This window comes from Muntiacus reevesi, chromosome 2 (assembly GCF_963930625.1).
Source record: "Muntiacus reevesi chromosome 2, mMunRee1.1, whole genome shotgun sequence".
Lineage (NCBI taxonomy): Eukaryota > Metazoa > Chordata > Mammalia > Artiodactyla > Cervidae > Muntiacus > Muntiacus reevesi.
Window position 1 is genome coordinate 144699099 of NC_089250.1, and position 232363 is coordinate 144931461.

Below are 232363 nucleotides of genomic sequence, written 5' to 3' on the forward strand. Positions count from 1 at the left end.
TTTATAGAATCTGCCTGGTGCTGCCGTCTTGAGTCTGTGACCACTTGAAAGGAAGGAGATACGCTACTATTGGTCCATGAATTGTCTCCTGAATAATTAGTCTCCTTCAGAGACAAAGGCTGGAGTCCAACCACCACCAGATTTCCTGGAAATGAGGGTTACTGGGAACCACTCCCCCCCCCCGCCCCCTGCCCCTGCCAGAGACAGGAACACCTTTATGGAGAGAAGGAAACAAGTCTCATCTTTCTACGAGAGAGAGGTTCAAGATTATACAGGTGGGAATGGAACCCAAGCTGCATCAATGGGACTCTTTGCACACTGCCTCTTCCCTTTACCAAGTCAGTTCTGAGCTGAGGTAGAGAGCTGAGATATGAGAGAGGTCGAGGGAGAAAAAACACAGAGACCCCGAGGGACTCATTTTAAGCTGGTGTGTCCTGGACATGGGCCTCTGCCAGGGGATGGAGGGGGTTTGGGATGACACCCTGATGGGATGTTTGTTGGGCAGACTGATTGCTCAAACAGCCCATTCTGTGGCCTCACAAGAAGGCAGGGCCCCCTTCCTGTCCAGTATCATATCACCACCCTGCTCCATCCTCCATCTTTCTGGGAGAAAGGAAAACTTGGGGGCCCAAAGAAGGGTAGACTCTTTTTTGTTCTCGAAGCTTAGAAGAGGTAGCTGGGAATGTGTGAGGTTTGATTTGGGTCTGGGGTTAGGACTTGCTCTTTGCTCCTGCTCCATCTTGGTAACCAGCCATCCAGAACTCTCAGTGGATCCTGTAGGGTAAGGCCCCTAGGGGGACCAAAGTAGGATCAGATCTACCCCTGGGATCCCCCATTCAGCCAGCAGCTTCCAGAGTAGGAATCCTGATACAAGCCTTTCATTTGACTTCCAAGAAGCTAGGATAGAAATGGGGAGGGACTAAAGGGTGCCTTAGAGGTTATATAAGGGGGTAAGTACTTTGTAGTTATTTATTGAGCATTTATTTTGTGCCAGATATTGGATTGAGTATTTTACATGCTATATCTCAATCATCCTCTGAGGAACGTATTACTTACTTTCTCTCAGTACTCAGATAAAAGAAACTGAAGGTCTGGAAGTTAAAAGTCACATAGTTATTATGTGGTGAATCTGATTAAATTTGAATTTCAAATAAACAATAGTTTGGTGTTTTGTGTTTTTTTTTAAAGCATAAATACCCAAGAAAGCATGGGTACACTTTTGCTAAATTTGTAGTGTGTTTGAATTCAAATTTAACGGAGCACCCAGCATTTTCTCTGGGTGCTCTAGGGTGGGGCCCGGCCCAGCAACAATCCCCCAAGAAGCCCTGGGGGATACAGGCCTGAAGTAAAAGGAAATGCCATGGACAAAGGAGCCTGGAGGCTCTAGTACAAGGGGTCGCAAAGGATTCAGACTCGACTTAGCAGCTAAACAGCAGCAGCAAATGGTGGCCTAAGCTTAATAGACAGCTTAGGCTGCAAAGACAGCCCTTTTCTCTCTTGCTGATTGTCGCTGATGCCTCACAGAGCAGGGCAGGGCTTGGAATCTGGGCTCACCTTCTGCTCCGCCCCCGTCCCAGCCCGCTCTGCCCTAGGGGTGTCAGAGGTCACACCCCTTCATCAATCAGGAGAGATGGGCTGCTCAGTAGGAAGCGGCAGACCATAGGTCTGCACAGCCGGGAACCATGAAAGAAATTTTAAATTAAATTAAAATTTTCAAGAAATGTGAGCTGGCAAAAAGGCGCTTAAGCAGTCATCACGGGAAAAATTAAAACTGTGACATTTATTGTCCGGTTTCGCACTGAATTATACAAGGGGAGGGGAGAGCCGGTTCAAGGTTTCCAGCCTCTGAAGGTCTAGCCCAGCCCTCCCTCCAGGGCGGGCCTCGCTCTGGGCTGGCCTGGCGAATGCAGGATGTGGGAGCGACTCCTGGCCCGCATCCCAGGCTCTCGCTCCCCGCTCTCCTCCCGCCTTCCATCAGACCCCGTTCTGGGACCACACGCTGGTCCTGCCTGGGCTCCCACTCCGGTTGGCGTCCTCCCTCCTCCGCAGACTGAGCTTCGCGCGGCTCCACCCCGGGCTCCACCGCCTGCTCCAGCGCTCGCTCAGGCGTCAGCTCCGGTTCAGGCTCCGGCTCCCACTCCCGGCACGGCTGGCTCTGCTAGCTCGGGGCGTCTCCCTACTGAAGAATTATGTTGCATAAAGCAGCCGCCACCATCTTGAACTGGCAGTGAACTTTGCTTTCTACATATAAATACAGATAGCAATCACACCCCAATCAGCGCTGAGGCTTCAGGGCATCATCTCAGCAACTCTAACTTTCCCATTACGATAATGTGATTTTCACTCAGTCTATAATATCACCAGCCATGAATAAAGCAACTGGCTCTTTCTGTCTCTCTCCTCCCTCCCCCCTTTCTCTGCCTCTCTCCCACCCTCCTCAGTCTCCTTCTTTCCCTGGTGCTCTCCTCTCCTGTCTCTCTCTCAAACCCCTCCTGGTGTCACTCTCCATCTGTATCTCTGCATCTCTGAGCATCTCAGCCTTCCTCTCCCAGTCTCTCCTTCCTCCTCCTCTGGGACTCACCTTCCCTAGATACTAAAGACAGGACTAAAGGCAGTCCTCCGGGGTCTCAGTAAAGTTCTGTTCCCCACCTCTGTCATCATCTGCCTTTTCCTGAAGGTGAGAAACTCTGTGGGATTGGAGGTGGTGGGGGTGGCCTGCAAGGCTTTGGGAAGGTGATGAGATGGGGAGGGGAGGCTAGGACTTGGCTGTCTCCCTTCTCTCTCTTTCTCCTTCCTTAGGTAACAGGAAGGCTCTCTGTGAGGATTCCCATCAGGAACTGAAGTATCCAGCAAGGAGAGCTGAAAACTGCCTTCTTAGGAGAGAGTCCTGGCGGTCTTCTGGATACTGGGGGCCCCAAACCCAATCAGGTTCCAAGTGCCAGACTATTGTGAGTACATACAACTGGTGAGAGGATGCTCTAGAGAAGCCTGGGGAAAAGGAGAACCTGCCCAACCTTCTAGGGCTACTTCTGAGTACCCTGTGCCGTGCACTTGGCTATTCAGGCTGGTGCTGCCTTTGCCAGGACATGTGTTAAAAGTCCACAGACAGGGAACTTCCCCAGTGGTCCAGTGGTTAAGAGTCTTCTGCCTTCTAATGCAGGGGATGCAGGTTCAATCCTTGATCGGGGGAACTAAGATCCCACTTGCCGCAGGGTGTGGCCAAAAAGTAAAAAATAATAAAAGTCCACAGACAGTCTTTATCAAGGTGTCAGCCACCTTGTCAGAGCTCCTGGAAAGGCCTTCTCTTGCCTTCTTGGACATTCTCTAGGATGGTGGTAGTGCTAGTTAGGGGGTTGTCTGTGCTGGTGGTTCCTTTATCCATCCCCCTGGGTTTGTATTCCAGTTCTTTCACCTACTAGCTTTGAGGCTGTGAACAATGCTTAACTTCTCTAAGCTTCAGTATCCTCATCCATAAAATGAGACTAATTACAGTATCTATCTAGTGAACAAAATAATGTGTATAAAGTGCTTAACACAGTATTTGGCACATTGCTTGATAAATGTTAGCTATTATTATTACTATTACCAAATATTGGATAATGCCATATATATAAAGCAGTACATCATAGAAATTATGAGCCTGGGTGTTTAGAGTCAGACTGAATTTGGGTTCTAGCTTAGGTACTTACCAGCTTTGTGACCTTAGAAAAGTCACTTAGCCTCTCTGAGACTCAGTTTCCTCATCTGTAACAGCAGTAATAATAGTCCCTTCTTCATAGTGTTGTAAGGTTTACTCAGGCTAATCTAGTGTTTGGCACAGTGCTGACGTATGCCACAGGCTCTAGAAGTATTAGTGATTAAGGATCAGACATGGCACATCCAGCCATGAATGAGGCAAACACTGGGGTTGTTCTGTGGGTTATTTTCTGGGCCCTGACCTTTTCTATTGCTCTAGACCACTGATGGTCTTGATCTTTCACTTCTGTGGAGGTTGAGGGTTTGCTTTAATTTCCATGGCTGTTAAATTTTGCACCTTTTCAGCTACCCACCTAGCAGAGGAGTGGAACTAGAATTCCTGCTTAGCCCCTTTGCTAGGTAAGAGTGGTGAGAGAAGGGGCTTTTGAATGCCCTGTCTTAGGAAAGGGTAACAGTGTCCAGAAGGCAACTCTGGGATGTGCTCCCTAAGGAAGGGGTGACAAATTAGAATCAGACATCTGCATTCTGTCCATTTCTGTGTTTCTAAGTGTTTATGGATTCATCTCTTTGCTTTTATTTATTTATTTATTTTTGGTTTCTCCCTGAAGATTTCTTTGGAGGCATTCCCAGCCTGATCTCAGATGGAAGAAGGGAATGCAGACTCTGCTCACCTCAGTTGGGCCCTGAAGATGAGACAATCAGAACTCCCAGCTCTGGGGCCTGGAGAGGCAGAGCCAGAGGAGGAACCTAGGACCACAGTGTCTGGCCAAGTGGGTTATTTGGATCTCTTTGCTAGCCTCTTTGCTTGACTCCCGGAGGAAGGAAGCTACCCTTCAATATCCAGAGCCATAAGCCATAGCAGACTTAAAGAAATATTTCAGCCAAGGGAACTTGAACTTAGAGTCTTAGGGTCTTAGGGTCTCCTTAGGGTCTCCTCCCTCCTCACCCCACTTCTCAAAGACAAATAAGACATAGTCCATCCCATCCATACAGTCAAAAACCAATGGGGGAGCAGACATGAAAGTAAGGAAGTAAAACAGAGAGACAACAGAGACAACTACAGGCTGCAGTGAGGACAAAAAACAAAACAGTGGTCAGTTCAACCTAACCTGTGTTACCTGGGACAGGTAACACTTCCTAGAGGAACTGGTGCTTCAGCTAATTTGCAAATGTGGGCAGAATGGAAGGGGGAAGGGATGGAAGGGCCCATAAGGCAAGAGGAATGGCATATACAAAAGCCTTGAGGCATCGAACAGCATGGCACATTTGGAGACCTGCTGTACAGAGGGTGGGGTGGAGAGGTCACTCTGGGGGAAGCTGGGGGCAGAGGACAGATAGTAAAGGGCCGTGGGGAGTTGTGCTTTTATAGGGGAGGGCATTAGCAGTGGAATGATGTGCATTTCAGAAAACTAGCTCTGAAGAAGATGAAGAGAACGGAGGGAGGGATGTAGCCAGAAACACTGGAGGCTGGGAGGTCAGTAAGGAGGCTCCTACAACTGTGCAGGCGAGAGACAAAGAGGACCTGAGCTATGGCAGTGGGGTTGGAGGTCCTGAGACTGGGGAGAGCCTTACAAGGGCGTGGACAGGATTTTGTCCACTGGTTGGAGGTGGGATGTGACGGGGGAGAGGATTCTTGGATGACATCCTTGGGTGAATGATTGGGAGTGAGGAAGTGGGGAACAGAAGGAGTGGAAGGGGTTTAGGGTGAAGGCAAAATACTGAGTTCTGATTGGGACATGTACCCACTTGGGGGATCCAGAGTACATCTCAGCAAAGATACCCTGGAAGTTACAAGGCTACTAAGAACAACTTTATCTCCATACATTTGGAAATAAAGATGTCTGATAGGGAGTTGGAAATGGGTGTGTGGAATTCAAGAGAGAAGCCTTGTCAGGGTATATGGATTTGAGAGTCACCAGTATATGGATGTGTATTAGGGCCATGGGAAGGAGGTCTGCTACTTAGGAAAGACATGAGAAGAGACGAGGGCCAAGAATAGTCTTAGGGAATATCAACACTTAGAGGAGTGTGTGGTTTTCAACCTTGACAGCACATTTTGATGAGTCAAATGTGACAGCACATTTTGATGAAAAGCACCAGTGTCTGGGCCCCACCCTAGAACAACTAGATCTGAAACTCTGGGAATGAGCTGTAAAAGTTCCTTGTGCATGCGGGCTAAGTTGCTTCAGTCCTATCGGACTCTTTGTGACCCTATGGACTGTAGCCCACCAAGCTCCTCTGTCTATGAGATTCTCCAGGCAAGGATACTGGAGTGGGTGGCCATGCCTTCCTCCAGGGGATCTTCCCAATCCAGGGATCGAACCTGGGTCTCTTGGTCTCATGCATTGGTAGGCAGGTTCTTTACCACCAGCGCCACCTGGGAAGCCCAAAAGTCCCTCAGGTTGTTCTAAAATGGAGTTGCGGCTGAGAACCAGTGACTCAGAGGGAGGGTAGAGGAACACGGCTAGTAAAGACTGAGAAGGAATATTCAGGAAGGTAGGAAGTAGTTCAAGGAGGGAGAGTTCCAAAGCATCAGATGATGCAGAATAACAGTGGTTGAACCCTACCCAGCACTCATGCTCTGTCAGGGACTTGCCATGATCTCACTGAATCCTCCCAGAGGCTTGATGAGGCAGGTGCCAGTATTATCATCGCCATTTTAGAGATAAGGAAACCAAGGCACAGGGATGTTAAGTACTTGCCCAGAGTCACACTACCAGTAACCAGAAACCAGGATTCAAGCCCAGGAAGGTGACTACTGAGTCTGTGCTCCTAACTGCTAGCCCACCTTTCCCGCCAAGGGTGGAGAGAGGTGAGCACTGCCCATGGTTCTAGCCCTTAGTTGGTCCATACAGCCTTCCAAGGGGCCCGCTGTTCTCTTCTCTCTTCCCTTCCTTCTGTCTTTCTTTCTTTCCTTTTTTCATCCCTCCCTACATCACTAAGGCAGCTGCCCTTCATCTCTCTGGCCTTCCCCTGGCTGACGGGCCAGGTAGAGTTGGTTCTCCTCTCTGTTGGTGAGACCACACTGTCTGCCCCTAACCGGGTGGCCACAACCATGAGCACATGGCCGGTAGCCTCTTCATTCATCATGCTGAGCTGAGCATCCTTTTTAGGTCTTCACAGTCTAGAAGGGGGTGGGGAGTTGGCGTGATACAGAAGAAATAAAGGCTCTGACAGTCCTGGGAAGTAAGTCTTTCCAGGGAGTTGATACTGTGATAGATACTAAGGAGGAAAGAGACTGGAATTCACGTTCATATGGAGGGAATATCAGCCTAGTCAGACACCTGGGACACCCCTCTGCACAGCTCCTGCCTGATTCCCCCAGGCCTGGAGGCAGTGGTTCTCAATCAGCCTGCATGTTAAAATGTAAAAACATACTACAAGGACCACCTTCTGAACAACTGGAATCTCCAGGGGTAGGGCCCAGGCACTGATGGATTTTAAAAGGTCCCCAGGGGATTTTAAGGTAGCCAGAGTTGAGAACCACAACCTCAAGAAAAGTGCTCTGGTAAGTATAACAAGACAGTGCTTCTAACTCTCACTTTATCATTTCATAGCTGGTGGTCTTGGATAGCCCATCAGACCTCTTTGAGCCTTAATTTTCTTGTATCTGTAAAATGGGAGTAGTAACTCGACCCTGCCTGCATTATACAAATTGTTATGTTGCTCAGGTAGACTGTTGAATGTAGTATATTTTGTTAATTGTATAGGGCATTATATAAAAGTGAGGTGGAATTAACCTATACAGACACAAATAGATGCAGGTGTTCACTTAGCACCCTAGGGGCACTTGAGTGAGAACACAGACACACACACAAACACACACACACACACACAACAGACAGCAGTTGGTTGGACTCTGAAAGCAAAATTGTGGTTCTCTAGACTTGGCCTTTTATGTTTTTAGCCTTCAGAATATGCCATTAAAATATGGAGCATTGATCTGGGGGTGTGTGTGTGCGTGCGCACACACGCACAAATGTATGTGTTTAAATGATTGCTAAAGTGTGGCATCATTTGAGTCTGCCTGTCAGCCTATCAGAAACGTCATCTATAACCTTCACTGTTTGCAGTTTAATCTCCCCTGCCTCCCCGAGGGCCCTGTTCTGACATTTTAAACCCCATAAATGACAGTAGTGCTCTAAGCCATTTTGAAAAAAGCCAAGCATTTGGAAAAAACACATAGAGACATACCCCTAAATTCCCCTTCCCCTGAACACATGCTCACTCACGCTCATAAGTGGAATCACACACATGCTCACACCCTGCACTGGCCAATTTAGGAGAAGTCACAGATATGGGCCATCATAAGCACACGTGCGTGATGGCAGGACACAGATGCGTGAAAGCCCAGTCATGTATCTGGAGCCTTTCTATGTGCTCCAGTGGGCACACCGCAAACACAGCTTTCTGCTCCTATCTCAAGTCCTATTCATTCAAAGTTCCATGGCTTTGAAATAGAATCGAAGAATCCAGGCTCCTTGGAAGGCTGGTACTGGGAACAGTGGGATAACATGGAGACTAAGGGGCCCCAAATCTTGGGTTTAGTGTTAGGCAAGGATGTATCGATACATTAATAGGTTTAAGGTCTCCACTCTTGGAAAGTCTGTGGGTACAAAGGAATAACAAGCAAATTGTACTCCACCCTACCAACCACCAGCTAGCACACCACATTTGGGGAACTGGAATGAAAAAAGAAAACCCAGAGGTGCTTATTAAAGGGATAAGTGTGTGAATGTAGAAGGAGATGATGTGGTATAAGATGTTGACAGGAAGCCCCATAAGACAGGGCCCTGTCAGCTCCTGGCTGTATCCCTAGGGCCTGGCACTGGGTTTACCACACAGCAGAGGCTCATCAGTACTTGATGAATGAATGACTGAAAGAAGGTGTAAGCACTAGAGTGAGTAAGTAGTAAGGAGAGTGTGTGTGTGTGTGTGTGTGTGTGTGTGTGTGTGTGTGTGTGTGTGTGTGTGTGTGTGTGTGTGTGTGTGATGGAATTGGGAATGGGGCTGGGAGATTGAATAGTTAAAGACAGTTTCTTAAAATAGGTAACTTCTGCTGTAGGACTGAAGGAGAGAGGCCCACATCACATCTAATATCCATTTGTTCCAGGGTAACTGGCTGGCTTTTCTTGGTCTAAACTATCTCTGATTTTGCAGCAAGATCTCCCTACTCAAAGGCAAGACAGACTTTTCTCCTATATGTGAGGAGTACGTACCAGCAGAGGATATGGACTCTGAGCAGCTTGATTCTGAGGGGCTCTGTGGATTCCTCATGGTACAACTGGCTCCTATGGCCCTCCCTCCCCACTCAAGTCATCGTGCACTTTAAGGAACTTGTTTCCATGGCAACCAGTTAGTGTCAGAAAATGAGGGCTGTGACGTCAGAATGGGGGATGGGGTGAGAAACCTCCATCCCCATGTCCCTGGCTCCCTGCTCAGTGTCTGCAGCCTTGCAGGGAAAGCTCCAGAAGAGACGAAGTACACTGCACTCCTGAGGAGCACAGGTTCTGGGTCAGGCAGGGCCCAGAAACAGGGACTGATTTGGAGATCTGACTCACCTGGCAGTGTCCCTACCTGCCATTTCACTCCAAAATGCTGGCAAGGCTGAGGGCCCAGTAGTGAGACAGTGTGGGCATACTCGGAAGGGTAACAATGATCTGGGACCATTGCCTGTCCCCTGGGAGAGAGGGATCCAGGCTCTCTTTATAAGGGGGGGTGTAAACAAGTAAACATGACATAGAGGGAAGGAAGTCTTGGTTGTAGGAGACCTGTCATCATACCCTAGGGATGGATGCTTTGGTCTACATGAGGAAAGTACATACTTTAAATAAAAGAGTAGAGACTTCCCTGGTGGTCCCATGGTTAAGACTCCAAGCTTCCACTGCAGAGGCACTGGTTCATTCCCTGGTAGGGGAACTAAGATCCCACAAACCACACAATGCAGCCAAAAAAAATTTTTTTAATAAAAGATGAAGAAGTCCAGCTATGAAGGCACCTAGAGAGTGTCAGAGAAAGAATTCAGTAGGCACTTAGCTCTCTGAGTCTTGGTGCAGAGAATGAAATGTAACAGAACTACAGCAATTTAAGCCCCTTAGATCCTTAGGACCATGGCTAGTTTTCTGAGGGAGTCTGGTCTGTTTGGGAAGGTCATTCAAATCAGAAGATGAAAGAAAGAATGCAAAGGACCTTGTCCTTAGGAGAAAAAAGAAGGCTGAGTGTTCATTTACTGGACTTCCTGGCTGAAGTAAGTGAACCTCATCACACCAGCTGGGCAGGCCCTGCTGTGGAGATGATGAAGAGGACAATGATGATGATGGCAAACAGCAGCAGCTGTGTTTCTCAGGGCATTTGACATTTTCCTCCTTGTGGTAGGCCAGTTGGCAGGTAGGCAGGAGTTGAATTGTCTGTAGGTTGGGTCTGAAAGTGAACTCTAGGGTGGAGATGACTGTGCAGGAGCTTCACTGGGGAGTTCTTAGGATTATCACCAGTGCAGGGAAGGAACTGGAAAGAAGCAGGACTGAACTGGAGGAGAAGTTGGGTTGCGCTACTCAAAAAAGGCCTTAGTCAACCACACGGAGGGCTCTGAGGCTGCAAGGCCCTTCAGAACTGTCTGGAGTAGAGAGAGGGGGCTGGGCCCTCATATGGCTGGGGTGACCAGGCACTGGATGCAGGCTGCCCAGGGGAAGGGCATGACCTTAAGCGCGACAGCTCTCTTTGGCAGAGACAACTCCAAGGAAAGCTGACAGGCCAGGGAGGCACCTGGAGACAGTCCTTGAGGACTGAGGGAAGCGTGGCATTGCAACATGGCCTCCACCACAGCAATGACCACTTTTCCTTTTGAAAATGAGGAAAGGGAAGTTCAGAGAGATGTCATGAACTGCCTACTCATACTGCTGTCATACAGGTAGGGTTGGAGTTTAGTTTCAACCTCGTAGACTTAGTCTTGGCTTCATGGAGAAGAAATTTCAGTGTAAAACTCCTCTGTGTGACTGCAAGAGCAGATCATTAAGGGAACCTCTCACTGAGCTCCGTGGAGGACAGGCCACTGGAGCTAAGGGTTCCCGAAGTGGGAGGCTAAATGGAAAGCTGTCCATACTGTCCTTAGGCAGACAGAGTCAAAATGCAGACAGATCCTGAGCCAAGTCTCAGCTCTGCTGGGGTCTGGGGAGCTTCCTCCCCCTCTGGAAAGGGCAGCTCTCGCTTGAGTGTGCTCAGTCACGTCCAACTCTTTGCAACCCAATGGACTGGTAGCCTACTAGGCTCCTCTGTCCATGGAATTTTCCAGGCAAGAATACTGGAGTGGGTTGTCATTTCCTTCTCCAGGGGATCTTCCTGACCCAGGAATTGAACCCATGTCTCTTGCATCTCCTGCATTGGCAGATGAATTCTTTACCACTCTGCCACATGGGAAGCCCCTGGGAAGGGGAGGCTGTGATTCTTAGCACAGAAGTCACAGACCTGGCTGATCTGGGCTGTGAGAGAAACTTCCTGACAGTTGCGTTGAGCTGATAGAAAGAAATGGGGCTTTGAGAATATTATTCTGTCTGCTTGATACCTGGTCCCTGGGTCCTCAAGGAGTGGAGTCTCTGTGGGTCTCCCTGGGAGCTTCTAGAATGGGACAGAGCAGTCAGTATGGGTCGAGTCATGGTCAGCCTCGGCCCCAGGACCAACCAGCTGCATCAGGAAAGCCTGGCAGAAGACATTTGTTTGCTAAGGGATTGACAGTGGTGAGGAAAGGAGTGGGCAAGATGACAGAAGGTGAGAGATACCAAGGCAGAGAGAACAGAGAGGGGACTGAGTCTCTGTCAGAACCAGCCATCCTGACAGAAACAAGGTGAAGGAATGCAGTCCCTGGGCTGGGCCATCTAGATCCCACTGAGGATTCTGGAAGTCTCTGAAGAGTGTTATGAATATGTATGGTTGGGGTGGGGCCGTGACAGGATCAGGTGAGTGTAGGAAGTAGAGTGAAGGAGTCCACACCGCTCCCTCACCTGCCCACTTGAACTGAGGGGCCTCCGGGCTGTGAGTGACAATGGTTTCTCACAAGTGTCCCTGGCTAGGAGGTGGGAAAGAGCCCTGAGCCATCACTGGAAAGACCCAGAGATGCAAGAGGCAAAGGGACGGGAAGCTGATGGCAGCTTGGGAGTTTCTGTCAGGGACGCTCACGAGGATCTGCCAGCCTCTCCCCAGTTGCTCTTTGCCCTGAGGGCCATGGGCATGTGCCCCCAGGACCTGGTCCTTCTTGTGCTTCTGGGAGGCAAGAGTGAGTGGCCACAGTTCTGTCCAGGAGACTCTGTTCAGAAAGGGACTGTTGATTTTTTTCTTAAAAAACTCTGTCACCTCGCCCTTCCCCCACACATTTCCCTTCATGACCTTGTGACTCCTCCATTAGGTCTCCTTTCTTCTTGCTTCAAGAAAAAGTCAGGCGGGGAGGGCTGGGGACCAGGGAGGGAGGTGAGCCAGCAGAGAGGCTGAGCCAATCGCGGGTCTGCAAGGTGCAAAGCAATCAGCAGAGCCGCTGGTGAGCGGGTCACTCAGTAGTGTGCACATCAGGGTGAAATCCTTTCAGCTCTTCGCCAAACCCCTAGTGAAAGACAATCAGGCTCGCTGTCACCGAGCTAATTCTGTCTATATAAAAGCAGTAATGAAATTCACGGCAGGATTACCCTCTCCATCCAATGGGCCAGCGTCGTGGTGACATATCTCTCTTATTGCCCGAATGTAACACACCATCTAATTTACGTCGTGTAGCGAGCAGGAATGAAATGTTCATAAAGAATTGCTGCATCTCGTCACCTTAACTGCGGCCCGGGGCTCTGAGGCATCTGTCAGGGAGAGGAGCAGGAGGAGGGAGGGCGGGCGGGGCTCAGGGAGCAGCAGCCAGGGGCAGGGGTTCTAGGGGTGGTTGTTTCTTAACAGGGTGAAGTGAAGGCAGAGGGAGGTGGGGCAGGGGTAGGGTAGGAAGAAGAGTGGGAAAGGGGGCCAATGGAGGGCTTTGGGGGAGACAGGGATAAATAAGGGTAGGATGGAGTGGTCTGTAGGGAGTGTTTGGAAGTCTGTGAGTCTGGGGAGCCAGAGAATCTGATAGAGTATGTGTGTGTTTGGGTTTCGGTGACTTTGGGAGGAGACATGAGTGCCTGGTTTGTTGGGAAAATGACCCTCCGGGTGCCTCCCAGATCCTGCAGGGCCCCTAGTAGTCTCTCGCATTCTCTGGAGGTGGAAATCCATCCGCTTCCGAAGGCTGTCAGAACCAGACTCTTGGTTTTGTGAGAAAGGAGACTTTTAATAGAGGTAAGCAAGGAGCAGGCAGACACCAGAGGCAAGTTTACAAACCTAGGAGTCATCGATGGCCCCTTGGGCTCCTGTGTGCACTGCAGGACAAGACCAGCTGCCAGCTCTCTCACCTCCACTCTAAAGCGTTTCACCCATCCATCCTTTTCTCTCTGTCTCCACTGCCCCAGTCCAAAGCCACTGCCATCTGTTGCCTACTTAACTCCGCACCCCACTGACTGGTCTCCCCCTGTGGCCTCTTGCCCCCTCAACTCAGCCAGATAGTGGTCATCTCACTACTATCGACCCTCAACTTGAAACCTCACTATGCTGTCCCCTTGCTCTTAGGACAAAGACTAGAACTCACATCTCTGACTTTGCCCCACTCTCAGTTTCACGCTGTGCTCCAGCCACGTTTGTCTTTTCCTGTTGTCTGAATATGCCGCGTTCTAACCAGCCACTGGGGTTATGCACAGGCTTCCTTTCCTTGGAAGATGCCTATCAGTGCAGCATCACCCCTGCATGACTTTAACTCCCACTCTCACTTCAGATGTCAGTCGAAATGTTGGGGCCTGGAGAAAGCCTCCTGTGACTACCCACACTTGGTCAGCTTGGCTTTTCTAGCGTCATTTCCTTCCTGTACAACACAGACCACGTACTGTATGGAGAAATTTCCTTTTGGGACCATCTGATTACAGCCTGGACTCTGAGCTGCATGAGGGCAGAGACCCTTATGCTTCTATCACCTGGTACAGCATCCAGGGACACTGTAGCCGCTCGATAAGTATTTGTGGAATGAAGGCATGTGGGGCCTGCACAACCATTACAGGCTAGAAACACTGTACTTCCTTCTTCCATTCATTCAGCAAACATCTACTGAATGTCCCCTGAGTGCCGGGCACTGTCAGAAGCTCTGTGGTCACTAGGCTAAACAAGTGAAGACACAGTCTCTGCCTCTGAGGAGCTCACAGTCCAGGGAGGGGGACAGGCAAGCACAGAAAGCAACCAGGGTGCTAAACATGTTCTTTGCTGCTTTACTCCAGAGACAAGCCATGTCCTGGGCCCATATCAGAGCCCCCATGAGGAGGGGTTGATCTTCCTGGGCTATACAAAATTCTCCCAGACTTCCCCTAGACACAGCTCAGACATCTATGGGAAAAAAACCTCAAAAGAAAACAAATTTATTAAAGAGGCATAACTGGATTTCTCTTACCAGTGCTAATAGCAACAAGAAGCATTTATTAGAATCAATTACATGCCAAGCACTTCATCTCATGTAATCCTCACAATGACTGTGACTCCTACGGATTATTATCCCTGATTCACAGATGAGGAAACCGAAGCTAATTAATATAAGTAACTTGCCCTAGAAGGTTACACACCTGGCACACAGTTAATGCTTAACAAATATTTATTGAGTGAACGAGTGAATGAGAAGTTAATAGGTAGAAGGGACAGGTGTTAAACCTAGGCTTTCTTGCTCCAAAACCCGTGGGCTTTTTATTATTTATTTCAGGCAACAAAATTTTGGGGCTCTCAGGCTCTGGTCAGTGTTACAGAAGTAATCTGAGGTTGGACTCTGAATCTATGCTTCCTTCTGACCCAGACCCTAGTCTGAACATCCATAGCCTTCCTACAGATACACATGACACTTCAGATACCAGGCTTGGCCATGGCAGGAAGATTAGGTTTATAGAGAAGACCAGATCTTACTGTCTCTAGGGAAATGCCCCCAAGGTGAACCCTTCCCAATCCTGCCCTGTCTTCCTCCAACACCCCAGGCTTAGGTTAGCTTATCAAGAAGTCTAGGAAGAGGGAGTTCCCTTGTGACCTCCTGGTTAGGATTCCAGGCACCCCAGGTTCAAGCTCTGGTTGGGGAACTGAGATCCTGCAAGCTACCTGGTGGGACCAAAAAAAAAAAAGAAGTCTTGAAACAGTATGATCAAAACAAACAACGTCTAGGAAGGTATCTTTGTGGAAGCCAAAATGTCAGTCTTGTGTGTACATATCAAACACATCTTATGTATCTCTCTTGTGCCTAAACTGTGTTGTCTTTTCCATTGATTCAGAGATATTTACTCACTGGGATGATATATATCTATGTGGGATGTTGAGTGTGGACCTGTGTTCATGTATGTATACATATGTATCAGTAAACTCATTCTTTCATTAGGTCTCTCATATCCCAGTGATATCTGTTCTCTGGAGACACCTGAGTCTGTAACCTAAAGTTCCCTCCCTGAAAGACATCTGGGAATATGGGTCCCTGAAGCTGTCTTTCCCTCTTGCTTCTAGCCGCCACTCCTGAAAACTGTACGTGACCTTCCAGCTACTGCTGGCAGGCCACAGAGTGGGATTGTGTGCCATATGTTTCCTCTTATTTTGAGGAAAGTTCTGCTCCCTGGCAGTGGGTAAATGTCTCTTTATCAAAGAGCTAATGCATGGATGTATCATCAAAGAGATAATATATGCCTGACACACAGTAATCTCTCAATTCATGTTAGCTATTAACATTATTATAGCTCATTTGTCCTCCCTGACCAGAGGGTGTCCCTCCTTCTCCCCACAGCCCTCCTAGGGCTGGAAGTACAAGTAACCATATCCACTCCTTCCAGAGAGCTGTGTGAGACTTGGTGCACTTACAAAGACCTCCTGGGGTGAGAGGGCTCCAGGCCATTTTCATCTATATCTCTCAGTAGGACAAAAATCTCACACACCCCTGGCAGGCAGGACTCAATCATATTTTTAAGTTTCTATAAAATAAGTCTCAAGAATATCTTTAGACATCACATCCAAAACCTTAAACTTCTTTTTTTTTTTTAAAGTCTTTTGCTGTACTACTTGGTATGTGGGATCTTCATTCTCCCACCAGGGATGGAACCTGTACCTCCTGCAATGGCAACACGGAGTCTTAACCAATAGACCAACAGGAAAACTCAAAACCCTAAATTTCTAAGACTCAAATTGTTTCCTACACCCATCTTCCTGCAGTTGACATCTTTCCTCCTAAACTGGACCTGAAACCAGACCCACTGGACAGTGTCCACCAGGGAGGAGCAGTTGCAATCATAACACCTGATAACCTGAACTCCTTTCCTTTGGCCCAAGTGGCCTATCCTTCCAGCTAGTGATCTGTTTTGTGGCTCTTCCAGGGGTTGACATTCTAAACCAGACCCACTTCTTCAGGTGAAGCAAGATATCATTCAAGTTGGATGGATACAGAGGATTCAGTAGCAGAGGCTGGGAAGGGTGGGGATGAAAGAGAGAGAACTCAACTATCCTAAAGAATCAGGATTTGCCGGACAGTATCTGCCCTTAAATTGGCACCAGTTATTCTTTTCAGGGTCTGTGGAAACCCAGGGGTCTGTACCAGAAGTGAATTAAGGCTTGTTGATTGTTTTTGTACAAGCAAGAGGGGAAAGGAAGATTCTATGGAACACATAAACAAGAGGAGGTTGGTGATGGATTAAAAATTGGAATCCAACCCTGTCAATGTGTTTATTTGATTTTCACATTTTCCTCCCCCCTTTTATTCCCACTCTTCTTCCCCTTCCCCCAGACTGACATAAATGAAACCCTGATGGCTATTTCAACTGCAACCTTATATATCCAGGGAAGCCTGAGCGTCCCAGCTGCTGGCCGGCTCTGATCCTCTAAACCCAGAGAGGCCAGCTGGTCAGAGTTCTCAGGGATGGCAGACCCCAAGTGCAAATTTGGCTTCTGCTACCAACAGACTCTGATCATGACAGATCACTTAACTTCTCTGGGTACTAGCCTTAGCCTCCTCCTGCCCTCTCCAACACCCCACCTCAGGTGATAGCAAGAAGCATCCTGAATTTCTTGAAAAACGATTCTAGAAATTCACCTTTCTGTTTCCCCTTATAATTACCAGATCAGAATGTAGTGCCCATGAGGATTAGCAGGATCTTGGGTGGGCCAGTCCTCTTCCCTGTTGGCCCGGACAGCTGTTTAGTCACCAGCCAGCAGGAGAGAGTGCAAGTGGGTGGAGGCAGCTCAGCCCTACTGCTGCATGCAAGACCCATTGTGATAACAGCAAAGATAATTGTCCAGCTTCCTGGCTTGTCTGAGGGCTTTGTGTGTTCCTCCAGATACCATATGGTTCAAAACTGTCAGCCTAGGGAATTCCTTAGCAGTCCAGTGATGAGGAGTCTGAGCATTCACCCATGAGATCCCAGATTCAATTCCTGATCAGAGACTTAAGACCCCACAAGCCACGCGGCATGGCCAAAAAACCAAAAAGCTATGTCAGCCCAAAGTAACCACCAGCATCCAGCCTGCTTGGAGTTCAGTATGACAGCAAGGGGATGTCTAATATGTAGATAAAACTCAAAGGCCCTCAAAAAGGAGAATAATTGATTATTTAAAGAAATATACATAAATTCTATTAAGTATGGCTCAACTCTTTGGCTCTCCAGGCCCTCCCAATACCAGAAACACTATTTGGTGGTCATTCCCTGCTCAGCATCGTTAAATTCTCTGGTAATCTGCGGGGATGTGTAATTATGCTGTAGTTAGTGATTGTTCACTAAGTAAACCCTTGGTGTAGTTACCATGTAAGTCAACGGTATTTACAGGGTATTTTTTCTGCCTGTAACTCAAAGCCTTACCGAAACAAATTGGAATTGCCTTCTGGAGGCCATTGTTATAAATTACAGACCCAACATCTGTCCACATCTGCAATGTCTAGACAGCCTGTCTCAGCTACGAGAGAGGGGAGAGACGGGAAGAGACGAACGAGGGAAAGTGAGGGAGACATGAGGAGTGGCAGAGGGAAATCTCAGAATCACATAATTTTTCTCTGCAGAGGTTTGCCCAAATGACTCCCGTGCTGGCTTCTGAAATGGATCTGACTCTTCAGAAGCTAACACCAAGCTCTGGAGGGTTCAGGAATTGACCATCATCCCTGAGTGGGTTGGCAATGCAACCACTTCCTTTGGACCACCTTTCTGTCCCAGACGGGCTTTCTGGTCACAGTGAAGCCTTAAAGTTACAAACACAGGAACTGATGATGGCCCGAGTCAGGAGAGCTGCCGTTTCTCCAAATTCCCTCCAAACCCTCACCCGGCTGCTCCCTGACTCTCACCCCCATCTGGCTCAGCTTTTGGGGGCAAGGCATTCACATGCCTGTCTTTCCTGTGGTCCCTCTCCTGCACCCGCGATAAGGAGCCTGCCCGTCAGCTGAGTGATTGTATTTTTTTACAGTTCCTAGCACAAACCTTCTCATTTATATGTAAAGCAGCCATTAGTCATAGCTCCGTTCCCACACACTGCCTGATGTACAATCACATTTTGCAGCGGATGAATCTTTCCACACAGCTGCTCTGCTATGAATAATCCGTCTCCAGGCCCATAAATCAGAAAAAAATCATGCACCTCGTTCGCCTGATCCTTACACAAAGTCATATATTTTACATGAGGACGAGCTAAATATTCATGAGTCTTAAAGGCTTTCTTCATAGGCACTTGTTGGGGTTGTTTTCTACTACTGGGGGGATACCAAGGTTGTATTTAGGTGAACCAGGGATTTTAAAGAGGATAGAAGAGGGAAAGGAGAGGGAATCTGTGTGTGTGTGTGTGTGTATGTGTGTGTGTGTGTGTGTGTGTGAGAGAGAGAGAGAGAACGCGCAAGATTGATAGAGTCTAAGCTTATCTCTTAGTCTAGAGTCATGTGGGACAAAGGGTGCTCATGTGAAGTCTTAAAAACATGATAAATACTTGTTCACCTGAGCTTCTATCCTGCTCAGAGCCATGAATATTGCCTCGCATACTTTCAAGGTCATTTCATAACCTTTGCCCTCTGACCTATGCAGCAATGACTCTGGCCCTTCTCTGTATAGGGAGGTGCCTGGGATCCCCACCCTGATTTGATCAAAGCAGAATGGGGGTGAGAGAGCAGAGACATGGGGAATGAGCAGATAAAAAAGGAACCATTTTGATGCTAACAAAGCCTGTGACCCACACACAGCTTCAGACCTCCAACAATTTCCCAGGGTTTTTGTTCAACCCATTCTGGTGCCAGAGAGCATTAAGGTGGCTTTCCTGTCCCTGCCTGCTTTATTTCCATCCCCTGGTCTACCTCCCTCCACTCACCTTCTTAGCCCCCCAGGCCCCGATTGCTGCCGTCAGCTCAGAGGGCCCACGCGCTCTGCCGGGAATACTCTCCCAGCACAGTTCCTCAAACTGCCCCTATTTCCTGAAATGCAAATTTTGACCCCTTCAAGAAGCCTCCTTCCACTCTTTAGAGGAGAGGGAGTGTTACTTGCCTGGCCGTGCAACCTCCTCCTGCCGCCTTCCCTAGCTAAACCACTCATCACACCAACTCGTCTGCTGGCAGGTACTTTTTCATTTTATTCTGGCATTCGCTCAGCATTTGTCTGTGTGTTCAGTGGCACTGTCTGTCTGACTCATTATACTGTGGTCCGCAGTGGTGGTGATGATGTGTCCTCACTTCTCTGGGAAGGTTGAAAATTCTTCATCCTGGATTTCACTGGCTAGATGAAGGACATATTTCTAGGCAGGTTTCTTGGATTTAGATTTGGAAACAAACAAGCTCTCAGACCCTTTCAGCCTTCGGTGGATGATGATGCCTTGTGTTCCATTAGCTGTCCTCTGATAAAGAACTGTCCCCAAACTATAGTGGCACCTCTGTGGGGAAAATCACCTTTCTGTTTAACAGATGGGCAAACTGAGGCCTAACCTTGGTGAATTACTTTCTCAGGTCAAATCAAGAGGAGATGAGAGGACATTACAATTGCATCCAAATTAACTTTTATGACTTTGACTCAGGTCATCAAGTTTTTTCCACCCACCCCCATGGTAAATGATCAGACATCAAAGCCTTTTCTATTTCTCCACGTTCCATGGGCTTATGCACTCTGCTCCTCTTTGCTCCTCCAGCTCTCAACCCACTGTTAGTAATGTTCAGAAAGAATAAAGTAAGAAACCTGCCAGAGAGGAGGAAAAAGTCCAAACAATCACAGATGGCCGGCTCGCAAATTTAATTTAAAATCATTCTTTATTATCCAAAATATTAAAATTAAAGCTATAATGCCCAAAGGAAAACACAGATTAAAACCCCCTATGTTTCACAGCCTTTTCCTCAGGGGGTCCCCGAAACACTGAGTAAGAATGCTTTGAGAAGAAAGCAGGCGTGCAGGAGCAAAGAGCCAGCTGTAGATCACTGAGCCAAACTCTCGGTGACTGACCCAATCAGCTTCCCTTAAAGCCAAACACCAACTGTTTCATATGCAATTAATGATTGCCCTGGCAAATGAAAGTGCATCAAGTCATCACAGGCATCGTTGAATGAGAAGACACACAGCAGTCACAGGTAGCTCATCCCTGGCATCTACATAATGATATTACCAGGCTCATCTAGGCTCAGGATTTAATTCTGCAAAACACCATGCACTAAATATTTATATTCATAAAAGGGCTATGGGGGAAAAAAGCCCACATGCTGCCTCTAGGCTCCCTATTTGTCTAGAATAAGCTGCTGGCTCATTTGCTGGGGTGTATGGTTGGGGGTCAAGGGCATCCATCAAGTGTCAGTAGAATTCTAGTGTTTCTGGCCCCAACTTCACCCTTTGAAAAGGCTCATTGCTGGGTTGGGTATTCAGAGATACCCAAGAGAAAGCAAAGTCCCTTCCTTCCCTGGATATGTCAAAGCGGACACGGAGGCCCCCTCATGTATCAGTGAGAAAGTAGAGCAGATGAGAATGTGTTCCCCTGTCTCTGGTGCAGAAAAATGAAAGTCTAGAGAAGGAACAGAGACAGTTTAGAATTATACCTCACAAATTTTAAATTGCAGATATAATGCCAATTCTTGGCACCGCCATATCTGAACTGTAAAACTGAAGAAGAGAGCTTCTCCAAATAATCACAAATAAACCAATGCTGATGGAAAGAACAGGTGTTCTCTTTGGCTTCTTGGATTTGTCTCTATTTTCTCTATTGGATCCTAATTCTGAACCACAGTCCTTATTCAAATGTTCTTTGCAATGCACTCTTGGGCCTGACACCTCCAGCATACAAGGCACAGGACTAACGCAGCTTGGCCTCAGGGGTTGCCAGGATCATTTCCACATCCATCCTGAAGGCTGCTCTCCTCTCCCCACTTGCATCTCAAACCCAATTCTTTTTTTTAATTGAAGTACAGTTGATTTATAATGTTATGTTGATTGCTGCTGTATAGCAAAGTAACTCAGTTATATATATGTATATATATACACATTCTTTTTCATATTCTTTTCATTATGACTTATCATGGGTTATTGAGTATAGTTCCCTGTGCTATACAGTAGGACCTTGTTGTTTAACCTTTCTATATATGCTGTTCTTCAGTCACTAAGTCGTGTCCGGCTCCTTTGCGACCCTATGGACTGAAGCCTGCTAGGTTTCACTGTCCATGGGATTTCCCAGGCAAGAATACTGAAGTGGGTTGCCCTTTCCTTCTCCAGGGGATCTTCCTGACCCAGGGACTGAACTCGTGTCTTCTGCATTGGCAGGTGAATTCTTTACCTCTGAGCCACAAGGGAAGCCCATTCTACTTAAACCAGCTTGCATCTGCTAACCCAAACTCCTAATTCATTCCTCTCTGCTCCCCTTCCCCCACCACCCTAGCAACCACCAGTCTCTTCTCTATGTCCGTATTTCAGCTTCTGTTTTATAGATAGGTTCATTTGTGTCATGTTTTAGATTCCACATATAAGTGATATCATATGGTATTTGTCTTTCTCTTTCTGACTTCATATAATATGATAATCTCTAGTTACATCCATGTTGCTGTAAATGGCATTGTTTTCTTTTTTATGGCTGAATAGTATTCTATTGTATATATCTTCTTTATCCATTCATGTATTGATGGAAATTTAGGTTGCTTCCATGTCTTGGCTATTGTGAACAGTGCTGCTGTGAACATGGGGGTGCATGTATCTTTTTGAATTATAGTTTTGTCTGTGTATATACCCAGGAGTGGGATTGTTGGATCATATGGTAATTCTATTTTTAGTTTTCTGAGGAGCCTCCATACTGTTTTCCACAGTGGCTGTACCAACTTACATTCCCACCAACAGTGTAGGAGGGTTCCCTTTTCTCCACACCCTCTCCAGCATTTATTTGTAGACTTTTTAATGATGGCCATTCTGACTGGTATGAGGTGATACCTCATTGTAGTTTTGATTTGCATTTCTCTAATTATTAGCAATGTTGAGCATCTTTTCATGTGCCTCTTGGTCATCTGTACTTCTTCTCTGGTCTCTTTAGGTCTTCTGCCCACTTTTTGACTGTATTGTTTGCTTTTTCTGTTGTTGAGTTCAAACCCAACTCTTTTCATCCAGCCCCCTCCGCCCTTTTTTCTCCTTGGCAGAAAATGCAGATGATGGAGACTGTTGGTTCCCTGTGCACACCATGACTTGGAGCCTTCAGCAGCTTTTCCAGGGCTCTGCATATTATAATCAAGATGAGATCAGCTAATAAAAATTACTTTGGTTACAATCCAAAAAGATTAACCAGCCTTAAGGGTTTCATGGCTATGCATTACACTTTTCAATTTTCCAACAATTAAGCTAACGACAAATAATATTGACAAATAAACTGCCAGATCTGCTAGCTGAAGCCCTGCCATGGCAAGCAAGAGTTGTTCTGCTGCTAAGTGATCTTCTAGCTGTTGCCTGCTTGTCAGGTCCAGCCTGTGAGTTCCAACATGCTGGGGCACTGGCACTCTAGCTGTACGGGTAAAGGGCAATGAGTGAAGCTTGTTGGTTTTGTTTTTTAAAAAGATGATAATCCTGACTCTTGCCCTCCTGACACTTTAGAAGAATTTTCCTTGTTTCCACTGATTTATCAACATCCTGCTAGAGAAAATCCAAGGTAAGGAGACCCAAATTCTTGTGAGGCACAACTACATTAACTCATTAACTAAGTCAGAGTCATAAATTCAGGGCCTAATATAAACTAGACCCAGCATTAATAAAATCTGGGGATAGGCCCAAGTCTCAATGAAAACCCTCTCCCACACAGATGCTGCTTGAGGTCTATGGAGGCTAGATTTCAGCCCGCCAGATTTCCTGGGCATTGGAAACAATAGCAGGCTGCAAGGTGTTTTGGCTCCTGTCTACAAAGCTAAGGCCCAATTACTTCTCTGGATATTTCTATTACTCAGGTTTGGAGAAGAAGATAGCAGGAGGAAGGGCTAGGAGAGGAGGACTACAAAGGGAATAAAGGTCATTGTTACCATTTAATGAGAGCTTACCATGAGCCAATCACTGTGGTCAGTGCTTTCACTCAATAATTTATATAATCTTCATAATAATCCTATGAAGTAGACCCCCATTTACAGCTGAAGAAATCGAGGCCTGGAGAAGTTAAATAGCAGTTCCAGGAATTGAACTCAGGTTTTGGTTCCAGAGCTTGTCTATGCTATTTGCCACAAAACCAGTGAAAACTGCTGAACAATTATAAATACAGAAAATGTATTTCTGTAGCAGAATCTAAATTATTATTATTATTATTATTTTGGCCAGGTCTCAAAGCTTGTGGGATATTCGTTTCGTAACCAGGGGTCAAACCTGGGCAAGCTCAGAGTCCTAACCCCTGGACCACGGAGGAAGTCCCAGCAGAATCTAAATTCTGATCTAAGTTAGAAACAGGACATCTAGCCTCAAAGTCATACTCCCTTTGATACAATGTTTGATCTTCATCAAAATCAACAAGTATATGGGACCTCTGGTGGTCCACTGGCTAAGGCGCCAGGTTCCCAATGCAGGGAGCTTGGGTTTGCTCCCTGGTCAGGGAACTAGATCCTGCATGCTACAACTAAGACCAGGAACAACTAAATAAATAGATAATAAAAAACAAAAAAACAAATATCTAACAAGAACCCAGTCTCCTGGGCCAAATGGGACAGTGAGAGAATGTTCTATTTCTTCAATTATGAGAAACAGAGGATAATCTTAAACTAAATAATCTGAGAAACTTGTTAAAAATGCAGATTCATGGGCCCCACCCAATCTTCTTGATCTCTTGATCAGAATCTCTGAATAGGGGACTTGTGAGGCTGCTATTTAACAAGGTCTCCAGATGATTATTATGCATCCTAGAAAGGAAAACCATTGACATGAACTATGAACACTGCCCTCAAATACATGCCAAGCCCTGTGCCCTGGCATCTAGGCCACTAATCTGACCATAGTCAGCCCTCAGCTCCTTCACTCTCCCTCTACCTTCAGTCTTTAATACCTGCTGACTGCATTTCTTCCTCCTGTCTTTATTCTAATTCACCCTGGTCCCTGACCTCATCTGTGCTCTCCCCTCCTCTCCTCACCTGTGTTTGGGTTTTACACCTGCCCCTGGCCTGCTTTGGCCTCTTTCTTTCCTCTCTTTTAAATGTAATTTTTATTTAAGTGTATTATACATACAGAAAAGTGCACAGGATAATAAGGTTACAGCTCAATGAATTTTTCCAAAGTGTATATACCCGTGTAGCCAGCATGAAGTCTCTCTCTCTCTCTCTCTTTTTAAACACAAATTTGACTCTAAATAGCACTGAAGGGTAATTTAAGTCTGTAGTCTCTTAAAGGGACAGTAGGAAAGAGAAATTCCACCATATATCATTCCTTAAAACCTTCTTGTAGAAGTTTCTCACCACAAAAATCTCTCTGCCTTCTTCCCTTCCTTTCACAAGTATTTATTCGGCACCTACCATATTATGTGCTGGGTTCATAATGATGAACAAGATATCCCTGGGTCCTGCTTTCATGGCACTTAAAGTCTCACAAGGGAGACAAATGAGACACAGAAAGGAAACAATAAATTGTGGACTTCCCTGGCGGTCCAGTGGTTAAGAATCTGCCTGCCAATGCAGAGGACACGGGTTTCATCCCTGGTCTGGGAAGATCCCACATACCGTGGGACAACTAAACCCGTGGGCTGCAACTACTGAGCATGCATACCACAACTACTGAAGCCCGCTCGCCCTGGAGCCTGAACTCTGCAACAAGAGAAGCCACTGCAATGAGAAACCCATGCACCACAACTAGGGAGTAGTCCCTCCTCACTCAACTAGAGAAAGCCTGTGCACAGCAGCAAAGACCCAGCGCAGCCGAAAATAATAAACAAAATGTACATTAATTTAAAAAATTATAAATTGTGACAATTGCTCTGAAGAGATTAACTGGGTGCTTTGGTGCCTGGAGGGTGAGGAGGTGAGGCAGGGGAGGAGGAAAGAGTAGTATATGAACAAACTATGAATGAAAAGGGCAGAATGTGAAGGCAAGGGCAAAGGCCGTGAGGTGGGACACACCTTGGATCAAGGCAAGAATTCTTTCCTTTCCTTTCTCTTGGTGACCTCTCCAACTCTCTCCTCCCATCTTTACAAATCTCTTCTTTTCCACCAGAAGCTTTCTACCTTGTCTGCCTCTTTTTATAGGAATAACTTACCATTTTCTCTCTTACAGCATAATAAGTGTTCATCAACCCAAACCCTGACTGTTTAGTGAGGTAGAGAAGGGGGGAAGAATGTGAACTTGAACTTTAATTTTTTTTTTTCCTGGCTCCAGAAATGTTTGAACAGGATTTATCCACCTACTCTTTGGAATTAACCCTCAGTCATCCTGTTGTCCCTGAACTAAGTCTACAGGAAGCCTCTGAGTTGCCTCCTTTCTCTGGTTTCTCACAGTTATCACTGGGAGACTCAGAGAGGAGCTCTGTTCAGGAACTCAGATGTTTAGAATCAAGAAGTCTCATCAGTGGTTTTGGCAGCTACGCTGTTTTGTTTCTGAGCTAACGCTGCCATCAACTATAGCCCTGGCATTAAAGGCAGGGGGCAGTACAGTCTGTGCCCCAAAGGGTTTGGTTGCGAGCCGTTCTAACAACGATGACTTGAATAAGAGTGTTACAAGCACAAAGAAACCTGAGGATTCAAGAGCAGCCCTCTGGTTCTGTCATCTGGCTTTCTTCCTGCCCATGTCAGTGTGAGGCCTTTGTACCCTCTGACCCTAGAGGGAGGCAGAGCAAGTCCTTCTATTAGTCTCTTCTCTCCTTTTCCACCTCCATCCCCCAGCCTATCCTCAGATCCTTTTACAGTCCTGCCTGCCATGATCTCTCAGTTATCATTGGGAGACTCATCTTTGAAGGACTCCCTCAGTCAGACTCCCTGACAGGTGACTGAAGTGGGGAGAATGTTGGGAAGTGAGCCCTCATAACAAAGTAATTATATCTTTCAAAAGCCCAGCTTTACAGCCCTTTTCGCTTCTCCAGTATTGGGTGATAGAGCACCTCATTCTGTCAACTTCAACATCCTGGAGAAGGTGAGTTAAATTAAAAACAAACAAAAAACTATTCTTCCATACTGAGATTCAAGTTAAGGCCTCAAAGTCAAATCTTGGTATACAAAATTTTTTATGTCCTCTGTGTTCCAGTCCTTGACAAAATTCTGTCCAGTCTTTATCATCATTATCACCACCATCTAACACTGACCGAGTCCCTATCATAAGCTAGGGCCTGGGCAAACTGCTTTATGTGCATCTTTTCCTCCTGGTCCTGCTAAACCTGGACTGCTAAGCCTGACCCATAACAGTGATTCTGAGGGTCAACCTCCAGTACTACGAATGAGGCAGCCCCTCAGACAAGCACTGGCACCAGCAGGGAGAACCAGGGAACTGGGGGACAAAGTTTAGATGCCTTGCCCTCTGACACTTGGGACATGATTGGGACAGTTTTCTGACAGACACTGGAGAGTAGTAGCATTTGGTCATGTGTCCACTTAATAACTATGAGGAAGATATTAGCTTGGGATAGTGGAATTCCCACCTCTGGGAACTGACAGCAGCCAGATAAAGACATCATCAGCTTGAAGGAATGGTAGTGATGGGATCTGGACAAAGGCCAGTTGAAGAGAAAACAATCCATACAAACTTCAAAATCTATAAAACGAGGGAGGGTCAAATAGTGTCTAACAAATTTAAGCAAAGAAATAAAGGAATTACAGCATGAAAATCTGATTAATATCTGAAGCTGGGAAAAATATTCAACAAACACATAAGCTATCTTTTTATAACCAAATGAATACTCTTTTTGTCTGTTCTGGACAAAGGTTTCTGATTTGGATACTATTGTTAATAAATACCAGACCACCTGACCTGCCTCTTGAGAAATCTGTATGCAGATCAGGAAGCAACAGTTAGAACTGGACATGGAACAATGGACTGGTTCCAAATCGGGAAAGGAGTACGTCGAGGCTGTATATTGTCACTCTGCTTATTTAACTTATATGCAGAGTACATCTTGAGAAACGCTGGGCTGGATGAAGCACAAGCTGGAATCAAGATTGCCAGGAGAAATATCAATAACATCAGATATGCAGATGACACCACCCTTATGGCAGAAAGTGAAGAAGAACTAAAGAGGCTCTTGATGAAAGTGAAAAAGGAGAGTGAAAACATTGGCTTAAAACTCAACATTCAGAAAACTAAGATCGTGGCATCCGGTCCCATCACTTCATGGCAAATAGATGGGGAAACAGTGGAAACAGTGGCAGATTTTATTTTGGGGGGCTCCAAAATCACTGCAGATGGTGACTGCAGCCATGAAATTAAAAGACACTTACTCCTTGGAAGGAAAGTTATGACCAACCTAGACAGCATATTAAAAAGCAGAGACATTACTTTGCCAACAAAGGTCCCTCTTGTCAAAGCTCTGGTTTTTCCAGTAGTCATGTGTGGATGTGAGAGTTGGACTATAAAGAAAGCTGAGTGCCGAAGAATTGATGCTTCTGAACTGTGGTGTTGGAGAAGACTCTTGAGAGTCCCTTGGACAGCAAGGAGATCAACCAGTCCATCCTAAAAGAGATCAGTCCTGAGTGTTCATTGAAGGACTGATGTTGAAGCTGAAACTCCAATACTTTGGCCACCTGATTCGAAGAACTGACTCATTGGAAAAGACCCTGATGCTGGGAAAGATTGAAGGCGGGAGGAGAAGGGGAAGACAGAGAATGAGATGGTTGGGTGGCATCACCGACTCAATGGACATGAGTTTGGGTAAACTCCAGGAGTTGGTGATGGACAGGGAAACCTGGCATGCTGCAGTCCATGGGGTCACAAAAAGTTGGACATGACTGAGCGACTGAACTGAACTGTTAATAAATGCATTTAGACTGTGGGCTAGACTACCTGCAGGAGAATCTGTATTAGTTATCTATTGCCACATAACAAATAACCCTCTAATTTAACAGCTTAAAATAACAGTAAATATTTATTATCTCATAGGGGTCAGGAATTTGAACAGTTTAGCTGAGTGCTCTACCCAGCATCTCATGAGGTTGTGTTCAAGATGTGGGCTGGGTTTGCAATAACTTGAAAGCTTAACTGTGACTGTTGGATCTGCTCCAAGACAGTTTGCAAATGTTATTGACTATTTGGTGCTGACTGTTGGCAGAAGGCTTCAGTTTCTTGCTCTATGGAACTCTCCATAGGGCTGCTTGGGGTTCCTCATAACTAAATTCCTTATATCTCCCAGAGCAAGTACTCCAAGTGAGTAAGGCAGACCCACAGTATTTTGTATACCCTTGGCTTGGGAGTCACCCTCCATCATTTCTGCAGTATCTCACTGGTTACACAAATCAGTCCTATTCATTATAGGAGGGATGTGAATAACAGGAGGCAAGAATTATTGGGGGTCATCTTGGAGGTAGTCACCACCATACCTTTGTTCTTACAGCATTCTATTTAAACCATTCACCTCAGACTGGGACTTGAACCCATGGATGCTGGGACTCAAACCCAGCCAAAACCTTACTGGAGACTCTAGCCCACAATGTTTTATTTAGAATCACTTACCTGATGTCTGGACTTACTGAGGCTCAGATTCTATGTGTCTCAGCACAGAAGGAATTCAGTGAGAGGCAAAGTGAGAAGCAAGAAATAAATTTATTAATATAGCACTCTTACAAGAAATGCAAGCAGGCAGGTGAGGAAGCTCTGCCTTGAGGATTAAGTGGGCTGCAGTTTAATAGTCAAAGGAAAGGGAGAGGGGAAAAGACTGCCTTCTTCGAGTAGATATCAGGCTTACATCCCTAGCTCCTCCTCTGTATCAGGCAGGAGAATGTCTGACTCTATGAGGTCAAACGAGGACTGTCATATTACTGTTGTTGTTTAGTTGCTAAGTCATGTCTGACTCTTTTGTGACACCATGGACTGTAGCCTGCTAGGCTCCTCTGTCCATGGGATTTCCAAGGCAAGACTACTGGAGTGGGTTGCCATTTCTTCTCCAGAGGACCTTCCTGACCCAGGGATTGCATCCAGGTCTCCCGCATTGCAGGCAGATTCTTTACCATCTAAGCCACCAGGGAAGTCCCTCTATAGTTAGACAAGCTTGCTTCATTCCACAAGGTTCCGATAACTTTCTTGAGTGATTAATTTACAGTGGTCTCCCAAAGTTTCCCAGGTTTCCCTCTCTATTTATAGACTCCTACTGAGACTTCTACAGCTATCTGTATATCTATCCTATTTTATCCCTATCACTATCAGGGGCACACAATTACAATTTGCCCCATTCCTGATGATGCTCACTGGTTTTTTTCTTGGGGGGGGGGGAGGATACTACATCTTGTACAGGATCTTAGTTTGCCAATCAGGGGTCAAACCTGTGCCCCCTGCAGTGGAAGTATGGAGTCCGAATCACTGGACGGCCAGAGAATTCTTGATGTTCACCTTGATCTCTTGCTTAAAGTTATGTCTGCCAGTCTTCCCCACTGTGAAGTTACTTTTTTTTTTTTCAAATCATTAAGCATATTGGGAGTTATAGCTCCATTATTCTTTGAGTACTTCTTTGTGTTCTGGCACAAAATTTTCTAGGTTCATCTGTGTTTTCCTTGTCCTAGCCCTGGAATCAGCTATTTTCCCAAGAAACACTAATTCCTTTTAGTGGAGAATAGTATTTAGAAGCTAAGATCTGGATGCTAAGTCTAGTTACTATTATTGGGTATTGCTGCTCCAGGGCTTCCCTGGTAGCTGAGATGGTAAAGAATCTGCCTGCACTGCAGGAGACCCTGGTTCAATTCCTGGATCGGGAAGATCCCCTGGAGGAGGGCATGGCAACACACTCCAGTATTCTTGGGCTTCCCTGCTGGCTCAGTTGGTAAAGAATCCGCCTCCAATGCAGGAGATCCTGGTTTGATTCCTGAGTTGGGAAGATCTCCTGGAGGAGGGCATGGCAACCCTCTCCAGCTTCTTGCCTGTAGAATCCCCATGACCAGAGCAGCCTGCTGGGCTACCATCCATGGGGTCACAAAGAGTAGGACATGACTGAGTAACTAAGTACAACACAGCAACATTGTTGCTCCAATGCCCTCACAGCGGGCAGAGCTAGGGAATGTATGTTTACAATGTCTCCCTTCACTGCTGCTAGCTTCTTCCTCCACATGGAAGCCCTTACCATATCAGTTGGGCTCCAACACCCCATGCCAGATCATCTCTCAGCATAGACACCAACTTTGTTCTGTCCTGCGTGATAGTTTTAAGACTAAATTATTCAGGAAGAAGGTCCAAACTGAGCCCATCTTGATTGTATATGCAAATTATATGAAATTTAGAGCTATTAATTGTTAACATTTATTGAGTACTTACTACATGCCAGGTGATGTTCTAAGGATTTTCCATGAATCCTCAGGCCAGCCCAATGAGATAGGAACTATTAGGGTCCCCATTTTGCTGATAAGGCATAAAGAGTTTAAGTAATTGCCCAAGGTCACACGGTTACTGGACTTTTAGAACATATCCTTAAAAAGGAAGAGGTATCCTGTGTCCTCCACAGCATTTCCCTGATGTAGGCCTGGAACACAGATAATGTACTGCTAGATATCCTCTGGGGACAAATTGCCCCCAGCTGAGAACCACTGGTCTAGAACAACAGTAATCGAATCTAAGTAAAGCTGCTTCTTGATTGATTGTGCTAATGAATGAAAGAAAGGGGAAAAGCATAATCCAGAAGGGCAGAAAATGCAAAAAAAAAAAAAGTCTCTTTTCTCTGTGTGGCAGAGATTGCTGGTTGCCTATTCCAACATCCATTATAAAGGCATTTCTTCAACCTTTCTCCTCCAGCTCTATACCCCACCTGCCTTTGTACCCATATTCTCTCCCTCAATTTCTGTCACTGAAGGCTAATCCTTGCATCTGGATTTCACTATATCTTCTTAGACCCCCCTATTTCTACCTCTAACCACAGTGCTATCTCTTCTCTTCTTCCCTCTATAGCCATGTATCTTGTAAGAGACCCAGCAGTCTCCATTTCCTCACCTTTCCTCTTCAACTCACTGCAGTATTGCGTCTGCCTCCCCCCATGAGTCACACTTACCAGGTTTTCCTCCTGTCTCTCTGGTCACTTCTTGGACTCCTGTTGCTGGCTCTTCTTCTGTTCATTCTGTAAATCTTAACGTTCTTCAGAATTTCATCCTAGACCTGCTGTTCTTCACACTGCTTGCAGTTTTCCTGCATGACTTCATCCTTTCCTTCAATTGCCACCTATATGTTGAAGATCCCTATCTACAGTCCAGGACTTTCTCTTCAGCTTCAATTCTGAATATCCAACTGCCTCTTTGATGTCTGAATCCATGTAGAAGTCTCACAGGTATCTTGAAGCAATCTCTCCAGAAAAAAAAAAACAACCCATAAAAACTGATTATCTTCCCACTACCTGTTCCTTCTTTTATGTTCCCTGACTCAAAAATAGCACTCCTCATTCATCCTGTTTCCTGAACCAGATACCTAGAAGTCATCTTTGACACATCCTTTTAACATCATCCATGACATATCTAATTAATCACCATGTCCTACAGATTCTATCTCTTCAACATCCCTGCAATCTATCTGCTTTCTTTTTTCATCACTTCCCTCATCAGACCTCTATCATTCCTCCCAGGAAGATTTCAGCAACCTCATAATCCTTTTCCCAGTCTCCAGCTATAAGAGATTTTCTAAAATTACAAATCGGACCATGCTGCAGCCCTGCTTAAAAAAATGTTCAGTAGTTTCTTGCACCCCTCACAATAAAGTCCAAATTCCTTAATTTGGCATATAACCTGGAGTGAAAGTCAAGATATTTTATAGTTGGTAAGGCACAGGCACTGACCCCAGTTAGAAAGGATGTCAGCTGGTTCACCTGACAGTGTATGTTGGCTGAATAATGGCTTTGCCTATAGAGCCCCTGCTATTGTCTTCTGCACCCTCATCTAGTGCCACTCTTCTTCTAAAGCCACCCTAATCTTGTTTTGGTTCTCAGACTGCACCATCAAATGCAACGTGAGACTTCCCTGGTGGTCCAGTGGTTAAAAATCCACCTGCCAGGGCTTCCCTGATGGCTCAATGATAAAGAATTCACCTGCCAGTGCAGAAGACATGGGTTTGATCTCTGGTCTGGGAAGATCCCATATGATTTGGAGCAACTAAGCCCATGTATCACAACTATTGAGCCTGTGTTCTAGATGGGGAGCCAAAACTATGGAGCTCATGTGCCACATCTACTGAAGCTAGAGCCCCTGCTCCACAACAAGAAAAGTCACTGCAATCAGAAGCCGGAGCATCACAACAAAGAGTAGCCCCCACTTGCCACAACTAGAGAAAGCCTGTGTGCAGCAAGGAAGACCCAGCATGGCCAAAAATAAATAATAAAATTTTATAAAATGCAACTTTGCCTGAAATGCTCTTTTCAGCAGGTTTACCATCACTCCACCCCATCCCCAATCCACAGAGCTGCCCTGAAAGAGATTGACTGCTCTATCCAGAAAAGAATGGCTTTGGCCTGTGACAGTGGGCGTGTCTGTTGAAGGAACCCACACTGTTAATTATTCCTTCTACTAAGGCACAAAAGCATATAGCCTCAGTGGGGTTAGCAAACTTCCCTAAATAGAGAACTGACTGTTGATCTTTTATGAGGACAAGGAAGTAAGATGATGGTGGAGACAGGAAGGGGACATTCTTTAGCTCCCAGCTAAAATAGTATCTTTCCTGCTAACTGAAATACAAATAACCTTCCCACCTCCACAGTACCTCCTGACCTAGGATTAAGCCTATCAGATATTTGAATAGTTGATGGATATTTAATCAGTTGATCACTTTGCTTCCATTCAGCTTTCAGCTTTGATTGGCTGTTCTTAGGGATTCCCTTGTAGCTCAGTTGGTAAAGAATCTGCCTGCAATGCAGGAGACCTGGATTTGATTCCTGGTTGGGAAAGAAACCCCTGGAGAAGGAAATGGCAACCCACTCTAGTATTCTTGCCTGGAGAATCCCATGGACAGAGGAACCTTGGAAAACAGAGGATTGTGGTGGTGATGGGGATGGAGATTGTTGAGTAGTTCTAGATTTTGGAAGGCAAGGTAGGCTTAGAGGGGAATCTGGATAGCAGAGATCAGCAAGAAGGTGCTGAGCATCCAGACTCCAAGGCAGCAGACTTAAATCTGGCTGCAGATTAGAACCACCTGGGGACCTTCTAAAATTACCATTTCCAAGGGCTTCAGTTCATTTCAGTTCAGTCGCTCAGTCGTGTCTAGCTCTTTGCGACCCCATGAACCACAGCATGCCAGGCCTCCCTGTCCATCACCAACTCCCGTAGTCCACCCAAACCCATGTCCATTGTGTCGGTGATGCCATCCAATCATCACATCCTCTGTCATCCCCTTCTCCTCCTGCCCTCAATCTTTCCCTGCATCAGGGTCTTTTCAAATGAGTCAGCTCTCCGCATCCACAGACTTATTAAATTAAGGGCAAAGCTTGGGCACCATAATTTTTTTTATAAATTTCCTCAAATGACTCTTGTTTGCAATTAGGGTTGAGAGAACAATGGGAATGGGATGAACAGAAAGCACAGACATGTGTAGAATATTTCTAGCTCTGTCCTGCTATGTGTTATAAGTACAGACTGCAGAGGGTAAGAGGGACAGAGTAGTTTAACGAAGGGCAGGGTCCTTGTGGGTTGGAGTTGCAGTTGCACAAAGTAAAATATACAGACTGGCAAAATAAAAGGGGGCTGGTAGTTTGGTAACCCTGAGTGTGGTAGAGTAGTGTGATGAGGTGTACACTGTCCTGGTGTTTCTGTACTGCAATTTGGCTCTATATAGCCCAATTAATGGAGAAGGCAATGGCAACCCACTCCAGTACTCTTGCCTGGGAAATCCCATGGACAGAGGAGCCTGGTAGGCTATATTCCATGGAGTCGTGAAGAGTTGGACACGACTGAGCGACTTCACTTTCACTTTTCACTTTCATGCACTGGAGAAGGAAATGGCAACCCACTCTAGTATTCTTGCTTGGAGAATCCCAGGGGCAGTAGCCTGATGGGCTGCTGTCTATGGGGTTGCACAGAGTCGGACACGACTGATGTGACCTAGCAGCAGTAGCAGCAGTCCAGTTAAGTGTCCCTAATAGCCTATGAACCAGCAAATACGGTCTTAGGTGTGTATTCCCAAATATATTCTCATTCACGGAAGAATGTAAGAAGTTGATCACTGCAGTGTTATTGGGAACTGGAGTCTTTTTATTTATTTAGCTGCACTGGGTCTTAGTTGAAGCATGTAAATTCTTTAGTTGTGGCATGTGGGATCCAGTTCCTTGACCAGGGATCAAACCCAGACCTGCTGCATTGGGAACATGGAGCTTTAGCCACTGGACCACCAGGGAAGTCCTGGAAACTGGAGTCTTCACTGGGAGAGTGAATGGGTAGACTGTGGGGAATACACACCATTAGACCATTCAGTTAGAAGTATCATGTTTGATGTACATAGCAATGTAAATGGATCATAAAACCACAGGTACTAGGTGAAGAAAGTATGAAACACAATGAGATACATAACAATATTACATTTGTGAATTAAAATTTTTTTTCCATTTATTTTTATTAGTTGGAGGCTAATTACTTTACAATATTGTAGTGGTTTTTGCCATACATTGACATGAAACAGCCATGGATTTACATGTATTCCCTGTCCCGATCCCCCCTCCCACCTCCCTGTCCACCCGATCCCGCTGGGTCTTCCCAGTGCACCAGCCCCAAGCACTTGTCTCATGCATCCAACCTGGGCTGGTGATCTGTTTCACCCTTGATAGTATACATGTTTCTATGCTGCTCTCTCTAAACATCCCACCCTCGCCTTCTCCCACAGAGTCCAAAAGTCTGTTCTGTACATCTGTGTCTCTTTTTCTGTTTTGCATATAGGGTTATCATTACCATCTTTCTAAATTCCATATATATGCGTTCATTTGTGAATTTAAAATTTAACACGCAAAATAATATCTATTTTGCAAAAACCATACAAAGCAAAAGAATACCAATCTCATTGGGCAATATTTTCATTCTTCTCTACGGATAACAAGGGCTTCCCTGGTGGCTCAGATGGTAAAGAATCTGCCTGCAATGCAGGAGACCTGGGGTTCAATCCCTGGCTTGGAAAGATCACCTGAAGAAGGGAATGGCTGCCCACTCCATTATTCTTGCTGGAGAATTCCATGGACAGAGGAGCCTGGCAGGCTACAGTCCATAGGGTCATAAAAGAGTCAGACACGACTGAGTAACTAACACCTAAAGTAAAATGAAACAAATGACTTCTCAACAGAATTTTACAGTTTAAAGGATGTTAACCTCCCACCCAAACTGAACTCTCCTAGACAATCTTGCCTCTGTATTTTCAGGCAACATGGTCATCCTGCCTCTATGTTTCCTTTGTCAAGACAGCTCTGATTACTAGGAAGCATGAATCTGAGTCCTGTGTCATTACAGTGTAGTTCAGTGAAAACAGCACAGGCCTTGCAGTCAAGCAGATGGGGTTAGAATCCTGATGATGTAATTTGCTGGGTGACTTGATCAAGTTACTTATCTCTTCTTAGTCTCACTTACTTCATCTGTAAATTAGGGATAATAATACCTGCTTTACAAAGTTACTCTGTATTAGAAATTATGAATATAAGATGCCTAGTCACAAAGAGCTAATAAAGTGACAGCTGTTATCATCATCACCACCATCACTATTATTATCCCATCCAGGGGTCCTACTTTACCCTATAGAGCTATATACATATGCCTTTCAATACTTTAAAATACTTGAATTTATTTGCCATGTTATTCCTAAGTACTCTTTTTTCATAGTCGTCATTTATCAATATTTTCTCTTTTAGTTATCTTGTCCTTGGCTGTGCTCCGGCATAAGATGTTTACAGAACATGGTGCCCATAACTGAACAAAGTGCTCCAGGTGTGGTCTTAATGCTTCAAAACAGAGTAAAACCATAAACCTGTATTCCCCAGACACTACTCTCTTTAAGCTGCCTAACTTTCCAACTTTAGCTTTTTTGGCAACCATATCACATACTGCCTATGAAAAGTTGCAGGTAGTTTTCACACGAATGAATTTTGAGTCTTCATTTTGCAATAGTAGTAGTAGTAGAACTTAAATTTTTTTTTTTTTTTTTTTTTTTTCATTTATTTGGCTGCACTGGGTCTTAGTTGTGGCACCTGGATCTTCGTTACAGCATGTGAACTCCTAGTTGGGGCATTTAGGATCTAGTTCCCTGACCAGGGATGGAAACTGGGCTCAGTGCATTGAGAGTAAGTAGTCTTAGCCACTGGACCAACCAGGGAAGTCCCTTTAAAAAAATATTCAAGAGTATAACTTTTTTTTCTTAAAGAGTATAACTTTTAATTAACTTTATTATATATTAGGTAATGTGCTGAGTTCTGAGGACATAGGGATGAGTAGGACAAAGTATCAACATACTAGAAACATAAGACCAATTGTGTTGACCTTATGGCCAACATAAGGTCAATTGTGTTCACTACTGAATCCCCATCTCTCGGGCATAATTATCTGCACACGGTTATATGTGCTGTTTGTTGAATGAACAAATGAATAAAATATACAGTGGAAGATTTCCCTATAAATGAAAAGCTATTTCCCTATTTATTTTATAAACTCTGATATTTTGTACAAGTCTGTCACTTTTAGCACAACCCTAGTGTTTTCGCATTTTACAGTAAGTTGATTTCCAAAATAAATTCGTACAGTCCCCTTTAAGGCCAAACTAAATATTACATGCTTTATTTGCTGGATGGCCATTATATCTCACCATTAAAGACCTTTTGGAAGTACCCATTTAACCCTGAAAGCAGGGTTTACATCTCAGGGTTAGCAGTAGCCGGCTATGGTTTCTGAGTGCTAAACACCCGAGAATTTCCTGAGTCGAGTTCTATTAGACTCTGACTTATAGTGGGTTAGAATAAGGTGGAAGTATGGCGCGATGACTTAGGACCTTGAAACTCTGCATTTCAGCATGAAGCTACTGCTAGGTGACCATAGGCCCAGCGTCTCAGTCGAAATCCGTCCCTCAGACGCCAGACATAGGAATTTGGGGGGGGGGGGGGTCCAGTTCTCTGTAACAAGTTAGGGAGGCCCTAGCGTCTCTGTCCTCTCACAGCTTTTTTTCCAGTATTTGGGCTACAGGTGAGGTACTGGTCGCCATGTTGATACCAATTGCCAGGCAAATCGCCACTGGCGTCGCTCGGTAACCACGGAGACACCGATGCCCCTCCCGTTTCTCAGCTCTAGAGGCTGCAAACTACGATTCCCATACGCTGATCCTCTCTACTTGACGGTCAGTTGTCTGTATTTGGCTTGGGAGCCACCGCGACCCTACCGCAGTGAACCGCGGGAGTTGCAGTTCGCGGTGTAGCGTCACTTTTTGCTTCAGGAAGCTCCAGAACCACAAATCCCGTGAGCCAGCGGGCAATACGCACGCGCAAAGGACAACATGTCCTCCCTGGCCCCCCTGCCAGTGCCTGAGGGGTAAAGAGGGCGGAGGAAAGGAAGAGGAGGCGGGATTCGGGCGCTGCGTTGGCTGCGGCCTGGCACCAAGGGGGCGGCCCCGGCGGAGTGCAGACCCAGTGGCCCCTGGCGATTATGGACCCGGCCGAGGCGGTGCTGCAGGAAAAAGCGCTCAAGTTTATGGTGAGGAGAAGGTGCAGGCCGGGGAACTGTGGAGGCGGTGCGTTGGCGGCGTCGCTGAGGCTCGGGCCTGGGCCGCCTGCCCGCTGGAGGAGGGCGCAGCGAGACCCTGGGCCGAGGCCGGCGGCGGGGGCGGCTGGAGGGACGGGACGGGAGCTCCTGGGAGGTAGGAGGGGTTGCGGAGGGGACCCGGGGGTGGGGGCAGCAGCTCCGCCATCTTGTGGATGAGAGGCCAAGTGACAGCGGGAGCTTAATCGGGGAGGGGTCTCTGGGGCGCGCGGGGCCCTGGAGAGTAAGGGGCGTAGGGACAGTTACTGAAGAGCTGAGGAGGCCAGGAGGAGACGCCGTGAGGCCGCTGGCAGGGCCTTGCCGCTGTGAGGGTTACGGGTGAGGCCCTGGAGAAGAGGTGCATTCAGTAGTGGGGAAGGGGAACGCTGGACAGTGGGAGGAAAGATACTGGGAGTGGGAGGTGGGTGGGGAAAACGGGCAAGGCTGGATGCGGATGGATCTAAAGTAGAGCAGAGAGTGGACTGGTGGGAGACTTATAGTCTTGTAGAGTGAGGTGGAAGAGAGCCTTTGACTTCAAGGTACAATCCCAGCTTGGCCAAACTAATGTTGACAAACTCTGGAAAGAACTAGGCCTTACTTAGGAAGGAAAGGACGGGGGACCGGGATCTAGTACTGTGATGACAGGCTTTGGGAAAGAGAAGAGGTTGACTAGAATTACAAGTATCAGGAAAGGGTATATACATCCTCTAGTTTGAAAGAAGACAGAAGAGGTTCACAGGTTAGGGAAACCTAGGTACAGGAGATTGGGGCAAAATTAATATCTAATGGGTAAAACAAAACTTAATGCAATATTGTAGAGAGAGTAAAATGTGGAGACCAGGTGCAGTATCACTTTTTGGGAATGGAAAGGCTATGCAGATTAACATCCAAAGACTCGTAAGAAGAAATAAAATCACTGGAGAAATTCAGGAGATAAAAGGGGGAATGCAGATAGTGGAGAATAATAGGAAATGTCAGGGTTAGTAGTTACTTAGGAGTTTTAGGTTGAAGCACAGCATAAACTTGGATTTTGTGGGTGTGTTTTAATCCCTTGGAGTCTAGTTCTTTAACTTTGTATCATGTTTTTCTTTTTTTGATATGTGTATGTTTAGCAAATTTGTATAGCTATTTGATGCATTTAATCTGATGCTTCATTTGTATATCCCAGATGTAAAACCAGACTGTGGTTACAGCACCCAATGATGGGATGCATAGACTTCTTTCTGTCTTAACTGGTGTCCATAGGGACCATTGATATTATTTGAAGTCTATATGCTTTTTCAGAAGTAATTGTAACCTGTCACTCCAAATCTTTATTTCTTTTGTTAGATAGTTGTTATTTTGTATCCTTGCCTTAGATACCAAAACAAATCTAAACAAACCATGGACGCTAACCTAATTGAATTTAGGCTTTAAACTGCTGCGTTTACAAGAATATCGTTTCAGAGTTTGGTCAAATTTACTGTAACTTTATTTATTTTGTATTAGTGCTTTCTAAAATGCCTAAAGTTCAAGTGTATCTTTAATAAAATTCTATTAGACCTGAAGAAAGTTCTTAGTTTCTGCCCAATGTTGAAATTCTAAAATATTAAGAGGCTTCGGAATTGTTTTGGACTTCAGAAGTGAGATGAAGTTGCTTTGTATGTACAGCTAGCTTCTAAATTTAAGTGAGAAAAGTGACAGCTGCTGATTTTTGTTTTTCTGCTTAGAGGTTGACTCAATCCTAATTTTGACACGTGTCAGATTTATGGAATAATGTGGTTTTAACAGATCATAAAGGGACCTTATGAGATCATCTTCTTTACTCCCCTATAGACCTCAACCTAGGAACATTTTCAACCAATTAATCTCTGCTTTGTACCAGTGAGTTGTTTTGATAATGGTCTCCTGATTGAGTTAAAGTTGGAACTAGAGATGGCCATGAGTAGTTTGAAGCTTTTGGGACACCACACATTATTAAATGTTGAGTCAGTTTCCATAAGGAGAAACCAGTTTTTCTTCAATTTTAGTTACTTTCATTTTTGACCTTGCCTGCTGTTATGGCTGCTGTTTAAGAGAAGGCCAACTGGAAAAGGGTCACCAAGAATGACACCTTAATAACTGAAACAGAATGGAGAATTAAAGATTTGGTATTCTTTTTCAGCTCAGTGCTGTGCTTCGGTGCTCAGTTGTATCCAATTCTTTGAGACCTCTTGGATTATAGCCTGCCAGGCTCCTCTGTCCATGGGGATTCTCCAGGCAAGAATTCTGAAGTGGGTTGCCATTTCCTTCTCCAGGGGATCTTCCCAACCCAGGGATTGAACCCAGGTCTCCTGCATTGCAGGTGGATCCTTTACCGTCTGAACCACCAGGAAAGCCCTTTCCAGCTCAGTAACAGTCTTATTATAAATCTAAGTCACAACCTGCCTTTGGTCCCATTTACCCTGTTATAACATGTTTCTTTACTTAGTCATTTGAGATAGGAAGATACTTTATTTGTGCTTGCACCTGGTAATTAATGCACAGTATACATGGAAAAGACTATCCTTTTAATCAGATTGAAATTTTGTATAGTATTTGGCTTTATTTTGTCCTTATCCTTTCCCTCAATTGTGAGGTGTGAATGACAATTTTTGTACAGGATGCCCTGATTTCTACAGTTTAAGAAAATATAAAATTTTGTTTAAAATAGCAGCATGAAATAGATATTCTCTTTTATGAATTTTGCTCACTACTGTATTGATGTAGTAATTTGATTAATTTTTACAATAAAACCTCATCAGTGAGACCGATTCAGATTTGACCATAAGTCACACATGGTCTAGACTTAAAGTTTATCTTTGAATATCTGTACTATATCTATATCTGTCTATCCTTCTGTATTTTATCTATTTAAATGACAAGTTGAGGGATGAATTTGAAATTTATTTTTAAATGGACAGGATAAACTGGTCCCAGGATCTTAGAACTAGGAAAATTTGACACATGGATGAATTAATTTCAGGAGGTATAAAATACGTTTTTTTTGATAGGTAAGTGAAACACTGTAAAGGGTAACTTGCTGTGTCACAAACATAAATCTTTCATTGACTGGTGCATTTTCTGTTTTGCCTGGTGTTGGCTGGAATGTTCAAAATTGCCACAATTTGGCTGGCCTAAAATGGCCACAGTCTCTCACGGTTGGCGACTGTCTGCGAGTTCAACTGGCAATAAGGCCTTCTTGTCCTCCTTTCTCCACATGGCCTTCTTTTGGATTTCCTTAAAGCATGGTGTCTGGGTTCTAAGAAGGGGAGCATTCCAGGAGATAAGAAATAGAAGCCAGCCAATTCTCTTAAGTCCTAGGTTTGGAAGTTGAGCTGTTGGTTAAAGACAGTAAAGGCCGACCCAGAGTCAGAGGGAGGGAAAATAATCTCTCCCTGTAGACAAAAAGAGTAGCATACATGAACAGAGAGAAGGAAATTGCTGGGGGCCAGGACCTTTTGAGACTGGCTACATAGATGCTGTTCTAGTTGGATGCTCAGGCTAAAAATACAGATGGGATTAGCCATGTTTGTGGCTATTAATACTTGGAATGCTTTGGAGACATCTTATTTTTGAGATTAACTTCTAAAAAAACTATCGTGATCTCCTCCATGACTTAATAATGTTACTGTAGAGATAATACTGGGTTAATTGATATGATTCAGGAAATTTTATTTACTTGAGAACCATATATATCTAAAAACAAGAAATTGCATTTTAAAATAAGTATTCAGATTTTTCACTGTGATGAACTTTTCTTTAAATCAGTGAGATTGATTACCAGCTGGTTGGATAACATTTGAAGCTAGTTCTTAGTTTGTCAGAGTTTCTGTATATTAATATCTCTTGCATGCATTCTCAGCAACTCTTTGCGACCCCATGGACTTCAGTCCACCAGTTTTTTCTGTCCCATGAAATTTTCCAGGAAAGAAGACTGGCATGGGTTGCCATTTCCTACTCCAGGGGGTCTTCTTGGCCTAGGGATCAACCTCGCATCTCCTGTGTCACTTGCATTGGCAAGTGGATTCTTACCTGTTCTCAATTTAAATTATCCTTCAGTTTCTTTTCTGAATACTCTTATATAGGCATTGGAGTATGAAATTACAAATTAATGATAATTCTTTGTGTTCATTTTCTTGATTCATGTTTGTGATAGATGTACATAGTAAGTTACTGAAAGTGAATTACTATGTGGAGTAAAAATTCTACTTTGAATGATTGCCAGAAATTTTTTATTGCTAAATTAGAAACTGAACTTTCAAAGGAGACTACTTATTATTCATATTATTTATGTATTTAAATCCTTAAGGAAGCAATTAAGAATTTTTTTCCCTTTCTAAAGGGAAATGAGACATGATGTAAGATCTTGATCATGTATAGATAAAATTATTTGAGGTAAATAGCATTATAATTTATAAAAAGCATGAATAAAGAAAAAATAATCTTTGTGGTATTAAAGTATTTTAAGATACCATGTGCTTTCTAGCAATATTTTAATACAGCATGAAAGTGCTTTCTAAATGTGTATAATAAGAATTCATTGTGGATGAAGTAGAAAATATTTACCAGTGTTTAACAGTCTTGGTCACTATAAAGAAAACTGCCTTCTCAATAAATCAAATCCATCATCTTAACATCAGCAGTGGAGGAGGGAGACAATCTCTATGGGAAAGGTCCACCTGATCTTACCACTTCAACTAGTATTCTACTAGATTCACCTTGTGCTGAAGGAATCGCTGGATAATTTCCTTTAGTTTTCCGTCTGATTGAAACTAAACTAGAACATTTTACAGAAGACTCAGAGATAGCAATAGTGGAATAGACACTGAGAGTACTGTTGAACTAAGACTATGATTTGTTTCCTGGGGCACTACCACCATAGTTCCTGGATTGCCTTTGTGCTGGCCAGGGTGGGGATGAGGAGCAGAGGAGCAAAAAGTCACAGAACTGGGAGAGAATTCCTGTCTGCTTAAGGTAAACCTTTTGAGTTGGAATTTCTTCTTGATTTCTTGCTCCTTTCTGAGATTTGGCTCTCTTTTCAGGTACACTTGTCTTCCTGTTCCCAGGCTTGTGACCTGATTCTGTCTGTATCAATTATAGGATAAGCACAGCAGAAATGGGAGGGTTTTATTTATTTATTTTTCTTTGTTTTAAAAAAATATGATCAGCCATAAATAGCTAATATGTATTTATTTGGTGTTTACTAGTTGCTATTCTAAATTCTTTATATATACTATTGTTTAATTTAATCTTCCCAATAGTTCTGTAAGATAGATTCGGTACTATTGTTGCTCCCATGTTTGGATGAGGAAACTGATTCCAGAGAGGTTAAGTAACTTGAGCAAAGTCACTCTGCTTAGCAAGAAGCCTGAGATCAAATCCTGGCAGTCTGACTTGAGACCTACACTGTATTTCGTCCTTGAGGCTCAGAGAAACAGTGGAATATGACAGCATATTTCTTTGCTGGCCAAATGGACCAGAGTGGAGAATTACTGTCCAGGTTTATATACAGATTTTCTGATGATTTGAATTATTAGGAAATGAAGTTGCCACAGTATCGTTGTATCGATTGGCTATTGCTGAGTGATAAACTCCACAATATGTCACAGCAGTATAATGATAGATACTTATTCTCAAGAACATCTGGGTTTGCTGAACATTGGATGAGAGGCTGAATTTTGTTGAGTTTCTCTGGATTTGGCTGCTCACTCAGGACTGTTTCACATATTTTTCTGAGACTGAGACTGAAGAGACAGTGACTTCCCAGGCTGAGCTGTCCTTATAGCTATAGTAGAGACGCAAGAGAGCAAGACCACTGGTTCAAATGCCTTTCAGTCATTGGTTGTATGGTACCTGCTGATATTCCATTAACCAAAGTAAGTCACAGGGTCAAGTGAGGAGGTGGGAAAGTATACGCTGCCCACAGAAGGAGTGGAAGAGAGAGCAACTTGCACAATAATCTACTGTAGTAATAATAATCTATAATAATCTAATATACTCGATTTGTAGAAGAATGGTAAAATGCCTACTCTTAGAACTATTGTGTTGGTGCTATTCTGACGAGCACTTTCTCGTTTTGGTTGCCGAATGACACCTAATGCAGCATGTCTCTCTGTATTATGTTGTGTAGGAAAAAAAGTGTTAAAGAAATAATCAGAATCTTGACTTTAATCCACAGTGATAACTGGAGAAGTTCACCAGTATCACAATACTGTTTTTCCGTACTTGGGAAAGGTAAGGTCGATGTGGCTCCAGCAGCGTTTGTAACAGAATGTGAACCAGGGTCACGCATAGTGCCCTAGCAGCGCCCTTGCTGTTAGGGTTAGAGCTCTTAATAACCCCTTCACTGCACCTAAACTGAGGGCTGCAAGGATGCTTTCTGATGTCTGGGAGACTTTTCAGGCTTTCTCCAAAAAACTGTGGAAACAGAATTGTAGTGTGTGGATAATGTTTTTGCAGCATGGATGCATAAATCCTTGTACCTCTCAGGAAGTATGACACTAAACTGTTAATGTGGTTACTTGTGAAATGGTGGATTATGGGTAATGTTTCAAAAATTTCATGGCATCTGAAGATCTGTTAGGAAACACACAGCACAAAAAACATTACTTAGGTTGTTTTTCTTTTTCCTATGTTCCTTAATGTTTTCTACATTTTTGACAGTGAATATGTATTGTTTTTAATCAGATAAATTAAAATTTAATATATTTAATGTTTATGTTTAAACTTTTAAAAATGTATATATTTATAAAACAAGTACTCCAATGAAGACCTGTACTTGGTCATGGAGTGCAGTGTAGCAGGTGTACTGGCCAGTGGATTGGCAGTGATGGCTTGAATAGACATCTCACTCACCTCATTTTGTTAACTGAAAAGTCTTAACCGTTAGACTTGCCTACATAAGAAGGATCTTTCTCTCTCCCATTCCATCCCCCCAAGTTCATTTTAAATTGTAAACTGCTATGTATAATGTTAACACAATCGATAAATTATATTACTTAAACTGCTGTATGTATCTAAACTTCACTGGAAGTTTAGAACTCTGTGGTTCTCAATTGTGTTGGAGCACTTCATTTTCCTGTTCAGAAGTACTTGGCAAAATTAGTGAGTTGACAACTGGAAATGAGGCCATGGCAGTTGGCCTGCACCATGATTTGATAAAAATATAAACATAATCTGAGTGCAAAACATGTTATGTATGGAGGGAGGTGGTTATGGGGGCAGGAGGAGATGAAGACACAAAGTTAAGTAAAACTTCTGTCTTCTCTAGAACTCCACAGTTGGTTGAGAAGACAGGCATTTATAAGTATCTCTTAAGGCACACTTTGGTAAGTGCCAAAGTAGAGGTGCAAAGTGCTATAGAATTTAAGGGAGGGGAAATTAGCCTTAACTGGGAAGAGCTTTGGAAAGTTTGAAGAAGAAAGCTTCATATTGGGTCTTGTGGAATATATAGATTTTGCAGACTTGTTTCTGAGGTGGCTGTTCCAGGAAGAGGGAGTAGTTTGGGTAAAGGCCAGAAGATCAGGGGATGGTCAGCACAGTAGTAGATACACATAATTTGAACATAAGGTGGCATAGCAGACAAGAAGGAAAAGAGACTGGGAGGCTAGGGAGTTTAGATTGAATCCAGTTTGTATTCAAGAATAATATTCTAGTGTACTTGGTATATGTCTGTATAAGGTTTTTTTTTTTCCATTTATTTTTATTAGTTGGAGGATCTATATAAGGTTTTACTGAAGTAATATAAATATACTTTTTTTTTTTAATAAATATACTTTTTAAAGGAATCAGAAGAATACAGTCCATTGAATTTTTACACAGTGGTCACTTCTGCATAACAATTATCTAATACCTATAGATTAGTTTTTGCCTTTACTGATATTTAACTTCATATAAGTAGAATCTTTCCAGTGTATATACTAGTCTGGCATCTTTTGTCCCTCATAAGGAGATTCATTCAGGTTACTGTAAGTGTAGTATGTTCATTCTTGTTGCTGTGTAGTATTCTGCGTTAATTCAGTTCAGTTATTTAGCCATTCTCTTGTTGATGGATGTTTGGGTTATTTCCAGTTTTTGGCTACTGTGAGTAATCTTGTACATGTCTTTTCTTGAAAATATGTACATATTTCTGTTGGGTATATACCTAGAAGTGGAATTGCTGGGTCTTAGGGTATTTTTATCTTTAGTAGATTCTGTGAATTTTTTCCATTTGATACTTTCTGCAGCACCATATGACAGTTCCAGTTGCTGTACATTCTTGTAACATTCATTTGCTATTGTCCGTCCTTACTTCAGCCGTACTAGTGGGTGAATGATATTGTCAGACTTTTAATTTGCATTTCCTTAATAGCTGCTGTAATCAAGTACCTAAAAAATTATTTAAGAAGGTTCTTAACTTTTTTAAGTTTACTGGCTGTTTAGATATCCTCTTTTGGGTCTATTCAGAGCTTGGTCTTTTTTTTTTTTTCTTTTTTAATTGTCTGCCTTTTTCTTATTGATCTATTCCCTATATTCTGGAAAATACAGTACAGATCTTTCATCAAATATATGGTTCTTTTGTGGGAAAACAGTGTGTGTTGTTTTCAAATTTTTTCATTTAAGGAGTCAGTAAAAAAAGTCACACGATTTTGTGACTACTGAATAGCTACACAGGATTTACAGAGTTACCAATTTTTTTTGCTATACTACCAGTGCTTGAAAAAATAGTACCACTGTCAGCACCATCATTTTATAAATGAAAAAAAAGAGCTTTTTAATGCCATAGAAATAGAAAACACATAATCTCAGAGTAAAGGAAACTCTTTGAGGTAGGGAGAATAATGCCCCATCCCCTGAGCCCCCATTCAGGACAGTCGAATCCCAAGAACCTGTGAATATGTTAAATTACAGGGCAAAGGGGATTTAACAGATGAAATTTGGTTGCTAATCATCTGACTTTATTTTTTTGCAATACCACGTGGCATATGGAATCTTAATTCAGTTCCTTGACCAGGGATCCAACCTGTGCCCCCACCTGCAGTGGAAGTAGGAGTCTTAACCACTGGACTGCCAGGGAAGTCCCTCAGCTGACTTGAAAACAGGGAGATTGTACTGGATAATCCAGATTGGGCCCAGTGTAATCACAAGGGACCCTAAATATGTAAGAGGGAGGCTGAAGAAGAGGTCAGAGTGATATGTGAGAACTCAATCCATTGTTGCTGATTTTAAAAAGGGGGGAAGAGAACCATGAGCCAAGGAATGTGAGCAGCCCCTTGAAGCAAGAAAGGATAAACTAAACCTCCAGACAAGAACATAGGCCTGCTGAGACCTTGATTTTTGGCTCAGAGACCCATTTCAGACTTCAAAATTATAGCACTGTCAAATAAAAAATTACTGTTGCTTTAAGCCACTCAGTGTGTGGTAATTTTTTACTGCAGCCATGGAGAACTAATGGGGCTTCCCTGATGGCGCAGAGGTTAAAGAATCTGCCTGCAGTTCAGGAGACACTGGTTCAATCCCGGGTCAGAAAGATCCCCAGGAGGAGGAAATGGCAACACACTCAGTATTCTTGCTCAGAAAGTCCCATGGACAGAGCTGTGAACTACAATCCATGGGTTCACAAAGAGTCAGACACAACTGAGCGACTAAGTGTGCGCATGTGCAAACACACACACAAACACACACACGGCAAACTAATACATCTTTGATAGTTACCCTAATTGGAGTGTGTGTATACACACTCCATATATGTATACATACATATAATATCACTATCTTTATTTTTAGTGTTTGCTAACTACCAGTGAAGTTCATTCTCTTTCTCCTAATGTTTTATTTTGAATCAACTCAGAATTACAGAAAAGTTTAAAGTACAACGCAAATGACATTTTTTCCTGAACCATTTGAGAGTAAGTTGTTGCATCATCACCAAATGCTTAATGTATATTTTCTGCAAACAAGGACATTTTTTATAACACAACCATCAAAATTCAGAAATTAATGTATTTCTGAATTAATTGCAGATCTAACCCCTTTAGACCCCATTCAGACTTTGCCAGTTGTTTTAATAATGTTCTTTTTAACAAAGGGATCTAATCCAGAATCACATATTGAAATTAGTTGTCATGTCTTCTTAGTCTCCTTCAGTCTTGGAACAGTTCCTGTCTTCTTTACCTTCCATGACTATGGCACTTTTGAAGATTATAGACTATTTTGTAGAATGACCCCTCAATTTGGGTTTATCTGATGCTGTTTCCTTATGATTAAATTTGTGTCCTGTATTTCTGTCAGAAATACCACAGAAGGGTTGCTTTGTTTTACTGATTGCCTCCTTTCAGGTGACATGTAACTTTCGTCTTGTGACTTTTTTTACTTGATTAAAGTGGCTTCTGCCAGTTTCTTCTTTAAAGCTAATGTTTTTCTCTTTGTAGTAAGTGTGTTATGGAAAAGTGCTTTGAAACCATGTAACTATCTTATTCTTTATCAGATTTTCAACCTATTTATTTCTAGCAGAATGGGTTTATGAATTCTTGTTTTATTTGATGGGTTATAATACTATCATTATTTCTTTTGACAAATTGTTCCCTGTTTGGCCAGTGAGAGTGCTTTCAAACTATTTTCTTTGTCTTTTTGATGTATTTCTATCATTCTTTGAGCATTTCATTGTTTTCTGATATAAGATATTTTAGGTTTACCTTGTACTTTTTTTGCCCCAGCCCTGAAATCAGTGTTTTCTCTCTCTCTCTCTCTCTTTTTTCCCCTGGTTTCTTTTAGTAGACAATAATACACAGAAGTCAGTATCTGAGTGTTAGTTACACACATTGCTGTGGGAATGTCACTGCTTCCAAGGTAGGGAATATATGTATGTGTAAACATGCATACACACACATGTGCACACATACTTATATTGCTTTTTAAATTTTATCTCTATATTTATTTAAAACCACGAGTTCACATGGATATCTCCAATTTTAGTCTAACACAACAGGATTCATTCAATAATTTCCTTTCTATAATTGTAACTCCCTTTTCTGTTAGTAAGTTGGCTCTCATTATCCTCAGCATATTTTCTTAATCTTCCCTTTATGTGACCAATCTCTTCTGTTGCTGCTATTACTGACACCCATCATGTGAATGCCATCCTTACCTCATCAGGCTCCAAAATCCCCTATCAGGCTTCTGTCTCTAGCTACCTGTTTGAACACCTTTCTCATTTCAGGCTCTGATACTGTGCACTGAGTTGCTCTCCTCACTCCGTTTGGACTCTAGCACCCTGTGCAGGGCTACCAAGGCTGCCATATTCCTGTGTAGACATTTTCTTTATCTTTGCTGAGGTTCTGACATCCTTCTGTAGGTCACTGCAGATTCCACCTCCCATCTCATGAACCTAACTAAACTAAATACAGATTTTTCATTTTGCAAAACCGATACTCTGTACCCATTAAACAACTCTCCATTTTCCTTTCCTCCAGTTTGTGGCAATCACCATTCTACTTTGTTTCTGTGAATTTCACTATTCTAGATACCTCATTTATGTGGAACCATACAGTATTTGCCTTTTTGTGACTGGTTTATTTTTCTTAGCATAATATCCCAACGTTCATACATGTTAAGGCATGTGTCAGAATTTCCTTCCTTTTTAAGTCTGAATAATATTCCATTGTATGTATATGTCACATTTTGTTTGTCCGTTTATCTTTTGTCAAATACTTGGGATACTTTCACCCTTTGGCTATCTGTGAATAATACTGCCCTGAACATGGGTCTGCAAATACCTTTTCAAGACCCTGAAATGCTTTATTTTACCTTTTACATTTAGATCTACAGTCTGTCTGGAATTTTTGTGTTTGGTATGAGGTATAAGACAGAGTTCTGTTTTGTTTTGTTTTTCCTCTGTTGCATTGCAGCATTACTTTTGTCATATATCACCTGTCTGTATATGTGTGTGGGCTGTTTCCAGGACTTTTCTGCTCCAATGGTTTATTTATCCTTGTGCCAGTATCACATTTCCTTAATTACTCTGTTTTTATACAAGTTCTTGATATTGGATACTGAATGTCCCTCAGCTTTTGCATGTTCAAGTATATTGGAATCAACATAATATCCAAAACATCCTCCTGTGACTTTCATTGGAATTTCACTGAATCTGTTTATAAGTTTGGGGAGAACTGAGATCTTAACATTATTGATTTTTATAATCCATGAAAATGGTATATCTTTCTATTTTAGGGATCTGTAATTTCTCTGTGGGAGTCTTTATACATGCATCTTTTGTTAGACATATTCCAAGGTATTTGATGTTTTTAGATGCCATTTTTTTAATTTAATTTCTGTTTTTGCTGAGTGTAAAATTTTTTTAAATCTGAAGTCCATGGCCTCCATTTAGTATAAACACATGGGAGTACTTTTTTCTGAAAGGTCTATATTTTACATTTGAATCTGATTCCTACCGGGGGCAATACAGCAAAGAAAATTAGAAGACCACTTTAGTTATTTGACTTAGAGTGGATTAGACTAGGAACACAGAGCAAACAGGCAAGGAGGCTACTTTAAGGCTATTAATAGTTTAGGTAAGAAGCTGTGTGGGCTTAAGCCGGGGCAGTCAATATGGAAAGAAGGAAAGATATTCAAGAAATATTCTGGAGATAGAATGAATAAGGTTGCCTGGAGTAGGATAGGAGAAAAGAAAGAAAAGAGAAGAGTAAAATAAGCCTTGTTTCAGGCAGTGTTGGTTGCTCAGTCGTGTGCTACTCTTCGTGAACCTGTGGACTGTAGCCCGCTGGGCTCCTCTGTCCATGGAATTCTCCAGGCAAGAATACCGGAGTGGGCAGCCATTCCTTTCTGCGGGAGTTCTTCCCGATCCAGGGATTGAACCTGGGTCTCCTGCACTGCAGGCGGATTCTTTACCGTCTGAGCCACCAGGGAAGCCCTCGTTTCAGGTATATTTAGGGCAGTTAGTTAAAGGGAAGGTGGGCTTCCCTGGTAGCTCAGACAGTAAGCAGTCTGCCTGCAATGCAGGAAACCTGGGTTCGATCCCTGGGTGGAGAAGATCCCCTGGAGAAGGAAATAGCAACCCACTCCAATATTCTTTGCCTGGAGAATCCCATGGACAGAGGAGCCTGGCAGACACAACTGAGAGACTAACACTTTCACTTGCCATAGCAGTAGGTATGGCAAAACAGGTATTTGGTGGATAAAAATACTGGAGTAGCCCTTCACTTTTTAATAATGAGACTAAATTTAAGATATTCACATAGGCAAATGTGCAAAAATGGGCATAATAATACAATTTCTGGGATTTAGAAGGTGGAAAGTTGAATGATGGGGTTTACTAGATGCTGTTCTTTACTTTTGTGAAATTTTGAAATTTTCTCTAAGAAGTTAGAAAAGAAAGATATATCTTAATAGAACTGAAGCTCCCTGGACCACCTCTACTCAAATTCCTTTATGATAGAAAGATCAGGATTCATCTAAATGTCATGTAAGTTCATAATCATTGTCTGTTGTACTGAGAATAACGTTTTAAATCAAAGTCAGCCAGATAAGGAGGCACAGAGCTACAGAAGCTTTACTTGTTGAGGTGGGCCAAGTGCTTGGATATAGCTAGGAGCTAAGGAAAGGAAATTTAGCCAGGCACATGGAACATGGTATCTGTGGGCAATTGAAGCAGATCTGAGGATCCAGGCAAGTTTATAAAGGCAGGATATAATTTCAGAGGGTGAGAATAGTGACAAGGAATCTGGGTCCAGATAGTCTGGAGAGATCCAGATAGGCAGACAGCATCAGTGAGTACTGAAAAGAGGCAGCAAGGCCCCCATTTCAAGCTTGGGCTTAAAAATAGAACTGGAATACCCAGCAAGGAACTGAAGAAGTTGGCCTACTCATCAGCACTCATTAGCCCACTGCAGTAGCACTATACTTTATTAAGCATAAGAATTATTTGGAGAGCATGTTAATATGTAGTACAGATTCTCAGCTCCTCTTCCGTCCACTTTTGTAGGCCTCAGGAATCTTCATGTTTAACTGGCATCTCAGTGTTTCTGATAGAGACATTTCTCTGATCACATTTTGACAAAACGTCTAGACGACTGTGTCCTGTCCAGTGTATCAACACAGAAGCAGTAGGGGAAATATTGTGACTACAACCAGTGTAAAAGGTGAAGCCTTGTACATGGGGAACGTATCAGGAAGGCTGAGCTATCTGGATTCATGTGTGGAGGCAGGTCGTAATTATTCTATAGTTTAATTCAGTTCAGTCGCTCAGTGGTGTCTGACTCTTTGTGACCCCATGGGACTGCAGCATGCCAGGCCTCCCTGTCCATCAACCAGCTCCCGAAGCTTGCTCAAACTCGTGTCCATCGAGTCGGTGATGCCATCCAACCATCTCATCCTCTGTCGTTCCCTTCTCCTCCTGCCTTCAGTCTTTCCCAGCATCAGGGTCTTTTACAATGAGTCAGTTCTTTGCATCAGGTGGCCAAAGTATTGGAGTTTCAGCTTCAGCATCTGTCCTTCCAGTGAATATTCAGGACTGATTTCCTTTCGGATTGAGTGGTTGGAACTCCTTGCTGTCCAAGGGACTCTCAAGAGTCATCTCCAACACCATGGTTCAAAAGTATTAATTCTTCTGTGCTCAGCTTTCTTTATAGTCCAACTCTCACATCCGTACATGACTACTGGAAAAACCACAGCTTTGACTAGAGGGACCTTTGTTGGCAAAGTAATGTCTCTGCTTTTTAATATGCTGTCTAGGTTGGTCATAGCTTTTCTTCTAAGGAGCAAGCGTCTTTTAACTTCATGGTTGCAGTCACCATCTGCAGTGATTTTGGACGCCCCCCAAAATAAAGTCTGTCACTGTTTGCATCTTTTCCCTATCTATTTGCCATGAAGTGATGGGACCAGATGCCATGACCTTAGTTTTCTGAATGTTGAGTTTTAAGCCAACTTTTTCACTCTCCTCTTTCACTTTCATCAAGAGCCTCTTTAGTTCTTCTTTGCTTTCTGCCATAAGTGTAGTGTCATCTGCCTATCTGAGGTTATTGATATTCCTCCCAGCAATCTTGATTCCAGCTTGTGCTTTATACAGTCCAGCATTTCTCATGATGTACTCTGCATATAGGTTAAATAAGCAGGGTGACAATATATAGCCTTGACGTACTCCTTTTCCTATTTGGAACCAATCTGTTGTTCCATGTCCAGTTCTAACTGTTGTTTCCTGACCTGCATACAGATATCTCAAGAGGCAGGTCGGGTCATCTGGTATTCCCATCTCTTTAAGAATTTTCCACAGTTTGTGGTGATCCACACAGTCAAAGGCTTTGGCATAGTCAATAAAGCAAAAGTCGATGTTTTTCTGGAACTCTCTTGCTTTTTTGATAATCTAGCGGATGTTGTCAACTTGATCTCTGGTTCCTTTGCCTTTTCTAAATCCAGCTTGAACATCTGGAAGTTTATGGTTCATGAAGCCTGGCTTGGAGAATTTTGAGCATTCCTTCACTAGCGTGTGAGATGAGTGCAATTGTGTGGTAGTTTGAGCATTCTTTGGCATTGCTTTTCTTTGGGATTGGAACGAAAACTGACCTTTTCCAATTATGTCAGTTAAATCTCAATAAAGCTGGAAAAAAAGAGTAAAGGCAGAATGAGACAAACTTCATGGTGGAGGATTGAAATCTTTTTGAATTCTAATTGATTAGTAATAAGTTGGCTTCTAAAAAGAATTTACTTTTGGGTACTGTTTGGAGCTGGAGTAGTTGGTGAACCATAAGGGAAGAAAAATCAGCAAGATAATACTGTTTATAAGAGTTATATCTAGTAGAAGAACAATAGCAACATCCTCAAACATGGCTATTCTAGGTATGTTAAAATCACATCACAATAAACTGGTTGTAGATTGTTCTAACATTACTTTTATTGTTAATATTCTATGACCCTATCATATGTGAAGATAAATGACAACAGACTACTTCAACAACTGTTCTATACAGTTCTTAAGGTAGCATCTTGAGGTAATGTCAAGGAATGAAGGAAGAAATTTGAGGAATCACTGAAGTGTTCCTTAAAGCAATAGACATAACTGAATGGTAGGGAAATTTATGATGAAAGATTAGTCTCTTGTATAGTTACATAGATCGGAGTTATTCTTTTGAGCAGGGTCCTCAGGCTGAGGACAGAGCCACAGGCTTGCTGGGTAGTGAGAAATTGTGTCTGAAAATGCCCTTTTATCTTCATCCCTTGGATTATAAGCACCATCAGCCATCTTTAAAATAGAGGAAGATGTATAATTGGATACAAGTAAAGGAGGTAAATGTGAAGGGACTTTCTAGGCCTTAAGGATATGGTGATACTTTTACCACAAAACTCTAACACATAATAATTCACACAAACTCCCAAGGTTTGTTGACTATACATTCTACCCCATTTATTTTACTGTTTAAACATGTATATATTCATGTCTGCTGTGTATGACCAAAGAACATTTTTGGTTTTAGTTCTTTCTTTAAAAAAATTATCACTTAGTAAAATTGACTTTTTTTTTTAGTGTACAGGTCTCAGAATTTGAACACGTATAGATTCATACATATTCATATAACCAGTACTGTCAGGATACACAACAGTTCCATCATTTCCCCCAAAACTCCCTTGTACTATCTCCCCATCTCCCTAATTCCTGGGAACTGTAATCTGTTCTACCTCATTTTAGTTTCATTTTTTTGAGAATGCCATTTAATTGGAATCATACAATATATAATCTTCTGGTACTGACTTCTTTTACTCAGCATAATACCTTTTTGATGATTCATCTAGGCTGTTGTATGTGTCAGTAGTTCACTTCTTTTTATTGCTTAGTAGTAGTTCATTGAATGGATTGTATCACATTTTGTTTATCCATCTGTTGAAGGACATTTGGGTTGTTTCCAGGTTTTGGTTATTATAAGTAGAGCTGCTGTTAATTTTTTGAACATGAATTTTAAATTGTCTGGGGTAAATTTGGAGGGGAATTGCTGGGTCATATGGTTAGTGTTTAACTTTGTAAGAAACTGCCAAGCTGTTTTCCAGAGTGTGGCTGTACCATTTCGCAATACCACAAGCAGTATATGAGAGTTCTAGCTCTGCATCCTTGCCAGCATTTGGGATTGTTGATATTTTTTGTTTTAACCATTCTAACAGGTATATAGTAGTATCTTACTGTGGTTTTAATTTACATTTCCTTAGTACATGCCTCAGTTCTTTTTTTTTTTTTTTTAATATTTATTTATTTGGCTGTGGCAGGTCTTAGTTATGGCATTCAGGATCTTAGTTCCCAACCAGGAACCAACTTGTGCCCCTTGCAGTGGAAGTGCGGAGTCTAGCTACTTGAACACCAGATATGTCTCTACCCTATACTTTTAAAAACTAAAGCAAAGTAAGTGATAAACAGTCAGGATGATCATGATCATTATCAGTCATTATCAGTAAAGAGATTTACTGATCTCTTGTTCTTGGTATAATTTTGAAAAACTTGCTTATTCAGGGAAATAATTTAGATAGTGGAAAGGAGGTCATTTCCTTAGTAATATATTTGTTTGGCCCCCTTCTACTTTTTCTCCTTTCTTCATAAATCATCCCAAGCAGAACTTTGTATTATAAGAAGCAAACCAGATGATTGCTAGATAAATGTTTAGTGTGTTTTTTTTTTTTTTTTTTTTTTTTATGTTTAGTGTTTTAATAATTTTATTTATGTATTATTTTTGGTTACACTGGGTCTTCGTTGCTGCACCTGGGCTTTTCTCTAGTTGGAGCTAATCTTCATTGCGCTGCTCAGGCTTCTTATTGTGGTGGCCTGTCTTGTTGTGGAGCACAGGTTCTAAGTACCCGGGCTTCAGTAATTGCAACATGTGGGCTTAGTAGTTGCAACTTGTAAGCTATAGAGCCCATGCTGAGTTGCTGCATGGCATGTAGAATCTTCCCGGACCAGGGCTTGAATCCATGTCCCCTGCATTGGCAGGCAGATTCTTATCCACAGTACCACCAGGGAAGTCCCTAAATGTTTAGTGTTTTAGTTAGTTATTAGCTTAAGGTCAAATTTGTTTAATGAGTAAATGTGGAAGAGTTACTTTCTTTACACTTTGAACACATACTTACTGATCATTGGCATGCCACTCCCATTTTATGAAGCTGGAATGTAATTTCTTTATTTTTTAATGACCATATATGTTTATAATTATTGAATCTTTGTTTTGATATTAGGTGAGTCAGTACTTTACTTTGATACCAAGTCCTCAGTTAGGAAATAGCCTCTTGATTTTTTTTTTTTTTTTTTTTTTTTTTTAATATTATTTTATTAGTTGGAGGCCAATCACTTTACAACATTTCAGTGGGTTTTGTCATACATTGACATGAATCAGCCATATAGTTACATGTATTCCCCATCCCGATTAGCCTCTTGATTAGAACTTGTTTTCCTAGGAAAATGTAGTCCACTTGCAAGCAGTTTCCAGTAATATATGCTGCAAAAATAGTCAAGTAGTGACTCAGGTTTAGTATTGATCGTAACTGAGAAAAGATGACTTAAGTAGAGGGACATTGATACATCTGTTTTTGAGATTGCAGTTAATTATAGTGACAGCTTAGAAGATCTACTTCATTGTCTCCTGGAATCTTGCTCAACTTTACAAATTTTACATGATCTAGGTTAGAAACAGACAGTATAAAAGTTAGTCAAATGAATTAATTGAAAAGAATCTTGCCTTATCAAATCATGCTTCTAAAGGTTTTTCATACCCTCCAGTCATGTTCAGGTGTGACACTTTGAAAACAAGAATGATTGTTTCATTTTTTATCAGAATATGAGAATAGAAACTCCTTTTATGCAGGTATGTATCATCTTTGATTATACGATAGTCTTCTGGATATCTCCCTCTACTTGACTCATACCAGCTGCATCAATAAATTGTGTGACATTTGATGTGTTTGTATGTGGTCATGTTAAGAATTTTTTCTTAAGTATTCTTAAATGTGTTTTACCAATATTTTATGGAAAAATACTCAATCTTTTGAAAGCGTTCATGCTAAAAAGAATTAGAAATTGATACTTATCTCATTTGGAACTCATTCTCTTTCAATGTATCTTTAAAGTGTAGGTATGAATAAGAATTCATACAATAGGATCAGCTGAGACTTTGATTTAAGTATATTACAAATTGTATATGGAAGCCTGCATAAGATACTACATATTGTTTTTTTTCCAAAGAAGCTTCTTTAAATGGTTCTGTTAAGTGTAGGAATGTTCTGATGATTATCTTTTTAATTAAAATGAGAAATCTTTGTTTAAAGTGGCATTCTTTTTTTACGGCCTGTTACAGTCTCTGTAACAATCATTTCTTAAGTCTGAACGTTTTATTTCCAGGAATCCATTTATATAAAACTATGTTTAGACTTAATTAAGGAACGATTCTTACAAAGCTTGTAAATAGCCAGGAAAAAAGGGACCGAAGATAAAACTGACATTCACATTTAACAAAATGATTGTTACAAGGTATGTAATAAGCTATAAAAATACAATAAATCTCTTTTTATAAGAGTTCATATTTTTTGATCCTTGTTTTCAAGGGTATTTAAGGAAAGCTCTGCAAAGTGACATCTGTTTTGCTGAATGGACTAGTGAGAACTTCTTTTGTTTCTAACTGATAATACAGGAGTTCTACCTGTCTTCTTTGTGTGCTTTCTTTGAAATACATTCTAATCAGTTAAGATAGGGATGTAAATTTTATATTGTGCAATAGTGAAAACAAGACCTAGTTCTCATCTCACTTGTACTACTTTCTAGAAGTCAGAAAAAATTTGGGCAAGTTACTTAACCTCTCTGAGTCTCATTTTCCTCATCTGGAAATCAGTGATAATAATTGTCTTCCTACTTCAAAAAGCTGTAGTGAGGACTAGGTAAAATTACACACGGTGAAAATATTTTGGAAGTTATATATAAGACTGAACATTCAAGCTACCTTTCTTAATCTCTCTTAATTAACCTTGAGTTCTGGTAGTAGTATTAATAGTAATAGTAAAATAACAATAGCAGAAAACACTTAGAGCTCAGTATGTACAATGTAGAGTTCTAGGCACTGAACATTAACATACATTAACTCATTTGATCCTCTCACCTGATTAAGTATGTATTGTTATTATTCCTGGTTTGATGTTAAATTACTTCTTTGAAAGCATATAAACAAAACCTTGTGTGTACCAGGACCCAGGAAAAGGAGCAATGACACCACAAGAGACTGACCCAGACTTGTCCATGAGTGTCCAGAAGTCTCTGGTGGAAGCATGGGTTGGTGGTGGCCTGCTGCAGGTTGGGGGCACTGAGTGTAGCAGTGCATGCATGGGACCTTTTTTTTTTCTGCATGGGACCTTTTGAAGGAGGTCACCATTATATTCATTACCTCCACCATAGTTTGGCCTCAGGTCAAATAACAGGGAGGGAACACAGCCCCACCCATCAACAGAAAATTGGATTAAAGATTTACTGAGCATGGCCCTGCCCATCAGAACAAGACCCAATTTCCTCCTCAGTCAGTCTTGCCAGTCAGGAAGCTTCCATAAGCCTCTTATGCTTCTCCATCAGAGGGCAGTCAGAATGAAAACCACAATCACAGAAAACTAATCAAACTGATCACATGGACTACAGCCTTGTCTAACTCAATGAAACTATGAGCCATGCTGTGTAGGGCCACCCAAGATGGACGGGTCATGGTGGAGAGTTCTGACAAAATGTGGTCTACTGGAGAAGGGAATGGCAAACCACTTAAGTATTGTCAACTACAAAAAAAATGCTGGGCTGGAAGAAGCACAAGCTGGAATTAAGATTGCCAGGAGAAATATCAATAACCTCAGATATGCAGATGACACCACCCTTATGGCAGAAAGTGAAGAGGAACTAAAAAGCCTCTTGATAAAAGTGGAAGAGGAGAGTGAAAAAGTTGGTTTAAAGCTCAACATTCAGAAAACTAAGATCATGGCATCTGGTCCCATCACTTAAATGGGAAATAGATGGGGAAACAGTGGAAACAGTGTCAGACTTTATTTTTTGGGGCTCCAAAATCACTGCAGATGGTGACTGCAGCCATGAAATTAAAAGACGCTTACTCCTTGGAAGGAAAGTTATGACCAACCTAGATAGCATATTAAAAAGCAGAGACATTACTTTGCCAACAAAGGTCCATCTAGGCAAGGCTATGATTTTTCCAGTAGTCATGTATGGATGTGAGAGTTGGACTGTGAAGAAAGCTGAGCACTGAAAAATTGATGCTTTTGAACTGTGGTGTTGGAGAAGACTCTTGAGAGTCCCTTGGACTGCAGGGAGATCCAACCAGTCCATCCTGAAGGAGATAAGTCCTGAGTGTTCATTGGAAGGACTGATGCTGAAGCTGAAACTCCAGTATCATGACCACCTCATGCGAAGAGTTGACTCATTGGAAAAGACCCTGATGCTTGGAGGGATTGGGGGCAGGAGAAGAAGGGGATGACAGAGGATGAGATGGCTGGATGGCATCACCGACTCAATGGGCATGAGTTTGAGTAAACTCTGAGAGTTGGTAATGGACAGGGAGGCCTGGCGTGCTGCAATTTATGGGGTCGCAAAGAGTCGGACACGACTGAGCGACTGAACTGAACTGAACTGAAGAGCATTGCCAATGACTGAACAACAAAGGCGTTTGCCATCTGCCTCTATGGAGATCCACCCGTCCCTTATAGCTCAGTTGTTAAAAGAATTCACCTGCAATACAGGAGACCTGGGTTCAATCCCTGGGTTGGGAAGATCCCCTGGAGAAGGAAATGGCAACCCACTCCAGTATTCTGGCCTGGAGAATTCCATGAACTGTGTAGTCCATGGGGTCGCAGAGTCAGACACGACTGAGTGACTTTCACTTTCTATGACATTGAACCCCATGCTGCTCTAACTGTTGACCTTCAACAATCCCTGAGGGAGTTCAGGGTGGAGTGAGGCACTCTGCTGCAGGGAATCTGGTGGGACAGGTCTTTAGATAGTTGGATGTTTTTAGAAACAGATTTTATGATCTCAGTCCTTGCATCTCCTCATATCTAGAGAAGCACTAAATCCCTTCATGGTGACATCAGATCCAAGGCAAACCATTCAATACCTCAGTAATCCAAGTCTGTGTCCCGACCAGTAATGCTGAAGAAGCTGAAGTTGAATGGTTCTATGAAGACCTACAAGGGCTTCTAGAACTAACACCCAAAAAAGATGTCCTTTTCCTGAAAGTAGGAAGTCAAGAAATACCTGGAGTAACAGGCAAATTTGGCCTTAGAGTACAGAATGAAGCAGGGCAAAGGCTAATAGAGTTTTGTCAAGAGAATGCACTGATTATAGCAAACACCCTCTTCCAACAACACAAGAGAAGACTACACATGGACATCACCAGATGGTTAATACCAAAATCAGATTGATTATATTCTTTGCAGCCGAAGATGGAGAAGCTCTGTACAGTTAGCAAAAATAAGAACAGGAGCTGACAGTGGCTCAGATCCTGAACTCCTTATTACCAAATTCAGACTTAAATTGAAGAAAGTAGGGGAGACCAGTAGACCTTTCAGGTATGACGTAAATCAGATCTCTTACGATTATACAGAAATAGATTCAAGGGAATAGATCTGATAGAGTGCCTGAAGAACTATGGACAGAGGTTTGTGAAATTGTACAGGAGACAGGAATCAAGACCATCCCCAAGAAAAAGAAGTGCAAAAAGACAAAATAGCTGTCTGAGGAAACCTTACAAATAGCTATGAAAAGAAGAAAAGCAAAAAGCAAAGGAGAAAAGGAAAGATAAACCTATTTGAATGCAGAGTTCCAAGGAATAGCATGGAGAGATAAGAAAGCCTTCCTCAGTGATCAATGCAAAGAAATAGAAGAAAACAATAGCATGGCAAAGACTAGAGATCTCTTCAAGAATATTAGTGATACCAAGGAAACATTTCATGCAACAATGGGCTCAATAAAGGACAGAAATGGTATGGACCTAACAGAAGCAAATGATATTAAGAAGAAGTGGCAAGAATACACAGAAGAACTATACAAAAAAGATCTTCATGAAACCCAGATAATCAGGATGGTGGTCACTCACCTAGAGCCAGACATCCCAGTGCCAAGTCAGGTGGGCCTAAGAAACATCACTACGAACAAAGCTGGTGGAGGTGATGGAATTCCAGTTGAGCTATTTCAGATCCTCAAAGATGAAGCTGTGAAAGTACTGCACTCAATATGCCAGCAAATTTGGAAAACTTAGCAGTGGCCACAGGACTGGAAAAGGTTAGTTTTCATTCCAATCCCAAAGAAAAGCAATGCCAAAGAATGCTCAAACTACTACACAATTTCACTCATCTCACACACTAGCATAGTAATGCTCAAAATTCTCTAAGCCAGGCTTCAACAGTATGTGAACTGTAAACTTCCAGATGTTCAAGCTGGTTTTGGAAAAGACAGAAGAACCAGAGATCAAGTTGCCAATATCCACTGGATCATTGAAAAAGCAAGAGAGTTCCAGAAAAACATCGACTTCTGCTTTATTGACTATGCCAAAGCCTTTGACTGTGTGGATCACCACAAACTGTGGAAAATTCTTAAGAGATGGGAATACCAGACAACTCGACCTGCCTCCTGAGAAATCTGTATGCAGGTTAGGAAGCAGCAGTTAAAACTGGACATGGAACAACAGACTGGTTCTAAATTGGGAAAGGAGTACATCAAGGCTGTATATTATCACCTTGCTTATTTAACCTATATGCAGAGTACATCATGAGAAATGCTGGACTGAATGAAGCACAAGCTGGAATCAAGATTGCTGGGAGGAATATCAATAACCTCAGATAGGCAGATGACACCACCATTATGGCAGAAAGCAAAGAAGAACTAAAGAGGCTCTTGATGAAAGTGAAAGAGGAGAGTGAAAAAGTTGGCTTAAAACTCAACGTTCAGAAAACTAAGATTGTGGCATCTGGTCGCATCACTTCATGGCAAATAGATAGGGAAAAGACGCAAAGAGTGACAGTCTTTATTTCCTGGGGCTCCAAAATCACTGCAGATGGTGACTGCAACCATGAAGTTAAAAGACACTTGCTCCTTGGAAGAGAAGCTATGATCAACCTAGATAGCATATTAAAAAGCAGAGACATTACTTTGCCAACAAAGGTCCCTCTAGTCAAAACTATGGTTTTTCCAGTAGTCATCTATGGAGGTGAGAGTTGGACTTTCTTTAGAAAGCTGAGCACTGAAGAATTGATGCTTTTGAACTGTGGTGTTTGACAAGACTCTTGAGAGTCCCTTGGACAGCATGGAGATCCAACCAGTCAATCCTAAAGCAAATCAGTCCTGAGTGTTCATTGGAAGGACTGATGCTGAAGCTGAAACTCCAACTTTGACCACCTGATGTGAAGAACTGACTCATTGGAAAAGACCCTGATGCTTGGAAAGATTGAAGGCAGGAGGAGAAGGGGAGGACAGAGGATGAGATTGTTGTGTGGCATCACCGACTCAGTAGATGTGAGTTTTAGTCAGTTCCGGGAGTTGGTGATGGACAGGGAAGCCTGGCGTGCTACATTCCAAGGGGTCGCAGACTCAGACACGACTGAGCAACTGAACTGAACTAAGAGCATACAGTTTGAGAAATATGGCTTTGAAGAGTAGAATGAGTGGTATCAATCCTTTTTCAAATCCATAGAAAAATTGAGAAAAGCGTAATGATCCTCCATATACCCCTCACCTTGATTGACCAAGTGTTAACGTTTGCCAAATTTTTTGCTTCTCTGTATAGCTATACTTGTCTATATATAGACATCATCATGATATTTCATCTCTACTATGCTTGTATTTCTTGAGAACACAGTATTTGTCTTTCATAACCACAGTGCAAGACCCTACTGAGGTGATTTAACAGTTTAACGTTTTGTTATTCAAGTTATTTTTTGTTGTTCCTTCACTAAGTGGTGTCTGACCGTTTGTAACCCCATGAACTCCAGCACGCCAGACTTCCCTGTCCTTCACTATCTCCTGCAGCTTACTCAAACTCATGTCCATTGAGTCAGTGATGCCATCCAACCATCTCATCCTCTGTCACCCCCTTCTGCTTTTACCGTCAGTATATAGTTTATGTTCAGATTTCCCCAGCTGTCTCAATAGTATTCTCTTTTCTAGCCTCCTTTTTTAAAATCCATGATCCAGTCACATGTTACATATAGTTATATCACTTAAGTTTGTTAATTTACATTAGTTTCCTAGTCTCTTTATTCTTTTTCAAAAATTTTAACTTTTTTTTTAATTGGAGGATAGTTGTCTTTTTATTCTTGAAATTGACATTTTGGGAGAGTCCAGACTATTTTTACAGAATGTTCTCATTTGGATTTGTCTGATTGTTATCCATGATTAGATTCAGGTTAAAAAATTTGGCGGGAAATACATGTTGTGGTTTCTTTCTCATTGCATTACATCGGAAAGTACATGATGTTATTTTGTTCCTTTATTGGTGTTGTTGTTTGATCATTTTATTATGAAATCACCAGATTTCTCCATTGTAATGGTGTATTTGAAATGAATAAATGCCCAGTGGAGCAAAACTTGGAAATTGTGTAAATAACTTGCTTTTCCAACATTGTTCCCCCCAGTAGTTATGGCATCTACTGATGATGATTGTTCTGTAGAAGTTTTAAAATCTGCCCATTTATTTTTAGGCAGTTCTAAGTGGTTTTTTTTTCTTCTTGAGTTTGAAATGGTGACTGTTTCCTATTTTGAGAAGATGTTGGGTAAACTTTGTCATTTTATTTTTGCTTTTGAACCTAGACTAATTAGAACATACTTTTAAGATTCTAATTTATAGGTTATATACTTTGTAATTTTTATCTTTAGTGGAAAACATTGCCAAAGCTGCTTAAATAATTGGGTTTAGTTTTGTTTGTTTTTTTTCATTTATTTTTATTAGTTGGAGGCTAATTACTTTACAATATTGTAGTGGGTTTTGTCATACATTGACATGAATCAGCCATGAATTTACATGTATTCCCCATCCCGATCCCCCCTCCCACCTCCCTCTCTACCCAATCCGTCTGAGTCTTCCCAGTTTAGTTTTTAAAGGCTTGTGGTAAAAAAGTAAAAATAAAAATAAAGGCTTGTGGTATGAAAGCTGTATCAGAAGTTCCTGGAGGGCTTGTATTTTCCATTCCGTAGGTCTGGTGTGGAGCCTGAAAATCTGCATTTCTCACTAGTTTCAGAGGATGCCTCTGGTTCTGGAATCACACGTTGAGACTCCCTGTGGCTTCTTTAGGCCTTTCTCGGCAATTTGCTTGTAATTATTTGGGCTTCCCCCCCACTTGTTTGCTCTCTCTGGTAGACATGAGAGTAGTGTGGATATAGAGGATATAGAATAGTGGAATTATTTGAGGTTTATATTAGTTGATTTTGGTTAATGTTGGAAAAATTGTGGGAATTGGCTAACTTACTGCATAGGATCTCATTAATCTGACTTATCCAAAATTGTGTTGTAATGAAAATGGCTTTAGGCTGTTTTAAGACTTACTGTGGCATTTATGTTTGTAGGAATTTTCTTCACTTCACTTAATGGAACACTGATTCCTTAGTTCTGACTGAATGAGATGTCCATAGTGGTCATTTTTTTGCTTTCAGGACTCAAGTGATCCCTCCATACATTTCATCAATGTGGTCCTGTTAAGTCTGTGCAATTAGTAAAGCAAGTGGCACATTCGTTATGTCATCGAGATAATGTTGCTTCTACAGAATTTCGCCAGATGGTCCTCCTCCCTTTTTTCCCCTATTAGAAATACTATAAACGTCAGCTTAATAAAAGGATGACCTTAATATTTGCTTCCCAGACTAAATCACAGCCTTGAAGCAGTTATTTCCTTCCAAATAAAAAGTTTAATTTCACGCCCTGATTAGTGCCAGTACGTGCAGGTAGATACTCATTTTGTGCAGCTAAACTGATCTGCTTTTGCAAATTACTTGCCAGTCAGCAGAGCTATAATTTCTTATGAGTAGTTGGTAGTAAATTATAGTTCTTATTAGTATGTTTTATATGTGTGTGTATGTGTTTTCAGTATGCGCTTATGAAGTAGGAATAGGAATCAGTCACCAAACTTTGGCCAGATTAGGATTTGACTAGTAGCTTTTTTTTAAAACTGAAGGATTGATGAATTTGGACTAACAATTCTAATTAATTATGTAAACCAGTTAGAAAGAATGAGATATTATTTTCAGTTGATGTGAAAATGTGCCCAGAATCTAGAAAGAGTGATTCCTGGTGTAAAAGAGTAAACAAGAAAAATTCTCTTTCGTATTGAGAAATAGAACATATTGTAGTTAACATTTGAGTTTTGAAATTGAAAGGCACTATTGAACTGAATTTTTAACTGCTTAATTGAGGCCATTAAGTTAAAATATTTTTTATTTTAAAGTGAGACTGACTTTTATTAAACTCGGATTAAGAAAAAATGCCGTCAGTCAGAAGGAGGCAAAGTTCTACTTTTTAATAAGTGGCTCAGTTATTTGCTTTAGCTGAGATATCACTAAATTTGTATGGGCTTTGAGTGTGGAGGGGTCATATGACTGAAAGCTTCATAACCTTTTTTGTTCATGGATCTCACTGAAAATATTTTGTATGTCATGAGATAGTGCCCCTGGACATGTACACATATATACCTTTTCTACATGATTTCAAGAGGTTCAGACATCCTTGAATCCTATCCATGGGTCCTGATCTAGATTTATTTTAATTTTTATATAATGTATTTTAATTTAAACTTTGTTGTTGATTATCATTTAAACATAACTAGTTGTGACTTTTAATAAGGATGTGACTGTCAGGTCTGAGCTTCATCATAAAATGTCATTTTGAGAAGCTAATGAAATATCGAGTGTAGTGTTTTGGTAGTGTCAGGAAAAATGGTACAGAAATGACTTGACTGGTGGTTATCAAAAATCCTACTGGAATTTCCTGTTCTTAATTTTCTTATTCCCCCAGCCACCCAGACAAGCAGCGACAATTTATCCCTGTCTATGATGATGGAGTTTTACTTGTCAGGGATATATGGATAGATATACTTAAATCCTTAAAGTATTGCTATCCTACTGATGTTCCCAGACTCTTTCTACTTTTATCAGTTTTCTTAAAGAAATATTATGACCAAGCAAATTCCCAGCAAGGTCAGTGTGCCCTAGAAAGTGCACATTTAGTTACATTTAGGAGATTTGGAATACACTTTTTTCCTATCAAGGTGGACCTTAAACACTGTCAGCATGTTTAGTTATTTATACTCTGCAGTTCTCAGAGGGCTAGGAAATATCATTTTCCCTTTTTCTTCATCCTTTTAAGTATCAACACTAGAAATCTGTCCACCTACTTAGCTCATTCGAGAAACAGTGGTTTACAGTCACTTTAGATCAGTAGTAGTACACTTCGGGCAAAAGACCTTGTTTGGATCGTGGTCTGACTTGGGCTTTTATAAATGAGCAAACTGAGACCAAAAGAAGCCATGTAACTTGTTCAACGTTACAGGTGACTAGAGCCCACATTTCCCTATTCAAACCCCAGTTGGTACTCTTTTGACTCTTTGTTTTGTTTGTGGTTGAGCTTATGTTTCTTCCATTTGATCTGATTGATAGATAAATTGAAGTGTGTTTGTGTGTTTAATCTTTGACTTTGTAGTTACTCAGTTGTGTCCAACTCTCTTCAACCCCATGAACACCAGGGGGTCCTTTACTATCTTCCAGAGTTTGCTCAGACTCATGTCCATTTAGTTGATGATGCCATCCAACTATCTCATCTTCTATTGCTCCCTTCTCTTCCTGCCCTCAATCTTTTCCAGCATCAGGGTCTTTTCCAGTGAGTTGGCTCTTCATATCAGGTGGCTAAAGTATTGGAGCTTCAGCTGCAGTATCATCAGTCCTTCCAATGAATATTCAATATTCCGATGACTTTTTTTAAGAAAGCCTTTTCTATCCTAAGTTTATTAAAATAGTCTCATGTTTTCCACTAGAAGCTTGATTGTCTTGCCTTTCACGTTTTAGAATGTTAGTCCCCCTCACTCTAGAATTGATTTTTGTGTTTGTGAGGATGGAATTTCATTTTTTTCCATATGAACTTCCAGTGTCCCCCAGCATCATCTACTGAAAGATTATGTATTCTTCTCTGATCTGCAGAGCTACCTCCATCATAAATCATGTCCTTCCATGCATTGGTCTGATTTTGGATACATTATTCTGTATATTGTTCTGTTTATCCCTGTATCAGTACCATGCAGCCTTAGTCACATAGCTCTATAATAAGCCTTGATATATAGTATTTAACTCTTGATAGAAATCAAAACATGGAGTTATTTTTTAAATATTTGTTTTTGAATATGTAAAACATGCAGCACAGTACAAAGTTTAAAAAAACACAAAAGGGTATATATTAAAAAATCTCTTTTACCTATCTTTTTAGCATTTATTTTCCCTCCCCAGAGGCCACCACTTTTTATTTCTTGGAGATTAGTTTAAATTAGATTCTATACGAATTTTTTTAGGACCCACCAAGAAGACACCTACCATGGATTAAATACTAAAATTTGAAAACCTTTGGCTATGGGAAATGACTTTGGTTTCTGTTTTATTTATTTATTTTTTAATGTTAAGAGGCAATGGTGTATAATGAAAGAACACTCTCTTGAGCCAGATAATTTAATAAGCATTTGACTCTTAGACAAATGCTGGAATTTTTTAGCCCTTAGTTCTGTTTCTTGTCTGCACTTTCTTCCTATTTCTCACCTTGTAAAATGAGGGTAATGATAAATCACACATCCTACTTCATGAAGTCAGTTTGAGGTCTTTAGTGTCTCCATACAAATTTTAAGATTTTTTTGATCTAGTTCTATGAACAGTGCCATTGGTAATTTGATAGGGACAGTGCATTGAATTTATAGATTGCCTTGGGTAGTATAGTCATTTTAACCATATAGATTTTTTTAATCCAAGAATGTGGTATATCTTCCCCATCTGTTTATGTCATCTTCGATTTCTTTCATTAGCATCTTACAGTTTTCGGAATACAAATCTATTGTCTCCTTGTTGTTGTTGTTGTTATTGAGTCACTATGTGGTGTCCAACTCTTGATACCCCATGGACTGTAGTCCACCAGGCTCCTCTGTCCATGGGATTTCCCAGGCAAGAATACTAGAGTGGGTTGCCATTTCCTTTTCTAGGGGATTTTCTCCAGGGATCGAACCTCAGTCTTTTGCGTTCATAGGCAGATTCTTTACCACTGAGTCACCAGGGAATTTCTTTGTCTCATTTGATAGGTTTATTCCTTGATATTTTATTCTTTTTGATGCAGTGGTAAATGGGATTGCTTCTTTAATTTCTGTTTCTGTTGTTAGTATATAGGAATGCAACAGACTCCTGTGTATTAATTTTGTATCCTACAACTTGACCAGATTCATTGAGCTCTAGTAGTTTTCTGGTACCATCTTTTAGGATTTTCTGTGTATAGTATCATGTCATCAGTTTTACTTCTTTTAAAATTTGGATTCCTTTTTCTTTGTTTTCCTTCTCTGATTGTTGTGGCTATAACTTCCAAAACTATGTTGAATAAAAGTGGCCAGAGTGGGTATCCTTGTCTTTTTCCTGAATTAGAGAAAGAAAATGCTTTCAGTTTTTCACCATTGAGTTTGATGTTAGCTATATGTTTGTCTTATGTGGCTTTTATTATGTTGAGCTATGTTCCCTCTATGCCCACTTGCTGGAGAGTTTGTATCATAAATGGGTGTTGAATTTTGATAAAAATTTTTCTGCATCTATTGAAATGATCATATGGTTTTTATTCTTCAGTTCGTTGATGTGGTGTATCACACTGATTGATTTGTGAATACTGAAAAGTTCTTGCATTCCTGGGATAAATACCATCTGTATGATCCTTTTAATGTATTGTTGAATTTGGATTGCTAGTAATTTGTTGAGGATTTTTGCATGTTCATCAGTGATATTGGCCTATAGTTTTCTTTTTTGTGTGGTATCTTTGTCTGACTTCTGTATCATAGTGATGGTGTCCTCATAGAATGAGTTTAGGACTGTTCCTTCCTCTGTACTTTTTTGGAATAGTTTCAGAAGGATAGGTGTTGACTCTTCTCTAAATGTTTGACAGAATTCGCCTGTGAAGCCATCTGGTCCTGGACTTTTGTTTGTTGGGGTTTTTTAAATCACGGTTTCAATTTCAGTACTTGTGATTGGTCTGTTCATATTTTCTATTTTGGCCTGGTTCAGTCTTGGGAGTTATTCTTTAACACCATACACAAAAATTAACTCAAAATGGATTACAGACCTACATGTGACTGGATACTATAAAACTCTTAGGGGAAAACATAAACAGAACACTCTTTGACATAAATCACAGCAATATCTTTTTTGATCCATCTCCCAGAGTAGTTTAAATAAAAATAAAAATTAACAAATGAGTAGTTAAACTTAGAAGCTTTTACACAGCAAAGGAAACTAAAAACAAAATGAAAAGACAGCCCACAGAATGGGAGAAGATATTCTCAAATGATGCAATTGATAGGAGATTAGTCTCTAGAATTTACAGGCAGCTCATGCAGCTCAATATCTAGAAAACAAACAACCCAATCAAGAAATGAGCCAAAGACCTAAATAGACATTTCTCCAAAGAAGACATACAGATGGCCAAGAGGCACATGAAAAGATGCTCAACATCACTAATTATTAGAGAAGTGCAAGTCACAACTACATTGAGATATCACCTCACAAAAGTCACAATGGTTGTCATCAAAAAACTTACAAACAAGGAACTTCCCTGGTGGTCCAATGGCTAAGACTCAGCACTTCCAATTCAGGGGTCCCAGGTTCAACCTCTGGTTAGGGAACTAGATCCTGCATGCCACAGCTAAAAGATCCTGCATGCCGCAACTGAAAGATCCCTCATGTTGCAGCTAGAGATTAAAGATCCCCATGCCACACCTGAGACCTGGCACAGCCAAATAAATACATATTTTAAAAATCTACCAAAGTAAATGCTGTAGAGGGTGTGGAGAAAAAGGAACCCTCCTACATTGTTGGTGGGAATGTAAATTGGTACAGCCACTATGGAGAATAATATGGAGTTCCTTAAAACACTAAGAATGGAGCTACTGCATGATCCAGCAATCCCACTCCTGGGCATTTATCCAGAGAAAAACATGGTCCAAAAGGATACAAGCAATATATCATTGCAGCACTGTTTACAATAGCCAAGACATGGAAGCAACCTAAATGTCCATCAACAGATGCATGGATAAAGATGTGGTACACATTTACAATGGAATATGAGTCATTAAAAGAAGGAAATAATGCCATTTGCAGCAAGGATAGACCTGGAAAGTACCATACTAAGTAAGTCAGAGAAAGATATATATCACATCACTTATATGTGGAATCTAAAAAAAGATAGAAGTGAACTTTTTTTTTAAAATGAGGAAACCAGTGTCAATCTATATTAAAAAAATCAGAAAACATTAATTGCTTTTTGAAATTAATTTTAATAAAAGTTTAATTTTTTCCCTGGCATCCCAAAGGATCATCTTGCCTACCTCCTGGCATAATACCTACATCTGACTTTGGAAACCAACTGGTCTAACATAGGAGTGAGATACCTTATGATAGAATTGAGTTCTTTGCCTTTTTTTCACATTCTCTTCAAATTTCATACATCATTGAAAGGCATCTACATAAGAGAACTAATCTTTAAAACAAGCATAGCCAGTGTAGTGTAGACTTCTTATACTATATATCATACTCTTCTAAAACTAAATGTATGCCCTGGAATCCATACCTGGGTCTTCCTTTATCCCAAGGTTTTAGGAGCTAAATTAAAGGCTTTATAAAGTGTGGATCGTTTAGCTGGCAAATAGTTCCATGTGAATTCTCTGTGGAAAGTTAATATTCTTGTCGGGCCAGATGTTGAGATTGATGACTAAAGATACATTATAATTTCTTACTAAAGAAAGTGATTCTTTGATAACTTTTTTTTTTTGATAATGTTTTCTTTCAACTTGGAATGGTTCAAATAGCAATAAAATTATTTTAAAGTTTTGGTAATTGGATCTTTCATATCTAATTGCCAATGACTGATATAATCAATCTTTAAAAATCAGTACATTATACCTTGGAGTGTACAAGTACATTTAATTCTCTTGTGTATATATAGAACTCTTACCCCTAAAAATCAGTCATTTTGGACAGGATGTAACATACTCTTGAGAAGAGATGGTAGGGGCTTGTTCTAGTAGCCTGCAAGTCCCTAATGGAGTGTGTGGCTAAACATGTCAGATTGGGGCAGGAATAGTAGTTCCACCAGTGAGTTCCAGCAGATATGACATCAGTAGCATAGATCTGAGTGCATGTCGGCTCACAACAGACTGTCCTGATGATGAGGCCAGAGGCTCTCTTTTGAAGGATACTCTGGATGAGTCATAGCTGTTACCAAGAATGCTAGGCCATACATGCACAGGTAATTCACCAGTCCTGTCAAAGTGCATCACAAAAATTCAGTCTCAAGATTCTATGATTCCAACAGCATTAGCTCCTAAATTCACACTTTTGCTCTATAATAAAACTATGTCATCTTGCTTACAGCCTAGGATCTCTAGTGGCTTCAGGTAATTGAGGAGTCATAGCAAGGTAGCAGTTACTTGGGAGTTTAAGCCTTAGAAAATCTTCCCTGGTGGCTCAGATGGTAAAGTGTCTGTCTACAGAGCAGGAGACCCAGGTTCAATCCCTGGGTCGGGAAGATATCCTGGAGAAGGAAATGGCAACCCACTCCAGTATTCTTGCCTGGAAAGGAGCCTGGTAGGCTATAGTCCATGGGGTGGCAAAGAGTCGGACATGACTGAGTGACTTCATTTTCACCTTTTCAAGCCTTAGAAAGGAGGATTTTCTTGAGGTTCCCTAATGGTAATGCTGGGCTGAATGAATCACAAACTGGAATCAAGATTGCTGGGAGAAATATCAACAACCTCAGATATGCAGATTTGATACCACTCTAATAGCATAAAGTGAAGAGGAAAAAAGAGCCTTTTGATGAGGGTGAAAGAGGGGAGTGGAAAAAAGTTGGCCTAAAACTCAACATTAAAAAAATTAAGATCATGGCATCCAGTCCCATCATTTCATGGCAAATAGAAGGGGGAAAAGTGGAAGCAATGACAGATTTTATTTTCTTGGGCTCTAAAATCACTGTGGACGGTGACTTCAGCCATGAAATTAAAAGATGCTTGCTCCTTGGAAGGAAGGCTATGACAAACCTCGACGACATTTTAAAAAGCAAAGACATCACTTTGCCAACAAAAGTTCATATTGTCAAAACTATGGTTTTTCCAGTAGTCATGAAACAGATGTGAGAGTTGGACCATAAAGAAGACTGAGCGCAGAAGAATTGATGCTTTTTAACTGTGGTGCTGGAGAAGGCTCTTGAGATTCCTTTGGACAGGGGAGATCAAACCAGTCAGTCCAGAGGAAATCAACCCTGAGTATTCATCAGAAAGACTGATGCTGAAGCTCCAATACTTTAACCACGTAATGCAAACAGACGCCTCCTTGGAAAAGACCCTGATGCTAGGAAAGGTTTAAGGCAGAAGAAGAGGTGGGAGGCAGAGGCTGAGATGGTTAGATAGCATCACTGACTCAGTGGGTATGAACTTGAGCAAACTCCTCAGGAGATAGTGAAGGACAGGGGAACCTGGCGTGCTGCAGTCCTTGGGATCACAAAGAGTTAGACACGACTTAGTGACTGAATAACAGCAACCAGTAGTATGGAAAGAAGAGAGCAGAGTTAGAGATGGGCTTTTGTGTATGATTTTAGTCCAGTTGTTGGTTTCATTTTCACTTGAGTGTCTATCCAGGTTGCCCAGGATTGGAATCCATTTGGTCCTAGATTCTCTCCTTTTCTGTCCATACCCTTTGTGCTGCCATTCCCCCTCTCTCATCCCTCCTCTAAAAATAGTGTAACCACCATTTTGCTCTAGCTGCTTTAAAAAAAAATTATCATTGTTTTGAGTTTCTCATTTTCCTGTGTGGAAAAGATTCTAAAGAAAAGATCTTGATTCCGTCATTATTTTAGCTCTTTATATTTGCCAACCCTCTCCTCTTTAGTCTTAAAAAAAAAAACAAAAAAACCTGACTTTAAATTGTTAAGCTGTTATTTCAGAATTTGGAAGAGTGGATTTTTTTTCCTTTTTTTTGATTTTTTTCTTTAAAAAATGAACTTAAAGTGATCATGCTATGATCTTCAGGTTTGGTTAAATAAGTCATCTTTTTCAGTTCACAGCAAACTACAAAATTTATTGAATTATCTCAGCTGTGATTAAAATTAAAGTGTGTCTCCTTACACTAATATGTGAAAATTAGTTCAATCCTATAAAAATACTACCATATTATAAATAATCTTTTATATGCCTGTAGGGAACTAAGGGGGAACTTAGTAATATTTGCATATTTTCTCCTCAAATAGTAATATTTCCATATTTTGTTTGTAAGCAATAAATATGTATATATATTCATGGATATTTGTATTATGGGAGATTTTTTTTTTTTTTTTTTTTGGTTGCACTGCCGTACAGCTTGCGGGATCTTAGTTTCCTAACCAAGGATCAAACGTGTGCCCCTGCAGTAGAAGTGCCGAGTGTGAACCACCGAACCACCAGGGAATCTCCACTATGTGAAAAATTTTAATGTAGCTTTGTCAACTGATCAAAGGACTTAAAAGATCTGAATTTAGTGATTTAATCTATTAAATTAAGATAACCTTTTGCATATACAGAGTCCTGTTATCACAAATGCTGGTACAACGAAGGGTAGTAACAGTTGATAGTTTTTTTTCTTTAAACACACTTATGTCCTGGCATGATGTTCCTAGTAATGGATATGGTGATCCACTAGCCAAAATACTTTAAAAAAATTTTATGTTGCTCTTTAGAACAATAAATGCTTTTCTTTGATCTTTTCTATGGATATCAGTTTTTATAATACACAGTTTATACTATAAGAGAATTTGAACTGTATGAACTTCTTCAGGACTCTATTAGCATAGAAAGCATTGAATTGAAGGTAAAGATTTTAAAATGGCATTTGCCTAATATAAAGCTCATCACTCCCAGTTCTGGTATTCCTAACAAATGATGTTGGATTACCATGGCAAGGTATTCAGTATAGAACTGTATTCATTCTTGATTGTTCTACTTGGGACAGGTATTAATGGACACTTTACTGTAGCTCATAATCATGATGATATTGCTATCTTTTGCTTCGGTAAGTTTGTGTAAAAGTAAGTCACTACTAATGGTAGATAGTTTTTGGATTTTAGGTTTCAGATATTGGGTTTTTTTTTTTTTGAGGGGGGGTTAATTTTATTTTTTGTATGATGAAAGTTCCTATCAAAAATAACTGTTCCCTCAAAAGGTTTTAAAATTGGATTTTTATTGTTCAAATAACATTTTAATGTAAATTCTGTTGCTTAGTTTCTTCATGGGGAAATCCAGTGTCTTTAAGAATACAATCCTAAGAGAAAGTTGTTGCATACTGGAGAAAGGCAGAATGATTGTGTTGTTATGGCAACTCAAATGGAGAAAATGAAAACAGCGCAGATAAGCTGCATCCTGTTGTCATAGCAGCCATAGTTGTGAAAATGATTAAAGCTGGTCTAGAAAGGATGTATTGCAGCCTCAATCCGTTGGAAGTAAGTAGTGTGAGAAAGGACAGGGAGAACTGATTTTAGACAAAAGTTAAATCCCTCTGGTGCCACAAGTTGCTAGTACCACTCACTGCATGTAGACAGATCTCTGTCCTTTCTAATTATATTTCAGCTCAATTTTATTGCCTCAGATCATAACAATAGTATGAAGGAGAGAGAAATGAAATAACCGTATGAAAAGCTTGTGAATAAAGATTTTTTGTGTGTGTGTGTGAATAAAGATTTTTTTGGGTGTACATTTAAGGAGAAATTGAAGTAACAAAATTTTGTTAACTGAAAGTAGCTTTAAAGGAACAGTAGAATGTCTCATTTTTCTCCTCTTTCCCTTCTCTTTTCCCTCATTTTTCACCCAATTCTTTATTTTGTTTCTGTATTGTTTTCGTCTTAAGTGTCGAAGTGCAACATAAATACCTAGTGTTATGGCAGTTTGTAAAGCATCAAATGCAGCATTGTGACTGCAGGTGAACAGATGGGTTTGATGATGAATGATAAGCATCTTGTAGGTGAAGTTTGTTTTAGCTGTATCCTTCAAACTTTCTCTCTAATCAAAGCTTCTTAATTATTTTAAATGCCATTATTTCTTTCTCAACTTCTACTTGCCCACCATAGCAAAATATTTCCTCCCAGTGGAGTGGAGACCTGTTAGGAATGAAAGCTGTGCTCTTTGTTCAGTATCTGGCCAGTTGCACAGGTTTTTGTGGCAATGGAATTGGCCTCTCTGTGTGAAGAGTATTGATCTACTGCTTGGTAGGTACTGTGTAAAAGAAGTATCTCAGTAACAATGTGTTAAAGTGGTTTAAGAGCAGTTTATATTACAAATGAGGTAGAGGAAGATGGAGTTCTGCAAGGTTGGACACGTGCTATAAATATCTATAAAACTGAGAGGTTGATCTAAAAACTGTGGTGTTGAAATTCCCGTATTTCTTCCACATTTAATTGCAAATAGCTGAACACTATCTGAGCATGAGTACACAAATGCCATTGCCCTTTTGCCCTTTACTAGAGGTTTTTATATTTAACATTCTTGTGTTGTAGTTGAAAACTATGGTGTGAATGTCAGTCAGTTATGAGACATAATGTTGACCGACCATAAAAGCAGTGTTTTGAAATGATCCATTGAATATTTTCAGTCAAAATTCAAATATTAATGTTGACTTGCTTAAATATAAGTTGATTTTCATAAATAGGCTCTTTAAACAATGCTTGATTTTGCCTGACTAAGCGGAATCTGTCTTTTTGTATGGGCACAGGAAAGAAACTTCTTTTTAAAAAAAATAGGAAAAGATGGGGAAAGAGAAGAGAGAACTGGAGTTTTTGTTATGAAAGATCTGTAAAGTATCCTTTCCTTTTATGCTGTTATTTAATAGTAGTAGGTTGCAGCACTGACTCTCTGGTTGTGGTGCATGAGCTCCAGAGTACACAGACTCTCTAGTTGCAGCCAATGGGATTAGTTGCTCTGAGGCAGGTGGGATCTTAGTTCCCTGACCAGGGATCAAACCTGCATCCCCTGCATTGCAAGGCAGACTCTTAACCACTGGACTACCAGGGAAGTCCCTTGAAGTGCTGATTTTAAGATTGGTGTCTGAAAGTGGACAGTGTCATCAAGTTGTGCGTTTGAGGCTTACTAGTTTGCATCTTGGCTTGTGCTAAATTAGATTGTGAGATCAGGTAGTTAATTTTCTTGGAAGAAAAAAATATTAGCCATACTCATCACTCCCCAGTTCATAATTTCTTGTCATATTTCACTTGCTTCAGAAATACTCATTTTGGGACCTTCTTGTGAATGATAACTCTTAATGCTGATATCCTGAGAGAAGCATGGAGAATTTCTTATCTAACCTAAATAATAATCATGCCATCACAGAAAATAACCTCATAAACATCAAGCAATCAGATAGCCAGTTTATCTGTTCTTCTGCTAAATTCCATAAACTGAATGGAGAGGGTAAATAATGTTCATTTTTGTTTCTTACTATGGAACATGACATTTGATTTTTGAAATGGTTATTTCTTATATTGTAGCTGCCAATCAGCCAGCCATTTGCAAATAGTGAAATAAACACACTGCCGCACACAAGTTTCTTCTTTGTGGACCTGTGGTGCCCAGGAAGTCAGATGCAATATGGTTCCATTTATTCTCTTTCTAGTGAGCAAGTAATTTTCCTTTCTCTACTCCTACACAAAAGTTAAATAAAGGAGTACCCAAGAAGGGCTGTGATACTTGGTTTGTAGTAGTTGAAATACCATTTGATATCAGGGAATCTTTTCATGAAGAGTTTCCCTCTCATTTAAGAAGAAAGCTCCAGATAGCACTCCCTCTTGATCTCATTGTTACAGCAGACACATCTGTAGAGAAGGGGATGTTCCAGAAGTCCAGTGTGAAGATTTGTCTCCTCTCCCCCCACTTCTCATTCAAACAATTTTACTTTGTGGCTGCTTTTGCTCTTTTTGCCTGTGAAGGGAGGGATAAGACCTGATTGGTCGAATGGCAGCCAGTCTGCCCTAATATGTGGATTATTGACATGATATTGGCCTCTGTTGGGTCATAGCAACTGCTATGAATAAATGTGTAAATTCCTATTGAAAAAAAGTATTGCAAATGCCTTTCCTCAAAATGGAAGACTGCTTCAACTTCTCTTTACTCCTCTAGTTGCAACCAAGCTTTTTTTTCTCTTTTTTTCTTTTTCCTCTCTTTTCGCTTTCTCCCTCCCTCCCTTTTCCAGAAATACATAAAATCTAATACTCCCAATGAGGACTCTGCTCATTTGAAGTCTTTGTATAGGCCAACCCCATATCATCAAAAATTGTGTGTGATTCCCAGGCCTTAGCTGGTGGCCTAGTTATTTCAAATAATATTTAACGCAATAAATTCTAGTGCAATAAAGGAATTTGGACAGTCCCTTTGAGCTTATTGCAATGGGATTTGACTTGATTTTAATAAAATAAAATTCCAGTATAGCCAAATAATTTCTTTGTGGCATGATTTAAGAGGTCTTTAAGTACAGGTATAGGAGATTGAGTTTGTAAAACCTGATCTGAGATAATTGCAGTTTTATTCTTACTGAATAAATGAGCACTTCAAAAATGTAGGCATTCTCCTTACTTAGCATAAGGTGATTTTTAATAATGTAGCAAAGAAAATGTAGGCAAACAACCTTACTTTTTGTACTGTTATGGGGAGAATAAAGATACCACCTGGCTGTATGCATAAATTTGTTTACTAAGTTGGTTGATTTCCTGTAATGGGTATTAAAAATGACTTCTGGTGCAGAAAACATGTGGCATGAGGCTATGCTGCCTGCTAATGTTGAATATTTTATATGATTTTTTTAAAAAGAAAATTTCCTTATTCAAATTCAATAATCTTATGGTAAAGTGAGCCATAGACCAAATATTTAGGACTTATGTTGATACAAATGAAAGAAAAACACAAGTATTTGGTAATTAAGAAAACCAGAATGTCAGTGTTAGAAATTTGATCATAATGTTGGACTCTGGAGATCTTATCTCAAATCAGTGGCTTTTAAGATCTTTTGTTTTCTGTAGTGAAGCAGAATAGTGAAAATGTTTTTATAGAAAGTTATGGGAAAAAAAGTATGTATTAATTTGCTTTGGGTCATTCTAATCTCTCTGGTAAATTCATAATTAGGAAGGCCCTTTAAAGACTGTGTTCTAGTCTCACAGGTACGCAGCTACTCCATATCTGGTGAATCTAAATTCATATGTGAGGAGGTTATGTTTTTTTAAAGCATATTATTTACACAATTCACTGGAATGGCTCCTTTGGAAGTTGGGTGGCTCTCTTATGTAATTACGTACTTACTAACCCTGCGCTACACAGCAGTAGAAATTCAAGTAAGAATAATTTACTGCTTATGCATAGTTATTAGAATTTTAAAGCATTTGTTTGTTCAAAATTCTAGTTTATCAGAGTGTTATATTTGAGTAATTGCATACTTAATAAATAATAATGAATAAAATTTATTTTAGAAAGCAGCCAGATTTGAATCCTAATAGTTTTAAATAAGCATCAAGAGCTGCTTTCTTCTCTCCCCCTTCACCATATTGTTTAAAGGAATTTCCATCCCTTTAGACCAGATTTTGTGGTGAAACTAATAATTTCTTTTTTAAAAAATCAATATTTAGATGTGTTGCAGATGGACTTAAATAATAGAAGTTTTTAGAATTTTGTTGCTGCAAGTTATCGGTAGAAATATTTTAATCTACTCCATTTTACCAGTGGAGAAGCTGAGGCACATGGAAATAAAGTGAATTGCTCAAGATCTTACAATTGGTTTGATGATGAGTCTGCACCTTTTTTGGATTAGTGTCTTAACTCCTCAGTTAGTGTCACACCTGTTCTCAGTTGGTACGATAATTCAACAGTTCACTTCACCAGGGATTTCTTGAACACTTCTGTTGGACTCGGCAGTGGACTTTGTATCCAGAGATTATAAGAATAGTGAGAGTTTATATGGGCTAGCAATAATGTATCAAACTAGTAATACTTTACATTTAAATTCTGATTTATATAGTGTTTTTCAATGTTTATAAATGTTTAAAAGTGGCTAGCACTTAAATCTAAATTTTATACTAGATTATAATCTCCTTTAAGGCAGGGATTCACTTTTCATAACGTTAATCCAGTTTCATTTTAGAAGGCTTAAATAAAAAAAAAAAACACATTATTTTTTGAGCACTGATGGCGTTGTTGGAGTAAGTGTAGCTTCCCATGGAGTTTACTCTGGGGTTTATACTCATTTTAGAATTAGATATTTGTCTTCATTGAATACTTTTGGTTTCCAGTAACAAATTGTCTCATTTCATCCTTAAGCAAGAAGGAGGACCTATTTTAAGGGTACAGAGATAGCTCATGGAAATAAAGGGGAAAATGTGAGGCACAACAAGGACATGGAGCCAGTATTGAAACACCTTTAGGGCTCAAGGCAGCCACCTTGTATTCCTGGGATAACTTTCACTTGGTCATGATGTATAATCCTTTTTATATGTTGCTGGATTTCATTTGCTAGTATTTTGTTTAGGACTTTGGCCTATATATTCATGAGAAATTTGTTGTTTCATCACTAAGTCGTGTCTAGCTCTTTGCGACCCATGGACTGTAGCCCGTCAGACTCCTCTGTCCATGGGATTTCCCAGGCAAGAACACTGGAGTGGGTTGCCATTTCCTTCTCCAGGGAATCTCCCTGACCCAGGGATGGAACTCCAGTCTTGTGCGTTGGCAGGCAGATTCTTTGATGCTAAGCACCAGGAAAACCCTTCCTAGAAAATACTGGTCTGTTAATAGCCATTCTTTTACTGAGTCTGTACAATGAGTTAAAAATTTTTATTATCTTCAGTTCTTATATTTCCATTTGGTTCTTCTTTATATATATTTATATATATATTTTTTTGCTGATACTTTCTGCCTTTTCATTTCTTTCTAATGTTTGCAGTGAGTTGAAACATTTTTATACTATTTAAAGTCTTTGTCTTTAAAGGTAATTCAACAACTGTGTCATTTAGTATTGGCATCTGTTGATGTGCATTGAGATCCTCCACACTCTTCTTTGTATGCCTAGTAATTTTGGGCTTGTATCTTGGACATTTTTAATAAGACTCTGAGTTTATTTAAATGCTAACATTGATATTTTTGTTTTATCAGAGTCTCAACCCTGTTGAGTTCAGCCTACTAGTTCAGATAGCCATATGAAGGGCTGTGAGTTCAATATCTCTTCCATTTTTAAAGCTTTTACACTGTTCTTGAAATCTGTTCCATGTGTGTGCCACTCAGTGGCCAGTCTGGGATATAGATGGTAGTCTGTCTTGCAGTTCATTTCTTAGCGTCTGTGGCTTGCTGTTTTAGTCTCATGTCCATGTATGTAAAGCTTGCAGGTGAGCACAGGAGTTCATAAAGCACTTCATGGGCTTGTTTTTCTGAGCTGCCCCCTCTCCATTATCTCCCTGGTACTATCTAGTTCTCTGGGATTTCCTTTTTCGGTCTTCCTGCCAGAAAGCTGGAGCTTTATTTAAGCTTCCCTACCTGAATATGTTACTGCATCTGTACCTAAATGATGAGGATGGAGGTGGTGGTGGTGGGGAGCAGTGAGGTTTCTTCTCAGTCTTTTAGGATCAAAACTCCTCTGATCAAAAAGAGTTTCCTTAACTCAGAACTTCAGGCTACTATGGGGCCCTGCTTCTCCTGTGGTTTTCATCATGGTATTGCTTGGAGAGAACAGAGAGAACTTTAAACAAAGAAGAATGGAAGATTTCCACTATTCTCCCTGAGTATTAGGATAACCCTTCTACTTAGTGGACCAGACCTAGAGTGCTTCTCCTGGGTCTTTCTTTGTCTACACTAATAATAACCTACTTTTGGTTTTCAGAATGCAATCTAGTCTCATGGATACTGGAGAAATAAAAATTTTTTAAAGGAAAATTCATTGTTGAGATCAGTGCTTGATGAAGTCATCGTCCCCAGTCTGCCTACTGCTGTTCACTTTTCAAGGAGTCCTCAAATAGCTGCACTATCCATTCTGTCCATTTTTAGTAGTTAAATTCAGGGGTGGAGATAAGAGGAAAGAGTGTGCTTATTCCATCTTCCTGGAACCTGGACATTAGTTGAAATTTGAGTTGAAGGTAAATGGAGTCATAGAAGAAATAGCTGACCATAGAAATGTTGATATTGACACCATTTGATAAACTCTAGATATGCAGCCAGAGGAACATAGTGAAAGTGGACTTATCAACATAAATGAGGAAAGTAGTTGTGCCAAAAAAGATGAAGATGTCCTAGGAGAAAAACTTCACATGAACGGCAAAGAAGTTTACATTAAAGGAACTTTTAGACATATTTCACAACATTGAAAGGGCAAAGGATAAAACTGATCCAAACTTAAGAGTGACAGGCATAGAAAAGATGCTTGCTTTTATGTTTGTAGAGATTCTTGAATTCTGTGGCTTGATGATTTTCGTCAGTTTTTGAAAAAAATTTGATATTTCTTTAAGGTTGCTTTTGCCTCATTTTTTCTTTTTCCTTCTAGGAGTCCAAACACACGTATGTTTACTCTATCATTTATATCTCTGACCTTATTTTTGCTATTTTTCTGTCCTTTATCTCTGCTTTAGTCAACTGTGATTTTCTGCTGACCTATCTTCCTGTTCACTAATTTTCACTTACTTTGTTTCTAATCTGCTCTAAACCAATGTAAATAATCCTTTTATAAAAAAATATTTACTTGACTGCGCTGGGTTCTTAGCTGTGGCATGTGGGGTATTTAGCTGTGGCATGGAAGATCTACTTCCCCGACCAGAGATCAAACCTGGGCCCCCTGCACTGGGAGCACAGAGGTCTTAGCTACTGGACCACCAGAGATGTCCCCAGAACTTTTTCATCTTACAAAATTGAAACTCTATGCTCATTAAATAACATCACCCTCCCACTTCCACCCCCCACTGGCAACCACCATTCTTTTTGAATTTGATTACTACACTTGAGTTATTTCTGGTTTTTTGACTATTTGGGTCTTTCCCCCAACCCTTCCGTTTTGGGGACATTTGACCTTTTTTACTAGAATTCTTAATTATTTTTATTGAATGCTAGACATTTTAAAAAATGAGAATCATACAGAATTTAAATGATATCTTCCTTCAGAGAGAATTTAATATTCTTATCATGGGCATATCCCTTTGATTCAACTGAAGTAGGTCTGTTTCTGCTGCCCTTCCTTGGTATTGACTGAAAACCTAATTTTTGTTGTTGTTGTTTAACCAGGGCACCTTGTCCTTGATGGGGTTTGTATTCCAATTTTTGGCTCCTTAGCACCATGAGATTGCCAAAATGTGCTTTCAGCTTGATTTTTCAGTATCTGGCTCTTTGCATTGCAAACCCTAGGAGTCAGCAAATGCCTCAAGGGGAATTGCGTGTCAGGTTAACCACATTTTTCTTCTGCTCAAAATTTGGGCCCTTAAAGTCTTGGCTGCATTTGCTATTTCCTGATGCTGTCAAATAATTTTCTCTATTGTATTCAGGTTTTTTTAATTTTATTTATTTATTAATGTATTTATGTAACTTACGGTTGTCTTTTTCTGCATGGAATTTAGTCTGGCGATTACCACACCATTGTCAAAGGCAAAATCCCAATATATATTTTCATTAATTAATTTTTCATATTACTTTAAGCATTCTCAAAGCTTAAGGAAAAGTTGCAAGTAAAATGCAAATATCATTTTTTCCATAGGTCGTTTGAGAGTGAGATACTGTCATGATCTAATCACTCCTAAATTCTTTGATTTGTTTCCTATAAACAAGAACATCTTCCTGTCAGTTCAGTTCAGTTCAGTTGCTCAGCGTGTCCAACTCTTTGCAACCCGTTGGACTGCAGCATGCCAGGCTTCCCTGTCCATCAGTAACTCCCGGAGCTTACTCAAGCTCATGTCCACTGAGTCAGTGATGCCATCCAATCATTTCATCCTCTGTTGTCCCCTTCTCCTCCTGCCCCCATTCCCTCCCAGCATCAGGGTCTTTTCCAATAAGTCAGTTCTTCGCATCAGGTGGCCAAAGTATTGGAGTTTCAACTTCCAACATCAGTCCTTCCAATGAATATTCAGGACTGATATCCTTTAGGATGGACTGGTTGTATCTCCTTGCAGTCCAAGGGACTCTCAAGAGTCTTCTCAAACACCACAGTTCAGAAGCATCAATTCTTCGGCTCTCTACTTTTTTTATAGTCCAACTCTCACATCCATACATGACTGCTGGAAAAACCATAGCTTTGACTAGGCGAACCTTTGTTGGCAAAGTAATGTCTCTGCTTTTTAATATGCTATCTAGGTTGGTCATAGCTTTTCTTCCAAGGAGCAAGCATCTTTTAATTTCATGACTGCAGTCACCATCTGCAGTGATTTTGGAGCCCAATAGAATAAAGTCTCTCGCTTTTTCCATTGTTTCCCCATCTAATTGCCTGAAGTGATGGGACCGGATGCCATGATCTTAGTTTTCTGAATGTCGAGTTTTTTTTTTTTTGTTTTGTTTTTGCTGTTTCTGTTTAATTGCAGTGCTGTGGAGAAGTTGTTCACAATATAAACAGGTAACCAGCAATGAGGACCTGGTAAGATTTTTTTTTTCTTCCTTTTAATAAGGCATTTGCAACTAAGACCAGATTATGTCTTAGCTTTTAGAGTTCAGCTGAAGGACAGAGACAATTAAGATGATAATCATTAATCTGAGTTTGAAAATTGTAATCTATTGATGAAAGTGAAGTCGCTCAGTTCTGACTCTTTGAGATACCCCATGGACACCAGGCTCCTCCGTCCATGGATTTTCTAGGCAAGGGTACTGGAGTGGGTTGCCGTTTTCTTCTCCATGAATGTGGAGTTTTAAGCCAACTTTTTCACTTTCCTCTTTCATTTTCATCAAGAGACTCTTTAGTTCTTCGCTTTCTGCCATAAGGGTGGTGTTATCTGCATATCTGAGGTTATTGATAAGCAGTCTTGATTCCAACTTGTGCTTCATCCAGCCCAGCATTTCGCATGACGTACTCTGCATATAGGTTAAATCAGCAGGGTGACAATATGCAACCTTGATGTACTCCTTTCCTGATTTGGAACCAGTCTGTTGTTCCATGTCCAGTTCTAACTGTTGCTTCTTGACCTGCTTACAGATTTCTCAGGAGGCAAATCAGGTGGTCTGGTATTCCCATCTCTTAAAGCGTTTTCCACAGTTTGTTGTGATCCACACAACAAAGGCTTTGGAGTAGTCAATAAAGCAGAAGTAGATGTTTTTCTGGAACTTTCTTGCTTTTTCGATGATCCAACAGATGTTAGCAATTTGATCTCTGGTTCCTCTGCCTTTTCCAAATCTACATCTTCCTGTAGAACCCAATAATAACCATAAAAATAAGGAAATTAATATTGATACATGACTGCCAGCTAGCTAATCCACAGACTCCAATTTTTTCTTTCAATTCCAATAAATGACCTTTTATACATAAGAATCTAGTCCAGAATGGCATGGTGCATTTAGTTATCATGTCTTCTTTAGTCTCCTTCAGAAGGGGACAATTCTTTAGTCTTTCCTTGACTTCCCTAACATTGACATTCTTGAGGATTACAGGACAGTTATTTTGTAGATTATTTTTCAGTTTGGGTTGTTCTGATGTTTTCTTATAATTAGATATAGGCTATGTATATCACTGGCAGAAATATCACAGAGGTGATGCTGTGTTCTTATTGCAGTCTATCAGGTGACACATTATTTTAATTTGTTTCATTATTGGTAACAATAATTATCACTTGATTAAGATGCTAGGTTTTTCTACTGTAAAATTGCTGTTTTCCCTTTTGAAATAAATATTATATGGGAAAGTATTTTGAGACCATTTAAATATCATATTCCCCATCACACTCTTCAGTTTATTTTTTATATTACTAATTTGAATTTCTGTTTTATTCAGTGTGTTATTATATTAGTTTTTGTGACATACTAAATTACCACAAATTTAGTGGCATAGAGCACACTTTTATTATCACAGAATTTCTTTGGTTCGGGAGTCTGGGCATGCCTGATCTGGGTCTTCCACTTTAAGATCCCTTCAGTTCAGTTCAGTTCAGTTGCTCAGTTGTGTCCGACTCTTTGCAACCCCATGAATCACAGCATGTCAGGCCTCCCTGTCCATCACCAACTCCCAGAGTTTACTCAGACTCATGTCCATCGAGTCAGTGATGCCATCCAGCCATCTCATCCTCTGTCATTCCCTTCTCCTCCTGCTCCCAATCCCTCCCAGCATCAGGGTCTTTTCCAATGAGTCAACTCTTCACATGAGGTGGCCACGGTATTGGAGTTTCAGCTTCAGCATCAGTCCTTCCAGTGAACACTCAGGACTGGTCTCCTTTAGAATGGACGGGTTGTATCTCCTTGCAGTCCAAGGGACTCTCAAGAGTCTTCTCCAACACCACAGTTCAAAAGCATCAATTTTTCGGCGCTCAGCTTTTTTCACAGTCCAACTCTCACATCCATACATGACTACTGGAAAAACCATAGCCTTGACTAGATGGACCTTTGTTGGCAAAATAATGTCTCTGCTTTTTAATATGCTATCTAGGTTGGTCATAACTTTCCTTCCAAGGAGTAAGCGTCTTTTAATTTCATGGCTGCAGTCACCATCTGCTGTGATTTTGGAGCCCCCCAAAATAAAGTCTGACACTGTTTCCACTGTTTCCCCATCTATTTCCCATTTAAGTGATGGGACCAGATGCCATGATCTTAGTTTTCTGAATGTTGAGCTTTAAGCCAACTTTTTCACTCTCCTCTTCCACTTTTATCAAGAGGCTTTTTCATTCCTCTTCACTTTCTGCCATAAGGGTGGTATCATCTGCATATCTGAGGTTATTGATATTTCTCCTGGCAATCTTGATTCCAGCTTGTGCTTCTTCCAGCCCAGCATTTCTCATGATGTACTCTGCATAGAAGCTAAATAAGCAGGGTGACAATATATAGCCTTGATGTACTCCTTTTCCTATTTGGAACCAGTCTTGTTCCATGTCCAGTTCTAACTGTTGCTTTCTGAGCTGCATATAGGTTTCTTAAGACCCCTACAAGACTATAATGAAGGTATTGGGCAGGGCTGAGGTCTTGTTTGAAGGCTTGATTGGGGAAAGAGCCACTTCAGGTTTACATGGTTTTTGGCAGAATTCCTTTCCTCAGGAGTTATTGGAGACCCAATTCCTAGCTGGCTGTTGACTGGAAGCCACCATCAGTTCCTTGCCATGTGAACCTCTCCAGTATGACTACTTGTTTCATCAAAGTATGCAAGTCAAGGAGACGGTGGAGTCTGTTAGCAAGATAGAAGTAACAGTCTTATATAACCTAGAAGCAAGGTATTAGGCTATTCCACACTCAAGGAGACAGGATTACTTAAAAGTTTCATGAATATCAGGATGTAGGAATTATTGAGGGGCATGTTATAATACTTGTATTACCTGCCAGTATTATAATCCATTATCATCATTATTTGTTCTGATGTTCAGTATGTCCTGGAATTAGCCTGTGAGAGCCTTTGCACTGGCCGCTGTATCATCTTGCCATGTCTCCATCTTTCTTTGAGTACCTCAATAAGGTACTCTGCACTTATCTTAAACTTTTCCTGCCCAAGTCCTGGAATTAGCCATTGTTCTAAGGAGCTCTGATTCTTTTTAGTGGAGGGTAATATTTAGGATCACTAAATGTGTGTGTGTGATCAGTGTACTCGTTACTATTAAGGTGTTACTGTTACTACACCCTCTCATTTGATAGAGCCAGGGGGTATGTTTGTATGTATATGTATATACGTATACATATATCACTTAACATAGAATTGTCTCTTTCTCTGATACAAAGCTTTGGATTCATAACATCTAGTTCAGCAGCATAGTATTCACCGTAGCTTTCTTCATTTCTTCTTCTCTGATGAGAAGTTTGGGTTTTTTATTATCCTTAATATTTGCTCTTATTATCCTTAATATTTGCTCCCTTAATTCAATGAATCTTTCCATATAACTCATCTCCCATTGCTGACATAGCTCTGTCTCCGTTTCTCACCCAATACTCTGTATGGATGCTTTCCCCAACCTTTTGAAATCTATTTGCACTGGACTGCCCCTTCCACCCTTTCTCCCCATTGAGTCTAAAACTGTGCTGGGCCACTATCCCTCCACTCTGTGAATGTCTTCTGTCTGCTTTGGAAACTCTTCTGCCCTGCCCTTCCCCGTCATGTGGACATGTCATCATCCTGCTCACTGCCACTTCAGTCCCCCATATAGAAGCTCTCCTCACTCAACTAGAGCTATAGAACTCCATGACAGGCCCGTCTCTTGTAAAGATTTTTTCCCCCATTCTACTTGGACTGTGAAACTCTCTTACCCATCAGGGACACCTCTCTCACATGCACTTGGACTCCAAAAACCTATATTGGGCTGTTGTTGCCATTTAATTTATACCACTCAGTTTGATGCCCACTTGGCTTGTACTCACTATTATAATGACCATCGAAATGAGTTTTTCAGGTAGGAAAGAAGTTGAGGGCTAAGAGGAATCATTTTGTTTTTTAAATTAAAAAAGTCTCACTAGTATTTTACAACAAATGCTTTCAACCTAGTGAATTATAATTTATGCAGAAGCCAGTGATGCTGCATTTGTGTAGCACTTACAGCTTTCTACCCATGCCATATTTTCACTCACATATAAGAGGTTTATTTTCATGTTATATTTATGATTTCTGACCTTTACTCCATTCCCAGCCCAACACCCCAGAACCCACAGAGTATTTTTAATTTATGTGTGTCTGTCAGTGCTACCATCATTCTTCTAGTCATTCCTTTGAAATCTTGGGGCTTATTTCTGACTTATCTTTCTTCGTTCCTTTCATTAGTCATTAAGTCCTGTGATCTTCCGCTTTATGTAAGTTTGTCTTCTATTGGGCCACCACATTGTTAATTACCGTGGCCTCTTGGGTGGGATTCCTTTTCTTTAGTTTCTGAGTCCAGTGCCGCTAAACCCACCTTTGGCTCTGTATTTCTTAATAAATGAGATAACTTCATGTCTGACTTTTTAAATGCCATTTTTGTGTGGCATTATCCTAGTAGAATATCTAGCTTTGAATCCTATATTTACCACTTGCATGATACCCATTCATTTTCAGTAATTTATTTAACCTCTCTGGATCTTACTTGCTGACTAGATTGTCTTACAGGTGGGTAAGATGATAAATTATGAAAGAGATTTATCCAACACACATACCTTCCAGCCTGGTAAGATCAATCTCAGTAAAGTAACCAGTGTTATTTTACCAGTATTCTCACTGTTATATAAGCAAAAACTGTCCTTACTTCTCTCTTTATGATAGGTAGTTTTTGCTGATCTTTTGACATTAAGAGCACTTTTATTGAGCATCTACTCTGATCAGATGCTGGAGAGTAAAAAAAAAAAAAAAAGACGTGATTCATATCTAACAAATATAGTCTGATAGAGGAGGCAAATATAATAAATTTACATATTGTAACAACTTCTACAATAAAATTAAAGCCTGTGTCTGAACTTTTATAAAAATTAGAACTTTTGACTAAACTTATATAGCAGCAATTGTGTGACACAATTTAGTACATTATTGTATTTTTCCTTGTCGTTACTATTTGTGAATTTATTGATTCCATGATCTATACTTCTTAATGGTTTCTCAGAACATTTTGAAATGCAAGTGGCATTCATGGAATCCTGTTCTTGGTAATGATGCAATTTATATTTTTTCTTTTATACTTGAAGTTTTAGATCCCTTCTTTTAATTTTACCAAAACCTTGTGCCTTAAGGGTAGGCAGATATGATTGCCATATATGACACTTTAGTGAGTGAACTAAATTAGGATTCTTAAGAAGCAGGTCAGTGAATTTGAATAGGTAGAGACTGAATATATTACATGATCTATGGAATACTATAGTTCTCTTGGCCTGAATTTTTTAGTTGATATAGTTGTAAAAAGGGAATTCTTCTATCCCATGGCTTAAGGATACATAAACTCTCGATGCGGCAATCTTTTTATTGTTGATTATTATAGCTTCTATTACTCCTAGAAGTTGACCAACAGGGACCTGAGTTTAAGGGATTTTGTCATTCAGCTTTCATATAGTAAATGCTAAGGCCAGCCCTTTGCCTGCGGGGTGTTCTATCAGTGAAGAGAAACTGGCTTTTTCCAGGCAGCCAAATAAGGGGAAGAGTCAAGATTTTCAATGTTCTCTGTGAAAATGAGTTTGTGCTGTTGAACCTGATGGACCTTAGATACTTTGTCCTTAAAGCACTGCAGGCCCCTTGTTGCAGCATTTCAATCTCTTTTTCTTTGATTTTTCTTGATTCTTTCAAGTAGTAGAAAACATGTTTTAGGCATTTAAAAAAATGCTGTGTATGTTTTTTAAAAGCTGGTAAACTCATTCAGTTGAGTAACAAACTTCAGTTGTAATAAATTATTGTAGTTTTCAACCTTATTTTGAGGGTTGCAGTAGAGAGTCATTTGGGGTGAGGTTAAGTAGAAAATGAGCTGAAGAAATAAATCTGTGCTGTGTAGGGCTAGATTTGTGTTAGGGGGCGGCACATGTGTGATCCAACTTCATCGTAGCTTTTGAGATTGCAAAGGAGAAATATTAAAAAATGGGTCATTCACAAGTTCGTTAACAGATGATGGAAGTTAAATATTTAAAAGTGAGAATATAGTTGCTGGATTGCAGTTTAGTTTGGAACCTACTTTTATTAAAAAATTGTTTTAAGTGTAGAAGGAAAGTCTTAGGAATTTCCATATAGTTTGCAAGGAGAAACCACCTTTTACTGCTTCAACTTTAAGTAGAAAACTTACGTGGGTTTTGGGCATTTTAAGGAGGATTATTTATTCATTGTTGAAGGACAGAGAAAGTCATACATTTTTGTCAGAAAATTGACCAATCAGGATGACCCTGAAATGTTTAGACTACATAAAGAGTAGTAACCACAGTGGCACCCTTTTCCACTCTGTTGCTTATTGCCTAAATTTCTTTTGATTTCCTTTTTCATTTAGAAAATGCTGCTAAATGTGAAGATAGAAGGGAAAGAGGTAGAGTTAGAAATGATAGCCTATTCCATTAATTTTGTAATTATATCTTTTTTCCTCAGTGTTTTAAAGTGGCATTTACCAGTATGGGTAAGATTAATTGTTACAATACAAACCAATTTGAAAATTGGTTTTTAAATTGAGCTATAATATATAAAATCTTATGGTAATGTGCAGATCAGACTATATTCAAGTGTGGTTATCATACCCACACCAATTGTCTTGTAATAATCGGGAATGCATCCTCTGTGTGGTGTTTGCAATTTAATGCTATTTTAGAAATCACACCAGTATATCTAGTGACTTTCCTGGGTGTATGTGGCTTATTATTGATTATAGTTTTATTTGGGAATTTTAGTTTAGGGAGGTGGGGTAAAGCCCTTTCAGATTCTTAGTTTTTAGGAGTTCTGATGGACAATGGGGTGAATGAATGAGGAGAAGGGCATTAGAATGAGTAGTAGAAAGGACAGTTGGATAATGATTAACCAAGTACATACTGCAAAAATAACGCAGAGCCTAATATAAAAAGAAGGAGACAAAACATTCAAAAGAGGAATGCCTTAAAAATTTACCAGGGAGCAGTCATAAATATAAATTAAAATGTATATTTTAATTTAAAAGTGGAGATCATGTACTTAGTTTTTGCCAAAAGTATATGAACCATCTACCTCTTCTGAAGAGAAGTCAGAAAAGTGACAGGCTATTTTTCAGTGCCTACTCCATTTTCTTTCACTGTTTTCATTTTGCCTTTTAAAAATTTTCGCTTTATTTCTCTCTTTTCTCAAATTCAGACCCTTCAGCGTGAGCATTGTTCTACCCAGGATACACAGAACTTTTAACCACTTGATTAATAATATAGGTTGTCTCATTAACAATGAGAGAAAGTCACTACCAATGAATTTCTTTTCCATTAAAGATTTTAAATATAGAAGAGTTTGTGATTGAGAGACTTATCACCAGAATATAAAGGATTTTCGTTTCTTTTGTTCATTGTTCTATCCCTAGTGCCTAGGACAGTGCCCAGCACTAGGAAGATACTCAACAAGTACTTGTAAGATAAATGACAAAAAACATTAGATTTAGAAACTTTTAATGTCATCTTTCTTCTTAACAAAAATTATTTTGGCAAAGAATTTGGTGCTTGCAGTATAGAGTCATACTATGAGTAGAACAGTGGTTCTCAAGGGGAAAGAAACTTTTTTTTTTAATCCTGCTTTCCCTTGTTCTTTTCTCTCTGCTGCCTTCTCATAAAATGAGAATATCTGCTACTGAGAACCACTGGATGAGACTGAAATTAAGTAATTCTTAGGAGCTCATGCTCAGTCATGCCTGACTCTTTGCAGTCCCATGGACTGTAGCTTGCCAGGCTCTTCTGTCCATAGAAATTTCCAGGCAAGATTACTGAAGCAAGTTACCATTTCCTACTCAAGGGGATCGTCCCGACCCAGGGATCAAACTGAGTCTCTTGCATCTCCTGCATTGGCAGGTGGATTCTTTACCACTAGTGCCACCTGGAAAGCCCCAAAATTCTTAGGAGACAAATTAAGTAAATGGTAGATGCAGGTATGCACGTGCATGGTCAGGGTGAAAGGAAGAAGGAAGTTACAAGTTCAAAAGTATGGGGATAAGATGTATATTTGAACAAAATATCAAGGTAATTCATTAGAGTTCCAGGGCCAACTGGAAGGACAGAGAGGGTGAGTTGATGTAGGCAGTGGAGAAAGGTCAGATTAATAGAGTGCTTGAATTTCTAGGGAGCCTTGTGAATTATTGACGAGAGTGACACAATCACAAAGTGAAGACAATTCTGTTTAGCTGCTGTTTGTAAAATGGATTGTAGTTTGAGGGGAAGAAACATTGGAAACAGAAAAATTAGGTGATTCTTGTAATAGTTCAAAGCAGTTTAGCTGTTTTGGTTGTTAAGTTATACAGTGATGCCTTTAGTAGATACTTGTCTTTGAAGTCTGATGCCTCCACTTTATGACCTAGGGTGGATAGAGGCAAGAGGAAGAGTTCTGAACTGAAAAACAGTAGGCCAGGATTCTAGTTCTTACTTCTCTACTTTCTAAATTCTATGATCATGGATAAATACTTAATTTCTCCTGGGCATCAATCACATGAACCAGAAAATAAGAAAATGATAATCTGAAAGGTGGAGTCTAAACCAGTTTTTGAAGTCCTTTCCAGTATACCATCCTTTTTTCAGTTATAGATAGTGAACAATGAATACCATATTTTGTTTCCTTAATATTTCCCCAACTAAAGTGTTTTAAGAATAAAAAAGTCCTATGATGATAATAAATAGGTCAAAACTTATAATTTAAAGTTTAGTATTATGTGCACTGACTGTTGTGCTTTAAAATGTTTTTCTGTTTTTTTATGTGCTGTGATCAGGTATTTAGTTTTTTAGTATTACTAGACTGTAATAGCACCCAAGTTGATGGACAAAGATTCAGCCTGGGATACATTTAGGGAAATCTAAAGATTGTAAAAATTCTTCTAAAAGATACAGTGTTTTATAAGGTACAGGAGCAGTACCACTAATACTGTCTAATTAGTACTACTAGAACTCATAATTTCTACCTTTTTTTTGTTTGCTATTGAATACACTGTATGTATATTTACACTTACACATTATTTGTTTATTTATTTACAAGGTTTTAGGACCAGCAGCTTTTTGGGGTCCTCTTTTTCTGTCCCTGTCTATCCTTGCTTTGTTGTTGTTTTTCCTTCTGTTTGGATTGTTTCTTGCCTCCTCCCGCCATCCCTCCCACCCCCCCCACCCCCCATCCCCCTAAATCCATCTGGAAAGATAAAGAGGCAGCTGCTATGGTAACTTATGCATTTTGGTTAATGAATAGCAGACTAACAAGATATATAAAGCATATGCAAATTGCGCAGTGTTAGTTGCTGTCAAACTGTAGGAGTATAATACCTTCTCTTTTCCTTCCTCCCACCTTCTTGAAATTCTTTTAACTTTCTTGTGATATTTTGTTTTCTAATTTACCATTTCTAGTGTTGAAATGCTACTATGAATGATTTCTTTTTACTTAGTCTGCACAATATTTCACTTTTGTGGTGAGTTTATGGGAGATGAGTTGAGGTGCGTAGAGGAAAAGAATTGACTGGATTAAGAAGTAGATTTCCTTTAGTTTCATACACAGAACAGGAATAAATTTTTTAATTAAATATTTTGCTTTTTGACCTATAACTTTTTCTTTCTTCCTTTTTTGGGCTCTAGTGCTCCTTTTGAGCTTCCGTCTGGGGTTAGAACTAGTACATAGTACGTTTCTTGAATATGTTTCTATCATAAAGGCAAGCTGCAACTGGAGTATTGTATTTAGCCCAGCTCTGAGAAGTCCTGCAATCTGTGCCATCCTGTCTCATGCTGTCCCATCTCATAGTTGTCCTCTCTCTGCAGTGCTCTATGCCCAGGTCTCTGTGGCTGGGCTGCTCCAGCCTGGCGGACAGCATGCCTTCGCTGCGATGCCTGTATAACCCAGGGACTGGCGCACTCACAGCTTTCCAGGTACTTTCTCTGTCTCTGTGGGTTATTTGTGGGCATTAGTATGTGTGTGTTAATTCACTAGTGTGTCTCTCCTTCTCTTCCATCCTTTACTTAACTTCGCTTTTCTCCTTCATGTTGCCTGTATTTCACATCACTCAGTTCTCCTTTAATTTTTAATGTAGATCCAGACTGATCCACTCTTGAGACATATTTGTTATGATTGGTTTGCCAAAATTGACAGAGCACAACTTGACTTGTTGGTTTTCATATTTAGTGGAGGTATGATAGTGAGTTTTAAAGTAATCTCAATAAATAGCATTCAATATGTAATGTTTGCTCTGGACCTACATAAAACCAATTAATATAATCAATTATTTGCAACCACTTGCCTGGGCACTTTCTTATGTTTTTCTTACGATTACTAAAAACATAAAGTGCTCAATTCAGAGTGTCTCCTGGTTACTATACTATTATTTATGTGTGGGTATATGTTTATGTTTATGTATATATATGTGTATATTTTGCATATATAAGAGCTGTGTTTATTTATATCTTGATTTATAAATAGGTCTAGTTTCAAGATGGAAAGGCCTTCATGACCTTTGAGTATAGCGTTCGGCTTGAGACAGTCCAGCTGGTCTTGCTTTGACCATCAGATCCTAGTTCCTTTTGGCCTTTCTTAGAGACCACTAGGACAGTTCCAGGATGTGAGAGAAAACTATAGAAGGAAAGAGGAAAACTTGTAGAGGAATATGTAAGACAGAGCTCGATGCCCATTCTTTACAGATTAGGGTATGATACATGGTGATTTTCTTGGTAGAAAGTGTCATTTATCTACCTTGGGTATTTGGAATTTGTATCTAGCATTTGGGCTTCCCTGGTGGCTCAGATGGTAAGGAATCTGCCTGCAATGCAGGAGATCCTGGTTTGATTTCTGGGTTGGGATGATCCCTTGGAGAAGGGAATGGTTACCCACTCCAGTATTCTTGCCTGAAGAATTCCATGGACAGAGGAGCCTAGTGGGCTACAGTCCATGGGCTTCCAATGAGTCAGACAACTGAGCAACTAACATTTACTTAGTAATATGTAACAAATTAGTGATTTAAATTTGTTTTTAACTTATGTAGCTCATATTCTATTAATAATTTCTAACACAAGTTGTAAGTATCAGAATGCTTATGATTGAGTCATAGTTACAGGTTGGAGAACTTAAGTATTCTATATTCCTGACCAGTGCTAACAAATAGTTACTTACCTTTAATGATACTATTTTAGTGATGGTATTACTGGATATTTGTTTGTCCTTTGCAAAATATAATGTATTAAATTTCCTTTGTCTTATGAGATACAATATGATGCTGTGTGGGCTTTAAAATTAGTTAAATCGGGACTTATATACTGTTTGTCACTAGTGGTATGATCTTAAGCAAGTCATTTCACTCTAAATTCATCTATAAATGGAGACTCTAGTTAGGGCATGCAGTAAATAGTTGGTGTTTTTATTATCCTCATCTTCATCGTCATTAATGTTATTGCTGTTAATGTTAGAAAATATTAATATCTTGAGTATCAATTTATTTCATATCTTTTTTTTTTTTTTTTTTTACTATATATCATATTGATGAAGTTTCAGTTCTCAAGAAACTCATACTCTAACCTATTGATTTTTTTTTTTAACCTTTTTGGAGTTGCAGTGAGTTTCACCAGAGTGGAGTCTGAGAGAACAGTCCCTATAAGACTGCTGTCACTTCAGATACCACTTGTAAGGACACTTCCCCCTCTGCTCCTCTCCTCAGATTGGATAATTCACTAGAAAGGACTCAACAGAACTCACAAAGCTATTATATTCAAGGTTTATTACAAGGAAGAGCTACAGGTTAAAATTCGCCAAAAAAGGGACATAACAGAACAGAAACTGGAGGGAACCAGATCTTCCACCATCTTGGATCTAGTTAGTTCTAATCAGTTTTTGTCATGTCCTTTTTCTGTCATTCTTTTAAAGGTTGTGTCCTGTCCCCCCTTCCTTCTGTTTCACTTAGAACAGGGTCTGGCAGATTAATGGGTTCTATATTATCAGAAACATGCACGAAGGACTAAGTTTGGAAACTTTCAGCAAATATTGTTTCACCCTGCTATACAACATTACACTATGAAATGAAATCTTACTTTGTTTTTCATGCCTTAACCAAATTCTGTATCATAGCAAAGCCTACTCTGGGTTCAGGTATTGATGAAAAACTTTGCTTTCCCCAGTATTGCTATAAGTATGAATGTTTATTTTTCTTTTCTTATCTTCAGAGAAATCATTAAGTTTTATGTAGTAAATATGAGAAAAAATGGGGTTATCTGCTGGCATTCTGTTAATTCAGTGGTTTTTTTCTATGTCAGGTTCATTATACACAGATTGCTGATTGACTAATTGGCAGATACAGACTTAAGTCTAGTTTTTTCTGTTTTCACTACTAGAACTATAACAATCTTAAGTATATTTGCATTTTTCTGGTTTGGGTTTTACCTTATTTGCTTAATTAGATTTTTGTTTATGTAAAAATTGCATGCAGTAAAATGTACACATCTTATGTACTCTTAGATGATTTTGATAACTATAAACATTTGTGTAACCCTTACTTTCAAAATATAGAGCACTTCCATAATCTGAGAAAGTTCCTTTGTGCCCTCTTCCAGTTAGTACCCATGAAGTGAAAGTGTTAGTTGCTCAGTTGTGTCTGATTCTTTGTGACCCCATGGACTGTAGCCTGCCAGGCTCCTCAGTCCTTGGACTTAGCCATTCCTGTCTCCAGGGTATCTTCCCGACCCACGATCGAACCCAGGCCTCCTGCATTGCAGGCAGATTGTTTACCATCTGAGCCACTTACATTTGTGTAACTTCACTCTTCAATAATCTGAAAAAATTCCTTTGTACCCTCTTCCAGTTATTACCCATATCCCATATGCAGTTACTGTTCTGATTTGCCACCAAAGATTAGTTTTGCCTGTACTTGAGCCTCATATGAATGTAGTCATACAGTATACATTTTTTATATCTGTTCTGTTTTGATCAGCATAATATTTTTGAGATTTAGCCATTTTGTTATGTTTATCTGTAACTTATTCTTTTTTATTGCTAAATAAATTCCATTTTATAAATTCCATAATATAATATACCACAGTTTTTCCGTTCATCTATCGGTAGATATTTGAATTATTCCCATTTTTGTCTACTATGGCTAAAGCTATCGTATACAGTTTGTGCATCTTTTTGTGGACATGGGTGTTTATTTCTCTTGGCTTAATACTTAAGAGTGGAATTGCTTGGGTCGTATTTTTAACTTTAAGAGATGTATTTCAAGTAATTCTTCAAAGTGGTTGCTCAGTAGGAATACTCATTTCTACTCATGTTGCCAAACATCTTTGAGGAGATGACTTAGTAATAGCTTCATGACATTTTTTTCTTTGAAATTATTGCATTACTTTAGTAGCAAATTTGAAGCACCTTCGAAATCAAAATTCTTTAACAATGTAAAAGGAAGAGCTATTGCTTAATTTGTTGGATTATCCTCAGTAACTCAGATGGAAATGGCAACATTGGGATGGTTTGATTGTTGACTTTTCCAATCCACACGTTTCAAATTAGTACAGAGAAGATGCTCTAAATATTCGTTAAATACAGTAGATTCTTTGAGGACTTGTTTATAGTTTGAACATATTTTCATTTTCATCTTTTTGCTTTGTCCTGAAAAGTCTATAGGTAATTAAGAGGATTTCTGTTGATTAACAGTGGGTGTATTTTGTGGAATCATTTGTTTGTCTTCAGCACCTGGTAGTCTTATAATCTGTACTATTAAATGAGACTGAGCAATAGCAAGTGTTTAAAAGTAGCTGAGTAATTCATATCCTTTATTTTCTTTAGACATTAAAGAAGAAGAGAAATTCTGACAATAATAATTTAGGTAGATTTATATGACCTTAGAATGCTTTTGGTGTTACGTATAGCTAGTAATTTTAAGGAATTTTTGAGCTTGAAGCTTGTAATATTTTAATATTAATCTAGTGTCTGTTGTCAAAGGTTGAAATTGTTGATAGTTGACTTCAGGAGAGGTAATGTAATGTGTTTTACTGTTTAAGAATACTTAGATGTCAGGGAACTATATTCAATATCCTGTGAGAAGCCATAATGGGAAAGAATATATATATATACATGTATATATATATTTGCATGCATAACTGAGTCACTTTGCTGTATAGCAGAAATTAACACAACATTGTAAATCAATTATTCTTTAGTAAAGTTAAAAAAGAAAAATACTTGAAGTCTACTAAATCTTGCCATCTATTATGTGAAATGTTAACATGGAAGAAAACTAGGGAAATTAAGCATTATTCAGAGTATGGGTATATATACATATGGAAGATTTATTTTACATTTGAGGTTTTAGAGGAATATGGATTATCACACTGAATGTAAATGAGCACACAAATTTTTTTTTTACAAAACACTACCATACTACCATAGGAAAATTACCCCATGTCAAAAATGCTCACTTATCAAATCCTAACTGATGCCCCCCATTATATATAAATCATCTCAGTAGTGTACAATTTCTGTTTAATAAAAAGTTCATTTCCTTTTGAACACTCCCAAAGACGTTCTATGGAACCATCACCCTGATACCAAAACCACACAGAGTACCAAAAAAGAAAATTACAGGGCAATATCTTTGATGACTATAGACACAGAGGTTCTCAACAGAATATTAGGAAGCCAAATCCAACAACACATAAAACCACAAGCAAGTTGGATTGATCCCAGGGTCATAAGGATGGTTCAGCATACACTGATCAATCAATGATCAACCACATCAACAAAAGGAAGGATAGAAACCACATGATCATCTCAATAGACACAGAAAAATTTGCCATTGATAAATCACATCCATTCAGATAAAAACTCTAATGAAAATTGGTAGAGAGAGAACATGTCTCAACATAATAAAAGCCATTTATGACAAATCCACGGCCAGTATAATACTCAATGGTGAAAAGCTGAAAGCGTTGCTAATTATTAGAGAAATGCAAATCAAACTACAATGAGGTACCACCTCACATTTAATGGCCACCATTAAAAAATCTACAAATAACAAATGCCAAAGAGGGAATGCTCTTACATTGTTGGTGGGATTGTAAATTGGTACAGCCACTATGGAAAACAGTATGCGGTTCCTCAAAAAAACAAAAATAGAATTGTCATGTGATCTAGCCATCCCACCCTTGGGCATATACCCAAACAAAACTATAATTCAAAAAGATACACGTACCCCTTTGTTCATAGCAGCACTGTTTATAATTGCCAAGTATGGAAATAGCCTAAATGTCCATTGACAGATGAATTGTAAGAAGATGTGATGTGTGTGTGTGTATGTGTGTGTGTATACATATATATATATGTATATATGTATACACACAATGGAATGTTATTCAGCCATCACAAAGAATGAAATAATGCCATTTACAACAACATGGATGGACCTATAGATTATCATACTAAGCAAAGTAAGTCAGAAAGAGAAATACCATATGATATCGCTTATATGTAAAATTAAAATATAATACAAATCAACATATCTGTGAGCAAAACATATTCATAGGTATAGAGAACAGGCTTGTAGTTGCCAGGAAGTGGAGGTAGGGGAGGGAAGGAATGGGAGTTTGAGATTAGCAGAGGCAAACTACAGATATGGGTGAATAAATAAGAAGGTTCTACTGTATACCACAAGTAACTATATTCAGTATCTTGTAACAAATCATAATGAAAAAGAATATGAAAAATAATATATATATGCATAACTGAGTCACTTTGCTGTACAGAAGAAATTAATACAACATTCTAAATCAACGACAATAAAATTTTGTTTTCAGTGCATATGTTGACATCTGACCTATGTTTATCCTAGCTATACCCTTTACATCAGGAATTTGCATGTAGTGACAAATCAGAAATGTTTTTGTTTGGTGGGAGGGGAACCCTACATTTTCGTCTGCTAATAAAACTAATTGTTTGTAGTAGAATATGTAAATTATTTGGTAAATATGTAAACAAGAAGGTGTTACTCGTACTCCTGCTTTAAGATAATCATAAATCAACATGCTAGTTCCTTCGGTCTAGAATGACTTACCCATTCATGCATGCACACACACACACACATAGACATGCCCAGACAAATATAATTTTGTTTTAAAATATATTTATTATTACCACTTTATTATAAAATTATAAAACAAAGTAAAAATAATTATAAAAAATACAGAGAAATAGAAAAAGAAAGGATCTATTTTAAATGTCCTCCCAGATATTACTATTTTACTGATACTATTACTTTCTGATTTTCAACTCTGTTCTGTGCTTTATTAAATTCTATGTTTGTCACCTGGTTATATTGATTTTTATCCCTCTTTACCCCATATAATTTTTAGCGATTTCAGATTCATAGTTCTCCAGCAGTACTGTGTCATGCTCTGTGTCTTGGCATATCCTGTTCTCTACCTGGAGAATGCTACTACTGAAAACACCTATCATCCCTTTCCCCTTGCCTTCCACTTTTATCTAACCTGGCTAATTCCTAAATTCCACGGTTCTGCTTAAGTTGTTTCACCTCTAGAATAAAGGCCCTTACTGATCTTTTTACCCTTCCCCACTCCCTTAACCTAGTCAGAGCATATGTACCAAGGACATGCAATAGATACCTCTGTCATAAACACTGATATGCTATTGTAATTGTTCAGTTTCTTGAGAGTACAGCTATGTTTTGTTCAGTTTTACATTTCCAGTGTCAAGCACAGTATCAAGTGCTTGGCACTTGAAATGTAAAAGATTAAATAACATTGATAGGATGGGAAAAGAGAAACCCTTGAATTGCTGGGAGTACCTACACATACATATACACAAGTGTTCTATATTCAGAAAGAAGTTATGATAATTAAACAGTCATTCCAAAGACTACATATTTACCCAGAATAAAGAAAAACTTGTTGAGTCTGATATATGGGCAGTCCTCAGATTTTATACATTTGACTTTTACATGACTCACTCTATGATGATCCCTTCTGAATTAGATTTTGTCTACTGAATTTGGACTCTTGTTGATGGACAAATGCACATTTCAGGCTATTAAATGCTGGCACTGCCAACCAGCTGAGTTCAGTTTCAGTGATGTCAACATCTTTATCTTCACAGCAGTGTGTGTTTGTACAATTATTTGACTATTTTACTGCATTTTACCCTTATTCTATACCAGAATAGACACAGGGAAAATTAAAATGATAGTGGTGATTAACAATAGTTTACAGAAAGGATAGAAATCATTAGAGGTAATACTGAAAGTGACCCTTTAGTCTTGATTAGGAACAAAATTAAAGTGTATGTGCAAAATGTTGGATATTTTATTATACTATGTATTTTCGAAGCTCATTTATTTAAAAGAAAGTATAATTATGAATTTTAAAACATTTTAGCAGACCTTGAAATTTATTGTTCAGCTTCTGCCCTTTCAATTTATATATATGTATATGTAACTCAGAAAAGTTAGAGATGACCTGAATTTGTTATATTTTACTTTATGCTAGAAAGTCTGTCTTGGGAAGAATGACACCATTAGGACTGATTTGTCTTTCAAGATGCTTACTTGATTGTTTTTAATATTCTGTTTCAAGTTTTGTTTTAATATTCTGTTTCAAGAATAATGGATTCTTCCATTGCTAAGTATTTTGACATGTTTGTGATGCAAGTAATGTTCATTTACAGGCTAATGTGCAGCATTGTCTAGTATTTGCATGTGTGCATGCTCAGTTAGTCATGTCCGACTCATTGAGACCCCCATGAACTGTAGCCTGTCAGGCTCCTCTGTCTGTGGAATTTTCCAGGCAAGAATACTGGAGTGGGTTGCCATTTCCTACCCTAGGGATCTAATCCAGATCATCTTATTGTGAGATGATCAGATTTCCTTTAAAAAATTTTTTTTTTCCCTGATGGATCTGAAAAATTAAACTTTTCACTCCACCAAGAGGGCTTATTGCTTTTATGTTGAATAATGTTGGATTTTACCTAGTTGCCCTGACTTCAACATGACCCCATGGCAGAAGGGAGACTATAGTTACCCAAGGAGGCCTGGGGTCACCCTAAGTAAGTAACACAGACTGGAAAAATCAAGTTGATGAAAACTTTTTTTTGTTTTAATTTCATAGAGTTTTATTTTTCAAAAGTAAGTATACAAGGAATTGTTCAAGGATAAACATCAAAATGCTTTATATGTAGTCACATGGATTTAAAGCAAGTAGGATTTGTGGAGTTTTCTGTACCTTCAAATATTTCTATTGAAAGTGAAGTTGCTCAGTTGTGTCCAACTCTTTGCAACCCCATGAACTATAGCCTACCAGTCTCCTCTGTCCTTTAAAGTTGAACCTTAATTCACTCATTGTAAGTAGTATATGTCACATAAATCTGTACCAAAGTGAAAGATACATGTAGAATACCCTATTAAGAAATATTTTTCTTTCCAGCCTTCTAACAGTGTTTGAGGTAGATATTTATATTTGCCTTTTCCTAAAATGGAAACTAAATTGTATCAAGGTTAGTGATCTAGTTCACCTGAATAATAGGGTGTTTTTTTTTTTTGCTTTTTATTTTTAATTTTTAAAAATTAATTTATTAATTTTAATTGGAGTCTGAATACTTTACAATATTGTGGTGGTTTTTGCCATACATTGATATGAATCAGCCATGGGTGTACACGTGTCCCCCCATCCTGAACCCCCCTATGACCTCCCTCCCCACCCCATCCCTCTGGGTTGTCCCAGAATACCAGCTGTGAGTGCCCTGTTTCATGCATCAAACTTGCACTGGTCATCTGTTTCATGGGTAGTATACTCATTTTCACTATATTGATTCTTCTAATCCACGAACATGGTATATTTCTCCATCTATTTGTGTCGTCTTTGATTTCTTTCATCAGTGTTTTATAGTTTTTGATATGTAGGACTTTTGTTTCTTTAAGTAAATTTATTCCTAAGTGTTTTATTCTTTTTGTTGCAATGGTGAATGGGACTGTTTCCTCAATTTCTTTCTGTTTTTTTCATTGTTAGTGTATAGGAATACAAGGGATTTCAATGTATTAATTTTATATCCTGCAACTTTACTATATTCATTGATTAGCTCTACTAATTTTCTGGTGGTGTCTTTAGTGTTTTCTGTGTAGAGGATCATGTCAGCAAATTGAAAACTTCTATGGGTGATGGGAGCCTTTATAGAGGTACTGTCCTTACCAGAGAAATTCTTCCTGTGGGCAGTTAAGGTTCACCTGTATGCTCTGAAGAGGTACATATTACTTTCTTTATATTCCAAGATTACCTTCTTGTTACTGCAATCTTTGTGCTGAGTAGAGGCCAGAGTACCACAGGAGTTATTTATGTGCTATTTAGGAATCATTGTTGGTGGTTTTGTGACTGCACAGTCATTTGTACCTTCTTTCACCGTTGTGCTTTTTTTATGTGGTAGTGTTTTATTGTCTTGCTGTCCTTCCTTGTGTTAATTTCTAGGTTTGGTATTATATGTGGACTGTCAGGATATGGAATCCTGGTAGATAGGCATCATTTAAGAAACTCTTTTCTTTGTCATTTTTCATGAAGAGAGAAACCCAGTTTATTTGTGTTGGCCTCATTGGGGGAAGAAAGGACCAATCTCTTGACTATTTAGCTGCTTAGGCCTCTAAGAATTGCAGTGCTTTCCTCATGGGAAAGCACCCATACCTATACCCATGAGTTCTGTTTTTCCTAAGAGTGATGTTCAGTAGCTGTGAGCTTTTCTATATTCTCTGGCCTAGTCCTCTGGAAACCAAGTCTATATTTTGAAATAGCTATTTGGGCCTAGAATGTTGTAGATCATCAAGAAATGGGATTTTGCAGTGTACCTTCCCCAGCTGGGTTATCTGTCACTTGCCTTTGAGCATTCTCAGGTGTACCATTCAAATTCTCAAGACCTTTCTTGCAAATCTAGTATGTATGGCTTGGTATGAATTAAGTTGGAATTCTGTATGTGGTAAAATTGGCATAAAAAAGAGTAAATTTATTTTTATATGTGATCCTTTAGCAAAAAGTTCACGTTTTAGCCTGATTTAGTCTAATTTTTGTAGGTGTTGGAGATCATAAACAGAAGGAGTAGAGGGGTAACTACTCTTTTCATGTTTTATATACACTAGTATACATTTCAGTATTTAAAACTACTTTATACAAAGCTTTTGCATATGAACATGAGAAATTTTATGTTTGAAAGAAAGCACATGATTAGTTTTACTAAAATATAGTTGCTATTGTTTATTCCAGTTTCTGTCCTTTGCATGAGCTGTGTTTAGGGAGCCTGTTTCTTTACTGGTAATAAAACACAAGGGAAATTTCTGGTATAAATTAGTATATTTCCTCTAGACTTTTACATTGTCAGGTCATTAATTTTTTTTAAGCATTTCAGTTGCAGAATAGTGCAGTCCTTTGGGGAGAATTGGTAAAATGAGGATAAAATGGGTACAGGATTCCAACAGTTTGAAAATAACATAGTATTTGACCAATATCTCTTTTGTATTCCCTACTCTGGTTCTATTCCAGGAGTCTTGGAAATGTGCCTATGGACTATTTACAGTGAGATTATAAAACTGAATCATGATTTTGGTGAATAGAAGCCAGAGCATGTGGCTCCAGCACCCCAGCTGGCAGTAAGCTCTCCCTAGGTTTATGAATGTAGTTAGATGGCCCCCAACTGTTTACAAGACAGCAGAGGTGAGATCTTTGATTGACAAGTCAGAAATGCATTAGATCATTCTCTCTGCCAGTCTCTGGTTCATGCTGTTAAAAATGTCAGCCTCCAAGTTTGAATGGCAGCCTGAGGGCCTTAGAAGCTTTTTGTTTTCTGAGATGGAAACACAAATTGGATGTGTGCCTGAGCGCTTCATCCTGGGCTGTAATTTCATCTTTTAGCTAAGAACCACAAGGTACATGAGCAAAGCACCCTGTAAACAATAATACTGTGGAAAAAAAAATAAACAAGGTCGTGTTTCTGGTACGTTGATCCGATGGTGTCCTGACCTCTATCACGTTGAACATCTCCACTCTGATTGCTGTTCCCTTTGGCATTACAATGAGAGAAAGAGAGACTGACATAGGAGGAAAAGATTTAAAGTTGCAGTGTCGTTGCACATTCCTTGTATTGGCTATGAAATATTGAACTGTCAGAATGTGACACTTGGTTTTTTAAGCAACCTTTCTTGTTTGAGGTGTTTGCAGTTCATTCCTTTATCCCCCATTTGTCTGTTTTCATTGATAGGGTTGGAAGTAGTTGCCTTAAATGCATGAAAAAGGACAATGTTAAAGAGAAGTGGTGCTGATGGAGCCAACAAATAAACTTAACACTAGAACATAAATTCAGGCTGTGAGGTGTGGACAAAGGAGACTAAAGTTGGGTTAGTAAACTAATTTGGAGGTTTATGGAACGTACTCAGTTCTAAGGAGGAATCAGCTTAGGTCCTGGTTCTGTTTTTGTGGAGGCAGGAAGTTTGGAAGGCAGTAGTGTAAAGATAAGAAAAGGAGTGACATTGCTTGTTAGGCTGATATGGCAGTATTGCCGGTCAAATAAAAATTAACCCAGCTATGTTATTTATTGCTCTGTTTATCCAAAGTTCTTGTTCATTATTGGAAGCCTTAAACTTTTGGGACGAAGAAAATACTTTTTTTTTTAAAGTGCAGAATTCATATTTATAGTAAGAAGGTTAATGAGTGGATAATATGGAAGAGCCATTACATTTGTATTAGAACAAGTTAGTGGCACATGAAAAGAAAATTTTCGTTGAAAAAGCCAAACCATAGATTTCTTGGAAAATATTTTCTATTAATAGTAAATTTCTTATTGCTATTTAAGTTGCAGTATATCTTAAAATAACATTTTACAGAAACAAGTTTTTTTTCATTCTACGAAAGCAACTCTTTTGACTGATATGTGATGTGCTTTTATCTTAATTTGTTTTGGGGACATAGACCTTACAGGTAAGGTTTTAAGTGGAAATGACCTTTTGGAATTCTTCTGGAATATGAAAAAGTAGGAGTTTGTGTTGAAAGTACTTGAATTAACTCTTATTGATGCTTTTAAAGCACAGCTATTTAGCTTAGTCCTCTCCCTATGCAAATGTGAAAGGCAAGAGCTATTCTCTATCATGAATACATAGTGAAATGCACTGGAAAAATGGTGGAAATCATTCCTGACATTTCTTAATTCCCTGCTTTGAGGTCATGCTGAAAAGAGAGGAGATAATATTTGTAAAATGATGTCCTGCTCCCTTGTACCTGGAATTATGTCCTCACAAGGTACAGTGCAGAGAAAGCAAGACAAAAGGGAGGGATATAGAGAATTAGTAACTGTTGTTTAGGTATTTTTCTGTATTTTTAAAGCATAAATATTGATGTAGATTTGCATTTAAGCTATGAGAACCCAATATCTTGACTTAATGGAGGATTTTTTAAAAAATCATTCTTCTAGAAATTGATTTCTCATTGGCTGATTTCCTGAGGATAAGTAAAAACAAACCCTTCTTTCCAGTTTTGAAAGAGCAAGAGGAGTGCAAGTGCTTATATAAGAAATAAGACTAGAAATATGTACATTTATGGCACTTCCTAAATCTTAGCAGAGAGAAAGTATACAAATTTCTTCTTCCTTTCATGTATTATTATGCAGCAATCACTATCAAAATGCCTCACAGCCCATGGGCTTTGGTATAGCCATTCCTCCTTAATGATTATCTTATTACTTAAAGTCCAGGTTTCACTTATAAGCAAAAATCAGTATATTCATAGAACCATAGAATTTCACTGTTGAAAGTGAGGTCAGGAGACCATCCAGTCACATATAGGAATCCTTTATGAAGTTTTTTTGGCAAAGGGTCAAAGATCTAATCTCTGCTTGATCACTGCCATTATTGGCAAGCTGAATTTCTTGAGTTATCTTGCTTTCTTCTTCACTGTTGGTTCTGTTAGAAAATTTTCTCTCAAGGAGTCAAACTTCTTGTTCACCTGCTGATTCTAATTTTACCTTTTGTATAATATAAAGTAGTTGTTTTCTTTTTCATGTATTCTGTTTGAGGATAGCCATCATGTTGCTTATGTTTGCTGTTCCCAGAGTGAATATTCCCAGTTCTGATAGCATTTCTTTGGAAAATGCTAATAATCATTCCTGCCATTTTCATGACCCTGTATTTTGATGGGGAGGGTGTTAATCATTCTGATTGTCTTTCATTGTGGATTCATTCCACCTTGACAGTGTCCTCGTAACAGTGTGGCATGAATAACTAGAGACAGTACTGCAAAATTAAGTAATAGTGTAGTATACAGTTTGAACATAATTTGGATTATGTAATTTAATTACTGCAGCCTAAAATTGAATATACTTCTTTGGTGTAGATAATGGAAAAATCTCTAGGAACTTAGCCTGAGTGTGTTTCCTCACCTTTTCTTTGAAGTCAGAAAAGCATATGTAAGCACTTTGACAAATGACATAATGTAGTGGCATATCTGAGTGATACAGGTATTTTAAACCTAGCTCCAGTTCCTGAAGATGGTGAACATCTGCTTAGAGGTATTGTAGAGCTCCACAATGCACTAATTGAATTACTTTTTTCTGGAGTTGCCGACTGCACTAATTGAATTAGAATCTGTGTGTGTGTGTGTGTGTGTGTGTGTGTGTGTGTGTAGCCAAGATAATTCTAGCCTTAACGGAAGAGACTTTGCGAGATATGACTGATGGTGTGTACTGTGCTGCTATCTAATGGCAGTATGTGGAACTACTACGTGGTCTCCGGGGAAGACAGAATGCAGTCATCTGATCTAGCGTGACCTTAGTCTAACCCCATCCAGTTTAGTTCAGAAGGTCCCAGGATGTATTTTTGTAGTTCTCAATCTAAGAAGAAAGAATGTGAATAATTAACCTATTAAGAATTAAGATATATTTGTTAGGCATAAAGTTTTTTGTTTTTTGTTTTTTTTTACAAAATATTGTCTAAATATTCAACTGAATTAAAAGCTTTGGTGAAACAAATCCAAATGTACTGAGTCAGTGGGTCATGTTTTTTCTCAGTTTGCTTTTCATATGACATAAATGTAAAAAAGAATTACCTTTTTAAAATGTCTTAGCATAAGAGAGGAGCTTCCCCGGTGGTACGGTGCACAGTAGTAAAGAATCCACCTGCCAATACCAGAGACGTAAGAGATGCAGGTTTGATCCCTGGGTCAAGAAGATCCCTGGAGAAGGAAATGGCAATCTGCCCTAGTATTCTTGCCTGGAAAATTCCACAGACAGAGAAGCCTGGTGGGCTGTAGCCCATGGGGTCACAAAGAGTCGGACACAACTGAACAACTGAGCACACACACAGTATTATAGAAAGTAATTAATAGGGCTTGTGTTCTTAAATAAAACTTTACAGTTGTCAAAATACTGAGGTCAGTCAATTTAAGGGTGTTATCAAATTTTACTGTATATAATTATGCTGACATAAAATTTTAAAATTATTATAGGAAATATTTTAATTATAGCAGTCTCAGAGTAAGTTCTCCAAATTGCTGCTGCTCTAGTTAGTTGTTTAAATTTCAACTTTATTATAAATTTGGGCAAGTTTGAAATTCTCAGAAGTGAAATAGATAATTTTCTTCCTTTTCTAAAAACAAACAACTCATTAATCACAATTTAATTTTTGTAAAACATCATGAAAATATAATTCTCCACAGCTTTATAAAGCAAATACACCGGGGAGACCTCTGCAAGAATGAATTGTATTTTGATTCAGTGTAACTCGAGGCATCAGTCATTTCAGTCGCTCAGTTGTGTCCAACTCTGCGACCCCATGGACTGCAGCACGCCAAGCTTCCCTGTCCATCACCAACTCCTTGGAATTTGAGCTTGCTCAAATTTATGTCCATTGAGTCTGTGATGCCATCCAACCATCTCATCCTCTGTCGTTCCCTTCTCCTCCTGCTTTCAATCTTTCCCAGCATCAGGGTCTTTTCCAGTGAGACAGTTCTTCACATCAGGTGGCCAAAGTATTGGAGTTCAGCTTCCAATGAATATTGGACTGATTTCCGTTAGGCATTCTAACTTATACAATATTGCCTCACACGTTTGATTGCTTGATTTGTAGAGTGTGTATGTGTACCTGTAATGCCACTTCAACAGTGTAAGAGTGCTGTTGGATACCTTTCTTATATAAAAAAGTTTCAATCTCTTATATATGGTCTTCATTATTAAAACAAAAAGTAAGTTTTACTGTTCCAATATTTTGTAGGCTAGTTTAGTTTTATTGTAAGATTGAGCTACTTAGGTTTCTGAGCTATACAAATAGCGTTAATTAAAATGACTAAAATACATGATAGACACTCCATATCTGCTTTTAAGGGCATTTTACTGATTTAGAAAATATATTTCGACATTATGTAGATCTCAATCTTTACAAATAACATAGTCACTCACAACTAGCCATAATTCAGTTTAATTCATGTATTGAGTACCTTCTGTGTGCCGGGTACTGTACAAATTACTGGGCCCAAATTAAGAATCAGACCCTGTCTTCAAGGAGCTTTTAGTTATTTATTAGACGTTCATTGAGAGCTTATGTACCGGGCAGTATGCATATAACTTGTGGGGACTACTGCTGCTTCCCATGTGGCACTAGTGGTAAAGAACCCACCTGCCAATTCAGGAGACGTATGAGACTGGATTTAATCTCTGAGTCAGGAAGATTCCCTGCAGGAGGGCATGGCATCCCGCTCCAGAATTCTTGGCTAGAGACCCCCATGGGCAGAGGAACTTGACAGACTATAGCCCATAGGATCGCCAAGAGTCAGACGTAATCAAAGTGACTTAATGGCATGCGCTGCTGTGAATAATCATTCGTTTCATGTCTTTTTCCCATTCATTGAGCTAGATAAGGTCTGGCTTAGTACAGCTCTAAGGAAGCAGTATACCTATTTTCATATCAGATATAGCTCATGTCAGCAAAAATAGACATCTTAAATGATTTTCTCTTCTGCCTTTACACACCTTCCAAGGGAGCAGTGATGTTTTTGATAGCTTTACATGTAGCTTTAAAAAGAGATGGGTAACATTTATAACAGTGCCTCCTGCTGGTAGATCATAGATTTTCAATCCTGTTGTCTCTAGAATTTGTAGTGCCCACTTGTGGTTTGGTAGTTACTTCACGGTTTCTTCTAAGGCCGTTAAGTGGGAAAGAGTCTATTGCATACAAGGTATAAAGTGCTTCTTTAAACAGTCTATTTCTAGAACTTAAATTGTCCTGGGACCAGGTCTTGATATAAAAATTCATAGAAGCCTGTTTTTCACAGAGTGTGGTAACTCCTTGCCTAGTGCTGTAGTGTTAAAATTCACATTGGCCAGGTTGTTCTGTAAATTAAACACTGACAGCTACCCTCAGGGGAACAGCCAATGTATTTATGATGATGTGCTGATTACACAAAATACACTGCAAGCAGAAAACAGCTGCAGAGAACAAACCTCTTAAAAAGAATACAATTACAAATAGCACCCTCAGTATTTCTAGTGGTGAGTGTAGAATACAGCATGCTAATGCAGGTTTCTTACTTAGTCTGCCTGAAAACAAAAAATCTGAAGGAGATAAGTTAAATTATGGTTGGTTGCACACATGGTGCCAAGATTAGCAGTGAACAAATTCTGTTTCTGAAGAGCACAGCTATGAGTGCACAAATATAAAATGTGGAGTAGTTTTACCCACCATCCCCCCATTTTTGTTAGTATGCTTTATTAGTGCTTTTCTTATATATTTTATAGTAGAGCGTGGCCTTGAGGCGATAAGGGTTCTGGACCTTTGAAGGCTTCTATACAATGAATTGAACAGGAGAGTATCAGAATTGTTTTTTAAAAATTCAGTAGGAATTTCATATGTTAGAGCTTGGATGTCAACATTTTGTTCGAAGATGGAGCAGTGTATTTTCATTGTTATTAACGGTTTTGAAGATGTTTGCCCTTGGAATTAATAAAAGGAGTCATGAGTCTGAATCTATGATCTAAGATCTCAGATTTCTTAGATTCTCTTTTTCAAGAATTTGGTGTTTTAATACACTGTAGTAACTGTGCGATTACATATTTTTAGGAGAATCAGTTCTCGAGTATGTCCCCTTTCATCCCTGCATGTTCCCAGTGGTGTGCAGACAGGTAAGAGTTTTTTAGGAAAAAAATTTGGTTTTCCCTGTTTGAGACTCTCTCTGTTACAGTTTAGGGTCTGTATCTATAAAATATTTCAATCACTGAGCATGCTAGCTTCTGTTTAAATCAGTAGAAAATATGTTGATCTTCCAAGACATAAATTTACTCAAGCCAGTGGTGAGGTATATAGCAGGAGGATATAGTGATTGGAAACAGTTCACTTCACCCGCCTGAAACTAAGAATCAACTCTTCAGTATATGGATCACTGGTATGTAATAATCGACTATTATTGGTCTGTCCGTTGGTCTCTTTTTAAATCAGTTTGGAACCTCCTGGAGTTATTTTCTTGCTCTGCTGACATCAATCCCATGTGGCAGAGGAGTTGTGTATAACCGCCTTGGTTTAATCAATAGAATAATTGATAAACCAGATAAGATTTAAACTGATTATAGCCCCAACAGAATTCCCCAGAGGCCTTGGACTCTCTTAATTTTGACATGTGTGTTGTGTACCCTGAGGATGAAGTGCAGTTTGAATTATCTGTTTTTATTTGCTTAATGACGGGGAGGGTGTTAAAGTCAAATGTTTAATTAACCCAGCAATGGGCTGCGTTGTCACTTACACACAGCTGATTGAGATATCTCATGGAGAATACTGAATAGGAATGATAATGTGGCACTGGGACGGAAGATTGCTTTTTCAATCCATTTGCTGGGTCACTGCTTTGAATGTCTTATTGGATGAAAGGCATTCAGCCTGGAGAAAAAATTCAGCATTTAAGTACATTTTGTTCTCTTCCCCTACTCTAACCCGCCCTGCCCAGAAGTTAACTAAAACAGATATGTTCTAGGTTTAATAAGCCATTCATGTACTAGTAGGAGACCAGGGTAGTCAGTAGCCTCAAGCTACATAATTTCCCATGGAAACGGAAAAATCCTAGTAGCCTCCAAGGTATTCTAAATGTGAGCTCTTTTGTCCCTTACATCCCTTGTGCCTTGCCGTTATTGTGGAGTTGTCTTTGGTCACTTGTCTCTTGCCTCTTTCTTAAGTGTTTGCTTGATGTGCAGCTACCTCTAGGGCCACAGGCAGACCTTTTCCTCCTAAAGAAACATTCTCCAGTACATTTTTTGCCGTTCATGCAGTTGGGTTCTATTTGGTTATATTCCTGATCAAATATTATAATGAGGTTGTTGAACTATTTAAAGAGATGAAAATGTGAAGCATATAGATTCTTGTTCCCTTTGCTACTGCTATTATAAAACAGTTGGTTCCATGTATGTTCTATTTATTAAGAAGCAGTTTACTTTCTGTATGGACTAAAATCTAGGCCAGGAAAGATTCTGATAGCCCACACATCAAAAATGCAGTTCAGGCGATTGGAGTTTTAATGACTTGCTCCCCACAAAAAATTCCTGACTAGCTTTGTAATCAATGTAAAATTCTTTGGAGGCATATTGAGCAAAACTTAAAAAATTTTTTATCATGACTTTCCTTCTTTGTAGTTCTTTTTTTTTAATTTATTTTTTTTTTTCTTTGTAGTTCTTATGTATCTTCCGTCTATCCCCTGAAGATCTAAGCCAGGAATTTACTAATTTTTTTCTTTGCTTTAGTCATTTGTATTCCAGAGAGCACAATAGGGAGAAGGATACAAGATTGATTTTTGTGTGTGTATGTGTCCTCTTGAAAGCATAGTCTGGGGCATGACTACTCGGTGGTGGGGGGTGGGATTTAGTGAGCAACAGAAGCGTGCAGCTAGTTTTCAGGCGCAGTTTGGACTTTTGCAGGTCAAGGCAGACCAGATGAGTAGCTTATCTTAAGGGACGCAAGTAATATACCAAATATAGAACAGCTATTTCAGGAATCATGTAGGTCATTTAATTATCCATTATGATTGAGTAGCTAATGCTCTTTTGGCAATTACATGACCTCTGTTATTCCTGAAACCTTTCCAGGCCCCCATGGGTCGAATGACCCACCAGTCAGTGCTTGCAGACTATTCCACTCAAAAGGAAAGGAGATTCTGGGAGCTACTGGCATTTAGAAATAGCTGTGCTTTCTTTACCAACCACTGCCCAGAATATTCTTTGTATTGCAGTCAGTGATCAGCAGCTGGTTTTGAAGTCTGTTGTGCCTTCCTTGTCTGCAGGAGCAGGAGTTACATTGGTTTCCACATAGGGCAGTTGTGGCAAGCAAACTTTAATACCAAAGTTGGCTACGATGGTATTCAGTATACAGAATATGATGGTTTACAGAGTAGTACTGGTTCTGTACTGCAAGAATAAGTACTGCAGTATTAAAACTAATGTTTAGTATTTGTCAAACCAATTATTCATTACAAAACTCTGAAGTTCTGGTGATTTTTTCATTCCTTAGCTCAACAAAATACCATTGACAATACTAATAATAGATTTAAGAGACTATTGATTAAATTAGCCTGGTCTGAATTGGTTAATCATTATTTATTCAATTAAATAATCATGCTTATATGTGAAATCTAAAAAAAAAAAAAGATATAGATGAGCTTATTTGTGAAACAGAAGTAGGCTTACTGATATAGAAAGAAACTCATGGTTACCAAAAGGGAAAGGGTGGCGGTGATAAATTGGGAGTTCAGGATCAACAGATACACATTGCTGCTACTAAGTCGCTTCAGTCGTGTCTGACTCTGTGCGACCCCATAGACAGCAGCCCACCAGGCTCCCCCATCCCTGGGATTCTCCAGGCAAGAACACTGGAGTGGGTTGCCATTTCCTTCTATACACTACTGTATATAAAATAGATAAATGACAAGGATCTACTCTATAGCACAGGGAACTACATCTAATACCTTATAATAAACTATATGGAAAATAATCTGAGAATATATATATATACATTTGTATGTGTGTGTGTGTATATCTGTATCTGAAGAACTTTGCTATACCATGAAACTAACAACATTATAAGTCAACTACTCTTCAGTTAAAAAAAAATCATGCTTAAGTGATTATCTAATTTTTAAAATTTAGATGCTGATCCAAGACAGAATAATTCTGGAACATTTAGATGAATGTTTCTGACTTTTTTTTTCCCCATTCTCTAACATTCCGTAGGTTTAAGAGAAAATAATTTTGTTAGAATAACATGTAACCACCATATCCTTAAAATAGAGAATATTTGCATTGTTATAGGAATAGTCTTCTATTGGAGAAAAAGAAAAACCTTTAAAATTTTGTTAGACATCACAGAGCATTGTTTTGTTTTGTTTTTTTTAGAATAAATACCATTTTATTTCCAGATGATAGCATTAACAATAATTTATTGAACACATTTTGAGATTGGCACCGTTCTAAGCACTTTTGTGGGAATTCTCATTTAATTTTCAAAGCAACAATTATTATTGTCTTTTTTTTTTTTGGTTTTTGCCATACATTGACATGAATCAGCCATGGATTAACATGTGCTCCCCATCCTGAACCCCTCTCCCACCTCCCTCCCCATTCCACAAAGAGCATTGTTTAAAACAACAACGCTAACAACAACAACTCTACAAAGTTGTTTGTCCCTGGGGTAGTAAAATTTGCTATCTTCCCAAATTTATCAAGTACTCTCTCCAGGTTAATCAGCTTTTTATTTTGTTGTTTGGTAATATTAACAAATGAAAAACTGAGGACATGAATTGATGTTTATAACCTTTGACCCTTCAGAAATAGAAGCCTTCTCACTTAAATTTTAAATCCTTTAGGCTGATACTGCCTTGGTGTCTGGCTAAAGACCTGTAAGAAGGTAGTCATTGTGAATTATATTAGTTTTTTTCTGTTTAAAAACATAGTTTTCCTCATTATATATTAATGTGTGTGTGTGTGTGTGTGTGTGTGTGTGTGTGTATGTATTCCTGCAATGGAGATGAGCAGAAAATGAAAAGCAGAATTTACAGTTAAAGCAAAAGTTAGAGCTTAAACTCAAGTATCTGAATAAGGAGTATAGTTTGTCTACTTAGCATTTTAAAAGGAAAGCAAGGGCTATAAAGCAAAATATGATGTTTGATTTCTTATTGGTAAGTTTCTATTCTCTAAGGCATACTCTTCAGAACCTATTTTGAACCATGTTTATTCACTGTTGAAAACCAGAAATCTATATAAGTCAATGAGTGGAGATGATATTTGTAATTTTAAAGACCTGAAAATTCATTAAGACTTCGTATAATTAGTGGAAAAGCTCACAGCATAACAAACCCACAGAAGAATAATTTCTTAATAATAAGGGAAAAAAGAGTGATTAAATAAGGGACAATGCACAATAGAAATATACCCCTAAATATAAATCTTAATCTAGCCCAATGTGGTTTCCACAGATTTACTTATTTACTTGGGATGGTTTTATTTTCACTCCAAAATGTATAGACATTGGGGATATTACAGTTTATCAACTTTAAAGGAGCCCTAAATTTCTTTTACAATATTGTTGAATTGTAATAAAATGAGAATATACTAAAACAGGGAAGACATCCAAGGTGATGAAAGTCATTTAGCAGGAAAAAAACTCAGGAACAGGAATGACAGAAATAACTTTTGCAGAGAGAGGGATTTTGGCATACATCGTAAGGGTTCTATAGTTCTCAATCCCATTTTGAGAAATCAGAAAGATCTGCTGAATGCAGATGTCCTTGAGTTACAAAAATAACCAGATGTCCTTATTAGTAGAAGCAAATGTTTGCCTCTTAATTCACACAAAAGTATATGCATAGGGTCTCTGGATGAAATACTGTGTAAATATGGCAGCAAAGAAAATTGTGGCGTGAAAGGATCTGTCCTAAACATATAAGCATAAAGGTTCTATCTTGAAAAAGAAAAAAAATTCTTTCAGATTCATGTAGGTTTAAAAGTAAGAGAAGTAAATTAAACTATTTATACTTCTGTTTTCCATGATAGATGGGATTGGTTTTTATTATTATTATTATGTATGCCCTTCTATCCCAAATACCCCTGCTGAATTTTTGTTCATTTTATTGTACTTATTTGGCTACTTTGTACCTTTTCATTGTGTTTTAAACAGTAAAAACATATGCATGAAACTAATTTTTTTTTAACAAATGATAGTCATCTTGGTTGCAGTAGTATATAAATGCACCCTTTACAAGCCTATTGGGATTTTAAAAATATTAAGCCACATTGTTAGAAATAGATGTGATTTGGTGACTGCATGTTAAGCAGAATAAAGTAATAAAAAAACTACTTGAAAAGGCAAGGTATGAAGTTTTCTGTTTGTTTTTAAATCAGGCCTTTAGAGTCAAAAAATCCTTTGCAGTTTAAATGGACTGTTGCTTCTGATGTGGAGCATATTAACATAATTACAGACTCTTTTATATAGTACTCATAGTTATTGCTAACTTAACGTTCAAACCTTTGATTAAGAAGTCACAAAGCTGAATGTGTTCAGACAGCTGTGTAATATCTCTCCTGTTCACAAAACAGAACTGTTCTGGCTTTTTTTTTTTTTTTCTTGTTTCTCATATTTATTGATAGAAATCTCTCATCCTATACTAGCTATTCTTTTAATGGTGAAATATTAAAATGCTGTATTATGATACATTCTGTAACTTGAAAGTTAACAAAAGCAGCTCTGCTCCTTCATCTCCTTGCCTTGTCACTCCCTGGTGCAGCTCTCTCTTCCATCCTTCTTATCAGAGTATCTCAGTGCTTAGTTGAGCTTGTTTATCTTAAAAGAGCAGGAGGCAGGCTTTTAAGGGAGTAAAAGCTGCATGTTCCAGTATAACAGGCACCAATGCTGTTTGACTTGAAAAACATTTGATCTCTTACATTAACAGCCCATGTCACTGTAATAGGACTACAGCCGGGCTGTTGTTCAGTTTTCTATTATTTTAGCTTTGAAATAACTGTTAGAACTGCTCCAAAATCTCCGTGTTTAAAATTATATATTGGCTGTCCCTCCAGGACTCGTAAGTAAACAAGGTGATGTGTGTGGCTAGAGGCAACATATTTTGTTAGCTTTGTTTTAAATAAGAACTTTCCCTATCTAGAGGTGGTTTTTGTCTGATCCCTGATAGTGTGCGGCATGACTTTGCTTTTGTAAATTTGCGTATCTTTAAACAGATCTTTGTTTGTTTTTAATGTGTGTGCTCAGTAACTATTAATTATCAACTTTAATATTTTTCTCAAATAATGAAGCATTTAGTTTTCTCATGAAGCTTAACTTGAAATAATCCTGCACAATTTCCCTAAGTACAGCAGTTTGTGCAGCAGTTGTTGAAAATGGGCAAGCAAGAATTTAAGGGGTATGTTTGTTAGACTTAAATATTATTTAGTTTTATTTTAAAATATTCAGTTCTTGGTAATTTCTGTGCCAGAGATTGTTTGATGGTTGGAATCAGGTAGCAGTATTTAAAGAACAGAAAATAAGATTTGTAAAATCAGGTGGTTATTCTCTTCCTTTTTAAGAGTACCTCACATTGTAACAGCAATAGAATGGCAGCTTATTGTAGTAGTGGTGGAATGGCAGCAGTTTACTCCTTCCTTTTTTCCTTCCTCTGTCTATCTGTTTTCAAGAGCCTAGTTTGTTTTTCTGTTCTAATTCATTTCTCATATGATACAGCATTATCAGATCACCCAGCCCTTTCTTTGCATTTTACCTAAAATACATATATCAACCAGCACAAGCATAATTGGTTGAAAGGCAGCCATCTATCTGGGGAGTTCCTCTAAATACTGAATGTGTCATGTGCTTTGACATGACATATCTGTAATATCTGAATACAGAAAGCACTTTTTGCGTTAGCTGTAGGTGTTGAAGCAGTAGTGTGTTTTAAGAATGTGAGCTGTGCAAATTCTAGCTTGTGAGGTAATGACAAGTGTTTGCCTGCATAGACAATATATTTTTCCCCTTGAGGTACCCACACACCTAGTTTCCCTCAAGCTCATCATCTCTGTCAGGTTAATCAATAGGCACCGTATGGCAGAGGGTCAGTAATCAGTGTCATCGTGCCTTTAAATCGTGTTGAAAATTTGCTTAAAGCCTGGGCCAATTAACATCGAGATGATGAATGGATGGGAAGATGGGAAGAGCCTGACGCTCAGGGGCTTTGTGAGGAGGAGATGCTCAGCTGTTGAGCAGCAGACACCAGCGAATAAAATCAGCCATTCATGTGAGCTCAGTCCACCCACTCTTAATGATAATGTCAATCTAGCAAAATATATACACATTGGAGTTGTCACGAGTTCATAAATCAAAGGAGTTTGTCAAAGGCATTCAGATTAACGAGGCAGCAGCAATAACAAGTCAAATTTGCATAGAGAATTGCTTGAATCTCAGTAAATTATGATCCTGTTTTTCATTTGATTATTTGCTAATGTCTCAAGAGGGAGAATGATTATATTAGCATGCAAAATCTACTCCAGAAGTAGAAATCTGAGGTATAGAAGACCAGCACACTATGACAATTAATCAGTTTCTGCATACTAGCATAAATGCACAAGGCCCAGAAATGAACTTCTTTTTTATTATTATTTCTCCTTGCCACTGATCCAAATGGTTCAGCTTGACAGAGACTTTATATTGCTTTAACAGTGTTTTGAATTGTGCCTGCAGGCAAGACATAGTTATGCAGCTATAACCAACCTATCCATCTGCCAACCAGATTGGAATTCTCCTATCCAAGGCTTCCATTAACCCCCACTGACAGCTCCAAACAGGATTAAGAATTTGGAAGCATAAAAAAATAGTTGTTCTTTGCAAATATACACAATCCCTTTGCATTTTGAGAAAGGCTGCATCTGTGATTTATAATTAGTGTTGGACAGTGTAGCAGAGGGGAAAACCTACTTGGTGTCTTTTTGGACTTTTGTCACAGGGAATAAGGTGGTACTAATGGAAGTTCTGTGTTTGGTTGCCCCTGAGAGTGCTTTCCATTCCATCCAATTCCTAATACTGTGGTTGGATTGGTGTATTACTAGAAAATATCACTTCTGGGGAACTTTAACTGGTGGATCTTGTTGAAGTTGAGCAATATAGGGAGGCTTCGAGGTGGCTGTGGTTTAATAGAATATGTCAAATGATAAACATGCTGGAGAAGCAATGTACATGAGAACATGCCAGAGAATATTATCTTATGAGGACACTTGAGGCCCTCCTTAAAACTGATCCTAGAATAGTATTCTTCAGTCAACTTCTGAACTTGACCTAAGTTTTCTCCATTGTATCCCAGAAGAATTAATTAAAATTTGTTTAAACACACAATATACACACTACTCCCCCCACCCCCAGACACACCTTTTTTGTCACCTTTCATTGAATAGTTTGAAAGATTTTTATCCGTGTAGCTAACTCACCTTTTAAACTTGCAGAAGAATATTTGTTCCTATTTTTGAAAATTGCAGGTCGTATATATTTTTGGAGGTTATAATTAGCTCCAAATCATATAATAAGGTAATGAGAAAAATATTAATCCACTTAACTGCTTTACAGATCAAGCCCATGCATGATATGATGTTTGCAACTAACTATAGAAATTGGCCTCAAGATTTTTCTCTTCACATGGGTTGTCATTTTACATAATGATAAACAACTGATTCAAAATCAGAGTTTTGATTCACCACAATTTGCCTGCTTTGCTAAAATGATAGTTTTTCCTGGCTACAGAGACCATTGAATTCTCCCAGTAAAGAATGTGCATAGGTGGAAAAAATAACTTCTAGTTTTAGAACTGGTTATTTTATTTATAGCAGATGTCTTTTCAAACAGATTTAGGCTCTGTTGCACCATCCAACCTTGAGCAAGATGCTTACTCAAAGATTATTATGAGTCATTATGAGTGACTTGACTTTTCATCACTGTGTAAATTAGTTTAGTTTTTTATTTGATTATATAATCAACTCTTAATTATCCGTGTCATCAGGAGTTGTGTGTTCGAATAGATAACTGAAAACAGTAAATAAGCCACATACTAGGTAGTGGAGACTATTGCTCCAATCATAAACCTCTGAAAAGTTAAGAGTGCTTTACCAACCGAAGAACTTTTCCTTCTTAATGAAGGGTTGGCAAACTTTATTTGTAAAGGACCAGATAGTAAACATTTGAGGTTTTGTGGTCCTTAGGATCTCTGTCCTGACTACCCACCTCTGCCATTGCAGTGTAAAAGCACCCACAGGTAAATGGTAATAAATGAGGATGGCTCAGTTTCAATAAAACTTTATTTAGAGCAGGGGCTTACAAACTCCTCCTGTAAATTATACTGGCATTAAAGTGATAGAATGAAAAGACTGTAGTTGGCTCTCACTTTGAAGTTTCTCTGCTGTGGAAACCATTTTGAAAGCTAGCTGGATGGTGTGGGTGTAGGGTTTCAGTTATTTATTAAGATCTTATTATCTGTATATTATGTAATGTGTTGGGAGGTAGAGGAAACCACAAAGACTGTCCAGTAAACTTTCAGTCTTATTGGGTAGTTGAGAGTAAATACAGACATTCATCTATTTAAGTGCCAAACTGTGTGAACCAAGTAAAAATGTTAAGAAATTTCCAGTAAGATAAGATGGAATAGTTGTATACTTTCTTAGAGGAGAAGTTGAAACTCATTTTAAGAATGGGTAGGACTTGAATTGATTAATTGTGTTTATAATTCTAGACTAGCGTTAATAAAGATCCTTCTAGCCTGGAAATTTCAAGACCAAATCATGTTTATGAGACTATGAAGAGACTTGCTTAATTAGGGCAAAAAAAAAAAAAAGAAGAAGTATGTTGAGGGAAATAACTTGATATAATGTAGCAGAAAATTCTGGAAGATCTTGAAAACCAGGCCTAGAACTTCATATTTGATTTCATGGAAACAAAGAGCCACTATAAATTTTTGAAGAAAAAAGTAGTGGTGATTAAGAAAGATTAATCTGACAATAGTACTCAATCTAATAAGCATTTAAAAACTCATATTATGCTCTCAAGCTTTGTGGGAAATATTGAAGGCAGAGGAGAAGAGGGTGGCAGAGGATGAGATGGTTAGATGGCATCACCGACTCCACAGACATGAATCTGAGCAAATTCCAGGAGATAGTGAAGGACAGGGGAGCCTGGCTGGCTACACATTCCTTGGAGTTACCAAGAGTAAGATATGACTTAGCAACTGAACAACAACTACTGGAAAGTGAAGGGGAAAAAGAAACTGGCCCTGCCTTGAAGAAACCTACAGTGCAAGGTTGGGATGGAAAGCTTATTCAAACAGAGATATAATAGAGAAATAAAACAATCTTTCCAAATAGAAATAAAGCACCAATTCGAGTGCTTTTCTTATTTTGGAGAATGATAAATAACATGTAAATAGTGCAGGAGACTTTAATGGAAAGGTAAATTGGCCTAATTGTGGATGTTATCTGTACTAAGAAGTTTGGATTTATCCTGTAGGTGACAGAGAGCAATAAAAGGTTTTTAGCAGGGGAGTAGTCTTTTTAGAACAATGATTCTGAGAGTAGTATATGAAATGGAGCAGATACAGATTTAGGCAAGAAGGCGATCTCAACAGTAGTAACACTGATAAGAGGTATTGGTGGTTTAGACTAGAGTAAAATGCAAAACTAAGGTTAGATCTATTAAAATACATGACTCAAAGGAAAAATTGAAGACCTAAAATTGACTTCAGTCTATTTAAAGAAAAAAAAAAAGGTGGGAATGGGAGGGATGAGTAAAAATTGACTCTGAGAATTTAAGCCTGGGATAGAAAGTTGAGAAGTAAAGAGCTAGCCTAAAATGAGTGAGAATGGTAAAGAGTGCTTTAAGGACTTCCCTGGTAGTCCAGTGGTTAAGAATCTGCCTGCCAGTGCAGGGGACATGGGTTCAATCCTTGGTCCGGGAAGATCCCACATGCTGCAGAGCAACTAAGTCTGTGAACCCCAACTACTGAGCCTGAACTCTAGAGCCATGCTCCACAACAAGAGAAGTCACCACAAGGAGAAGTTGCACACTATGATGAAGAGTAGCCCTCGCTCGCTCCAACTAGAGAAAGCTCTCACACAGCAATGAAGACTCAGCACAGCCAGAAAAAAAAAAAAAAAAAGAGTGCTTTAAATTTGGATATGTTGGTTTTGAGACAGTTTTTTTTTTAATGTGATTCCTTTTTTCTTTTTTATTCACCTCCAGGTTACTTCTGGAAACATTTTATCCAAAATACATAACATCCCTGAGATCTAACACATGAGCTTTAGTAGTATTTCATTTGACTTTTACCTACCACATCTGTTTTACCTATCAAATTTCTGTTACCAAGTCTGCATGTCTGCAGGTGTTATAACTCTAATGCTTCCAGTTTGAAGTTAAATTCAAAGTTATCAGTGAGGCTTTTATTCTGCCCTTAAAAATTCTAAACTAGTGAATGCTAGGTTAAGGCATAAATATTCAAGTTAATGTAAAATCTTTTACAGTAGTATTTTAATGCTAATATTTATACACTATTGTTACTCTAGAACTACACATACATTCTGCAAATAATTTGCTATAATGAAATGTTCCATCTGAGTGTTGTGAATGAGTCGTTTTGAGCAGTCAGGTTTTTCTAGTTGGCTCAAGGTTGAGTGGTAAAATACAACTTTTATTTTTTTATTTTATTTTTTTACAACTTTTATCGAAGGAATTTTTTTCCCTCAGTTTATTTTTCATTTATCTGACTTCCATTTTTCCATTTAACATATTTTCTTCTGGATTTCATCTGTTTGGTTAATTTTTATTTTGACATAATTTCAGATGTGCAGAAAAGTTAAAAGAATAGTAAAAAATAAATAAATAAATAAAATCCCATTATACTTTACATAGATTCTCCATATGTCAACACATTTGCTTGATCTCTGTACATGAAGTGAAGTGAAGTGAAAGTCACTCAGTTGTGTCTGACTCTTTGCGACCCCATGGACTAAACAGTCCATGAAATTTTCCAGGCCTACTGGAGTGGGTAGCCCCTTCTCCAGGGGAATCTCCCATGTTGTAGGCATACACATATATATACTAACAGGCTTCCCCGGTGGCTCAGTGGCAAAGAATTTGCCTGCAATGCAGGAGGTGCAGGTTCAATCCCTGGGTCGGGAAGATCCCCTGGAGGAAGGCATGGCAGGTCACTCCAGTATTCTTGCCTGCTGAATACCATGGACAGAGGAACCTGGCAGGCTATAGTCCATAGGGTTCCAAAGAGTCAGACACGACTGAAACAACTTAGCATGCACATGTATATATTAACACCAATTTATTTATAATTTTTTCTGAGCTCTTTTAAAGTTAGTTGCAGACACATGTCCTTTTATCCCTAAATATTTTCATTGTATGTTTCTAAAACCAAGGACATTCTTTTAAATAACCACAGTACAAATGACACAAATGAACTTATTTACAAGACAAAAATAAACTCACAGACATAGAAAACAAACCTAACCTAGGGTTACCAAGGGGAAAAGGGGGAGGGGTAAATTTGGAATTTGGGATTAACACTACTACCATATATAAAATAGATAAACATAAGGACCTACTGTATAGCACAAGGAACTATAGTTAATATCTTATAATAACTTGTAGGGGAAAAGAATCTGGAAAAGAATAAATATAAATGTATAGCTGAATCACTTTGCTGTATACCTGAAACATTGTAAATCAACTGTACTTCAGTTTAAAAAAAAAATAACCCCAGTACAGACTGTTGAAGTCAGGAAGTTGAATGGATAAACAAACTTTGGTACATCCATACAGTGCTACTCAGTTCAGTTCAGTTCAGTCACTCAGTCATGTCCGACTCTTTGCGACCACAGTGCTACTACTTGCCAATAAAAAGGAAAGAACTGCTGAAATATGAAAGAACACAAATGAATCTCATAAATGAATGTATTTATTATGTTAGGTGAAAAGACAGGCTCAAAAAATTATATCCTGTATGATTCATTGTATGACACCTTAGAAAAGACAGAATTATTGAGACAAAAAATACATCAGTGATCCCTAGGGAAAGGAGTTGACTATATTAAGGGGAATTTGGAAGGTAATGTAACTGCTTTACATCTTGATTGTGGTGGTGGTGGTTATATAACTTTATGCTTTCCTCAAAACTCAATAGAACTAAACACCAAAGAAATTTTTTTTTCCACATGTTAGTTTTAAAAGTGGAGAAGCAATCAGGAAATTAATATTGTTATTTTATTAGTTCATCTATAGACTTGTTTCAGATTTTTCCAATAATTCTGGTATTGTCCTTTATACAAACCTTATGTCCCATTTATAATACCCACTTAATAATTGTGCATCAAGAACAGATGAAGTAAAGGGTGGAGAAGAAAGAAAATTGTGGATATGGGCTCGATAGTCCTTACTCACCCCATTAGGCTCAGATCACTTGTTTTTCACTATGTAAGTTAGTGCAGAGGAGTTTACCATCAATTTTGTTTCAGCTCCTCCCCCCACCAAATAACTTCAGATCACAGGCTGCATTCAGTTTTGTCTCTTTAGTTTTCTTTAACCTGTAACAGTTCCTTAGTCTTCCTTTGCATTTTATGACCTTGACACTTTTTTTTGTTAGGTACAGACTAGAAATTTTCTAAGATTTCCCTCAATTGAGGCTAGTCTGTTGTTTCTCTTGAGCAGATTGAGGTTATGTGTTTTGGGCAAGGTTACCTCAGAAGTAATAATGTGTTCTTCTCAGTATATCATATCAAGAGGCACATAATGTTAAGGTGTTTTCTACCAGATCTCTCTTTTGTGAGGCTGTTTTTTCTTTTGTAGTTATTAAGTATCTTATGTAGAAATATTTTGAGATTATGTGACTATCCTCTTATTTGTCACCTGCTAATTTGTATGATGAGTCTTACCTGAATCTCTTAATTACCCATAAGTATATATGGATGTGAGAGTTGGACTATAAGGAAAGCTGAGCACCAAAGAATTGATGCTTTTGAACTGTGGTGTTGGAGAAGACTCTTGAGAGTCCCTTGGGCTGCAAGGAGATCCAACCAGTCCATCCTAAAGTAGATCAGTCCTAAGTGTTCATTGGAAGGACTGATGTTGAAGCTGAAACTCTAATACTTTTGCCACCTGATGCGAAGAGCTGACTCCTTTGAAAAGACCCTGATGCTGGGAAAGATTGAGGGAAGGAGGAGAAGGGGACGACAGAAAGTGAGATGGTTGGATGGCATCATCGACTCAATGGACATGGGTTTGGGTGGACTCTGGGAGTTGATGATGGACAGGGAGGCCTGGCGTGCTGTGGTTCTTGGGGTTACAAAGAGTCGGACATGACTGAGCGACTGAACTGAACTGAAGTAGAACTTAATTTAGCTTGATTGGACATAATTTAGAATTGGACATTTAGCTTGATATGACCAAGGGCAGTTGTGAATATTGCTTATTGGAATGCATCATAGTTAAAGATACAAGGAAAACTGTGCTACTGATCTGGGTGATGTTGGAGAGCACAGTCTTTGAGAACCACCGAGGTGACTATCAGGTATGTTGGCTGTTTCATCATTCCTAGCCATCCTCAAGACTGTAGAGCTATTAATTTCTTATTCACTGACTTTTTGGCTGTCCTCTTCACTCTGAGAAGGATACCTTACTCCTTACTCCTGATAACATGACTGTTTAATGTCACTACCTCTGTTTTAAGCAACAACATAATTGAATTTTTTTGTATTGATTTGTTTTCTCATGGTGGATATTCCAGTAAAAAGTAAAAAATGATTAAAAGAAGTTAGGAAGAAGAGCAAAAAATGTCGGGTTAAACTATCTAAAAAAGAACTAGCTATAACAGTGTCTTTCTCCTTTTCCTGCTTGTTAATGTTAAAGTTACCTTTTTTTAAAACAACAAAATAAATAATATATATATCCTTTGCCCTGATGGGATGGAGAAGGGAAAGGAGCTCCTCTTCAGCTCTATGTTCTGCTCTAATGTGGTAGTCATCCTTTAGCTCCCTTCATCTTTTAATACCTTATTATAATGCTCACTCAATAGTTTCCCGTCTAAATCAGAAAAAATAGAGGGTCAGAAGGAAGAAAATTTCTGATTTGGGCTAGATAGCCATTGAGCACAGAAGAATTGATGATTTTGAACTGTGGTGTTGGACTAGACTCTTGAGAGTCCCTTGGACTGCACGGAGATCCAACCAGTCCATCCTAAAGGAAATCAGTCCTGAATATCCATTGGAAGGACTGATGCTGAAGCTGAAACTCCAATACTTTGGCCACCTGATTCGAAGAACTGACTCACTGGAAAAGACCCTGATGTTGGGAAAGATTGAAGGCAGGAGGAAAAGGGGACGACAAAGGATGAGATGGTTGGATGGCATCACTGACTCAATGAACATGAGTTTGAGTAAGCTCTGGGAGTTGGTGATGGACAGGGAAGCCTGGCGTCCTGCAGTCTATGAGGTCGCAGAGAGTCGGACACAACTGAGCAACTGAACTGAACCGACTCATCGCATTAGGTTAAGATCACAGTTTTTTTGCTATGTAATTTAGTGTAGAGAGCTTGCCATCAATTTTGTTTCATCCCAAGCACCTGTAGAGTAAAAATGTGGTTTATAATGTCTTCAGTATAACAGACTTTCACCAGAAAGTAATTAAGCTTCCAACTTTATTATGATGACATTTAAAAAAAAAACAATTTTGAAATATAGGAGCTTACATTGAATTAAACAGGTTTGGGTAATCTGAAATGGTATTTTATTTAAAGGAGGTGTGTAACTTCATGGACTGGGAGGTAGTTACTTACAGATTATAAGTTTAAAACTGAATATTGACTTAATTGAATACAATTCATTTGTATTGGAGAGTAAAAGCAGTTAGAATTCTGAAGTTACTGAGCCTCTATCCCTAGCTTGTAACATAACATTTTTTTTTCTTTTTCTTTGTATTGATTTTAGGGACCTTTAATGTAAAGTGGTCATTACAAATGTAAAATATCAAGTTAAACCTCATAAGAGATTTCTGGCCAAAAGGAACACCTTAGTCGCTGGCCTATCAAGGTGACACAGAAGGCACACAGATGTTAGCCATAGAGGGCCTCTTGATATAAAATGCAAAAAATGTATACTACGTTTAAAACATCAATATGATCCTGTATTCGATTTCATACTTGTATGAAATTTTTCAGTTAAACTCATGTTGGATATAATTTTTGGATCTGAAAGTAACTCCTCAGTTAGAATATGATGAATATATGTAATATAATGAGTAAATCAGCTGCACTTTCTAAAATATAAACATTACACATGTAATTGGATGAGGGCATGGCAACCCACTCCAGTGTTCTTGCCTGGAGAATCCCATGGACAGAGTAGCCAGGCAGGCTATGTCCATCAGGTCACAAAGGGTCAGGCACGACTGAAGTGACTTAGCACACACTCATACATGTAATTGTGGAAAATAGAGCCCAAATAATGTGTATTTCAATTTTCTGTATTTTGCCTTGCAGATAGTGATTTACATGTGTGGATTGCCAGATTTTTTTCAGTTGTTTTTTAATGTGGTAAAATACACATAAAATTTATCATCTTAACCATTTTAAAAGTATACAGTTCAGTGATATTAAATACATTCATAATGTTGTGCAACCATCACCCCCATTCATCTCCATAACTCTTTTCATCTGGTTAAACTGAAACTCTACCCATTGAACAATAATTCCCCATTCCTTCCTTCTCACAGCCCCTGGTAACCAACATTCTACCTTCTGTATGAATGATTTTGAACACTCTTAAGTGTGTTATGTCAGTGGAATCATACTGTATTTATCTTTTTATGACTAGCTTATTTCACTTAGTATAATGTCTTAGTATAGTGTCTTCAAGATTCAACAATATTGTGGTATGTGTCAGAATTTCCTTCCTTTTTAAGGCTGAATATTATTCCATTGTAAGTATATACTGAATTTTGCTTAACCATTCATCCATCAGCATACACTTGCATTGCTTCCGTGTTTTAGCTATTGTGGATAATGCTGCCACAAACACAGATATACAAATATCTCTTTAAGACTCCTCTTTCAGTTCTTTTGAGTATGTACTCAGAGGTGGAATTGTTGGATCATATAGTAATTCCTTTTTAATTCTTTGAGAAACCATACTGTTTCCCATAGCAGATATACCATTTTACATTCCCCCCAAAGATGCACGAAAGTTCCAGTTTTTCAACAGCCTAATCAATACCTGTTATTTTTTGCTTGTTTGTTTTTGATAGTAACCTACCTAATGAATGTGTGGTACCTTGTAGTTTTGCTGTTCATTTATGAAATGAGTAGTGATACTGAACATCCTTTCATGTGCCTGTTGACCATTTGTATATATTCTTGGATAAATTTCTATTCAAGTTTTCATCCACTTTTGAATCAGGTGGTTCTGTTTTTTGTTGTTGAGTTTTTACAACATCTGTCTATATTCTGGATGTTAATTCTTTATCAGATAAATAATTTGCAATCTTCCCCCCATTTTATGGGTTGCCTTTTTACTCTGTTGATATTTAGAACTCTGAACTTGCTTCCAACTGAATTGTTATTTCCCTCTTTTTAAGTATTAAACATCTCATTGACATTTTAGGGTCTTCTAGCTGCTATTTGAGTTTATAGTGGCAAGAGTGGATTTTAACTGTTAAACCCTGATTAAATTTTATTGCTTTGAACTAACTAAGCACTATTTTTAATAAAATCAAATCTGAGAGAGGAAGAGAAATAACTAAATTTTTTTTAGGATCCGACTTTGAGAACTTGGACCAATCAAACTTTACTATGGTTTAAAACTTAAAAGAGAAGGCAGTAATCCTGGCTTAAGTTGTTATCAGCTAAGTATAAATTGGAGCTTTTTTATGTCCAGTGCCAACCTGCATTTTCAAAGAATGATAAACTAAACTTATAATGAATATGATCTGCTGGGCAGTGCTTAAATATAGATGAAATACTTTCCCACCTAGGTCCCTACATACATTTATTTATATACATGGGCATATGTTTTCCTTTACATAAGTGTATGTCTATATGTATATAAATCTTCATATGAACAAATGCATAAATATACACGGTATTCTAGCTTACAGAATTAGAAATGTAATTCAGTTTACTCCCACAGAATAAGATTGAAGATAATGAGAACTGAATAAAACTTACTTTCTTTCACAGAATTCCTCAGAGAGAGAAGACTGTAATAATGGCGAACCCCCTAGGAAGATAATACCAGAGAAGAATTCACTTAGACAGGTATGAAATTCAGTCTTACTTAAAATAAAAAGCTACCAACAACAAAACAAAAGACAGGAAACCCTCAATTTGCCATTTGTTAAATACTGGAGCTTAAATTAAGAATACTCTGAAGTTTGTCCGGCTCTCAAGTCATCAATTCAATCAGTTAACATTGTTTTCCCAGTCATTTAAAAATTATCCTAGGTGTACAAGTACAGGGCAGTCAATTGTTTACACGTAGTGAAAACAAAAATCAAAGGAAAGTTTTCTTATTCAGGGGAAAATAACTTGAAATGTATCTTAAATGCAGATAGTAGAATAGTTTAAACCTTACTTTTCTATTAAGATTCTTCATACGCTAAAAAATAATAAAAACCAAAAGGGATCTACCAGTAATGAAGTTAGCTCCTATAAGTCTGAGCAAATTTGTTTGCTTTTTCTGGAAGTAAAGGCCAATGTTAATGACAACTTTAAAATAATTTTTACTCACCACAGTGCCCAACTTCTCAAAGATAATATTTTCTTTGAAAGTTCAATTCTGTGGTGCTCTGTTTTTAAAAACTAAAATGTTAAACATTTGGTCAAAAAATTGGTTCTTCTCACTGCCTGTAGCAACCTCTAACATCTTCCATCTCCCACTGGCAGCAAAAACAAGTTCTTACAGTGCTGCCAGAGAATAGGTATGCACAAATATTTATTTTAAATATAAAATTGGAGTAGACGAGTACCAGCAGTAGTAAAAATAATTTTAATTTAATTGCATCTATGGCATTATTCTAAGAAAAAGAAGAGATTGAATATTTGTTGAGCACCCACTGTGAACTTGATACTTAATTTTACTTAACCCTCACAAGAACTGTGTAAAGTTGCTAGATATGATTTCCAGTTTATAGATGAAGAAAATGGAGGCCGAGAAAGATCTGATGACTTGTTTAATTAGCAAGTCAGTGATTTGAAAGATCTCAGTGTTGCCAAAGCATTTTTACTTCCGCCCTCTACCTCTAGTCGGTAGACAGTGTTAATTTAGGGGAAAAGTAATTGAAATTGTGACACATCATTCTTTTATTTATGTTAAAACAATTTTGGATGCAAAATTTTTTAATAAAAATAATTGTAAGTAGAATTGAATCAGTTCAGGAAGCTTTGTTAAATAGCCAGATGATCATCAAGCATTGATATTGTTCAGTTAGAGTTTTAACTCTTGGAGATAAACACCTGATCTATAAATCTAAATATATAGGATGAAATTGAATAAGATAAATTTGGAAGTGGAAACACTCTGCCCACTATACAGAAACAACTGTCAGAAAACAATGACATGACAAAAAGTTTTGGCAACTTTATTTAAGCTAACAAACGAATTTTCACTCTGCAAAGTTATAAATTAATTTTAATAGGCTGATCCAGATGGTCCATTTGGAAAATGGATAGGCTGATCTGTTGAAAATTAAACTAAATTTATCTCTCTCATACTTCAAACTGAAGCAAGAGAGAGAATCGTGCCTATTAAGTCCAGCACATACAGATGGACCAGCAGGTCACACATGGGACTAATCTGATTCATTTTAAAAATAAATGCATATATTATTGAATCATTTTCTACTTGCAAGATCTGTTTTGTGCAGTGTTTGAAAAAACTTTAATGTTTTTATTTTTTCATTGCTTTTTTAGCAGGTTCTCTTTACCCCGTCTGCTTTAATTTAACAAGCATTTTTTAGGTTTGTTTTTATCCTCCTAGTGCTCCAAAATTATTTTTCTAGTATCTGTCATTCAGTGTTGAGATCCAAGCTCTGGAGATTAATTAGGTCATGAGGCTTTCCCCTCTCCTTTCTTTGTAAAGGGTTTTATCTCTATTCTCTTTGTGAAGAGCATGAACTCAGTGTTCTTGGAAAGAGAAATGGCCTTTAGAAATGGGGAAGTAAGAGATCCTCCTGGGGCCCTGAGAGTCTTTTAGCTTCTGGGTGTTTTAACAGCCCCATGAATGCAGATTTGTAAATTTATTGCAGTGCCATCTGGTTTTTTGCTGGAACCAGATTACTGTTGGCTTGTGTCTGTCTATTGTGGTGGTCACTCCCTAGGAGCTTGCCCTCTCAGTCTTAGGGATGAGTGATGAATAACAGGGGTCAATACTAGAGGGTCACAGGGCAGCTGTCCAGGACTGCTCTGAACTTGATTACCCCATCACTGAGTTTTTTAATGTAGAATATAGTATAGAAACTGTTTAAACGCCCTCTTTTCTCTATGCATAGGACAATAATGAAATGCCATTTGCTCTCCCTACCCCACCTTTAGTCAAGTTATATAGATAAAAAGGTGTCAGAGCTGCCTTTTACCTCATGTCGATATAAGTAGAATTTGCATCATGTGGCCTAGTCCCTTAACTTGAAATTCTTTTGCATACTATTTCTAGTATGCAAGTCCCTAGTATTTCTAGGGGCTTACCGCTCTTTAACCACTGGTTTTAAAATACTGTTATGTTCTAATAAATTTAGTGTTGTTTTAAACTAATTTTAGAGTTTATATATATTATTCTAAAGTATAGTTTAATCATTGTTGATAGGATATGAACACTGCCTGTTAATTTAGAGTTATTTAACTTGTTAGAGGAACTGAAAGAAATATCACTACAGTTCTTACATTTAAAAAGGGAATATTATAAATAACTTTATACCAAATATTTGGCATCTTTGATGACATGGACCAATTCCTTGAAAAACACAACTTACTGATACCAAAACAAGGTGAAACAAAATTTGAAGATCCCTATGTCTGTTGAAAAACTGAATTATCAAAAGGCCCGCATGGTTTTCTGGTGAACTCTATCAAACATTTAAGGAATAAATAACACCAAAATAGAAAACAGAGTAGAAAAGAACCCTCCCTGACTTGTATTATGAGTTTACCGTAACCGTAATTCTAAGGCTTGACAAAGGCATTAGCAGAAAAAAGATTAAAAGAGTAAGTTAGAAGACACTACTCCCTATGTCACCAAGTTGTTTTGTATACCTACTTTTCCATTTTATATCCAATATTACAAGGCAGTAGAGGTGGGGGGGAGGATGTAATTATTTTTTAAATTTTCTAAATTTCTGAATAATCTTCTGACCTCTTGTTATTATAAGTGTAAACTTTTATTTAAAAGATGTACAGAGTAGCTACAAGTTTCTTTTTACTTTTATTCCTAGAATGTGAAGCCCAGAAAACCATAGCAACTGTGTTCATAGTATTCATATCTACAAACAAGGGCAAAAGCCTGAGAGGATACATGAAAGTACTCATTACTTTTTGAAAACATAGCCTTACAACATGCATACTCCTTCTTAGCTTTACATTGGTGCTAATAGGATCTGTCAACTCTGCCTTTCTCTGTAATTGAGTAAATTGTGACCTCGGTCTAATCCCTCCCCCATCCCCCATTCCCTTTGTGTATGTGTCCACTTACCATCCTGAGAACGTGGGTAGTGATAAATAAAGCATTGAGTAGAGCCCTCTCAACTCTTTGAAAGCAGCATGTTGCCAGCCCTCTAGTTATATTTCTTTAAGTGTTTACGTTTTTCTGTATTCTTTCTCTTGTGTAGCTGGAACCCTGGGGATGCAAAGCCATGAGAGAGGCCAAGAAGCTAACAAAGTAGCTGTCTCCCTTGTTAGCTTGTTCCTTTATTCTTTAAAAACAAGATAAAAACCATCTGGCTCAGGGCATTACATTTTCCTCCCCCATGCACCTCTATAGATGGAGGCTTCACCTGCAGTGAGGGTTTACATTGATTAGGGAGGGAGCAGTAATTCAAGCTTCCATCCTCTTCAAGGATACTTTGCAGTCTTTAAAGGTGCTGACCCACTGAGTTAAACTGTCAAGGGAGGATAAAAAAGTATCTTCATCCCAGGAGGTAACAGCTGCCAGGTTTTCAACACCTTGCACGCTGCTGGAAAAATGTCGCAATTGTCAGCTGAAGAAAAATGACTCTGTTGTCATCTTCTGTTAATGACTGGGCCTTATAAAAGAAACTGCGTAAGCCTTTTAGAAGGAATAAGTAGCTGTTTTCCTTTCCTACCACCCCACCCCTCCCCTAAATTCCTGTGTTGTTCTAAACATTAACTTGGAGTAGATGCACAGAAACCAGCAGTAAAGAAGTTAAAGTTAAAACAATCCAGTGTAAGCATGGAGGTCTGATTGGCATAGCTCCTTTATACAGTTGGATGAGTAGGAGGAACAAGCACATCGCTGACACAGACAATGACATTATCATGTGTATGAACAAAACAACAACAACAACAAAAAGTCATTCATAAGCCAGTGAACTGAGAGAAAACATACTGTATTTCTGCTCTTAGGAGGACAATTTGTTTTCAAGCAGCATCCAGATGGGTAAATACCACGACATTTCTTTTTCAAGAGAGCCACTTCCTTTATAAAAAAAAAAAAGTAAGAGAGAAACTCACTGAATTTACTTCCTTTAATAGCTCTGTAGTGTTTGTATAATATGTAATGGCATTCCCTTCTTTCTGATTTGATTGATGAGGGGGAAAGGTTTAATGAAGTCCCTCATATCAGGCTGGCAGGTTTTTTTCCTATTTGTTTTAGGTTAGTCATTTTAATTGTATTGAGTAATTAGAAGGTACACACAGCCAAGGGAGCTTTGTTCTGATAATTGCTCAAGAAAACCCGTTCCATATCTGTCGTTGCTTTGTGTTAAGATATTTCTCCCCCTAGTGGAAATAGTAAGCACTTTGACTTGGCAAGTAGGCAAGGTGTAATTGCAATATGACAAACTGTGCTTCAGGGACTGTCTTGTAAATACTTTAGTTTGGGGTTTGGCATTATTTCATTATATATGTATTTTTTTCCCCTATGAAACTTCCTACTTCTTTTTTTTCTCCTGAAGTGCTTTGGGCTTTGGATGGGAAAAAATTGCCTGAGATGTTTATTAAAAAAAACAACAACACAAAAACATAGTGCATCCTGGGTAATGTTCTGCAGCTTGACTTAATTTTAGTCATCTGTTTTAATTACCTATTTATAAAAATGCTTTTGCATTTGTAGACATTATTTAATACTTCAGAAGAAGCACCTCATTTGAAATAAATAAATAAATTGTACTTCTTTTAAATAGTCCATGTAAAAGACCTTAAAGGTAATTAATGTAGGTCTCTTAAGTAAGACAGAAGTGATCTTTCCAAGTCTGATGAAGTGATTTGTTTATTTAACTTCCCACTTTGGCTGAATCCTTCAGAGTCTAATAACTTTTTTGTTTTTTAAACATGGCTTTTGCAATTTGTGTCTAGCTACAAAAACCCGTTTTCAAAAAGAAGCAATTTAATAATCAGCAGTCTTAAAATTACTTTGAGGAAGGAAGACTGTATAGGGGGTTGGTTTTTGTTTTATTTTTATTTCAGTGTAATCATTCTTTGATAAATTGTGTAATCACTGACTTAGTAGAAAAAATACTATTGAACTCCTGGGTTGCAATGACCATAAAAAGTGTATTTTCATATAGAGACATAAGATACTGTGAATAAATTATAAAGGAAACAGTTTATATGCTGGTTGAAGTCCATATGGGCCCAATTCATTTTGTGTTCAGTGGTTAATCTGGATGTACCATTAAAAAGGTAGGAGGGGCTATTGTACCCAGTTGCATGAGTCCTTAAAAAAAAATCTGCCATAAGAGCAACATGGAATGAGATCAGATACAGCTTTGCATCTATTGAATGAGATTTGATAGCATCATTGTGGCATTTTTAAAGCTCAGTTTCACCTTCCCTAGATGTCGCTTTTAGTTTGCTTTTTCTATCCTATATATATATATCTGAAGGTCCCTGTATATGCCTCCCCCCACCCCCAATCACTAGCCATTTTCATTATAGTATGTCTTGTTTTGCTATAGGGCTGCTGAACAGATTTCTTAAGCAGCTTTTTGCAAGGTTAAAAAAATGCAGCCTGGTAACAAGTTTGTGTCATTTTAAATATATACCTTCTAGTAAATAAGGAGAAGTCTGGCAATCAATCCCTTTTAGTGTGTTATATGTTTCACCTGACAACTAAACCTTCTATTGATTAGCCATTACTTTGTTAGATAATCCTATGTCATTGAATCCATTGTAAAAAATTAAACTCTTTAAAATGTTTTACCCTAGCAGCAGTGTGAAAATTGAAAACTTGTTCAGAATTACAGCCTGCTTTTACAAAGCAGGTAGTTTTCAGCAAGGCATCTTACTGGTTTATGCTTATGTGCTTTATATGCAATATAAAAACGTATTAAAGTACTCCAACGCAAAGCTCTCTGCCTCTGGTTTAGCAATGAAGCTACCTTTTCAGATGCTGTATGGAGATAGAACCTATCTTGCCTGTGGCTGTTATACTCACTAGTTTATTTTAGCTGAAAGGAGTCTTATAATAGTAAAATACTGAAAGTAAAATATTTGATTCTTTGGCCTTTTTGTTTCAGACTGATCTAAGGACTCTGACCAGTTGTAGTTTACTAATCTAGGTGACTTCCTTTGGAGAAAAAGATCATATACCCATTTTACAGATGGAATGTCTAGAAAATAAAAACCTGTATATATCCTTGGGCTTCCCAGGTGGTGCTAGTGGTAAAGAACCTGCCTGCCAGTGAGGGAGACTTAAGAGACACAGGTTCAATCCCTGGGTTGCGAAGATTACCTGGAGTAGGGCATAGCAACCCACTCCAGTATTCTTGCCTGGAAAATCCCATGCACAAAGGAATATCTCAGGCTACAATCCATAGGGTCACAAGAGTCAGACATGACTGAAGCGACTTAGCATGCATGCGCATCCCTACTCTGGAAACTCCTAAAAGTTTCCTGAATCTAACTAATGTTCCCCCTGAGTTGTATTATACTCATTTCTGAGGGTAAAAGAAATTTTGGGGAAAAATTCATTTTCTCCCTGCCATGACTTTTTTTTTCTTTTCAGAAAAATAAAATAACATTTTTATTAACTGTTCAAACCTCTAGTACTTTATCCCTGAAATGTTAACTGCATACTTTTATATTTTCATTGAAATAAAGGTTTCATACAGTGAATTACATATATATTAATTGCATAAGTCACTGAATTTTTGACATCTTTTCAACTATGTAACCACCACCCCAATCAAGCTATCAGTTCAGTTCAGTTCAGTCACTCAGTGTCAGACTCTTTGCAACCCCACAAACCACAGCACGCCAGGCCTCCCTGTCCATCACCAACTCTCGGAGTCCACCCACACCCATGTCCATCAAGTCACTGATGCCATCTAACCATCTCATCCTCTGCCGTCCCCTTCTCCTCCTGCCCTCAATCTTTCCCAGCATCAAGGTCTTTTCAAAGGAGTCAGCTCTTCGCATCAGGTGGCCAGAGTATTGGAGCTTCAGCTTCAACATCATTCCCACCAATGAACACCCAGGACTGTAGGACATTTTCATTACCCAAGAAAGTTCCCTCATTCTCCTTTCCAACCAGTTTCCCTACCCACAATGAATCAAACATTGATCAGCTTCCTGTCATAGATTAGTTTCACCTTGCTTGAATTGTGTGTAATAGAATCATACATGTTGGCGTCTCACTCTCACTCAGCATAATGTTTATGAGATTCACTGTACTGCTGTGTTTATCTAGTTGTTCATTCTCTTTTACTAATCTGCTTTCGGATGGACTGGTTGGATCTCCTTGCAGTTCAAGGGACTCTCAAGAGTCTTTTCCAACACCACAGTTCAGAAGCATCAATTCTTTGGCGCTCAGCTTTCTTTATAGTCCAGCTCTCACATCCATACATGACTACTGGAAAAACCATAGCCTAGACTAGACAGACCTTTGTTGACAAAGTAATGTCTCTGCTTTTTAATATGCTATCTAGGTTGGTCATAACTTTCCTTCCAAGGAGTAAATGTCTTTTAATTTCATGGCTGCAGTCACCGTCTGCAGTGACTTTGGAGCCCCAAGAAATAAAGTCTGTCACTGTTTGCGTCATTTCCCCATCTATTTCCCATGAAGTGATGGGACCAGATGGCATGATCTTAGTTTTGTGAATATTGAACTTTAAGCCAGCTTTTTCACTCTCCTCTTTCACTTTCATCTAGAGGCTCTTTAGTTCTTCTTCGCTTTCTGCCATAAGGGTGGTGTCATCTGCATATCTGAGGTTATTGATGTTTCTCCCTGTAATCTTGATTCCAGCTTGTGCTTCCTCCAGCCCAGCGTTTCTCATTATGTACTCTGCATATAAGTTAAATAAGCAGGGTGACAATATACAGCCTTGACGTACTCCTTTTCCTATTTGGAGCCAGTCTGTTGTTCCATGTCCATTTCTAACTGTTGCTTTCTGACCTGCATACAGATATCTCAAGAGGCAGGTCAGGTGGTCTGGTATTCCTGTCTCTTTAAGAATTTCCCACAGTTTGGTGATCCACACAGTCAAAGGCTTTGGCATAGTCAATAAAGCAGAAATAGACGTTTTTCTGGAACTCTCTTGCTTTTTGATAATCCAGCAGATGTTGTCAACTTGATCTCTGGTTCCTCTGCCCTTTCTAAAACCAGCTTGGTACAGCCACTATGGAAAACAGTGTGGAGATTTCTTAAAAAACTGGAAATAGAACTGCCATATGACCCAGCAATACCACTTCTGGGCATACACACCGAGGAAACCAGATCTGAAAGAGACACGTGCACCCCAATGTTCATTGCAGCACTGTTTATAACAGCCAGGACATGGAAGCAACCTAGATGCCCATCAGCAGATGAATGGATAAGGAAGCTGTGGTACATATACACCATGGAATATTACTCAGCCATTAAAAAGAATTCATTTGAATCAGTTCTAATGAGATGGATGAAACTGGAGCCCATTATACAGAGTGAAGTAAGCCAGAAAGATAAAGAACATTACAGCATACTAACACATATATATGGAATTTAGAAAGATGGTAACAATAACCCTATATGCAGAACAGAAAAAGAGACGCAGAAGTATAGAACAGACTTTTGAACTCTGTGGGAGAAGGTGAAGGTGGGATGTTTCGAAAGAACAGCATGTATATTATCTGTGGTGAAACAGATCACTAGCCCAGGTGGGATGCTTGAGACAAGTGCTCGGGCCTGGTGCACTGGGAGGACCCAGAGGAGTCGGGTGGAGAGGGAGGTGGGAGGGGGGATCGGGATGGGGAATACGTGTAACTCCATGACTGATTCATGTCAATGTATGACAAAACCCACTGAAATGTTCTGAAGTAATTAGCCTCCAACTAATAAAATAAAATTTAAAAAAAATTAAAAATAAATAAAAAAAATAAAACCAGCTTGAACACCTGGAAGTTCACAGTTCACGTACTGTTGAAGCCTGGCTTGGAAAATTTTGAGCATTACTTTGCCAGCATGTGAGATGAGTGCTATTGTGCAGTAGTTTGAGCATTCTTCGGAGAAGGCAATGGCAACCCACTCCAGTACTCTTGCCTGGGAAGTCCAATGGATGGAGGAGCCTGGTTAGGCTATAGTCTATGGGGTCTCAAAGAGTTGGATACGACTGAGCGACTTCACTTTCACTTTTCACTTTCATGCACTGGAGAAGGAAATGGCAACCACTCCTATATTCTTGCCTGGAGAATCCCAGGGACAAGAGCCTGGTGGGCTGCTGTCTCTGGGGTCACACAGAGTCAGACACAACTGAAGCAACTTAGCAGTAGTAGCAGTTGAACATTCTTTGGCATTGCCTTTCTTTGTGATTGGAGTGAAAACTGACCTTTTCCAGTCCTGTGGCCCCTGCTGAGTTTTCCACATTTGCTGGTGTATTGAGTACTGCATTTTTACAGCATCATCTTTTAGGATTTGAAATAGCTCAGCTGGAATTCCATCACCTCTACTAGTTTGTTCGTAGTGATGCTTCTTAGGCCCACTTGACTTCACATTTCAGGATGTCTGGCTCTAGGTTCATACCATTGTGATTATCTGGGTCGTGAAGATCTTTTTTGTCTGTCTTAGTTCTAGATAACAGTCCTTTGTCATCTATGTGTTCTGAATATCCTCACACAATCTGTATCTTGCCTGTTTACTCATGGTCTGTTTTTGATGAGAAGTTTCTGATTTTTGAAACTTAAGGTTCAGTCAGTTAACCTTACCTCATGATTATAAAGATATTCTAGATTTTATTCTAGAAGCTTTATAAAATTTAGCTTTTACCTTGAATTCTGGCCCATTTCAAATTAATTCTTAAGTGTGCTGTGAAATATATTGAGGCTCATTATTTTCCCCATAGTTTTTTTGGACTGAAAATTATTAAGATAGTTTATTTCTTCCTTCAGTTTATTATTAACATTTTATTTTACTTATTTTCTTATTTGTTTGCTTGGCTAGTGATTATAGTATTTATTTGTTTATTATTTATATTTTTATTAAAATATAGTTGATGTATTTCATACTACATTATAATAAGTTATAGGTGTACAGTATAGTGATTCACAGTTTTTAAAAGTTATACTACATTTATAGTTACTATAAAATATTGGCTATATTCCCTGTGTTGTACAGTCCCCATACTTTTTTATTCACTTGTTTTGGAACCATTGCTGAAAAGACTTTCCTTTCCTCCACTGAATTACATGGGTGCCTTTGTCAGAAATCAGTTGGCTGAACAAATGTAGTCTATTTCTGAACCTCCTGGAAAGGAGACTGCTTGCTGCTGTATGCAGAGCAAAGGTATCAGTGGCTGAGGCACTGACCAACTCCTACTTCATGTCCCTGAGTGACACAGAAGATGAGTTCAAGGTCTTCTGTTTTTTTAGAGGTGTCTGTCCTTGCACTGAACACTGCACTCTCTTGATTATTGTAGCTTTGTTAATTCTTGAAATCAGGTAGTGTGAGTCCTCCACATTTTTATTTTTAATATTGTTTTGGCTATAGGTACTTTATACTTCTATATAAATTTTAGAATTGTTAGAATTTCTATTAAAAAGAAGTCTATGGGGTGTTGATTTGGATTTTTTTTGAAGCTCAAATATCTATTTGCATAGAATTAACTGCTCAATAATAGAGTCTTCCAGTGTGCAGACATGGTCTGTATCTCCGTTTGTCTTTTAAAATTTTTCTAAGCAATGTTTTTTTTTCCTTTCCAGTTTTCAGTGTCCATTTTGTATATGTAGTTTGTTAGATTTATTCCTAAGTATTTAATGTTTTTCAGTGCTATTATAAACTTTTCTCATTCTCTGTTGTTAAGAGTATATAAATGCAGTTGGTTTTTGACTGTTGTCTTTGTTTCCTATCATTTGTGAATAAAGAGAATTTTTTTCTTTTCAACTTACTTGCCTTTTGTTTCTTTTTCTTTATTTGAATTGCTAAGGCCTCCATATAATGTTGAATAGATGTGGTAAGAGGACATCTTTGCTTTGTTCCCAGTTGTGAGAGAGTTTTAAATAGTCTTTCACTGTTAAGAATGATGTTAGTTGAAATTTTTTAGGTGCCCTTTATGGGATTGAAGAAGTTCCCATTTATTTCTAGCTTGCTGTTGTATTTTTTTTTAATTATAAATTGGTGTTTAATTTTGTCAAATACATATCCAATTCTATTAATATGGAGAAGCACATCAGTTGACTTTGTTAAGAAGTTTTGTGTCAAAACTTTTGTTTTGTGTCAATCCCTTTTGTTCAAAAGGGATTTTAGTTTGTAGGTTTTTTTTTTCTGATATCTTTGTTGTGATGTTCTTCTTCCTTACTGTTAAGTGGAATTCACCAGTAACACTGTGGCCCAGAAGTTTTCTTTGTGGGAAGATTTTTTTAAAATTTATGTGTAATGTAGTGTGCTTAATTGCTCAGTCGTGTCCAACTCTGCGACCCCATGGACTATAGTCCCCCAGGCTCCTATGTCCATGGGGATTCTCCAGGCAAGAATACTGGAATGGGTGGCCATGCCCTCCTCCAGGGGATCTTCCCAAGCCAGGAATCAAACCCAGGTCTCCCACATTGCAGGCTGAGTCTTTACTGCCTGAACTACCAGGGAAGCCATTTATGTGTAATAGTTTCTAATAATGTCAACTTCTTTAAGAGTTGTAGAGCTGTCTGTTGTTATTTAGTCGTTAAGTCATGTCCAACTCTTTTGTGACCCCATAGCCCACTAGGTTCCTCTGTCTGTGACTGGAGTGGGTTGCCATTTCCTTCCCCAGGGGATCTTCCCGACTCAGGGGTTGAACTGCATCTCCTGCATTGGTAGGCAGATTCTTTACCACTGAGCCACCTGAGAAGTCCCTATAGAACTGTCCAGATTTTCTATTTCTTATTCTGTCTATTTTAGTCATTTGTATCTTTCAAGAAATGTATCCTGTTTTATTCAACAGATTGTAATCTATTAGTATCTTTTATTTTATTTTAATACTCTTCCATTTTGTCAAATGAGAGCCCATTTAGGCTGGCATCTGTGCCCCTATGATATATGTCCATTATTCCCTGAGTATTTCCAGGTTCGTCTTGTATTTACTCTGTCCGTTCCAGGAATCAAGCATTTCTCCAGGGAGCTATGGCTCCTTTTAGCGCCGAATTGTATTTAGAAGACAGGATTTAAATGTTAACTTTTGTTTTACATCTATATTATATATTTTGAAAACCATGAGTTCACATTGATATCTCCAGTTCCAATACAGTGTCAACAGAGTTTGTTTTAGGCTTTTCCCTTTTCATATTTGTAATTCTCCTTTAATGATAAGAAACCTGGTTTGAGTTTTTCCCTCTTAGCACTTTAAAATTCCCTGTTCCTTGGGAACTCCTTGGTGGTCCAGTGGTTAGGGCTTGGCGCTTTCACTGCCAAGGGTTCAGTTCAATCCCTGCAGCACCCTCTGCAAAAAAAAAAAAAAAAAATTGTATTCCTTTGTCTTTTAGACTTCATTGCTTATGGTGAAAAATCTGCCATTATTTGCATTGTTGCTCCCATATATATGGAATCCCCTTTTGCTGCTTTTAAGGTTTTGTTTTTGTTACTGATTTTCAGCAGTTTTGACTGTCTTGGACCTAGGTTTTATTTTCTGATATTTAGGGTTTTTTTGTATTTAATCTTTTGGGGTTTACTGTCCTTACAGTAGAAAGCCAATGGTTTTCACCAAATTTGAGAAATAGCTGGTCACTATTTTTATAACTTTCTGTGCCCAATTTTTGCCTCTCTCCTGGGTCTCCAATTCCATAATGTTAGCTCATTGAAAATTGTCCCACAGGTGACTGAGTCTCTGTTCTTTTTTTTTCTTTTCCCCTTTCTATTCTTCAGATTATTTCAGTTGATCTGTCTTTTAAGTTCATTGGCCTTTTTTTCTGCCATCTCCAACCTGCTTTTAAGCTCATCCAATAAATTTTTAATTTCAGGTAACATATTTTCCCATTCTAGAATTTGTTTGGCTTATTTTAGTTTTTTATTTTAATGGTGAAAATTTCCATCTGTTTACTCACTGTGATTGTATCTTTCCTTAAGTTGTTGAACATATTTGTTATAGCTTCTGTAGAACCTTAATGAACTGATTCCCATAACTAGATCATCTCGTGGCCATTTTCTGTTGATTTCTTTTTCTCTTTATTGTGGATCCCTTTTCTTCTCATGTCTAGTAGTTTTCATTGTTTAGCGGACATTATAAACAATATATTGTGGAGACTCTGGTTTCTTTTATCTTCCTCTGTTTATCATACTGGCTGATCACTGTGACTTCATAAGAGTCTTGGTTTTATGTTTGTTAGGGCAGGTGTGTTTTGGTTTTGTCCTTAGTCCTGAGGCATATCCCTTAGTCCTAAAGACTTAACCTTTAGTCTGAATGCAGGGTCTTTCTAAGCTTTCAATAGAAAGTTTGAGTTGCTTATGAAACTCCTCTAAACTCAGATTCAAAACCCTGTGTCTCCTTATGCACAGCAGCTGAAATCTCTTCTCATATCTTTCAGTCTTCTAGCAATTACTTTATTTTGGAATATTTGGAGTCTCTCATTCATGTAAGTAGTTTGAAGTTTAGCTGTAGATTTGAGAGAAATTTATATGCATGTTTTGATGCTTCCTCCCTGCCAGAGGAAGGGCTGGCTCTTCCTGTTTTCTATTTTTCATCTCAATTTCGAGCCACTGTGGCTGCCCTGAACTCCCCAAGCCAATAGACTGTCTTTCTATTTTAATTTTTAGCCATCCTGCATCAAATAGCCTGTGAGTACCCTCATGGAAAAAGCACGTAAACATGAATCTTACTAAGTGTGATTCTCCTCTCTTCTTTCTCAGTCGTCTTCTCCCCCCAATTTCCGCCTACTTTTGGTCAACCTGTAGTGCCTTTGTTTTTTTAAAATATTTTTTCCATGGTTTATAATTGTTATCTGAGAAGAGTTAATACAAACAAACATCTCTGCCATTATTGGAACTAGTACTCTTTGGCTTAAAGTTTTATTTTATTTAGTATATATCAATTGCTTCATAAATGTCTTAAGAACACAGTTTAAAAATTGTGTTGTCTGTACATGAATAGTTTGTGTACTATTGTCTGTACATGGATAATTGTGAATAGTTTCACAAATATTAGCATTTGTGAAAGAAGTACTGAACCCTGAGTCCAGATGTACATGTGCCAATAGCGCCTGTACACTAATGTCAAATGATCCAGTTTATTCTTTTAAAATATGTGTTTGAAATAATTTCAACTTAAATAGTATAAGAATAAAACAATTAAGTGGATAAATGTTAAAAAATTTAACTTGTTTAAATGGAAACTCAAATTTATAATGTTATTTTTTCTATTTCCTTAAATTTTATTCTTATCTGTTCTTTTCCAAAGAATGATAGTTGACCAAAAATGAATTATTTAAAATATCTGTGTCCATTGCTAATATAAATAAGTACATAAATGAATAAGCAGACAAATGGAAGAACTCATAGCTCTCCCTTCAGAAGAATCCCAATTAATTAACGTAGAAGGAAAGAGAAATTAAAAAATAACCATTAGGACGCAACAGTAGAAATGACCATAGGCAAGATCCAACAATATGCTCAAATTAGCATGCAAAAGTTGAAGCAGAAGCAAAATATTTGCATGGTGTTAAAGTGTTTTTCTCAGTATATTTAGTAATTTCTAAAGGAAAAATATTAAGCTAATAATAGAGAATCTTGCTAGACACAATCTTAGGCAAATGGTCAAGGTTAACATCAGTATTTCTGAATACTCAGTAGTGTACCTCCTGACATGGTGCATTGAGAAAAGCACCTTACGTCTGTGGTGTCCTTCCCAATAATCTACAACCTCAGTCTGATCTTGAGGAAACATGAGACAAACCCAAACTGAGGGACATTCTATAGATTAATCAGTACTCTTCAGCAGTGTCAGAATCATGAAAGACAAGCAAAGATGGGAAAATTGTCACAGATTAGAGGAGACTAAGGATACATGGCCACTAAATGCAATATGGTTTCTTGAGTTAGATCCTGAATGGAAGAAGAATGTTAGTGGAAAAACTGGTGAAAGTCAAGTAAGTTCTTAACTTTGTATTGTACCAAGGTTAATTGGTTTATTTTGGTAAATATTCTCTGGTTGTGTAAGACCTCAATGTAAAGGGAAGCTGGGAAAGGCTGTACAGGAACTCATATCTATTTTGCAACTGTTCTATAAATCTAGAATTTTAGAAAGTTGATATTTTCTTATTATTGGTTATGAGATCACCTGTGTCTTAAGACTTTTCTCTTTAATTTCAACACATATGTGTATATCAAGAGTTCTCAAAGAGTGTTCTTAGACCACTGACGTTAACATCAGCTGGGGATTTGTTAAAAATGCAAGTTCTCAGAAGCTCCAGGGATGGGGCCCAGCAATCTGTGTTTTAACAAGTCCTCCAGATGATTGCGATGGGCACTAATGTTTGAGAGCCCTGACTTGTACTTTCAGTAAAAACATAAGACTAAAAGGAAACATTTTAATCAATATATTGGCCAGTTATATTACAATAAAGTGTCAGTTCAGTTCCATCACTCAGTCCTGTCCAACTCTTTTCTTCGATCCCATGGACTGCAGCACACCAGGCTTCCCTGTCCATCACCAACTCCCGGAGCTTGCTCAAACTCATGTTCATAGAGTCACTGATGCCATCCAACCGTCTCATCTTCTGTCATCCCCTTCTCCTCCTGCCTTCAGTCTTTCCCAGCATCAAAGTCTTTTCCAATGAGTCAGTTCTTCACATCAGGTGGCTAAAGTATTGGAGTTTCAGCTTCAACATCAACCCTTCCAATGAATATTCAGGACTGATTTCCTTTAGGATGGACTGGTTGGATCTCCTTGCAGTCCAGGGGACTCAAAAATCTTTTCCATCACCACAGTTCAAAAGCATCAATTCTTTGGTGCTCTGCCTTCTTTATGGTCTCTCACATCCATACATTACTACTGGAAAAACCATAGCTTTGACCAGACGGACCTTTGTCAGCAAAGTATTGTCTCTGCTTTTTAATATGCTGTCTAGGTTGGTCATAGCTTTTCTTCCAAGGGGCAAGCATCTTTTAATTTCACGGCTGCAGTCACCATCTGCAGTGATTTTGGAGCCCCAGAAAAAAGGTCTCTCACTGTTTCTGTTGTTTCCCCATCTATTTCCCATGACATGATGGGACCAGACGCCATGATCTTCATTTTTTGAATGTTGAGTTTTAAGCCAGTTTTTTCACTTTCCTCTATCACTTTCATCAAGAGGCTCTTCAGTTCCTCTTTGCTTTCTGCCATAACAGTGGTGTCATCTGCATATCTGAGGTTATTGATATTTCTCCCGGCAGTCTTGATTCCAGTTTGTGCTTCATCCAGCCCAGCATTTCACATGATGTACTCTGCATATAAGTTAAATAAGCAGGGTGACAATACTCCTTTCCCTGTTTGGAATCAGTCCATTGTTCCATGTCCAGTTCTAACTTGCTTCCTGACCTGCATACAGATTTCTCAGAAGACAGGTAAGATGGTCTGGTATTCCCATCTCCTTAAGAATATTCCACAGTTTGTTATGATCCACACAGTCAAAAGCTTTGGTATAGTCAGTAAAGCAGAAGTAGATGTCTTTCTAGAACTCTCTTGTTTTTTTCTATGACCCAACGGATGTTGGCCATTTGATCTCTAGTTCCTCTGCCTTTTCTAAATCCAGCTTGGACATCTGGAAGTTCTTGGTTCATGTACTGTTGAAGCTTTGCTAACCAGCGTTTTTGCTTTTTTTTAATTACGGTAAAATACATGTAACATTTACCACTTTAATTAGCTTTAAATATGCAGTTCATGGTATTAAATACATTCTTCATATTGTTGTATAATAACCACCACCACCCATCCCCATAACTTTTAACATCTTATGAAACTGAAATGCTGTACTCACTAAACAGTAACTCCCTATTCCCTCTTTCTCCCATCTAGTTGAAACCACTATTTTACTTTCTGTCTCTATGTTTTTGACTAAATGGAATCATGCAGTATTTGTCTTTTTGTGACTGGGTTATTTCACATAGCATAATGTCCTTAGGTTTCATCCATGTTATAGTATATGTCAGAATTTCTTTTCTTTTTAAGACTGAATACTGTTCCACTGTATTTATGTACCACATTTTGCTTATCCATTTATCTGTCAGTGGACATTGTGGATCTTAGCTATTGTGGATAATGCTGCCATGAACGTGAGTGTACAAATATCTCATAAAGACTCCACTTTCAGTTCTTAATGTACCCAGAATTGGAATTACTGGATCATAGGGTAATTCTGCTTTTAATTTTTTGAGGAATCGCTACTATATTGTTTTGTTTTGTTTTTTTTCCACCTTGGCTATACCATTTTGCATTCCCACTAACAGTGCACAGGGGTTCCTGTTTCTCCACATTTTCACCAACACTTGTTTTCTGGTTTTGTTTTGTTATTAGTAACCATCCTAATGGATATAAGGTGGTAACATATTGTAGTTTTGATTTGCATTCGTCTCATGATCAGTCATGTTGAGCATCATTTCATGTGCTTTTTAGCCATTTGTATATCTTCTCAGTTAATCTCTATTTTGGTTCCCGGCTGGCTCAGGTGGTAGAGAATCTGCCTGCAATGCAGGAGACCCAGGTTCGATCCCTGGGTTGGGAAGATCCCCTGGAGGAGGGCATGGCAACCCACTCCAGTATTCTAGCCTGAAAAATCCCCATGGACAGAGGAGCCTGGTAGGCTACAGTCCATGGGGGTCTGACTTAGCACAGCACAATCTCTGTTTAAGTCCTTTGCCCGTTCTGAATAACTGACACCTCTACCTTTCATGTATACAGTGAAGTTACTACTGCTCACGCACTTGTTCATGGCACATCAGTGGCACTTTTGGGCTGTTGCTTTCTTTACTTCCCGATGTCTGCCTTGTCCCTCAGCTCCCGTAAATCTAGAATCTACACATAGGATCTATTTGTGTGTTGATTTTTAGAAATGGGGCAGAATTTGAAAACTGCATGACAGTATTTCAGTACCTAATCTTATTTCAAAAAAATTCTCTTTGCAGACATACAACAGCTGTGCCAGACTCTGCTTAAATCAAGAGACAGTATGTCTAGCAAGCACTGCTATGAAGACTGAAAATTGTGTGGCCAAAGTAAGTAATATTACACATTAATAAATGTTATGTCATGTCATAACAATGGTTTATGTATAGATATCTTTACTCAGTATTGCTATTAAGGAGTATTATAGGATTGTTAGAAAGAATACAGCAGGCATCATTATGTCCAAAGCAGATTGCAAGTTGAAGTTTCTATCTCTTCAGTAGCAGCAGAATTTTTTGATTGCGTGCTCTGGTCACACTTTAGTCTAATTCACATTTGTTGCTTGACACTAATTATGGATTATTACAAATAAGATTTGTGTGGGACGTCCCTAACTGTCCAGTGTTTAAGACTCCCAAGCTTCAACTGAAGGGGGCACAGGTTCGATCCCTAGTTGGGGAACTAAACATCCTACATGTCAGTTCAGTTCAGTTCAGTCACTCAGTCATGTCCAACTCTTTGTGACCCCATGAACTGCAGCATGCTAGGCCTCCCTGTCCCATCACCAACTCCCAGAGCTTGCTCAAACTCATGTCCATCGAGTCGGTGATGCCATCTAACCATCTCGTCTTCTGTCGTCCCCTTCTCCTCCTGCCTTTAATCTTTCCCAGCATCTGGGTCTTTTCAAATGAGTCAGCTCTTTGCATCAGGTGGGCAAAGTATTGGAGTTTCAGCTTCAACATCAGTCCTTCCAATGAATACTCAGGACTGATTTCCTTTAGGATGGATTGGTTGGATCTCCTTGCAGTCCAAGGGACTCTCAAGAGTCTTCTCCAACACCACAGTTCAAAAGCATCAATTCTTCAGTGCTCAGCTTTCTCTATAGTCCAACTCTCACATCCATACATGACTACTGGAAAAACCATAGCTTTGACTAGACGGATCTTTGGCCAAAAAAAGAACAGATTTGTGTTAAAAAAAAAAATTATTTATGTAAGTCCATTGATGGTTTTAAAATGTAATTAGGTATAGAGTACACCTTTGTAGGATTGTGAAATATACTATAGAAAATCCAGTTATTTTATATCACTGTTAATATTTATTGAGTAGCTATTGATAAATATATTGCTTTGGAGGTCTTGATCTGACTGGACAAGTATGTTTAATCATGCATATGGAGCTACTTTTTTCTCATGTATAAATGTTTGCTGTATCAATAGACTAGATACAAAAAATAATCTTAGGTATTAGAGATCTTACAATCTAACAAATGTAACAAATATGCCTCAAGTTCTCCATCTCAAATTACTCGGAACTTTGACCTAAATTTACATATCAGCCATTTTGCTTATTCCAGAAGTAAGTGAAATTACCATATGGGCCCTGTTTCCAGACTTTTACTCTGTATATCTACAAAATTACTGCCTTTTATAACTATTCAGGAATTTGTCACTTTTACAACACTCCCAACTTTAACTAATTTAATCTATTGTGTTATACATTCAGGCTGTCTGTTACTATTATTATTAGAACCAGGCTTGGTATCATGTATCTGCATTCTTTGCTACAAAAATCGAAGGATGGCAATATTTTTTATTTTGTTTTATTTCTTAAAACATGTAGTTTCAGTTGGTAAAGGACCTACTTTATCAACTGGAAATATATCATGCAAAATATAACCTTTGAGAATGATCCATAGAGAAATGTCGAAATTTATTAAAAATTATGGTGAAATAGGTAGAATTAATTAGTTAAGTTCATAAATTAGAACATCTTAATGATTTACCGCAAAGTCTGAATATTACAGTTTAACATATTTATTTTTTCAGTCATATAGTCACAGCCATCAAGTGCTGATTCACCCTGTTTTGTATCCAACATTTGTACATTGAGATGAGGGACCAATAATTTGGGCCTTTGAAAATAATCTGTTTATTTTTTGGCCATGGTGTTCTCAGTTTTCATCACAAGTGGGTAACTTCTGGCTAAACAAGGTAAAATCTTGGCATGAGCACTGATCCAAGGACAGGGTGATGATTTTAATGAGTTTCATTGAGAGCTGGCCAAGTGAGCATCTGTTCCTTTTGTTTTCTCAATACTTTGTAAGCCAGTATCTCTAAGCTACATAGTTATGTTGGTGTATGTCTGTATGATGTTTTTTTTCCACCCTGCTCCTACCCTCTACTTCAGTGGTGCATGTAGGCACAATGGCATAATTTCTTCTATGCTCTTGGGTGAGGAAATAAGTTTGCTCGTTGCTGCTCATCAGTCTGTTTTTGTTGCTCCCAGATGGTGACCCTCTCATCCCATTCTTGCTTGTTTTAACATTACTCTGCCACCTATATCTTTTCATTGTCTCCTTAAATATACTAGTTTAATAATGATTTCTTTATTTCCTGTTGGAACCCACTTAACTTTCTGGTTTCTTTTATTGAGACACATCTTCATCTTTTGTTTCATTGCTTCAGATTTGAGCCAAATAATCTGTTGGTCAAGGCAAATAAGAACATGTAGCTGAAAAAATTTCTTTCTTGCAACAGTTTCCAGTGAGGTGCAATAACATGGGAATAGGAAAAGAGTTTTCCCTTTTTTATTTGCATATTTTATATGTATCTCAGGATTCTGTGCTGCTGCTCTTGGCCTCATTTATTGCTTGCCCTTTGAAAAATAATGAGTTACCATTATTTTTGTAGGTCTGTAAGCTTGTCCCTATTTCATGCTCTTCACCTTTAGCCTTTAACTGGATAGTTTCACCTGCTGTACTTTATATGGCTATGGTTTTTAGCTTGGTGCTGGTATTTATTATTGATTCAGACTGTGCTCCACAGTGGCCTTGAATGTCCAGTCATCTCCATGGAGAGCAGCTATAGTACAGTGATATCAACCATTTTTGTCCTCTAGTTCAAAACAACTAATTCTGATAGGAGTGACTTTGGTTTGGGTGGAAATGGTAATTGAAGTCTAAGATCTTATTGAATACTGTTTATATGAGTTTTAGAGAAGACATTAATACCAATTAGTTCCTTTAAATATAGCAATACTGTTAGGTTTGGACCCCTGACCTAACCTATGTATGAGACTCTTCTTTGCCAGGGGTATCTTAAAATACATGTTTTATAATAGGTCTATGAAAAGAGACCCTTAGTCTTCTTTAGAATACAAGAAAGTAAAGTTGTAAGGCAAACTACAGCTACTCTGGGTTAATCATAATCATTGAATCTCTAAGAATGAGTCTTAAGAAAATATTTTAAGATAAAAATGGAGAAAGAGGCATTTCACAGTATAACTTAATCCAAGTAATATTTGGAGGCATTGAGATGTTTTTTATTTCTTCCATAGCCTTCCTTCTTACTAATTATAGCCCTGTAGTTCATGAGATTTGTGTTTGGAACATGATAAGCTCTGTGTTTATTGTAGCTTTAAATGGACAGTCATTATTGACTGCCAACTTAGTCTTTAAAATCAATAATCATGTTGTACCTAATTGTCAGCCTTTGTGATGTTTTTTAATTGGTAAGGAAAGCTAACTGGAAAAATAAAGAGCATTAATTTTTATCTTTTTATTGACTTTATTTAATTATGAAAATTTTTGGTTTCAAGCTTTTCCATAATACACCCTTCCACACACACATACAGTTAAAACTGAGTTGTTTTGAACCATCTGCCTAGATTTCTGCCTGGGTCAGAGAAGTTCTGCCTCTCTGTATTTAGAAAATAAACCCCTTTCACAGGCCTTTGTAGATGTGTTCTGTATGATAGTAGTTGTTGTTTGTTGTTACTGTTTTTACTTCAGACTAATAATCTTTTTGCAACTGACTGAGACAGAAAAATGTGATGTTCCTTTCCACTCACTCCAGATTTTGATAGAAGACTTGTTTTATTTATTTCCAAAATTATATCCGCAGGAAACAAGCTGTTTAAATTCAGATTATGCTGAAGCAAAATGGTCCTGGTATGAGAAGCAACGTGCTGTTTTACGAGCACAGAGTCCCTTTTCTCATAACTGATTGATAGTAAATATTTTCCTGAAGAATTATTGCCAACCATGAACAGTACAACTGTTTCACTTTTTTTCTGTGCTACTTGCTGTACCAGCCATTGTCGGTAATTAAGATCTACAATTCACAATGCAGACGTTTGCACTTCCTCTGGGTCTGTGCTATTTATAAGGCATTTCAGCTGTTCAGAGTTTCTTTTGAGTTTTAAACTACATGTTAACAGGCTTCTTTAATATACTGTTCCACAAGTAGCATGTCAGATGGTTCTATGCACAAGCTCCTCTGTTGGGTCTAAAGAGTAGCTTTGTGGAGAATATATTAAGATTTAACCATATCACTGAGGCTGATGTGATTGGAAAAAGTATAAGATATACATATTATAAGTATTATAAAGTGAAGTATAAGCATTACACATTAGGCTCATTGCTGTTTTAAAGAGGCAGGAATTAAGTTCAGAAGTAATACTTTTTGTCTTTAAATATTTATATGAATTTAATGAATGCTAATGGGGGTGACAGAGAAGTGCTGAGAAATACTAGTACAGTGACTTTTCCAAGCTCACTTTGAAGTAATAATATTATCAAGGATCTCATTATAGATAAAGACTGTGTATTTGGTCTGACTAAGGATATGAGAATATGTAACCTTCTAGATGTGCATGATATTTAAGAATACAAACACAGGGCACCAAAATGGATCAGCAGATTGACTGCGCATTTGTTGTGTAATCAGCTTTAGGAATCCTAAGTAGCATATGCCACTGGAGGAGAAAGTGTAAACAGGAATCCTGATCTGTATTAAAACTGGTAAAATTCTAAGTCATTTTCAACCATTTCAACAAAGTTAATTAAAAAGAAAAGTCAAGACCCCAGTGAGAATCTTCATGCATTATGGTCTAGAGTAACAGACCATAATGCATGAAGACTTGCTACTTGGACTCATTGTTACACATACAAGAAAAAGAAACTGCAAACAAAATATGTTAAACTTTGCCCTGAGTGGGGAATCAGGCTGACTGTTTTTAAGCCTGAAGTCAGAGGCATTGATTCTGCACATCGGCCACCAGCATCTTCAGCAGAGCAGAGCTGCGGAGAAAGGCAGGATAGGGGTTTCAAGAGCTGATTTCTTGATGGCTCCTTGAATAGACAGAACTTAGAGCTTTTCCAAGGCAGTTTTGTTTGCCAGAACCTAAGCTTTCTGTAGTTCTTTTGAACTATGGTGTTTCTGTAAACTTTTTCCCTTCAGTGAATTGTTTATGAACCAATTTTTAGATATCAGCAGTGTCTCAACTGTTGGGAACCACTGATCTATCTGACTGAGGCACTTCAAGATGCTAGAACGTATTCACATTTCTATCTAGCCAGGGTGCTAATAAGATTGAGTTTGTCTTTGTGGGTTGATCTAGATTAGCATGAGATGAGCCCAGTCAGTGTCTCCCTCAGTGAAAAAGGAAAGGTTTGGAGAGAGCGGGAGGAAGGAAGGAAGTTTTTCATCAAGAACTGACTGCAGTATTGCCTGCTGATGCATGTCGGATCACCCGCACCGAGAGATCACATGGCTTCTCCAAAAGTCAAACGATCAATTCGCCTCGTTTTGGCTCTGTACTTAATGCACAAACAGTGCGATCTGCGGGGCTGTAATTGCATTGTTAGGGCCAAGGAACAAGCCTGTGCCTTTTCAGCAGACAGCTGGCAGGGAGAGAGGCATGTTGTTAGGAAAGAGAGAGGCAAGGCAAATAAAATTACTGCTAACGCTCAGAGATCGGCAGGAGTCCTACTTGCCTAATCTTACCGGTGGGAGCAAGCGGCTGTTGTAATCCAATTATAGCAGCATAAGCAATTTGTTAGACACTCCGCATAATGTAACAATTTCCCAATAAACTCTGACTTGTAATAACGTCGGCAAGAGTCCGCATAAATCTGCCCGAATGGTGGGGGCTGGAGCGTTCGGCTGGGGGCTTGTAATTGGCGCCATCAGCACGTTTTGCGGAGTGCAGTATGGTGCAGTCTTTTAGTGCAGGAATTTTAAGGAGAAAAGCATGGCACACGTTTCTTAGAAAAAGAAAAGTGGCCATTAAAAGGGGAGCAGCAAGAAGGGCATACTCTTGTCTTCACATTACCTAGGAATCTTAGTATAGAAAGAAAACAAGAAGAGGCCATGTTTCCTTCTAATTCTAAATGGGGGAGTGGGGGTAGAATGTGTGGATTAAATTCCTTTATTTAAAAGGCATCAGTTTCTGTTATTTAAACCCTCCTTCTCTAGCACCTCTCCCCACCAAGTGCCTTTCAGGCAGCATTTAGATAACATTTTTACAAAATGTTCTTAGCTAGGCAAGCCTAGAAATGCCAAATTAAAATATATTTTCTTCTAGAGTTTAGCATTCTCTTTACAACAGGAAAATATATTTTCTTTATGCCCAGGACAAATCTTTTAAAGATATTATCTCATTGACTATCAAACTTTTGTACAGAATTCTGTCTTCTGCTTTAAGAAACATGTCTTAATGAAGGGTTTAAAACCCAGATAATTGTTTGCTTAGCTGGCTTTATTATGCTTCTTATTTTCTAATTCTGAAAATATATTGTGAATTTCTATGATACTAGGATTAGTAATCTTTCTTGTTGAAGACTAACATTGTATAAGAATACAGTTTTTATTGTTTAGACCTATACCTGGATGATCATTATAAAAATCATTTTGATTCCTAAGTCATAAAATTACTGTTTTAGAAAAATATTTGTTGTTGTGTTGTACAAAGTAGAACCTCTATTACTGATTGATTGATGAGCATCTGTAGTCACAGAATAGTTTCTTATTATACAGGGTATAGGGGGTGGAGAGTGCTCTCATATTTGAGTTAATAGATTTTCATGCTACTGTGTGTATACTAAATGTTATCTACTTCCTTGTGTGCTCGCTTCGGCAGCACATATACTAAATGTTATCTACTTTCTTGTGCCAGCCCAACTCTTCATTGTTGTTAATTTGTGTCAAAACCAAGCTTATGAAATAAGTACAGAATTCTTCAAAATATCATGTTGCTGTGGGTATTATTACAATAAATATTTACTTTCAGTATAAACATTTCCTTCTAGTGAAGCAAATACCTCCTTGTTTGAATGGAGCTACATCAATAAACTGCAGTGCCTCTAATAAAGCCACTCAGTGTCTGAGTTTAACTAATGGCTGATTTTCATGGCTTTGACAGTGAGCTGTGTGCGTTATTTTCTCCTGATATTGTAAAAATAATGAGAGCAAATTAGAACAATCAGTTTACACAGATAGCTCCTGATTGGAGGCGATGGGCAATATGGCAGCAGGTAATCCATCTTCGGGCTCCTGTCACATTAACTTCAGCAGTGTGAAAAGATCAGGTGGGGTAAGCAGGGATCCTGCCCAATCGGAACACTGAAATTAATGAGAAGAGCATTGTTCTGTGATCAACCTTTTAATTAGCAAGACTGGAAACAGAGGGAGTGATGAAGGCAACACCACAGCTGCACAGTGCCAGGCACAATTCCTGAAGAGGAAATGAAAAAAAAACTTTGGGTTTTACATCACACGTTGCAGTATATACAGGCATTTTGGAGCTGGTTTGCAAACTTAAAGAAATACTACCTATACACTTGAAACTAATATAATGGTATATGCCAATTTTACTTCAACTCCAAGAAAGAAAGAAAAGGCTGCCTACTTTCCAAAGTATTGTCACAAATATGGTTGCTATATTAATGATTTATAGATGGTAATTCTATCAGGGGTCGTTGAGAACTTTGATTACCAGTACACTTTCTCCAGCATTTCACTCTGGCTTTTAACCTTTGATTTTTAAAAAAATCAAGTAACCAGAGAAATTAAAACTTAAAAAGGTCTACCTTGTCAGCCTCCCAACGTTACACCTCTCCAATATAGTTTTCCTTGCAATTAGCATATGGGTTTTCTGATTTGGAGGACTTGTCATTTTTAATTGTTTTTGAAAGGACCCTCATCCAGGCGTAAGCTATGGCATGTTTAAGTTTTGTTCCATTCCTGATTCTGTTTATTAGGAAATTCACTATTTGGTTTTTTTCACTGTGCCATTGATATCTTCGTGTGGGGGACTGTGTTACTTCAATTTATATAATTGAGAATTGAATATCAATGAATGGTGTCTATAAAAGGAAGAGGGAGAAAAAAATCCAGGTAGTAACTGAAACTAAAGGCTAGTTCATCCACTTAACGCTCACTTTTACTAAAACAGTAACCTTGTTAATCATCCCTGAAATATTAGGAAGTATGGTATAAGACTATGAAAGACATTAATGAGCCAGATTTTCTCTACCAAATCAGCGCCCATTTTCTTGGCTGCCTTTGGCAGGCTTTGACTTTGGGAAAATAGACAAGGCAACCAGGATTTGTAGTATTTCAGAATTTGTATCTTTAGTGGTTTACTGTAAAAGCAAGTAATATAGTCTATGTAAATGAATTCTGATATCTCCCAAAGATACATAAAATAAATTTGTTTTCTTGATATTAATAGTTGTTTTAGGGGCTTATTTAAAGTAATAATATGTAAAAACTAGTTAACAGGTACCCGTCTGAGTATAGAATTAACAGAAAAGAGCCTATAGTATGAAATATTCAGGTTAGGTGTAAACTAATTTTTTTTTCATAGTTAATAGAACTTTTAACATAATATATATAACTAATGGAAACTCATTATTGCAACCCTATGATACTGTAGTTGCAGAATGAGTCCCTGATATTCTACTTCTTTGCAAAACTCATAGAACAAAGGCCCTTCACTTCCTCCTAGTACCCATCTCCCTGCCTTCTTTCCCCCTCTAAAAATCTTCAGTACTGCTCTTGCAGTTCTGTCAGAAACTTGGGTTTTTTTTAACCAATAATGAGCTTTTCCTGAAAATATTTAGTAAGACTTAAATGTATCAGTATTTTAGAATCAGTCGCTTAATACTAAATAGTCTTTAGAACTTCCCCCCTACACTGTCTAAGAGATCTGTGCTACTGTGTATATTAATATGTTAAAACCCACTTGTTAGAATTTTGCGTGATTACTTTTCTACATTCCTTAATCTAGAAGAGAGATTTTTATTCTTACACTTTTATGGATTGTTGTGGCTTTTCATTCTCCTTTCTCCTAGTTTGACAGTTCCAGAAGCCTAGGTTCATAAGCTCTCCATGAATAAGTACGTTCTTAGTCATATGGTGTAAATAGATCACTTATAAAGCTTGTGAAACCGGAGCTCTCCTTTTGAACCTTTCAGTACTCATGAGCTCAGTATTCATACATGTAAAATTTTATTCTTGTGTCATGACTTCAGTTTCTTGTAAGGCAAATGAGCTATGAATTTAAATGACTGTACTAAGTTTCTACAAAAATTAAATTGTGTTTTTCCATTTTGCTACATTTGTGGAATTCCATCTGACCTAATGATCTTGCCGTATTTGTTCTTGTTGTTAGAGCTCTCTTCCAGTAAGATTTATTTCTTAAGATCAGTGTTAAAATAGATGGTTTTTTTTTTTTTTTTTTTTGAGGGCATCTTGTTTTGTTCGTTTATACTGGTAATAGCAGAAAATTCTAACTGACTGAATGACCAGGAAACTCTCTTTTAATTTCCTTACAGAGACAGAGTTGCCAAGTCACCTTAAATTCTACTAATCCCAAATCTCATCAGTAAGGTTTTCTTTAGAGAAAATTTCATTAGTCTAGTCCTTTGGAGCTCACCTAATACTCCCTTATTTAAAGTTCTTATGTATGGAACCAGTTGTATCTCTGATGCTACAATAATCTTTTCTAAATTCCTCATCGCCCTCAGTTATTAGTTTGGTATATATTCCTAAATACGGAATTTTTAAAGATCCATTTTCTTTTTCTTGTATCTTCAGAATGAAGATATTTATTTTTACTTTTGTACTACTCTATGCAAATGTAAATGCTTATTACTCAGTAGTAACCTACCTTATAAATACTGGTCTTTAAAGGATTGAAGATGACCTCATGTCATTGTACTTAGTATCAGTGTGGTAACCTTAATATGAGTCTGGTACAATCAGTTGGTGGTGGTAACCTTACCTTAGTAATTGTTTTATCAATAGAAGTTGTTTTGGAATACAAATCTCATCTGAATCTCTGTGTCAGGATTTACAGTGTAAACATATGTTGGCAGTCCTTTTACACCAAGAACTTATTTTTCCTGGTTAAACTTGGTAATTAGTTTTATCAGTTTTTTTTTTTTTAAATGTCCCTTCAAAGTCCAGGCTCTGTGTGATTATACTTCAGTAAATGTATTTTTTTTTTGTAAGCATGCATGCTTTTAAACAGTTGGGTGATTATAAAGACAGGATGAGGGTATATGAATTAATAGTTGGACTTTGAATCTCTTGTCTGTTTCAGACAGTAAAGAGGAGGCTTGGGACAATGCGTAATTAAGAAACAGGTTCATCAAAAGCAAATGAAGCAAAAAGCAAACAAACATGACTATTATTCTGTGTGTGTATGTGTATATAAAATCTCCCTAGGTATTCTCTAATGGAAAGAATAGAAGTTTTTGATAGTTAAGATTGACATATAAATATATGTAAGAAGCACTTGCTCACCATGATAAATAGAAATGTTGAAATATTTCTAGAAGAATGAACATAAATTTAATTATGTTTTATACCTCGGACATCACTTCTTTAACTTTATCCACATTTTGGAATATCTAATAGCATAAGAAATTTAATTGTAAAGATTAAAAGAAACAAGAAACAAAACTTGGGAGCAAGCCTAAAGGAAAATATAGAGAGAAAACCGTGTTTAAAGAGAGATGGTTCCTACAGTGTTAACTATGGAGTGTGTAGCGTGACTCTGTAATGGAATATCATGGCAGGGGGTATAATACTGTAAATAAGATGAATATGCCACTTGTGGATTAATGGGCAACCTAAAGAGTGGCTTTATTTACATCTATTTGTGAGGTTCATTTCCAGTTTGTGTATTTTTTCTTATTCTTATGGTTGGCGTACTTAAAACCTGATGGATTAGGGAACTTAAAAAAAATCAGTTTCCTTGAATCTTAATATGTGTGGGTTTGGGGCTTCTTTTTTTGGTAGGATTAGTTTTTTGTTTTTGTTTTTGTTTTTTTACTTCAAATTTGATAGGTTGAAGGAATTTTCTTTTTCCTCTAGGTAATTAGAGAAGAGGTAGGTTCTGAATATAAGTCCAAGAAATATAACTACTTTTTATGTTTTACATTTTGATAGGTAATAGGTGTAGACATCATATTACAGACTATAGTAGATTCCATTTGCAATAATAAAAGGATATGGGAAATTTGAATACATCTAGCCTGGACACTATAGGAGCCACTGTCTCAACATTATAACATGAGAACATGCAGTAAAAGTAGATCCTAAGTGAGAGCTTTATATAACTAATTTTTAAAATTTGTTTTATTGAAGTATAGTTTATTTACAAGTTTGTGTTCATTTCTGCTCTATAGCAAAGTGATCCAGTTATACATAAATATACATTCTTTTTCATATTCTTTTCCATTATGGGTTATCACAGGATATTGAATATAGTTCCTTGTGCTATATAGTAGGACCTTGTTTATTCATTCTATATATAATTGTTTGCTTATACAAGTAATCTTTTAGTCAGCTATTTAGGTTGCTCTTGGTTTCCAATTAATGCTTTTATTTAGTTCTCTTGAAACTTTAGAAGTTTGAATTTTAGAGTTTTTACTCTGCTTCTCCTCAATTGAAAATATATGGTAGAAGTTACCTATAAAAGGCAAATTGTATGCAAAAATAAATTGCCTTCAATGTGGAGTTTTAGTAGAATTAATTTTAACTTGCAGAAGGTAGATTCTCAACTTTTATTTGTTGATATATAGTATTTAAAGTATTAAAATCCAGAGATTATGTCATCAGATTTGACAGCCTTTTGCACCATTATTTATTGAATGTTTACAATGTGCCAGACACTAAGGGTTAAGGGTTTTATATACACTCTAACTCAAATCCCGACAATGATCTCATTAAGCAAACACAGCCCCATTTTATATACAGATTAACTATAACTGAGAAGTATTAAGCAATTTGCCCAAGATATGTTGCAAAACTAGAATCTGAACTCAGACTATCTGACCCCATGTCTGTGTGCTTTCAGTCACTGTGTTTAGTGTTTTAGTACATAGAAATTAGGCCAGATGAAGCAAATGTGTGGGGATTTTCTAAAAAGTTTTCTGTGGTGCCTATTAAGTGTTAGCAATTCATTAAAAAGTAGCCATGACTTGGAAAACACAGAAGTATGCAAATTGGTTCTGTAAAATCATGATATAGTAATACATTTTAGGTTTGGGTTCTCCTCTTACACTTACAGTGCTGATATTTTCCTTTTCAGCATTCCATATGAGATAAAATTTTAAAATATGTCAATTAGCAACCACAAAAAAAGTAGAACTATTAAGTGAACCTTGTAATCTCCTCTTACTATCTGGGCTTTTCTTTTCAGGCTTTTGATTGTGTGTAATAAAACTGTTGCTTAATTAATGCCAGGGTTCTGAGGCCTTTGGATGCCACGAAAGAGAGTGAAGTGTAGAAACCAAGAGGCAGCATCAAATAGCTTTTCTGTTGTGTTAATTTAGATCTGTCATTCTTGTTCTAGTTCATGATATATGGCTCCCAGCAGATACTAGGTGAATTAAAAGAGAAGCAGTAGTGGATCCTATCTTAGGAAAAACACAACTCATGATTGAAGCTCTCAGTAGCTTAATGAATCACTGTTTTCAGATAATATTTCACCCCTAGTTTGAGCTGCCCTTGGAGTGAATGGCCGTGTTATGTGACCAGCAGACATGATGCAAAACCAAAGTAAGTGGTAACTTGGCATCGTGGCTTTGTGGTGGTATGTGCAGGAAAGATCAGTGCTGACATCCATGCCGTACTATCTTTGGCAGAGCAGTGCTTGTGTGTAACCAGAGCATGAGAGAGGAAGTCGTACTGACTTGTATTAATCTCCATTTAAAATGCTAACAAAAAAATGATAAAAATTTCCTTTGGAAATTGCTAAAGTTTCCTATGACTTTAGACATACTTTTTGAGAGATCTGTATGCTAAAAAAAGGTTTATAGGAAATATTTCTTATTATAGCTCAAAAATGTTGTTTCTTTAGTATGCAGAATAATGAATAACACATAATAGTCTTGGCTAAAGTGAGCATACTTTAAGATAATTCTTTATATTCTCTATTTTTAATTCTCTCCTTGATTCAAGGAACTTACTAATTAACTGGTTTTCTATGTGTATTAATTTTAACCAGAGTGTTGATAAGCAGTGTTTCTTTCAGGGAGGGGAAGATTTAAAACCCAAAAATGGAAAAGGAAGCCCTTTTTATTTCTGGCTACATTCCCAGATGGTGTGTATTATTATCATTGAACTTTCAGAGACTGCTCAAATTCTGCCTGAAATGTGTAGGATTGCAACATCATAACTAAATTATACTTTCTGGCATATCCAAACATGAAACAGACATTCCTGAGTGGAAACATTGATAACATAATTTCCATTGGTTAAGGTTTCTGTGGAGAAGGGAGTTTACAAGCATGGGAAAAGAATACAGGCTAATTTGAATAGCCTCTATTGTCCAGGGGGTTATTTAATGCTAATAAATACTTGTTTTAGAATGGATGGAACTAGGTTAAGTGTTTACAGCCAAACCTTCCTCTTCTCCTCCACTGAAGAGCAGGGTTCTCCTAACACTGACCTACTTTGCTCTTATCTGGTACTATACGTACAATGGTTGTGAAGCCATGAAGAGAAAAATTGATGAAGATTAGCACAAGAATTTTTTAGTAGGAAGTGCCGGGTAGCATGCTTCTTTGTTGGTGAGACATAAATGTTGCCACAAATTATGAATAAATGCTCCAAATTCTCTAATATTATAGCAGTTATAACCATTTTTAAGCCTCCTTTCTAAGTAGATATTTCTCTCCTGGCTTTCTGTATTATGAACTTTACAAAACTGGCTTAGGCAGCCTATTAATTATTCATACCATAGCAACAATTAAAGCAAATTAAAAATAAAAATCGCCATATTGCATTTAACCGTGGGCAGCACCAAACTGTGTCAGCTCTGTAAGGGCCTGTGATGTTTCCTTAGTTAAAAGTGCTAGAGGGAGCGCTAACCTTGTTCAGAGTAGTGGCATATGGGAACAGTTGTCTGTATGTGTCCAAAGGGTTGTAAGTGAAAATAGAGGCTAAAGCTGTGCCATGGCAAAATTGTAAATCTTTTTTATAGAACTCCCTGTTTCCTTTATATCAGAAAATAAGGGTTAGGGCTATGTATCTGTAACCAAACAGGACTTTATCCACCCTTATTTCTCTTTTTATGAATACAATTAGTTGTTTCCAATACAGTATTCAGGAGACCCTGAGTTTGGCTGAGTGAATTTTCACAAAGTGAACGTATCTGTGTAACCACTAGCAAGATTAAAAAAAGGAAGAGGAGGAAAGGAAAAAACCCGTACCAGAAACCCACTCCTACCTTCTTTGTCATTCCCCTCCCAAGGCTAGCCATTCTCCTCACTGCTTAACATCATGTGTTAGTTTTGCCTGGCTTTGAACTTTGTGTAAATGGAGTCATACAGTGTACATTCTTTACTGTCTAACTTACTTCCCTAAACATAATGTTTTTGAGAATCATATTATTGCATATAGCTGTAATTTATTTATTTTCATTGATGTGTAGTATGTCATTATGTATATTTACCAAATATATGTGTCCATTCAGATTTTGATAACTGCAAAATTTTTTGGTATGTATCTTTTGGTCAGTATGTCCAGTGAATACATGTATTCTGTTGTGTGTGTCACTAGGAGGGAAATTAGAATTTCCTGACTGGTGGTACCAATTTATACTCTCTCCAGCAGTTAATGAGAGTTCCATTAGGCACTTACACATAGGAAGTCGTCAATATATTTGTTTAAATGAGATAACTCAGTACACACAAAAATTCCCCAAGTTGTAGTTTTCTCACCCAGAGCCTTTGAGCTGTTCTTACAGTCTAATCACATCTTAAATTTTCTTTTTTTCTTCACAGTTCTATCCCCAATCACATCAGCTAATGGTGGCCAGACAAGTTAGCATATTTTAAAATATTCCAATTCATATTTCCCTTTCCTGGGGAATTTGGTATGGAGTTTCAGTTAAAATTTTACTTTCAAAGTTTGACGGGCAGGTCCTGATACAGGCTGAATTGCTGAGATGGTCTCTACATACCAGCAAATGATAACAATTACCTTCATTAGGCATTTATGTGCCGGACCCTGTGCTTAGTGTTTTATACATAGCTTCCTTTATTACAGCAGCTAATATATCACTTTGTCCTTGAGGACACTTGATGGCCTTTGGAATCTGACAGAAAAAGGTGTCTCAGGTAAAGCTGGCTGTGGGCTATAAGGCTGAAAATTAAACCAGCAGAGAGCAGCAGCCATCAGATCATGACCACTATAATCTTGATAGAAAGCATTAAGAGGATCCCAGTAATTTTTTCATATCTATTTGCAGACTCTTCATGTAGCCCTACTATTTTGATTTGGCCCTAAATAAGACAAACTGATGTATTAAATTGATAAAATATTTTATCTTCCTGTGAAATAAAGGAATTTTTAATAGGTACATTTATTTATTTACAATTTTCTTAAACACCTTAAATATCAGGAACTATAGAGGAAGATGGAGAACAAAATGGCAACCCATTCCAGTATTCTTGCCTGGAGAATCCCGTGGACAGAGGAGCCTGGTGGCCTACTGTCCATGGGATCGCACAGAGTCGGAACGACTGAAGCAACTCAGCATGCATGCATGCACTGGAGAAGGAAGTGGCAACCCGCTCCAGTGTTCTTGCCTGGAGAATCCCAGGGACAGAGGAGCCTGGTGGGCTGCCGTCTATGGGGTCGCACAGAGTCGGACACGACTGAAGCGACTTAGCAGCAGCATAGAGGAAGATGGATGGGGAAATAAGAGAGTAAATTATGAAAGAAATGAGGCACATTGAGACACAAAGTGTCACAATATCATTAAGTCTTCAGATCTGTGTCAGCCCTGAGAAAAGTTACACCATAAAGTTTTAAATTCTTAACTATGGAATATTTTAGTCTCCAGTAAAGTAAAAGAATAATAAGGTTACCTGTGTAACAGTCACATTCAGAATGATAGCATTTCTTTGCATTAAAAGCTCAATTGTTGCAGGAAAGTTTGACTTACTCTTGGGATTTTGGAATATATTGCTTGACTGAATAATATTATGAAAAATACTTCTTTTTGCTTGAGGTGTGTGTTCTTAAACTCTGATATGTTAGTTTTTTAGTAAGAAAATATGAAGAATTATTCTCTTTGTAATTGTATTCCCTCAGCTCTATTTTAATTTACATGGAACTGAACCGTAAACTCAAAATATAAAAGCCAGACTGAGCCTCAGATTATTCCATCCACCCACTCATTTTATAGAGGAGATCCCAAACAGTAGAGACTTAGCCAAGATTACATAGCTAATTAGTGATGGGACTAGGCCACCGTGCTGTCTAACTTCTGCTGTAGAGCCGTTTACATGTGACTCAACTGTAAGAGAACTTTTTGTAGTGGTTTGTTTCCAAAGCATGAAATTTCCAAAGCCTCTGTTTATTCCTTAAACAGAAATTGATAGTAGAGTGCATTTGGCTCTTAGGAAAACTTCACTGAAAAAAGTTGTTATCCTTGCGTTTCATATTTATAGTGCTGCATGTGAGCTTAAGCCACACCTAGGTGAAGTGAAAAATTGGGTAGTAAACCAGGAAGTATCTTTATGTAAACTATTTCGTCCTTTAAGAAAAGCCAAGTTCTGCAAAGAAAAGACCACAGTTCTATTTCTTAAACAAGCTTGTAAACAGTGTGGAAGTAACTATCTTCCTGATTTTCATTTTCTCATCCCACCTTCACTCTTAGTAAACAAACACAAAATCCCTGGTAGAGATTTGTTCCATTTAGAAAAAGAATTTTTTGTGACACTCAAAATTCAGTATTTTCTCCAGAACACCAAAAATCTGCAGTCTCTGGCCCATGAAACCCCATAAAAATAGTACCCATGTGGGGGAAATATAAATAACCTTCAGACAAAATCACAGAGTAATCGTTTTTCTGCTAATTTTTGAAAGAAAAGGAGGATGAGTGCTGTTGACAGCTGGAATTTCAGTCTGGTTTCTGCCCTCTCTGTCTTTGCTGATGACTAAAATGAAGTAAAAAGTCTGAAGGAAGCAAAAGGTACTCTATACCCTACAGGATGGAGGAATCATCCTGTATTTACTGTAGAAATCAGAAAAATGAATTTTCAAAATTAGGGTACTGTGTTTAGAATCTTGTTACCATGCTAATAACTTCCTTATTGTTTTTCCCTCACTAGATTTGAGTGTCGTGGGAGTGTTTTGGCAATTGTTCTGAAAGACTGAAAATGAAAAAAAAAGTCAATGTTCAAATGTCTTTTATTTCATATCATGAAACATATTTCGAAGTCTTGCTTTTGCTCTTTCCAATCTTCTCCAGTTGTTAAATGTCACTCATTGTAATTTTACTCTCATTCTTGAATTTTTACATAGTAATATTTTATGTATTTTTTTACATTAAAATGTTGAAACTAATCTTAGAAAACTGTGGATTAGAGTATTTACTGACAAAGCATCAATGTAGTGATAGTAGCATTCTTATTGGTAAGAGAAGGTCCAAAATATCAGTTTAGAAAAACTATACACTTAACACAACAACTGCATTTTGCAGTCTGGTCTGAAATCTAGTAACTTCTGTGAATTTGAGCAAGTTACTTTGATCACCTCTGCTTAAAAAAAAAAAAAAAAAGCAGATGCTGCATCCAAACTAAGCTTTTTCTGGATAAATTAAGAAGACAATTACCCACGTATTCCAGAGAGAAATGTCTTTTGTCCCTTGATGCTCCAAGGGTTATTAAAGTTTTACCTGCAGATAACCAAGACTTCCAGAAGTTACAAGTCATTTACTTCATTCACTGCAGCTAAGAGAGGCCTGTGCTGCTGCCTCGTAGGATTATTTCTTGCTGCATTTAACATGCATTAACAAGCATTTGGAGGGAGTTGAATTTCTTCTAGAAAGCTGAGTTGGTTTCTTGAGATCCTATCCCAAAAAGCCTTGTATTTTCTTAATCCAGGTTTTGGATGTAGCTTCTCAAAGGCTTTCTTCAGGAGCAAGTTTTACCAAGTCATTGAGACCTTTTTATTGGACAAAAAAATGTAAAGGATTAGTGCACAAAGAGGAAGAGGATAGTTTTTTCTTTTTTATTTTAAATGAACTGTATTTTCCTGTGTCCTTTTTAATTGCATTTTAAGTGTGTCTCTGTGTTTCTCTCTGGCAGCCAGTGCCTCTGTCATCCTGCGTTATTTATTGGTAGAACTTAGCTTTCTGATGTTAAAATAAAGGGAGGATATGAGGGGGAAGTCAGGGAGAAGACTCTTAGTTAAAACTTTCTCATCACAGAAATTTTATTTTGGTACTATTAACATTATTTAACATCCAGATAAGCAACCTCTATCTGAGGAAGTTTACAGAAAGAGCAACAAGATTCCAGACAGTTAAACTTTATTACTCTGCCTGAAACATTAAGTAGCGGTTTAGAAAAATAGTTTTTCATCCCCTCTCCCTCTTGATGTTTATTGTGTGGGAGAGGACCTTTTCGCCTGACAGGCATATTGTTTTTCTTAGGGCAGGTGAACTTAGTAATGCTAGGCCCCTTTTGCATTTGGTTATATTTATTCCTTTTCCCCTCATCTCTCTTCGTCTCATACCTAGTTTCTGTCTCTCCCTCCATCTCTTCCCTAGCCCCTCACCTCTTTCCCCTTAGCCATTTCTTCCTACCCATGCCTAACCTTTCCTTTTCTTTCCTGTCTCTCTCCTACCCACTCTCTACCCATCCCCAGTCAATTTCATTCCTCTCCTTTCTCACCTTTCCTCTCTTCCTTGCTCGCTGCCATCTCCCTCCTTCCCTTCCCTTTCTTCTCACCCTTCCCCATCCTTGTCACTCCTCCTCACCCCCTCCCTCCTTTCTCCTCCTCTTCCTCCTCTCCCCTCCTCTTCCTCCTCTCCCCTGCTTCCTACACCTCCAGTCACTTACAATTCTGTATCCTATGGGATCAGATCTTGACTTCTTTGAGGTGTTCAGCAAAGGAGATAAATTTTGCCTACTCTGATTGCTTTGATGTTATAGACAGAGAATTCTCTAGGTGACATAGAAACACCCTCTCAATCAAATAATGCACTAATAATTTATTTAGACCAGAAAGATACATACCCACCAAAATGTGCATATTATTTGTTGATGATGGAAATTATGGGCCATTTTTGTGTTCTCTGTGCTTCTGTATTTTTCATATTTTCTAAAGTTTGTTATAAATGCTGTTGTTGTTTTTTTAAATCAGTCTTTCTTTGCTTGACCCCACTAATCCTTATTTAAAGAAAGTAAAAAAGAAAAAAAAAAGGAACTAAATTTGACCCTCTGCTGAATGTGAATTTGCCGTTTTAATGTCAGTCTTCCTTTCAACTTTCAAAATGGTGGCCCCTTGATTGCAGCATGAAGCCTTCAGCTTTTGGAGCTAACATATCAGATAATGGATTTTAAAAACTATCTCACAAGTTAGGTTTAAACTCATAAGTCCTGTAAGACCTTTTGTGCCTTTCTCTACTTTTCCTAGAATTTAATTCATATTTTGTTTTATTGGTAATATTTCTGTAATGGGAGGGTGGTCAGTATAACAGATTTAGCAATTTACATACAGATTTGTTTTCAGTCCTGAGGGATAGAGGGGACTGACATTCATGAGCAGATATTCTATTATTGTTACACCTCATTTTTATACCTGTCTATTTTCCTTGCTACCGTTGGTTATTAAAGGCTTAAAATTCATACTGTACTAGGCCATGGTACCAACTTGCTCAGTTAAATGTTAAAATTCCAAATTTAGATTCAAATTTGACCAAAATGGGAAAAAAAAAATCCAGACTGTTTGCTTCTCAGTTGGCTAGCTGAGGTGTGGAAGGCGGATAATGTAAGACTAGATGAAGTTCTCAGGTCAGAGGTATGCATTTCCTAGCTATAGTGTACTTGTTTCAGAAAGGGTTAAATGGTGTAGTTAGTAAATGGTTTTCTAGCTGCAGGGGTTTTTGAGAAGAGATCTAGGAATTCTACAGTTAATTGGATTCTTCAGGCATGGACTTATGGTCATTGAAAAAATTTGAGTGAGTGAAATTCTCTCGCTTTGCTCCTAGATATAGTTCATACAGTGTTTTATTATTTTTTAAGGATTTTATGCCTATTTGTGCTGGTTGAACATTTTATATGATAAACATGACATTTTAAAAGATTTTACACAGTATATTCCCTTGCTTTGTCCTTCTCCCTAATTTTTTTTTTCTTCTTCCCTCATTTCCCCAAGTCTGCATCACTGCTGCTTTTTCTCATTTTTCCCCATCTTGTGAGCAAAGTTTTAACAGTATGTAGAAAGTTAACTGCCTGGAGTCTTTTAAATATAAGTAACACGCAACCAGTAATAAGCTGTCGGTTGTTGTTGTTTTTTATTTTTTTTTTTTGCTGCCTGCAAAGAAACATAAACACAGCGCTCATTTCTGGCAGGTTTTTACTGTCAGAGTTTCTCCTATTATATTTATCTTACAATTTGCCAGGGGGTGAAGTTATTAAGTTTTAGCAGCAGCCATCGATCAAGTTCACAAGTTAACACGATAAAGGCTCTGTGCCGCTCCGATCCGGGGAAATGATGATCCTCACTCGGTAATTAACTAAATGAGAAAGTTAAATCTTACTTGAGAGCTGGGAGAGATGAAAGAGAGGTGTTTGTCAGTTTCTCAGTGGAAATTAGAAGCAGTTTTCTGCAATTCCCTAAGCTGCTGCTCTGTCATATTTTACATAAGCACTGGGAAAACGTCTTGTAATTAGTGCTGTCATGGAGGATTTTTTTTTTTTTTTTGCTGAAGGATGTTGGAATAATTCATTAGATTATCAAGAAAGGCTTGTGTCCTGAAATGATTAGCACAGTGAAATTTAAACCATTAACGATAACAAGTTTAGAGCTTGCTGCAGTGCAGAGGCACCCGGGGTATGTCTGTGCCTATTTCAATCATTTCTTATAATTAAACATTATGTCCTTTTTCCCCCTCATCACTAAGACCCATCCAAAAATCCTTTTAAGGTGGCACTATCTACATCAGTGGGTTTACCAGCCTTGGAGGTGTGCGTAGTTAGTAGCTATAATAATGCAGCAGTAAATTAAACTGCTGTGAGCTTCTTGGTTTAGAACAAAAGAACCTATCACCCTGAAAGCTATGAAGTTCCATGAGAGAACCCACTGCAGAAACAAGAGCCCCTGTTTGAAACTTAAAAATGTTAAGTGACTCTCCTATCCCTTTAATTTCCTCAGAAATCCGGAAATAATAGAAATGGCTTTGTTGTGGCTTTGGTAAAATTTTTTATATGAGTTTTCCTATAATTAAGAGGGGGAATAAAAGATTGCTAAGTGTCCAGTCTTTAATCATTTATACTGGGGCATTTTTTAGTTCATTTTCTGGTGAGTTTTATTTAAAAGAATTAGAGTGATTGCAAGCTTTTCTTGTTGGTTATTAGAAACTAGTCAAATTCATAATGTGAACTTTCCTTCTGCTGACAAATCTGCCCCTTCCTGTCTTCCATGTTCACTAATCAGATCTGACGTATTTATGAGTTCACCCAATATGTAATCATATTTAGTAGAAGCTGTTAAAATATTAATGCAATAATCCTACTGAGAAATGTGATGTTTACTCCTGCTGAAATGTTTGTCCCATTCTGTACCTATAGCCACCATATTCTTTTCATTTGCACTCTTACCCCTTGCCCCAAAAGATAGTAGATTACTTCTTTGGTCACTGAAAGATATAGAGATTTTTTTTTTTAAGTGGAAATGTTAAAAGTGATGGTTCTACTTTTGAGCATTCGTTATCTTTTACTCTTCATGTTCAATTTATGGCCAGATTCTCTCCATTTCTCTGGAATCTCTTGTTAAAAGATGCTCAAGTGCCAGAGAGCTCTACTGAGCCTTCTAAGACCCTTTCTGTTTTCTACCCTAGCTCTTTGTAAATTCTAGAACTGTTCTGGATCTCTCTGTTGTCACCATCATTAGGTATACTTACTTATTCTTTCAGTCCTAATCAAGATGTAGACAATATCATTTCCTCTTAATATAACCAAGACAGTATTGACTTTTTTAAGAGCTGTTTTTACAGAGAAATCAAGGGAAAACAGTAAGAGAAAGAACTTTAAAACCAATGTTTTTATATCCTTATTTAACTAAAGCCTGGCAATAACCAATAGAGAATAGTATAGACCTTTAAAAAAAAAAAAAATCCCCCCCTCCACACCATCCCCTGCAGAACTCTTGAATTTGTTTTATTTTTATCTTGTTTCTTCTGGCCACAAGGAGCAAGAACCCTGGTTTTGTCCCTATCCAGGTTGATGTACCAGATTAAATATTTGAAGGATTGGCCCTACTGAAGAAGTAAATCACTATACTGAAGTAAATGTGTATTATAACCCAGATTTATAATTCTCAACAGAGCTTTTCTCCTTCTTCCTCCCTTGTAAGGGTAAAATAGCTTTCTTCTAAGCACTTCCTAATCTGCCTTTTCTAACGTTAGCCATGACTGCTTCTTGCCTTGATTATGTTATCAGCTCTAATTGGTCTTCCTTCCTCTTCTTTCAACTTCCTCTTCCTATTCTCTCCCCACTGCCCCACATGCCCCAGTCCCTTCTCTGTGTGGTACCTAGTGTGAGTATTTCTAAAGGGTAAATCAGATGATGCCATATTTAACTACCTCAAAACTGCCAGGGGCTCTCCTTTACACTTAACAAGAAATCCAAACTCAACTGTGACCCAGAAGTACCTTTATGATCTGGCCCCAGGTCACCTCACTAACCTCATTTCCCACCACTTTCTTCCTCATTCAGTTTGCCCCATCCATACCATCTGCCTTTCTTTCTTTCTTTTGAACACACCATTGACTTGTTCTTCCTTCTGTCTGGGAGGTTTTTTCCCTACATCTTCATAAGGCTTGACTCTGATCTTTCAGATCATAGTTCAGACATTACCTACTTCAGTGTCATTGCATAAACACCTCAGTTAGGGTATTTTTTGTTACCTTGTTTTGTTTTCTTCATAGTACTAACTGGTTTCAAGATTAAAATATTTATTACATATTCTCCCTCTACTTCTTGCCAGAGAAAGTAAAGAAAAGTTTTGTCTACCTATTCACTGGTTTCGCTAGCACCTAGAAAAGTGCCCAGCACAGACTAGTCACCCAATAAATGGTTGTTAAAATTATGGTTATTGGGGGGTAAAGGAGGAAAGGGATAAATTGCAAGATTGAGATTGATACATGCACACTACTATATATAAAATAGATTACTAATAAGGACCTAACCATATAGCACAGGGAACTCTAGTCAATACTCTGTAATATATGGGGAATATGTGGGGAAAAAATCTAAAAAAAAGTGAGTGTATGTGTGTATGTATAGCAGATTCACTTTGGTATACACTTGAAACTAATACAACATTATAAATCAACTATACCCCAGTAAAAATTAGATAACGCAGGGCGGCGCAGGGTGGGCCAGCCTAGGCCGAGCTGTCACTGTGATCCCACCAGAGTAGCTGTATGTCCTCTCCTTGTGTGTGAGGTAGGGGTTTATGTGGGATGGGTCTGCCTCAAGTAAGAGCAGACTGATAAGAAGTCTGGTGGGCCGATTATGTCCACACCCCAGTTCAAGCTGGCTGGGTGGGATGTAGAGAGCCCAGGCAGTGCCCTTCTATCTGAGGTTTATCCCAAGCCCTTCAGATGTGTGTCTTACCTCCTGGGTGTATATCTGAGCAGACACAGGTCTGTACCTGACCTGAGAGCAGAAGGTCAAGTGGGCAGAAGAAGCAGTGATAAGATGATGGCCTGGCAGGGCTCTGATGCCTCCGGGCAGGGCCAGCTGCTACACTGTCATTGCAGAGCCCCAGCCCAGTGATCGGTGAGGAGCTGCTTGTTGGGGACACCCGATCCATCTGCCCAAGTGAGGGGCCCATGCACCATACTGCCTCCGAGGGCCAGCATAGGCTCCTGTTGAATGTGGCCACTGAGGGTTCCCCAGAGTCAGGGCCCAGAGGTGAACAGGAAAGGCCTTGGGCTGGGACACTACCCAGGCTACTCCCCAGGGTCCTGTCCTGGGCTCACAGAGAGCATAACATCTACTGCCACGTAGAACACTGTATCTGCCTTCCCCTGAGTCAGCTGGAAGACCTGGAGTCCACTGAGGCAGAGCCTGAAGCTCCGGCAGGAGACCCACTGGGCAGACAATGATTTCCCACTCGGACGGGGAAAACCCAGCTGCTCCTGCAGGAGACCAAAGCCAGGTCAGAATTCATCACTCCTGGGTGCAAAACAGGCTCTTCAACCACCATCGCTGTTGGTTCCTGATCTACACCATGAACTGGCTACCCCACCCAAAATTGACTTTCCTTCCTCAGTCTTTGTGTTTGATGTGTTGTAGTTTTATCTTTTTCTTCCCCATTATTTATGGCATTCTGTTTTTTATGTTTTAAGTGTAAAGTAATAAAATTTAAACATTTTGTTTGTTTGTTTTTAAAGGTTGTTGATTGATTGATAACTCTAAAGTTCCAGCCTTAGTCAAAATTCTTGTCCTACCCCTCTTAGGCTATAGCCTGAACCCAAGCACAACTGTTACCCACTTTATTCTTATATTCATTCATTCATCATCTTAATCATTATATCCCTCCCTCACTCCACCCCCCCACCCAGGGTTTCAATACCAGAATCTTTCCTTGGAGCCCTTCTGAAGACCAAACAGAATCCTTAAATATCATTTGCACCTCTCTAGTGGTCAGTGTTATTCTCTTTATCTAGTCCTTGCACCCACAATTCCAAATGTTGTCCTATATCTGGAACATTTTCTTTTCTCTACTTAATATATACCTTTCCTTGTGGTTTACATGCAAACTAAAAACATCTGTCATCTTACCATTAAGTTCAGCCAGTCTGTGCTGTATCTTCCAGCATACACACAGTACAGTTAGCAAAGTCAGCACACTTAATGTTGCCGAGGCGGTGGTTAGGCTAGTTGGTATCTGCAAGTGTGTATTTTTCCTTCCTGGCCCAGGCAGAAGCTTCAGAGAAATTCATGGTAATTTTGAAAGTGATGCTTTAATATATTTTCAGGGAAGGAAATGTCAGCCCTTGGCCTTTAAGGGCTGAGAACAGTCGTATAAATACTTAAGTCCTTTCATTTTGTGTGCTTGTCACCTGACAGCTTCTTTCTTTCTTTCTTTTGGAGATAACTGTTCATTGTAAACAGAATAACAGAACAGGAGATGTGCAGGGTTGGCAGAAAGTTAGTGTTACCATTAAACTGAGGTTGTTTGTCAGCTTTCCTAGACATTTGAACAGTAGTGGTTGAGTCATCAGGCTTTTGCTGGGAAAGCCAAATCAATTCTATTGCCACAAGTAACCATTACCCTCTCTCCCACTCTAATATACAACCTTTTGATTTTTTAATAATTGAACTTTTTCACTGTACCCTTGTGGATTTTCTGAGGTTCCCAAATTGAAATTTTGCTGCATTTACTTTAGGCATTAGTAGAAAAATCTGTAAGGGAGAGTGATAGAGGAGACTTGATAACAAAGACCTTTATCTCCAGAATTCTCTACAAATATAATACCTTCATTATGAATTAAGTTAATATTACAATGGCATTTATCCTTAGGAATACCCTATACTTAGAAGTTTTAAAAGTCTGTTTTCATTTTAAATATACAGTTTGATGAATTTTGGTGAATGTATACACCTGTGTAACAGTCAATCAATAGAACATTTTCATTCCATCCAAAACTTTACTGGTGCCCTTACCCAGTCAATCCCATCCCCATATCCAGTCCCAAACAACCTCTGTTCTATTTTTATCATTATAAATTAGGTTTGTTATTCCTAGAATTTCATATAAGTAGAATCATAAAGTATATTCTCTTTTTGTGTCTGATTTTCTTTCATTCAGCATGTTTTTGAGATACATCCTTGTCATTTGGTATATCTGTAGTTTGTTCCTTTTATCATTGAGTACTGTTCCTTTGTCCCCTTTATGGATCACAGCCTTGTCCTGATGAAGGGGCTTGCATAACTCAGTGAAACTATGAGCCACGCCATGCAGGGACACCCGAGACTGATGGGTCACAGTGAAGAGTTCTGACAAAATATGGTCCCCTGGAGGAGGAAATGGCAACCCACTCCAGTATTCTTGCCTGGAGAACCCCATGGACAGCACAAAAAGGCAAAAAGATATGACACCAGAAGATGAGCCCCCCAGGAAAGGTATCCAATATGTTACTGGGGAAGAGCAGAGGGCAATTATTAATAGCTCCAGAAAGAATGAAGTGACTTGATGAAAACGGAAATGATGCTCAGTTGTGGATGTATCTGGTGATGGATGTATCTGGTGGTAAGAGTAAAGTCCGATGCTGTAAAGAGCGATATTGCAAAGGAATCTGGAATGTTAGGTCATGAATCAAGGTAAATTGGACATGGTCAAGCAGGAGATGGCAAGATTGAACACTGACATCTTTAGGAATCAGTGAACTATAATGAAAGCTGAGTGCCAAAGAATTGATGCTTTTGAACTGTGGTTTTGGAGAAGACATGTGAGAGTCCCTTGGACTGCAAGGAGATCAAACTAGTCAATCCTAAAGGAAATCAGTTCTGAATATTAATTGAAAGGATTGATGCTGAAGCTGAAGCTTCAATACTTTGGCCACTTGATGCAAAGAACTGACTCATTAGAAAAGACCCTGATGCTGGGAAAGATTGAAGGCAGGAGGAGAAGGGGACAACAGAGGATAAGATGGTTGAATGGCATCACTGACTCAATGGACATGGGTTTGAGCAAGCTGTGGGAGTTGGTGACAGAGAGGGAAGCCTGGCGTGCTGCAGTCCATGGAGTCACAAAGAGTCAGACACGACTGAGCAACTGAACTGAATTGAACTGAACTATAATAGATGGGAATGGGCAAATGTAATTCAGATGACCATTATATCTATTACTGTGGGCAAGAATCCCTTAGAAGAAATGGAGTAACCCTCATAGTCAACAAAAGAGTCTGAAATGTAGTACTTGGGTGCAGTCACAAAAACAACAGAATGATCTCAGAGTTGTTTCCAAGGCAAACCATTCAACATTATAGTAATCCTCAAGTCTGTACCCCAACCACTGATGCTGAAGAAACTGAAGCTGACTGATTCTATGAAGACATAGAACACTGTCTAAAACTAACACCAAAAAAAATATGATGTCCTTTTGATCCCAGGGGATTGGAATGCAAAAGGAGAAAGTCAAGAGATACCCAGAGTAACAGGCAAGTTAGGCCTTAGAGTACAAAATGAAGCAGGGCAAAGGCCAACAGAGTTTTGTTAAGAGAACGTACTGGTCAGAGCAAATACCCTCTTCCAACAACACAAGAGATGACTCTACACATGGACATCAGTAGAGTCAGAACCAAATTCAGAGTTAGTACCAAAATCAGAATGATTATATTCTTTGCAGCTGAAGATGGAGAAACTCTATACAGTTAGCAAAAACAAGACCTGGAGCTGACTGTGACTCAGATTGTGAGCTCCTTACTGCAGAATTCAGGCTTAAATTGAAGAAAGTTGGGAAAACCACTAAACCTTTCAGGTATAACCTAAATTAAATCCTTTATGATTATACAGTGGAGGTGATGAATAGATTCATGGGATTAGATGTGGTAGAGAGAGTGCCTGAAGAACTGTGGGCGAAGGTTCATAATATTGTACAGGAGGCAGTGACCAAAACTGTCCGAGACAAAAAGAAGTGCAAGAAAGCAAAGTGGTTGTCTCAGGAGGCTTTACAAATAGCTGAGGAAAGTAGAAAAGCAAAAGGCAAGGGAGAAAGGGAAAGATACACCCAACTGAATGCAGAGTTCCAGAGAGTAGCAGAGAGAGATAAGAAGGACTTCTTAAGTGAATAATGCAAAGAAATAGAGGAAAACAGTAGAATCGGAAAGACTAGAGATCTCTTTGAGAACATTGGAGGTATCAAGGGAACATTTCATGCAAGGATGGGCATGATAAAGATAGAAACAGTAAGGACCTAACAGAGGCAGAAGACATTAAGAAGAGGTGGCAAGAATACACAGAAGAACTGTACAGAAAAGGTCTTAATGGCCCAGATAACCACAATTGTGTGGTCACTTACCTAGAACTGGACATCCTGGATTGTGAAGTCAAGTGGGCTGTGGGAAGCATTACAATGAGCAAAGCTAATGGAGATGACAGATTTCTAGCTGAGCTATTTAAGATCCTAAAAGATGATGCCGTTGAAGCGTTGTACTTAATATGTCAACAACTTTGGAAAATTCAGCAGTGGCCACAGGACTGGAAAAGGTCAGTTTTCATTCCACTCCCAAAGAAGGGCATTGCCAGAGAATGTTCAAACTACCACACAATTGTTCTCATTTCACATGCTAGCAATGTCATGCTGAAAATTCTTCAAGCTAGGCTTCTTCAGTATGTTAACCGAGAACTTCCAGATATTCAAGCTGGATTTGGAAAAGGCAGAGGAACCAGAGATCAGATTTCCAACATCTGTTGGATCATAGAAAAAGCAAGGGAATTCTAGAAAAACATCTGCTTCTGCTTCATTTACTGCGCTAAAGCCTTTGACTGTGTGGATCACAACAAACTGGAAAATTCTTAAAGAGATGGGGATACCAAACCATCTTACCTGCCTTCTGAGAAACCTGTATGCAGGTCAAGAAGCAAGAGTTAGAATCACTCTTTGCCACATCAACTGTGAGAATGAAGACCATTCTCAGCAGTCAGACTGTCGACATCCCAGAAAATGTCGACATTACCTTGAAGGGACGGACAGTTATTGTGAAAGGCCCCAGAGACACCCTGTGGAGGGACTTCAATCACATCTGTAGAACTCAGCCTCCTTGGAAAGAAAAAGAAGAGGCTCCATGTTGACAAATGATGGGGAAACAGAAAGGAACTGGCCACTGTCACACAATCTGTAGTCATGTACAGAATGTGATCAAGGGTGTTACATTGGTCTTCCATTACAAGATGAGGTCAGTGTATGCCCACTTCCCCATCAACGTTGTTATTCAGGAGAATGGTTCTCTTTTGGAAATCCGAAATTTGGGGGATGAAAAATACATATGCAGGGTTCGAATGAGGCCAGGGGTTGCCTGTTCAGTATCTCAAGCCCAGAAAGATGAGTTGATTCTTGAAGGAAATGATATTGAACTTGTGTCAAATTCAGATGCTTTGATTCAGCAAGCCACCACAGTTAAAAACAAGGATATCAGAAAATTTTTGGATGGTATCTATGTTTCTGAAAAAGGAACAGTTCAGCAGGCTGATGAAAAAGATCTCAGTGATCCTGCTGCAGAAACCACAAGATGGAAGATGTTTCTGTGGACTCAGTTGTGATATTTTAAAGAGGCAATAAAAACTCTTGATTTGGGTGGGGGGGGGGGGAGTTAGAACCAGACATGGAACAACTGACTGGTTCCAAATTAGAAAAGGAGTACGTCAAGACTGTTTATTGTCACCCTACCTATTTAACTTATATGCAGAGTACATCATGTGAAATGCCAGGCTGGATGAAACTCAAGCTAGAATCAAGATTGATGGGAGAAATAGCAATAACTTCAGATATGCAGATGACACCACCCTAATGGCCGAAAGCGAAGAGGACCTAAAGAGCCTCTTGATGAAGGTGAAAAAGGAGAGTGAAAAAGCAGGCTTAAAACTCTACATTGAGAAAACTGGCATCCAGTCCCATCACTTTCAGACAAATAGATGGGAAAACAATGGAAATAGTGACAGACTTTTGTTTTCTTGGGCTTCAAAATCACTGCAGACAGTGACTACAACTATGAAATTAAAAGACGCTTGCTCCTTGGAAGAAAAGCTGTGAGAAACCTAGACAGCATATTAAAAAGCAGAGACATTACTTTGCTGACAAAGGTCCATATCATCAAATTTATGGTTTTTCCAGTAGTCATGTACAGATGTGAGAGTTGGACCATAAAGAAGGCAGAACACTGAAGAATTGATGCTTTTATTTTTATTTTTTTTAATATTATTTTATTAGTTGGAGGCCAATCACTTCACAACATTTCAGTGGGTTTTGTCATACATTGACATGAATCAGCCATATAGTTAGAATTGATGCTTTTAAACTGTGGTGTTGGAGAAGACTCTTGAGAGTCCCTTGGACAGCGAGGAGATCAAACCAGTCAGTCCTAAAGGAATCAACCCTGAATATTCGTTGGAAGGACCGATGCTAAAGCTGATGGAAAGAGCCGATCATTGGAAAAGACCCTGATGCTGGGATAGGTTGAAGGCAGGAGGAGAAGGGGACAACAGAGGATGAGCTGGTTGGATGGCATCACTGATTCAATGGACATGAGTTTGAACAAACTCCAGGAGATAGTGAAGGACAGGGAAGCTTGCCATGCTCCAGTTCATGGGGTTGTCAAGAGTTGGGCACAAATGAGCAACTGAACAACAGCAACACGTATGTTGTCAGATTTATTCCTGAGAATTACATGTTTTTTAATGCTACTGTAAATTGTATAGGCAGTTTTTTAAAATATATGTATTTTAATGAAATGAGTATAGTGGTTACCCTTAGAGGGACTAGTGACTTGAAAAAAGGAGCTCAAGGCAGAGTTTGTGACCAAGGCACTAGCTGCACAGTATGCTCACCTTGTGGAAATTCATCAAGCTATACACTTAAGATTATGTACTTTTACATATACTATACATTATACTTCATTGAAAATTAAAATAGAAAGACATACTACCCAGTGAAATGGAATGATATACTTTCAAAAAAAAGAAAGAAAGCATAACTCCAGCAGTGTCATAAATTCATGAAGAGTGTCGATTTACTGAGCACTTTACTCTGTGCCATGCAGTGAGCTAAGCATGCTTTTCTTAGATTATTTTGATCTTCACAAAATCCCAGTGGAATAGATTCTGTAATTAGCCCCATTTTACAGATGAGTGAAACAGAGACTCAGAGAAAAATCAAGTTATTTATTCTATGTCACATAACTGGTAAATTGAGGAGCTAAGATTTGAAGCCAGGTCTTTCTACTCTAAGGCTAGTGCTCTTAAAACAATGTGGTGTGGTATAGTGGTAAACTCATTTGAAGTGATGATGGATCTAAGGTATATGTCTACCTGCAATGAAATACTCTGTTTTGAGGGGCGGTGACTAGAGTGTATTACCAGCGGACAGTTGGCAAATACATGAACTCTCGGGTTTTTCTTCATTTCTAATAGTGTTTTAACTCCCATTTATGATTGAATCATTGAAAGTATGAGAAAGTCTTGACTGAACTTTAACTCCTGCAGTGGGATAATCAATTTGTGACATCCTTCAGCACTTTTATCTGTTAATAGTGAAATAGCCACTGATCAAAGCATGAATCCCATTATTTTAGTAATATCTGGTTTATTTACAGTATAAACAAAACACTTTCATTACCTTTCTGATTATTGTTCTCTGTGACTGACATTTCTGGTCTTTATCCAGGATACAATACTCTGGTGGCATCCAACTCCAATCTATTTCTTCCTTTAAAAAGCAAATGTATAAAAGATGATGAGAGGTTTTGGTTGTTGGGATGAGAAGTGTTTGGTCAAGCTTGCAAACCCACCTATTTATTAGCTTTCAAACTCTTACTCCATATTTCACAAGTTTTCCTTTCCTGAGATGCAAACTATTAAATAGTCTACACAAAACATCCCAGAAGTCCCTCAATGCCTGTGTCCAACAAGATTCTTATTAATCATTTTAGGTCTTATATCATAGATAAAAATGGTATTTATGCTAGAAAACATCCAGCTCTGTGTATATCAGGGCTTACTGTTCATAGTGTCTGTTCCTTCTGTATAAATAGAATGGTTCATGCCATTCCTTTTTTAAAAAATATTTTTCTATTTCTTTGGCTGTGCTGGGCCTTAGTTGTGGCACTCAAAGATCTTCAATCTTTGTTGCAGTGTATAGCATCTTTAGTTGCGGCATAGAAACTCTTAGTTGGAACATGTCGTATCTAGTTCCCTGACCAGGGATCGAACCTGGGCACCTTGCATTGGGAGTGTAGAGTCTTAACCACCAGGGAAATCCTGCTAATGCCATTCTTGAAAATATACTTTCAGCTGAACTATGACAACATTGTTAACTGGCTATATCCCAATTAAAAAAAAAAAGTTTTTTAAAAATAAATAAATTTAAAAATAAAACAGATGCTACATTTTATTTTTTTATTATTTTTATTATTTATTTATTTTTAAATATATTAAATATAATATTTAATAAATAAATAATATATTTATTTAAAATAAACAATAAATATTAAATATAATAAATATTACTATTTGTTTGTTTTATTCTTTTATTTAAGCACAGGCAGACAGCTTCTAGAATCTGTGGTGGTTCTTTGTGGTTTATTAAAATGTATCAGTAATATAATCTAGATCCCCCAAAAAAGGAAATATACTTTCAGCTATGTATTGGAAATCATTTCTAAAGAGGCCTATGTGTAGGAGTTAACCTGTAGAAATTAAACCAAGTCTGTCTTCAATAGCAGAAGTTGATTATCCAAATTTGGTACAGTTTGATGGCATATTCAATATGTTTAGGCAGGTAAGAACTCCATAGTTACTCAGGTCTTCTTGCCACATTGGGATTTCTTCAGACAATGCCAAAGATCCATCAAGTTAGTTTGAAAAGTATAAGTACCTAGCTGTACCTGCCACTTTATGGTTATCCTCTAAAGAAAATCAACTTTCTTTAGAGCAGCGAAATTTTCAGTTGATTTCTGAATCTTCTCCTAGTGTTCCCCAGCTTCAAACTGGAGTATAATCTTTGTCTCTCCCCACCCCCCACCTCATACCCTATATATCAAATTGATCAGCAAATTCACTTGACTCTGCCTTCAAAATATACATTGAATCCCAGTTATTTCTCACCACATCTATAGCTACCACATAGTCCAAAAGATTGTTGTCTCTTCCGTGGACTACTGTGAAGTAGCCAGGTATTTAATTAGTCTCCTGATTTCTGTTCATGTCCTCTACAGCCTGTTCTCCACATAGCAATGATCTTTTTAAAAGGTTTCAGATCATGTAATGCTCAGGCTTCTAGGTGCTTCTCCATGTGACCTCTTCCTGCATAGCTTCTCATCCTCTCCAGGAGAGTAGCCTCAGTTTTTTATGTAGTGGCTCAGGGGTCTAAGGCAGAGTAAGCAGAAGTTGTCTAAGCCCAGAAGTCCCAGAATGTTACTTTCTCCGCATTCTTTTAGTCAAAGCCCAGATTCAAAGGCTGGGACAACTTCTTCTTGATGGGAGGAGAAACAGAATTCATGTTCAGGGAGGAATGGAATCCTTTGGGACCAAATTATTACATTGTGGTTTTTTTTAATTGCTACATAACAAATTACCACAAACTTAACAATTTTTTTTAATTTTATTTTTTATTTTTTTTATTTTTCAGTGGGTTTTGTCATACATTGATGTGAATCAGCCATAGAGTTACACGAATTCCCCATCCCGGTCTCCCATCCCACCTCCCTCTCCACCCGATTCCTCTGGGTCTTCCCAGTGCACCAGGCCCGAGCACTTGACTCATGCCTCCCACCTGGGCTGGTGGTCTGTTTCACCACAGATAATATACATGCTGTTCTTTCGAAACATCCCACCCTCCCCTTCTCCCACAGAGTTTAAAAGTCTATTCTGTACTTCTGTGTCTCTTCTTCTGCCCTGCATATAGGGCCATCGTTACCATCTTTCTAAATTCCGTATATATGTGTTAGTATACTGTAATGTTCTTTATCTTTCTGGCTCACCTCACTCTGTATAATGGGCTCCAGTTTCATCCATCTCATTAGAACTGATTCAAATGAATTCTTTTTAATGGCTGAGTAATATTCCATGGTGTATATGTACCACAGCTTCCTTATCCATTCATCTGCTGATGGGCATCTGGGTTGCTTCCATGTCCTGGCTGTTATAAACAGTGCTGCGATGAACATTGGGGTGCACGTGTCTCTTTCAGATCTGGATTCCTCAGTGTGTATGCCCAGAAGTGGTATTGCTGGGTCATATGGTAGTTCTATTTCCAGTTTTTTAAGAAATCTCCACACTGTTTTCTTAACAATTTAAAGTAATACATGTTCATTAGCTCACTGTTCTCTAGGTCAGAAATCTGATATAGCAAGACTGGGTTCTCTGCTCCAGTATCACAAGGCTGAAATCAATGTGTTGGTCTGAGCTGAGTTCTCATTTAGGGAAAGAAATCTCAGCACGTTGTTGGTAAATTCAGCTCCTTGCCTTTGTAGGATTGAGGTCACCATTTTCTGATTGGCTGTCTGCTGGGAGATGCTTTCAGCCCCTAAGGCTGATCAAATTCCTAGCCTTGGTGGTCCCCTTTCTCTTCTGCAACCAAGGACTCGTGTCATTAGGTCACACCCACTGGAGTAATCTCCCTCTTAAAGTCCTGATTTGGGACCTTAATTAAGTCACAGCAGTACCTACATGTTAGTTTGAATAACAGAGAAGAATTTCTTTGCCTGTCAAAATGGCATTATTTTTTCTGTCCCTTTATCCCCTGCATTATTTTTCTTCATTATTTGTATGGTAGTGTTTTTAGCTTGCTATACCTACTGTAATGTGAGTTATTGGTGGTAGAAACTATGTTATTTTTGTTAAGTGCTGTATTCCTAGCACCTGGGACAGTGTTTAGAACGTTATAGATATTCAACTAATATTTATTGAATGAACCAGTTAATATTAGACTTTATGGCATATAATTTTGATGACAACAGGATTTGGGAGGAGTGGGGAGAAGAAAAGGGTATATTGAGCATTGATGTTATTTAAGCTTTATCTCTAAAGGTACCGGGGTCTCAATTTTTTCATTGACTTTTCTTTGCATGGAGGATTTCTTAACTATTAAAAAATAAGTTGTGAGTAAGTAATTGTATAAATGCACAGTAATGGGTATATACAAGAAAAAGCAAATTAGCGTTTTTGTTTGCTAGTCATAACATGCTTTCATTGGTTTTCATCTACATATCTCCAAATAATGTTTTCCTATGAACTTTTGGAAATGGATGCCTTGTCATCCAACAGTATTCCTGATTTCCCAATTTACTGTGGTTATTTCTGTGGCTTTTTCCATATAATTGCTGTTTGCAAACATCCAGTTACTAATAAAATAACAGAGTGAACTCCATCAAACAGACATACATAACATAGCATGCCAGACTGGAAAATCATATAATTTCCCTTATTTCAACACTGACTGTTACATGTTTCTTTCAATCCACCTCTTCTGCAGACAAAACTTGCCAATGGCACTTCCAGTATGATTGTGCCCAAGCAGCGGAAACTGTCGGCAAGCTATGAGAAGGAAAAGGAACTGTGTGTCAAGTATTTTGAGCAGTGGTCAGAGTCCGATCAAGTGGAATTTGTGGAACATCTTATATCCCAAATGTGTCATTACCAACATGGGCACATAAACTCATATCTTAAACCTATGTTGCAGAGGGATTTCATAACTGCTCTGCCAGGTATGTGTACAGGTGTTTGTAAGGCATTAATTTGCCTGAAAAATATGTTACACTAGTAATTATACTGAATCTTCAGTTCTGTTTCTCTTTAAAAAATCTTTGTTGGCTTGATTTTTATGAACTATTTTAATTGTACCTTCTTGGGATATAAGTACAAAAAATTCCGACTCTATAAAGAGACTCCTTTTTCCCCTCTCTTATCCCTGTCTCTATTCACCCTATTTTTACTCACATGTAGGTTTAAATAACATCTTTTCTGATATGTTATCTGATTTGAGATGTGTCTTTTATAGTGTCTTAGTTTTAAGGTATGTTAACATATTTGAATTTCTTTGGGAATTTATCAACAGAATATTTTACTTTGTATGAATGAATAAGAAGCATTTTTTATTGAATATTTTAGAAAGAAGCGTATCTCAGGAGCCTCGTTGTAATATTAAGTATGTAAATTCCAGGCTTTACAGTCTCACTGCTAAGTAACTAAATAGCTGTTATAAACTATTGTATATTTTTTATTGTATGTTTTTTAAAGTATATTTGTGCATACACACACACACACTTTTGAGAGTGCTGTGGTTGTTTCACTGAATGCTTAATGGTGATCTGGGATACTCCATAGGCATCAGTATTTGGGGGAAATGAAGGAAAATACAAGGTTCTCACCCGTGTTAAAAGTCTGTTTTTTTTTTAAAGTAGTACAAAAAGGAGTGGATTTCTAAAATGTAGTCTATCTTTTTTTTTTTTTTCAGTTGTTTCCTGATTGTAGCACTTAGAGGAAATTTAGAAAATTCAAAAATGTTTAAAGTGTAAATACATTTTTCAGAACCCTGCCATTCAGAGAGAACTACTAGAGTGTTCTTAATATTTTTCCTAGGTGTATATATTTCCCTTATAAGTGTTTGCAATATTTTTTTTCTTACTATATTCTCTTAATGTGTTTTCCTAAGTGTTGGCTCTTTTAAAAAACAATTTTTTATAGTATTGTGTATTATTTATGATGGTTGAAACACATATCATTTAAACCCTTTATTTAGCAGTTCAGTTCAGTTCAGTCACTCAGTTGTGTCCGACTCTTTGTGACCCCATGAACCGCAGTACACCAGGCCTCCTTGTCCATCACCAACTCCTGGAGTCTACCCAAACCCATGTCCATTGAATTGGTGATGCCATTCAACCATCTCATCCTCTGTCATCCCCTTCTCCTCCTGCCCTCAATCCTTCCCAGCATCAGGGTCTTTTCCAGTGATTCAGCTCTTCGCAGCAGATGGCTCAAGTATTGGAGTTTCAGCTTCAACATCAGTCCTTCCAATGAACATCCAGGACTGATCTCCTTTAGGATGGACTGGTTGGATCTCCTTGCAGTCCAAGAGACTCTCAAGAGTCTTTTCCAACACCACAGTTCAAAAGCATCAATTCTTCTCTGCTTAGCTTTCTTTATAGTCCAACTCTCATATCCATACATGACTACTGGAAAAACCATAGCCTTGACTAGACGGACCTTTGTTGGCAAAGTAATGTCTCTGCTTTTTAATATGCTGTCTAGGTTGATCATCACTTTCCTTCCAAGGAGTAAGCGTCGTTTAATTTCATGGCTGCAGTCACCATCTGCAGTGATTTTGGAGCCCAGAAAAATAAAGTCAGTCACTGTTTCCACTCTTTCCCCATCTATTTGCCATGAAGTGATGGGACTGGATGCCATGATCTTAGTTTTCTGAATGTTGAACTTTATGCCAACTTTTTCACTCTCCTCTTTCACTTTCATCAAGAGCCTCTTTAGTTCTTCTTCACTTTCTGCCATAAGGGTGGTGTCATCTGCATATCTAAGGTTATTGATATTTCTCCCTGCAATCTTGATTCCAGCTTGTGCTTCCTCCAGCCCAGCGTTTTTCATGATGTACTCTGCATATAAGTTAAATAAGCAGGGTGACAATATACAGCTTTGACGTACTCCTTTTCCTATTTGGAACCAGTCTGTTGTTCCATGTCCAGTTCTAACTGTTGCTTCCTGACCTGCATACAGATTTCTCAAGAGGCAGGTCAGGTGGTCTGGTATTTCCATGTCTTAAAGACTTTTCCACAGTTTATTGTGATCCACAAAGTCAAAGGCTTTATAGTCAATAAAGCAGAAATATATGTTTTTCTGGAACTCTTGCTTTTTCGATGATCCAGCGGATGTTGGCAATTTGATCTCTGGTTCCTCTGCCTTTTCTAAAACCAGCTTGAACATCTGGAAGTTCACAGTCCACGTGTTGCTGAAGCCTGGCTTGGAGAATTTTGAGCATTCTTCACTAGTGTGTGAGATGAGTGCAATTGTGTGGTAGTTTGAACATTCTTTGGCATTGCCTTTCTTTGGGATTGGAATGAAAACTGACCTTTTCCAGTCCTGTGGCACCTGCTGAGTTTTCCAAATTTGCTGGCATATTGAGTGCTGCATTTTTACAGCATCATCTTTTAGAATTTGAAATAGCTCAACCGGGATTCCATCACCTCCAATAGCTTTGTTCGTAGTGCTGCTTCCTAAGACCCACTTGACTTCAGATTCCAGGATGTCTGACTCTAGGTGAGTGATCACACCATCGTGATTATCTGGGTCGTGAAGATCTTTTTTGTACAGTTCTTCTGTGTAGTCTTGCCACCTCTTCTTAATATCATCTGCTTCTGTTAGGTCCATACCATTTCTGTCCTTTATTGAGTCCATCTTTGCATGAAATGTTCCCTTGGTATCTCTAATTTTCTTGAAGAAATCTCTAGTCTTTCCCATTCTGTTGTTTTCCTCTATTTCTTTGCATTGATTGCTGAGGAAGGCTTTCTTCTCTCTCCTTGCTATTCTTGGGAACTCTGCATTCAAATGGGTATATCTTTCCTTTTCTCCTTTGTTTTTCTCTTCCCTTCTTTTTCACAGCTATTTGTAAGGCCTCCTCAGACAGCCATTTTGCTTTTTTGCATTTCTTTTTCTTGGGGATGGTCTTGATTCCTGTCTCCTGTACAGTGTCATGAACCTCCATCCATAGTTCATCAGGCACTCTATTAGATCTAGTCCCTTAAATCTATTTCTCACTTCCACTGTATAGTCATAAGGGATTTGATTTAGGTCATACCTGAATGGTCTAGTGGTTTTCTCCACTTTCTTCAATTTCAGTCTGAATTTGGCAATAAGGAGTTCATGATCTGAGCCACAGTCATCTCCTGGTCTTGTTTTTGCTGACTGTATAGAGCTTCTCCATCTTTGGCTGCAAAAAATATAATCAATCTGATTTCGGAGCATTTAGGTAGTTTAAAATGTTTTTTCCATTATAAACTATACTGTGGTGGTATTCTTACCTGGAAAATCCCAGGGACAGGAGCCTGGTGGGCTGCCGTCTGTGGGGTTGCATGGAGTTGGACATGACTGAAGCGACTTAGCAGCAGCAGTAGTGGGCATTCTTATTCATCTTTTGGGCATCCTAGAAAAAAAAATACCAGAAGTGGGATTCCTATATTAAAGAATTATGAACATTTTTAAGGCTTCTAATACATGTGCTAAACTGTCCTCTAAGAAGCGTATACCAACTTAAACCCTCCCTCAAACTACATTTTGCCATTTTCTTTAATCTTTGCCAATTATATCTTTTTAAAAATTTGTTTTTCCAAATTTGGAAGTTAAATTGCCCTTTAAAACAAAAGAAATGCCTATTTATATCTTTGAAATAAACATTTTCAAGCTGAATTTGTACTTACATCTTTTGTTAAATAGATTTCTGCCCATTCTTCACTCATTGGATTTTATTTTAGCCATAGGCAAGCAGTTTTCTTTGTGCAATCTGTGTGTACCTCATTATTGTGCTCTCCCCAGTCACTGAGACACATTACAATCTCTAGCATATACCACTAAGAATTGAACAGGAGATGATTAGACTTGTGTACTCTTTGCCTAATACTGATCTCTGATGTATATCCGCTGACCACTTTATAAGATACTAAATCATCAGTCTAATGCTTTATGGCCACTTTAACTTATGAACCTATACCATCTGGCTACATTTAGTAAACCAAACTACTTCAAAAAAATGCCTGTAATCCATTAATGTAATGGGTTTGTTTGGAGTGTTAGGTAAAATTATTTCCAAAGAGTTATTATAGGGACATAGTGAAAGATCAGGAGCATTTTGATGCTAGCCACTAAAAAGACAGGAATGCATTTTGAGAACTTCTGATAGTATAGAAAGCTCAATATAAAGATGGAGAAATTGAACCATTACTGTATTTTGTATGACGAACTAATTATTATATCTTTAATTGGCTTATAGTCTTGTTTCTTTAATAAAAATTAGGTGATGAATGCCTCCATCTGCTTGTGCTTAAATATGAACATGTGATGCCAGCCAAACAAGATCCATTTAATGCTTTCTTTTCCAAATCTGTTGAAGAATGTGACTGACATCCATATAATTTTTATAATTAAAATAATGTTTAAGCACATTTAGATTGTTGCTAATGGCGTCCAAATGTATCTTTGTATGATTAAGGGGAAAGAAGCAAAACGAAATGTGATATTATCTCTCTTGCTTGTTAAATTTGTGCCTAAGGTAATCAGAGTATCAAGGAATCTTTCTGCGCTATTTAAATCTTTAGCAAATCTCTAATACGTTACCTGTAAAGAGAAATGACTTTGAATATTTTTTGTCTCACTGTGAATTAGAACAGCAGCCAAAAGGTCTATTAATATGAACATCCTATTTTATGGGATCTGTTCCTCTGAGACCCCAGTACAGATTTGGGTGATAGAGAATTTTAATTGGGAAGCCCGCCCAGTTTACACAATCCAAGATCTGCTTCCCCCGTTTTTCTCTGTATATCCTACAAAAATAGTCTCTGAAATTGTAAGTTGTCTATTGGTCTGGGATTTTTTTTTTCTCATATTTGGCCAACTGTCATTTAGGCTTTATAGCAGCAACTGTTCTCAAATATACTTTTTAAACATCTGAAATTAAACTCGAACTTAAATATGCCTCTCAGTCATTCCTCTTGGGATGTTCCTATACCAACCTGTATTTTCTTTTTCTCTCCTTTCTGCATGCCCAGTATTCTATAGTCCAGAACATTCTGACTTAGTGCCTCTCCCACAGTACATTTAAAGGATATTTCTTTTACTGAACAGCTTTGGAACTGCAGTAGTAATAGAAACAGAATGAGAAATGGACCTAATATAAAGAATTGGGGTAGAGATGGGGGGGTCTGAATCACAGAGTTTGAGATGCCATCCATAGAACATCCCCTAGTGCTGAAATCCATATAGATAGATGTGAATTGTTTTCTGGAATCCTTTTTATTTTTAATGTCTTAGAGGGGTTTGCTGGTTGTTAGTTTTCACTTCCTTATCTAAAGGAAGATGGAAAATACTGTTCATTTCTGTAACCTTGTAGAAAAATTATTGACACTCATTTTAGCCAAGTCTGTTTGAAAAAGAAACTGGACCACACTAGGGACAGTGATGTGCCTTCATAGCGGAATAAATGCTGTTCTGTTCCTGTTTAAAGGACTTTCTGTTTTTAAAAAAAAAAAAATCATTCACTACCATCCATGTCTTTTTTTTTTTGCTTTGCTTCCTTTCCCCACGAAAAGCTCGGGGTTTAGATCACATTGCTGAGAACATCCTGTCATACTTGGATGCCAGATCACTATGTGCTGCTGAACTTGTGTGCAAAGAATGGTACCGAGTGACGTCTGACGGCATGTTATGGAAGAAGCTCATCGAAAGAATGGTCAGGACAGATTCTCTGTGGAGAGGCCTGGCAGAACGAAGAGGGTGGTGAGCCTTTTAACATTCTTACTCTTTAGAGAACTACAGGATCTAGCCTTTCACTCTCTGGAATACAGTATTATTGGGAACCAACAAGACCGCTTATCTTTTGATACACTGATTTTGCTCTCTTATAGCAAAAAGTGTTAAATAGTTGTTCATGTACTTGGCAGTTTTTCTTCTGACCAGTCACTCATAAGTGATATAATAATGTGTTAATGCTGCTTTGCAAAAAGCGATTAAAAAAAAACAAAACTACCAGCCCTCCTCTTTGACTATTTTCTTTTTCAGATTTGTTGCCTTTAGCCTTTGCCTGTGGTGGTCTATCATCTTTGTAATCAAAATTATTTTTATGCCCAACTAGAATAAGAACTCAAGCCTTCAGAAAGAGAAGAAATTGGAATTTAGTATATATCATTGTTTCTTTTTAAGACTTAAATTTTCTCAAGATTTTCCACTGCTTAATCCTGAATCCTGTAAGACATTATGTAATTACCAGCCTAAGAGCAACAGAATTCACCAGTTTTGTTCTTGTTCTTTTAATGTAATGGTACCATTTCATTAGAACTTCTGGAAGATGTCTTCTATATATAATTTTCTCTTGGATGATTCTCTATAATGTCATTATAAGAAAGTTGGGTGTGAATACTTCATAAATAAAATAAAGGTGGTGACATATTAAATATTTTAGTTGATGCACCAGCAGGCATGTGTATGCTCAGTGATATCCTGAGCAATTTCAGGAATTGTTTATCTTGGATCATGAAGAAATACAGAACAGTTGAGACTGGAGGATCAGCTTTTCTTAACAATTTTTCATAAAAGTATAGTTGGCTCCCTTTTTTTGCATCTTTTAAATTCATTAATGTACAATAAATATAATGACCTCCACATATTATACCAAGTAATTCAAGAGATTTCTGTCATTCTGGCTATTAGAAGGTCTTTAAAATTTCTCCCAAATTCAATTAAATTAGGAAGCAAATACCAGGGAATTTTTGACTATAAAAAATTGCATAAATGAAAATATATTATTATTTCTCCTTCCCAAGTATGTTTCCCTTACTTTCACTTATTTCACTGTTTGGAAGAATGGAAACCTTATCTTTGATAACTTATTTCATACTTTGGAAATAAACTATATTGTATAATAAGCAAAAGACTATATAGGTATATGGCATTCAAAGTTCATCATTTTCTTAAGCATGTCAGGACTAGCCTTAGAAATAGAGGAGGCAGTTGCTTACTTGGGAAAATTTTAGGGCAACTAGGAATATCCCTCTACCCTTTGGGGAGGTGGGGGGAGTTAAAAGAAAATCTTCTCCAAATAACTCCTGACCCAAAATTTCAGTTGTAGAGATGCATTCTCATAGCTTATAAAGGTTCCCTGTTAAAATGTACTTTGTTCCCATTTGGACTGTAAATGACAATACACCTTTATCAGATGTTGGGACTTTACAGTCTCTTTTTGAAGGCAGGGAGAGTAAGAAGTACATGGGCAAATCTTGACAGATATGTATGAAAATGCCAAAGATAAAAGGCTCCAGAATTATGCTTAGAGTTAATTTAACCCTAAAAGAGGGTTTAAACCCTTAAAGAGGGTTAAAGATCTCTTATGTTAGTTACACAGAAGAAAAAGAGAAGATCATTGAACAGGTGGCTTCTTGGCCTTTTAAAAGGGTATCTGAAGGTATAGCTGAGAAATAATTTAGGATCAGCACTAATTATCACTCTTTCTCCTATCTCTTCAACCACAGAAACCCACTCCTGCTTTTTTGAGTATCCTTTAGAGTTCTGACTGTATTCCTTTGTCTTTGGCCATATATATCATCTTAGCTTGATATAGATCCCTGAGATTTCAAATATTTGTTCACCCCATGAAGACTGCCTCTGTTATCCCCTTGACAGTATGTGGCTGCTTATGTTTACGTGTTGCCTTTCTTCCTGTGTTAGTAGTTCTTCCTCACTTTAGAAAACAATAGTCTGTAATCACTTTTTCATTTTTTTCTTGCAAGTTGTCTTACTAAGCCTCCTTTGTCAATAAAGCCTTTCTGTTATACTGCCTCTCCCCAAATGCTGTCTTTGAAAACTTCTTCCATTTCCTCCAACCAAAAATAAATAAATAGTTTTCTAAAAAAGCTTTGAGTTTAATTTCCACTCTACAGTTGTATTTTATATCTAGATGAATTTGACAGTCTGCCCCTAGGACATGAGCTCTTATTTTCTCTCTTGAGTAATACTGAAGATGCTCTCTCCGCTTAGTAATGGTAACTCTTAAAAGTGTAATAAAAGACCACTTGGGATAAGTCCATTTTCTTAATCAGCAGATCACATTTTATGATAACATTCTGAATTTAATATTTAGCATTTATCATGTCCTCACACTCTTAAAAGTACTAGGCATTTCACACAGAAGTGGTCCCTGTTGTCAGAGAGCTTCCATCATGAAAGGTTTTAACTTATAAAATATAGATATAGACTAAAAAACCAGTTTTCAACTCTTAGCCACCCTTTTTTGTAGCATCTTTAATTTGAAGAAATTCAGATGTTTTAGCATGGCATGATAAATACAGTGGCATAGAAAATGAGATCAGAAGTTTACATGATTTCTCTTTCCTTAGAATGTAGAGATAGTTTCATTGTATATGAAAAAATCCTGGGGTCCCTATATGCAATTGCCAGAGGTTAAAAAGAGGATAAGAATGAGGAATGGTGAGTTTTGAGAGACAGTACAGTAGTTAAGAGTGTGACCTCTGAAGTCAGACTTAGATTCAAATCGTAGGTCTTCTCACTAGCTGTGTGACCTTGGACAAGTTGCTTAACTTCCCTGACATTTGATTTCTTCACCTGCCAAATGAATATAGTTATTCTTAACCTCATTAAAGGATGTTGACATTGAAACTATTAAATTGTAATTATTAACCAGATTTTTTTTTCTTTGGTGGGGGGTGGCTTGCTGTGGTGGCTTATAGGATCTTAGTTCCCTACCCAGGGATTGAACCTGGGCCCCTGGCAGTAGAAGCACTGAGTCCTAACCACTAGACCACTCAGGAGTTCCCTAATAACCAGATTTAGGACCTCTTCATTCAAAATTTGTTTGCCTACAATGTATTTGTAGAATAATTATTGTTTAGAAAACTGTATCTTTAAGCCTGAATTATTTCCAAGTGTGTCTTGTTTGTCCCTTTCTTTGTGTTGGTGTATCATGCTTCTTGCTCCTATTATAATCCCTTTAAAAAGACAATTATTTTAGCTTCTCTGTTGTGGATTTCCCTTTCTGTATCAACACAGAAGTCAGAGCCAGCTACCTTCCTGATAGGAAATTTTCTCAACTAATTTTCAAGGTGTATAATAGGAAGAGGGCAGGGGAGAAGTGCTCCTGGAGACATTGAACAATTAATTATATTGTAATGGAGCTATAGAGGGAGGTGTGGATGACTGGCCCAGAGAAAACATGATTTCTCTGGTGCCAGGATTACACTCAGAGGCATTTCTGCCTGTCTCCACTTTGCAAGGCACAGTGCCAGTGAGAACAGCAGTTAGTACACCCATAGTGGGGTTTACTAGCTTCCACACCGTGTTTGGTGGGTTCTTAACTTCAGGATGAGGAATTAAATTTTTTACCCAGCAGGAAGTGATTGCCATTTACTGATTTTTTTTTTGTAGCAAAGATCTAGCTTGGGATATGAGTATTCCAGAGACGTGCTGTCATAAGGAAGGAGATGCTAACAAATGTTGCTCACTGGAGTCAAGGAAAGGCAATAAAATCCATGTATGTATGTACACAGCCAGGAACACACCTGTGAAAGTCAATTTTGTGCCTTAGACTTGACAGCACAGTGCTCTCAGGCATTTCTTTTTTTTTCTGCTTTCATACTTGCTGCTGGACACTCCTGTGATCCCTTTGTTTTCTGTTGAAATTGCTCCTTTTAAAGCATACCAGCAGCCTGGGTGCCTGAGTCGCCAATACACCTTTCCCCATATAACTGGAGACTGGTAAAAGTTAACTCTGTGACAGAGGCTCCTGCTGCCCACCATGCCAGGCTCCACTTCACTGGCATAGCTTTACTCAGTGAGGGAAGTCTATGGGGCATGTGCCTAGGTTCAGAGTTTGTAGTTATCACCACTAACAAAATTTTCATAAGTCTAATAAGTCTAAGAGGTCTGATAGTAGATGAATTGTGACTATACAGATTCCGTTTGTCTATTGACATAATGTTCCTGAAGGTCTGACACTCTGATGTCCTACACTAGAAATCATCATGTTTTACCCAAAAGCAAATCAGTGTTGACAGAATTCCTTTAGTCCAGAAAGTTGCTCCTTGACATGGGAGCAACTTTCAGGGAGTTGCTCCTGAAATCGACTTTAACTTTGCACTTCTCCAGGTTAGTTATGGAGATTATATGGAATGGTAATTGTGAAATAGGGAGTTCCTTGTAAATGTATGGGGGAGGGAATGTGATTTTTACTGAGAAATATTTGTTGTTTTTTAGGGGACAGTATTTGTTCAAAAACAAACCTCCTGATGGAAATGCACCTCCCAACTCTTTTTATAGAGCACTTTATCCTAAAATTATACAAGACATTGAGGTAAGAATCTATTTATATTTGGGTATTTACCAAATACTAGAGAATCATCAACATTCTTCAGTAACAGCATTGTTACAGCAAACCCATTAGGGTTTATTGATGTGGGTTAAAAATCAATTTCTTTACAAGTGAATAGGGAGGTTAAATATAGTAAATAGCCAGGCAAAAAATTTAAAACTTTTGAAAATTGTTTATTGCTAGATAAATAGTTAAGAGAGAGGATATGATAACAGCAGTGGAAATATTTAAAAGTTGCACTTATAAACCATTATTCAAATATCTTCTGAATTGAGTCTCTGTGGAAGTTCACTGGTAGAAATGCCACCTCAAATGTAAGGTGAGCACTGAGTAGGTAACCTTATGTGGTTCATAGCTTCCCCTCTGTTGGTGAACAGTCTCTCTCCAGAAGGTTTATTATTTAGTCGAATGAGTTATATATAGGAGGGTTTGAGGAAATAAATCTTTAATTACTTTGCAAATGAAAAAATGTTTTACAACATTAAATAGAAGCTTTTTAAAAAAATGCCTTAAGTTCTATATATCCAGTAAAGCACCGAGCATTTGTCACTGGTTGCCATGAAAGTCAGAAAAGAGTTTAGTTCTAGTCCTTTCCTAATTACTACTTCTTTACCATTCCTTCTTCTCAGACAATAGAATCTAATTGGAGATGTGGAAGACATAGCTTACAGAGAATCCACTGCCGGAGTGAAACAAGCAAAGGAGTTTACTGTTTACAATATGATGATCAGAAGATAGTAAGCGGCCTTCGAGACAACACAATCAAGGTGAGGTCTCTTCAGTTATGGGGAGGTAGCTGAAGGGGTAAGAATGACCACAGTGTAAAGCAACCCAAAGCATAAACTCTAAGTGATACTTCCAGAAAGTGAAAGTTTTAGATTGTTTCCAGTCTGAAAGCCAAAATCATTTCCTTAAAGGAAAAATGCCTGCTTCTCCCCAGAAACTCATACATATGGATAGTGCTAGTGTTAAATTCTATCCTTGAAGTGCACTGAATGGGCTGTTACTCTTATGGCCCTCACATAATTATAGGCCAACCCTGTTCCTGAATGAAAAGGATCAAGTCTGCATTATACTGAAGCCACATAGGTAGAAGTGCTTAGCTCTACTTGCAGGAAAGAGTGCATTCCACACGACTTTGGGCTTTGATTCTTTGGGGGAATCAAATACATAATAGAGCCTGCAAGTCTCTGCACCACCCCATTATCATGGTGATCAAAAGGATCTTGTTTACCATCCTAGATCTGGGATAAAAGCACATTGGAATGCAAGCGGATTCTCACAGGCCACACAGGTTCTGTCCTGTGTCTCCAGTATGACGAGAGGGTGATCATAACTGGGTCGTCGGATTCCACGGTCAGGTAGAAACTTTCAAATGATCTTTTGAACTCTGAAATATCAGATTCACTCTGTTCTGCCTTAGATAGTGATTTTGTTTGTATCTGCATGAACACAATTATGAAACTTCATAACCAAAGAAGAATAAGCAATCAGCTCCCCCCATCACTGTGTCAGTCTAGAACTGGAAGACTTGATTTAGGAATGGTTACGGTAAGTTTACATTTTTGTACATTTAAGAAACTACATATTCTGTTTTAGTTTGGGGGAATAATGTATTATAGAAACTTGGTAAACTTAGCATTTTTTACAAAAACCACCTCACAGGGGAATGACATGAATGGAATGAAGCCTTCCTTTCAGGTGGTTATAACTGTAGTACAGGCATGCATTATCTCCTTTAAAATGTGTACAGGTGAGCAATACTCTCTCTTGCCAGCCCCTCCCCTGCTGTCCCTGCAGTTTTTAATTGCAAGCTTCACTCTGGGAGGGGCCTTCAATTTCCAGAGGCGTTAGTGATTTGATGACACAGCCATTATGCTGCTGGAGTCCAGTGTAGCTTGAGTTCTGGGTACCAGCAGAACTGCTGGAAACCTCTGTTAGGAATTTTACCTTGAGCTAAAGGATTTAGCAAACATAATGCATCAAAAGTAACTTTAAAAAAATAGGGAGAAAAAAAGCAGTTAACTGCATTGTTAGACTCTCTGAAGTTAAATTTTTACCGTTCCGAATTATCCTCTGTGAATAGAAAAGGCTATTCACGGTTTCTTGTCTTTTGACTTAAAGGCATAGCAAATTCAGTTCTTAGAGTTATCAGCATTTAACATTTACTGTTGCTTGTGGAGTGCCTCAAGGAAGCTTAAAGATTGTAAAGGCTAACATCATTTATTGGACAAGGGAAAAAATGATTTTATAAAAGAGAGGGTTAAATTGGAAAAAAATAAAATGTTGTTAAAAAACAAAGTAAATATACACAATTAGTGATCAAAGTAAGATACACCTTCACAAAAATTTATCAATCTATCCAAGCGTCCTACACTCTGCTGTGAAGCCCGTATTTATATTGGGGTGGCTGGTCTTGATCCCTACACTCATTCAGAGCACAGAAATGGGTCCTTATGTTTAGAGTCTAGGTAATTTTAGGCCTTGATCTGTGTGGTGAAAACTAAGGCCCAAGGTCATCAAGCTCAAATCCACAGTACTAAGTCAGTCTATTACAGAAGGTTCTTGGCCTGTGTCAGTTCTAGGACCGGAGGGCTATCTGTGGGACCACCAATGCTGCAGTTATTAGCAAAATTCCCACCAGTTTAAAATGTATCAGATTGAATGTCAGAAGGTTTATGATAATCTTGAAGTCTGGGACCAATTCACTGGTGATGGTCGCTGCCCCCTCATTTCAGCACCCTGCAACTAGCCCAGATTTCAAGTTGTGTTGTCTTAAGGATTGCATACTGGCAGTATCCCATCCCCTTCCTCTTCCCGCTCTCCCAGTCCAGTCCTCTAACTACCACTTCCCCATGATCCATCAGTACACTTTACCTCAGCTCAACTTTAGAACTACAAAAGGAGAGTAAGGTATACCATTAACTGTGAGAAATAGGGTGGGAGGGGTGGGTAGTGAGGTAACCCAGTACTTAAAATAGATTATAGCATGAATTGCACCACAATCTCAGATAATCGTAATATTGTTTGTTCCAGGGTGTGGGATGTAAATACAGGTGAAATGCTGAACACATTGATTCACCATTGTGAAGCAGTTCTGCACTTGCGTTTCAATAATGGCATGATGGTGACCTGCTCCAAAGACCGTTCCATTGCAGTATGGGATATGGCCTCCCCAACTGACATCACCCTCCGCAGGGTGCTTGTCGGACACAGAGCTGCAGTCAATGTTGTAGACTTTGATGATAAGTACATCGTTTCTGCATCTGGGGATAGGACTATAAAGGTAATGAGGCATTTTTCAGTAAGTCCCCAACTTAGAATAGGGGAGTTCATATGGATATCTTCTCAAGGACAATTTTATATTTAACCCTCACTGTAGAATACTTAATATTTATTTAAATCAGATACTAGTTTATGTAATGAATGAGATAGGTCATGTGACAATTTGGGTTAGGTTTTTATTCCTGTAAATAATGGTGAGTATGAAAAGGGCAGGGGTAATTTTAGGTTCAAGATTTGTCTGCAAGACAACACTAACCCCATAAGAGTACATCAATCTGAGGATTTCTCATACGATAGCAACCAGCTGCAAATTAGCCCTATATTACTGTGCATTAAACTTGTCATTTGGGGTTTGATTTGGATTGGTTTAAGATGTGGAATTTCCCCTACTAGTTCAGCCCCATCTTCTGCTTCCATAAAACTGCAGTTGCCATAGATTTTACTAATAAAAGCATCAAATCAACTGCCAAATGCTATTTCTGTTTCAGGTATGGAACACAAGTACTTGTGAGTTTGTACGGACCTTAAATGGACACAAACGTGGAATTGCCTGTTTGCAGTACAGAGACAGGCTGGTTGTGAGTGGCTCATCTGACAATACAATCAGGTGAGCAGCAGGTGCCCTTGCCCAGAAGGGATCACTGTTATCCTGCCATTCATTGTTTGTGCACAGACCAAACGAATTGTTGAGTGTGTTCTGTTTATAATAAAACATTTTTCAGTTTTCCATGGCTTCTTACAGGTTAAAAGTTTGCCCCAAGCAGAGAGACAGCACAGCAAAGCCTTTTGTTGATGTGTTTCCTTCCTGTAATAGTTCTATCACCAGATAGACCTATTTAAAAGGAACTGCTTGAATGAGGAAGTAAGCGAGAGAAATAAAAATGGAGGTTGAAGGCCCTCTCTAAATTTCTCCTGTCTGCAGTTGATAAGTGCTAATAAATAGCTAAAGGGCTTTTCTCTTTGCCAGTGTTTTAAAAAAAAAAGAAAAAATATTTGTTCCCCTACTAGAAGTTGTACAATTTTGGGTTTTTTTAGCATTACATAATGGGCCAGGGAGCTACCAGTCTTTGAAATTCTGAACAAATTGTGAAGAATCCACAAATGAAGTACTTTTTGGTGTTTTCCCTTCATGAAGATGAACGACACACAGATGCATAGAATTTGAAAGGTTTATCCACCCTCTCCCCTCCTTCAAAGAAGTACTAAGGAAGAGACCATTGAAAAAAATGACAGACAGATATTGTTATAGCTAAGGAAATTAGCATTCCTAGAAATCATTTGGATTGGTCAGAAGGCATACCCAATTTAAATTAGTATATAAAAGTTTTTGAGAACTTACTTTGCATTTCCATTATATGAGGAAAAGTGTCCTGAACAGTGGGGTGAAAGCTGAGGGTGTCCTCAGTGACAGGTAGACATATTTTGTGAGAGCAGGATGTCACCGTTGCTGCATCTCATTCTTATTTAATTGTGGTTTCCGGAAACATGTTTCTTGGCTTGGTCCTTTCATTCTTAGGCAATTGTGTACATGAATTCATCTTTTATATTCCTTGGTAACCCTGAATATTCAGGTCTATATGAAGCTTGATGCTTTAAAAACATTTACAACATATTTGAACTTAAATCGTATATTTTTCTGCTTATATGGCAGAAAGTAAATATACTGAAAGTAATACATTTGTATGTGAATGTTGATTGATTTTTATATTTTGGATATTTTAAAAGACATACGATGTATGTTGTTATAACATTGCAAGCTTAGAAAAGAACGCATGGAAATTCACTCACCTCAGTGTTCTCTTTCAGATTATGGGATATAGAATGTGGCGCATGCTTACGAGTGTTAGAAGGCCATGAGGAATTGGTGCGCTGTATTCGATTTGACAACAAGAGGATAGTCAGTGGAGCCTATGATGGGTGAGTGTGCTGACAGGGTTTTTAAAAGTTCTCTTAATCCCCCCGCCTTAGAATGTTAAACATAGCCTTTCCTTGTCTCCAAAAGATTATAGATATCACAGAAAGAATCTGATATGGTATTCTTGTGTCTAATCCATATATTCATGTCTCCTTTGTTTACTCTTTTCCAGATAATCTTCCCAGTCATTTAATTATACTTGTTTGCTCATGATTTTCATTAGTATTTTGGATTTTTGGTCATATATTTATTTTGCCCTATAAAGCAGAGAACTGGATAAACCCCAGTGTATCAGGATATGGATATAAAATAGTGACTTGTTAATAAAACTGAAATGTTGGAGGATAGTATCTTTGGAGGGGGCTCAGTATGGGAGGGTCTTGTCTTCACTGCTGGCATTTCAGTCACAGTGTGTTAAATAATCTTTACTTTCCTTCAGTCTACTTTCCAGTGGTTACAGACTCCATTCATATTGTGGATGGATCCCACATCCAGTGACGCTAAAAGCACATAGTAAATTCTTACAAGAGTGAACTCACTTATGAAATGCTCTCTGTCATTTCTTCTCATCAGGGTGCCTGATGTGGAGGACGGGAAGGCCACAGTTCAAATATTGACAGCTTTTTAAAAATATCAGAAACTAACTTACAACTTTATCTTAGTTTACGAGCTGGCTATACTTGATTCATTAAGACAACTCAAGCAGCAGTAAGTGTTAACAGACCCATCTCCTCTGCTTTGAGTCAGCCGTCACTGTCTCAGACCCTTGGGAAGTTATTGGGGGTATGACGACATGTTTCAGCTAAGTCCACGATTGTATTTTTCACTGCCTTTGTTTTGATCTGTACCCTTTTCTTGGGTTTTGTCTGTTACTTACCTTGAGGAGACAGGACATACAGTGATTCATAGAAGGGCTAAACTTTTCTTATTTAAATATTGCTTATATAAATTCTAGAGTCTTACATGGACCCCAGTCCTCTCATATGTGTGACCTGGGCCACTCTCAGAATTGACCAGGAGAAAAATGCCTCAGAATTATAGGTTTCTAGGTCTAAGTGATCTCATCTACCATTAAGAGTTCTAATATATAAGAACCCTTTTTGGTCCCAAGGTATGGTGTGACTTCACTGTTCACTCTCTTCAGTTTGTTTAAAGCTAACCTATTTCTTGTTTTTAGGTTAATCATGTACGTTTTCCCCTTTTAAGTCTAATAACCTCTACCCAAGAATGAATGCATGAACTGAGTTTCCAAATCAAAAACTTTTTTATATATCCTGTGAGCTGCATTTATCATATAAACTATCTTCACCATATACATTTATTGCCATGACTTCTTGCTATTTTTCTTGTGTCCCCTTAATTTTGCTTTTTACTAAGATTTTGGTTCCCTCTTTGATGTTTAGAAAAATTAAAGTGTGGGATCTTGTAGCTGCCTTGGACCCTCGTGCGCCTGCAGGAACTCTTTGTCTACGGACCCTTGTGGTAAGAGCCATATTGTTTAGAGGGGTTTGAGGAGCAGGGAGGGGAAGAAATTAACATTGATGTGCTGTGGAATACAGATCTAGATTTGATAGTTAGAACCTCACAAAGTCTACTACTAAGTGGAAAGGCAGCAAGTACTTGACAATAAATATGTTTGTATAGCTGCCTTTCATCCAAAAGTGCTTTAGAGACTGTCTACGGAGAAGAATGTGGCAGCTGTTCAACAGCTGCGGAGCAACTCTCCACGACAGTTCAGTGCAGGAAGTGAATAAGAATTCTGTATCCACTGGGAACAGTAGGGGGAACTTGGGGAGAGAGAACATAATCACTCAGATTGGAACCTGTCCAGATCTGAGGACCTGCACACCTGTGCCTGCAAAAAGTGCCACGGGGAGCCTGCATGAACCCCCTGGTCCGCCCCTGAGTTCGCTTCCTATTTAAGGCATGCTGCCTCCAACAATTCGAATCGTGTCTCTTTAATTCTGTTATACCCCCTGGCCCAAACATCTTGACATTTGGGGAAAGACATGACTTAGAAGGAAGAATGTCGTCTCGAAAGCACCAAGTTCTTTATCATGGTGTTAGCCAAAGGCCCAGATCAGAACCCAAACGTTTGAAAGCTGCTTCTGTGACAGAAAGAGTAGGTGGGGTATCTTGGAGGACAGAATCTTCTGCACAACTCAGGAAAAGATGAGAGCAAGGATTTGAAGCCCATCCTGAATGCTGCCTCTCAGCACTTTAGGCAGCCTCTGCTCTGGAGAAGAGAGCCATACTTTTGTCTTCCTTGTTGAATATAAAGCTCATTCTTTCAGCACTAGACCTATTTTACCTGCATGTTTCACACATGGTTTTTTAAACATGTACGTTCATTTGTTTGATTTTTGAATTATAATTTACATACAGGAAAATGTGTTCCCTTTTTTGGTGTACTTCTGTATATTTTGCATAGAAATTTGTAGCTTTGTAAACCCCACAGTCAAGATATAGAACAGTTTCATCACCTTAAAAATGATACCCCTTCATATTAATCCCCTGTCCTCAACCCCTAGCTACTATCCCTGTAGTTTTGCTGTCTTATAAGTGTCATATATACTAAATTAATGTAGCTTTTGAAAAAAATTTTATTTATATTTAATCTTGGCTGTGCTGGGTCTTCATTGCTGCGTGGGCTTTTTCTCTAGTTGCAGCAAGTGGGGGCTGCTCTCCACTTGCAGTGCTCAGGCTTCTCAATGCTGTGGATTCTCTTGTGGAGCATGGACTCTAGGCACATGGGCTTCAGTAGTTGCCATGCACAGGCTCAGTAGTTGCAGATCCCAGGCCTAGAGCACAGACTCAGTAGTTGCAGCACACAGGCTTAAGCAGCTCCATAGCAGGTAGGATCTCTTAGACCAGGGATCAAACCCATGTCTCCTACATTGGCAGGCGGATTTTTTCATGCTGAGCTACCAGGGAAGCCCATATTTATGTAGCTTTTTGCATTTTTCTTTTTTTTTCACTTCTTTTGAGATTAATTCACATTGTGGCATATGTTAATACTTTGTTCCTTTTTATTGCTGAGTGGTATTCCCTTGTGTAGATGAACCAATTTCTTTCTTCATTTACCAGTTTAAGGACATTTTTGGAATGTTTTCAGTCTTTGTGATACTGAAAACATCCCAGTATAGGCTTTTGTGTGTACATCTTTTTCTTTTCATTTCTCTTGGGTAAATACCTAGAATTATGATTTCTGAATATACATTGAAATTTAAAAGAAACTATCAAGCTATTTCCCAAAGTAGCACTTGGGGAGTTTGCAAATGTAAACCATTTCATATTTCCACTAACAATGTGTGAATGTCCTATTTTTCCACATCCCTGACAAGACTTGGTTTTGTCAGTTTTTAAAAACATTACAGCTACTTGGGTGGGTATGTAGTTTTAATTTGAATTTCTGTGATAGCTCATGGTATAGAACATCTTTTCCTGTGCTTATCTTCTTTTGAAGTGTCTTCAAATCTCATCCTAATTTATTTATTGAGTTGTCTACGTTTTTAAAAATAGATTAATTTTGATGTAATTGACATACAATAACATGGACCTATTTAAAGTAAGATGCAACTTAATAAATTTTGACATATATACAAAACAGTGAAAGCATCATGCCAACCAAAGAGTGACTGTATCCTCATGTCCACTATTATGTAGTAATCTCTCCTTCCCTTAATAACACTGAATCTTCTTCTAAATAAAGACCACTTATTTAGGCCTTTTTAAATTTCTCAATAATGTGTTATAGCTTTCAATGCAAAGGTTTTCTATGTCTTTTGTCATATTTATCCATAAATATTTCTTGTTTGTAATGCTATTATACATTATATTTAAGATTTTTCATTTCTGGATTGTTCATTGCAAGATATCTACATACACTTCTTCTTTTCCAGTCCGCATACTTTTCATTTTTCTTTTTTGTTTTGTTGTACTGACCATCAGTACAGTGCTCAAAACAGTTGGTAAGAATGGATATCCTTATCTTTGGGAAAAGGTATTTGGTCTTTTACCATTTTACATAGATATATGTTAGCTATAAGTTTTTCATAGACACATTATCAGAGGATTAGGAGATTCAGTTTCAGTTCCTAGAATTAGAGAGCTTTTATTAGGAGTGGATAGGGTTTAGTTAAATGCTCTTATCTGCATCTGTCAAGTTGGTCAGTGTGCTTTTCACCTTTATTCTGTTAATTTTTATGTTTTTGAATACATTGATTTTTGAATAGTAAACTTTGTATCAGTACAGATCCCATAGACATTAAAAGGATTATAATAAAGGAATGCTATGAACAATTCTGTGCCTTCCAAATTGATAACCCAGATGAAATGGACCAATCCCTTGAAAGATACAATATTCCACAACTTAGGAAGAAATAAACATTTTGAATAGACCTAACCTTATTAAAGAAATAGAATAAATAATTAATAACTGTCCAAAACAGAAAGCACCAAGCCCATATGGTCACTGATGAATTCTACCAAATATTTAAGGAAGAAATTATACCAATGCTCTATCCTTTCCTCCAGAAGATAAAAGCAGTGTGAATATTTCCTACCTAATTATGTGAGGCTGGCATTACCCTGATCCTGAAACCAAACAAAGAAAAGAAAACTACAGATATGTCTACCAGTATGTCTTATGAACACAGATGATCATGTATCTAATGAGCTCATTTACATCTTATAAAGAATGTAAAATAGTGCAGCCTCAATGGAAAACAGTATGTGTATGTGTGCTTAGTCGCTCAGTCGTGTCCGACTCTCTGTGACCCCATGGACTATATAGCTCACCCGGCTCCTCTGTCCATGGGCTTCTCCAGGCAGGAACACTGGAGTGGGTAGCCGTTCCCTTCTCCAGGGGATCTTCCCAACCCAGGGACCAAACCTGGGTCTCTTGCATTGCAGGCAGATTCTTTACCATCTGAGCCACCAGGGAAGCCCCATTCGTGTGTGTGTGTGTGTGTGTGTGTGTGTGTGTGTGTGTGTGTGTGTGTGTGTGTGTGTGTGTGTGTGTGTGTGTGTGTGTGTGTGTGTGTGCCCCATTCCTCTGTGTGTGTGTGTGTGTGTGTGTGTGTGTGTGTGTGTGTGTGTGTGTGCCATTCCTGTGTGTGTGTGTGCCCCATTCCTCTGTGTGTGTGTGTGTGTGTGTGTGTGTGTGTGTGCCATTCCTGTGTGTGTGTGTGCCCCATTCCTCTGTGTGTGTGTGTGTGTGTGTGTGTGTGTGTGTGCCATTCCTGTGTGTGTGTGTGCCCCATTCCTCTGTGTGTGTGTGTGTGTGTGTTTGTGTGTGTGTCCCATTCCTGTGTGTGTGTGTGCCCCATTCCTGTGTGTGTGTGTGTGTACGTACAGAGAGGGAGAGAGAATAGAATAGAATATTATCCAGCCTTAAAAGAAAGGAAATGCTGTCACATGCTACAACATGGATGAAACTTGACATTATTCTAAGTGAAACAGGTTTATACCTGCTTCTTAGAGCCAGTTGTTAGATTTTCATGAATTCTGCAAGCTGGTTGAACTCAGATGGATAGCTTGAAATTGGCTAGGATAGAAATTTTTAGACTGTAAAATGTGGAAATGCTTTTACAAATTGGGGATAGTTAATTGATAAATACATACCAGCACAGTACTGCATATTGCTCATCAGCCCTTGGCCTATGATTGTAATAGAATCCTAGAGATACAGAGAAGAGGATAAAGCCTGAGAGGTACTGAGGAATGTTCTCAGTGAGGCTAAGTCTAGGAGAGTTAGCAATGAGAAATCGTGTACTGTTTGACATGTGTCAGCTCCAGTGAATATTACTTTGACTATATATGAAATCAACTACCCAGTATTTGACTTTTATATCCTGCCTTTAATCCAGATTAAGATTTTTATCTGTATTCCTGAAACAGCTAAATGGTCAAGAAGACTATCTGCTTTAGCCTTTCCATAGACTCCTTTTGACATGTTGCTGAATTTGTGTTCTTTTGATTTTGAATAGTTCAAAAGTTCTGTTTCTGCTTCTTTAGGAGCATTCTGGAAGAGTTTTCCGACTCCAGTTTGATGAATTCCAGATTGTCAGTAGTTCACATGATGACACAATCCTCATCTGGGACTTCCTAAATGATCCAGCTGCCCAAGCTGAACCTCCCCGCTCCCCTTCTCGAACATACACCTATATCTCCAGATAAATACTCATACACTGACCTCAGACTCGCCCAGGTATGAAAAAGAATTGTGTACGTAGCACTGAGGGTAAGCGATGGAACACTGGCTATAAGGTATTGTGAGTTCATGGAGCCTTCTCGTGCCCTTTATAACTCCAAGTCCTATAATAGAGAAGCTGACACCATGAGACAGGGCTGGGCTGCACACTGGATGCTGCCCTTGATTGAGGTAGCCAGCCTCAGTCCTTAGATAATTCTTGAGCTAGATCTTGGTGATCCTTGTATAGTGGAACTAATATTCCTACCTCAGTCACCTAGTCGGATTGTTAAGGAAATAAAATGGTATTTAAATCAGTTTCAAAACTAAGAGTATTGACCCCAAAGCCTGTGGCTTTGTAATTCCCAGATTAAACTAGTAACTATAATGGAGGCCCTTTAACCCAAGTAGATAATCTGATGTTGGAAAGAAAAAAAATCTCTTGGTAAAATAGCACACAAGGCTGCCTTCTCATAGCTCTTGTCAGTGTCATTTGATTATAAGAGGGAGCTTTTCTCCATCCCTCTTATTTGCATTCCCTGCCCCCTCCAACTGTTTTTTGACCTTGGAAGTAGCTCTGGAGTTGGTGAGAACTTCGTATATTCTCCCACTCAACTCTCCATCCTGTCTCTGGGGCAGAAGAAGATCCTAGTATTCATCTTAACCTATATCCCTATATGCAGAGTCACTCTGCATATAGGGATGCAGATCGTACCTGATGGTCCTGAGCAGGTCAGATATAGGTGATCACTGGTTTGGGAAAACTGTACTAGCTACTGGGAAATATTGCCATTATTATGATTTCTCATTTCCTATACTTGCCTCTGTTCTTGTGGCAGAAGCACACATTCAGTACACTCTTCTGCATATCTTTCTGCAGTGGTTCTTCTGAACAGGGTGTTTTAAGCCTTGCTGGGCAAGCTTTAGTACTCACTTCGCTCACAGAGGATGTGCCGTTTCCTCAGCCAAGGCACACAGACAGGCTTGGTGAGAATCCTAGCCATGTGCCCTTGGGCAAACAACTTCCCCAAGCTTTAGTTTCCTTGCAAATTGTAACACCTACCATACAGAGTTGTTGTGAGAATCAAATGTTATGCATCGAAATCTTAGTGCTTAGCACAGTGCCTAGCATGTAACAGGCCCTCAATAAAAAAAGTAACCATTAATTAGTATCAATATTGAAATTGTCATATAGGTATCCCCTCCTTTTGCCAAAATGTTGTCCTCTTCAGATTTCAATGGCATTTTGGCTCTCTGATTGTTTACATTTCCTTCTTTGTCTCACTCCTGAAACTTAGACATCCACTAAGAGTCTGTCTCAGGCTTTTCTTCCTTATATGAGTTCCGTTCTTTGGCTCCCTTATCTCTCCCCCAAGCTTCAGCTCTCATCTCCAATTTGTATGTGTAGTCCACCCTCTGCCTTAATCTCCAGGCCACATTTCTAGTCACTACCTACACACCTATCCTTGACGGTACCAGGGGCGCTTCTGGGGCACACATCTAACACCCAGGCTCTCCCCTCATCTACACTACCAGTGCCCTCCAGCCAAGCACCCAGAGAGCCTCACCCTACTCCCCCACTTTTTTTTTTAGTGGCATACTGCATTCACGGCCACTAAGGCCAGAACCTCAGAGCTGTCCTCACCTGCTCTACCATTATAGGAAGCAGATGAAAGCTCAATGCTACACCCACCATAGTCATTGTTAATCTCTAGACATCAGAGTCACTCTGCATGAGCACTTAGAGTACTGAGCATGTCAGTGAGACCTGCTGAGCTCCCAAACAGGCCAGGTAGCCTTTGACAGAAACTCCTGTGTGACACGGACAGAGAGTAGGTATTAGGAAGGACCCCTGAGTCTTTCTCCCAATTGACAGCTAGTTTAATATTCTTTTCCTGTTAGAGAAAGTGAGAAATACAGGAAAAGGGACTAATGACTCTGTGCTCTGTTTTCACACAGGACTCATTAAAGTTGCGGTATTTAACATATCTGCCAATACCAGGATGAGCAACAACAGTAACAATCAAACTACCACCCACTTTCCCCGGACTAGCCGAGGAGCGGGGCTTTAAGACTCCTATTGGGACACAGTTGGTCTGCAGTCGACCCGGGATGGTCTACTCAGCACAGCTGACTGCTTCCGTGCTGCTATCAGAAGATGTCTTTTATCTTTTGTGAATGATTGGAACTTTTAAACCTTACCTCCCCTCTTTCTTTCCCCTCTGCACCTGTTTTTTCCTCATTTGGTTCCAGACAAAGATGACTTATAAATATATTTAGTGTTTTGCCAGAATCTCTCTTGCTTTGCTCTTAAGCAGAAGAACTAGTTTCCCTGTGTAGCCTACTAGGAGAGAGCCACTTCTAGGGGACGGGCGATGCAGCTTCAAGCCAGACAGCACCTAGTGTCTCCCTGTAAACTGCAGGCATGTCCAGCACCCAGCAGGACCTGCCCCAACCCCACTCTGCTTAGGAGGAGGCAACTGTCTGTATAGCCTCTGGGGCAAGAAAGAAAGAAAACAAGAATATACACCCTGGAAGATCTGGGCCTCTTTCGTTCCATCTCTTTCTCTGTTTCTGTCCCTCTTGCCCCCTGCTGTCCCACTAGCCTTCAACATGTTTCTCTGCTCCACCTGAGAAGAAAAAGTATGAAGAAAGTATCCTCAGTTATCATGAGGCAAATGAGGAAATGCAATACTTAGAAGAGTTAAAATGCTTTTCAGTCAAAAATTCAAACCCAGGCTTTGGCCACAAGTGACCCTTTGTGGCAGCAATGAATTCTCAAACGTGGTACTCTCCTCATATTTGCAACTCTTCTCTCTTCCCCTTGTTACACACCCCACCCCCACCCCCAAAAGGGAGGCGGCAGAAGTTTCCTGGGCTCCATCAATGGCCATATCTTTTCTGGACTCAGCAGTCTCCTGGATTCCATGTAGAGTGTGGAAAGGAGTTGCTGATTGCATTTCCTCTCATTAACAATTAGATGTGTAATAAAAAGCATTGTACTTCATCTTAAATCACTGCTAAGGCTCAGCCTACAGAAAGAACTGAAATGGCCGGAGCCAGTTGCTCGGTACTTTCTGCATAATGGTTTGCATCTCTGATTTCTTCATCAGGGCCTGTGAGTACCCAGAGCACCTGTCTCTTTGCCAAGACCATGATCAGACTAGCTTACCAGGTGGTCAGGACTAAAAGGTGATGTCTTTTTCACTTAGGCCAGTAAATATCGTCCCTCAAAATTCAAGCTTATCATCTCAGCCTTGCACTGCAGAACCTTCCTTCTGCTTTTCCAAACCTGGTATTTATAAAAGGCAAAGCTGCCAGAGAGAGAATCAGGGTGAAGTTTGGCATACAGGGTTTATTAATGGTGCAGAAACTGCCTTCTCTTTACTTTTCTTCCTCCTCCTGGCCTTAGTTTACTCTCCACTCTCCCCAGCCAATAAAATTTTTGTGGCAGTTGGTGAGCAACATAAACAAATGAACTTCAGCAAGGGCCAAGGCTGACGGTAGGAGCTTCAGGTGAGGGCATGTATGCCCCCAACCCAGAAGCACAGGGAGTACTATCCCTGTGTGCCCCACTTGTTTCCAAGTCAGGAGTGGGCCTGCACCAGCCATCTCATGGGACACAGGCACACCCATCAACAGCCACAAGGCCCAGGGCAGTCTCAAGGGTCCCTTGGAAGCTGAGTTGACAGGCCCATTGTTTCCATTACTGATCAACACAGTTGAGTAAAAGAAAAGGCTCTTTTAACCAGCTGCTGTAAAATTTCAGTGGGAGCCTGTAGCAGGTGACCTCAAAGCCAGGCCACTTTAGTTCAGCAAGGGAGGCGGGGAGAGAGAAAGCCATCTTCACTGTTCCCTCTGCTTTGCCAGAAGGAATCCTCTTTCCAAAACGTGCCCAGACCGAATGTTTTTTCATAGTGAGAGGCAGACTGTGCGTATGTATTATCCCTTTCCTGCTTTATGAGTGCTTTTAAGCTTTTAGTAACAGGTTATAGAGAGAAATATTTTCCAGTGTAATGATATGTCATTGCCAGGGAAATATTTTCTGAGTATAATTCCCTTACCAACTACCCATATGCTACAGAAATGTCTTCTATTTAGCCACTATCAGGGTTCCTTGTCTATTGTCTTGACTATTAATGGATTTTGATTGGTTAAGGATTTTCTATAGATGAGGCAGAGGGCTGACCACCCTGAAAAACACCCAGGTCAGGCACTAAAGAGGCAATGGATTTTGAACTGTTTCAAAATATTGTCCAGTAGCCATAACTTTACCAGCCCTTCTCTTACATGCTGCTATTCAGAAGTGGAACTGTAGAATAGTCATTGGTGCCCGGGGTTTTGCTCACCCATCTAGGTTCAGTGTAAGGTATGTTCTTTCTAAGACAATTTTGGGAGCTTGTCCAGTACATCATAAATGAGATCAAGAGTGGACCCTGCAGTCTGGAGCCATCAGCTCCATCAAGGATATTCTGGAAGTTGTCCTCTGCTGCTGTTGGAAATGGGAATGAAGTTAAGTGGTCTGAAAAACTTGAGTCAGTCACATTTCTCAGCTCTGGGGGTCATTTACCAGTTCATTGTAGAAGAAATAATCAGGTAAGTAGAAGTTCATTTCCAGAGAAGGTAAATCCCACTTACCATCTCTGCATGATTTCAGTGGGAATTGATTATCACTAATCCCCAACTGGGCTAGAATAAATGTAAAGTTTGACCTTTTTAAAAAGAAAAGAGAAAAAAAAGAGAAACAAAGAAAGTCTTAACACCTCCAAAGAAATGCTAGAAAAGGAAGTGAAGGTGTCTCTGGGCTCTGAAATGAAATATCCCCATTGTAGATTAGTCTCTTCTCACTAAAATTCCAGTGTGGGCCTGCCAGAAACGTTTCATAAAGATAGAGGAATCGTGTTCAAAAGCAAGCGAGGAGCATGTGCATGCCCCTGCACCCAGTTGCTCTATGGGCACTTGTGAGCTCTCTGTTCACACTGGGGCTTCTTGGACATAACCAGCATGCCTTGCTACATGTGTGTATTTCCACTGCTGAGAACATCCTTTTACTTCCCTCTGTGCAGTTTGAAAGTGGACATGAATTGTGAATGGGAGGCCTTTTACACTTGTCTCTTGGCAAAATTCTTTCCAATGACTCTTTACCAGAAATTTCAGAGACAGACTCTCTGGAATTCTACTGACAAGTAATAAAGTCTGGCCCTCATAACTTGTTTTGGGGAAGGATCCTGGGACCCCTAAATCATTCTGTTTTCTGCTTGAGTAAGAAAAATCCTTTTTATTTTTCTTTTGTAAAACCAAAAGTTGAAGAGAAGAAAATATGCACTCGTTGCCATTTCCTGGTACCCACTGGTCTGAACAGCTGTGGTTACTTAGCACTTGGTTATATGTGGAAATTCAGGGCTTTGGGTGGAGTGGCCGGGGAGATATTAGAATATTAATAACTAGGGAAACATTTTCTTCCCTAGAATTATACACTTTGGTATTGTTGACCTTCTTGGCATCTTATGTGGTAACACCTTCCTGCCTGGAATAGTGCAGGCCAGAGAGGCTAGGCTGCAAACTTGATTCTGGAGGAATCCAAGGTGCTTCCAGGTGTAAAAGGGGATGTTTAGATGCCCACCACCTGTCTGATTATCAGGTTTGCCATATTACTTAAATCCACATTTGTGATCTCCTCCTCCATTTCTGAGTTCAACAGACTTCCACGATCTGGAGAACATGAAAAGGTGCCCTTCCTTTTCTTTGCCTTCCCCTCTTCCCTTCTAGAGTAACCCTCACTTCTATCAAGTGTACCCGAACCTGCAGACTGAGTTCATCTCCCCAGACTTCATCCACACAGCTGATCGCTGACAGACCACAAGCCCCTTACATTATCCACAGACTCAACATAATCTGTGCCAAAAAGACAGCCATCTCTTAGTAGAATAAAGCTGAGTTTTGCTTCTTGTTATTTTTACCTGTAATTCATTTGTGACTTCAGAATCCTTGAAATTGAGGAGAGAAACCAAAAAAGTGTGATTATGGCTACCTGATTTCAGGTGGAACTTAATGCACTGATATCCAGAAACCTCTTCTGTTGGAAATTGAGTACCTATGATCTAAAGTTTCTTGGAGGTGGATGACATCTGCCAACATCTCTCCAGCCCACCCTTAGCTTCCGATTGGTTCTGTGCTTGTGTGGGTGTTCAAAGGTCACTGCAGTAAGCAGCATTATAAAGCATCACCTCCCCTCTGTCCCTTTCCCTTTCTTGGACATTGATGGAAAAAACAAAAAAACAAGGTTAGATCTCTGGGTACCAAGGACACTAACACTTTCCCAAATCAGTGATCACTCAAGCCCAATGCAGACTGTTCTGAGGGATGTTCACTGGACTCCAGCTGTGGGGCAGGCCTGGCAACAAGTGTGAGCCTCCCTGAGAGCTTTTGCTCAGCCTTTGTTCTCTAGACTCTTCAGTACCGACTGCTTTGACTTTTGTGATTATGTTATGGTGATGTGTAGTCAATGTACCGATATGTTCACAACCTAGAATCATGATAATATAGTGTGTTTTTTTTAACTGTCCAGAAAAAAAAGATAACTTAATTACAAATATAAGATTAAAGTGAATTTTCTGGGTGTCTTGTCTCTTTACCCCAACATCAAGAGGACGACTTTTTTCAATATAGAAATTGAGGGAGTAAACAGAGACCTTTTAAAGAAAATCTGACATGAAAAAACAACATTGAGAGAACTCAGGGCCAAATGGTATGAGTAAATGTGGGGACCCAGGCATACAATTAAGTGTTCCATGTTAAATTAAAGCCAAGGTGATGTCTAATTTGGGAACTGGTCACCATAGCCTTGACCTACCAACCTGAGCCCAGAGCTTAAGTTTTCCTCTGCCTCCTTATCAGGTGAAAAGACTTGGGTTTCCCCTGCATCCCATTTGATCAATTTTGAGATGGGAGAGCTCACATTGGGGAGCAATTTCCAGAGAGATTCCAACAAGCTATAAAAACAAAGAGAGCATTGACTGAGGAAACTCACCCACCTTCCCTCCTTGAATCAAACCTAGGGGAGTGGGTACCAGATTGCAGCTAGACCCCTCCCTTTGTCCCTTCTGGTGTCACAAGCAAAAACCTTGGCAAAATGGAGCCACCCTTGTTTTATATCTATGGACTTTTAGTAGTAGTGATGCTTCCTGCCTGACCAGACTCCCTGGCTTGTGGTCCCTGGATTGACAACTGCGGTCATTACAGCCTTCTCGGGCAGTTAGATGACAGGACCCTGGTGCCGAACTGTCCCTGCTAGAACAGTAGCATGTCAGAGCATCAGGTGCACCTTGACATTGTGCAGATGAGGAATGTGAGGAACAAGAAAAAGGGCTCTCCACACTGCCTAGACCACACTGGAGTCTCCTCCCTGAGGGTGAAGAAGAAAGAAGGGGAGGAGTCAGTGGAGACCACCAGGGCCACTGGCATTGGCTCAGTGGTCACTTGTAGGCTGACTTCTGAGCCCAGAATTGGGCAGAGGCTGGGCCTTGAGGGTTATGGGTCTCACCTCGAAAGCCAGTGTCAGATCATTCCCCACAGGAAGACGGGTCTAGGGCACACCTTGGAAGATTCACCCTGAAATCACAGTTTCCTAAAGCAGTGCTGTGCCTGGACTCCCTCTCCCCTTCAAAACCTAAAGCTCTGCCACCATCAGCAATGACTAGGGAGGAGACCTCTCTTCATCCTGATTGGCTCTTGCCAATTAAGAGCATTTTATTAGGCTGCTAATTAAAGGTACTTTGTTAGCAGCAGGAGAGGCCGGGTGGGTGCCTGGTGAGACGAAGCAGAAGCCAGGAGAAATCGTTTTTCCTCCCCCTCCATGGAAACAGAGCCTCTCAGGGAAACCTCTCAGTCCCCCAGCCTCTCCTGCTGCGCCTACCACACCCTTTGCTTTCAATTAGTGGCTCTGGGGGGGAGTGAGCTCATTACCAAGCCCAGGTGGAGAGCCCTCCCCTGCCTCAGGCCAAATGAGGCCTTGGGTAGGAGAGGCTGTCCCAGTCCCCATGTGCCTGTATACCTCCTTTGGTGCTTTGGAGTCAGGGCCCCAGAAAAGAGAAGCCCACAGATGGTGTTTGTTCTCCCCACTGAGGAGTGGCCCGTGGGTCCCCATCACTCAAGATGACTGCTAACTTGGTCACATGGTGTGACTCTATGCCCTCTTCCTCACCAAAGTCTCAGCAGGTGGCTATGAAATGTGACCTTCCTATCACTTTGCAAGTGCTGAGCCCACTTAGACCCAGAGTGGGTCCAGGAAGAGGGGCTGAGGATTTTTCCAGCCCAGCCATGCAGATCCTGAGACTCCTCTGGTCTGAGACACTTAACCCTGCCTGGCCCAGCTCAGTACCAGGAAAGTCTTCTTCCTTCAGTAAAGGAGGAGGGCCTGGCTATGACTTAGCACCTAGGGGCTGGTGTGCAGGGTCAGAGTTACCCCCTAGCAGGACCTTCCCTGTCCCATCTTGCTGCCCTCCTCACCCCTTCACTTAACTGCAGAATTAGCACAAGCCCTGGCTGGGAGGGCAGATTTATGGCTGGGCCTGCCTCCTTCCATTTAACCCCAGGCCGGCCCAGGTTTCAGACACTAAATTAGATTTTTGACAATTAGAGAGACTAATGGGCACATAGCCATCCCCAGAGCCAGATATCCAGCAAGGCCATCCTTTAATATTCACCACTGGCCGGCCAGCCCCTCCCTGGCTGCCCTCCTCTCGCCCCTGTTGGGTGTTTCTCTCCCATGCCCTGTATCTCTCTGCCCAGGTTCTAAATGCACTCCAGAGGTTTCTCTGGTTCACTTGCCATTTCTTACCCTCTCCTTCCCACCCCTCAATGAGTACCAGCTCAGCTCTGGGGCTCTGCCTCTCCTCACCCTCCAATCACATTTCCTCTGCCTTCCCAAGGGCCCATCCCTCTGCAACCTTTCTGTTGGCCCCTAGCAGACTGCAAGCCCCTTGAGGGCAGGGGTTTGTGTCCTACCTGTATCCAGCATGCCGAGCAACCAATGGGTGCTTAATGTTTTATCGTTTTCTGGGCCCATCTCCCTGCCTTCTCTATCTGAGTCCCTGAGTCTCTAAGGAGTGCCCATGCTGCCTTCCTGGCCACAAGCCCAGCCCTGGCTCTGGCCTGGGTCGTCTTCAGTGTGGGTTGGGTCCTCCTTCCTTGCAGCCTCTCAGCTCTGGCCGGTCTTGGGCTGGGTGGGTAATGAGATTGCAGTAAGTGGTGCTGGGGGTGGAGGGGAGCTGCTCACATTCACTCAGGCAGACTCATAGCTCTGTCAGGCTGATTGGTCCTGAGTGGAGGCACAAACGGCCCCCCACGGACACACTGAGATTGGTTATAAAATTACAAGCATTTGTTCTGCTGTCAGTAGCCTTCCCTCCCTCCCCTCGGCCTGCCTGCCTGGGCTCCCCACCACCCCTCACCCAGCCCTCTCTCCCCTGGGGTCAACCCATACACCCTGAGGGACCACCAGAGGCCACCATGGCAGGTGAAGCCCAAGAGGCTAAGGCCACCAAGCTCCCCATCCAGGCTGGCCGCCTTGCCTTAGCCCTGGGATTATCACAGCTCAGGCTGGCCTCAGAGTGACCTGACCCTGTGCTCAGGGTTTCCTAGTCTCTGAAGGTAAGTGGAGGTGGGGGCCCCGGGCAAACAGTCCTTGGAATCCAGATGCTCAGATCTCAAGTAGAGGAAGATGTCCCAAGCTCAGGCCTCCCTGGAACAACCAGAGCCCACAACCTTTGGTCCAGGACAGGGGTGGGGGTAATGGGAGCCTTTCCTGCTGAAGGCGGGAGCAGCAGAAGCCAGGGTGGTGGGAAGGGCCCATCTCTCTTCCTTTCATGTGGTCGGTCCCCTGCCATGTACCCTAATCGCCAGGTAAAGACAAACCAGCACTCAGGACAGTCCCAATCCCTGGAGCCTGAGCCAGGCCTAAAAACCCAGATGCCCACCAGATGCCTGCTATGGTTACCCTCTACAGACTGAGTCCCCTCAGCCTGGCCCTTGTACTCACCCTCTATGGCCAAAGGTCAGTCAGTCCTTCTGGCCTTCACAGGAGCCTGGTTTCTCCCAAAGCAGTTGTGTCATGAAACTTTGCCTTGTGCTCTGGTGATACAGTCACAGAGATACCCACTCTGTACTAGCCCTGCCCCCCCGCCTGACACAGACACAACAGCCTGGCCCTTTCCTGCCCCCACAGTCCCAGCCTCAGTCCCTGTCTGCCACCATCCTGTTGGGAGGCACCAAGGCGCCTTGTGACCAGGTGCTGGGTTCCCCAGTTCGGAGTGGGAACCTCAGAGAGCATCATCTCCTCACTGATGCCTACAAGGTGCCTTCCTGCCATTCGTCATTCATTCTCAGCCCAGAATGTACTTGCTGTAATTACATCTTTAATTAGGGTGATGATGGCTCATTGTTCACCAACAATGATGGATCAGATCCTCCTGCTTGCCTTCCTCCCTCTGTCCAGCACCCTCCAGATCAGCTCTCCCCCAGTGCTGAGACCGAGAAGGATGCACAAGAAGCTGCCCTCTCCTAGGGACCACCAGATGTCTCCTTGGTCCAAAGTGGCTGGGGGTGGTGGGGGGCGGGCCGATGTCACCCCCATACACACACATGCCACCATCACCACCCCAAGCTGGGCCCTGAGCCACACTATCCTCATCCAAGGAGCTGACAAGCACAGAAAATCTCACAACTCTTAAATGTAGGATGTCTGAGTGGGCGGCCTAACTCCAAGCTCCCGGTGCGTTAATCAGGGTCTCTGGCAAGATCTCCACTCCCATACACTAGTACCCAGTCAGGTCGCAGGCCCAGGTCCAAATCTGCATGTGGTGGCTGTTCAATGACAGTGTTCAGTGAATGAACAGGTTGACCAGTGAAGGGAGATGTGCTCTGAGAGGGTGGGGCTCAAGGCTCCTCACTGGAGGCCATGGGCTGGTGGGAGTCCTTGGTGAGCAGAGGGGCCAGCATGGACAGTGAAGGCCCAGCACCCTCCAGGAAGCCTTATGGGTAAGACCCTCATGTGGGTTCAAATCCCAGCTTGGCAACTCCTGACTGTATGACACAGGGTGAGTCTCCTCACCTAAGTCTCAGTTTCCTCATTTATAGAACAGATATGAGAGTGGTACCTACCTCGTGTGATGGCTGCAGATTCCCAGAGACACTGCATGTAAAGTGAAGAGTCTGGGATAAGGTGGTGGCAGCTGCAGGGAAAGGTAGGGGCTGAGCAGCTGAGGGGAACCCTTCTTTACTGCGGCAGGCTAACGGCACCAGGAGCTGCGAGGTTGCCTCCATCTTGGTTTGAGGAAGGCCTTGCCCGTTCCAGGCACTGTTGGGCACAATGGCGGGGGTGGGCAAGGCTGTGACGAAGCTGGTGTAAGATTAGGTGCCTGGCAGTTTCACAGGACATGCATACTGATAGGAACTGGCTGACCTCCTTTCAGAGCCTGATAGCCAGAGAGGCTGAGACTGCAGACCCAGTAGGGGAGCTTAGCCTATACCTAATCTTTAAGGGGACTGCACTGCAGGAAGGAGGAAATGGGAGACAGCTAGGGTGGGACCTCTATCCCTTCTACCTTTCAGCCCTAATATTCTATGATTCCCCCTTGGGGCCCCGTCATCTCCCACAGAGCTTCCCCACTTCCAGGGGTCACCCCCTCTACATTCCCTCTTCCCCAGTGACCCTCTCCACCCTGCCGGGCCCACCCTCCCCACGGTGATTCCAAGGCCCAGGCTGAAAGGATAAGCCGTACCTAGCGGTAAGTATGCGCAACATTACATATGTATATTGGAGAGTAAATAACCCCAAAAAGTGCCTTGTAAATAGACTCCAAGTTTATCCTTTATTAATGAGGCACCGAGTGCCCTGCTGTTTTAGAGCAGCGAGACTTTCATAATATCAAAACCTAAATTACACTTGCGTCTCTCATCCCAGGGATGAGCATCTTTCGGCTCCGATTGCAGAGTGAGTAAGCAGGGATCCCTCCCTGCCTCCCTGGGATTTGTTGGCACCTTTCTTCGATTGGAGGGAGGGAGGGAGGATGTACACACGCGTGCATGCACATGCACACACACACACACCAAGTTCCCTAGAGAGCTTTGTGTCTAAGGCCTCAGGGTTCAGTGTGTGAAGGCCAACTGGGGATGCTGGTCCTTCATTTCATGTACAGAGTTTATAGGATCAAGGGGTCACCCCAGGCCCTGGGGCATGGAAGTGGGGTGGATCACTACACCCTTACAAGCTCTGTGACCAAGCTACTCCCTATCTTTTAGCTTCAGTTTCCCCATCTGCAAATGGGGATGAAAATAGCTTCCTCCTAGGCTCGTTGTGAGGACTCAGTTAATGGGTCACAAGTGGGGTTTGGTGTAGAGCAAGTCCTTGGTAAGTGTGAGCTGTGATGATGATGAAGATGACAGTCCCCTCTTTGGAATGGGACACCAGTGTCTTCAACTCCTAGAACACACCACATGTGGGTTCACAGAGTTCCTCATCTTGGCACCGAGGCCCTGCACTGACCAGGACCCATCTCACCCTTACACGTGTGAGACCTGGCCTTCCAAAGGCCCCCAATCCTGAGCTCAGCTGGGGCAAGGAGCCTGGACCCTCTTGTTGCCCCCCCATTTCCGAAGTCCAGGGCTCTTCGCGGACCCCTTGGGGATTGTGCCTACCCTACCCTAGTCATAGACCAAATGGACTAGCTGGGCAGGTGGGCAGGCGGGTGCTGTGTGGGCAGGATTTACAGCCTGGCCAGCCAAGCTCCTGGTGCTCTGGTGGGCGTCATGTCAAATCTGTCCCATTATATGGACAGTTGAGTTTAATAGTCATTGTGTGCTTGCTCAGAGCCCAGCAAACATCGCGGGGCGACACCCCCTCCACGCGAGCCGCCCGCTCCCCAGCCACACGGCCCATCCGTACAGTAAATTAAAAATATGAATCACTTCTCCCCACTGCCTCCCCAAACGCTCATCTTGTCAGCCTCTATGTTGCCTTCATTTGTATTACCTTAATTTAATGTTAATTATGGTCTTCATTTACAAGGAACAAGCGAGCCCTGCTCTGCCAGGGGACCTTCCCCCACCCATCCCCCCTCAGCCCAGGAGGGAGAGGCTGGGGGAGAAGAGGAATTTGGGGGGCTACAAAGGAGGAAGGGAGGGAGTTGGGGGAGGGCAGGAGATGAGATCTGGGTCATCAGTGGCTGATGGCCGTTCAGGGAGGGACTAGAAAGACCCACCCCCTCCCTCCTCCACACACCCTGTCATCGATCATTTATTCATTCAACAGTTATTTATTGAGCACCTAATAAGTGCCAGATAGCCATAAACAGAGAGATTGAGCGGGGTGGGGCTGGGGGGTATTCCTCCCTGATGAGGGCTACCGGAGTCCCCTTTGCCATCTGAAGTGAATGTGCTGAAAAGCAACATCAGGAAGACATGTCATGCATGCCCCAGGCGGGCTGGTACCTCGCTCAGCCCAAAGGGCTCAGGACACTCCACCAGCAAGGGATCTTCTTTCTTCCAAGTTTCCCTCTTGGCTACTAGTGCCATCCCTACCCCAAATTGCTTCATAGTCTTTCCAGGCAGGAAGTTCTTTCTGAAGTCTTTCCTGAGTCTCTCTTGCTTCAGATCATCCCAGGCTCAGAGCCTGAGTGGGGTCAGGAGTGGAAGGGAGATTCCCAGGCTACACTGTCTCTGGAGGGTTGGGTGGGGATCACTACTCATCACCCCACCACTCACCACCCTTACCACCCCGTAACCCCACCACTCAGCCCTGCTGACTTGCTCAAGGTCCCGTGTCTGAGAGGCCCGGGAGACCCGAGTGTGCCCATTTGGCTCTCCCTGTGCTCTACACTGCCACTGGGACACACAGTCACACGTAAGCCTGTAGAGGCTCGGTAAATGTTGGTGCGCCTTTCACACGTGTGCACGCAGGGAGCTGGCAGAGGGCCACCTGCGCTGAGCTGCCATTAACCACGAACACCAGCCCCTCCCCCCAGCACTCGTCTCCTCAAGTGGGGAAGAGGATCTCCAGCTGGGAGTATCTGCTTGACAGATGAGGCTGTTCTGAGTGTGTGTCTGCCTGTGTGTCCGTCTCCAGGGAGCCTCGATCCACACACAGGGACATGTGTCTCCCCAGGTTCGGTGTGCCTGTGTGTATGTGCAGGAGCGTGTGTCCAGCAGGCCCACGTGCACGTGTGCGCGCCTGTGCTCCTGTTCGCGACCCACCTCCTCGCTCCCCCCCATCCCTGCCTGTCAGCAGCGCTGATGACATTGGCGCAGAGGAAAGTGATGACAAATGCCCGTTATCAGCGAACGAGGCCGATGACAAATGGGCGGGCGCCCGAGCAGCCCCATTACGCTGTAATAACAGAAGATGGATGGCCTGGCGCACCCCCCCCCCCCCCAACCCGCCTTAGCCGGTAACGGGAGCCGATCCGGCTCCGCCCGCCCGGGAGGGAGTCGAGCGGCCCGCTGGGCCGCCAATCACTACGGGCCGAGAAGCCCAGGCCCGGGCCGCCCGCCCGAGCCGGGAGCCCACGAGGCTGCCCGCGGCGAAGGAACAAAGCGGCTCGCTCGGCGGAAGCAAGCGATGCACGGGGCGTCCGGCCTGCCCGCGGCCAGGACACGCAGCTGTGCACACACATGGTCTGCACACGCGCTAGCCGCCTGCGTCCTTGCACGGTACACCTGCAGCTCCTGTCCAGGCACAGCCCCCACATCGTGGGAGCACAGACACAAGCCTTCCTGCTGTGCATGGGCAGACGTCTGCCACCCAGAGCCGGGTGCACCCACCAACACAAATCCATGTACACACAGCCATGCAGACCCGTGCACCGGCAATTCATGCACACGATGACAGAAACCACTTATGTCTGTGCACACGTAAGCAGCTAACATGCCTCCACATGGATAGATATGAAAACATGCATACACAGAAGCAGAAACGCTTAAGCGTTGACATAAACCCTTACACTGTGCATACAATTCAAGAACTCCAAACATACCCACGTGCCAAAGATGCCCACAGCTGCATCAACAAATGTTAACTGAGCCCCTACCACACTAGAGTCAGCAAGGTGATGTGGAGTTACAATGACAAATATGACACCATCCTTGGCTTCTAGAATTTTAAGTCTACTAGGCATGGCAGACAAACGGCTGTGAGCAAAGGCAGAAGATGATTTGTGTTTTGACCCAAGAACATCGTTTGTGATGTGAAATTTCCAAGTGTGAGATTTCCTCCAGGAAAGTCAGAAGTCTTCTCAGAAGAGGTGGATAAAGGAAGAATAAATTTTCCAAAGGAATTGAATTTGGGGGAAAAAAGGCATGGAAACCAGAAAGTGTAGGGATTGTTTGGGGCCCAGTGTTTGCCTGGCCAATAGTCCAGGCAAATAGCACTGAGTGAGTGTGGTAGGAATGAAACTTCCCAGAAAGGCTGGGGTTATAAAGAGGCTGGAGCAGGGAAGAGGCTGTGACAGTACCACCTGAGAGACCCAGGAGGCCTGAGCTAATTGCTGACATAAAAAAGGAGAGGACCAGGACGTCAAGGAGTGGGGAAGTAAGGGAAAGAGAGGTACCAGGCAAGGCGGTCTTCCTCGGTGTGTGACATGGGCCGGCCCCTGGGGCTGTGCATTTAGAGGAGCCCTGTGTGCTTGGTTTAGTGCTCTGTCTTGAAATTCTTTATAATTTTATAATAAGGAGACTGAAGTTTCATTTGGCTTTGGGCCCTGAAAATTATATAGCCAGTCTTGGAGCTAAGGATCTCTCAGGTTGATCGAGGAAGACAGAAGGAGCAGGTTGGGGGAAGACAGCAATGAGTTTGGGGGATCAGGGAGTACATGAGAGCCTGGATGTGGAGTCAGGGGTTGAGATAATGGGTAGTGTCTCCCTCCCTGGGGTGGGAATTAGTGCCTTGCATATGCCTCTGCCCATGCTTGTTTCTACTCTGCAGTGAGTCTACACACTGCCACATGCCATAGGCTTGCCTCCTAACACGCTTTCATACCCCCTTGCTGGAATATAAGATCCCCAGTGTTGCTCCCATATCCTCAGGGCATGGAAAATGACTGCCACTCAATACCTGTTTGTTGCAAGAATAAGTGAATGCATGTGTGAATGAGCACATGCAAGTCCACATATGTGCACGGGGCATCTGGTCCCCCACCATGGGGGGAGGTTACAAGCAAGACCTAATATGGTGCCCCTACCCCATTACCACTTCCCTGTATTTTCTCCAGGGTTGTTCTGTCACATTATGTCTACTTTGGGGAAAGAGTGCCCTTGTCCCAGGGCTCCCTCATTGGATGTCTTCTTTGCAGACTGAGCTAGGCAGGAGTCAATGGTGAGCCTAGGACCCTGGGATGATGGGCAGGAAAGGGCTGTGATTTGGAGCCAGAGGATCTGAATTCAAGTTTCAGCTCCTCCCTTGGCTGACTGCTCCTCTCTCTCTCTGAGCTTTAACTCTTCATCCACAAAATGGGACTATAAGATGAAAAAGCACTTAGGCCAGCAACTCGATGCTGACAGATAATTAAGGGAGATACACTCAATCAGGCCAGGTATTGAGAGAGCTGCTTCCTTCCCCCCAACTCTGGTTCCCTGTGGTGATAAAAATGGACTGGGGATCCAGAGGATGACCCAGGTGACCTTGAACAGGGGGAGGGGAATTGGCAGACTGGAAGAAGGATGTTTTGGTCTCCTCTCAATAGGAGCCAGATGATGGAGATACTGAGATTCAGGCTCTGCCTCCCACAACCCACCTTCCTATATGCAAGGCACGAACTCCCACCCCAGGGAGGGAGACACTACCCATCATCTCAACCCCTGACTCCACATCCAGGCTCTCATGTACTCCCTGATCCCCCAAACTCATTGCCGTCTTCCCCCACCTGCTCCTTCTGTCTTACTCGATCAACCTGAGAGATCCCTAGCTTCAAGACTGGCTATATAATTTTCAGGGCCCAATGCCAAATGAGGCCAAACAGGAGGTGCCCTCCACAGCTAAGGTAAACACTCTGACACTGGATACCTTGGGTGCAGAGCAGCAGCAGGTGTCTCCTGAGATACAGATGAACTGAAAGAGCCAGATAGAGATGGGTGAGGGGGAGTGGAGGGTGCCAGGGTTACTCTGTTTCTTTCCCAGGGTGCCCTGTCTTCTGCCCCACAGGAACTCTACCTACTAACTTTGGCTCCTTAATATGTGACTGTCTCTGGGCCACAGAATGGGGGCTGGGGGCATTTCCAGACTTCCTCTCCCTCAAGTGACCCACTTTGGGTCTCTCCAGTATGTCCTGGTCCACCTGGCCTATTTCAGCTGTATTAACCATCGCCTCTCAGACCCCATCAAGAGTCCCTAGGGAAACCCTCCCAGTGAGGGGCCTGAACGAGAGGCCCAGGGATTTAGAGAGAAGATGCCGGGAGGAAAGAGATGGGCCGGCTAATGGGCCTCCTTCCTCCTCCCTTACCAGTTCACTTTTTCTGTAGCGTTATTGACCCGTCATTAGTTATCCATCCAAGGTCGCCGGGCCTGGCCCAGCTATAAATCATGGAGGCTGGAGGGGGGCATCTGGCAGAGCGATGGTTCCGGGGATACAGCAGAGAGCTCAGGCCTCATCACAGCTGAGAGCAGGCGCAGTTAGCCCCAGACTCTGGAGAGCTTCCACTAAGAGGGCTAAGCCTCTCCGTATACCCCCACCGACCCACGCCCTCCTCCTTCCCTTCCTCCTCCTCTTCCTCTTCCTCCATTCTCACCTTCCATTTGCTTTTACACTGTCACTTCTTCCACCACTCACTCTTCTCCTCTCCCATCTTTTTCTACTTCCCCCAAGCTCTGGGTTCAAGGTCAGCGAGGTCAGGGTAATAAACGGGGGGGGGGGGGGGGGGGGCGGGAACTGGGGCATACTAATTCCCTTTCATTGGTTCACCCCAGCTGGTGCCCCAGTTTAGAGCTTCTGGGAGCAAGGACAGAGCTCACGCAGAGGGAAACTGAGGCACAGAATTTAGACCTGAGGTGTCTGAGGAAGGGGGTTCCACCAGATTCAGCATCAAGGTCGCCAGTCCTGAATCTACAGATCCTACTCCCTTGCCCGGAAGGTCTACCCTTCCCTTGAGGAAGGTCTACCCACCTTGAGTCTACCCACCCACCCACGGAGTGCCGCGCTAGACCCCATGCCCATCGGTCACCTCTTCCTGAGGCGCGAAGGGCCTCGCAGTCCGGACACTTCCAGCCCCAGCTTCCACCCGGGGGAGTCGGAGAGAAGCCCCTGGGCGGTTCCTCCAGGGCACCTGCCGCCTTGTTATCACACCCTCATCCCAGGCCTTCGCACGCGCCGGGCCTCTTGACCGGTCCTCGCGCGCCCTCTGCTGGCGCCTCCTGGGAAGCGCGCCTGTCCGCCTCTATACCCGCTCCATCCTCAGCCCAACACACCTGGCGGCGGCGCCTGCCCCACCCTGTCCAAACCCCGCCCCGGGCCAGATACCCGTTCGCGGTGACGCCCCCGCCCACTAGGAGGCCCCCTGGAGCACGCCTCCATCCCGCCATCCTCTGCTTCGGAGCAGACGCTGCCGTTGCAGATCACAGAGAGGCTTGTTTGTCGGATCCAGAGGAGTGAAGGGAGTGAGGGCCACCAGCAGAATAGAACTTGAAACTTAGAGCGAAGAGAGCGTTTCTCTTATTGTGGAGCCAGGCTCTGGAGGGCCATCTGGAGTCCGAGTCTATACCTCACGGGGCAACAGGTGGGGCTCCTTCAGGGCTTTCTCTGGAGCCCGCCTCCACTTGGCCCTGCAACTTCCAAAGGTACTTCGGTGGGGGAGCGCGGGGGAGGCCCTCAAAGTCGGGGGGCCTTAGTTCGCAGAAGCTCTGAGGTGGGGCCTGCAGTCCTTGGCCCCAGAGGTGAGACTCTGGGACTCTTCCCTGGCATAGAGTGGAACAGTAGAGGGCATGACCTCTGGGTCCCTCTCTCGTGCCTAAGGATCCTGGACTTTCTCCCCATTAGGAGAGGACTTCCTCCCCTCTTGGAAGGAAGAGGGGCAGGCCAGGGAGTGATACTTTCCAATGGGGTGTCTGACCTGGCAGGTAGGGAGGCCCTTGCCACAATGGCCCCAAAGTTCTCCAGGAGAGCAGAGCCCATGGTCATGATGAAGAGAGAATTCCACAGAGGAAGCCTGGAGCTGAGAGGAAGAGAGTCTCAAGTCAGGCTGGGCCCCCGTCAAGTCCTGCGTAGAGTCATGTGGGAATAAGTCACCAACGTGTGGAGCTATGAGGGAGGGGTCCAATGTGTGGGGGGCATAGGGGGTAGGCCGGGCATGTAGGGATAGATGTGAGCTATAGAGCCAGGACCCTCACCTCTAGCAGGGCTGGAGTTTGACAGTCAGTGCCTCCATGCTACTAATTCCCTAAGAGAGGTGGGATGTTGAGGGAGAGGGGTCCCATCGCAGGACAAGTGGGCCCTTGCTGATTCAAAACTCCAGTTCTCAGGGCTTTCCTAGTGGTCAAATGGCTCGGACTCCATGTTCCCAGTTCAGGGGGTCCCAGGTTCAATCCTTGGTCAGAGAACTAGATTCCACATGCTGCAACTAAGGATTCCTCGTGCTGCAATTATTAATAAAAGATCCCGCAAACTAAAGATTCTGCGTGCAGCAACTAAGACCTGACACAGCCAAATAAATAGATATCTTTTAAAAAGTCAAAAACTCCAGTTCTCAGGTCCAGGGACTGTGTCCTTCAATATCAGCATCAGGAACCTCCACAGACTCTGAAAATCTCAGGAGTCTCTCCTTGGGTATGTGGGAGAAGGAGGGAGAGAAGTTAGCAGACGGTCCAGTTAGATCTGGGCTAGAACTTTTTCCAGAGCGGGAGCCAGGAAAATCAGCTGTGCTTCCTGGGTCACAGAGATCTGAGATGAAACCCAGCTGTTCTCAATGCTGTGTGACTTAGCACAAGTGAATGAATCTCTCTGGGCCTCTCTTTCTTCATCTGCCAAATGGAGGTAATACAAGTACCAATAGGGCTATTGGGAAGGTTACATGATATAGTCCACAAGCAGGGCTAGGACTGGTCAGGCTCAGAGTCAATCAATAAATGCTGCTGGAATAACCCCAGAAATATGGTGCAGCTAATCCAAGTCTCCTCACTGGAGACTCTTTCCATCTTTCAAAATGTCAATTGGTCTTCCTCAAAATCCACTGATGCTAGGATCTTCCAGTGGGGATCAAAAACATCTTTTGCCAGCACCCACCTAGGACACATGAATAGATAGTTTTTGAAAACTCTGGTTTGGGGGGAAGGGGAACTCTGGTTTGAAAGTGCATTAAATTATCAGCCGGCCCCTACCCAAATCCTAGAAGCCTCTGGTGGAACCAGTTCCATAGAAGCTCCTCCTGTTCTCCTCCTCCTCACAGGAGGACCCATTCCTGTGAGGTGAACTTGCTACTCCTCATTACACAGGGATCCAGACTCCACCTGGAAGGACTCACAAATTTAAATGCTTATGAGGGTTTGGTCCCAGGTGAAAACAACAGGGAGTTATGAGAACTTTGGAACTAGGGGGCAGCTTCAGTCAATTGTTGCCATGTCAGAATGCGGGGGCAGGGGGAGGGAAGTAGCATTAGGACAGAGCCTCAGACCTCTTCCATCTCCCTCCCCAATCGTAGGACCCTCCTAAGATACCCTTCCCCTAAGCCCTGCATATTAGGTTTCTATTGCTGCACAACAAAAGTGATGACAAATCACAAACTTAGCCCCTAAAAACAAGACCTGTTATTTCACAATCCTGTAGACCAGAAGTCCAGGCAGACTCAGCTGAATTCTCTGATTAGAGTTCTGCAAGACCTAAATCAAGGTGTTAACCAGGCTGGGCTCTTATCTGGAAGCTCTGGGAAAGATGAGCTTCCACACTCATTCTCTTTGTTGACAGAATTTGGCTGCTTATGGTTGTAGGACTAAGGTCCCCATTTCCTTGCTGTGTATCAGCTGAGGGCTGCTCCCTGGTCCTTGTACAAGTCCCCTTCTATCTTCAGAGCCAGCAGAGGCATGCTGAGCCTTCATGCTTTGAATTTCTCTGCCCCTTCTGCTAATAGCTGAATAAAACTCCTTTTATTCACATTATTAGACCAGACCCACCCAGACAGTCTTCCATTTTCCATATGAGGTAACATAACTGCAGGAGTAGCACCTCCTCAGAGTTGAGGCCTCTACTCACACTCAAAAGGGAGGAGGTTGCACAAGGGCAAAAGTCACTGGGGTTTTTCAGAGAATCCTACCCACCACACACCCATCTTCCAAGATGGAATAGAAACAGCCCCCTGCCCCAACTTCTGTGAGACCTTGGTCAGTCACCTCCCATTTCCGGTTCAGTTTCCTCATCTGTAAAATGGGGTAAGGTGGTGGATAAAATCTAAACCCTTCCATATCTCACATACTGATTATGAGGCAAGAAGATAGAGCATCTGACCCTTTGGACTACAGGGGCCCCACTGCTCAAGATTTCCCTAACACTTCCAGAAACACCCCTGCAGGCCTTTGAAAGGGCCTTACCAGGAAAAGCAGAACAGCCATACAACGGGAAACCTGGGTTCGATCCCTGGGTTGGGAAGATCCCGTGGAGAAGGGAATGGCTACCCACACTCCAGTATTCTTGCCTGGAGAATTCCATGGACAGAGGAGCCTGGTGGGCTACAGACCATGGGGTCACAAAGAGTCAGACACGGCTGAGCAACTAACACACACAAACAGGACAGCCAGGGTGCCCAGGTGCCCAGTGTAAGAGGCCCGGCCACCTGGCTGGGCTGGGCTGTTGGGGAAGTGGCCACTTCTGTTGGCCAGAGACTATAGGTGTCTGTGAAGCCCCACAGACTAGAGTGGGTCCCCCCTGGAGTCTGCACAGGGCAAGGTAGCCTACACCTAGGTGATGGAGAAGAGGGGCAAAGACCAGGTCCCTTCCCCCCTCTCACCTGGTGCCGACCTTCAGAATCCACCTCCCAGATCCATCCTAACTGCTCCCAGTCTCAGGCTCTGGGTCTCCAAAATACCTGCATAGCCTCTTCCTGCCCCTCCCGCCCAGACCCCGCTAGGCAGGGGTAGTTGATTCCAGCATCCCAGACCCTCTGGGCTATTCCTGCCTAGGGATGGGTCAGGGGTCTCAGGAGTCTCTCCTCTGGGAGCCACAATCAATCACCCCACATTCCCCCCGCCCTCCACCCCCTGTAGTAACAGAGCCCCTCTTCTCCCAGGCTCCCACCAAGGCCTAGTGGAGGGGCTGGAAGGAGACCCACCCCAACTCTATCCAAGCGCGGGAGCTGGGTAAGAGGCGGGGAAATGAATATTAATTTATCATGATTAGGCAAATCCGGCAGGGAGAGCCGATTCCGGAGGAGGCTAAAAAGATGAATTTCAGCAATAAAATTAAATAAGGACGGACGGGCGGCCCCTCCTCCCTCCCGCTTTGCTGATCTCTCTCTTTCTTACAATTTATGAGGCCAATTATGAAGATGAGGTTGGAAGTTCCTGGAACTTCACTAAATGCAAACGGCGGTCCCTGCTGTTCCCATCAAATTAATTAACCGCGCGCTATTGATGGCCGCTCAAGGCTGACGCAGGCGGCCCGCCCTGCGGCCGCCTCCAGGACACAAGGACTCAGAGTCCAGAGCCCATTGGGCCTCCACCACCTTCTACAGTCCCTGCCCAGCACCACAGGGACTCTGGGGACCCCCAATCCAGCCCCAGGCCCTGCCAGAGCCCTTGATGACCCTGGGGCATGCACACCGAGGTCGAGATTGGTGGACACACTGACACACACCCGGCTTGTCCACACACGTGTGCAAGTGTAGAGTCATGAGCCTGTAGCACTCAAACACGGGCCCAGCGATACTTTAGGCGCACAGGCAAATGGTCCCGCAGTCAGACACGGGCACAGTGGCAGCACTGCTGAGGGAACCAGACAGAGCCTCGTGGGTGAGGGCGGTAGGGTTCAGGGTGTCTTGCTGCTGGAGGAACACGATGCCTGGGGCCACTTGCCTGCTCCAGCAGCACCAGGCCCCCTGGTGCTGCAGAGTGAAGGGTCAGAGGTTCCACAGCCACTCCAGCACCGTGCAGTGGCCCATTGCCTGGTGCCTGTACTCCCCCCATGGCATTCTCAGAGCCCTGCCCACAGTCCCTCCACCACTGGGTACTCTCCTCACCTTGGGGATGTCTTTCAGGGTGCTCCCTCTAGTCTTTCACTGGGGCTCAGCTTCTGTACTTACCCCCAGTGTAGGGGACCAAGGCTTGCAGAGCCCCTGGTTCAGACAATAGGGGCGAGGCCTGGCCCAGAGTCTCAGGCCAGTTTGGGGACTTCAGGCCTGAGGGTCCCCCTGTCCCAGAGCTTAGAGGCAGCGCTGCTCAGGTGTTCTGGAAAACTATCTGGCTGGTGTCTGGGCTGAAGGGCAGAGCTGACAGAGGGCTAAAGGTCTGCAGGCTAAGCCCCTCCTAGGCCTGGGGCAGGTGCCCCAAGAGCTGTAACTACCGTGTGAGGCTGATCTCTGGATGGTGGGGAGGACCTGGAAAGGAGCTCTCCTGTTGGGGGAGTGGAGAGGGAGTAAAGCCAATGTCTCCTCCAAGCTATCGTCTCTCATCTGGGCAAGAGGCATCCCATTCCGTTCAAAGGGACAGGAACTCATGACTCCCCTGTGGTGAAGCAGGACCGAGGGCCTGGGTTTCCCATTCCCAGTCCTTGACTCCTGGAGGACAGGACATAGCTGGGCCTCCCTCCTTGCCACGTCCACTCCAGGCCTGGGAGACCCTGGCCCTGTGTCCACACCTGTTTCATCAGGAGCAGCCAGAACCCAGGAGGAAAGTTTGCCCTGGTCTTATTCCCTTTCAGTGGCAATGTTATCAACCCAGACCTTGGGAAAAGACGGTGGTGGTTTAGTCTCTAAGTCATGTCCAACTCTTGCAACCCCATGGGAGCCCCCCAGGCTCCTCTGTCCATGGGATTTCCATGGGATTTCCCAGACAAGAATACTGGCTGCTGCTGTTGCAGCTAACTCGCTTCAGTTGTGTCCAACTCTGTGCAACCCCATAGATGGCAGCCCACCAGGCTCCCCTATCCCTGGGATTCTCCAGGCAAGAACACTGGAGTGGGTTGCCATTTCCTTCTCCAGTGTATGAAAGTGAAAAGTGAAAGTGAAGTCGTTCAGTCGTGTCCAACTCTCAGTGACCCCATGGACTGCAGCCCACTAGGCTCCTCCATCCATGGGATTTTCCAGGCAAGAGTACTGGAGTGGGTTGTCATTTCCTTCTCCTGGGGATCTTCCCAACTGAGGAATCAACCCTGGGTTTCCTGCATTGCAGGAAACTGATTCTTTATGAGGGAAGTCAGGAAAAGATGAGGCTCCCAGGTTGGCAGGGTTGGGGCCAAGCAGCTCAGAGAGGATTGTGCCTTGGGCTCAAAGTGTCAGAGGGAAACTGGGAGCCTCAGACTGAGCACAGGGTAGCCCGTCCATGAGGACTGGGCCTCCAGCTTTGCCTACCACCTGCCTTTCCCCTACTCCAGGCGTGGGGCGAGGCCCCTCCCCTTCCCCACACCCTGCTGCGCTTCCAGGGACCTCCTCCACCTCACAGCAGGGCCTGCTTATACCCACCATCCCTTCACTCACTGTACAGGGAGACAACAAGACACACTCTTGTGTACTGGTCCTCTATCACTGCAGTAACAAATTTCTACACACTTGGTGGCTTAAAACAGCACTAAACAGTTTATCACTATACAGTGGCATTGTTTAGCAGTCTGACACAGGTCTCCCCAGGATAAAACTGTGTTGGCAGGGCTACGTTCTGTTATGGAGGCTCTAGAGTAGGATCTGTTTGCTTGCCTCTTCCGGTTTCTAGAGGCTGCCCACATTCCATGGCTGGTAGCCCCATTTATCTTTAAAGGCAGAAACATCACATCTCTCTGACGTACCTTCCTTCATCACAGCTCTCTGATCTTAGCCAGGAAAGTTCTCAACTTTTAAGGACTCATGATTAGATTGGGGCCACTGGCTAACCTCATTTCAAAATTCTTATCCTTAATTAAATCTGCAACATCTCTTTCTTACCAAGTAGGGTAATATAGTCACAGGTTCCAGAGAATAGGCTGTGGACAACTTTGGGAGACCGTTAACCTGCCCACCACACCTGTGGTCTGGCCAGAGACCACTGAAGCTCAGGGTAAGAACAATGATGAGCTGAACTGGAGGCAGGAAGCAGGTCTGTGGGGCCCTTCTTCCTCATTAGGACCAGGTGGTGAGTGGGTGGTAGTTTTGGGGTGCTCAGTTTTAAGATAGTTTCACAGTTTCCACCAGGGCTCCACAATCCATTCTCCCTTCCAGCAGGATGGGGCACTGGGTTGAAAGTCTGCCCAGGAATCCACTTCAGGCTCTCAAGTGGCTGGTCACACCCTTTTTTTAGTTTGGACTCAGAGAACTTCCCCCTCTGCCTAACTAAGCAGCCTTTCTCAGGACCAGAGTCCCTCCATTAGATCTTCTCCCATGCTCCTGTGTCCCTGAGCAGCCCAGAGGACACCACCCTGAGGGTGGGTCTCTCTAGAGGGTGTGGGCACTCCTTTTTAACCCATAATTTCCTGTTGCCCTTGTCAGGATGTGGGACCAGGAATCTGCCTGGTCTGACGGTCTCCAGACTTCTGAATCTCAGAGAGGATTCTAAGACATGGCAGGAAGAGGGGCCAGGCCTCTGGTTCCAGACCCAAAAACCAGCACCATCCCTCCCTTTGGTTCTGAAGACTTCCTGTGTGTAGGGAGGGGTTAGTTGGCCAAATTATTCTGGGACCCACTGGTTCCTTCTTCTCCTTGTCCTGGAGGCCCTGGTCCTCTGGGGCTGGAGAGGCTGCTGAGCAGGCTTGGGCATTCAAGTGGGAAATAGCAGCATCCACATTTGGATGCAGACACCCCAGGCTTTGGGCTTCTGCCAGCTCCACCCCTTGCTAGGGATAGTGGCAGGCACGGAGGCCCCAGTCCAGAGTAGATTAGCAGAGCTCCTAATGGGCCAAAAACAACCCTGACACCTGTGGGGCCCAGAGAGTCCCAGCTCTTCCTGTCCATTCCAGGCCCCAGGCAGCTACACCTCCCTGGGAGTAGAAGCTCCAAGGAGAGGCTCACCTGCCATGAACGCTTATGCTGTGTGCGTGTGTGCTCTTGTGACCCCAGGGGCTGCAGTCCGCCAGGCCCCTCCATGGGATTTTATAGACAAGAATACTGGAGTGGGTTGTCATTTCCTCCTCCAGGGAATATTCCCAAACCAGGGATCAAACTTTCATCTCCTGCATTGGCAGGAGGATTCTTTACCAGTGAGTCACTGGGGAAGTCGCCCTTACGAAGGCTTCTAGTCCTCTGATGTGGCTTCTCTGGTTGGTACGAGCTGTGAAAGGGGCCCCGCAGTCTCCATGGCTTTTGATTCCTTCCCTGACATGACCCATACAGGCAAGGCCCCGTGGCTAGGACTTCAGGGCTCTGTGCGAGAGTTGGGCCCATTCTAAGCTTGCTGGGATCCCCTGACTGAGACCAGACCAATAAAGGCCAGTTCTAGGAGTTTGCGATTAGACAGATGCAGGACTCAGGGCCCGCCCCGTCCCTGCTGCACAGCCAGCACACTCCAGTGGATCCCAGTTCTGCGGCCCAGGATCCTCACAGCCACCTTCTCCTGCCTCTGAGCCCGGTTTTATACTTGGTATGCCAAACCTTCCCACCCCATCACTCCCCTCACCAAATCTTTCCTGTCCTCTAAGCTCCAGCCTCCAAAACCACCCTGGTAATACCAGCTGGCCTCTCCAAGCTGCTCAAACTAAGCCCCTCAGTTCAACTTTCAGTCCTCTACCAGCCTGGCCTTCTGACTCTCGCCCGGCACACAGCATCCTCTCTAAAGCAGGTTCCTTAGTTGTCCCCAGGGAATGGTTTACCCTTCTCAAATAGGCTATTTCCTCCAAGTTGCCCCTTGGCTCCTCCAGGCAGCACAGCCTTCCCTGACTGTCTCAGCCCTGTCAGTGGCACACAGGTCACCATTTAGTTGTTCCTAATGAGCCTTGTTACATTTGAAAC

General features: G+C 40.2%; 1 protein-coding gene, 1 non-coding gene and 1 pseudogene across 12 annotated transcripts; all 3 read left to right on the top strand.

The window, feature by feature from the left end:
• Positions 1-37825: 37825 nt before the first annotated feature.
• Positions 37826-211889, top strand: BTRC (beta-transducin repeat containing E3 ubiquitin protein ligase). 11 transcript variants are annotated; one of them, XM_065923159.1, is made up of 15 exons: positions 37826-37972; positions 93785-93892; positions 129239-129316; positions 147759-147848; positions 183258-183489; positions 189091-189277; positions 193763-193859; positions 194507-194644; positions 195120-195238; positions 196914-197163; positions 197651-197769; positions 198969-199079; positions 200481-200559; positions 205096-205288; positions 207230-211889. In XM_065923159.1, exons 1-14 carry the CDS (start codon positions 37925-37927, stop codon positions 205255-205257), a joined length of 1818 nt encoding a protein of 605 aa, XP_065779231.1. In that variant the 5' UTR covers positions 37826-37924; the 3' UTR covers positions 205258-205288; positions 207230-211889. The 11 variants fall into 11 exon arrangements, with proteins under 11 accessions (XP_065779231.1, XP_065779235.1, XP_065779236.1 ...); XM_065923162.1 differs by having other exon boundaries at positions 37918-37983; XM_065923161.1 differs by lacking the exon at positions 37826-37972 and adding an exon at positions 38122-38135.
• On the top strand, positions 147287-147358 carry TRNAC-GCA (transfer RNA cysteine (anticodon GCA)). The gene has a single exon. It is a non-coding gene; the product is annotated as a tRNA-Cys (tRNA).
• On the top strand, positions 176693-177331 carry LOC136160070 (large ribosomal subunit protein uL6 pseudogene; annotated as a pseudogene).
• Positions 211890-232363: the final 20474 nt, after the last annotated feature.

Bases quoted from the DNA above. Each gene is read 5' to 3' on its own strand.
- BTRC (XM_065923159.1), top strand. From the start codon at position 37,925: ATGGACCCGGCCGAGGCGGTGCTGCAGGAAAAAGCGCTCAAGTTTATG. The intron at 147,849-183,257 runs GTAAGTAATATT...CCTCTTCTGCAG, and splicing joins CTGAAAATTGTGTGGCCAAA to ACAAAACTTGCCAATGGCAC. The intron at 197,164-197,650 runs GTAATGAGGCAT...TTTCTGTTTCAG, and splicing joins CTGGGGATAGGACTATAAAG to GTATGGAACACAAGTACTTG.